The sequence below is a fragment of the Nycticebus coucang genome, chromosome 17 (genome assembly GCF_027406575.1).
Source record: "Nycticebus coucang isolate mNycCou1 chromosome 17, mNycCou1.pri, whole genome shotgun sequence".
NCBI classification, from domain to species: Eukaryota; Metazoa; Chordata; class Mammalia; order Primates; family Lorisidae; genus Nycticebus; species Nycticebus coucang.
This window is the reverse complement of record NC_069796.1, coordinates 75,723,923-76,012,280: the sequence shown is the minus strand read 5'-3', so window position 1 is coordinate 76,012,280 and position 288,358 is coordinate 75,723,923. Positions and strand designations below refer to the sequence as shown.

Here is a 288,358-nt window from a genome sequence, read left to right as displayed (position 1 = left end):
AAAAAAATTATACTTATTTTATTGAATATACTCAATACTCATTGAAACTGACTCCAGTATTGTCTTTAATGGTACAGATACAGATTCCCTAAAGCTTCTTTTGAATATCTTATGCTTCTCAAACCATCTTGGTAAAGGCCGACAGGGATGATCTTACATCCTACCAAAGTCTCTAGCTGTCTGGTTTGAGCCAAGAAGCAAAAAGAATACCAAAGATGAAATTCAGAATACCAAGGAGCATAAAAGACAGTAAGTACTTCTGCTGGTTTGCCCCTGAGCTTCTCTGCCACCATCTTGCATTACATTTTTTGTTAAAAGGAGAAGAGACGTGGTCCCGAGGTCAAGGCCGCTCATTCCTTTGTGCATTCCTGTTTAGCAGGAGGTCTCAAAATGAGGTGCAGGGACCACCAGCATCAGTAGCATCTGAGTACCTGTTACAAACGGGAATCTCAGACCCTACGCCAAACCTACTGAATCAGAAACTCTGAAGTGGGATCCAGTGATCTCTCTCTTTTTTTTTGTAGAGACAGAGTCTCACCTTATCGCTCTCGGTACAGTGCCGTGGCGTCACACAGCTCACAGCAACCTCCAACTCCTGGGCTTAGGTGATTCTCCTGCCTCAGCCTCCCAAGTAGCTGGGACTACAGGCGCCCGCCACAATGCCAGGCTATTTTTTTGTTGCAGTTTTGGCCGGGCCTGGGTTTGAACCTGCCACCCTCGGTATATGGGGCTGGTGCCCTGCTCACTGAGCCACAGGCGCCGCCCCAGTGATCTCTTTTAACAAGTACTCCAAGTGGGTCTGAGGCACTTTCAAGTTTGAGAATCACTGCTGTAGCGTTTTTAGCCACATCTAAAACTGGTAGCTGGAGGCTACCACCTGGATAATGTGATTATTCTCTAGGTATTTCCTGGAAAATCTTATTCACCCAATGAATTGGCATCCTTGCCCTCCTCTTTCATTGCCCTAATTCATACTCATCCTCTCCTACCAAGTAGGAGATCAGGCACTTTTGGTAACAAGTAATAGTAACTTTTGAGTAACAAGGTAATAGTAATCCTCAATTCAAACTAATCTGCTAACAGCTGAAGAAATTAATTGGCTGGCACATTCTACGTGAAAAGTCAAGAGGGCGGTGGGGTTTGAGCCAGATGTGCTCCCCATTTTCCTGTGAGTCCCTCTGACCTTCCCTCTGCCTCGGCTTTGTCGTCACGCTAGCTTCTCTCTTGGTTGCAAGGTGGCTGCCTACAACCATCAAAGTTGCATGCTTCCTAATTGGCTCTGGAATGAGACATCATGGTATCTGCACTATTAAGCCACAACTCACCAGCTAAGCTCTCATTAGACCAGCCCTAAATGGGACAAGAGGCGGAAAATTCCCCTGGTTGACTTAGCTCCCTCCTTTCTACTCTTCTCTGGCTGGGGATGGGTAAGTCCCACCCAGCTCTCACGGCTGTTTCACAAGGGTGAAGGAAGAAGTGCTGTGTGTGGAGGAGGCAGCCTTGATGCCCAGGGCTCCAGGGCTAATAACATGGCCTCTGCGCTATTTGTCCCAAATTCACTGATCCCCTTCTTTCCAGCCCTTAGAGACCTACATCAAGGGGACCTTTTTAGAGCAGAAACTGGTCCACGGCACCCTCGTTTAAATCCTTTGGTGTATCTCCCCAGACACACACATGCACACCAGCTCTCAGGATAAAGTTCACACTTTGAGATGTTCAAGTTCTAGTTCCCATTGACCTTTCTGGCTGCTCTCTTCCCATCCTTTGGAAAGAACCCCATGGAACACTGTACCACCCTCTCCCCACTCTTCTGTGCCACCTCACCTTTGCACTTGCTATATTCTGCCTGGAATATTCTTTCTCTTTTCACTTGGTAAGTTGACCCTTTAAAAACCCAAACTAGGCTCGGTGCCTGTAGCTCAAGCAGGTAGGGTGCCAGCCACATACACTGGAGCTAGCAGGTTCAAGCCCAGCCCAGGCCTGCCAAACAAAGACAACTACAACCAAAAAATAGCTGGATGTTGTGGCAGGTGCCTGTAGTCCCAGCTACTTGGGAGGCTGAGGCAAGAGAATTGCTTAAGCACAAGAGTTGGAGGTTGCTGTGAGCTGCGACACTATGGCACTCTACCCAGGGCGACAGCTTGAAACTCTTGTCTCAAAAAAACAAAGCAAAACAAAACAAAAACCTAGCCTGATGTCAGCCTCCTCTGGAAATCTCTCCTGGGTAGCTCCAGGCTAGGTTAATCACTGCATCCGAAGGCTTCTGGGTGACACAGCTGTCCTGTGCCTATACCACTTGTCTCTGTGTCTCCTGCTTGTGGTCTTAGGGCAGGAACCTCTCTCATTCACTCTGGCTCCCTGTGCCTCAGGCTTACCACAGATCAGAAGCTCAGATAGTGTTTATTGATTGGATACCAATTTTGTGGCCCCTGCTGTTGCCTAGCAGTGTGGGGTTCTTGGTACCTGTAGACCATCAGTTGATAGTTGTTGGTGCATTATACTGATCTCAAATCTCACTTATCCAGATCCTGGGAAAACTCTGGCCAGTTGCTGCCCTGACCGGTTCAAGGAATCAGTCCTTGGCACTAGAACTATGTGATATGGGGCTTGGTGAGGGCTTAGAGGCCCTTAGCTTTCAATTCTGAGGAGTCACCGTTTATCCAGGAGGTTATAGGGACTAGCACACTGGGGCCTTCATCGTGGGTAGGCATAGATACCCCATCTCCTTCAGAAGAATAGATGTAACTGTAGCCATGGGCTGTTTTAATCCGGTTCTTCCATTTATAGAAATCATGTTTATTTCTAATATAAAAATTTATAACGCATTTATTGAATGTAATGTGTAAAACACATGAAAGTATAGACCACCCTTGTGTGTTGACGTATATGCTTCCATTCTCTATTCTTTTCTTTCTTTCTTTCTTTTTTTTTTTTTTTGGTGCAGTTTTTGGCTGGGGCTGGGTTTGAACCCACCACCTGCAGCATATGGGGCTGGCGCCCTACTCCTTTGAGCCACAGGCACCACCCCCATTCTCTTTTCTAAGTGTGCATCTTTAATAACTTCCTAAAACTTGAGGTGACTGTTTCATTTGTAGTCATTACTATTGGCTTAGTCTGCTTTGTGCTTCAACAGAATACCTGAGACTAGGTAATTTATAAATGGTAGACATTTATATGGCTCACGCAGTACTGGAGGCTGCGTCCAAAGTCAAGGGGCTTTATCTGGTGAGGGCCTTCTTGCTGTGTTAACCCATGCAGAAAGCAGATGGGCGAGAGGGCATGCACGAGAGAGCAGGCCTCAAGCTCTCTCTCTTTTTTAAGTAGTAGCCTTTATTTTTCATACCGATTATGCCATGAATTCATAGGGAATAGGTTCCAGCAGCTCAGGCTCCTTTCCACTGATTCTCACAAAGTGAGCTTTAGCAGGCTGGAGCTTCAGTTGAACCCAGGTCCCTTTCTCTTTGGCTTCCTTCTTTTTCTGATCATTTTTCTTCACACATTTCAGGAAGCTGTCTCAGCTCTTAGAGTGCTTGATATGCTCAATACAAACGCTCATCCTCTTGGCAAGAATCTTGCCCTTAATTCGTTTGTTTACAACCATACCAACAGCATGTCGGTAACACTGTAGACTCTTCCAGTTTGCCAGGTGACGTTTGTGTGGCGTGCCATTTCGAACGGTACCCGTTCTCTCGATGTCTACAATATCACCTCTCTTGTAGATTCGCATATAAGTGGCCAAAGGAACAACTCCATGTATTCTAAAAGGTCTAGAGGACACGTGTTGGGTGTCTCTCCTCTTTCCCTTTGTTGTCACTTTGGTGAATTACTGGAAGATGGCAGCTCCAGCAGAAAGGAGCCTCAAGCTCTTTACTAACCAGCAGTAATCCATTCATTCATGAGGGTGGAGCCCGGTGACCTAAACACTCCGCCTTACTCTTGGCTTCACCTCCCAACCCCTTATTTTGGGGATTAAGTTTCCAACATATGCCTTTCGAGAGACACATTTGACCATTATTATTTTACTTACTGTGATTGGTTACTCTTTTATTAATTAACCCCATGGGTTTCTATAAAGGCCCTGACAAGTTTATAATATAAGCTCCCTGCAGTCCCCCTGCCACTAACAAGCTGTAGGTAAAAAAGTGTTAGGACCCATGTACTAAAGAAACAAGTAGGTCCTGGGAACCGAATGAAACCTAAGGAAGGTTACTTAGCTCAGAGCTTCCCAGCACACAAAGTAAAAATAAATAAATAAAAAGGGAAGCTCAAGGGGTCATGGAGCTCTTGAACTGCAGAAGAGGAAGCAAACCAGATTGTCAGAATGCAAGAGATTTCTTAGTGCTGACCTCTGGAGAGAAAAAGTCATGGGCACCTTGAGTAAGGGTGTTGTGTAAGGAGCAGCTTCACTGAAAAACGCAGGAAACGCCTAGGTTTGGCCACTTCTCATTCTGACCCTTCATAACAGCTGATGCTGTGTTGAGAAATATGTGTTCTGAGGAAGGCATATTTTTGTAGGAAACCTAAGTAACATGATCTAAGTGTGCAACTTTCTGGTGATTTCATTTGCTAGACATTCAGCAAACACGTATTAATTGTGTGGCTTTCGAGCTGTACTTTCAGGTTGGTAATCTTATTAATGATCTCAATGAAGTTGGAAGCAGAGATTATTATGCCATTTTACAGATGAGGAAATGGAGGTTCAGGGAGATTGACTTATTTAAAGTCACATAGTCAGTTAAGTGGAGCTACGTGGACTTAAACCTAAGTCTGTAACCTTTTCCTTTTTGGTGGTATCCTGCTAGAGAAGGTGGGAGTGACTGGCCCTGTTAGGTTCCACTGTGTGTCAGGCCTGGGTTTTTGCACACATCATCCCTTCTCCCCTCCAGTCCTTACAGTAAATCCTAAGGTATGTAATATTAGCCCATTTTACAGAAAGGTCTGGCAGTTGAGCTAAGCAAGGGTTCCTAACCTGGGTTTGCTGATGGGACTTTTGGATGTGCAAGGACTCAGTGGAAGAGCACACAAACATTGATTCCTACTTCCATTTTTCTGAGTGAGAAGGGAGATGATCACAGAGTCTCAAAAGATGAAACAGAAAAAAAAAAACAAGAAAAAAATGAACCCTTGAGTTCAGGGAAGGAATCATAGTGACAGCCCATGTTCACTGAGCCCCAGCCAGGGGCCAGGCACCTGCTAGGCCTGGGTAAGCTGTCATTCCTGGGACGCTTAAGGTGTTCTCCACCTTATAGGTCACTCAGCTAGTAAGGGACCTTCCTCGGGAACTGAGTTTTGCTTCTCTTCCATTTGTCAGACTTTTGCAGCTTTTTTCCAGCAACTAGTAGAATTTTTCTTCCTCTTTTGTGGAGCAGAGAATTATTAAAAAGCAGAATGATATGCTGTGCTTTGAGAGGTCAATGTCTGTTTCCAAGTTACCTCTGTTCCCCGACTTCTGGGAACAAGCCTAGTTGGACGGTAGTTGGTTAAAAGAGTGAATAGGGCGCCTGTACCTCATTGGTTAGAGTGCTGGCCCTATGCACTGTGGGTGACAAGTTCGAACCCGGCCCAGGCCTGTTAAACAAAAAAAGAGTGAACAAATGAATAACCAGATATGTGAATGAGTAAGAAGAAGTAAGAAGTATTTCTTCCTTGGTATTCTGGATCAGCAAGACATGAATATGTCTCTGACAACTTTTCTTTTTTTTTTTTTGAGACAGAGTCTCACTATGTGGCCCTTGGTAGAGTGCTGTGGTGTCACAGCTCATAGCAATCTCCAGCTCTTGGGCTTAAGTGATTCTCTTGCCTCAGCTTCCCCAGTGGCTGAGACTACAGGCGCCCGCCACAATGCCCGGCTATTTCTTTGTTGCAGTTGCCATTGTTGTTTAGCTGGCCTGGGCTGGGTTTGAACCCGCCAGCCTGGGCGTAGTGGCCGGCGCCCTACCCACTGAACTACGGGCACTGCCGTCTTTGATGACTTTTATTCGAGGGTGATAGGTTGTTGTATTATTAGAAGTTTAAGGAAGCTGAGATCAGGCCTAATGTTGATGACCTGGCGCAACCAGAGTGACCGAAGGAGCCTCAGAGGCTGTGTCCTTTCTCCCTGGCAGGCAATGGTGTGTGAGTGGGCGGGTGCCACCTTCCCCAGCTCTCTGCCGAGGCCTGCAGTGTTCCACTGAATGTGGTAAGGCTGGCAGGGCTGGGCTGCCTTGCTCCCCCTAGAACCCAGGGCCTCTTGTATTTCTGGCCCAGATTAAAGGCTCCATGCAACCTGCCTGGTTTCTTATATCCCAGCATGGCTTGTCCTCCAGTATAGCCCAGTGATGGGGTCCCTAAGAGCAGCAGCAGCAACCCCAGTTCACAGCTGAGAAAACAGGCTCAGATGGTCGAAGTGACTCAGTGACTCACCCGAGGCCACATCAGTGGGCACTGGACCTAGACCTTGGCCTCTCTGTGGCTAGCTCTGAAGCCATGCCTCCTCATATTTGCATTGCCAGGAATCTTCTGGAAGGTCAGCCACAAACTGGACGCCTCATTGAAACGTGGAGGCCACTCCTCTGGCTAGAGAACTGGCTTGGGTCTAGCAGGGCTGTGGCTGAGTGTCTCTCTCCTATGTGGAGGGAGAATGAGTCTCCCTGACTGCCCCGGGGCAGTACCTCTGCCTTTGCTGGGCTGAGTGGAAGTGACTTTGCAAGGCCCAGGAGCTGAGTGTCAAGAGGTGATCCTGGAAGTGTCTTGAAGCTTGTGGCACTGTCCCCCTTCCCCACCCACCTGTATCCTTATTTTAAGAAAAAAGAGAATGTATCTTTGTACATATGAGAAGAGCCCAGAGTGGGCCAGAAAGAGTGAGCTGGGGCCCTGAGTTGGAGCCCACAGCACTTGGCACTCTTTTTTTTTTGCGACAGTCTCACTTTGTCACACTCAGTAGAGTGCTATGGCGTCATAGCTCACAGCAGCCTCGAACTCTTGGGCTTAAGCAATTCTCTTGCCTCAGCCTCCCAAGTAGTGGGGACAGGTGCCCGCCACAATACCTGGCTTTTTTTTTTTTTTTGGTTGTAGTTGTCGTTGTTTGGCAGAACCCACCAGCTCCGGCGTATGTGGCTGGTGCCCTAGCCGCTGAGCTACAGGCGCTGAGCCAGCATGTGGCACTCTTAATTGTCCTTTCTGTCCCTCCACTGGCCTGGAAACCCCTTTGGGGCTGGGTCTGATTTTCTCCCTGGGCGTGCCACTGTTAGGCGTAGTCGCTGGAAGGTGAATAAATGAAATAAATGAGTGACTTGGGTGTAGGAAACCTGCTTTCGGTCCAGGAACAACCCATGTGGTCTTGCTCAGGTAATCCCCTTTCCGGGCCTTAATTTCTCCATCTGAGCTGACTTTAAGGCCCTGATGGTCTGAGCCAGAAGAGGTTGGGACTGTAGAGGATGGAGAAAGGCAAGAGACAGGTGCTGGGATTCTGTGAGGACTCAGCTGGCCTATGGGGGTGGGGGAGGCATCTTTAAAGGCTCTTGGCTGTGGCACCCAGGAGACCAGGCAGGTGACAGGCACCCATCGGGAGGCTGGAGGGGAGAGAGGGGGGTACAGACTTGGCCGAAAAGGCTGTTTTTGGAAGCTTCACATTTCCCTGGCAACTTGGTTTCTCTGTTTCTGAAAAATGAAGCACCCAACAACTCTGCGCATCAGAGTGTCCTAAGAGGGTTGGGGCTGACTCGGGGAGTAAGGACCAGGCAGCTGGACAGGCCCCTGAGGTAGGCAGAGGAAGGCTGGGGGCAGCGGTCATTGAGGCCTCAGGCACTGGTGGCCCCTGCCCAGGTGGGGCTGGGCTTGCTTGGTTCTGGGGGTCTCCCCGTCTCAAGGGCTGGCTGCCCCTACTTATTGTTACTTTGCTTTGTGTTTTCTGCAGATCATGATCGAGTTCTGCCCTGGGGGAGCTGTGGACGCCATCATGCTGGGTGAGTCTTCCTTGATCCAGGGAGTTGCCCGGGTGGGGAGGACTCTGCCTCTCAGCCTGCTTTGGGTTCTTGGAGAGAATGCAGGATGTGCGCTGGAAGACCAGCCCGCCCTGTTCCAGAAACCGTGTGTCCCTGAACTGGTCACTCGCCCTCGCAGGCTTTCTTGACTGTACGATTGGTGTGATGCCTGTTTTGCCTGACCCCTCAACACTCTGAGGAGATGAAACAGAGACACCTGAGGGACGTTCTCTGAAAAGTGGGGATACCCACCCGTTTTCCCATTTTATAAATGCGCAGTAGGGTCGTTGTCAAGTCTCAACATCCTGGGCAAGCTTGACCATTAACAGTGACAATAGAGTGACTGTTCCTTTGTGAATAGTTACTATATGCCAGAGGTTATGGTAGCTGTTTTCACATATATTACCCTCATTTAGTCCTCGAGTGTCAATGAGGAGTATCTGTTTCCCCTTTGATTAGACTGACACTTAGAGAGTGTGAACCCAGTTCTGGGTGACAGTACTCCTAATTGATGTCGGTCCCATATCATCCCCTGCTCCTGCCAGCCTGCAGGGCACGAGTGAAGAAAGGCTGAGGGTCTGGGGCCCTGGAAGTTTGAATGGTGAGTCGAGGATTCTGGGATGGTTCAAGAGAGGAGAGGCCTTTGGTGTAATGTTGCACTACTGAGCCACTTTTTTATTATGAAGAAGGTATTTTTCCTTGAGTATTTATCTCAGGAAGGAGCAGATCATAATCCTGAAGGACATAGTCCCAAACTCTATAACCCTCAATGTTGAAATCTTGGAAGATCAAAATCCCTTAGGTCTAAAATCCCAGGAAGAACAATTATTTTAAAAGATCAAAATCCCAGAAATATAATTCTGGAAAAATTATTAAAAATATTGATGACATATTTATTTACATCTTAAAAGGGGGTTTATTGGAGAAACATAAAAGCATGATGGACCGCTTCCTAAGCCGCTTTGCACAATACAATAGGCAATAATGATAATACACATTTCTGTGAGCATAGACACACAGGTGGACTGTTGATGGCCACACAGGTATAACAGCTGTGAGTAGCTAAGCCATATTCCTAAAGAAATGGGTCAAGGAGGGAAAGGTGTAAACATATGTTGCTGGGGGTGATAATTGTGTGCACCCACTTTTATGACTGTGGCTGTTGGAAATAACACAATGTATAACCTAGGTTTTTTGAAGAGATGGATCAAGCACGATGATGGGTTATCACCATGGATGTAGTCTGCCAAAGGGCTGAGATCTTAGGAAAAAAACTTTTTTTTTTTTTTTTTTTTTTAAGTGACAGGTCTCACTTTGTCACCCTTGGTAGAGTGCTGTGCTGTCATAGCTCACAGCAACCTCCAGCTCTTGGGCTTAGGCGATTCTCTTGCCTCAGCCTCCCGAGTCGCTGGGACTACAGGCACCTGCCATAACACCTGGCTATTTTTTTGTTGCAGTTTGGCTGGGGCCGGGTTCGAACATGCCACTCTCGGTATATGGGGCCAGTGCCCTACTCACTGAGCCCCAGGCACCACCTGATCTTGAGAAATTTTATCTTTTGAAAATGCAAAAAAGGGCGGCGCCTGTGGCTCAGTGAGTAGGGCGCCGGCCCCATATGCCGAGGGTGGCGGGTTCAAACCCAGCCCCGGCCAAACTGCAACAAAAAAATAGCCGGGCGTTGTGGCGGGCGCCTGTAGTCCCAGCTGCTTGGGAGGCTGAGGCAAGAGAATCGCGTAAGCCCAAGAGTTAGAGGTTGCTGTGAGCCGTGTGACGCCACAGCACTCTACCCGAGGGCGGTACAGTTAGACTCTGTCTCTACAAAAAAAAAAAGAAAATGCAAAAAAGACATCTCTTCACTTATTAAGGACATTTCAGTGCTTTTATGTAGACCCACAATGATCACGCATAAAGTCAACAATGTGATAATGCACTTTTATGGGGTCGTGTTTGCCCAAAATACATAAAAAAGCATAAAATGAATTAGGACTCTGTCAAAGTCTCCGTGTAATTTATGCCTCCAGTATTGGAAATGATGCCTAGAAGAAATATAGCACATATTGTAAAAGATAATGCTGACAATTTTAAATAAGTGGGGGGAAAAACCAAATAAGGGAAAACCCCAAAAAACTAAAGAGAAAATTTGACCTAAGAACAAGTGTGTTATAGGGATGGATTATGGGAGGTTGCATGAAGATGGTTCATAAGAGCTGGTCTGACAGGATGCAGCTGTCCTGTAATTAGGATTTTCAGGACTTTACAAAACATTAGAGGTTTTAGACTTCAGGGAATTGGATCTTTTGGGATTTCAGCATTCAGGATAATGCCATTTAAGACTGTGTCTTTTGGGATTATGATCCAAACCCATCTCAGTAATGTCTCAGATTTACAGCAGTCTGTCCCCATCTTGAGCTGTAGAAAAGCTGGTCCTCTAATCCTTCCTTGCAGAGTCCCTCACCACTCCTAGATGTCCCAGGCAGGTAAATGACAGTAGGGAGGAGGACACAGGGAAAGTATTCTATGCTTGTTGAGTGTGCGTTTTCTTCAGGAGACACTGACTTTGAAGGTTATCATTTGCGCAGGGGGGGAGAGGGGGGTTGTAGAATACAAACAGAATAAAAATGATAAGTCTTGTATAGAGACTCTAGGTTGTAAGGAGCCAAACTTATTCAAACTGGTTGTGGGGAGGAAGTTGGGGTACGGGAGGTGGAAGTTATTTGCTCAAATAACTGAAAAGTTAAAGGATGCTGGCTTCAGGCACAACTTGTTCTAGGAGGTTTTTTTTTTTTTTTTTTTTTTGTGGTTTTTGGCCGGGGCTGGGTTTGAACCCGCCACCTCCGGCATATGGGACTGGCGCCCTACTCCTTGAGCCACAGGTGCCGCCCCTGTTCTAGGAGTTTTAAAAAGTTGTCATAAGGACTTGGTTTCTTTCTCTAACTCTTAGCCCCACTTTCCTCTGTGTTAGCCCCATTCTCATGCTGGTTTTAGTGACAAGATGATTGTGAGAGCTCCAGCCATCACATCTGAATTCCAAGCAATAGCACACAACCACCCACTCCTGTCCCCACATTTACCCCACTGACTCTTAAAAGAGACTTCACAGAAGCTCCACATGTCACCTCCATTTATGTCCCCCTGGCTATGGCATACAGCACACAGCTGGAATGGAGCCCGAGAAAGGTGGTTTTCTAGCTGGGTGGCCATTTGTTCTAATACTAAAAAAGAAGGGGAGGAGGGAAGCCAGCTGGCAGCCTCTGTCTCCCCAGTATGAGCTTATCTTAGCTGAATGAGCTTAGCTGGGAGAGACTGTCAGACATGGGAAAGGCAATGAAGTGTACTAGGTCCTTGTCCTCATTCACAGCAGCAGCGTGGCCCCACACTGCCGCCTAGGCAAACTCCCCGTCTTAGTCCTCCCGATAGTGCTGACTGCTCCAGCCCCACGCTGGCTTTCTCCCTGTGGGTGGGAGCTGTTAAAGAAACATTCTGGAAATCAAGGTGTGAGAAGAGAAGCTGGAATGGGGACACCTGACAAGTTGAAAGCCACATCCTGGTTGCAAGTCTGTGATTAGGGTCAACTCTCTTGCAGATGCCTGCCCTGCTTGGAGGAGGTTTCTGCCCTTGGTTCTGGGAAAGGTTACAAGCCTGGGCTTAGGGTCTGCAGGTCCCGAGATCCATTCCAGTTTCCTCTGTTTGGTAGTTGTGAGGAACTGAGCTGGCCCTTTGGTGAGATGGGGCCCTTTCAGTTGAACCCTGGCCCCCATTCTGAGTGGAATGGACATCCCTGGCTGTGCCTGGCTGGCTGTTGGACATTGTAGCTCTCAGCTTTCTTACAGGGGAAAAGGTAGGGGGCTAGGATTGGATGTGACATTAAAGAGGACTTGTCTGCAGTGTTGTAGTTTTTTAATAAGGTTGTTGGAAATAACATAATGTACAATCTATTGTTGTACGTTGCTCGGGCTCAGAACTGGCAGGGGCTTTAGGAGCATGTAGCCTTCCGTGTAATTCAGAACTATTCTTAAAAATGTCTTGGCTCCAATTATATGACATTCTAGAAAAAGGCAGGGCTACAGGGAAAGAAATCAAATTAGTGATTACTTAGGGGCTGAAAGAGCACAGGGGAATTGGGGGTGATTTGGGAAATACTGTATTCTGTATCTAAACTGTGTTGGGATTTATGTGACTATTTATATTTGTCAAAAGTCATAGATAAAAGTGAATTTTACTCAATATAAATTATCAATAAACCTGACTTAAAAAAATATATCATACCTACTTGTGGATTATTGTAAAGATTAAATAATATACCAACACTTAGCCTCATGCCTGGCACGTTATCAAAGCTTAAAAAAGGTGGTGATTAGATTATAAGTATGCATCCTATTTCATTACTCCTGTTTCATTTATATCAATAAATTAGACGTGAACAAAACATTTTGCTATATTGTAAAAATTGTAAAAATATAAATAAAATAAAAATTGCTACAAATATTTCAGCTAGGGATTCATCTCAGAACCAGCATAGCAATAATCTCCTTCTATTGCTTGTTTTGCACGCTGAGACTTAACGTGCTTTGTCAATGGAGCCCTGCCTACGTCAATTATAGTCGTCCCATCTTCTGGACCAGGCCAGAGAACTTGAGCAGCTTGCCAGAAACTACACAGCTTGTGAGAGGCAGCACTGGGTGCAGGGTTAGCCTGTGTGCTCCTAAAGCCCCTGCCAGCTCTGAGCCTGGACCCCAGCTGGGGACACAGAGGTTAAGGATGAGGCTATAGAGAGGGGGAACAGCTTGTGGACTCCAGAGAGCCCTGCTCTGGGGTCTGGCTTCCCAGGGCAGTACAGCCGGCACCTGCAGCCCTGTCTGGTCTGTTTTTACCACTCCTGAAGGACCTGGGGGGAGAGTTGAGCCTTGTGGGTTCCCAGCAAGGCAACCTGGGGAGAGGCAGACACAGCAATGCGAGTCTCAGAGCAGAGCCCTGGGTGACCAGCTTATGGCCTGGGAACTGGGCAGGCAGCTCCCCTGCACCCAGGGGTCTTGGGTAGCAACCTAGCTCAAACAATCAGGATAGTCACATGGGACAAAGCACAAGGATTTTGCCCTGGAATCTTCTCGCTCCCTCCTGCCACCTCCACTCCACGTTCTGCAGCTCTATTCTACCTTAATCCACTGAATCAACCATCCTTCCTCCTCCCTGCCTTGGCCATCGCCCGGCCCACTAGACTGCTGCGAGGACCTCCAGCTGTGCCCCTGAAAAATTTAGATTGTGTCCTTGCCCTGCTCAGCCTCTCACAGCCAGCCCACTGTGTTTTAGATAAAATGCAGTGTGGCCCACAAGGTCCTGCGCACGGTCAGGGCCTGCTGACCTCTGACTTGGACTCACCTTTCCCTCATCTGTCCTCTCCTGCCACACTGGGGTCCTTGGCACATGCTGGTCTCTTTTCTGGAATGATCTTCCTATTCCCATCTTCAGGCTTCCTCATCCTTTGAACCTCAGAGAGAGGCCCTCCAGCCTCTTTAATCCTTCCCTTCCACGACCCTGGTACCACCAGCAGCTGGTGGACATGTTTTTAACCCCAGACATGTCAACCTCAGCTTCTGCTGGTTCCTTGACTTGGAGTGCCTGTGCCACACCTGTTCTCCTCAAATCCCTGCTCTTCCTTCAGGACACAGCACATATGTCCTTTCCTGTGGGCAGTCTCCCTATTTCCCCAGGAAGAGGGGTTTCTGTCTAGCCTAAGCCCCCACGAACCTGCACCCCACTCTGTTCCAACTAGCACTCATTTTCACGTCCCTCTTTTTGTCCTTGTGCCTCCTGATGTCTGTTGACACAAGGGATCACTACGTCTCAGTCGGGTTATGGTTATGAACCTGAGCTCTGAAGCCAGACTTTCTGGTTTGAATCTCACATCTGTGACTTCCCACCTGCATGACCTTGAGCAAGTGACTTAACCTCTCTCAGCCTCAGTTTCCTAATGTGTAAAATGGGGACAATAATTGCACCTGGTCCATGGGATTGCTAGGACAAAATGGTTGAGTACACGTAGAGTAGGGTGCTTAGGAGCGAACCCCGCACACAGTGAGTCCCTCGTAACGTTGGTGACTGTTGTGTTTCTCGTAAGGGCGTGGGCCCGATGTCTAGTCGCCTGCAGTGGTGCCTGCTGAACTGACAGCAATGCTCTGTTTCAGAGCTGGACAGAGGCCTCACAGAGCCGCAGATTCAGGTGGTTTGCCGCCAGATGCTGGAAGCCCTCAACTTCCTGCACAGCAAGAGGATTATCCACCGAGATCTGAAAGCCGGCAACGTACTCATGACCCTGGAGGGAGACATCAGACTGGGTAAGGGCCCCTGGTGGGAGAGGGGGAGCCACGGGTGTGGCCTGGGTGTCGGCCTTGGCCTGGCCTCTGCGCAGGAAGGAGCTGGGCCTGGTGGGGAGGTAGGGTCCTCACTCCCAGGACCTCTCAGGGTGTTGACGGTTCTGCGCCCTCGTTTCTCTCTAATGAAGAGAATTTGAGTGAGCTTGATGGGTGGAGGGATGACCCTGCATCTGTTCCCAGGTGGAAAACAATAGTACATCAGAGATACTTATCTTTTTTTTTTTTTTAAATGTCTTCTCTTTCTTTGTATTTTTAATACTTTTTTAACCAACATGACACCTACGTTTGTCACCTGCTTCCATCTTCCCGCAGGGACAACTACTTTGAACTCTTTTGTCTACTTCTGAATTGTTAAATAATACGCCTATAATGCTATTTTAAAAATAATGTTTTTTTAGCTGGGTGTGGTGGCACATGCCTGTAGTCCCAGCCACTTAAGAGGCTGAAGTAGGAGGATCATTGGAGCTTAGGAGTTTGAGGTTGCTGTGAGCTAGGCTGATGTCACTGCCGTTCAGGATGATAAAGTAGACCTTGTCTCAAGCCCCCCACCCCAAAGTTTGTATTGTTTGAAAAAATATATACTGTATTATACAAGGTCTGTAGTACATGAAAGTTTAAAGGAGTAACCTAGAAAGTGTCTCCACAGAAATGAGCATCAAATGTTGGCCCAGGTTGTCATCCAGACACCTGGGCGGGGGCAGTGAGGTCGGAGTGACGGTGACAATGGGGAGATGATACAGTGATGCTCTCTTTCTTGTTTCTTTGGCCATATTCAGCTGCACTTTCTATTAACATTCTTTCTCTGCCAATTAAATAATTCATTCATCCCCCCACCCCCAACCCTGTCCTTCTGACAGAGAAGAGTCACTGTTTGTAGTTCCTCTAGAGGCTACCTTGGTATCTTTAAGGAACATTTAAATTATGTTCCCAAGAAACTGCACCACTGCTGAGCCCCCATGCCTGAGAACTGCTGAGAAAGTGAGGAGGAAGGGAGCAGAAAATGGCGTAGTGCAGTCAGATGTTCTTTGCAGCAGGTGGGGGGCAGGGACCTGCCCCAGCCACAGAGGGAGGGGTAGGGGTGCAGGTGCTCAGGCAGGGATGCAGTGCTCTGGCAGGGGGGCAGTGCTCAGGTAGGAGTGCAGGTGCTCGGCAGGGATGCAGTGCTCAGGTAGGAGTGCAGGTGCTCGGGCAGGGGTGCAGATGCTCTGGCAGGGGTGCAGTGCTTGGGCAGGGATGCAGGTGCTCTGGCAGGGGTGCAGGTGCTCTGGCAGGGGGGCAGTGCTTGGGCAGGGATGCAGGTGCTCTGGCGGGGGGCAGTGCTCAGGTAGGAGTGCAGGTGCTCGGCAGGGATGCAATGCTCAGGCAGGGGTGCAGGTGCTCAGGCAGGGATGCAGTGCTCTGGCAGGGGGGGCAGTGCTCAGGTAGGAGTGCAGGTGCTCGGCAGGGATGCAGTGCTCAGGCAGGGGTGCAGGTGCTCAGGCAGGGATGCAGTGCTCTGGTAGGGCGGCAGTGCTCAGGTAGGAGTGCAGGTGCTCGGCAGGGATGCAGTGCTCGGGTAGGAGTGCAGGTGCTCGGGCAGGGGTGCAGATGCTCTGGCAGGGGTGCAGTGCTTGGGCAGGGATGCAGGTGCTCTGGCAGGGGTGCAGGTGCTCTGGCAGGGGGGCAGTGCTTGGGCAGGGATGCAGGTGCTCTGGCGGGGGGCAGTGCTCAGGTAGGAGTGCAGGTGCTCAGCAGGGATGCAATGCTCAGGCAGGGGTGCAGGTGCTCAGGCAGGGATGCAGTGCTCTGGCAGGGGGAGCAGTGCTCAGGTAGGAGTGCAGGTGCTCGGCAGGGATGCAGTGCTCAGGCAGGGGTGCAGGTGCTCAGGCAGGGATGCAGTGCTCTGGTAGGGCGGCAGTGCTCAGGTAGGAGTGCAGGTGCTCGGCAGGGATGCAGTGCTCGAGCAGGGGTGCAGGTGCTCAGGCAGGGATGCAGTGCTCTGGCATGGGGGCAGTGCTCGGGTAGGAGTCCAAGTGCTCGGCAGGGATGCAGTGCTCGGGCAGGGGGGCAGTGCTCTGGTAGGGGGGCAGTGCTCAGGTAGGAGTGCAGGTGCTCGGCAGGGATGCAGTGCTCAGGCAGGGGTGCAGGTGCTGGGGCAGGGAGTACACAGGCCCCAGAGGTCTGTTCCCCCACCTGGGGCTGGGGATGGGAAGTTAGAAGAGGCTGTGTGTGAGAGGAAAGTTTGAGCTGTGTACTAAAAGAACACCTGCTAAGGCCCAGGTGTTTGCTAGATAGACAAAGGCAGCCAGGGCAGTCTAGGAAGATGACTTCTGGGCAGAGACATGGAGGTAGGAAAGAGCAGGGGTTTAGGTGAGAAGAATAATAAAAAAAGTAAAAATAATGGCTTGTAGCTCATTGGTTAGACCACATACACTGGGGCTGGCAGGTTTGAACCTGGCTTGGGCGAGCTAAAAACCAACAACGACAACTACAACAACAGAAAAGTAGCTGGGCATTGTGGTGGGCGCGTGTAGTCTCAGCTACTTGAGAGACTGAGGCAAGATAATCACTTAAGCCCAAGAGTTTGAGGTTGCTATGAGCTGTGATGCCACGGAACTCTACTGAGAGCGACAAAATGAGACTCTGTCTCAAATAAATAAATAAAAATAAGAACATAAAAATAACACACATCTGGTGAGTTTATGGGGTATCCACTAGGTGCCAGCCGTCAGACAAGGCACTTTCTCCATATCATCTCCTCAGCACACTGTGGGTAGGGACTATACCCATTTTACAGGTGAGGATGTGGAGGCCCAAAGTGAGGGGAGATGCCCAAGATCCTCCCATAAGGGAGGAGGAGCAGCAGGGTCTGGATTCTGCGGTGGCCTGAAGACTGTCTCCTCCAGGAGCACAGAGAGTGGCTGGGAGGGCTGAGAGAGGGACAGAGAGAGTCACATGTGCTCTGGGAAATTCAAGGGAAACATTGATCTTGGCCTTTGAGAACGTGTCAAATGGAGGAGCAGAACACAGAAAAGGTGGGCCAGGACCAGACTGAGGGGCTGCTCAGAGCAGGGAAGTCTGGGGTGGTCAGGAATGGAGGGAGGGCCCCAGCATCTGTGGGCTGTGTGTCCAGTAGGTTCTCATTTCCCAAGCTGCGCAGCCCCCGCCCCAGACACCCTAGACCTGCAGGGCGCTGACATGCTCAGCCGACTCCAGAGTCCTACTCAGAACCAACATAGCAGGGATGGAGGCAGATGGGCGCATCAGGTTTCAAGATGACTTGGCATATCCAGTTGAGAAAACTAGGAAGCCAATTAAAGAGGAAGAAAGGTCGAGGGAGAGTTGCACAGGAGAGCTTTTACACAATTACTGCTGGGCCCCTAGAGCTGTGGTGTGAACACCTGCTGAGGCCTGTTCTGTTTTGAAAAGTTCTGCCTCTGGGGCTCTGAATCTGCAGCCTGACATAGCAGTAGAAGAAGGGCAGTCTGAGTGTCATCTGCCTGTTTCTTCTTACCTTCCTGGAACCATATTGGGCCCATGGAGGCCAGCCCCCCAATGTCCTTATGCTGTTTAGGGATGCATGAGAAAATGGCTTAGTACAGCTGTTCTCAACCCTTGGGGATCGAATGACCCTTTCACAGGGGTTGCCTAAGACCATGGAAAACATATTTTTGCACACATGAAGTAGTAACGAAAATAATTTTATGGTTGGAGGTCACCACAACATGAGGAACTGTATTACAGGGTTGTGGCCTTAGGAAGGTTGAGAACCGCTGGCTCAGCAGATCTTTCTCTCAGGCAAGGGCATCGCTGCATGAAAGACAGTGTCTGTGCTGCTCAGCAGAGGGGAAGAGTGGGCGGAGCAAAGTGTGGGCTCCACACCTGGTTCAAATCCCAGCTCTGCCACTTCTGCTGTGTGGCCTGGAGACCCACGGTAGCCATTTAAACTTCCATTCTTTCAACTGCCCGGGACCCCCTCACAACAGAGGTGAAATAAACAAATACAGTCACATGGAGGCAGGGGCTCAGGGTCATACCCCTCTCTGCTGCTGAGCATTTTGTTAAATGTGTTAAATATTTACTATTGTCTAGGATTTCTTTTTCTTTTAATTTTTTTTTTTTTTTTTGAAACAGAGTCTCATTATGTCACCCTCGGTAGAGGGCTGTGGCGTCACAGCTCACAGCAACCTCAAATCTTGGGCTTAAGCGATTCTCTTGCCTCAGCCTCCCCAGTAGCTGGGACTACAGGGGTCTGCCACAATGCCCGGCTATTTTTTTTTTTTTTGGTTATAGTTGTCATTTTTTGGCAGGCCCAGGCTGGGTTTGAACCTGCCAGCTCCGGGTTATGTGGCCAGCGCGCTAGCTGCTGAGCTACAGGCGCTGAGCCTCTGTCTGAGCAAGGATTTCAAACTTGCTCTGAGGTTCTTTTGATAGTTGCCCCGTAAAGTGCTAGTTCTGGCTCTGGGTGGTGCATATGGAACAGTTGTAGCCTGGCAAGTGGCAATCTGTTGGTGCAGAGAGAGAAAGTATCTGTTGCCCTGGGACAGTTGGGATATTGAAGTGAGGTGTGGACTTTGAAGTCTGAACTCCCATTTTCTTGTCCTGGATCTGTCATTTGGCATTGGGTAACCTTGGACAAGTCACCTAGACTTTTTGAGTCTCAGTTTCCTCAAACTCACAGTGGAGTAACAGTTCCTGCCTCATGGACTTGGTACAGTAATTTAATGAGACGACGCATGCAGAGCATCTAGTAGGCGCCCACATCCTACAGGCCCCGCAAATGTTAGATTTTTTTTTCCTGGGCCAAGGACTTTCTCAGAGGAGCTGTTGCAAGATGGCGTGTTCCTCATTCTCCAGAGAACCTGTATTCTTCTTCCAGGTGCTTCTCTGAAGATGGAAGGAGGGATTTCATAACTTTTGTGGTCTTTTGAGTTCCAGGCGGAGGTCTCCACTGGCCTAACAGGGCGCCCACCATAAGCTGGGAACATAGTGGGTGCTCAAAAAATAGTCACTTCCAGCAGGTGCCGTCCTCCTGTAATCTGTGGTGACCTCAGGATTTCTAACTCCAAAGTCCCCAATGTGTAGGCAGCCTGGTCAGTCAGAAGCCAATCACATGCTCATCACCCCACCTTCACCCCAATCCAGCATGCCTGTTTCCTGCTGCCAGCAGGCTCGGTTCCTTCACTATAGTTACCATGCACTGAGCCAGTTGTGATATGCTTGAACTCACTTAATCCTCCAAGGAGGTTTTGGGACCTAGAGAGACTAATTAACTTACCCAAGGCCACATACCTCCTAAAAGGAGCAACTGTGGTTCAAAGCAAGGCATCTGGCTCCATAGCCCACATGCTTAACCATACCCTCCTATGACTCTATCTGTGGCAAGTGCTGAAAATCCATCGCTTATGACTTAAGGTAGACAGGAGAATGTGTATCATGGAACCAAATTGGGGAAGAGATGTACCTGGGCCTTCTGGTCAGTTTAAATCCAGAACATAAATGCTGTTGAGATTATCTCTGGCCTCTCCCTAACATGGGTTAGGCTCTCATACCAACCTTCTCCATAAAACTTCTGGCAAGATCTGGTTTTACATTTCCAACTGCAGGTTGAACTGAAACTCACCATTGAGGTCTCAGTGTCAGTAATCCTAGTGAAGGGGCTGGCCCGGCGCCTCACACCTATAATCTGAGCCACTCTGGGAGGCTGAGGCAGGCGGATTGTTCGAGCTCATGAGTTAGAGACCAGCCTGAGCAAGAGCTAAACCCCATCTCCACTAAAAATAGAAAACTAGCCAGGTGTCCTGCTGGGCAGCTATAGTCCCAGTTACTTGGGAGGCTGAGGCAGGAGGATAATTTGAACCCAGGAGTTTGAGGTTACTGGAGCAACAGAGTGAGACTCTGTCTTTAAAAAAAAAAAAAAAATCAAAAAATCAGCTGGGCCATCCTGTAATCCCAGGATTTGGGAGGCTAAGGCAGGTGGATTGCCTGAGCTCACAGGTTCGAGACCAACCTGAGCCAGAGCAAGAACCCATCTCTAAAAATAGCCTGACGTTGTGATGGGTGCCTGTAGTCCTAGCTACTTGGGAGGCTGAGGTCTCTTGAGCCTACGAGCTTGAGGTTGCTGTACGACACACTACCAAGGGTGACAAAGTAAGCTTCTGTCTCAACAACAACAACAAAAAGACTCTAATGGACCTAGCCTAGCTCAGGTGGTGATCCCTGGACCGGTTGGTGAGGTCCAGGAAGAAGGGCTTCTCCCATAGGCCCAGCTCGTAGTCAGTCTGTCTGGTGGAGGGTGGGGTCAGGTGACAATATAGAATTTCTCCCTCCCCTCATGGGAGGGTGTGGTTGTGGTGGGGGAGAGGTGGTTTTCCAGTGGAAGAAAGGGAAAACACATTGTTGTTCACCTAGACTGGCACAGCCTTGAGAATCATAGTCCCAGCTGAGGGGAGACTAGTGGGACAAAAGCGTTGACCTGTTTGTGACTGAGGTTAGGAAAGAGTAGCAGAAGAGTGAGATGGGGGCAGAGGAGTCATGGAGGCAGCTGGGGTAGGAAGCCAGAGGTGGAGGCGGGTGATGAATGGAGAGACAAAGTTTCGGATTTGTCACATTGCCTAAAAACAAAAGAAACTAAAAACAGAAACCTTGCTATGGGATGGCGCCTGTGGTTCAAAGGAGTAGGGCACTGGCCCCATATGCCGGAGGTGGCGGGTTCAAATCCAGCCCCGGCCAAAAACTGCAAAAACAAAAAAAAGAAACCTTACTATGGTAGGGAAATTCCTCCAGTCTGACATTCAGCTAGCTAATATGATCCGCATTCAATAGGTGAGTAGACTGAGGCTCAGAGAAGGGAGGCAATTTGTCTGTGATCACACTGGAGTCTCCTCACCTCCCTGCCAGGCACTGTTTCCATGACACCCTGGGAAGAGCACATGTAATTAGGAGAAGCCTTCCTCTTAATGAGCTCTGGTGTGCTGCAGGCTTCTTCCTTTCCAGAGCTAGGAAACCCCTGGGATCCCAGGGCTGAGGGGGGAGCCTTTTCTTTCTCTTGTCCCTACTTGGTTTCCGCAGGTCCCAGCACCTCTGTAGGCTCTGCTTCCCTGCCTAGACCTGGCTAGTGTTTGTGCACACGGGGTATTGGCGTTTTGGATGGGACAGTTTTCAAGTGCAGGAGGTTCAGCATCCTGGGCTCTGCTCACTGTGTGGCAGGAGCACTCAGGTTCATTATAACAACCAGAGCGAACACCCACACCCCCCCTTCAGACACTCCCTGGGGGGTATGTGGCACCACCCCAGTTGAGAACCTTCTGGAAGGTCTTTTAGATCTAGGATTTGAGGGTAAGCCCTGCCCAGGCTGGACTGTGGACTGGGGAAGCGGAGGGGTGCAGAGCTGCAGTTCAGCAGGGGTTCAGCTTTACTGGCCTGATGTTGTCTGGAACAAGTCTCTTCATACCTTGAATTCTCTGGGTGGCCTACAGTTGAAGGGACACGTGAGAAATTCTTTTATAAATATTCATACATTCTGTGTTCCCTGCTTTCTTTTTTCTTTATTTATTTTTTCAACAGTCTTATCTCTGTCTCCCTGGGTAGAGTGCTATGGCATCACAGCTCACAGCAACCTCAAATTCTTGGGCTCAAAGCAATTCTCTTGCTTCAGCCTCCCAAGTAGCTGGAATTACAGGTATCCACTACAATGCCTGGCTAACTTTTTTTTAGCAAGTTATGGTGCTGTCATACAATGGCATCTTTTTCAGCTATTTCACCAATGTCACCACATCCTGAGTTCCCCCCTCTTGCTCAGGCTGGTCTTGAACTTCTGAGCTCAATCAAGCATTCCATCTGCTTTGGCCACACAGGGTACTGAGATCACAGGCCTGAGCTACCTCCCCTGGCAGTGTTCCCTACTTGTGTGTCTGTATGTGTAATATATAATGAATTTTACCTTATGTATATAATTCTTTATTGTAAAGTAATATATTTATACATGCATAGAAAGGTATATACAAAGATATTCATTGTAACATATTTTTGTTTTTTTGAGACAGTCTCATTTTGTCACCCTCAGTAGAGTGCCATGGTGTCATAGCTCACAGCAACCTCTAACTTTTTTTTTTTAAGAGACAGAGTCCCATTATGTCGCCCTCAGATGAGTGTGTTTGCTGTGGATCTCTTACTGTAATCAGCGTCACAGCTCACAGCAACCTTCAACTCTTAGGCTTAAGCCTCCTAAGTAGTTGGGACTACAGGCACCTGCCACAACACCCAGCTATTTTTTGTTGTAGTTGCTATTGTTATTTAGCAGGCCGGGGCCGGGTTTGAACCCGCCAGCCCTGGTGTATGTGGCTGGCGCCATAACCACGGAGCTATGGGCACTAAGCCAGCAACCTCCAACTCTTAGGCTCAAGTGATTCTCTTGCCTCAGCCTCCCAAGTAGCTGGGATTACAGGTGTCCACCAAAATGCCCGGCTATTTTTTAGCAACAGGGTCTCACTCATGCTCAGGCTGGTCTCAAACCTGTGAGCTTAGGGCAATTCACCTGCCTCAGCCTCCCAGAGTGCTAGGATTATAGGTGTGAGCCACCACGCCTGGCCCATTGTAACATATTTGTAAGAGCAAGAAATCAGAAATGATCCAAGTGTATGCACTCCAGTAGAGGATTAAATAAGTTATGGTGCTTTCATACAATGGCATCTTTTTCAGCTATTAAAAATTAAGTTGTAGAAAATGTGTAATCTCTTACAAAGCTGTCTGAAGGGGGAAAAACAACTTGCAAAATAGTATATTTAATCGAATTACATTTCTTAAAGTAATAAATACATAAAAATTATAAATGCATATATAATTTTTGTACATATTTAATAAATAACTTTTTATAAATAAGTAAATCTGGAGCTACCTACAGCAAACTCATAAGTGTTTATCTCTCTGTCAGGACTTTTTTTTTTTTTTTGTAGAGACAGAGTCTCACTTTATGGCCCTCGGTAAAGTGCTGTGGTGTCACAGCTCACAGCAACCTCCAACTCCTGGGCTTAAGCGATTCTCTTGCCTCAGCCTCCTGAGTAGCTGGGACTACAGGCACCCGCCACAATGCCCAGCTATTTTTTGGTTGCAGTTCAGCCGGGGCCGGGTTTGAACCCGCCACCCTTGGTATATGGGGCCGGTGCCTTACCGATTGAGCCACAGGTGCCGCCCCTCTGTCAGGACTTTTTAATCTATAAATGTTTGAGTCTTTAATAAGCAACATTGCTTTTGTAATTAAAAAAATATATAGCCACAGACACCCAAATGAGTAGATAAATAATCTTATAGACAATTTGGAATGATAAGATCTACAGAGAAAAGAAAAAGTCACTCCTAATCCTGCCAAAATGAACCATAGCTCATCGTCGGCTTCCTTCCAGTCTTTTTTCTATGCACAACAAAAAACCTTTTTTCTATGCACAACAACAACAAAAAAGAAAAGTCAGATCACGTATTGATAAGGAGCACTACTGGGTGACCTTCTGCAAGTTACTTGTCTCTCTAAATGTTAGCTACTGCTTCTGTAAAATGGGGACAAAAATTTTCCCTGCCCTCAAGGATCATAGATATAATGATAAACATAGAAATAAATGTGCAGATGATATATATACATGTCTCTTTGCACAGTGCATGCACCTGTAAGTTCTCAGTAAATGTTAGTTTTTATAAGATAAACATGTACTTTGTGAAAAACTGGAACGATCATATATATTTAGTTTTCTAGTCTGCTTTTTTTTTTTGTGGTTTTTGGCTGTGGCTGGGTTTGAACCCGCCACCTCCGGCATATGGGACCGGCGCCCTACTCCTTGAGCCACAGGTGCTGCCCTTCTAGTCTGCTTTTTAAAATTAAATAATATCAGCACGCTTCCTGGTATCCTTAAATATTCCTCAGAAACATGGTTATTTTAATATTTTTCTTGTATTCCATCACGGGTTCAAAGCATTATTTACCTATGACGGCCCTGGATTGGTCGTTCAGGTTTCTCGTGGGTTTTCTCGTGAGGTAGGTCATATTCTTCTCTACTAAAGAATGCAGAGATGAGTGTGCTTGCTTGGGGATCTTTGAGTCTCTTAGTGTAATTAGCCTTGAAGAGGAATTCTCAGAAGCCGAGTTTCTAGATGTGTGCAGTATGTCAGCTTTTTGTTCATCCCTGGGCTGGCGTGCCCTCCAGACAGGCCAGGCCAGTTGACACTCCCACCAGTGTCACCACATCCTGGCCCCCAATAGGTTTTACTTAACAGAGAAAAACCAAAAACCCACAAACCCCCAAAACTTTGCTGTGTATGCATTTCAGTTTTTTAGACCATAAAAACAACATACTCTATCAAAAATACTTCGAAGAGGTAAAGTATATGAAGTAAAAAGAGGTAATCCCCCTCTATGCACTGCCCCCCACCAGAATCTCATTTCCAGAGAGAGGAATACTAAGACATCCTCCGAAAATAAGACCTAACCCACAGGACCGATAAGACGTCCCCTGAAAATAAGACCTAGCGCATCTTTGGGAGCACACCTTACAATAAGACACTGTCTTATTTTCAGGGAAACAGGGTAGTAAGTTTCATGTGTAGCCTTCAAGACCTTTCTGTGTGTATGTATGTATCTTTTAAAACACAACTGCAATTATACTATACATTTTACTTTATTTTTTAATTTAAAAAATTTTTTGAGACAGGGCGGCGCCTGGGGGCAATAAAGTGAAACTCTGTCTCTACAAAAAAAAAAAAAAAAAAAGAAAAATTTTTTGAGACAGAGCCTTAAGCTGTCGCCCTGGGTAGAGTGCCATGGGGTCACAGGTCACAGCAACCTCCAACTCCTGGGCTGAAGCGATTCTCCTGCCTCCGCCTCCCAAGTAGCTGGGACTACAGGCACCCGACACAACGCCTGGCTATTTTTTGGTTGCAGCCCTCATTGTTGTTTGGCGGGACCAGGCTGGATTCGAACCCGCCAGCTCAGGTGTATGTGGCTGGTGCCTTAGCCGCTTGAGCCACAGGCACCAAGCCTGTACTATACATTTTATAACATGGTCAATCGGCAGCATGTTTGAGACACTGTGTTATAGACAAATTTCTAAGTTAGTGCATACAAATGCAACCTCATCTTTTTGATTAAAAAAAGTTTTTTTAATTACATTTAAAAATGTTGGGTGGCACCTGTGTCTCAGTAAGTAGGGCGCCGGCCCCATATACTGAAGATGGAGGGTTCAAACCCGGCCTTGGCCAAACTGCAACAAAAAAAATAGCCAGGCATTGTGACAGGCACCTGTAGTCCCAGCTACTTGGGAGGCTAAGGCAAGAGAATCTCCTAAGCCCAGGAGTTGGAGGTTGCTGTGAGCTATGATGCTACGGCACTCTACTGAGGGTGACATAGTGAGACTCTGTCTCAAAAACATAAAATAAAATAAAATAAAAATAAAAATGTCAATGGATACATAATAGTTGTAAATATTTATGGAGCACATGTGATATTTTGATATAAACTTACAATGTGTAATGATCAAATATGAGTCATTGGGATATCCATCATCTCAAATATTTATTATTTCTTTGTCTTGGGAAAATTTATAGTCTTCTTTTCCACTTATTTTGATATAGACAATAAATTATTGTTAACTATAGTTACCCAATGATGCCACTGAACACTAGATCTTATTTCTTCTATCAAATTGTATTTTTTCTTTTAAAAAAATTTTTAATTTTAATTCTTATGGGGACATAATTTGTATATATTTATGGGGTACATGTGATGTTTTGATATAGGGGTACAAGATGCAATACTCAAATCCAGATAATCAGGGTCCCCATCACCTTAAAAATTGATTCTTTCTTTGTGTTAAAAACATGTCAATTCCATTCTTTTATTTTAAATGTACAATAAGTTGCGATTGACTGTAGTTACCCTGTTGTGTTATGAAATACTAGATCTTATTGCAACATCATTCTAAGGGCTGAATGTTATTACATAGCTAAGATGAACCAGAGTTTATCAAACTGTTTGTCACCCAGGCTTCAGCAACCATTTAGATTGTCTCCAGGTTTTCATTCTCTTGGATATTGCTTTCATATGCACTCATATATGCAGATATAAAAGAACTATTTGGGGAGATCTGTTTCCAGAAATAGAATTACTGTCAAACTTATTTTTTAAAACCAAGTTTTATTGTTTAAAAAAAAACCTGTATGTGTAGAGGCCTTCTAGCAAAGCCTGTTCATGACTATGAGTGTGTTCATTCAAGATAAACCTGTTGTGTGCTTCGTGGGTCTAGATGTGGTGCCGGGGGTACAACTATGGACAAAGCAGAAATGATCTCTTTCCTGGTGGAAATTATAGTCCATAGAGGGAGATTTCCTATGCCTCTTCTGTCTTTGTCTCTGGTTCATTTTAAAGTGGGAGAGAGGCCTAGGCACAGTGGCTCACACCTGTAATCATAGCCCTTTGGGAGGCTGAGGAAGGAGGATCTCTTGAGCCCAGGAATTTGAGGTTACTGTGAGCTACGAGTGACAGAGTGAGACACTGTCTCAAAGGAAAAAAGAAATGGGGGGAATGTTTTATCATAAGAGTCTACATGGTGGAAATTTCTTTTAAACTGTCCAAGGGCAGCTATCAGCTATGAGGGGACACCCTTCAAAAACTCCAAGGAGCAGATGGACTCAGGCCAGCCGTGCCTCCTGCCCAGGGAGAGGCCAGTGTCTCTGTCCTGCCTTCCGCTGGGCCCCTTCCTTTGGGGCAGAAGGGGAAGTAGCAGCTCTCCACAGTGCTGGGTGGGGCTTGTCTCAGGGAGGACCCTGGGGACCCACCTTGTGTCATTGTGCAAGTCGGTGGTTTCTGTTCTCCTCTCCCTTCTCAGGAGAGGTTCAGCAGGCCCCCAGGGGAAGAGTGGCCAGCATCTGGGCCTGGGAGACAGCCCCTGTTCCTGGTACATTTCCTGGGATGGGACGATATACTGCCTCTATGGGTATCTGCAGGAGAGCCAGGCCCACACGGGGCCCATGCTGGCCCTATGGGAAAGTGGGCCCGGCCTCCCATTGTCACCCTGGAGGCCCACCAGTCACTCCCCCACCAGTCAGCAGCAGAGCTGTGCTCCACCTGCAGCAGCTATTGCCCCCCCCCCCCCGGGGGCGACTGGGCCCATGCCCTTTCTCACTGGCCAGAGTGTGCCCTGACAAAGCAGCTGCCCAGTCAGCAGTGCCCAGGCTCAGGAACCAGCTTTCCTGACTGCTCCCGGAACATGCCTACGGAATACTCACCAGCATCCCATTTCCTGAGCATTTACCATGAATGGGATTCAAGGCTGAGTGCTTTATGTTTGTCATTTGATCCTCAGGATGCCCGACCAGTCATTCTACAGTGTCATCCCCCCCATATCACAGATGGGGAAACTGAGGGTTAGAGAGTGCATAGCCGTTCTGGCCCCTGCCTGCCTCCTGCTTTATCTGCACCCCCCACCTCCTGGTTCGGTTGTCTCCTTTCCCCCCTCCCCCCTCCGGTCCCTCCAGCCAGCTTATTCCTGCCTCAGGGCCTCTGTCTTGACAATTTCCTCTGCCTGGAAGTATATTCCCCCAGGTCTCGCCCTCCTGTCTGACACAGCCACCCACCAGCCCAGCACCCTGTCCCTTTTGCCTGGTCAGCCCTGTGCAGGCCTCTGTCTGCCAGGCATTCTGTGGGTTTGTTGAGTACCTGTTTCCACCAGGAGGGTAACCACTGCATGAGGGTGAGGACAGTGTCAAGTTCATCTTTGCACCTGGTGCAGCATCAGGCACATTATAGATGTGAAGTTGATATTTGCTGAAGACAACTGTGCCTCCTGCAAGCCTGCAGCCCGCCCTCCCTGCCTTCATGACTGCTCTAGGTCACACCCCTGCTGCGACCCTTAGAGCCCCACGCTCCTGTCTAGCCTGAGCTTCACACAGCCTACAGCAGGCAGATGTGTGGGTTTGCTTGATTATTCTCTGTCTGACCCACTCACCCTGTGGCTGCCCGAGGACAAGGACTTAGTTTGCTTATGGTCCTCACTGCTACCTCTATGGTGCGTGGTGGGTGCCTACGTAAGCGGAGGAAGGAGCTGGTCACACAGAAGAGCAGAGGCTGGGGCCCGGGTCACCCCTGTTTAGGTCCAGACTCCTCCTAGCATGGTGCTCCATCCTGGTGTGAAGTTGTCGTTCTGACTGCAGCTCCTGGGACACGGCCACCCTGGCCCACCAAGTACAGAGCCTGCTTGGTTCAAGCCCGGGCACAGGTGCCCACCATGGCCAGTGGTCATCCTAACATGGCAGCTTCTGGGCAGGAGGCACTGTTCCCTTCAAGTTGAGCATCCCACTTCTCTCAACCATTGTTTCCTCCTGAATCTATTATGTTTTAATCAAGATACAACTTTGCTTGGGAAGATAAGAGCTCTTGCAGAAAATGTCTCCTTGCCCTGAGTTCTTCTCTTAGCAGTGGGTGTGAAAAGGCTGGTGGTGCTGGGGTGTATTTAAAGATACAGCCCACTTATTTATTTTTTGTTAGTCCTTAAAGTAATACATGTTCATCATAGCAAAGGTATAGAATTCAGAAAAGTGGAAGTCTCACCACTCACAGACAACTACTTCAGCAATTTGTGTATTTCCTGCAGGCCAATTCAGTGTATATTTTTGTTCTTTATTAGGCGAGCATAATTTTTTTTTTGTTTGTTTGTTTGAGACAGAGTCTCAAGCTGTCACCCTGGGTAGAGTGCCATGGCATCATAGCTTATAGCAACCTCAAGTGCTCCTCTTGCCTCAGTTTTTCTATTTTTAGTATAGATGGGGGTCTTGCTTTTTGCTCAGGCTGGTTTCGAACTTGTGAGCTCAAGTAATCCACCTGCCTCAGCCTCCCAGAGTGTTAGGATTACAGGCGTGAGCCACCGTGCCTGGCAGGTGACCGTAATTCTGACCATACAAAACAGTCAACTGTGTGTCCCCACTTAACCTTATATAATTATTAATAAGTGTGTGAATGAAATCTTCAACATTAAAAAATACTTCAAAACTAATTTTAACAACTGCAGAGTGTTTCGATCATATGAATCTGAATCTATACCAGAAGTTTTAAAATCACTCCCTGATAGCCAAGAGCTTATGCTTGTTTTTAATTTGTCACAATTATAATGGCATTTTAGAGAACATTGTTATGCATAATTTTGTAAGTGTAAGACTGTTTCATTAGGGTTGATTCCTAGATTTGGAATTACTGGATCAAAAGTGTACATGGTTCATTATGAAAGTTTTGAGACAGATTGTGCTATGGTCCATTATTTATTTCACTTTTAAGAAACGTAGTTGACATCACCCTTTCTGATTCACCTGTATAAATTTCAACTTGCTTGGCTTATCGGTATTGCTGGGAGGCTTCATTTGTTTCTGTAAGCTTGGATTTTACATTTCTTTTTATTTTTGGGAGAGAGAGTCTCCCTTTGTTGCCCCCCTTAGTAGAGTGCCACGGTGTCTTAGCTCACAGCAACCTCAAATTCTTGGGCTCCAGCAATTCTCTTGCCTCAGCCTGCCTCCCTTGTAGCTGGGATTATAGGCGCCTGCCACAACGCCTGGCTAATTTTAGAGACCGGGGTTTGCTCTTGCTCAGGCTGGTCTCGAATTCCCGAGTTCAGGCAATCTACCTGCCTTGGCCTCCTAGAGGATTTTATGTTTCTGTTTCTTGATGTTTGTGTATCTCAAAACTTTCTTTTTTTTTTTTTGGTTTTTGGCCGGGGCTAGGTTTGAACCTGCCACCTCTGGCATATGGGACCGGCACCCTACTCCTTGAGCCACAGGTGCCGCCCTCAAAACTTTCATAATGACCCATGTATGGCTGTTTTAAAGATTCTTGCTATTTATTGCCGAATTGCTTTCCTAAAGGCTACTGCCAGTTTATACTCTCATTAGCAGATCGGAAAGTTCCATCTCAGTATTTCCTTATAGCAGCAGGTATTATCAGATTTGTAATGCTCTCTAATTTGTTTAGATAGAAAATGACAACTGTGGGGGTGGCGCCTGTGGCTCAATGGAGTAGAGTGCTGGCCCCATATGCTGGAGGTGGCAGGTTCAAACCCAGCCTCAGCCAAAAACTGCAAAAAAAAAAAAAGAAAATGACAACTGTGGCGGCGCTTGTGGTTCAGTGGGTAGGGCACTGATCCCATATACTGAGGGTGGTGGATTCAAACCCAGCCCCGGCCAAACTGCAACAACAACAACAAAAAGCCGGGTGTTGTGGCGGGCACCTGTAGTCCCAGCTACTTGGGAGGCTGAGGCAAGAGAATCGCCCAAACCCAGGAGTTGGAGGTTGCTGTGAGCTGTGAGATGCCACAGCACTCTATTGAGGGCGAAAAAGTGAGACTCTGTCTCTACAGAAAAAAAAAAAGAAAATGACAACTGTTAGGTTAGAATGTGTGTCTGAGTTCACATCATGGGCTTTTACCCTAGGATGTGGGTGGAGGAATGTCCATCAGACACTGTATCTGAGATTTTGTCTTGCAGCTGACTTTGGTGTGTCTGCCAAGAATCTGAAAACTCTGCAGAAACGAGATTCTTTCATAGGAACGCCTTACTGGTGAGTTGTGTAGCTTCTGGAAATTGAGTGGTGGACTGAACATTAAAGCTCCCCAAGGTGACCCCTGGGTAGTTTGGAGGGAGAGGAGCCAGGTGCACGCTGACCTCGGCTTACAGTGATTCGACATGGACATTCAGTTTGCACCTCACTTTCCTCGTCTGTGATACACCTGACAGGGTTACTGTGGGGATGAACTGAAATGATGCAGGTAGAAGGTGCTCTACTAATAATAGCTAAACTGGAATTCCTAAAACGTGGCTCAGTTCCTAATTTATTCAACAAGTTATGTATTGAGTGCCGAGCGCTCAGCAGGGAGAGAGAGGGTCCTATGATGAACAGTACAAGCTCCATTCCCACCCTTGTGTGAAGTCTCTCTGGACTTCTCTAGTCTGTTGTGTTTCCTTCTTTTTCAGAACTATTACTTTAGAAATAAAGCTCTGTCGTTCAGTTTCACAGCTGTTAATAACTACTTTCTATTTTGTGTGTTTTCACTATTTTTTCATGTACATTACTTGCCATTGTAGAGTTCAGGCTCCTTTCTTGCTTGCTATTCACTCTTTGCTTTCTCTCTCTCTCCTGTTATTCCTCTTGTTCCCTTTCTCTCCCTTCCTTTCTGTCTGTGCTGCTGTGTTTTTTTCCACCCCACCCTCTCGCCCCGTTTGGGGGGTACCATCCCCTCTGCCCCACCCACCCCTTCCCCAGGACTCTGTGTTCTGGATTGCTGCTGCCATCTTGTGGTAGGCATCAGGAACTGCAGCAGGACGTGGCGGGCAGCCGCTGTGAAGGCATTTGTGGGAAGACCATCCTGAGAAGACAGTGGGATGTAAAGTAATGCAGATCATAATTCGGGAGTGCTGCTAGCCCCTAACATTGGCTCTTGTTGGCCCTTGATCTCAAATCTCCCAGAAACACCGGTGGAGGCCGGATTCTTAGCGCTCTGTTGCCCCTTGGTTGATTCAGGATGGCCCCCGAGGTGGTCATGTGTGAGACCATGAAGGACACGCCGTATGACTACAAAGCCGACATCTGGTCCCTGGGCATCACGCTGATAGAGATGGCCCAGATCGAGCCCCCACACCATGAGCTCAACCCCATGCGGGTCCTACTCAAGATCGCCAAGTCAGACCCTCCCACGCTGCTCACGCCTTCCAAGTGGTGAGGAACAAAGTGGCCAGCAGGGTCAGCGGCCTAGACACAGGGCAGGAGGGATTGGGGAGGGGTGGTGTTTGCAATGTCAGTGTTTTCCCGGTGCTGCCAGGCCCCAGAGTAAGGGAGAGGCCGGGTCTCCTTGGGCCCACCGTGCCTCTCTTCTCCCTCTGTGCTCTTGACCTGAGAACTCCATCAGAGCAGCCCAGATGACCCAAGTAAGCTGGATCCCTCTGGGAAATAAGGGCCCGAGCTAAGCCCCATTTTGTGTGTTGTGCCACCACATGGCACAGCCCTGGGTGGGAACTGGGGCTTGGGTTCAAATCCCAGCACTGCTGTAGCACACTATGTGGCTTGGGCATGTCCCTGCTCCTTCCTGGTTTCTAAATCCCCACCTAGACAGTGATGTCCCCTATGTAGAGGGCTTCACATGGTCCCTGTCATCACCGCCCTGGCTCATAAAAATGTCCTCTGCCCTTTGAGGGTGTGTTTGAGACAGTAGAGTGTGACATGGAGGACTTTTCTCAGCCCTCACCCCCTCCAGACTCACTGCTGACACTGTCTTCCCAGGTCTGTGGAGTTCCGAGACTTCTTGAAGGTATCTCTGGATAAGAACCCAGAAACCCGGCCCAGTGCTGCACAGCTGCTGGAGGTGAGTGGGAGCCCCTGCCCCGCCCCCGCCTCACCCACGGAGGTAGAAGGACCCTGATGCACAGCAGCCAGGCGAGCTCAGCAGTGCCCTAGAAGCTGGATGGCTTCCTCACCCCACTTAGGCAACGGCAGTGACAGCCAACTTTCCGCAGGGGCCTCCTGAATGCCACCTATGCTAGGAGTGCCTCCGGGAACGAAGCCATCCAGAGCCCTGTCCTCATGGAGCATGTGTTCCAGTGGGAGAGACAGGTGCAAAAGAACTGTCAAGGGTTAGCCAGTGTCATGGAGAAACATGCCACAGCACCAAGGGGCAGGGAGGACAAGTCAGGAGTCTCTGGTTGAGCAGACAGCGACGGGAGGTGAGGGAGCGAGGCAGATGGCGCTGAGGGAGAAGGCAGAGGCCTAGGAGGGGAGCAGTGCCAGGAGGAGCCAGGAGGCCAGGAGGGGGTAGGAGATGATATCAGAGTGGCACAGGCATGTCCATCTCCAGGTCTGATGATTCGCTAAGAGAACACATAGGATTCAGCAGGTTGTCATCCTCCCCACTGTGACTCCTTACAGCAGAAGGATACAGAGAGAACTCAGCACCAGGAAGAGGCACATGGGAGGTCTGATGGGGCTAGGCACGTGCTTCTGGAGCCCTCTCCCAGTGTGGTCACCAGGACACACTTAATGCCTGTGTTGTCCACTGGGGAAGCTCATTAAGGACTCAGTGCCCAGGGTTTTAACCTGAGTGGCAGTTGTGTAGGCACCCTCTGCCTGGCAGGGGCCAAAGTTCCAGATTCCAGAAGCAGAACTCATGTTCAGCCTAAGCCGAGCTGTTTGTACAAACAGTTTAGGCGAGTGGGCCATTCTTATCAGTTAATGGAGGGAACCCTCTTGAAATCCAAGTTTCCAGAGGCCAGTTAAGAATCCAGTGTTGTAAGCAGGCCTTTCAAAGGCCTCCTGTGCTAACTCTTTTCTGCACACAGGGCTGGGTCATGGAGCATCCTGCAGGGCCTTGCAAGCTCAAATCAGGAGTTGTGAGCAATAGGGGAGAGGCAGCAGATGACTTCCATTTACAAGGGTCCCTCTGGCTGCTGTGTGCGGAGTCTGGGAGACTCTGAGCACCTCATCAGCTGGCTGTATGACTTTACAGGGGGAAGTGTCTGGTGGTTTGGGAACTATTGGAGTTAGCTGTGAGCCACCCTTTGCCAGGGCCTGGGCCTTGGGTCAGGGTGTGGATGGCTGGCAGCTGCCAAGTGAGCGTCAGCGTGCTCATAGCAGTGTTCTGAGAGCTGCACACATCACATGCCCAGTGTTAGGGAACCTAGTGCGCATGGGTTTAGGGAAGACTTCTCCAAAGATTAGGATATAAAAGCATAAAATTTATTTTATCTTCTCAGAAGGAGAGAGGGAGTGAAAGAATGAAAGAGAGCAGGGAAAGAGAGGGAGAAAAGAGAGCAAGGAGACTGCCTGACATCCCGAAGAGGAAAAATGCAAGCCCTGAAGCCAAGTGGCTGACTTTAAGGGGGACAAAGAGAAGGAGTAACAGTGACTGCAGCCAAATTAGCAGTCTATGAGACTGCTGCCTCTGCTCCAGCTGCCTTGCTGTGGAGCCGGGCTTATCACAGGTGATTTTGATCCTCTTGGTGATTTTGCCCTTGAGATATGATTTAGGCAGGATCTGAGGCCTGGAGTTTGTCCCCCCTGCTGTCTGTCCAGGAACTTCTTGAGGCCGTAGAAACAGGTTCTAAAAGGCAGTCCGCTGGTAAATGTTTGAAAGATTTATATTTCCATTCTGTCTGCTCTTTTCAGATAACAAAAATGGAACTCTACAGGGTGCCTGCAGCAAGAGGGAGAGAGAGCAGAGAGAGGGCTCTTAGGATCGATTTTAACCCTCACAGAGAAACTGAGTTAATATTTTTTTATCATTTCACTACTAAAATCGACCATCCTTTCACCCAGTTGTCCCCAAATCACCCTGTCACTACCCCCATGCCACCACTGATAGAAAATATCAGTGGGCCAGGGTGAGAGAGAGAAGCTCCCCCTCCCCTGTCCTGTCTACTCTGGTCCTTCCCCAGCGTGACAGCCCGTGAGGCGTGGTGTGAAGGAAGGAGGAAGACTCCACACCAAGCACTTGAGTCCGTGCTCACCCCGCTTTTCCTGACTACCTGCTGTGTGCCAGGCACTGAGTCTGTGCTTGACATGTCAAGACCTAGTGTGTCCCTCCGGGGTGTGCAGCTTAGGGAGAGTGTGAGCTGGGAAAGTCTTGGGTTTGAATCCCACCTCTGCCACCTACTGGCTATGAGACCCTGGGCAAGTGGCTTCACCTCTCTGAGCCTTGGTCATCACTCTGAAGTGGGGATTGGTGACAATGCCCTCCTTACGAGGTTGTTGTGTGAAGTGCTTAGCTTAAATGTTAAGCACTATGCTTAAGGAATGTGTGATGCATTTAATTGATTGATTTATCTAAAAATGAAAAGGACCCAAAATGCAAAATGGGGTCTACCTGTTAGATGGTCAGTATTGTCCTTTTTAAATTTCTGTAACTTATTTGAAAGCAAATATCTGGAGGGCCCAAAGGCCTCATTTTCTGGGTATTGTGGCATTTGGTGGGAAATGGGCTGGTGGAGAGTGGGGTTGCTGTCATTGTCAGATGCAAAAGCTCCAAGTCAATTGGGGTCAATGGTTTCCTGTAAGCAGGCACCTCCTGCCCTGATACATCCGGCCTCTAGGACATTCCACCAGGAAGAGACCAGCTGTCCCCCATCCCCACATAGCAGCCTTGGAGCCTCAGCCTGAGCCAGGAATTTCCGTTGCATAATTGGAAAAAATGTCCTGCCAGAAGATTGTTGGTATAGGATAGAAGGGGTTGCAGAAGAAAGGAGAGAGCTAGTGAGATAAATAAAGACCTTTCAGAGTGTATGCATGGCTCGTCTGAGGTCACTTGGCTTTGAGTGGCAGAGGGGAGCCCAGATCTCCCGTCCCTGCTCCAGCATTGCTCATGTCCCTCTTCAGACCCTTGAGTGACACACGCCCTGTGGGCTTCTCAGTCTGTGATCTTTCATTTACTCTCACAGGATCACAGTGCTGAGCAGCTCCACCTCTGAAAGTAGCCTGCCCACCCTGGAATCTCAATAGTTCTCACTCTGTGCCTCGGTTTCCTCATCTGTAAGATGGGGACGGTGCTTGTTGCATAGAACTGTGTGAGCAAGTGAGGTTTTGAATTGAATGTTTTTAGCATCACAGCTGTCACACATGAGATGTGTAACACTTCTTGAATTTGTTCTTAACTCTATTGCTCTGTCACAACTGTTGTTGTCAAGGTTGCTGGCGATTTCTGTGCTACTGGTCAGCTCAGCCCTCCGTGCTGGTTTCGTGGCCATCAGCAGCCTCCGTGCCAGTTGACCCCTCCTTCCCTCTCACTGGTCGCTCCTCCTCTGTGTCCCTTACTTGCGCCTCTGCCCCAGTTGGCTAGTGTGAGAGTGTACCAGGCCCCCAGTTTGTAGCACTCCCAGCTGTGTCCCTGCAGCCCAGATCGCTCTCCTGGCCCAGACTCCAGGGCACTGCCGTCGGCTGCCTGACTCCCCCAGTGCCCAGTACGCATCTCAGGCTGAGCATTTGGGTCTTGCTCCACGTGTGCTCTGCCAGTGGCTTTCCTGTTTCAGGTGACAGTGTCTCTGCCCTCCTGGTGGCTCAGACCCCAAAGCCTACAGCCATCCACGATTCCTTTTTTTCTCTCATTCCATCACGACCTCAGAACATGCCCAGAATGTGTCCCCTTCCCAGGCCTCCCTCACAGCCACTGTCAGGGCTGCCATCGTCTCTCACTCGCTTGTCACCTCACTGGTCACCCCACCCTTTTTTAGTTACTTCTCAGCTCAGCAGTCAGAGGGCACAGCAGCCAGCTCTCATTCTCCCCCTGTCCAGAGCACCCTAACAGCCCCCATCTCACTTCAGAGTCTAGAGTCTCAGTGACCCCACAGATGATCTGTGTCCCCTCCTCATCCCTCTGACCTCCTCTCCCCTTCTTGCCCCCTCCCTCTGCTCCAGCCACCCTGGCCTCTTCACACACCAGCCACATTCCTGACGCAGGGCGTTTGCACTGGCTGTTGCTCTGCCCAGATCACCCTGCCCCTGGTGCCTCTGCAGGGGCCTCTTTCTCTTCTTCAAGTTGTTGCTCAGATGTCAGCTTCTCAGTGAGGCCTCCCCCAACCACGACGTAAAACCGCAAGCCTGCTACACCCGTGTTCCTAACTTCCCCTCCCTGCTCTCGTTTTCATTTTTCACGTAGCACTCAGCATATATCATCGCTTGTTTATTATGTGTTTTATAGGTTATATATTATGTATATGTATGTGGAATAATATATGTATCATGTATTATACGAGGTCTGACAATTAAAGTTCTTGAACTTGGGCGGCACCTGTGGCTCAAAGGAGTAGGGCGCCGGCCCTATATGCCGGAGGTGGCGGGTTCAAACCCAGCCCCAGCCATAAACTGCAAAAAAAAAAAAAAAAAGTTCTTGAATTCATCTTAGAAAAGGTGCTACTTACCTCATTGCTGAATATCACTATGGTCACCTTTGAAGTATTCCCCTTGGCCATCTGGGACTGTAGCGATATTCAGCAACGAAGAATGTAGCACATTTTCTAGGACGAGATCATGAACTTAGTTGTCTAACCTCATATATTATGTGAAATATATTATATATATTGAGCTCCCTGACAAACAACTTTTTTTTTTTTTTTGTAGACAGAGTCTCACCCTGGGTAGAGTGCCATGCCATGGGGTTATAGCTCACAGCAACCTCTAACTCTTGGGCTCAAGTGATTCTCTTGTCTCAGCCCCCCGAGTAGCTGGGACTACAGGCTCCCACCACAACGCCTGGCTATTTTTAGAGATCAGGTCTTGCTCTTGCTGAGACTGATCTTGAACCTCGTGAGCTCAGGCAATCCAACTGCCTCGGCCTCCTAGAGTTCTGGGATTATAGGTGTGAGCCATCTTGCCCCACCAACATCTTAACTTTCTGAGGAAAGTAGACTTTGTTTTGCTCACAGAAATTCCTGTTATGTCCCAGGAATAGTGCCTGGTTTGTAGAGAGCTCTCAATAACTATTCCTAAAATAAATTTACTTATTTTTACCTAACTGTTAAGTAACTCTTTCTTCATGCCAGGTACTACTCTAAATGCTCAGCATGTTCAGAATAGTACCAGGCATGAAGAGATCCTCATGAAACAGGTACCATTCAGATATCCATTGAACAGATGATAAAACGGAGGCACAGAGAGGTTTAGTAGCTTGCACAAGGTCACACAGCTTATAAGCAACAGAGCTGGGATTCTGGTCCTGGCCGTCTGGTTCCAAAGTCTGTGCTCTTGACCACTCTGGTAGGCTGCCTCTCCCCCTAGATGAAGGAGAGAAAGAAGGAATGGAAGACAAAGAGAGAGGAAGGGAAGAAGGTTAGAAAGGGGAGGAGGAGGACTGAAGGAGAGCTGCTGACACCTGAAGACTTGAGAGCATAATAAGTCATTTTATAAAGCCAGTCTTGGCGTGTAGGACCCCTTTGGCTGAGGGTTTCTAAGCACACAGATGAAGAAGAGGCTTAAGTTCTTGGAAAGGATGTCTGTTTAGAAAGCAGCAAAGGCCTTGGCCAGAGGGCGGTGCTGTGTCATGCCACCTTTCTTGGTACGTTGGGGCTGTCAGCAGACATGGCACAGACAGCCGTTCCTGAAGGACTTGGTGGTTGGTGAAGTTCTCCTCTGATCCAGCCATCCCCTGGGGAGATGTGTGCCCAGACCAGCCTGCCCGGTGCTGGCACACAGCATGTTTGGCCAGCATTTGGTCCTCTGGGAAGGTCCTACACCTTCCCTTACAACACAGGCAGGGTTTTATCTCTCTGGTGGGCCTTGGCAGTTTTGAAGTTGGAGGAAGAGGCTTCTCTGAACACATCTGTGGAGGAGCAGAGCTGATGCAGGGGCAGAGGAGGTCTGTGCTTTGTCTTAGAGCAGTTTACGAAACAGCGTTTTAGCCTAATCAGCAACAGGAGGGGCTCCGCCCTCTGCCGGCCTTGCTTGTCTTGGCGTCCAGGGGAGCTGCCCTGCTCACTCACCCCTCTGTCAAAGGCTTTCTTCCCCCGGAGCTTCCACCACCACTTCCTGAGGACCCTGGGATGCTCAGGGGAGGCAGTGGCGCAGATGGTTCTGCCTCAGGAAAGCCAGGCTCCTGGCTGTGCTGAAAGCCACTAATTTGGTCAATATGTGGGGTGCCCTGATGAAAACATAGTATTTCCAGAAGCCGCGCCTGCATTATTTAATTCTGCCACGTCTGCTTTAGTTGCTGCAATGAAGTCTCCCATGGCGTTTTGCTCAAGCTCACATGTGTTGGGTTGTGCAACGTGGGACTCGGGGACCTTTGGGATCTTGGTTCTTGTCCTTGGTTCCAAAAAACTGTGCACTATGGCTATGCAGGAAAGAATAGGAGTGGCTGGGAGTGTAAAAGAGGCTTTTCAGGTTGTGCTGCTACCCCTGCCACCAGTGTTGGTGACGGTGGTGATCATGGTGACAATGTGATAATGATGGTGGTGGTGGTGGTCGTAGCGATGATGGTGATGATGTGATGATGGTGGTGGTGGTGGTCGTAGCGATGATGGTGATGATGTGATGATGGTGGTGATGGTGATTATGTGGTGATGTGATGATGATAGTGGTGGTGGTCGTGGTGATGGAAATGATAGCTTCTGTATTATGAACACTCACCTGCCTAGAACACATGCTTAGAACATCCAAACTATTATTCCTAGCATACAGATGAGCAAACTGAGGCTCAGAGAGGTTAAGTGACTTCCCCAAGTTGGTGGTGGAGCTGAGTTTTATCCCAGGTGGCTAGGTTCTAGAGTCTATAGCTAACACTCTACCTTGCTTCCCATGATTAGAGATTCTTATTAAGTCCCTACTCAATCTCCTAGAACCACACAGCAGCCACACAACATCTTTACAGGGTAGTGGCTATTATCATGGCTGCGCTGCAGCCCTCCAGTGGCTTCTGAGGATAAAGTCTCAGCTGCTCACCTGCTTGCACTGGCCCATCCTTCCTCTCTCAGATGTTTTGGTTTCCTGCCGCCCGTTCCGCCCCCACGGCCCCTCTTGCTGCTCCCCTGCCTGGAATTCTCTGTGCCCAGATCTCTTCTTCGCCAGCCCGTCTACATCCTTCAGGTCTCAGCTTGAATGGGATCTCTTCAGAGAGGCCCCTCTGACCACAGATTTTACTCTTTGCCCCACTCAGCTGTCCTGTTCACAGCATCTGAAATGATTCTGTTTATCACTTGGCTACACACCTACTGTCTCCTACTCAGCTGTCAGCCCCCGGGCAGAGACCTGGTCGGATCTGTTCAGTCTTGTTTCAACACTGGGCACATCAGGATGTGGCTATGGGATGAATCAGTGAGTGAGCGGGGAAGTGAGAAAGAAAGAAAAAAATTAAATTCTGAAAAATCTTCATTGGTTTGGACTGATGAGAGAAAACCAGACTGGTTTAGGAAAATCTGAACGCTAGGGCTGTAAGAAGTGAGGTTTATTGCTCTTAGGTGGACGAAGTGGAGAGGGTGTTGCCTGGTTGACTTCCACAAGTGCTGTGTTTTAAATGAACAAACAGATAAGGATGATTTGTGGTGAACTTATCAGTTCTGAATGTGTTTTCAAGGTGCTAGAAAGGTGTTCTTTAATCCTCTTAAGTACTTCAGCAATCCCATTGACGTTGTTCCTCCACAGATAAAAATTCTGATAGTAAAAACAGTGAATTTCATCAGAGCTTTCCTGGAAATTTCAAATAAGAGCAAATTCCAACTTGATGATGCTCCCAACCCCCACCCGACATTCCTTTCTCCGGGGCCCTGGGTGAGTGTGGCGGACAGCACACCCTGGTGCTAGGGATGAGATGCCTGAGGACTGGCCTTGACCCAGCGTACCGCCTGCTGGTTTAACATTGATAAGATTTTTTGCTTTGGTGTTTTGCAAGGTCCATAAAATCTTCTTAAAGATGGCAACACTTCTGGAAAAGCCTAGAATAGAACCTATACCACTCTTGCCTCAAGATTTTGTATTTCCTGCTGGGCCTGGTGGCTCACGCCTGTAATCCCAGCACTTTGGGTGGCCGAGGTGGGTGAATTGCCCAAGCTCATGAGTTTAATTAAGACCAGCCTGAGTTGCCAAGCTCATGAGTTCAAGACCAGCCTGAAGCAATGTTGTGGCAGGCGCCTGTAGTCCCAGATACTCAGGAGGCTGAAGCAAGAGGATCGCTTGAGCCCAAGAGTTTGAGGATGCTGTGAGCTATGATGCCATGGCACTCTACCAAGAGTGACAAAGTGAGACTCTGTCTCAAATAAAACCAAACACATATGTCTACCTTGAAGACATATAGGAGAATGTCCGTAGCAGCCTTATTCATAGTTGCTAGAAATAGGAAGCAACCCAGATGTTCGGCAGCAGCAAAATGAGTAAACAAATGGTGACACATTCATACAGCGAAACACTGCACAGGAATAACAAAGGAGAAGTTTGCCAAAACACACGACAATATAGGGGAATCTCACAGATGTGATATTCAACAAAAGCCAACAGGAGAGACTGTGTACTGTATAATGCTGCTTACGCGAAGTAAGGAATAGGCAAAACTGGGCAGCCATGGGGAGTGGGGTTGCCTGCCGGGGGGGAAAGGGGAGCTTTCTAGGGTGATGGAAATGTTCTGTATCTTAAGCTGGGTGGTGGTTACACCGTGTGTGTGTGTCTGTGTTTGTATGTATATAAAAAGTCATTGTACTTAACAATTTGTGAACTTTACTGTATGAAATTTATTCCTCAGTAAAATATGTTTGTAGTATATTTTGTAAAACCATCTATTAAAACCTTTTAAAAAGAAAATCAATAATACCCCCCCACACACACACACAATGGTGCTCAAGTTCCTGCTTTGGGCTGAGCATTTTCCTGTACATCATCTCCTTTAATCCCCGACCTTTTCTACCAGGGGGTCAGATCTGCCAGCCTCTTCTACTCAGCCCCGACCCCTAAGTGCTTCTAATCCCAGTGCATCTTGCCTCCTCAGCATCCCTTCGTCAGCAGCGTCACCAGTAACAAGGCTCTGCGGGAGCTGGTGGCAGAGGCCAAGGCCGAGGTGATGGAGGAGATTGAAGATGGCCGGGACGAGGGGGAAGAGGAGGACACTGTGGATGCCACTGGGGTAAGGCCAAGAGGAGCCAGGCTGGGCGGGCTCAGGGGCCCAGCAGGCTGAGGCTGCCGTGGGAGGGGCCGGGATCTCAGGCTCTGGCAGGGTCCCCTGTTTCTCCCCTCTCAGCCCTTATAGGCACCCACACTATAGGTGGCGTAAGACTGCCTGTGGGCCAGCAAGAGGCAGGTTCTGTGAATTTTCAGGAAAGACCAGCAATCTAATCTAGATTTCCACATGAGATCTTCCATTTTTTTTTTTTTTTTGAGACAGAGCCTCAAGCTGTTGCCCTAGGTAGAGTGCTGTGGCATCACAGCTCACAGCAACCTCCAACTCCTGGGCTCAAGCAATTCTCCTACCTCCGCCTCCCAAGTAGCTGGGATTACAGGCGCCGGCCACAACGCCCACCTATTTTTTGGTTGCAGCCATCGTTGTTTGGCGGGCCCGGGATGGATTCAAACCCGCCAGCTCAGGTGTTTTATGGCTGGCGCCTTAGCCACTTGAGCCAGAGGCGCCGAGCCGAGCCGAGGTCTTCCAATTTTTAAAAGTCATTAACCATTCATTGCTTCCCAGCTTTCTTTCCTCTTGTGACTCACAAAGTGACAGTGTTTTCAGCTCACTTTTGGATAAGTAGGTGAGGCTGCTTATGGTCAGAGGCAACAGGCCTGGGGCAGCTCCAGCCATCCCTAGCCCCATCTGGCTGCCCTGAGTGCCAAGGAGACCCATGTCTTGGCAGATGTGAAATCTTTTGGCAGCTGAGGCAGGGAGTAGAACCTCAGTCGGTCCTGGCTCCAGGAAGGAGCAGAAAGTAGTCACGTCTGGCCTCATTCTCCACAGATAAGAGGCTGGTGCTCATCCTGAGGACAGTGGGATCCATGGAGGGTTTTAGGCGGGCACTAGAAGTGACAGAATCAGATCCAAATTTCTGAGCCATCACTCTGGATGTTGAATAGAAGGTAGACTGGAGTTGCTTCTACTAGCTACCATGTGTGCGCTCAAAAAGCAGTGGCTAGCAGGACCCCAAAGAATGCTTATAATGTGATTCCATTAATATAAAGTTTATAAACAGGCAGCATTTGCCTATGGCATTTAGAGATCGTAGGACAGTGACTATTTTAAGGGGAGGGAAGAGATTGTTGCTGGGAAGGATGAGGGCGGTGGGTCTCTGGGGCATGGCAGTATCCCTTCTTGACCTAGAAAGTAGCTACATGGGTGCTCACTTTATTCATCAAGCTGGACATTTAGGTTTTTGTTTGTTTGTTTGTTTGAGACAGAGTCTCACTGTGTTGCCCTCGGTAGAGTGTCGTGGTGTCACAGCTCACAGCAACCTCCACCTCCTGGGCTTAAGCAATTCTCTTCCCTCAGCCTCCCAAGTAACTGGGACCACAAGCACCTGCCACAACACCTGGCTATTTTTTTTATTGTAATTGTCATTGTTGTTTGGCAGGCCTGGGCTGGATTCAAACCCACCAGCTCCAGTGTGTATGGCTGGTGTCCTAGCCGCTGAGCTATAGGCACTGAGCCTGGACATTTAGGTTTTATCCTCAGAAATTGGTGTTCTACCAGCCTGAGCAAAAGTGAGACCCCATCTCTAAAAATAGTAGGTGTTGTGATGGGCACCTGTAGTTCCAGCTACTTGGCAGGCTGAGGCAAGAGGATCACTTGAGCCCCACCAAGAATTATAGGTTGCTGTGAGCTATGTTGCCATGGCACTCTACTGAGGGTGACAAAGTAAGACTCTGTCTCAAAAAAAAGAAAAAGAAAAGAATTTTTTGTTCTATTTCATCACAGCAATATTTTCAGTACTTTCCAGATAAACAAAAACAAAACTTAAAACTTAGTGCCTGCAAAACTGAATCTAGGCCCCCAGAAAGGCTTGGTTTGGTCTTTTTATGTTTTTTTTTTTGTTTGTTTTCTGGAGACAGAGTCTCAAGCTGTTGCCCTCGATAGAGTGCTGTGACATCACAGCTCACAGCAACCTCAAACTCTTGGGCTTAAGTGATTCTCTTGCCTCAGCCTCCCAAGTAGCTGGAACTACAGGCGCCTGCCACAATGCTTGACTATTTTTTGTTGTTGTTGTTGCAGTTGTCATTATTGTTTTAGCTGGCCTTGGCTGGGTTTGAACCCGTGAACCTGGGTTTATGTGGCTGGTGCCCTATAAACTGAGCTATGGGTGCCAACCCTTTTATGGTTTTTTAAAAAAATTTGAGTGAGTTCCTGTCTAAAGTTGAGAGATGTCCTGTAAAAATCCAGATTTCCAACTTGTCTTGAAAAATTAGAAGGTCTGGCCATGGTGGGCGGGGGCATTTTCCCACATCATCACAATTGTAGCCACTGGCCCCTACAGATGGGGCATAAGCTGTCCAGTGGGCCAAAATTGCCTCTACTCCTAGGAGGAATAATAGCTATTAAATCAAGCTAAGGTTATAAACAGTCAGGAGAGACCTCATCCTCAAAATAAGTTGTGGTTTATTATTCGTGATGCAATAGGGAGTGGTGAAGACTGTGGCTTATAGGGATGCCTGCTCTACTTTCCTGGTCCTGGACCTCTTTATCTGGTGTATGTCTGACTTTCCAACCCCACTGCATCTGACTCTTGCCTTGGACATATAAAAGCATGCTCTTGACTATCTTTTTTTCCCCTAGCCCCTAGGGAATCACACTCAGAACTCTGTGGATTCGGGCCTCAACACTGACAAGCCTCTCAAGACGTCATCTTCCACCTCACTGCCGCCCAGCCAGCCTCAGGACAGTGTGAATGGACCCGGCAGCCAGCCCTCTGGGAATGGATCCCTCCAAACTATCTGCCCCCCGGATGTGGCCCCTGGAAACGAGAATGGCCTCACAGTGCCTGTGCCCCTTCGCAGGTCCCGGCCCGTGTCCATGGATGCCAGAATTCAGATAGCTGAGGAGAAGCAAGTCGCTGACCAGGGTGGGGACCTCAGTCCAGCCACCAACAGGTCCCAAAAGGCAAGCCAGAGCCGGCCCAACAGCAGTGCCCTGGAGACCTTGGGTGGTGAGAAGCTGGCCAACGGCAGTCTGGAGCTCCCTGCCCAGGTGACTCCAGGCTCTTCCAAGAGGGACTCAGACTGCGGCATCCTCTCCACCTCTGAGAGCATGGACTATGGCACCTCGCTCTCTGCTGACCTGTCCCTGAACAGGGAGTCAGGCTCTCTGTCCATCAAGGTAACACCCCCTCTCCTGCCACAGGCTGGGAGCAGGAGAGTCACAGGCTGCTCCACGGCTCCGTTTGGGTTTGCAAAAGTGTTTCGTGGCTGCCGTCTGTTTTAAGCGGTTCATGAGGCTCACTCTTTCCTTAAGGAGCTTTTAGTTTGATTCATAATTTAATCTCTAAAATATCTGAGTTCAATGTGGGATTTAGGAATATCAAGCAATTGGTTTGGGCTTAAATTTCAAGGTTTAGTTAAAGGCCCTGGTAAGATTTAAATGAGAGAATTCTAGATGTAGAATTTTTGTCATTTGAGAATCAGCCCTGTGATGCAGGAAATGGGCTCAGAGCTTTCTTCTCTGGGCCCCTTCAGGAAGTAAATGACAGTAGCCACCCTGCTTGAGATCTCAGCACGAGGCAAGCGCTGTGCAAAGTGCTTCAAAAAGAACCGAGATTCCTTCATCCTCCCAGTTTACAGATGAGCAAATGGAGGCTCAGAGAAGTCAGCAGCCACCCTAGGCCCATGTGAGTAGGAGTGGGGAGGTGGTCAGATCCAGGCTCCAGGCTCTGAACTTTGCCAGTGGACTCAACAGTCTCCTTCTCAGGCAGCTGGAAGGGCTGACTCCTTTTTCTGCCTGCTGGTAACTTCAAGGTGCTGTGAGACACACCATTGATCTATTGACTCCCCAGCCAGGTTTGTTTTTAAAGAAGGTATTTTATCTTTATGTTTTTTCCTTCCATCATTTTATTTGGCAAAAAACATATTTAGCAAACACATTTGCTAAACAATTGAGAGAGAAAGAAGGAAAAGCAGCTGGCCTGCCAGAGATCAGCCTCGGGAACAGAAAGAAAATACAAATCCAGCAGCAGGTCACAGGACAGGTGTAGACAGCAGCCTTTACATTTGAGCATCACCCTCCTCAGGATGACTTTCCTGGCCCTTCTCTTCCTAAAAAGGCGTTAAGCACTTAAAGGAAAAAGAAGGGAGGGTTTTGTTTTTTTGTTGACCTGCCATAGGCAGAAGCCTGCAGGGGAGAGGAGCCCAGACACAGCGGCAAGAACCGCCTGCAGGTCCCCACTTAGCAGGAGTAGGGCTCAGCACAGACTCCAGGGACTCTGGCTCAGTCACTCCTCTCCCAGGGCCTGGAAGGCCTGGGGGTCTGAGTTGGAAAGGCAGGGCTGGTCTGTACCAGGAGAGGCCTTTGAAATCAGTTAAGAGGCCAGAGGCAGCAGGCAGAGGATACCAGGGCTCCCTTGGTATCCTGGCCATGAGGATACCAGGGCTGGCCCCCAAGCCCTCACCTGAATCAGAGCTGAGAACTCTGGTTCATATGTTCTAATACCACAACACCTCCGGGAGTGTAGGCAGCAGGATTATTCACAGTAAAAGATAAAGATTATGAATACTTTCACTGCGGCTCCCGACAGGTGTGGCTGCCAGTGGAGTTCAGCCTAGGTCAGGTTTGGCTGCCAACTGAGTCATAAAAACAACCTTTGGTTTTTAGGGCTCCTTTGGATTCTGGCATTGTGGCTGGAGAATTTTGTATAGTCTGCAATAATAACTGTCAGGATTCGATCCCAAGCATGGGCTGTGTGCTGTGAGTGGGGCTGGCCGTGCGTGCTCCCCACATGTCCTCTCACTGGCCCTTCACAGCCGCCCTGGGAGATGAGGGCTGCTGTTACCCTCTGACAGGTGAGGAAACCGAGGTTCAGAAAGGACAAGAGGCTTGTCCAGTGGCACAGGGCCAGTGAGTGGTAGAGTGAGGATCAGAGCCCACTCTTTCCAACACCACATCCTGTGTGTGCCTGAGTGCTGGCAGCAAGGTGGGCGAGGGCTAAGAGTGGCAGTGTCTGAAGGCTGAGGTCAGGGAATGGCCAGGGGAAGTGCTCAGACACCGGGGCTCTCCAGTTGAGAGGTTGAGGCAAGAGAGACAGTGGATGGACATGTCCTCCCTGGGTGGAGGTAGGGCTGTGGCGCCAGCAGTGCGATGGGCCTCACCCCTGTGTCAGCTATAGACCCTTAGCTGAAATGCTGAGCTTTGTCTAATGATTTTCCCTGGCCAGGACTCAAGGCTGCACAAGAGAACCCTGAAGCGGACTCGCAGATTTGTGGTGGATGGTGTTGAGGTGAGCATCACCACCTCCAAGATCATCAGCGAGGATGAGAAGAAGGATGAGGAGATGAGATTTCTCAGGCAAGCCCGGGGAGGGCTGCCAGTGGTGGTAACAGGATGGGAGTGCTATTGGAGGGATGGGCATGGGTTCTTTTGATGAGAGGGCTGTCTGTCTACAGCCTGAAGATTGGGAATCACAGAGACAAAAATAAATTGGTTTTGCCTGAGATCCTTTACTGCCCCATCCATCCATGTGGCCAGTCATCTATCCATCCACCTTTCCATCTAACCATCCTTCCATCCGCCTAACCATCTGTCTACTCAACCATTCACTGTGTCATCCACCCAATCATCCATCCATTCATCTACTCACTCACCCATCCACCCAGACATCTGCCCGTCCATCTACCCACTCACCTTCCACCCATTCATCTAGCCATCCATCCAATCACCCATTCATTCATCTGTCCACCCATCCATTTATTTATCATAATCATACTCATCCCTCCATCCACCTATCCATCTATCCTACCCAGTCTTCATCTATCTTCTCATCCATCTATCTAGCCACCCACCCCATCCATCCATTCATCCATCTATCCTTCCACCGTTCATCATCCATCTATCCATCCATCCATCCACCCATCCATTCATCTGCGTATCCGTTCATCTGTCATTCACTCCTCTGCTCAGCCATCCATTCACCCATGTATCCACCAACATACCAGTTTGGGGATAGGTGGTGACCCAGATAGATGAAGCTATCACTTAGGGAGGCCTTGGAGCCACAGCGGTCCCTTAGGGCTAAGCCTTTGCAGGGTAAATTCATTATTGGTTTGGAGAAAAATTCTAGAACATCAAGCACGTTTATATTTTTTAAAAGCATAAACATGCCAAAGCCAAGTAGAAGCAGTTTTGGATGTTTCTGGGGTACTTATTTCTGTACTGTAAGAAAATAAAAGGCAGACTTTTCATTAGTTAGTGGTGTTTCTGTGAACACACACACACACAGAAATATCAGTGTAATCTGTGTAGGTTAGGGGTGCTGAGGGAGTGGTTGCTCTTGGCAGATGACATTTAATGGTCATCTGGGAGGCACCCTGGACTCTTCAAACTCCAGCCTCCAGGGATGGGTTTCCATCACTTCTCCTCTGGGCAGTTCAGTTTCCTAGGATTGAAATTCCAGAGTCACCACACCCCATCGAGAAGCAGCACCCTCTCCCCCTGGCACTGGGCTCCCACGCTCCTCTGTGAGCCACCACGGTTCACAGGTGGGACTTGGAGGAGGTAAAGAGGTGCTTGTAAAGAACCAGCCTTTTCGGGCGGCACCTGTGGCTCAGTCGGTAGGGCACCGGCCCCATACACCGAGGGTGGCGGGTTCAAACCCGGCCCCGCCGAACTGCAACAAAAAAAAAAAAAAAAAATAGCCGGGTGTTGTGGCGGGCGCCTGTAGTCCCAGCTACTCGGGAGGCTGAGGCAAGAGAATCGCTTAAGCCCAGGAGTTGGAGGTTGCTGTGAGCTGTGTGACGCCACGGCACTCTACTGAGGGCCATAAAGTGAGACTCTGTCTCTACAAAAAAAAAAAAAAAAAACAAAAAAAAAGAACCAGCCTTTTCTAGCTGGCCTGATTTAATCTGGGGTCTGATTGTCCTGAAAGCCAGGCTAGGTGCCACACTGTGACAGTGTGGAAGCCTCTGCTTATTCCTGGCATTTCCAGAGAATTGAGTCACATTTAGACTTTTGAGCCACATGGCCGTGAGTTCATCACTCCCCACAGCTGAGTCTTCTTGGTGAGTTCATCACTCCCCACAGCTGAGTCTTCTTGGTGAGTTCATCACTCCCCACAGCTGAGTCTTCTTGGTGAGTTCATCACTCCCCACAGCTGAGTCTTCTTGGTCAGAGCTCCTCCTGTTCTTTCTTACAATTGTGCTGTTCCTTGCTTTTTTTTTTTTTTGTTTGAGACAGACTCAAGCTGTCACCCTGGATAGAGTGCAATGGTGTCATAGCTCACAGCAACCTCCAACTTAGGCACAAGTGATCTTCTTGCCTTAGTTTTTCTATTTTTTTTTTTTTTTTTTTTTTGGCCGGGGCTGGGTTTGAACCCGCCACCTCCGGCATATGGGACCGGCGCCCTACCCGCTGAGCCACAGGAGCCGCCCTTTTCTATTTTTTTTTATTGTTGGGGATTCATTGAGGTACAAGCAACCAGGTTACACTGATTGCATTTGTTAGGTAAAGCCTCTCTCAGTTTTTCTATTTTTAGTAGAGATGGTGGGGGTCTTGCTTTTTGCTCAGTCTGGTGTCGAACGAACACGTGAGCTCAAACAATCCATCAGCCTCCGCCTCCCAGAGTGCTAGGATTACAGGTGTGAGTCACCACACCTGGCCTGTTCCTTGCTTCTTTTTTTTTTTTTTTTTTTTTTTGTAGAGACAGAGTTTCACTTTATGGCCCTTGGTAGAGTGCCGTGGCCTCACACAGCTCACAGCAACCTCCAACTCCTGGGCTTAAGCGATTCACTTGCCTCAGCCTCCCGAGTAGCTGGGACTACAGGCGCCCGCCACAACACCCGGCTATGTTCCTTGCTTCTTAAGCCATCAACCCTGTCTCTTTGCCCTCCTTCCCTTGTGAGAACTCAGGTGGGTCAGCCGGGCGGGCTGCCTACCTGCTTTGCGTATTCCTTTGTTCTGTCAACTTTTCTGGAAACCTTAGTTTCTCTTGAGTCAGGATTTCTGTTTCTTTGTTAAAACTCACAAATTGCCTTCTACCTTCTCACTTTTCAGAAAAGCAGAGACTCAGACGGAAGCTTCTTTATGTGGCTATAGAAAGCATTTCTGGCTTTTTGCAGACACACAAGTTGTTGCTGCTTCTTCCTCATTGTGATTCAAGCAGCTGCCACTTATGTAGCACTTACCACGTGCCAGGTGGGCACTTGACTTGCGTCATCTCATTTATCCCTTGAAGAACTCAAGAGGGTTAAGATTATTCTGCAGAGGAAATGAGACTAAGGAAGGAAGGCCCCTGGGGGAATTGCCATGGCGCAGCCTGAAGGTGCCAGACAAGAGTAGGACATGGGCCTCCCAGACCCCAGGGAGCCTCCCTCCTCCCCCATTCTACAATCAGGAAGCCCAGGTTCTTTCTATAACATTTTAATTTCTTTTCTTTCTTTCTTTTTTTTTTTGGATTTTCCCAGAAAGAAATATCATTAACATTTTGGGGCTTATCTCCAATGTGTTTTTTTTTTGAGACAGAGTGTCATTTTGTCATCCTTGGTAGGGTGCTGTGGCATCTTAGCTCACAAAAACCTCAAACTCTTGGGTTCAAGTGATCCTCTTGCCTCAGCCTCTCAAGCAAGTGGGACTACAGGTACTTGCCACAATACCCAGCTATTGTTTTTTTCTTTTTCTTTCTTTTCCTTTTTTTTTTTTTTTTTGAGATAGAGTCTCACTATGTTGCTCTTGGTAGAGTGCCGTGACATCACAGCTCACAACAACCTCCAACTCTTGGTCTCAAGTGATTTTCTTGCCTCGGCCTCCCGAGTGGCTGGGACTACAGGTGCTCGCCACAATGACCGGCTATTCTTCTGTTGCAGTTGTCATTGTTGCTTAGCTGGCCCCTGGGTTCGAACCTGCCAGCTTCTGGTGTATGTAGCTGGCGCCCTAACCACTGTGCTATGGGCGCTGAGTAGATCTTGCTAAGCTATTTTTTAGAGACGGGGTCTTGCTCTTGCTCAGGCTGGTCTCAAACTCGTGAACTCAGGCAATCCACCCTCCTTGGTCTTCCAAGTGCTAGGATGTCTCCATTAATTTTTTTCTGTGAGTTCATACGTAGCACACTGACAATAGATATGTTACAAAATTAAGGGATACCATGTGGTTTTAGGTCAAATTTTTATTGTATTTATTTATTTATTTATTTTTTCAGTTTTGGCCGGGGCTAGGTTTGAACCTGCCACCTCCGGCATATGGGACCAGCGCCCTACTCCTTTGAGCCACAGGAGCTGCCTATTTATTTATTTATTTAGAGACAGAGTCTCATTTTGTTGCCCTTGGTTGAATGCTGTAGTGTCATAGCTCACAGCAACCTCAAACTGTTGGACTCAAGTGATTCTCTTGCCTCAGCTTCTTGAGTAGCTGGGACTACAGGTGCCCTCCACAATGCCTGGATATTTTTTAGAGATGGAATCTCACTCTTGCTCAGACTGGTCTCGGTACTTGTGAGCTCAGCTGATCCAATCTGCCTCAGCCTCCCAGAGTGCTAGGATTACAGGAATGAGTCACTACACCAAGGCTTTTCGTATTTCTTCTTCTTCTTTATTGTTGGGGATTCATTGAGGGTACAAGAAATTTTATTGTACTTTTTAAATAGGTAATATAAGTTGAGCATCCTAAATTTGAAAATCCACAACCTAAAATGCTTTATAATCTGTACATTTTTGCATGCTAATATGATGCTGAAAGGAAATGCTTATTGGAGCATTTTGGGCTTTGGATTTTCAGATTTGGGATGCTCAACTGGTAAGTACAATGCAAATATTCCAAAATCCAAAAAAATTCCAAAACATTTCTGGCCCCAAGCATTTTGGACAAGGGATTCCTGTGTAATGTCATGGTTCAAAATTTAAAAACATTTTTTTCAAGTAGATAAACAGTGAAAAATCTTTCTCCACTTACTTTTCTTTCAGAAATCTATTTGTCCTTCTTATATTAATATTTTATGGTATAATTGATCCTTCTAGAAATAGTAAAAGTAAACACACACACATACACAGACATACATTATTGTCTTTTTTTTGTTAACCCAGATGGTAGGTATAATGGACTCATTCTTCAAATTTTGCTTAGAGACAATTCTGTATCTGTTCATAAATAATTGTTGTTTTTTTTTTTTCTGCAGTTTTTTTTTTGGCTGGGGCTGGGTTTGAACTCGCCACTTCCAGCATCTGGGGCTGGCGCCCTACTCCTTGAGCCACAGGCGCCTCCCTCATAAATAATTGTTATTTTAAATAGATGCTTTCCCAAGTAATTAAATATTTTTTAAAACTTGATTTTTAATGGTAGTATAGAATTCTATCATATGGTAATATTTTAATTTATTTAAGTAGATCTCAGTGATGAATTTTATTTCTAATTTGTGCCATTATAAATAGCATTGTTATGAACATCCTTATTCAACGTTAGTATAAATCGATAAGTATTTCTTTAGAATCAATATCCAGCAATGGAACTAGTATGTCAAAAGGCATAAACTTACTGCCGAAATAATCTTCTAAAAATGTTGTACCAATTTATACATATCAGCAGTATATGAAAACATCAATTTCCTCTATATGCCAGCCTACTTAGTTAATGGAAATGTTATTTATTTTTAATTTGCATTTCATATCCATGTAGGTAATTTTAAAATTCCTTTCCCCCCCTTTTTTTTTTTTGAGACAGAGTCTCATTATGTCGTTCTTGGTAGAGTGCTGTGGTGTCACAGCTCACAGCAACCTCAAAGTCTTGGGCTTACGAGGTTCTCATGCCTCAGCCTCCCAAGTAGCTGGGACTACAGGCTTCCGCTACAACGCCTGGCTATTTTGTTGTTGTTTTTGTCATCATTGTTGTTTAGCAGGCCCAGTCCAGGTTTGAACCTACCAGCCCTGGTGCATGTGGCTGGTGCCCCAATCACTGAGCTACGGGTGTCGAGCCTTTGTCTTTTTCTTTTCATGTCTCTTCCTGTTCATGGCCACTCTTTTTGGTTAGGTTATTCCTCGTTTTTTTATTAGTTTGTAACCACTCTTTATATATTAAAAGTTTTGTTCAGGAGGCACCTGTGGCTCAAGGAGTAGGGTGCTGGTCCCATATGCCAGAGGTGGCGGGTTCAAACCCAGCCCCGGCCAAAACCACAAAAAAAAAAAGTTTTGTCTGTCAATAAATGTCAAATGAAGCCTGAGTTCTATTCATCCCTCTGCCCAAGACTTGTGTTTTTCCACCATGATCTAATCTGCTGTGTCCCAAACTGTGAGTATTGAGGTCACTCTGAGGCTACTTTCTCATTGTGAAATATCTGTATCCATTAACCCATCAGGCGCCAGGAACTCCGAGAGCTTCGGCTGCTCCAGAAAGAAGAGCATCGAAACCAGACCCAGCTGAGCAACAAGCATGAGCTGCAGCTGGAACAAATGCACAAACGTTTTGAACAGGAAATCAACGTGAGTACGGGAAAGATGGGACTCTAGAGGGTTTCTTGCCTCCATGTTTTCTTTACATGGAAGTTGCAGAGTAGGAGTGATTGGGCAGTGGAGAGTAATTCCCAATTGTCCAGTTCCTGTGGTTTCCTGATCTTACGAGGTAGCAACTTGTAAACAATTGCGTGAAGAATTGCGTGACAGTCACATCAATCCTCTGAGTCACACAGACTCTAGAAGGGAAATAGCCTTTGCTGAGCACCATATAACAACCCTGCAAGGTCAATGGTCTAATCTCCCCTCTGCAGATAAGGAAATAGAGACTCAGAGAAGTTAAATGACTTGCCCCAGGTCACACAACAAAGAGGTGGTAGAGCTTTCTGAGTACCTGTTCTGAACTCTGCTTATCCCCCTCTCAGATGTAAAGTGGTTTGCTGAGTGTCTTGGAATTTCTGCTCCTTCCAGGCCAAGAAGAAGTTCTTTGACACAGAGTTAGAGAACTTGGAGCGTCAGCAAAAGCAGCAGGTGGAAAAGATGGAGCAAGACCACGCCGTGCGCCGTAAGGAGGAGGCCAAGCGGATCCGCCTGGAGCAGGATCGGGACTACGCCAGGTTCCAAGAGCAGCTCAGACTGATGAAGAAGGAGGTGAATATGTGCTGGGCAGGGCAGGGCTGTCTGGGGCTATGAGGGCCTCTTGGTTGCAACTAATGTAAATCCTAGCAGAACTCACCTCAGCAACAGAGGGTGCACCTGAAAAGCTTAGGTGCAGGTGTGTTTGGACCTGTATGCTCAGGCTGGGCTGTTAGGAGCCATGTGTCCACTTGGGGGGTCTGTTTTCTCCCCTGTGTTGGCGTGGCTTGTGAAGGCCCTTACTACATGGCCTTGGACAGCTTCCCTTAAATCAGCAGTTCTCAACCTGTGGGTCGTGACACAGGAACTGTATTCAAGAGTTTCGGCATTAGGAAGATTGAGAACTACTGCCTTAAATCCTCCCAGCTTAGCAACCCCGGCTAAAAGCAGGAGCAGGGAAGAAGGAAGGGATGGTGGCCCAAGGGAGTCTGAGATGCTGTTAGCAGAAGAGGGGGCTGGGTAGGCAAAGGCAACATGTCCTCTCCACTCCACTCTCTCCCTCCCTTCCTCTCCGCAGTTAGAAGGGGTAGGGGAAGGTAGCAAAGATGCTCCTGAGACAAGGAGAGGGAGGCCTTGTCTCCCTGCAGGCCTGCTCTGGAGAAGGGCTTCTGCAAGAAAAGCCTGCACCTGCCTCCGTGGAGCAACACCTGGAGGCTAGGACAGTCTTTACTAGATGAGGCAGGAAGGAAACCAGCAGGTGGAAGCCCCCAGGGCAGGAACCCAGACTGCGTGCAGAGTACAGGGAGTGGGCAGCCTCCCGGGGTGCTGCACATGCTGGGGCCCTCAGAGCCCAGTTCACCTACTTTACCGTGGTGTGGGTGACATTGGGTATATCCTGGGGGCCTCCAGCTGAGCATGGCGGGGATGGGGTGGGCCAAATGAGGCATTCACCTCGGCCACAACCCTTAAAGGGCACCAGAAAACTCAGGAATCAAGACAAAAAATATTTTCATCTAATACTTAAAGTAAAAATGATACATAGGGTCGGTGCCTGTGGCTCAAGTGGCTAAGGCGCCCCAGCCACATACACCAGAGCTGGCGGGTTGGAATCCAGCCCAGGCCTGCCCAAACAACAATGATGGCTGCAACCAAAAAATAGCCAGGTGTTGTAGTGGGCGCCTGTAGTCCCAGCTACTTGGGAGGTGGAGGCAGGAGAATCGCTAGAGCCCAGGAGTTGGAGGTTGCTGTGAGCTGTGATGTCATGGCCCTCTACCCAGGGCAACAGCTTGAGGCTCTGTCTCAAAAAAAAAAGAAAAACGAGATACATAAACTTCATGATAAATAGGTACCAACTATTAAAATAAAGACAGGACCTGATAGGGCTGGAATTAGAATGAGGCAATAAGGCTGTGTCCTGCAAGTATGCAGGTACAGGGCTGGATCCTGTTTTTATTTAAAAGTTTAACATTTTATTTGTGATTTTTTTCTTCTTTTGCACAAATTTTGATTTTGTTAAAATGTTACTTATTTTGATTACTGAGTTTTGGGCGTCCCCTTAAAACTTGTGCCTAGTTGAGTGTCTCGCTTGCCTCATCATCCTGGTCCTGGCCCACCTCCGAGAGAGGGGTTGATGGGCTGGAGATATATCTCGGGTACAGGAGAAGCAACACTCAGTCTGTCCCTAGCTCCTATGCAGAGACCACAGGTGTGGGAGGCAGGGAAGGCCTGATTCCAAGGCTTGGCTCTGTAGTCCACTAGCTGTTTGGCTTTGGACAAGCCATTTCCCTGAGTCCCAGTTGCCTTCTGTCAAAGTGAGTTATTGCACAATGGTTTTTACTGAGTACCCATATGTGTGGTGGCACTGTGCAGGCTAACAGAAATATGGCGATGATCAAAATAGAGTTGTTCAAGGAACTGTTCATCTCCAGAGAAGCCAGAGTAACAAATAGCAAGTACAAAAAACCCAAGTTACTCCAGAGTAACAAAAAGCAAGTACATTATCAAATAAATAAAATAGTCGCAGCTGAGCATTGTGGCTCATGCCTGTAATCTTAGCACTGTAAGAGGCTGAGGTAGGTGAATCACTTGAGCTCAGGAATTTGAGACCAGCCCGAACATGGGCAACACCCTGTCTCTACTGAAAATAGAAAAACTAGCTGGATGTAGTGGCAGGTACCTGTAGTTCCAGTTACTTGGGAGGCTGAGGCAAGAGTATTGCTCAAGTCCCAAGAGTTTGAGGTTGCTGTGAGCTATGATGTCATGGCACTCTACCCAGGGTGACAGAGTGAGACTCTCCAAAAAAAAAAAAAAAAGAAAGAAAATAGTCACCACCATGCTATGAAAGCAAAGATGCTGGTTAACTGGAGATGTGGAGAGAGATGATTTAGAGTGGGAGGGCCTCTCAGCATGTGGCATTTAAGCTGAGACCAGACATTCCAGGACCATGTGCAAAGGCCCTGAGGTATGGGGAAACACTTGGAGTGGGGTGTTCAAAGAACTGAGAAATGAACAGTGTGGCAGGAGCTTAGGAAACAAAGGGAAGAGGAGCACAAGGTAGAATCAGGCAGGTATGCGGAGGCCAGATCATTGCAGCGTGGGGCCAGAGACAGGAGCTTGTGGTTTTAGTTTTAACACCCTGAAGAGACCATCTGCCTCCTTTATTCTGCAGTTATCGTACCTCCATTCCTCACATAAATGTCTGGAGCATTAAACAAGAAGTATGTCAAGTGCTACACCAAAGTATCTTTCCTAGAATGCCCAGGAGATGCCCAGTCCATCCTTGCATATGTGTCCATCACATATGCACACCCTGTGTGGAAGGAACTCTAAGAGTGGAAAAGAGAGTGGGCCACAGAGGAGGGGCCTAGGGTAGGAGAGGGGTGGGGGAAGCCACAGGGCTCCTGACGCTTTTCCAGAACTGGCCCTTAACAAAGTCAGACTTTCTCATTAGCAGGGTCCAGGAAGAGGTTTGAGCATGCCGCTGAACTCTGAGGCAGTGCGTCGGATCTGCTCACACTCAGTGTTTTAGTTTTTTTTTTTTTTTTAAATTTATGGGTGTTTTTCTTTAAAAAAGAAAAAGCTTGGTTTCACAGCTCTTTTGACTTTTCGAGAAGGATGTGGCTTATGCCGTTTTCTCCCAATACTGTTCTTCCCCGAGGAGAGCTCACCTGCCTTGATTCTGTGGCTCACTTCTATACCAGAGAGCTGCTGTTTTTAATGTTTCTCATGGTAGCGCTGGGCAATGTATAAGCTGGCATTCACAAATTCAGAGCTATTTGTGCGGTTTCATTACTTAATTAATTAAACCTATATATTTTCGAGCCCCTACTATTTGCCAGCCCCTGTATTAGGCAGTGATGAGCAAATCATACATAGTCCCCACCCGTCCTCAAGTTTCCCAGGGACGCAGGAAGCCATCAGTATGGAAAGTTGGATGACTGAGAAGTTTGAGAACATGCTGCATATTTATCAGCGGTTTATAAAGGAGGAGGATGGTCCGTTCGTGGTGTAAAAGAAGAGAAGCAAGTTGGGCTTTGCCTTTCTTTTAGGACGGCATCATGGTGCTATGGTTGTGTGGAGTTTGGAGTCAGAAAGACTTGGTTTGAATCCTGACCCCAGGCAAGCTCTTCCAGTCTCTGGGCGGGTCTCTGTAAAAGCTGCTCATGACAGGATGTGCTTCAGGAGGTTACAGAGCGCAGGCAAAGCAGCCAGGCTCTCGTGAGCACTTACTGCGTGACACGGCACTTCCAGTTGCTCTTACTCTTGGTGGTGGTGGTGTCAGTTTTCAGCTCGCAGGAGGCCGTGAGGGGCTTTGCTTCGTGGTACCCCAGATATCCCATCATCCCACTGTCCTGCCACCACCTACTCCTCACTCCCAAGACTTCCTTCTCTGATCCCAAAGGTCACCTTTATCCTCACAGAGGCTGCAAAATGCTGGGTGAGGCCCAGGCAGCTGCAGGGGTGAAGCACCAAGTTGGCTGCCCTCAGCTGGGCAGCCTCTGAACTACCCAGGGATCATTAGTCAGCTCAGAGCTGCAACATGGTAACTGTGCTTGGATGCTGGAGAGAAAGACCGCACACAGACCCACAGGGGCTTGTCCTTTCACCAGCTGAGAGGAAGGAGGAGTTCATCCTGTGCATGGCCCTGCCATCCACTCAGTGTGAGAGAGCGTGTCGCGATTGGAATTCGGGCATGGGAAAACACAAAATAATCAAAAGGATAAGGCTCGGCACCTGTAGCTCAGCAGCTAAGGCACCAGTCACATACATACACTGGAGCTGGCAGGTTTGAACCCTGCCTGGGCCTGCCAAACAACAATGACAACTATAACAACAACAACAACAAAACAGCCGGGTGTTGTGGCAGGTGCCTGTGGTCCCAGCTACTTGGGAGGCTGAGGCAAGAGAATTGACCAAGAGTTTGAGGTTGCTGTGAGCTGTGACACTATAGCACTCTACTGAGGGTGACATAGTAAGACTCTGTCTCAAAAAAAAAAAAAAATTAAGAGAATAAAACTTGAGAAGCGGGTGGCGCCTGTGGCTCAAGGAGTAGGGCACCAGTCCCATATGCCAGAGGTGGCGGGTTCAAACCTAGCCCTGGTCAAAAAAAAAAAAAAAAAAACAGCTGGGCGGCGCCTGTGGCTCAGTCGGTAAGGCGCCAGCCCCATATACCGAGGGTGGCGGGTTCAAACCCGGCCCCGGCCAAACTGCAACCAAAAAATAGCCGGGCGTTGTGGCGAGCGCCTGCAGTCCCAGCTACTCGGGAGGCTGAGGCAAGAGAATCGCTTAAGCCCAGGAGTTGGAGGTTGCTGTGAGCTGTGTGACGCCACGGCACTCTACCGAGGGCCATAAAGTGAGACTCTGTCTCTACAAAAAAAAAAAAAAAACTTGAGAAGCCTCATGGGACATTTTCAGGATTACAGCAATTGGTATGGAACATTTATCATGCTAATGAGTTGCTTTCACTAAGGAGGTGTACATAGAGGAAAAATGATTATTAGTAAGGTGGGTGAACATAGACATTTGTTCTTCACTTTAGTAATGAAATCTAATCATGAAGTGTATGTGTGTACATATGTGTACCCATGTGCTAAATTTAGATACATGCTCACAATTCTGTAAGAATGGGAAATACGGGCTCGACACCCGTGGCTCAAGCGGCTAAGGCACCAGCCACATACACCTGAGCTGGCCGGTTTGAATCCAGCCCGGGCCTGCCAAACAATGACAGCTGCAACCAAAAAATAGCCGGGCGTTGTGGCAGGCGCCTGCAGTCCCAGCAACTTGGGAGGCCAAGGCAAGAGAATCGCTTAAGCCCAGGAGCTGGAGGTTGCTGTGAGCTGTGACGTCACAGCACTCTACCCAGGGCAATAGCTTGAGGCTCTGTCTCAAAAAATAAAATTTAAAAAAAGAATGGGAAGTATGCCCTGCAGCTCAGTCCCTGTACACACAGTCACCTTTAGCATTCATGAAAAACTTGCTTGACAGTTGTAACTTCTTGGATCACCTAAACCTGAAAGCAAACCTAACCAGTCTTGAAGGAAGTCTTTCCAGATCTCTGTTTTCCTGCCTTCCTAGACAAACTCATTAAACAGAGTTTAGCTGTTTCTTCTTATTATTATTATTACTATTATTCTTCTTAAATTATAGCTGTGTACATTAATGCAATTATGGGGTATATTGTGCTGGTTTTATATACCATTTGAAATATTTTCATCAAACTGGTTAACATAGCCTTCACCTCATTTAGGTGTTGGAAAATAGTTTGCATCTCTGTAACAGCACAGAACTGTATCCCTGGAAGGAACCCTGAAGAAATTTTCATTAAAGGCCAGATCATTTTTTGTGATGAGAAAACGAGAAACTCCAGCAAGTTCAGAGACCTTTCTGAAGACATGTAGATGTACTGGAATGCAGCTTTTCTGATCTAGTAGCGTGCAGTTTCCTGGCCCTGCCTCTCTCCAGAGATCTTGGCCGGAGAGCAGAGCTGGGCAGGGCTGTTCCATCAGTGTCCTCAGGGGTGACTGACATGGGAGTCTTGTGCTCCTTTGCCGCATGGCCACAAATGACCCAACTTTTACTGTTCTTGTGCCTCCTCCTCCCTCCATTGTCAGTGGTGTAACATTTTGTAGAGTTTTCAGTGCCTTTAGCAGAGACCCTTTTCTGAACTGCTACTTCTTCTGTCCTGGAAAAACCAGATAATCAAGCTTGTAAAAGCACAGTTCTAAGCTCAAGAGGCCTAAAAATTATACAGTGCCTCACATGGTGCCGTCAAAGGCATTTTGGCTGACACCCCAGACAGGTGCTGAGTTAGGCAGCCCTTTGATATAGCAGATGTGGCACAAATGAGATCTTTGAGGTATTTTATTAGGACTTCTGTCTAAGATGGTGATTCTCCCCAATGGACTATTTTGTCTCCCATTTGGCATTATCTGCAAACATCTTTGGTTGTCCTATTGGAAGAGTGGGGGAGAGACGCTCCTGGCATCTTCAGAATAGAGGGCAGGGGTACTGCTAACACCCTACAATGCCCAGAACAGCCTCCATGACAGAGAGTTCTCTAGCTCCCCAAGTCAATAATGCTGAAGTTGAGAAACTGTAATCTGCGGCCACCGAAGCCAAGGAACATAGGAGCAGGATTCAGATTATAACTCTAAGATCATAAAAAACAAAAACAAAAAAACCCCAAAACTGAAAGAAGAGACAATAAAGAAGAGTCAGTATTCTATTTGGGGGTCAGATGGTAAGTGTGTGTTTAACTTTATGAAACACTGCTAAACTTTTTCCAAAAATGCTCTATCACTTTACACCATGACAACGTGAGAGAGTTTCAGTTGCTCCGTGTCCTCATCAACACTTGATATTGTCAATTATATTTTTTTATTTTAGCTATTCTGATAGGTGTAGAGTGATATCTCATTGAGGTTCTTAATTTGTTTTTCGCTTATGATGATATTGAATTATCTTTTCATGTTGCTTGTTTGCTACTCATAGGTCTTTTTTGGCGATGTATCTGTTCACCAAAAAGATATTTATTTAAATGGGCAATTTGTATTCTTATATTCTGAATACAAGTACTTTGTCAAGCATGTATTTTATAAATATTTACTCTCAGTCTGTGGCATGTCTTTTAATTTTCCTCACAGTGTCGTATACAGACCAGAAGTATTTCATTTTTGGTGAAGTCCATTTTATCATTTTTTATTTTAGGAATTGTGCTTTTAGTGGCATATCTAGGAAATCTTTGCCTAACCTACGGTCACATTTTCCTTTTAAAACTTTTACATGGGCGGCGCCTGTGGCTCAAAGGAGTAGGGCACCGGCCCCATATGCCGGAGGTGGCGGGTTCAAACCTGGCCCTGGCCAAAAACTGCAAAAAAAAAAAAAAAAAAAAAAAAGGGAAGAAAGAGCAAGACCCCCATCTCTACTAAAAATAGAGAAATTAGCTGGGTGTTATGGCAGGTGCCCAGCTACTTGGGAGGCTGAGGCAAGAGGATCTCTGGAACCCAGGAGTTTAAGGCTGCTGTGAGTTAAGACACCCCGGTACTATACCAAGGGTGAGAGAGTGAGACTGTCTCAAAGAAAAAAAAAAAAAAGTTTTTCCTGCTAATTTTAACATTTGAATTGATATTTGTTGATTTTTTTTTTTTGAACATTGGTCATGTTGCCAAATTCTTTGTATGTAGAATAATTTTTGATTGTATCCTTGACATTTTAACATTATGGTCTGTAGACTCTGGATCCGTGCTATAATTTGGGAGAATGTAACGTTCAGACTACAAGTTCTGTCTCATATTCTGTGGGTAGTAGTTCCAGTCCTGGGTTGCTTGGGTTTTTCTTGTGTTGGTTTGTTTGTTTGCATCTGCCTCATTCATGCTCAGCTCAGGGCTGAATCTGAGACTTGAGTGGGTTTGTACACAGAATTAATAATTTCCCTTTTGGGGCGGCGCCTGTGGCTCAGTCGGTAAGGCGCCGGCCCCATATACCGAGGGTGATGGGTTCAAACCCGGCCCTGGCCAAACTGCAACCAAAAAATAGCCGGGCGTTGTGGCGGGCGCCTGTAGTCTCAGCTACTCGGGAGGCTGAGGCAAGAGAATCGCTTAAGCCCTGGAGTTGGAGGTTGCTGTGAGCTGTGTGAGGCCACGGCACTCTACCGAGGGCCATAAAGTGAGACTCTGTCTCTACAAAAAAAAAAAAAAAAAAAAATAATTTCCCTTTTGGGTTGGGCAGGGTGGCTCACGCCTGTAATCCTAGCACTCTGAGAGGCCGAGGCAGGTGGATTGCCTGAGCTGACAGATTCGAGACCAGCCTGAGCAAGAATGAGACCCCATCTCTAAAAATAGCCAGGTGTTGTGGTGGGCGCCTGTAGCCCCAGCTACTTGGGAGGCTGAGGCAAGAGAATCGCTTCAGCCCAAGAGTTTGAGGTTGCTGTGAGCTATGATGCCATGGCCCTCTACCAAGAGTGACAAAGTAAGGCTCAGTGCATATGGCTCAAGTGGCTAAGGCGCCAGCCACATACACCTGAGCTGGTGGGTTCAAATCCAGCCCAGGCCCCCCAAACAACGACGGCTGCAACCAAAAATTAGCCAGGCGTTGTGGTGGGCACCTGTAGTTCCAGCTACTTGGGAGGTGGAGGCAGGAGAATTGCTTGAGCCTAGGAGTTGGAGGTTGCTGTGAGCTGTGATAGCACAGCACTCTACCCAGGGCGATAGCTTGAGGCTCTGTCTCAAAAAATAAATAAATAAATAAATAAAAAGAGTGACAAAGTGAGACTCGGTCTAAAGAAAAAAGAAATTTCCCTTTTTCTTGCTTTCTTCTCTTTGGAATTCATCTCATGCTCTCTGGCTTACACAGACCCCTTTTTCTGATTTTTTTTTTTTTTTTTTTTTTTTTGTCCAGAAACACCCAATTTCTTACTGTGTTTCAGCTATCTTTTGTATTGCATTAGAAGGTTTGGGACTCATACAAAGCCAGGAGAGGAAAAGGGAAAAAAATAGGAAACTTACCCCTGTACCAGTTGCTTCTGTTAAGTTTTGAACTCCCTTTCTGGTCACTTACCCTTTTTAGAGTTCTCAAGTAGTTCCTTTTTATATTTTATCCAGAATTGTCATTGTCATCAACATAGCTGAGCTTACCTGGATCACGCTTTTTTATCATGTACAGTATTTTTCCCCTCAACAGATGTTCTAAGAGCCTTTTGTTAGTCAGTGTGTGTTTTGGGTTGTTGGGCACCCGTGAAGGTGTGGGTTTCTCAGAAAGAGCTGTCTGAGGAATGCTAGTTTCCTTAGAGAGATGTGCTATGAATGTCTTCTCCCTCCCTGTTATAAAAGACAGAAACCCAATCCCAGCTGTTGTCAGGAAGAAAGAATACGTCTTGGCCTCTTACCAGGAGGGCAGAAGTGTTGCCAGGAATTCTTTCTCATCTCTGGCACTGTTCTCTTATATCAAGTTTGTCTCAGGCCAACCCCACAGGGCCTCATCCTCCCACCTCAGCAGCCCCAGAGGACAGAAGCAGCTTTTCTCCAGTAGTTCCTAATGTCCCAAACTTTTCACTGGCCCAGCAAGAGACACACGCTGGTCCCTGAAGTAATCCCTGAGGCCAGGGGCATGGAATATGCCCCGTGGCCAGCCTGGATCATATGCCCAGCCAAGAGCCAGGTGGAGGTCGAGGGTGTCAGCCCAGGTGAACCTCAGGGACTGGGGATTGAGGGGGGACCTGAAACATGCATTCTCAGCTGAGCTGATATGGGAACCAAAGCAGTTTAGATAATTACAGATTGACAGTGTATCCTTGGGATTAAGATTTCATAGTGGGGAGAGTGATTAGGAAAAAAAAATCTCTTAAAAAGGCTTCTGAGGGGACAATAATTGTTTTAAAAAAGGTTGAGGAACACTGCCCTAAAGGAAATTGAGGCGCTGTTCCTAGAAGAAGGGGGGTGGCTACGGAGCAACTGAAAACAGCCTGTGTCTCCTCTAGGGGAGCCCAGAAGCTGGAGCCCAGCGGAGGCAGGAGCAGGGCAGAGGGTGGCCCCTGGTCAGAGGGACATGGCGGGGGCTGGTGCCTGGAAAGCTGAGCCTCATCGCCAGGCTCCCTGGCCTAAGAGTTCTGGGTGGAGGTTGTATTTTAGAGAGCACGAGGAGGTGCCCTGACCCAGCCAACCTCTTCTCTCTCCGGTGCAGGTGAAGAACAAGGTGGAGAAGCTCCCCCGAGAGCAGCGGAAGGAGAGCATGAAGCAGAAGATGGAGGAGCACACACAGAAAAAGCAGCTACTTGTGAGTCTCCGGCTTCTCGGTCAGGAAGCAGAGGGGCTCAGGGGCCAGTATGGTGATCAAGCCCTGCCCCTCAAATGCCCATCTCTTGTTCTGGATACCTAAACCCAGCCCCATCTTTGTGGCTCGCTACTGTCTCCTCCTCCATGCAGCCCTCCCTGATTGCCTTCACTTCCCTTGGATGTGAGCTCTCCCGTCTCTGACACCAGGCCCTGTACATTGACCTTAGCACTCAAAACCCTCAGCATCTCCTGCCTTGTGTCAGGGTTATTTGTTTGAACGTCATATCTCCTGACCAGCCTATGGGCATTATATCCATCTGCCCATTTGGCATCTTTTGGAGTCTAAAAGACATCAAACCTACGGTCTCCCAGATGTTGTCTTGTCTGCATGTTCTGAGGGGGGCTCCATCACTTTCCTTTTGGCCTGTGAGGCAGCAACCTTGTCCTTCCTGACCCCTCCTTCCCCTCCAATCCTTCATCACCTCCTGAAGGTGTATGTATAGATTTCTTATCTCCTATCTTTGATTCATCAACTTGACCCCCCAGCAACTGCCTCCTGGCTAGTCTTCCAGTTTGTTCCTGCTTCCCTGCAGTTCCTTCTCTCAGGCCAGCAGGTATAACCAATTCAAATTTCACATCTGATCGGGGCCACCCTTCCCCCTCCCCTGTGACAGCCCTGTGCCTTAACAGCTTTCATTGGCTTCCCTTTTGTCTATTGAAAAAAACCTGCCTCCTCACTGTGCCCTGCCCCAGCTTCAGAGCCTTCTTTTCAGCCCTTGCCGGAGTGTTCCCATTTCTTCCCACTAGGGGGTCTTTGTGCATTCTTCTTCCCCACTCCAAATTTGGAGAAATCTTAGAGTCCACATTTACAGATGCTTTGTATAGTATCTGGTTCAACATTCATGGCTTACTGGGATTGGGGCTGTTAGTTTTCCCATTTGCAGAAGAGGAAACAGGCTTAGAGCAGTGACATTGTAGAGTTCACAATGGGGGGCCAAGGCCACAAGCTTGGTCTGTCTATAGGCTTTGTGTTCCTTTCTAGGACATGGCACAGCCTGGCCCTCAACACCACGATTAGAAAAAGAGCATAGGGGCCTGGGCACAGGGGCTCATGCCTGTATTCCCGGTCCTTAGAGAGGCTGAGGCAGGAGAGTCTCTCAAACTCAAGAATAATGAACTATGACCAGGCCACTACCCTCTAACCTTTGAGCAAGACCCTGTCTCAAAAACAAACAAACAAACAAAAAAACCCCTTTAGAAACACCCTCTTACACCGTCTGATTCGTTGGATAAATAAGTTAGAGTATAAAATATTTTCAGCCAGATAAACATATTTGATAGATTACATTATAACATAGAAAGATTTTTAAATGAGTTTTTAAAATTGTGGTAGAATAGTCATGAAATTTACCATCTTTACCATTATTAAATGCATAGTTTAGTGGCATTAAGCACTTTCATTTTTTTTTTTTTTTTTTTTTTTTTTTTGAGGTTTCACACAGTTTAATGCAGGGGTAGGGATAAGTGGCCCCGAACTTCCACAGGAACACCCCTCTCTGGCTACCCAGACAGAGCAGCAGCTGGCTACAAGTCAAGGAGACGCTCCTCACACGTCTCCGAGGGCCACTTGGAAGCCCCCCCGAACACGTCGACGTTGCTGTCCGCCCATGGGACGATGTTGCCCGCCATGTTTGTGGAGCAGTTGGCGAGGCTGACAATTTCCTGTGCACGAAGGATGCGATCCCATATGTTGAACTGGCTAAGCTCGCCCACAAACGCTTGGGTGGCATCGAATCTGCCCCCGACAGTGTCCTGCTCCTGCCCGAGGATCAGCACCCCCCCTGGCTTGATGGGGTGCCAGGGGGCCAGGTTCTCCCCAGTGCCAAGCTTCTCTCCATCCTGGAAAGCTTCCCACATGCCGTCCCGCGTCGTCCAGGTGACACAAATGTGGTGCCACTTGCCATCACTGACAAACAGAGGCAGCTGCGCAACCTTATCATTGATGAGTAGCTCGATGGGGTTGTTGCCCCACTCAATCAGCACTATCTCGTTGGTCTGCCCAGGCACTGCATATGAGAATGGGGTGCCGATACCAGGCGAGGCGCCGGACCGCAGCCATAGGCAGATGGTGAAGGCGTACAGCTCGGGCAGTGTCTTTTTGATTTTGCCATACAGGTAATTTGTGCGGAGCGGGAGGGACACTTTGAAGGCATCTGGCGACTTAAAGGCGCTGTTCCCACGCTCCAGCTCCGTCACCCTCTGCAGCAGCGCATTCAGGGTGCTCTCAGTCTTCTGCCGGTAAGCCGAGGTCTCGTTGTGGAGCAGGGACTTCTCATCCTCCAGCTCTGCCACCTTGTGCAGCAGCTGCCTCTCCAGCTCCCCAAGCCGCCGCTGAAGCACCTCCCGGAAGTCGCCCGGTAGCCCTGCATTTGACATGTTCCCGTGGAGCTGGCGCTCGAGGCTCTCCAGGCGGTCCTTAAGGGTCTGCAGCGAACGGCTAAGCTGGTCCACGACGTGGCCGGGGTGCCGCGGCAGGTCGCCCATAGTGTTCTTGCCCGTGGCCCCCGAGCTCCGCGCCTTGCCGCTAGCTAGCCCCTCGCAGTGAGCCAGCTTGCCCGTGAGTTCGCGGATGGCCTCGCGCTGCGAGCCTAGCGTCTCCTTCTGCTGCACGACGGTCTCTCGCAGCTGCAGCACCGCGGCCCGCAGCTCCTCCTCGGGGCTCAGCGCGCCGCCCTGCATGGACATAGCGGGCAGCGGGCAGCCGGTGCGAACTGCCTCCGGGGGCAGAGCGGTGCACACTAAGTGGCTGCTGGGCACCGGGCTGTCCTGGGCCCCGGCGACCACGGCGAGCGCCAAGCCGGCGGCCAGCAGCGCCAGCATCCCGGTGCTGCCTCGTTCACTTCAGCATCCGCGGCCAGGGCCGCCGTCGGGGCGAGCGCCGGAAGGCGCCTTGGTAACTGGCAGCGGCCGGTCTCGTGGAGCGCAGAGTCGGCGCCAACTGTCGTCGCGTAGCCGCACCCTCCGCCCCGCGAGGCGGAGCGCATTAAGCACTTTCATAGTGTTACCATCCACAATCATTCCTCTCTAAAACTTTTTTTTTCTTTCTTTGAGACAGTCTCAAGCTTTCATCCTGGGTAGAGTGCTGTGGCGTCATAGCTCATAGCAACCAACTCGGGCTCAAGTGATCCTCTTGCCTCAGTTTTTCCTTTTAGTAGAGACAGGGTCTCACATTTGCTCAGGCAGGCTGGTCTCAAACTTGTGAGCTCAAGCAATCCACCTGCCTTGGCCTCCCAGAGTGCTAGGATTATAGCCGTGAGCCACTGCGCCTGGCCTAACGTCAGACTCTTGAGCTCAGGTGATCTTCTTGCCTTAGCCTCCCGAGTAGCTGGGACTATAAGGAGGCTGGCTAGTTTTTCTATTTTTACTAGAGATGGAGTCCATTCTTGCTCAGGCTATACACCCGCCTCGGCCTCCCAGAGTGCTAGGATTCGCCGGATGGCTCTAAAAGTCTTCATACTGTGACGTGATACTCTGTACCCACCGGACAGTAACTCCCCTTTTCCCCTCCCTCAACCCCTGGTACTTCTCTTGCACTTCCTATCTTTTGACTATTCTATATCTCCAATAAGTGCAAACATTCAGCATTTATCCTTTTGTGTCTGGCTTATTTCACTTAGCATATTATTTCACTTAACATAACATCCCTAAGGTTCATTCATGTTGTATGTGTCAGAATTTCCTTCCCTTTTAAGCTGAATAATATCCATTATATGTATATCCCACATGTTTTTTAAGCATTCATCTGTCTATAAATATGCGGGTTGTTTCCATCCCTGGACTGCTGTGAATAATGCTGCTATAAACATGGGTATACATATCTCTCTTTGAGTTTTTTTAAACAATCTTTGTGAAACAACAATAAAACAGCTATAGCTATACTTCTTTAGATGTACTACAAATAGTTTCTAGCCATGACTGATATTGGGAATTCTTAGTTTCCTCTTATGTGGTTTCTAAGATTTTTTAATTGTATTTATTTTTTACTTTTTTGAGACAGAGTGCCCACAGAGAGATCCTGTACCCTGAGTAGAGTGTCATCATATCCTAGCTCATAAAAACCTCAAACTCTTGGGCTCAGGTGATCCCCTTGCCTCAGCCTTCTGAGTAGCTGGGACTACAGGCGCCCATCACCATGCCTGCTAGTTTTTTCTACTTTTAGCAGAGACAGGGTCGGTCTCGGTTTTGCTCTGGCTATTCTTGAACTCCTGAGCTCAGGCAATCTACCTGCCTCAGCTTCCCGGAGTGCTAGGATTATAGGCATTAGCCAGCGCACTTGGCCAAATTTTTTACTCTTTAATGTGGAATATTAAAAATATAGACAGGCGGCGGCCCCATATGCCGAGGGTGGCGGGTTCAAACCCGGCCCCGGCCAAACTGCAACAAAAAAAATGGCCGGGCGTTGTGGCGGGCGCCTGTAGTCCCAGCTACTTGGGAGGCTGAGGCAGGAGAATCGCCTAAGCCCAGGAGTTGGAGGTTGCGTGAGCTGTGTGATGCCATGGCACTCTACCGAGGGCAATAAAGTGAAACTCTGTCTCTACAAAAATAAAAATAAAAAAATAAAAATATAGACAGGAATAAATATAATGGAATAATGAGGCCCCACATACCCATCACCCAACCTCAGTAATTATCAACTCATGTCCACTCACTCATTCTCTGACCTCCTGGTATTATTATTATTATTGTTATTATTATTATTATTTTTGAGACAGAGTCTCATTTTGTTACCCCTGGTAGAGTGCCATAGAATCATGGCTCACGGGGTATTTGCGAAACTCGGTAAATGTAGAATATAAATGTTTTGGCACAGTAACTGAGATAACGCCGGAAAGGCTATGTTAACCACTGGGATAAAAATGTGTCAAATGGTTTATGAAGTGAGTGTATGATGCCCCATAATCATATCATTGTATACACTTATGATTTAATAAAAAAATTAAAAAAAAAAAAAAAAAAAAAAAAAGAATCATGGCTCACAGCCACTTCAGGCTCCTGGGCTTAAGTGATTCTCTTGCCTCATCCTCCCAAGTAGCTAGGACTAAAGGCACCTGCCACGATGCCCGGCTATTTTTAGAGATGGTGTCTCGCTCTGGCTCAGGCTGGTCTCGAACCTGTGAGCTCAGGCAATCCAACTGCCTTGGCATCCCAAGTGTTGAGATGACAGGTGTGAGCCACCGCACCCAGCCCACATATTTATTTTTCTTTTCTAAATTTTCTTAGGCTGGGCATGGTGATTACGCCTATAATCCTAGCACACTGGGAGGCTGAGGTGGGTAGATTGCTGGAGCTCAGGAGTTCAAGACCAGCCTGAACAACAGCAAGACCCCATCTCTATTAAATGTAGAAAAACTGAGGCAAGACGATTGCTCGAGCCCAAGAGTTTGTGGTTGCTGTGAGCTATGATGCCATGGCACTCTACTCCAGGTACCAGACTGAGACTCTGTCTCAAAAAAAAAAAACATGGGCTCGGCACCTGTAGCTCAGTGGCTAGGGCACCAGCCACATACATTGGGGCTGGCAGGTTTGAACACGGCTTCGGCCTGCCAAACAACAGTGACAACTACAACAAAAAAAAAATAGCTGGGCATTGTGGCGGGTGCCTGTAGTCCCAGCTACTTGAGAGGCTGAGGCAAGAGAATCGCTTAAACTCAAGAGTTTGAGGTTGCTGTGAGCTGTGACACCACGTGACTCTACCGAGGGAATATAATGAGACTCTGTCTCCAAAAAATAAATGAAATAAATAAGTATTCTTCTCTCATCATGCTGCCGTTTCTTCTGCCACAGTGATAAATGCTGAGATGGCCAATCCGGCTCTGGGTAAAGGTCTGTCCTCCTCTGTCCTCCATAGGACCGGGACTTCATAGCCAAGCAGAAGGAGGACCTGGACCTGGCCATGAAGAGGCTCACAGCTGAAAACAGGCGGGAGATCTGTGACAAGGAGCGCGAGTGCCTCAGTAGGAAGCAGGAGCTCCTTCGAGGTATGGCCCGAGAGTGGGTGGTACTTTCTTGGCCCAGAATCTCTGTGAATGGACATCCCTGCCCTGGGCAGTGGGGTGGGCAAGAAAAATCTACTGGGTCTTCTCCATCCAAAAAACTAAACATCATTCTTCATGGTGAAGTCAGACAAGGACACCAGGTATCACCAACACTATTTGACATTATTCCACAAGTTAAGGGGAAAAAACACAGCAAGAGGGGTGTTAGTGGGTGGAAATTAATGCATGCGCTGAGTTAACTATGTGAGGGTGGGGGTCAGGATGGAGAGCCCTATCCTAACAGCTGTCACGTGTTGAGCAATTGCTCTACCAGGCTTGCGTATGATGGTTTTCATACCTTCTCCCCGAATCCTCACCCTATCAAGCAGATCATGCCATTATCCCCATTTTTATAGACAAGGAAACTGAAGCTTGGAGAGTTGCCATTCTTTGGCCGAGTGCCTTAGTTCATCTAGGTTGTGGCAACAAAATGCCACCGACTGGGTAGCTTGTAAACAACACAGATTTATTTCTCACACTTCTGGAGGCTGGGAAATCCATGGTGAAGGTGCCATCAGATTTGGTGATACCACTTTATATAGAACGGGAATGCAGTGAAATAAACTGAGCATTTGCAGAAAGCCGAGCATGACCTCCTCGGTCTCAAAGGGTGTGAGACTCTCTTCTGATACCAGCTCCCTTGCTCTGTTGCTGTGCCCAGGTCGATTAATAGACTGCAAAGACGCCAGACACTGTTGTCTTCGTAACAGATGCATGGGACTTGCAGGAGACAAGGAGGAAATAACAAGAGGCCATTCCATGTTTTTCTGTTTGAGGCCTCCCCATTTGCCTGTTAGGAAAAGAGAAATGCAGTGTAGATTGGAAAATGTCTAAAGGATGTTTCACGCCTCCATGGTATAAGCACATAGTTGTGTCCCTTTGATACAATTTAGGAATGAAGAGGTGTTTCTTAATCCACAGGGAGGTTTTCTTTCTTTCTTTCTTTCTTTTTTTTTTTTTTTTTTGAGACAGAGTCTCACTCTGTTGCCCTGGGTAGAGTATCATAGCATCATAGCTCACAGCAACCGCAAACTCCTGGGTTCAAGTGATCCTCTTGCTTCAGTCTCCCAAATAGCTGGGACCAGGCACCTACCACGATGCCCAGCTATTTTTAGAGACAGGGGTCTCGCTCTTGTACAGGCTGGTCTCAAAATCATGAACTCAAGCAATCCACCCACCTCAACCTCCCAGAGTGCTAGGATTACAGGCATGAGCCACCTTGCGTGGGCCCCAGGAGGTTTTCTTAATCTATTCCAAATCCCAGTGATGGAACCTGGATTGGGGATAGATAAAAAGCAGGAATTGTTCAAAGTTAGAAGCCACATCATCTGCAGTTTCTCTGGCTCCTACCTTGGAACACTTTCAGCTGTACCATGCTGCTGGGAGCAATCATCTCTTAGGCTTTAAGGAATTTTCTAGGATTCACTCAGACCATTCAACATGGTCTAATGAGGTAGTGCACATTAATTCCTCTGAGCTCAGCAGGTTGCTTATCAGCTACATGAGGAGGCCTGGCAGAGGGTGGGGGGATGGGAGCTGTCAGGTCTCCAGCTGTCAGCTCACCAGGTGGATGGCGTGTCCTCTGCAGACCGAGAGGCGGCCCTGTGGGAGATGGAGGAGCGCCAGCTGCAGGAGAGGCACCAGCTGGTGAAGCAGCAGCTCAAAGACCAGTACTTCCTCCAGCGGCACGAGCTAGTGCGCAAGCACGAGAAGGTGAGGCTCCAGCGGGGCGGGGCCTGTGTCTAGAGGGCAGAGGGCTGTGCCTGATGGGGTACCCATGGGCACTGTTTTTGTCCCTGAGGGGAGCCGAGCATGGCTGCAGAGGGGCCACAGGATGTTCTTCAGGGATGGCTTGCTTTGGCTGGAGGGACCAGGAATGGGGGAAACAGTACAGGGAAGCAGATGGCCTGAGCCGCTCCCTTGCCAGCTCTGACACCTGCAATGCATGTCTCTTCTTCGTTCATTTTTTCTCTTTTTTGTCTTTCATTTTTACCATCCCTTTCTACCCATTGTCCTGTTGTTTCTTTCTTTCCCATGGACTCCCTCAGAAGGCTTTCAGGTCTCCACTTAAATACTACCTCTGGTAGGAAGCCTTCCCTAAACACCCAGAGCTGGCCAGGGTCCCTGCTCTGTGTGCCCAGAACACCTACTTCTGTGGTCATTGTCTTTCTCAGTTTAGTCCCCATAGTGGAGACGGTGACAGATAAACTGAGGTCTGGAAGCACAGCAGCTGTGGGTAATTCCAATTCCTTTTGTGAACGCAACGAGGGAAGGCAGCATAAGGCAGTGGGAGCTCAGAATAGGGTGCCTGGCCCAGCTAAGAGGTCAAGGGAGGCCTCTTGGAGGAGGTGATGCAGGCTGAGCTTTGAAATACAAATAGGTAGCAGGAGAAGGAAAAGATTCAAATGTATTAGGACTTTTTAAGATATGAATTGACGGGTGGCGCCTGTGGCTCAGCGGGTAGGGTGCCGGCCCCATAAGCAGAGGGTGGCGGGTTCAAACCCAGCCCCGGCCAAACTGCAACAAAAAAATAGCCGGGCATTGTGGCTGGTGCCTGTAGTCCCAGCTACTTGGGAGGCTGAGTCAAGAGAATCGCCTAAGCCCAAGGATTTGGAGGTTGCTGTGAGCTGTGTGACGCCACGGCACTCTACCGAGGGCGATCAGGTGAGACTCTGTCTCTACAAAAAAAAAAAAAAATATATATATATATTTTATATATATAAATAAATATATATATACATATAACACGTCATGTTACAGTACATATATATAAGGGTGGCGCCTGTGGCTCAAAGGAGCAGGGCGCCGGCCCCATATGCCAGAGGTGGTGGGTTCAAACCCAGCCCCGGCCAGAAACTGCAAAAAAAAAAGATATGAATTGACATTTGCCATCAATAATGATGAACTATCATATCCCCTTGAGTGTACATTTTACTTTGCGATACTAGCTAAGTAAATTTAGGAATGAAATGGCCTATCATCATTGGTTAGAAGAGAAGGCATTTAAAAGGTGAGAATCCAAAATATAAACAATAATTTAACTTTTTTTGAGACAGTGTCTCACTCTGTTGCCCTAGGTAGAGTGCCACGGCATCATAGCTCAAAACAACCTCAAACTCTTGGGCTCATGAGATCCTCCCGCATCAGCCTCCCAAGTAGCTGGGACTACAAGTGCCTGCCACAATGCTTGGCTAGTGTTTCTTTCTTTCTTTACTTTTATTTTTGTTTATTTATTTATTTTGTTTAGAGACAGAGTCTCACTTTATCACCCTCGGTAGAGTGCTGTGGCGTCACAGCTCACAGCAATCTCAAATTATTGGGCTCTTGCCTCAGCCTCCCTAGTAGCTGGGACTACAGGTGCCCGCCACAAGACCCGGGTATTTTCTGTTGCAGTTTGGCCCGGGCTGGTTTGAACCTACCACCCTCTGTATGCGAGGCCAGCGCCCTACTCACTGAGCCACAGGCGCCACCCTATTTATTTATTTATTTATTTTCTTGAGACAGAGTCTCACTCAGTCCCCCTGGGGTTGAGTGCCATGGCATCATAGCTCACAGTAACCTCAAACTCTTGGGTTCAAGCAATTTTTCTCTTGCCTCAGCCTCCTAAGTAGCTGGGACTATAGGTGCCTGCCACAATGCCCGACTGCTATTTTTAGAGACAAGGTCTCCATCTTGCTCAGGCTGGTCTCGAACTCTTGAGCTCAGGCAATCCACCTGACTCAGTATCCCTGGAGTTCTAGGATTACAGGCGTGAGCCTCCCCACCCAGCCTACTAATAATAATTTTTAAAGTGAGAATAGAAAAGGATGATTATTTAGCACTAGAAGTAAAGTGATATCAGTGTTGCTCTGCTGAACTCGATGGCCTACATTGGTCCTGGGCTCCTGAATGGAGTATGGTGACTTTTGGCCACTGACCACACCAAGGGCTACAGCGTAGCTGACCTCAGCTTCTGGGTTTCCCAACTCAGGAGCGGGAGCAGATGCAGCGCTACAACCAGCGCATGATAGAGCAGCTGAAGGTGCGGCAGCAGCAGGAGAAGGCGCGGCTGCCCAAGATCCAGAGGAGCGAGGGCAAGACTCGGCTGGCCATGTACAAGAAGAGCCTGCACATCAACGGCGGGGGCAGCGCAGCCGAGCAGCGGGAGAAGATCAAGCAGGTATGGGCAGCCGGGTGGGCAGGTCCTGCGGATGAGTTGGGGTGGGGGCAAGTCCAGGCATGGCCTTGTGCAATTGGGAGGAAAGTGGAAGACAAGATGCAGCGCAAGAAATTGGCAGGTTGGAAAGGGGTGTGAGTCACAGGCAGGTCCTGGAAGCTTCATCAGCCTCACAATAACCCGCCTCTGGGGGAAAGAGGAGGGAACTTGGTGCTGTGCTATGGACACCCATACCCAGTTCCCTTCCCTTCTGCCCTGCCGTGCTTTTATTCCAGCAGCTTCCTCTCTGCTGGCAGACACCTTCTCCTCCAGCAAGAGCCCGCTCACATGTTACCCTTGTGGCCCGGGCCCTATGATTCCTGCCTGGTACATACACAGTCCTGGGACATGTCATGTTACAGTGTTGTGGCCTGACCAGCCTGGGGCTCCTTGGGGCAGGGCCTAGGTCTCAGCTCAGAGTGAGGACTTTACACAGGGGCACATACTGCAGTGGGTGGGTGCTGGAGTTGTGCACAAACCAGCGCTGCAGGGGGACACCTTGGGGTTCAGCTGGGGCGATACCTCCACCCACTAGCCAGGCCCCTGGCCTGCTGACAGACCCCTCCCCCACCCTGTGCAGTTCTCCCAGCAGGAGGAGAAGAGGCAGAAGTCCGAGCGACTGCACCAGCAGCAGAAGCACGAGAACCAGATGCGGGACATGCTGGCGCAGTGCGAGAGCAACATGGGCGAGCTGCAACAGCTGCAGGTACCCCAGCTGCTTCGCTTTCCCTCAGGGGCCCTGGTTCCAGACATGCGTTGCTCTTAGGCTGTGTGACATTGGGCAAGTCATGTCACCCCCCAAGCTGTCGTTCTCACACCCCTAAAATGGGCATGGGGTGGGGCTGGTCATTCCTATTTTGCAGGACTGGGGTGAGGACTGTGAGATGATGGAGCTGGCTCTTCCTCGCCCTGGCTCTTCCTCGCCCTGGCTCTTGCTTTGCTGCTAGGGTTCTTCGTCACCACTGTGTTTTGGTAAACGGTGTCCTTGGGTGTTGCCATGCCCCTGGGTGATGGCTTTTGCTGTGGCGATCCCTGACTTAAAGTTTCCCAGCTACTGGGTCTGTTCCATGCCAGAGGGTCCCAGCTCCAGGTATGGTACTTGAAGCCCTCTTGTGGGGATGGGGCTTACTTGAACCTCCACAGACCTTGGGAAAACGCTGAGCCATCCAACCCATCTGGCAATTCTTGAAGAGGCAGGTTCACATTCCAGGTGCTGAAGCCAGCCAGGCAGGTGCTCTGCCCGCTGCTGTGTGGCTTTTGGCCAAGCCCCTCACCTTCTGGAGCTGTCTTCCTGCCTCTGCGTTGGGTTGTGAGGATCAGCTGGGAGAAGCCATATAAAGCGTGAATACAGCTCCTGCCAGGAACATGGTGCTGCTACGGGTTTATTGCTAACTAAACCAATTTCTTAACTCCCAGAATCCTTTTGCTTGAAACCCAAAGTGAAAATTCCCTGAGGGGTTCTACTTTCCCACCCCAAAGGGTCATAGGTATCTGGATAAAGGCATCATCCCCTGCTTTATAAGCCCCTTATAACAAGATTGATTCCCTGCAAGGAATCAACAGCGACTTGTCACTTCTGCCTATATGAGAGACTTAAATTTTGTAAAGCAATGAACTTACCTCAGAGAACAGTGAGGGTGGGAGGGTCTTAGCCATGTCTATGGGCCTCATCCCTGAGGCAATTAGACATGATGCAGTGAGTTTTATATACACATATAATTTATGTAAACACTGTGCATACAGATTATCTTAGCGTGGGCTGCCATAACAAAATACCATGATAACTGAAACAACAGAAATTTACTTCTCATAGCTCTGGAGGCCAGAAGCTCACAATTAGGGTGCCAGCACAACTAGGTTCTGGTGGGGGCTTGCAGAGGGCTGCATTCTTGTGGCACTAATCCCTTTAGGAGAACCCCACCCTCATGACCTCATCTTAATCTAATCATGTCCCAAAGACTCCATCTCCAAATACCATCTCATTTGGGGTTAGGGCTTCAACATGAATTTTGAGGAATACAAGAGCACAGATGTTTAACACAGTGTTATTTATAATAGTGAAAATAAAAAGCAACGTGAGGAGCCAAAAATAGTTATGTTTAGGTATATTTGATAAATATATACCGTGGGATATCTATAGGCATTCAAATAATTATGAAAAATAATACTTATCTGTAGAAATCACACTATAATTTTAAGTGAGGTGTGGGAGTCAGTTTCAGAATTGTGTATACAAGCTAAACAACATATAGGACAGAGCCTGACAAGAAATAGATCTGAATGTTCATAGGGGTTGATTTGATGTGGTAGGATTATGGCACACACTGTGCTTATTGTTAATAGTTTTATTATTTTGTTAAAATGATATATGTTCTAGCCGGGCGTTGTGGCGGGCGCCTGTAGTCCCAGCTGCTCGGGAGGCTGAGGCAAGAGAATCGCGTAAGCCCAAGAGTTAAGAGGTTGCTGTGAGCCGTGTGACGCCACAGCACTCTACCCGAGGGCGGTACAGTGAGACTCTGTCTCTACAAAAAAAAAAAAAAAAAAAAAAAAAAAAGATATATGTTCTTGCTTAAGCTCAGGAGTTCGAGACCAGCCTGAACAAGAGTGAGATCCCATCTCTACTAAAACAGAAAAAAATAGCCAGGTGTCATGGTGGGCTTCTGTAGTCCCAGCTACTTGGGAAGCTAAGACAAGAGGATTGCTGGAGCCTAAGAGTTTGAGGTTGCTGTGAGCTATGATGCCATGGCTCTCTACCCAGGGTAAAAGAGTGAGACTATCTAAAAAACAAAAATTATGGATGTGCAAATTCAAACTGTGCAAAAAACACAAGAAGAAAGTTGCTGGTGGCGCCTGTGGCTCAAGCGGCTAAGGCGCCAGCCACATACATTTGAGCTGGCTGGTTTGAACTTAGCCCGGGCCCGCCAAACAACAATGATGGCTGCAACCAAAAAAATAACTCAGCGTTGTGTGGGTGCCTGTAGTCCCAGCTACTTGGGAGGCTGAGGCAAGAGAATCGCTTGAGCCCAGGAATTGGAGGTTGCTGTGAGCTGTGATGTCACAGCACTCTACCCAGGGCGACAGCTTGAGGCTGTGTCTCAAAAAAAAAGAAAGTTGTAAAATTACTGCACATCCCAGCACACAGTTAATAAGAACTATTAACATCAATAGTCTGTGCTTTTCCTCTAGGCCCATTTTGGGACAGGTACATTGAGTTACATACGGAGTTTTGTATAAACAGGGTTTATAATCCAGGAGGAGTAATAAATGAATGATGTTGGTGTCCGCACAGCTACAGTATGAGGTGTGTATCAACCTTTAGAGCTTCTGTCTTCTGAAATTCTCACATATTCTCTCTGGAATTTGTTCCAGAATGAAAAGTGTCACCTCTTGATTGAGCATGAAACCCAGAAGTTGAAGGCCCTGGACGAGAGCCATAACCAGAACCTGAAGGAATGGAGGGACAAGCTTCGGCCACGTAAGAAGGTAAGCATGTCTGGGGGTCTGGGGTGGCAGGCTTTGCTCCACACCATGCCACAGGCGTCTGCTTGTGACATCTTAGGCTTTCTTATTTTGATGGACTCTTGCTTTGTGTCCAGGTAAATGGACGTGTACCTGAGAGGAACTTTCTAAATAACTCTTTATGGCTGAATGCTCTACAGCTCCCACCTCTAGAATGGCAGCCTCCCTGGTGCATTGGTCCACATGCCTTGTTTAGCTCCCTCCACAGACTGAAGGACTCCTAGCACAGGGTGTCTACAGAGGACACTGCAGTATGAGTCAGCCGTGCCACCAGGTCAAATGCTCAGCCTGTGAGCATTTTCTCTTAGAGGAAGTTGTGCTGAGAAGTTGGAACCCTGCACCAAATAGATTACTTTCCTATCAGTTTTCTATTGCTGTATAACAATTTGCCATACATTTAGCAGCTTAAACCAATACCCATTTATTATCTCCTAGGGATGAGATTCAGGGGTCTGGGTGGGCTGGACTGGGTTTTCTGCTCAGGGTCTCACCAGGCTGCAATCAGGGTATTAGCTGGGTGAGGCTCTTATCTGGAGTTTCTAGGAAAGAATCACTAGCTAAATCTCATTTAGCTTTTGACAGAATCCAGTTCCCTGTGGCTATAGGTCTGAGGTCCCAGTCTCTTTGCTGGCTGTCAGCCAGGGGCTGCCCTCTATTCTAGAGGCCACTTGAATTCCCGGTCATGTGCCCCCTCCGCCTACACATAGCAAGCATGCATTGTGTTCTTCTTGGGCTACCAACTGCAAAATACCCTTTAAAAAGGCTGATGGGATTAGAATAGGCTCATTCCTTGTAAGAAGTGACATCATCTTCATAGGTTCCACACACACTCAAATGAGGGGGGAAATTCTACAGAAGTGAGTCACCGGGGTCGTTCTTGAATTCTGCCTGCCCTACTTTCCCATTCAAAACACACAGCCTCCCTTAATGCTGCATCACTCTTTACTGCCCTCTCCCTCTTCTTCCCTGCTGGGCATCTTGAGTAGCTCATACCCCCTGCTCCAATTTCTTCACCTCATATTTATTTCTCAGCCCACTAGAACTGTTCCCGGAAGGGTCAGTAATAGCATGCTGGTGGCCAAGTCCCATGAACTGACTTACTGAACTTGACCTCCTGGTAGTAGCCAACACTGTCAGCCACTCCCTGCCTCCCTCTGCTGTCTTATCCTTTTGAGTCTGCTCTCTGCTGGGTTTCTTCTTTGGCGCTGGCTCCTCTACAGTGTCCTCCCTGGGCTGTCTGCTGATTCTGACCCCAGAGCTCTATCCTTATCCCTCTGTCTGATCTGAACCCTCTCTCTGCTGAGCTCATTCATTCTCATGGCTCCATCCCCAACCTCCAAGCCATACTCCTAAAATCTCAACCTCCTGTCCAGACCACCCTCCTATACAGCACATTCAAACTGTCCCCTAGATTCCTCCACCCATAGGTCCACCAGCCCCACAAGTGTCATGTCCCAAACACAGCCCATTGTCTTCCCATACAAAACCCATTCTCCTCCAGTCTTCCATGCCATGGGGAATGGCACCTCCACTTTCCTGGATGCCCAAGCAGAGTGCCATCCTCTTGTCTCCTTCCCCATTGACTGGCCATTGCGTGTTGGTCACTCAGCTCTGTGCTGCTCCTTTCCCCTGACAAGGCTCATTGCTTCCCACCTGCTTTACTGAAACTGCTTTCTAAGTGGGCCCCTGTTCTCCATGCCTACCCCACCAAATCCACCTCGTCCCATGGCTCTTTGGCACCCAACCCTGCTGACTCTCTAGCCTAGTAGTTCTCAAGCGTTTTGGCTTCAGAACCTTATTAAAAGTTATTAAAAACTCTGAAAAGTTTTTGTTTATATGGATTATATTTATCATTGTTTACCAGTTTAGAAATTTTATCTGAGAATTTGGAAAATACTTTATCACTTACCAACAACAATAAAAAACGTATGGCTGGGCACGGTGGCTCACGCCTGTAATCTTAGCACTCTGGGAGGCCCAGGTGGGTGGACTGCCTGATCTCAGAGGTTGAAGACCAGTCTGAGCCAGAGTGAGACCGCGTCTCTAAAAATAGCCAGGCGTTGTGGTAGGCACTTGAACCCCAGCTACTTGGGAGGCTGAGGCAAGATCATCACTTGAGCCTAAGAGTTTGAGGTTGCTGTGAGCTGTGGTGCCGTGGCACTCTACTAAGGGTGATAAGTGAGACTCTGTGTCAAAAAAAAAAAAAAAAATACCTATTACGTGTTTGCACAACTAATGGATTTTGATGGATTCTGTTTTCCAAAATAGTGAGAAGACTGACATTGTTATGTATCTGTTTAAAGTGTGGTTAAAAGAAGACAGCTGGATTCTTACATCTCTGTTGGCCTTCATTCTGTTGTGATACATTATTTTGGTTGATGTTTATGAAGAAAGTCTGGCTTCACACAGATGTATTTAGAAAAGGAAGTAATACTTTGATAGCCCTTTCAGATAATTATGAACATTCCTTTTTGATAGTACACTGAAGTTCAACAAGTGGTAGTTTCTTAAAGGCTAATTGTAATGTGGAACCTGCACCCATTTCAGAGTTTTCTTTCTCTGTTGTGTTAAAATCAACTGGTTTGTCTTGTGCTTTCAGTGGAACTTCCACTCAGCTATGATCTTGTAACATCACACACTGGGTATTTGGAAAATATTGGTTCACTGAGTTATACAGATATAAATGTTGACACATTAAACTAAATATAAAAAAGAAATCTGGCTGTTTTGGCGGCTCATACCTACAATCCTAGCACTTTGGGAGATTGAGGTGAAGGATTGCATTAGATCAGGAGTTTAAGACCAGCCTGAGCAAGAGCAAGGTCCAATCTCTATTAAAAAAATAGAAAAATTAGCTGGGTGTGGAGACAGGTGTCTGTTGTCCCAGCTACTTAGGAAGCTGAGACAGGAGGATCACTTTAGCCCAGGAGTCTGAGGTTGTAGCAGGCTATCATGAGACCACTGTACTCCAGCCTGGGCAATGGAATGAGACCCTGTCTCAAAAAAAAAAAAAAAAAAATTCAGCCTTGGTGCCTGTAGCTCAGCAGCTAGGGCGCCAGCCACATATAACAGAGCTGGTGGGTTTGAATTCAGTCCAGGTCTGCCAAACAACAATGACAACTATAACCAAAAACAGCTGGGCATTGTGGCAGGTGCCTTGTAGTCCCAGCTACTTGGGAGACTGAGGCAAGAGTTTGAAGGTTGTTGTGAGCTATGATGCCACGGCCTCTACTCAGGGCAACATAGTGAGACTCTGTCTCAAAAAAAAAAAAAAAAAAAAAAAATTCAGGCAGCACCTGTACTCAGTGGGTAGGGTGTGGTCACATACATCGAGGCTGGCAGGTTTGAACCCAGCCCATTTAAGCAACAATGACAACTGCAACAGAAAAATAGCTGCGTGTTGTGGCGGACACCTATAGTCCCAGCTACTTGGGAGACTGAGGCAAGGTAATTGCTTGAGCCCAAGAGTTTGAGGTTGCTGTGAGCTGTGACATGATGGCACTCTACTGAGGGCAACATAGTGAGACTCTGTCTCAAAAAAAAAAAAAAAATCATTAATATTACCACTGATTTTATCAGATTCTTTTTTTTTTTCAGAGCCAAGTCTCATTTTGTCGCCCTCGGTAGAGTGCCATGGCGTCACAGTTCACAGCAACCTCTAACTCTTGGGCTTAGGCAGTTCTCTTGCCTCAGCCTCCTGAGTAGCTGGTGTCTACAGGCACCCGCCACAATACCCAGCTATTTTTAGAGACCGGGTCTTGCTCTGGCTTAGGCTGGTCTCGAACTCAAGGAATCCACCCACCTCAGACTCCCAAGTGCTAGGATTACAAGCATGAGCCACTGCACCTGGTGGTTTTATTTTTTTAATTGAAAACCCTTTTCTTATACCATGAGTAGATTAAAGAATACCCATGCAGGCTGGGCCTGGTGGCTCACAACTTTAATCCTAGCAATCTGGGAGGCTGAGGTGGGAGGATCCCTTCAGTCCAGAAGTTCAAAACCAGCTTGAACAAGAGTGAGACCCCATCTCTACAAAAAATAAAACAATTAGCTGGGCATGGTGGTAGGCACCTGTAGTCTCAGCTACTTGGGAGGCTGAGGCAGAAGGATCACTTGAACCTAGGACCTGTGATGACACCACTGTACTATAGCCCCGGGTGACAGAGGAAAGAATGAATATCCATGCAGTTGGTGCCATTATCTAAATTCCTCCTCAAGATCCAGAAATTAGTTGTACTCATCATTGCTTTTGTACCATTAGTATAAATATCAAAACAGTGAAAAGGGCAGACTCTAACCTTAGTGTTAGGAAACTGGACTTTGTTGCCCCTCTCCCACCTTGAACAGGGTTTTGGACCCCTGAGGGGTTCACAGACGACACTTTGAGAACCATTGCTCTTGTCTTATCTCCTGTGAGTCTCACCGCCTCTTGTGCTCTGAACAGATTTCAGTACCCAAATAGATCTCCATACCATATGTGCTTCTCTCGTTCCCTGCTGGGCCTTTGCCCAGGCAGTTCCCTCTGCCAGGAATTCTGTACCCACCAGGCTTTGCTTGGCCAACTTCTGTTTATCTTCGGTGCTCAGCCACCTCCCTCACCATGGCTGCGTGAGTGTCTCTTCTGAGCTCCAACAACTCTCTGTCCTTGCTCTGTCATGGTAGTTATCACATGGTGTTGCCTTTGTCTGCCATCTTAGCTTGGTCATTCATTCATTTGTTCACTCATTAGTGTATTCATGCAACAAATATTTCTTTAGCACATGCTAAGTGCTCCAGACCCTGTTAGGCACTGGAGATGATTCAGTAAACAGAAGGGACAAGTCCCTGCCCTCAGGGAGTGACCTTCTAGTGAAGGACCCAGAAGCAGGGAAGGGAACAGCTTGAGGATGGCAGTGAGGGGAAGGAAGGAAGGACATGAGTGAGGGGGCCTTGCAGCTGTTGGGGTGGGGCGGGGGGAGCATTCCCAGCACGGAAGAGCAGCTGCAATGGCCCTGAAGTGAGAGTGTGCCTGCTACTCTGAGGAACACCACGGTGGCCCTCTGGCTGGAGCAGAGTGGTGGTGACTGTGGGAGTGATAGGAGGTGAAGTATGAGGGGCAGTGGGTGCCTGGGTAGAATGTGACCTTTGCTTCAGGTGAGATAGGACCCATTGGAAGGTTCTGAACAGAGTATGACATGATCTGACCTGTGTTTTCACAAGGATCCTTTTGCCTGCTGTAGGGGTTAAGGGTAGAAGCAGAGACCAGCAAGGAAACCATTGGGATAATCTTGGTGAGACAGGATGGTGTCTTGGACAAGGGCGGCCTCAGGGAGGTGGGGAGAATTCTTATCTCTCTCTAGATGGTATTCTACAAGTTCTTGGGTGGTGTCCAGCTTTGGGATCTCAGGCAAGCCAGCCATCTTACCTCCCTGAGCCTGTATTAGTCAATATTCTCCAGAGAAACAGAACCAATAGCGGGAAGGGGGAATGTTGATGTATTTGTTTTAAGGAGTTGGCTCACACAGTTTTGGAGGCTGTTAAGTCCAGAATCTGCAGTTCAGGCCACCAGACTGCAGACCTAGGGAAGAGTAGATCTTGCAGTCTAGAGGCAGAATTCCTTTTCTCATAAGGTCTTCACTTATATATAGATGAGGCCCACCTATATTATAGAGGATCATTTGCTTTACTCATAGATTACTGATTTAGGCCAGGTGTGGTGGCTCACACCTGTAATCCTAGCACTTTGGGAGGTTGAGGCAGGTGGATTGTTTTAGCTCAGAAGTTCAAGACCAGCCTGAGCAAGAGCAAGACCCTGTCACTACTAAGAACAGAAAAACTAGTTGGGCATCATGGTGGGTGCCTATAGTCCCAGCTACTCAGGAGGCTGTGGTAAAAGATCACGTGAGCCCAAGAGTTTGAGGTTGCTGTGAGCTATGCCACTATGGCATTCTACCTACCCAGGGTGACAGAGTAAGTCTCTGTCTTAAAAAAAAAAAAAAATTAACTGATTTAAATGTTAATCACATCTGAAAAATACCGTCAGAGTGACATCTACATTGGTGTTTGACCAAACTGAGTACCATGGCCTTGCCAAGTTGTTGTGTAAACTTAACCATCACAGGGTCTTCATTTTTTTGGGGGGGGGGAGGGGGGAGTATCAAATGATCCTTTATTGAAACATTTTCCTTTGTACTTTTGAACTAGCTGGGCATTCGACAACACTATTGATGTCATGAGAGTGGCGGCCATCAACATTGCAGCCCATGGACTGGGCCGTCCCTAGGATCTCTTTAATGGTTCCGGAGAGTTCTCTGGCTAAAGATTGGTGCCACTCTCTGTCTGGCAATGTTGACAATCTCATCGAAAGTGATATTTCCGTTGTGTTTAATGTTTTTCTGTTTCTTTCTGTCTCTCGGCGGTTCCTTGAGGGCTTTGATGATGAGGGCAGAGCAGAAGGTACCACTTCAATCTGGGCCTGTTCTGGATAGTCAATTTCACTGTAATCCTCAGATCCTTCCAGTCACCAGTTGCCTTGGTGATGTCATCACCAACCTTTTTTGGAGACAAACCCAGGGGGGCGATCTTGGGGGCCAGGGCAGACATGGCACCAACTTTGCCACTGGTGCACCTCAGGTACACGACTTTGACCTCGTTGGGGTTGAACTTAGGCGGCATGGTGGAGGTGGCTGGTGTCGGATGAACTGGTGGTGTTGGATTCGGGACCAAAGAAAGTTGCACCTTGGCCGCCTCTGACCCAAAAGCCAAAAGCCATCACATGGTCTTCTGTCACAGTCTGTCAGTAATGTGCAATGTTATCCCAGAAGTCACCAGCCCGTATGATAGGCCAAGCGTATGCTGGTTTCCTTCCATCCCCCTACACTCTCTGAGGAGAAAAATGCCCTGGTTATCCTTCATGTCCACGTGTCCTGAAGTCCTGAGGGTTTTTCTGACCTCAGACATCAGCCCTGTTGCTGTAACTGCCCACCTTACCTCAGTAATGGCCTTGGAAGTCCTTGAATTGAGGCTTCTTTCCTGTGCTAATAGAGCATTCTGGCTGGAAGGTGGCCAGGGTTCCAGACCTTCTTGTTAACAGGCTTGTGCTCATCATTTCTGTAACCATGGCCTGCTGAGACTTTTGATATTTGATGCTCCAATCAATAATGCTTCTGCTGACATAGGCTGATTCTGGAATCGGGAAGTAAACATTCACCTGGTTATCTTACTTAGGGAGGTTCTATGCCCTTGGCACATCCTGAGACAGTTTGAAAATGACCATCTTGCCTCTAGCAACTGCCTCATAGCTCAGATTGCTTCATAGGGGGCCTGAGCTTGGGGGAGGCACCATGAACATGTGGTTGGGAAGCTGGCATTGGTTTTGCCTATACAGGCTGCCTCTGCACAATTCTTTGTAGAATTCTTGTGTCATAAGCTACCTGGGTTGCTGCTAGAATGGTTACCAAGAGGTGATGATTTCATTCTGGAATAAATGGTTTTTATGCTCTTGCATTATAGTCAGCAGCCTTAAGCTCCCTCCCTATATGGTGGGCAGGAGTGATGATGGTACATTGTAGTTTTGAAAAATTCAGACTTATTTATTTCAAGTAAGTATAGAACATCTGATAGGTCAACAAAGTGTTGCCTGGGTTATTGTTAACACAGAATGTGACCTCAAACAAGTCCTGTCTTCCCTCTTGCGCCTTTTTTTAGGCTGTAGATAATATTTATTTACTTAAAGCAGGTGTTGGCAAACTACTGCCTATGAGCCACATTTGGCCCACCACTGTAAATAAAGGTTCACTGGAACACCACCAGGCTTGTTCATTTACATATTGTTTATGGATAATTTTGCAGTTGGCAGTTGAGTAGTTGATGCCCTGCAAAGCTGAAAATGTTTACTTTTGGTCACATAACAGAAAAAAAGATTGCTGATTCTAGTATTAGAAAGTTGTACAGAGGCGTGTATGTGGTGGGTGGAATAGAGTAGTGCTTGAGCACAGGCTTTGGAATTAGAGGTGGATAAAGTCCTAACTCTCTTGTTATTAGCTCTGAGATCTTGCGCAAGTTACTAAACCACTCTGTGCTCAAAAACTAGTAACTGTGATAGCCTAGGGACTAGAATTGGCTTACAGCCCTGGTATGTTTGGCCAACATAATGATTAAATTTTTTTTGAAAGGTGTCAACTTTTAAGTATAAAGAGATTATACATAAAAATCTTTTTTCTCTCAATATTTTTATTAAATCATAACTGTATATTACGGCATTTATGGGGTACAATGTGCTGATTTTATATACAATTTGGAATGCTTACATCAAATTGGTTAAAATAGACTTTACCTCACTTATTACTGTGTTAAGACATTTATACTCTACTCTGAATAGATTTGACATGTACCCTTGCAATATGCACCGTAGGTGAGGCCCCACTGATTACCCTCCCTCCATCCAACCTCCCCCATCGCCTCCCCTCCTCTCACCCTGGACTACAGTTGTGTTTTATCTTTCTGTACATAAAAATCTTCATTTCCAGTTTCTTTTGAAAACCCAGGAGCTCTGGCAGCACTGTCTGTCAAGTCCAAGTTCTCTCCATTACACTTTGCTTTGTTTCTTTTCTTTTCTTTTTTTTGAGACACAGTCTCACTCTGTCACCTGGGTAGAGTGCCTTGGTGTCATAGCTCACAGCAACCTCCAACTCTTGGGTTTGAGCAATCCTCTTGCTTCAGCGTCTTGAGTAGCTGGGACTACAGGTGTCAGCCACCACACCTGGCTAGTTTGTCTGTTTTTAGTGGAAAAAGGGTCTCACTCTTGTTCAGGCTGGCTTCGAACTCCTGAGCTTAAGCAGTCTATCCACCTCAGCCTCCAAGAATGCTAAGATTACAGGCATAAGCCACCACACCTGGCTTGCTTCCTTTTTTTTTTTTTTTTTAATTACATTATAGCTGTGTACATTAATGCATTTATGGGGTACAGTGTGTTGGTTTTATATACAATTTGAAATACTTTCATCAAATTGGTTAACATAGCCTTCACTGAACTTTCTTAATTATCGTGTTAAGACATTTATACTCTACACTTAGTAGATTTGACATGTACCCTTGTACAATGCACCGTAGGTGTGGTCTGACCAATTACCCTCCCTCTGCCTCTGCCCGTTCTTCCCCTCTCCCCCTCCTTTTTCCCCTTCATCTTGGGCTATAGTTGGGTTATAGCTTTCATATGGGAGTGTGGGTGTTTATATATTGATTTCATAGTACAGCTGAGTACATTGGATACTTTTTCTTCCATTCTTGAGATACTTTGCTAAGAATATGTTCCAGCTCCATCCATGTAAACATAAAAGAGGTAAAGTCTCTGTCTTTTTTTTTTGTAGAGACAGAGTCTCACTTTATGGCCCTCGGTAGAGTGCTGTGGCATCACAGTCACAGCAACCTCCAACTCCTGGGCTTAAGCGATTCTCTTGCCTCAGCCTCCCGAGTAGCTGGTACTACAGGGGCCCGCCACAACACCGGCTATTTTTTTTGTTGTTGTTGCAGTTCGGCTGGGGCCGGGTTTGAACCCGCCACCCTCGGCATATGGGGCCGGCGCCCTACCGACTGAGCCACAAGTGCCGCCCGAAGTCTCTGTCTTTTTAAAGGCTGCATAACATTCCATGGTGTACATATACCACAATTTATTAACCCATTCATGGGTTGATGGGCACTTGGGCTTCTTCCATGACTTAGCAATTATGAATTGAGCTGCAATAAACATTCTGATGCAAATACCTTTGTTATAAAGTGAGTTTTGGTCTTCTGGATATATACCTGTCCTTTCTTAATTAAATGTTTATTATTGGAGAGCCCTTAAGAAATTTTTCTGGGGGGGGGGGTGCCGGCCCCATATACCGAGGGTGGTGGGTTCAAGCCCAGCCCCGGCCAAACTGCAACAAAAAAATAGCCGGGTGTTGTGGCAGACGTCTGTAGTCCCAGCTATTCGGGAGGCTGAGGCAAGAGAATCACCTAAGCCCAGGAGTTGGAGGTTGCTGTGAGCTGTGTGACGCCACGGCACTGTACCGAGGGCAATAAAGTGAGACTCTGCCTCTACAAAAAAAAAAAAAAAAAAGAAAATTTTCTGGTAGGATCGAATTTATTTAGATGAACTTGCTTGTGTCCAAGGGGAGCTCCCACAGTGCTTGTCAACTAGAGCTGTCCTCTGAATCACCTGAAATGCTTGTGCAGTACAGAGACCCCAGTCTCACTGCACATCTCCAGGTTCAGAACCTCAGAAGTTGGGTGAAGACACCTGTATTTGGCGGGGTGGGGGGTTGGGGGAAGCTCCCTGGGTGATTTCTGCAGGATAGAGCCCTGGTTCAGAACCACAGCCTAACTCTGACATCTCTCTCCCTTCACTCTCCATCTTCTAGCTTGGGTTTCTCTCAAATCATTTGGCTGTTTTCCTGCCAGGAGATTTGTACCTGCTCCTTCCCTGCCCCATCTAAATTGGTATTTCCCCAAACTATACACTGGCCTGTAAAGAACTCCTGAAGGATACAGAAACTATGTCCTTGGCCTGCAAAGAACTCCTGGGCAGATACGGCAGGTGGAAGGAAGAGGTGGTACTTAGCTTTCATTGTGGGGATCAGCTCTAGGATAAGAAAGAGGGAAGACCTAGTTACCTAAGCACTGAGGCCTGGGAGGAAACTTTGCAGAGAAGGCCACATCAGTGGGGATCCTATGGTTGGGAGACCTGTGTGTGGCCCACAGATCTGACCAAGTGATACCTGCCCTTTCTCTCCCATAGGCTCTGGAAGAGGATCTGAACCAGAAGAAGCGGGAGCAGGAGATGTTCTTTAAACTGAGCGAGGAGGCAGAGTGCCCAAATCCTACCACCCCAAGCAAGGCCACCAAGTTCTTCCCCTACGGCTCTGCAGATGCTTCTTAACAACCATCCAGGGCTGTGGCAGCTTGGCAGGCCTCTGGGGCCCTCTCATTCTCTGTGAACAAATAACTCAGGACCCCCCTTCCTTCTTGCTTCTGTGCCAGCTCAAATCCAGACCCTTGCCCTGTATTGCTCCTGCTGTGGCAAGCTGTCTTTTGTGTCACTGGACTCTAAAATGTGTGTTCTCGTTAAGCTCCAGATCCCTTCAACCCGTGGGTGATTTGGGCTGTTGGTGAGGTTAGGGTTCAGGAGGAATGGGTATATCCTGTGGCCTTGAGGCCCCTCCTGTTTGCCAAAACAGTTTTGCTGTCTGTGGGCACAAAGTTCTGCTGATGAAGTCACAATGGGCTTGTCCATATGGTAACTTTCGTAGTTTTTCAGCCATTCCCTGCAGTGTCGGATCTAAGAATCAAGGCCCCTCACAGCCATTTCGATTCCCAGTGGAGCCTGGCCTGCAGCCAGCTGCTCCAGAAGGCCCTCATTCCTCCTGTTTCCCCAGTTTGCTTTTCACTTAAGACAGGGCATATCGACATGGGGAGAATGGACAGTGGAAAGAGGGAGGCCTGAACTACTCATTCTGCTGGCCTTGAGTGTTTCACATCATCTCATGATCCCTCCCTGTACACACAGGACTCAGCTCCGGCTCTACCCAGGCTTTCCTCTGCCCAGGTGGGCTGGAACGCACTTGCTGCCTGAGCCTCTGCCACCGAGCCTGTTAGGTGGAGCAGTTGGTGTGGAACATGCTGGGTGTTGGCACCACAGGCACCGAGCAGCACAGGCTGTACTGCCAGCCTGCAATTCATTCTGGCCCCCACACAGGAGCCTGTGCTCAGGGATTAACTCCTCAGCACACAGACTTTCACAACCCAGTCTGCTCCCATCTGACGCTTGCCCACCCAGTCTGCAGCTGAGATGGACAGGCTTTTTCCCTCTGCCCTCCCTGATCACGGTCCCACCTTACACTTCAGAGCAAGGCTGGCAGTCTCTTGAACTTCTCTTCGTGAAGAAAGAGCATCAGGGAGAACGGAATGCTTCCTGCCCCCAGAACCTGGCAGAAGTAAAGGGTCTGAACCTCAGATAGACTCCAGGGCCTTCAGAGTCCCAGTTGCCTCCTCCCAGATGCTAATGCCACAGGCTACAGAGTGTCTGTAACCCAATAAAAGCAAATGCTCCCACCAGTATGTGGGTTTATTTACAAAGAAGACCCCTTTCCATCTTGATTTCTACATTGAAACAGATAGAAAATGTATGGCTTCTTCAGGAAGATACCCACTTTTAAAAGAACACAAAATTGAACACTTTGAAGAATCATATGGAGTTAGAATTTGGGTTTACTGTTTTTCTGGTGAGAAAGAGGTTGAGATAACCCTGGGGGACTTTCTCCTTCACTCCTAAAGGTTAAGTTTGTACACTTTGTCTTTCTAAAGCAATTTTCTGAAAGTTTTCTTGGCATTGGTTATAACTGGATGCTTGGGAAGGGAGGGGCAGCCATTCAACAGGAAAAGGGGACATTGGGTTCCCAAATCTTAGAGCTGGAGGAAGGCAGTGGTTCTCAGGTAAGTGAGCATTCAGCCTGCCTGCTTCAGTATTTGACCCAGATGGGACATTTCTCAGGTCTCAAACAAATGAGACGGAGATTGGAACTAGCAGCAGTGTGGCCACAGAACACAGACCCAGCTCCTCCAGGGGGAAGCCAGGATCCGCCAACAGGCAGGCAGGGCTGCTTTGGGCTTTGTATACAGTATTTCCATTTGTATCCTGGGGCATGAAAATGAGTATCAGGTGAAACGCCAGTTTCATGGTTCAGGGGAAAGTCTTTGATCATTCCCCTTTTGGCTTGTCATTCATATTGTCCCTGTCCTTTGAGGAGTTGCTGTGTCCCTGCTCAGTGCGGCCTGGGCCCAGTAGCTCCCCTGTGCTTTTCCGAATGGGGTCTGGCAGGGTCTTCTAGCCTTACGATTGAGCCAATGCACAATGCTTATCTCTGAGAAGGCCCACATCATATTCCTGTGCTGTGTGCTAAGGTTTTCTGTATAAGGGACAGATAGGAAAGTTTCTCCTTCTCAATACGTTTTTAGCAGAGTAAATATAACTTATGTTTTCCCTTTATGAAGGATAAAAGTTATTTTTATGTAGTTTCCAAACTTTATACAAAATTTTTGTAAAATGTTCTCTGCAAAGTTAACTACAAGAAGGTAAATATGCTTCTAATAAAATAACCAGGTCATTTGCATTTCGGTTGTTCTTTTGAATTGGGGTGAGAAAGGGCACAGCCGTGTTTGCCCAGCAACTAAGTTTATCTTTTGAGTACACAGGTGACTTCCAGGTCATACAACAGGTCAGACATAGGGGATTCTGTTCCAAAGGAATTGACACGTGGCTGAGAGAGCGAGCGTGATATGGGTGTATGTTCTCGATATACATTTAATCTCATTTATCAGCAGACATGCATTGACTCCCCCCAAGTGTTTTCACACGTTAATGTATTGAATCCTTTCAACAACGTGAGAGGAAGACATCATCATTCTCACTTTATAAATGAAGAAATGGACACTAGGCAAAGGGAAAAATCAGGCCAGATCTCATAGCACTAGTAAGTGATGCCTGTGGGATTTAAACTTAGACCTGCCTAGCACATCTCCACCATACCTCCTCTCACCCAACTGCCCAGTGAACTACTCAAGAGTCGCACAGACACTTGAGTCATTAGCCACCTCTGCAGTATTTAAAGAATTTGTCTGCCATGCCTTTGAAACACCATTGAGACTTTCTTAACCTGGCGTCCATGGACCTTCCCCCAAAGGGATCCATGGGTAGAATTCAGGGCATCTTTGTGCTTGGATGATGAAAGACTTGGTCTTTAGTTTTAGTAACCTCTAACTGAAATTAAGCATTCCCTTTCATTATGGATATAGGCACCAAATTAATACCATTAGCAGTACCTGTGACTGTGTCACCAATAGAAACTGCAGGTATTTCATATCACATTATAGCTATTACAGATTTCTCAAAACATTACTACTGTGAAATTACAGTAGTTACTAATTCTATCTCTAGAACTTGTTTATTTTTATTTTATTTTATTTTTGAGACAGAGCCTCAAGCTGTCACCCTGGGTAGAGTGCTATGACATCACAGCTCACAGCAACCTGCAATTCCTGGGCTCAAGCAATTCTCCTGCCTCCGTCTCCCAAGTAGCTGGGACTACAGGCGCCTGCCACAATGCCCGGCTATTTTTTTGGTTGCAGCTGTCATTGTTGTTTGGTGGGCCAGGGCTGGATTCGAATCTGCCAGCTCAGGTGTATGTGGCTGGCGCCTTAGCCACTTGAGCCACAGGCGCTGAGCCATATTTTTATTTATTTTAGAGATAGGATTTTGCTCTATTATCCAGGCTGGAGTACAGTGGCATAGTCATAGCTCACCACAACCTTAAATGCCTAGACTCAAAAATCCTCCTGCTTTATCCTCCTGAGTAGCTGAGATTATAGATGTGCATTTTTTTTGACTTTTATTTTTTAGACAGGAGAGTCTCACTGTGTTGGTGGTCTTGAACTCCTGGGCTCAAGCAATCCTCCTGCCTTGGCCTCCCAAAGTGCTGTGATTATAGGCATGGGCCACTGTGCCCAGCCTAGAACTTATTATATGTGATATGTATATATACATCTATGTATCACATCACATATACAGTTGACCCTCGACTTGAACAACACAGGTTTGAACTACATGGATCCACTTAAGTGCAGATATTTTTCTTTTTTTTTTTAGAGACAGTCTCACTTTGTCACCCTTGATAGAGTACTGTGGTGTCATAGCTCACAGCAACCTCCAGCTCTTGGGCTTAGGCGATTCTCTTGCCTCAGCGTCCTGAGTAAATGGGACTACAGGCGCCGGCCACTATGCCCGGCTATTTTTTGGTTGCAGTTTGGCCGGGGCTGGGTTTGAACCCGCCACCCTCGGTATATGGGGCCGGTGCCTTACCGACTGAGCCACAGGCGCTGCCCCATATGCAGATATTTTTCAACCAGACTGAAAAAAAGTTCTTAGAAGGTGAAACCTGTGAATATGGAGGGCTGACTTCATATCTGAGGGTTCCCCAGAGGCAACTGTGGGACGTGCGTATGTGCTGACTTTGTATTGTTCCTTCGACCAAACCTTCACATATACCAAAGGGCAACTGTACGTTTGTATCACATGCATAAAAATACAGTTTTTCCAATATTTTGATACCTGTATTTCATTATGACTGGTCTCATTCGTAATCTATGTGATGTATGTTGTGCATTTGAAAATATTCTGAGAAGTTCATATTCTTTGTGGAATGCCAAAGGAGTCCATGGTGCCAAAAACAATTTAGAACCTCCTCCTGTCGCCAGGCCAGAGCTGTCTGTCCTAGAAACGTTCTGACCAGCAGGGGGCAGTCTGCAGTCACAATGTCATGCAGGCCTGTGAACTCTTGGTATCTGTGTAGATAAAGCACTCTGCTGTCTGGCAAATGAAAACAGGTAAGCAGCTAGCCATGAAGGGCTAGAAAAATGCCTGGGATCCCTGGAGAAAAGAATTCACAAGACTGACAAAACTATAATGCATTAGGGGATGTGTGAAACCTTGGAAATGTGATGATTCTACATTAATTGGCATCTCTAAAGCACCATATGCTAGGGATGTTGAAATGAATAAGAATGACATTGAGGCCAGGAGCAGTGTTTCATGCCTGTAATCCCAGACTTGGGAGGCTGAGGTCAGTGGATTGCCTGAGTTTACAAGTTTGATTCCAAATTGAGCAAGAGCTAGACCTCAGTCTCAAAAAAATAGCTGGGCATTGTGGCAGGCACCTGTAGTCCCAGTTACTCAGGAGGTTAAGGCAAGAGAATCACTTGAGCCCAAAAGTTTGAGATTGCTATGAGCTAAGATGCTGCAGCACTCTATCCAGGGTGACCAAGTGACACTCTGTCTCAAAAAAAAAAAAAAAAAAAAGGGACATTGAAGTTGTCTTCAAATGCTTGTCCTAATGTGGAAACTGGCCTCCAAAAGTGGAGTGTAAGTTCAGGCTGACGTTGCTTGGAAGAATTAGGGAAGACTCCTTAGAGAAGGTGATGCTAAGTGTTGGAGGACAATAGTATGTTCAGAATACATGCATTCAGAGACTGGGACATAGTTTAGGGCAAATATCTTATGGGTCGTGATGCTGTAGAGGTGGGCAGTGCCAGATCATAATGCCAAGCTGAGACACTTTTATCTCATGTGTAACAAGAATAGGAGTTTACTCAGGGGAAGGTCAGCACCAATTCAAGAGGCTAGCTGAGAAGGACTGAGGTGATACTGAAAGAATATACTGGCCCACAAAGTTTTGAGGCTTTAGGAAGGAAAGGGAAGGCTAGGCTCCATGTGGGCAAAGGATAAGACTTTTTAGCTGATCCCTGTCTGTGGTATATCCCCTCCACTGTTGAGAGGTGGAACCTTTATAATACAGGTGACTATGTCACGAGGACTCACCTTCAGGAATGGATTAATGTCATTATTGAAAGAGTGGGTTAGTTATTGTAGGAGTGGGTTCCTAATAAAAAGAATGACCTCACCCAATTCTCTTTCTGTCTCACAACATACTTGCTTCTGCCTTCAGTTTTGTGCCATGAGATAACCCTTATGCACAGTGCAGTGCCATGCTCCTGGACTCCCCAGCTCCAGAAGTGTGAGCCACATAAACTTTTGTTCTTTATAAATTACCTAGTGTGGTATTCTGTTGTAACAGCAGAAAATGGACTAAGATAGAAAATTAGTACTGAGAAGTGAGCTGTTGCTATAAAAAAATAACCCAAGTATGTGGAAATGGCTTTGGAGCTGGTTAATGGGTAAATACTGGAAGAATTTGAAGAAATAGGCTAGAAAAAAACCTACATTTGGCCACACATAATAGTTCATGCCTATAATCCTAGCACTTTGAGAGGTTGAGGCATAAAGATGGCTTGAGGCCTGGAGTTTAAGACTAGCTTGGGCAACATAGCCAGAACCCCAGCTCTACAAAACAAAGTTAGCTGGGCCTGTTGGCACACACCTGTAGTCCTAGCTACTAAGGAGGCTGAGGTGGAAGGATTGCTTGAGGCCAAGTGTTCAGAGTTGCAGTGAGCTACAATCACATCAGCCGTGAGACTGATCAGAGACAGAGCAATATCCTGTTTCTAAAAAAAAATGCCTAGATTCCAGAATGTTGATAGACATACGGATAGTAAAGGCCATTCTGATGAGATTTCAGACAGAAATGAGAAACAAGGCTAGACCTGGAAACTGGGGTAAAGGCCATTCTTGTTACACAGTTGCAAGAAACCTTCCAGAATTGTGTTCATGTCCCAGGACTTTATGGAGTGCAGAACTTCAGAGTGATGAACTAAGATATCTGGCACAAGAAATATCTAAGCAGCAAAGTGTTTAGGGTGCTTCATGGTAATCTTATACTGAATACAGTGAGATGCAAGAGCAAATCAATGGGCTTGGCGCCCATAGCTCAGTGGTTAGGGCGCCAGCCACAAACACTGGGGCTGGCAGGTTCAAACCTGGCCTGGGCCTACTGAACGATGACAACTACAGTGGAGAAAGGTGCCTATCTATAGCCCCAGCTACTTGGGAGGCAGAGGCAAGACAATCACTTAAGCCCAAGAGTTTGAGGTTGCTGTGAGCTATGATACCATAACACTCTACTGAGGGCCATATAGTGAGACTCTGTCTCAAAAAAAAAAAAAAACCAAATAAATGCCTTAAAGACAGAATTTGTAATTAAAAAAGAACAGAAACATTGGGGAAATTTGCAGCCTGACCAAAAAAAGAGTGAATAAGCGACTTTAGGAGAGAATACTAAGCATGTGACCCAAGGACCATTTGCTAAAGAGACTAATGTAGCTGGAAGGGGCCAGGTGCTGTTCAAAGTGGTTGAGAGATCTGTAAGACTGCTCCTCCCCTCAGCCCCAGAGCTCTAGGAGGGCAGAATGGCTTCAGTGGACGGCCCTTGTGGGGAGGGACTCCAGGTTTAGAATATCAGAGTGGTGTTTCAGAGGCAAGGAAGACATACTTTTAAACATGGCAGAGATGGGTAGTGGTTTTGCATGTGTGATCCTTGCTTATTACAGTGGGCAGTTGTGTGTGAGAGAGGAGGTATGGTGGAGACTGTCCTGGCAGAAGGTCCAAGTTTGGGTCCCACAGGCATCACTTACTAGTGTTGTAAACTGAATAAACTTGTGTTCTTTATAAATGACCTAGTCAGCTAGGCACCTGTAGCTCAGCAGCTAGGGTGCCAGCCATATACACTGGAGCTGGTGGGTTTGAATCCAGCCTGGACCTGCCAAACAACGACAACTGCAACCAAAAAATAGCCGGGCCTTGTGGCAGGCGCCTGTAGTCCCAGCTACTTGGGAGGCTGAGGCAAGAGAATTGCTTAAGTACAAGAGTTCAAGGTTGCTGTGAGCTATGACGCCACAGCACTGTACCCAGGGCAACAGCTTGAGACTCTGTCTCAAAAAAAAAAAAAAGAAATGACCTAGTCTGTGGCGTTCTGTTATAGCAACAGCAAATGGACTAAGACACCCCAAACACCCTGAGCCTAGCATGTTGGAATGCCAGACCCTAATGCCATAAAGGGTCTGTAAATGGAAGAGGACTGGGGGCTGTAGACTGCATGTACATTAGCCCACTGTGATACCAGAGGTGTTTACTATGTCTGATTAACAAACATGTTTCTAGGCTTGGCGCCTGTGGCTCAAGCGGCTAAGATGCCAGCCTCATACACCTGAGCTGGCCGGTTCGAATCCAGCCTGGGCCCACCAAACAACAATGATGGCTGCAACCAAAAAATAACCAGGCATTGTGGTGCAGGCGCCTGTAGTCCCAGCTACTTGGGAGGTGGAGGCAAGGGACTCGCTTGAGCCCAGGAGTTGGAGGTTGCTGTGAGCTGTGATGCGTCGGCACCTTACCCAGGACAACAGCTTGAGGTTCTGTTTCAAACAAACAAACAAAATAACCAAACCGCACCCCCCCCCCCCAATATGTCTCCAGTTAAAAACAAAACTGAGAGAACATTTACTTCTGGTGATGGCAGACTAGCCAATTCAGATCAGCCCTAATACTGAGTACAATTAGAAAAGCTGGAAAAAGGCTGGGCATGGTGGCTGACACCTGTAATCCTAGCACTCTGGGAGGCCGAGGCAGGTGGATTGCCTAAATTCGAGAGTTTGAGACCAGCCTGAGCTACAGTGAGATCTTGTCTCTAACGATAGCCAGGCGATAATAGCTGAGTGTTGTGGCGGGTGCCTGTAATCCCAGCTACTTGGGAGGCTGAGGGAAGAGAATTGCATAAGCCCAAGAGTTTGAGGTTGCTGTGAGCTGTGACGCCAAAGTGAGACTGTCTCAAAAAAAAAGAAAAGCTCGGGAAAAAAACATTAATTGCATTTACTTGAGGGCATGTGAGAACTACAAGATACTCATGAATTACCAGGCCAGGATTTAAGCAAGAATGAAGGCTCAGGGAGGTGTTCTTGAGATTTTACCCTGGGTGCACTTGCTGATCCCAAGAGGGTAAACAGAAATGCAGAGCTGAGCTTTTGACAGGCTCCCAGGGCTAAGAGTAGAAGGATTGGAATCCAAGGCCTGCCAAGGGCATGGTAGAAGGGACCCAGGTCAAACCATTCCCTTTGAGTTCAGACCCCAAAGGGCTACACCCATGAGCAAGAGTTGACAGGCCTCATATGGACTATAATTCTGCTTTGAATTATCAAAACCTCTGAAATTGGCCTGGACTGCCATGTTCATAAGCACCTGGAAGAAGCAAAGGTGAATCCTCTCTGGCAGGGAGAACATCATAATAGGTTTAGATTATTTCAGCCAACAATTTTATAAATAAAATGTCTAGCACACAATTAAAAAAAAAAAGGTGCACAAGGAAATAACATGAACTAACACCAGCAGAAATAACAGACATTAGAAACAGACCAACAGAGGATCAGATATGCAGTAATCTAACTCTGACTTAAAATCACTATGCTTGTTTGCTTGAGAAGATAAAGAATGTGATTCGAAAATTTCAGTAGTTGGCCTGGCACGGTGGCTCAAGCCTATAATCCTAACACTCTGGGTAGCCAAGGCAGATGATTGCTTGAGCTCGAGGGTTCAAGACCAACCTGAGCAAGAGAGATACCACATCTCTACTAAAAATAGAAAACTAAGGCAGGGCGGCACCTGTGGCTCAAAGGAGTAGGGTGACGACCCCATATGCCGGAGGTGGTGGGTTCAAACCCAGCCCCAGCCAAAAAAACTGGAAAAAAAAAAAAGAAAACTAAGGCAAGATGATCATTTGAGCCCAAGAGCTTGAGGTTGCTGTGAGTTATGATGCTCTGGCACTCTAAACTCAGGGTGTCGGAGTGAGACTCTGTCACAAAAAAAAGAGAAAATTTCAGCAGCAGAAGTTTTGTTTTTTTTTTTTGAGACCGAGCCTCAAGCTTTGCCCTGGGTAGAGTGCCGAAGCATCACAGCTCACAGCAACCTCCAACTCCTGGCTGTTTTTTGGTTGCAGCCATCGTTGTTTGGCAGGCCCAGGCTGGATTCGAACCCACCAGCTCAGGTGTATGTGGCTGGCGCCTTAGCCACTTGAGCCACAGGTGCCGAGCCAGCAGTAAAAGTTTTAAAAAGAACCAAGTGTACTAAAATTAGATAGTGGTTATGGTTGCATAACTCAGAATATTAAGGAAAAATGCTGAATTGTATACTTTAAAAATGTGAATTTATGGTATGTGAATCATATCTCAATAAAGCTATTATTAAAAAAAGAAACAAGTAATAAGTCTAGAAGTGAAATAAGTAATTGAAGTTAGGCATTCAGTGTACAGGTGCAATGGAGTGCATCCTCAGAGGCCCCACCAATCATCAAATGACATTTCCTACCTCTACTTGCCCAAGTCTTATTACTTTGGGATAAAGAGGCTTTAAAAAAGCTTGCAAAACATTGTCTTTATGAAAAAAGGGAACACCATGAAAAACTGATAAACAGAATCAATAATATGGGTTGGTTTCACTCTTCTTTCAGGACTTCAAGAAACAAAGCTGAATCAGAATCTCTCTCAATAATGTGGGCTAAGGTATAGTCAAAGACTAGGTCAGTTAGAAATAAGGTTGACAGGCTAAAATATCATGACAAGGTGAAGAATCAGAGAGGTCAGGAAAGGCCAGACAAGCTGAAGCAAGAAAGCAGCTGAAACTCAAAGCTGATGCCCAAACTTCTGGCTTTGCTGACTTGGCAAAAATGGTATTTCACTAGAGGTATCATTTTTTGAGTTAGAAAAGACTGGCACAGGCTAGGCATGGTGGTACACACCTGTAATTTCAGCTCTCAGGAGGCTGAGGCAGGAGGATCATTGAGCCCAGGAGTTTAAGGCTGCAGTGAGTCACAATGATAAAATCTAACCTAGGTGACAGAGCAAGACTCTGTTTCCAAAAATAAATAAATAAATAAGTAAATAAAGATTGGCATAAAACAAAATTTGGTGTGGTGAAGTGAGGGAATCAGAAATTCAATTTTAAAGTGAGTTCCAAAAATGAAGTTTAATTTGCATATATTAAATTTGAGATGCCTATGAGACAACCCTGTATGTGACATCCAAAGAGGGATGACACTTGAGCACGCACTTCTGGTGCTTAGCAGAAATATGTGGGCTGGGGGCTATAAATTTGAGAGTAGTGTATGAGGTAAGTAATTGAGAAAAATAAAGTTGGAGAGATAGGTTTGACCTGAGAAAGACATATGCAAACCATGAAAAGGAATTTGGATTTTATCCTGAAGACCATGTGTGATACCAGCTTTACTGTACAGAAGGTAACCAGTGGCAGTATGAAGAGCGTATTAGAGAGCACGGGCTGGAGGGAAGGTGATAGTGAGGGTCCTTGTGGTAATTCAGTAAGAGATGGGAATTCTCATATATGGTTTTATAGCCCAGCTTTTTTCACTCACATTACATTACAAACATTAAAAAAAGTCACTAATGGCTGGGTGCGGTGGCTCACAGCTATAATCCTAGCACTCTGGAAAGCTGAGGCAGGTAGATCCCTTGAGCTCCAGAGTTCGGGACCAGCCTAAGCAAGAATGAGACTCCAGGCTTGGTGCCTGTAGCTTGAGCGGCTAAGGCGTCAGCCACATTAACACTGGAGCTGGCGGGTTTGAATCCAGCCTGGGTCTGCCAAACAACAGTGACAACTACAACCGAAAAATAGCCAGGCGTTGTGGCGGGCACCTGTAGTCCCAGCTACTCAGGAGGCTGAGGCAAGAGAATTGCTTATGCTTAAGCCAGGAGTTGGAGGTTCTGTAAGCTGTGATGCCATGGTAGTCTACCCAGGGCTGCAGCTTGAGGCTCTGTCTCAAAAAAAAAAAAAAAAAGAATGAGACTCTGTCTTTACTGAAAATGAAAAACAGAGGCAAGAGGATCACTTGAACCTCACTCTACTGAGGGCAAAAAAGTGAGACTCTATCTCAAAAAACCAAACCAAAACAAAAACAACTGTCAGTAAAAGTTATGTGGAAGCACAGATTTATGTATTTTTTAAAAATTTTATTTTGAGAATCTGTTGCCCTGGGTACAGTACTATGGGATCATCATAGCTCACAGCAACCTCAAACTCTTGGGCTTATCCTCTTGTCTCAATCTCCCCAGTACCAGGGACTACAGGCCCCCACCACAACTACCTGCTATATAATATACATATATATTTTTTTTTTTTTTTTTTAAGGAGAGATGGGTTCTCATTCTTACTCAGGCTGGCCTTGAACTCCTAAGCTCAAGCCTGCCTCAGCCACCCAGAGTGCTAGGATTATAGGCATGAGCCACTGTGCCCAGCCTAGAAGTATAGATTTAAATGACAAAGTGGCCTACCAAGCTATGAATGTACATTACCTACTCAACCAGTGCTATACAGTTAGGTATTCTGGCTATTTTCAGGTTTTTTTGTTAGGAACTTACTCTTTCACATGACCTATTCTCTGTGCCAGCTACCAAATATTGGTAACTATTTACTATCTTATTGGTTTAAAATTTTTTCTCCCCTAGGTTAAGCTTGAACTATGCTTGGAAGCTTATAGTGAAAAAGATAGGCATGGTTAAGACAACTCTCACCAAATGTACCATTTTGATCCCCAACATTTCTGGTCCCCCTGCATGTAGGCAAGGCCTGGAGACTCATTTTGCCTAATGTTAGTGTTGCCACACCTATGCTGAAGCACGCAGAAAAGTATCTGATCCTCCAGTCTCTCCCTGTTAAGGCAAGTGAGGCAGCTGTGTATTTTAGATGGTGCAGAGCAAGACAGCAGATCCTCCAACTTCAGTCCCTAATGACCTTGTAGAACAGGACGCCTGCCAATTCACATAGGACATGAGGCATAAGCAAAATATAAACTTATCTGTATAAGCTGCTGAGATGTTGGGGCTGTCTGTCATTATAGTGGTAGTATAACCCATCCTGTTCCAACAGTTTGCACATTCACCATTCCTACCACTTTGCTTTTCTCCTCCAGGTTCGGGGTGAAAAGGCATGTGTGTGGGGCACCCAGTGGCTGTCAGGTGCGCCATATCCCTTCTGTGGTTTCTGCTTGCTGCTCCCCAGTTCCTGTGGCTTTTGCTTTTAACTGGTCACACCCGAGACTCTCTTGAAAGTCCTGCTCTTAGGCTACTGGAGACACTGCCCTCAGGTGCGGAGAGTCAGGCTGCCTGAGAATTTATACCCACCCTCCCCAGGGTGGGCCTTAGCCAGTGACTGAGTGAGTGGTATGGGAGTATGAACAAGTCAGGACAAACTCTGGAGCATAATTTATATTCTGAAATTCCTCTGTGGGATCAGGCTGACGTTCCCTTCCATGGGACTTTGCTTGAGATTATAACCCTTGCTTTGGTTTTTCCCTCCCCTATCCTGCTTCTCCTGTTCATTTTCCAGTTTTTCTTGGGAGCATTTCCTTAATAGATTACTTGCATACAAGTTCTCATCTCATAGCATGCTTCTGAAGAACCCTATTTAAGATATTTGGAACTGGTAATGGTCCTAGGAAATAGACTCTAAAGATGAGATCTTGGAATTTGATGACTTTCTGGCCAGATGGCAATAGGACCCTATTTATTTCTTATGGTAAGTGAAGTGATGCTAGCTCCTAGTATGCTGTATCCTTGCCATTAGCAAAATATGTGCTTGTGGTAAATTGGAATTGGATACAGCTGGAAGGGACTGCATTGATTTGTGCAATACAGAGGAAGAAGACATGCTTTCCAAGACTACAAAATTAGTTTATGGGCGCAGGATGCTGTTGATGCATGGAAGAGAGACAATGACAGGATCAGGTCAGACAGTTACCAACTTAAGGCAAGATGTGAAGTCAGAAAGCCACTCCTGCAGCTTTTAAAAAGGCTCACCCTCCGAGTCTCAAAGGAAAATGGTGCTGCAACCAGGCACAGGACCATATTATAAGAGTAGAAGAATTCAGCAATAGCTCACTTGCAGTCTCAGTATGTTTTTTCCATTAAAGTTAGGCCCTGATAGGAAAGGGATGGAACCCTGAGACCTGGATGGGGTTATTTGGGAAGATGCACTTGAGAACATTTAACTCTTATATATGAAAACCAGCCTATCCCATAGCAAGAGTGACACCATGTTGAAGTGAAACCACCATGGTGACTGATGGCTGACCCCCACATACACAGGTGTTCTGCAGTAAGTTCTTTAAACAATGCCTGTATTATAGATAATGCCTCATAAAGATACTTATATTATCTCCCCATTGGTCACAAGTCTTGGCAAGAAAGTGCGAAACAGCACATACTTTATCCTAAAACTTGTTACATAAAAAATACTTTCTGGGCCAGGTATGGTGGCTCATGCTTGTAATCTCAGAGCTTTGGGAGGCTGAGGTGGGATTATCACTTGAGGCTATGAATTTGAGACAAAGAAGGAGCGAGACACCTGTTTCTACAAAAAATAAAACAAATTAGCTGGGCACAGTGGTGTGCACTTGTAGTCTCAGATACTCAGGAGGCTGAGGTGGGAGGATATCTTGAGCCCAGGAGTTTGAGGTTATAGTGAGCTATGAACTTGCCACTGCATTCCAGCCTGGGAGACAGAACAAGACCCTGTTTTGTTTGTTTTTTTTAAACTTTCTGGAGGGCAGGTGCAAGGATCCACCTTCTCATGGCTGTCCAAGACATTGCTTTAATCCTTATTAAATATTTATTTCTGAGAAACAGAATTTGTCAGCCTCTTTCTTCAGCCACTCAGCTCCCTTGACTTTTAGGGGTAGGTTTGCATATGCCTGCTCACTGCAGAATACCTGATCCCCTTGAATATTCCAGGCACATGAATCATTCCATCTTGCTGGAGGATAAAAGCAGTCTCCTCCTTGCAGAAACTATGCAGGGGCCTGAAATGAGACAGATGCTCTGCAAAACGGTATCTGCCTTCCTCAAGGTCTTCCCCCCATAAACCTTTCTGAACACTAGGACAATAACTGGAGTTATATCTCAACATGATCCACCTGGGGAAGTGCTGGCTCTGGCAAGGGTAGAAAAGGATTATTCATCAAAGGAGTTGCAGGACCAGACTAATATGTACAAGCAAGAACCACCACTGCTTGCAGATACATGTACCTTGAGAATCTAAACCAAGGATTGGTGGAGTGATGGGTATGTGTCTGATTAAAGGAGTATTTATTGATATAGAGACACTTTTCCAGTACTCGATATTTAACGCCCTGACAAGAAACCTCAAAATTAGGCTCAGTGGCTAGGGCACCAGCCACATAAACTGGAGCTGGTGGGCTCGAACCCAGCCCAGGCCTGCCAAACAACGACAACTGCAGCCAAAAAAATAGCCAGGTGTTGTGGCGGGTACCTATAGTCCTAACTACTCAGGAGGACAACTATCCTGCTGCAAAGTGAGGAGGGCTACTCTAGAAAGGAAAGAATCAAAGAGAAAAAGCCCCAAATTGTATATATAAACTGCTTGCAGTTAGGCCTATAAAGCCCCAAATTGTGTATGAGAAGGTATATTGCAATCCCTAGGGCAAATGCTAAGAAAATAATGAAGAGTTATAGCTAAAAAGACAATAGAGGCTCGGCCCCCATAGCTTAGTGACTAGGGTGCCAGCCACATACATAGGGGGCCAATGATGATGGCTACAACCAAAAAATAGCTGGGCGTTGTGTTGGGTGCCTGTAGTCCCAGGTACTTGGGAAGTGGAGGCAGGAGAATCACTTGAGACTAGGAGTTGGAGGTTGCTGTGAGCTGTGATGCCATGGCACTCTACCCAGGGTGACAGCTTGAGGCTCTGTCTCAAAAAAAAAGAAAGAAAGAAAGAAAGAAGATAATAGTTCCTTAAAAAAATAAAAATAGGGTGGCACCAGTGGCTCAGTGAGTAGGGTATTGGCCCCATACGCCGAGGGTGGTGGGCTTGAACCTTGCCCTGGCCAAACTGTAACAATAACAACAAAAAATTAAAAATAAAATTATCGTATGATCTAGTAATTCTACTTCTAGGTACATAACCAAAAGAAATGAAAGCAGGTGGGTGGCGCCTGTGGCTCAAGGAGTAGGGTGCCGGTCCCATATGCCAGAGGTGGCGGGTTCAAACCCAGCCCCAGCCAAAAACCACAAAAAAAAAAAAAAAAAAAAAAAAAAAAAAGAAATGAAAGCAGGGACTTGAAGAGATAGTTATGTATCTTCCCCACCTTTTTTTGAGACAGTCTCACTCTGTCACCTGGGTAGAGTGTTGTGGCACTATAGCTCACAGTGACCTCAAACTCTTGGCCTTTAGCAATCCTCTTATCTCAGCTTCCCAAATAGATGGGACTATAAGTGCCTGCCACAACACCCAGCTAGTTTTTCTATTTTTAGCAGAGATGGGTTCTTGCTCTTGCTAAGGCTGGTCTTGAACTTGTGAACTCCAGCAATTCACCCGCCTCAGCCTCCCAGAGTGCTAAGATTATAGGCGTAAGCCACCACTCTCAGTTTGTATACCCATTTTCCTAGCAGCCTTACTCACAACAGCCAAAAGGTGGAAGGAACTCAAATGTCCAGCCTTCAAAAGAAAGGAAATTCTGGCTGGGTGCCTGTAGGTTAGTGGTTAGGGTGCTGGCCACGTGCACCAGGGCTGGTGGGTTCAAACCCAGCCCAGGCCTGCTAAACAAAACAAAACCCCAAAAAAACAAACAAAAAAAAAAAAAAAAAGGAGGAAATTCTGCCACATGCTATAATACAAATGGACTTTGAGGATATTATGCTAAGTGAAGTAAGTCAGTTACAAAAGGACAACTAGTATGATTCCACTTAATGAGGTACCTAGAGTAGTCGAATTCATGGAGACAGAAAGTAGAAAGATGGTTGCCAGAAGCTAAGGGGGAGGGAGGAATGGGGAATTACTGTGTGATGAGCACAAAGTTTCAGTTTGGGAAAATGAAAAAAATTCTGGAGATGGCTGGTGGTGATGGTTGTATAACAAAGTGAATATACTTAATGGCACTGAGCTGAACACTTGGAAATGGTCAAAAATGGTAAATTTTATGTTTTTTTTTTTTTTTGTATTTTATCACAATTAAAAAAAAGGAAAGAAAAAAAGATACAAGGAAGGAATCCCCCTTAGAAGCGTTGGAGGGAGCGTGGCCCTGACCCCATCTTGATTTCAGCCTTCTGGCCTCCAGAAGAATACATTTGTGTTGTTTTAAGCCACCAAGTTTGTGGTAATTTGTTGTGGCAGCCACAGGAAATTAATACAGACACTGAGACTGTGGAAGGAAAATGAGGCAGAAATGGAAAGAAGGATCTGCTAGAGGGGACCAGGCGGATGCTCACAGCATCACGAAGAGCTGAAGTGGCTCTGTGTGGGACTGAGGGCAGGGAATGTTCCCCTCGAGCAGCGGTTCTCAACCTGTGGGTTGTGACCCACAGGAACTGTATTAAACGGTCGCGGCCGCAGGAAGGTTGAGAACCACTGGCCTAGAGGTTCTAGCCTCCGGGAGCCCCTGCACCTATGGCAGTTGGAATTGTGAATGGCCAATGATGCAAACCCAGCTTGGTAAAGGCATGAGGATCCAGGGCCTCAGACCCCTCAGGGATAAAGTGTGGGACACCCTATAAGACAAGAGACCAAGAACAGCAGAGGCGTTGGCCAAGGGCGAGGGAATCTAGAACTCCTAGAGAGGAAGATGACGCACATTACTTAATACTGCTGTAGCAGTACCCGCAGGGTCTCATCTTTTTTGTGTGTGTGTGTGGTTTTTGGCCAGGGCTAGGTTTGAACCTGCCACCTCCGGCATATGGGACCGGCACCCTACTCCTTGAGCCACAGGCGCCGCCCTGGGGGGGCTCATCTTCTACCCGCTTCTTCCAAGTTTTCCCCTAGAACTTGTGACCAACCACAATCTTAAAGAAGCTGTTATCAGGATGAAGTGACGTCAATATGACATTTGAGCAGACCACAGTAATGCATGGCATGATCTATACCCTGCCCTGCTGGTACTCTACCCACATCCCCACTTATAAATTCTTTTTTTTTGACAGAGAATTTCACTATGTTGCCCTTGGTACAGTGCAGTGGCATCACAGCTCACAGCAACCTCAAACTCTTGGGCCTCAGCCTCTCAGGTAGCTGTGACTATAGGGGCCCACCACAACATCCGACTTTTTTTTTTTTGTAGTCATCGTTGTTTAAGCAGGCTCAGGCTGGGTTTGAACCCACCAACCCTGGTGTATGTGGCCAGCACCCTAACCACTGAGCTATGGGCAGCGAGCCCCCCTTACAAATTCTTTAACCTCTTCCCTGGCTCCTAGGTACATGCTTGAGTGCTTGCTTTTCTGTTTATTTATTTAGAGCCTGGGTCTTGCTCTGCTTCCCAGGCTAGAGTGCAGTGGCATCACTGCTCCATAGCTCACACAAACCTCAAACTCCTAGGTTCAAGCAATCCTTTTGCCTCAACCTCCTGAGTAGCTAGGACTATGGATGTTCACCATCATACCTAGCTAACTTTTCTTTCTTTTTTTTTTTTTGGTAGAGATGGTTCTCACTTTGTTTTCTAGGCTGGTGTCAAGACTCCTGGCCTCAAGGCTTCCTAAAATGTTGGGATTACAGGTTTGAGGGTACTTTCGTTTCTTTTTAAATTTTGAGATAGTCTCACTCTTTTACTCTGAGTAGAATGTGGTAGCATCCTAGCTCACAGCAACCTCAAAGTCTTGGGCTTGAGCAACCTTCTTGCCTCGGCCTCCTGAGTAGCTGTGACTATAGGTGTGTGCCACCATGCCCAAGTAGTTTTTCTATTTTTAGAAGAGACAGTGGTCTCAGTCTTGCTCAGGCTGGTCTCGAACTCCTGAGTTCAAACAAACCATCTGCCTTGGCGTCCCAGAATGCTAGGATTTACAGGTGTGAGCTCTGCACCCGGCCAGGACTTTCTTCCCTTTCTTATAGCACATACTAACTATAGTTGGCCCTCCATATCCAGTATCCACAAAAATAGAAAATAACAGTATAACAGTAACAAATACAAAAAACCCAATATATCTCCTTTCCTTAGCTATGGCCAAAAGTTCATTTCTTCTAAAAAAGCCAAGTCTATGCTGGGGTGAGGCCTTCATTTCATCTGGTGACCAGCACTGGGCTCAGCAGTGCCAGCCTACACGTGCCTACATCATAGCCTGTCTCTGAGCTCACCTGTGTCTCTGCACTCATTCTGCACGTTGAAGGTGAGGTGACCATCAGAGGATAAGATCAATGCCTTTGTGAAAGCAGCTGGTGCAATTTGTGAACGTTTTTTGCCTAGGCTTGTTTGCAAGGGCCCTGGCCAGTGTCAACATCAGAAGCCTCATCTGCAGTGTCAGGGCTGGTGGACCTGCTTTGCTAGCTGGTGCTGCACCAGCAGGAGATCCTGACCCCCCTTATCGCTGCCCCAGCTTAGCAGGAAGCAGAAGCAAAGAAAGATTAATCTGAGGAGTCTATGAGCTTTGGTCTTTTTTTTTTTTTTTTTTTTTTTGAGACAACTGTCTCAAGCTGTTGCCCTGGGTAGAGTGCTATGGCTTCATAGCTCACAGCAACCTCAAACTCCTGGGCCCAAGTGACTCTCTTGCCTCAGCCTCCCAAGTAGCTAGGACTACAGGTGCCCACCACAACACCCAGCTATTTTTTGGCCTGGGCTGGATTTGAATCTGCCAACTCCAGTGTATGTGCCTGGTGCCCTAGCCGCCTGAGCTATAGGCGCTGAACAAAGCTTTGGTCTTTTTGACTAAGCTTCTTTTGTAACATGTTCAATAAAAAGCTGAAACCTAAAAAAAAAAAATATCAAACCCGGCTGGGCGCAGTGGCTCATGCCTGTAATTCTAGCACTCTGGGAGGCCCAGGGGGAAGGATCGCCTGAGCTCACAGTTTGAGACCAGCCTGTGCCAGAGCAAGACCTCATCGCTAAAAATAGCCGGGCGTTGTGGCAGGCGCCTATAGTCCCAGCTACTTGGGAGGCTGAAGCAAGAGGATGGCTTGAGCCCAAGAATTTGATGTTGCTGTGAGGTATAACGCCATGGCACTCCTACCAGGGGCGACAAAGTAAGACTCTGTCTCAAAAAACAAACAAAAAAAACCTAATCTCAATATAGTATAAGAACTATTTACATAATATTTGGCATTATACTATAGGTAATCTAAAAATGGTATCTTCTCTCTTGGAGCATTTTGGGGTTCCTGTTGTTCCTGGATGGGAGAGACACCTCCTGTGGCTAGCTGCCTGAAATCCCCTCCCCTCTTCATCTCTGGCTTCCTGTGATGTCCCCCTCATAGAGTACAGCTATGTTTGGATCACTTTTAGATGATCCTGTTTGGATCACTTTTCCCCCTCACATGGCCCTGTTGGTCAGCCACTATTTCAAAATAATTGTTTTTTGTGGAATCTACAGCTGGCCCACACAAACATGCATCTTTGCCCCTCACAAGTGTAGAAGTACAGGACTTACCAAAATAGGTCTTTTTTCCTATGACCACAAGTTACTCCCACTCAGACATGGTTGAGGAATCCATCTTCAAGACCCCAAACTCTACAGGATGCATATCAATATCTCTAAATGATCCCCCAAAGCCTCCTTGCAGTGTACTTGAGCAGTATTGGGAGGGAACAATTCTCTGAATCCTCTTCCATCTTTATAGATCAGTCTCCAAGCATCCCATCTCAAAGTGGGGGATGAGCTAATTAGCTGGCAGAACTAGTTTTGGTTTTTGTTCTTTATTTTTACTTTTTTTTGAGTCAGTGTTTTGCTGTCTCCCAAGCTAGAGTATGGTGGTGTCACCATAGCTCATTACAACTCCAAACTCCTGAGCTCAGGAGATCTTCCTGGCTTAGCCTCCTGAGAAGCTGAGACTATGGGCTTTTTGTAGAGACAGGGGCCTCACTATATTGCCCAGGCTGGTCTCAAACTCTTGAGGTTGATATCCTCCTGCTTATGCTGGGATTAGAGGAGTGAGCCACTAAGCTGGGCTGTAGAACAGGTTTTCTGACAATCTCCTTTGGAAGACTTTTGGTCTGACAAAGTGATCTAAGGCTTTGCATCAAAATGGTGCCTACTGTTTTTAGTTTTGGGACCACAGGAGACACTAAGGACTGAAAGAGTCCTATTTTAACATTCTATAATAGATACGGTTCCTTCTGCTTGTACTTTGCTCCAAGTTTGGTAATTCTGAGCCTATACTGGTTACAAAGCTCCTTTAGCAGAGAGAAACAAGGCAGAAGGCAGGTAAACAACTCTCCCTATCAAGTGGAGGGAAGCAGAATAAGGGAACCAACGTGAAGCCTACCTGCATATTCAAACAAAACTCATGGGGTCAATATCTAAAACCTCAGTGATATAAACTCTGTTTTAGCAGTTAGAATCTAGTTCATTCCCTGTCCTGTTTTCCTGTAGACTGCTTCCTCAGAATGCGGGGTAGTCTTTTGTTTTTTTGAGACAGAGTCTCACTTTGTCACGCTGGGTAGAGTGCCGTTACGTCACAGCTCACAGCAACCTCAAACTCTTGGGCTTAAACAATTCTCTTGCCTCAGCCTCCCAGTACCTGGGACTATTGGCGGCCACCACAATGCCTGGCTATTTTTAGAGATGAGGTCTTGCTCTGGCTCAGGCTGGTCTCAAACCTAGGAGCTCAGGCAATCCATCTGCCTTGGCCTCCTAGAGTGCTAGGATTACAGGTGTGAGCCATCATGCTTGGCCAGAATCTGGGATATTCTGAGAAATTTATCATTAGGTGCTTTCATCTTTGTGTGATCCTAAGAAGGTACTTACACAAACCTAGATGGTATAGCCTATTCTTTCAGGCTACAAACCTGCACAGCATGTACTGAATACTATAGGGAACTGTAACACAGTGGTCAGTATTTGTGTGTCTAAACAAAGAAAAGGTACCATGAAATATAGTATAAAAGATAAAAAATGGTCCATCTGTTAGGGCACTTACCATGAATGGAGCTTATAGTACTGGAAATTGCTCTAAGTGAGTCAATGTGTAATGAGTGAGTTGAAGACCTAGGACATTACTGAACATTGCTGTAAACTTTAGTAAAAACTGTACATTTAGGCTACACTAAACTTACAAAACTATTTTTCTTTCTTCAACAATAAATTAACCTGGCTTGGTGCCTGAAGCTCAGCGGTTAGGGCACTGGCCACATGCACCAGGGCTGGTGGGTTTGAAACTGGCCTGGGCCTGTTAAACAACAATGACAGCAAGAACACCAACAACAAAATAGCAGGGCATCATGGTGGGTGCTGTAGTCCCAGTTACTTGGGAGGCTGAGGCAAGAGGATCCCTTGAGCCTAAGAGTCTAAGGTTGCTGGGAGCTATGATGCTATGGCACTATACCAAGGATGACAAAGTAAGGCTCAGCGCCTATGGCTCAAGTGGCTAAGGCGCCAGACACATATACCAGAGCTGGCGGGTTTAAATCCAGCCTGGCCCTGCCAAAGAATGACAACTGCAACCAAAAAATAGCCAGGCATTGTGCTGGGCACATGTGGTCCCAGCTACTTGGGAGGCTGAGGCAAGAGAATCGCTTAAGCCCAGGAGTTGGAGGTTGCTGTGAGCTGTGATGCCACAGCACTTTACCCAGGGCGACAGCTTGAGGCTCTGTCTAAAAAAAAAAGACATTTTGGTAAATAATGATTACACACAAACATGAAATTTTCTTAGAAACACATTTGTTTTTTTTGAAGACAGAGTCTCACTTTGTCACCCCAGGTAGAGTGCTGTGGTGTCATAGCTCACAGCAACCTCAAACTCTTGGGCTTAAGAGATCCTCTTGCCTTAGCCTCCGAGTAGCTGGGACTACAGTACAGGTGCTGGCCACAATGGTCTGGCTATTTTTTTTTTTTTTTTTTTGAGACAGAGCCTCAAGCTGTCACCCTGGGTAGAGAGCCATAGCATTACAGCTCACAGCAACCTCCAACTCCTGGGCTGAAGCGATTCTCCTGCCTCCACCTCCCAAGTAGCCGGGACTATAGGCGCCCGCTACAACGCCTGGCTATTTTTTGGTTGCAGCCGTCAATTGTTGTTTAGCGGCCCTGGCTGGATTCGAACCCGCCAGCTCAGGTGTATGTGGCTGGTGCCTTAGCCGCCACAAGGCACTGAGCTGACATGAGCTCAGGTGATCCTCCCTCTCAGCCTCCCAAAGTGCTAAGAGTTTTAAATTGATAAATAATTGAAAATAGTTTGTATATCTGTACATGAATTTTACTTATTGCTGGAATGGGACAATTCCACATCAAATTTATTTTTTATTTTTATTGATATTAGTACTGTGACTTGTTCATGTAAGAGTTAAAGTTGTGGTGGCGCCTATAGCTCAAGTGGTGCCAGCCACATAGACGGGAGTTGGCAGGTTCGAATACAGCCCGGTCCTGCCAAACAATGACAGCTACAACCAAAAAATAGCCGGATGTTTTGGTGGGCGCCTGTAGTCCCAGTTACTTGGGAGGCTGAGGCAAGAGAACCACTTAAGCCCAGGAGTTGGAGGTTGCTGTGAGTTGTGACACCACGGCGCTCTACCCAGGGTGATAGCTTGAGGTTCAGTCTCAAAAAAATAAAAAAGTAAAAAAATAGAGAATTAAAGTTGTTTTAAAGTAATGTTATTCTAGTTTTTCAGATTCTTTCCAAGTTATTATGCCAAATAATACATAGTGATCTCTCAGCAAAATTCTTTTTTATTATCATTAAAATTCAATCAATCCTCCAATTTTGTTAAAGCAAAGTATTGGAAACCATTGGTCTAGTAAAGGATTTTTCTTTTCTTTTCTTTCTTTTTTTTTTTTTGAGACAGAGTCTCACTTTGTTGCCCTTGGTAAAGTGCCTTGATGTCATAGCTCACAGCAACCTCAAACTCTTGGGCTTAGGTGATTCTCTTGGCTCAGTCTCCAAAGTAGCTGGGACTACAGATGCCCACGATAATGCCTGCCTATTTTTAGAGATGGGGTCTCGCTCCTGCTCAGGCAATGCACCCGCCTCAGAATTATTTCTTACATAGTCACTAGAGCAGTGATTCTCAACCTGTGGGTTGCAACCTCTTTGGGGGGTTGAATGACCCTTTCATAGGGGTGGCCTAAATACATCCTACATATCAGATGTTTACATTACGATTCCTAATAGTAGCAAAATTACCGCTATGAAGTAGCAATGGAAATCATTTTAGGGTTGGGGGTCACCACAACATGAGGAACCGTATTGAAGTGTCACGGCATTAGGAAGGTTGAGAACTACTGCACTACAGAAACTCATTTTTTCAACGTCTGGGAAGTGCAATAAGATGGCTTTACCAAGATCTATTACATGACTATTAAGCACATCTGTGTACTAGAAATAATTCTGCGTGTTTATCAAATTCTATTCTGTTTCCCCTTTTCTAGGTATACAGGAAGAATACATTGTGCTCACACATAACCAGTACATAGTTATTGCTAGCTGTTGGCAACTGGCCTCAGTTCCTTATGACACTGACCTTTCCATAGGGCTGCCTGAGTGTCCTCACTTCATGGCAGGTCACTTTCTCTTAGTAACCTGAGAAAAAGAGCAAGGAGGGAGAAGCCACATGCTTCACATGATCTAGTTCTAGAACTCACATACCATCCCTTCTGACACATTCTTTTTTAGGGAAATTTAATATGAAGAATTATTAGGCTGGACACAGGGGCTCATGCCTGCAAATCCTAGCATTTTGAGAGGCAGAGAAGAGAGGATTGCTTGGGAAGCACCTGTGGCTCAAGGAGTGGGGCACTGGCCCCATATGCCAGAGGTGGTGGGTTCAAACCCAGCCCCCGGCCAAAAACTGCAAAAAAAAAAAAAAAAAGAGAGGACTGCTTGAGACCAGAAGTCGGAGACCAACCTAAGCAGGAGTGAGACCCTACCCCTATAAAAAAGAGAAAAATTCGGCAGTCATGGTAGTACATGCCTATGGTCTCAGCTACCTGGGAGGCTGAGGCAGGAGGAACATTTGAACCTAGGAGTCTGAGGTTGCTGTAAGCTATGATGATGCCACTGCACTATCTAGCCCAAGTGACAGAGCAAGATCCTTTCTCAAAAAAAAAAAAAAAATTATTAACAATTAATAAGGGATTAAGTACTAAGGGGTAAAGACAACTCTGAAGAGTATAGAAATAGCAGTTACAGGGAATAGCTTGTAACTTTAGGGCTGAAGCAAAATATCCAAGGAAGAAACAAACTTGGAAGAGTCCCAATGCTCTCCTCACCCTAGGCTGAGATTCAGAGTTCACTGGAGAAAGTGTGGTTTAGCCTGTTGCACGGTAAAGTCTATTGAAGCCACATAGATCAGGGCTGTCAAGCAGGAAAGGGACCAGTCAGGTGCCACTACACTCAATGGGAAGTCACCCTTTGAATGTCCCAGACACCTGTGTATGTGGGGAGGCCATTTGCTTCCATGTGCACAAAGAAAGAAAAAGAAAGTGCACTAGACTGAGGATGGAAGCTCCTTCATTGTGCTATGATCCTCTAGTGCTCTCTACTGACAAAGTTAAACACTGTACTGTACCATCTGGCAAGAGAAATATGTGTATTTACAGGTTCTTGCTCCAGTATCTCAAAGCATGGCAAAGAAGGGTAGATTTGGAGTTGAGAGGCTATAGATTGCTAATAGGCACATACAAGTTCTGCTGCAGAAAAATTAATCTATTTCATTATGGACCTGTACCACTTTGTTATTATATCTTTTGAATCTCAGTGAAGAGCTATCTGTAACAAGAGGTGGGAGGAGATAAGCCTCAAGGTCTTCTGTCTTTGTCTATGATCAAATCTAATCACCAGCTGGCTTCAAAAGCAATAAGACTACCTGAGGACCTGAATATTTGTTTGGGAAGAGGTGAGAGCAAAGTGATAAGCCTTGGCTCAGCTTGCCTCATAAGCCCAGATAAGACTTCCATCATACACATGATGAGCTCCTGGAATTTGACCCAATAATATTAGTACTTTTTTCCTTTTAAGGTGGGATAAGATTTTAATAACAGCACAGAAACTTGTTCTTTTTTTTTTTTTGAGACAGAGTTTCAGAATGTCGCCCTCGGTAGAGTGCCGTGGCATCACAGTTCACAGGGCTTAAACGATTCTCTAGCCTCAGCCTCCCAAGTAGCTGGGACTACAGGAACCTGCCACAACACCCGGCTATTTTTTAGCTGCAGTTGTCATTGTTGTTTAGCAGGCCCCAGAAGGCTCGAACTCTCCAGCCTCCGTGTATGTGGCCAGCACCCTACTCACTGAGCTACGGGTGCCAAGCCAAAAGGACAGAAACTTAAGTTATCTCCACTACAGTTTCAATGCCAGGGGTTGCAAACCCCTATATAGGTAAGGCATACAACTTGAATGAGTGAAACATGCAGATACAACAACAGGGGGCTGGGAGAGGTGGCTCACATCTGTAATTTCAGTGCCTGCCGAAAATTTGAGATGAGCCTCAGCAATATAACAAGACCCGTCTATGTGGCTCAGTGAGTAGGGCGCCAGCCCCATTTGCCAAGGGAGGCGGGTTCAAACCCAGCCTCGGCCAAAGTGCAACAAAAAAATAGCCAGGTGTTGTGGCGGCCCCTGCAGTCCCAGCTGCTTGGGAGGCTGAGGCAAGAGAATCACATAAGCCCAAGAGTTAGAGGTTGCTGTGAGCCATGTGACGTGATAGCTCTCTACTCGAGGGTGGTACAGTGAGACTCTGTCTCTACAAAAAAATAAAATTAGCTAGGCATGGTGGCATGCCAGCTACTACAGGAGGCTGAGGTGGGAGGATTACTTGAGCCCAGGATTTCAAGGTTACAATGAGCCTGGGTGACAGAGTGATCCCCCATCTCTTTAAAAAAAAAAAAAAAAAAAAGATAACAGGCAATGATAGTAAACAACAGGCAATGATGGTGAGTGTGAAAAACTACAGAGTACATGCTTCATATAAAGATGATAGTTGCTACTTAACTCCTGCATATTGTTGCCATGTAGATCTAATAGTCAGATATTCTAATTTTTAAAGCTGGAAATTCAGATTCTAAAATGTGAAACTGTCAAATTTTAAAACAAGATGGTACAGAATAAATACACACAGGGGTCACATTCAGCTTGTGACTTTTATATGATGACACTCTGTACTCATACTTGTGTATAGTCTTTGTCTACACTGATTATGGGTTTGGCCATAGAACTTGGTTTTACTAATGGGGCATCACTAAGTCTGGTGCAACCAGAGGTTTGATAAGCATTTGTTCACCAGGGCTTGTCCTCTTTGCCGCCATCATGCAGCAGATTGAATGAAAAGAAAGTACAGCACATGGAGAAGAGTGGCCCTCCAGGAAGATAAGTAGTTTGAATGAGTTGCGGATAGCTTGCAGCCCCAAGAGTAACCTCAGCTTACATACACCATGTGGGCCCAGCTGAGCTGGGTCAACCCACACAATTGTAAAAGATAATAAACCATTGTTATTTTAAACTACTCAGTCTTGGGGTGGTTTGTTATGTTGCAATAGGTAACTGAAACAGAGGTCATTTATTTTAACCCCTTTGTTTTACTAAGGAAAAAAATCCTATGGCCCAGATAAGGAAAGAGGTCTAATGAAATTCTAACAGTACATTAGTGCAATAACTTTCCAATTCTGTTCTTTTTCTTTCTTCCTATTGCTTTTCTTTTAATTCCCTTGGTGGAAAGCACCAGATAAGGGCTATGAAACTTCAAACTCTACTTGCAGGGAACTTACACTGCGTCCTGAATGCATACAAATTACTGTAATGACTTGGTCCTTGAAAATAGAGAGATTTCTAGGTCATCTAGTCCCTTCACTTTATGGGTGCAGAGAACCCAAAAACACTTGAGAAAGAGAAAGCAGTTTCTGACATCTGGCCTAGTACAATCATCCAAGGCAAAATGTTACTAGGCCATAGTTGGATCCTTTTAGCTTAGTTCTCATGTTCTCCTCCAGAATATACACAATTTCCCAGAACATCAATGTCAGACAAGGCCATTCTGTAACCATGATAGATACAGACAAAAACAAAATCACCCTATAATCATGTCTAAACACAGATGAAACACATTGCCCAAACCATAAAAAATGACTAAACATTCCCCCAGATTAATATAGGGGGCTGCCTCTTCTTTACCTGTACAGCTTTAGTTTCAATCTAGTATTCCTTCCAGGTAAGATTTATTCAGATGCCTGATCGTAGAATTACTCTCACTCCCTATCAGCATCTAATCCAGAGTAAAGCCCTCTTTCTTCCTTAAACTCTCTCCCAAACCATCTTACAACTCTTATTGAGATGCCCCATGGTACCTCATGGTGCCCGTTCTTTCCCACTGGCACTAATAAACTCTGCTCATTCTGCTGTTGGTGTGTTCCTGGCATATTTTGGTTAGAAGGCATGGTCAGAGCTGACAAAGTTCACAAAGCGTTGGAGGCAAAGTTGACAAGGAATCTCCAGTTGTGTTCTTTCTTTTTTTTTTTTTGTAGAGACAGAGTCTCACTTTATGGCCCTCGGTAGAGTGCCGTGGCCTCACACAGCTCACAGCAACCTCCAACTCCTGGGCTTAAGCGATTCTCTTGCCCCAGCCTCCCGAGTAGCTGGGACTACAGGCGCCCGCCACAACGCCCGGCTATTTTTATTTTTTGTTGCAGTTTGGCCGGGGCTGGGTTTGAACCCGCCACCCTCGGCATATGGGGCCGGCGCCTTACCGACTGAGCCACAGGCGCCGCCCCAGTTGTGTTCTTTCTTAGCACCTATCACTCTTGGTTAGTCTGTCGTCCTCCCACTAGAATTAAGCTCCACAAGAACAGGGGCCTTGTTAGTCATATTCAGAGCTGATTCATCCAGCTAGAGCGGCACTTGGTAAAGTGTGCATGCTTAATAAAAGAGGGGGTCGACATATACGGGTTCCCTTTAATCTCTCTGCTCCTCCCAGATCGTGTGACATACATCACTACAACACATCTCCACAACCCCCCACCCCCCGCCCCATCCTTTTCCCAAGTAAATCTCTAAACCCTTCACTCCTGGGATGCCCCTCCTTCTCAGAGCCTCCTCCTTTGGCCAAGCTTCTCTCACTCGCTGCCCCTCGCAGACCTGCGCCCCAAGGTTACTACACCTTCGTCAACGCTCCTAGAACCCACCTGTCTCCACATCTGGCCCTACCACCAGACACTCGCGGACCCGCCGCGCAGCTATCCAGGCGTCGAATGGGCACTGCAGTCATCGACCGCGCATGTGCGGAAATCGGTTGCACACGGAGGATCTCTGACAAGTGAGGAGTCGCCTCGGAGTTTCCGTCCCGGTCTGGGCAGCCTTGGGCTGACGGGAAGTCAGGAGTGACTAGCTGGAAGGAGGACCACGGCGCAGGGCTTTCTGGGACATGTAGTCGTGGCGCTCTCGAGGCTCCACTCTGAGCGAGCCCTTAATTCTTCAGGTCCGCACGTCCCGCATACACGGTCCAATGCTACTTTCAGCTCAGAGTTTAGCTTCGGGAAGCCAGGAGAGATTGGCCCGGAGTCGGCCTCTCATTCCCACAACGCCCTGCGGAGGCCGGGGCGCCTGCTGGGAGTTGTAGTCCCTGCTCTGCGTACTGCGTTCGCCGAGGGGGAGGGCGGAGCTGCCGGCGGCCCGGGCGGGCTGGCAGCTAGAGTGGGTGCGATAGCCGCCTCCGCCTCTGCCGCCTCCGCCGTCGCCTCCTCCGCCCGGGCCGTTCGCTGCTGCGCGGGGAGAGCGAGGCGGGGCCGCCGGGGTCGCCATGGAGCCCGACTCAGTGATTGAGGACAAGACCATCGAGCTCATGGTGAGTGCGGCCCGCTGGACCGTCTGTTCTTCCGCCCGCCTGGCCCCGGGCGGGCCTGCCCACCTCAACGTCCGGCGAGAGGCCGGCTCTGGCCCTTCCCCGCCGCCTCGGCCCAAACCTGGGCTCCCCGCTTTCCCTGGCCTCGGGCCTGGTGCGGTTCCTCCGGATCCCTCGAGCTTTCAGGCTGGACCTGGCCCGGCCCCCCTCCATGCCCCTCAGTTCTCTTCCCTCTCCCCGTCCCGTTTCCGAGCCCATCTCTCAGACGACCCTCGCTCGTTTATACTGTAGACGTAGGTCACACTGGCTGTAGCATCTCATTCTTATCCTTTTAGAAGGCGATTTTTACTCTGTATTTCTCTGGCCCAGGCCCGCTCCGCGCTTGCAAGCCCTACTTAGCCCGAGTGAGGTGGCGGGAGGGGGTACGGAGGACATCGGTCAGGGCCGCCTCGGCCTCCGCGTCCTAGGACCGCTCTCAGCACTCTGTTCCCAACCTACGGCTGTGTGGATGCCGGTGGCCTTGCCGACCTGGGGGCGGAGGTGGTAGGGAGCTCGCGGGTTTGAGGCTGTGACGGATAGGGGGCCTCTTTCCCGGGCCCCTGTGTTGTTGGGCTTCTCGGACAAAGGGTTTCCTACCAGGCCGAGAGGGATGTTTGCATAGCAAGGCCCCAGGTACTCTGCAATCCATCCCCCAGGAAAGAGAGACCATAACTTCACGTTTTCCAGAGCTGCTTTGGGAAATTGGGGGAGGGAGAGGGAGGAGGTCATCCTCATCTTTGCCGCCAGTTCTTTCTTCTCAGAGGAAAAAAAAGAGGGGAATCCTTGGCCCCTGGGGAAGCGACCACTCTTTCAGAAACCACTGGCAGCGAGGCCAGACTCACTGGTCCACAGACAATCCCCACCCCCTTCCGCTTTAGGATTTGGAGCCAGAAGGGATTTTTAGAAACAGGACCATGAGAGTGGCTAGAAGAAGTGAAGAATTTGCTAATTGGTGGGAGAAATAAAGGTATTGCCTGCCAATTTGAACATTAGGGAAATCAAATTGGGCTCTGGAGAGTTGGGAGGAGGAAGTCTTTGCCTCAGCAAATGGATATGCCCAGTGTTTCTTCCTGTGGAAACCTTGACAGTTTCTTTGTATCTCTAACACCTTAACAACTTCTACCCCAGTATTGAGAGGAAAGGTGGAAGAATCTACTTAACCCAGCAAAATGTTTTCCCTAGCCAGATTTTCTTCAGTGTGAAAATGTTTATTGAGTCAGTGATTCCACTGGGTAGGGTTGGTGACATCAGAGCCACTTCCCCCATTTAATGCTATAAATAATAAATGGTGACACTGAAAGTCTGTTGGATAGCTGCATGGTTTCTGTCGATGGTGGTGTCTGGGGAGTTGAGAGGCTTGTTTTAAAAGTTGAAGTACAGTAGTATACATACAGAGGTCGAAGCTTCAGTGTTTGTTGTGTTATGCGTAATTCCCAGAACTGGACTTCTCCAGCATTCTTGAAAACTAGGAGAAAAAAATTGATAGCTTTTTATTTTTGTGGGTGTGCATGTGTGATTGTTTTCAAAGGGATAATGTCACTGAGTAGTTTTTCCTTTAGCACAATTTATCAATTTTTTAGGCGTTTGATATTCTGCAGCTTTTGTAGTGGGTTATTGGTAAATAATTGGAGTGACATATACTACATATTCTTAATGATATACAATATGTACTATGGGAGGAGTACTTGAGATTGGAAAGTTGTAACTTGGTACCTCTTTGAAATTGGCTGTTCTTAGCTCCTTCCATTTTAGTTTCTTTAAAAAATAACTAGAATATCTTTATTTTTGAAAGGATTAGAAGAAATACAGTGTAACCCAAATCAGAGTCTTTGAGTGTATGGTAAAACAAAGCAAAACTCCCTCAAAACCAATCAAACACAAAACTTTGGCTTAAATTTACTGGCTTCTTGTGCTCATAACTTAAAACGTTCTGTTTTTACATGATAGTACTTGTCTCTGAGCTGAAAAGAGATTTCAGCCTTTTCAGGACATTATAAACTGTGATTCTTAGAAAATTTAACAAAGTTCAGTAGTTATGATCAATTTTAAAATGGCTTTTTAAGGATTTTGATATTTTCTTGACAGAGTTATTAGTTAAGACGCTTACACAACTCTTTTCATAAACCATCAATGTATTTAGTATAGTAGATAGTACAGGTGCTTAACAACTGATTGAGTAAATCCAGGATCAAAGGTAGGAATGATAATACCTTAAAATCTAATTTGCACATGGCTTTCTATATTCATTGCATTTGAATTACAATTTCCAGAACTAGGTTAAACATATTTTTTACATTGGTTTTAAAATAACATAATTGAAGGGGTTAAACTGATGGCATTTTGAAAGCCTAAAGCATGAAATATTTTTAGGTTTTTATGAGTCAGCTTCCATACTCAAGTATTTGTGATTGTGCTGCTTGGTACTTAATGGTTAACAAGATAACTTTCATTTGATGTTCCAGAGAGTGCTGTATTAAAAAGAGGAAACAGACTTCTTGGCTATCATTTCTTAATTTTTATTCTTCTACTTTTCCTTGATTTTGATTCTTCTTTTTTCCCTTGCATTTTTGATGAGTTTAGTAGGAAATGAAGCCGGTGAAAGAATAATAAAGTCTTCAAAATTTAACCTTCATTTTGATTTCTACTCCTGCCAGAGGCATGAGTCCACAAAGGGTGCTTCTCCCACTGGCCCACTGCATTTAAAGTCTATATGCTTAATTCAGACAACTGAATTTACAATTGCTGATGGTAAATAATTTAACCACCAGATAACTTCCGTGGCTTTATATTGACCCAGTAGGGTACCTGATTTGTGGGCCTGTTTTTCAAACTTCTGACTTTGGTGAAATCAACCTTATTATGAATGAGGCAGAAAAGTAGTAATCTATTTTGGAAATACACAAAGTTCATCAGGCTACATTTAGTTTGGTGGACTTCACCGGAAAGAAACTGTAGATTATGTATCACGTGATATTTATTCACATTTGAGTTAGGAATATGAGTTGATATCAGGCGCCGATCACTAGAAAGCACTCACGAGAGCTGCTGACTGGAAGAGAAAGATGGTTAGTCTCTCTATTAGAAGATAGCAGAAATTGGAGAGGCACTGTGGCTCACACCTGTAATCCTAGCACTCTGGGAGGCCAAGGCTGGTGAATTGCTTGAGACCAGCCTAAGCAACTGTGAGACTCCATTCTCTACTAAAAATAGAAGAACTAGCCAGGCTTCCTGGTGGGCACCTGTAGTCCCAGCTACTTGGGAAGCTGAGGCAAGAAGATTGCTCAAGCCCAACAGACTGAGGTTACTGTGAGCTCTGATGAGGCCATGGCACTCTACCCAGGGCCACAGAGTGAGACTATCTCAAAAAAAAAAAGAAAATGCTATGAGTTTAGGAAAGATATTCCTGCCCCTTCTCCCCTCTTTACACAATTAATGGGCAGTTTATACGCTGTTGTTATAGATGTTATAAGTTTAGAAAAGCTATCCCTGCCCCTTTTCCCCTCTTTACACAATTAATGGGCAGTTTATTGTTAGTTGTCTAATGATTCCCCTCTTTGCTAAGGGACTTAAAGTGAGTCATTTCCCTTCTGTCTTATTTTTTAAGTGGCTATATTATTGGATGAAGTAATATAGGATAAAATACATTGATCCTTATTATGAAGGTGTGATACAAATGCAGTTTGTAGAGCTGGTGAACTATTGGTAGACCACAAGGAATTGAAAGAAATCAGAAATTTTTTCTTCTTACCTTTTGGATCTTACTTTTTCCCTTCTTGTCATTGACTAAGTGGGGTAAGTGGGATTGTTTAGTGACTCCATCAAGAAATTGGATCTTTGTCACCATCACTTATCCTCATGTACTTCTAATGAAGAGCTAACTTACCAAATACAGATAAAATAGGTGCATGCTTCAATAAGGTCCTGCCTAAAGAGGCTGTGACTCAAATATATCAAATTTTTACCCCTGATTTTCTTTCTTTTTTTTTTGTAGAGACAGAGTCTCACTGTACCGCCCTCGGGTAGAGTGCCGTGGCGTCACACAGCTCACAGCAACCTCTAACCTTGATTCTCTTGCCTCAGCCTCCCGAGCAGCTGGGACTACGGGCGCCCGCCACAATGCCCGGCTATTTTTTTGTTGCAGTTTGGCCAGGGCTGGTTTCGAACCCGCCACCCTCGGCATATGGGGCTGGCGCCCTACTCACTGAGCCACAGACGCCGCCCCTACCCCTGATTTTCAGTAGATTAGATTTCCTTTTAGATTTGACAAGCATAAACATGTTTCTGCACACAGGTTTTTGTACTCTTGGCTTCAAAGCACTGTAGGCTATATCCTAGCCTTTAGCTAAACACAGAAAACAGTATATATCCCTCTTGAGCCTATGAATTGTTTGCTTGAACCTATGAATTCTAGAAACAAAGTTTTCTGCTCTGTGAGATTTCCGGGACCCTGGTTCCACCTTGTGATTATTTGTACTTTCACAGAAAAGAAAGCAAGTCCAGTCTCCCTTTGAATTCCATTCTCTCTTTTGGCTTATCCTCCCATTTCCCTCACTTATTCTGTATTCTAGCCAAAGTATGGAAGACCATGGTCCTTCAAGTTCTGCTCATAGTTTGCTTTGTCAGCACTGATAAGAGCTGATAGTTGGTTCTCTGGTCAGGTTGGCTTAGGTCACATCTCAGCAATCTTCCCTTCTGCCTAGGATGATGAAGTCTATCCACCCTCAAAACACAATAAATGCCACCTCTCTTGGTGTCAGTTTATATTATGGTGGCAGATACCATCTTGTTTTTATGTCTGTAGCATTGCCTGCCTCCAGAATAATCATTGTTAAATAAAATAAGTGGATTCTTGTACGTTGTATTTATCTTGTAGTATTTAACATATTTTGGGCTTGTATGTAGTTACCTGTTTGTGTCCCCGATTAAAATAAACTCCTCATGGGAAGGGATGGGGCCTTATTTATCTTTGTATGACACACAGTTCCTTCATAACCACATTGTGAGTAGTAGTAGGTGTTCAGTTAAATGCTGAGTTGAATTTTCCTGGTGATCTTTTTAAGACGTTCGTCACCTTCTGCCTATATCTTAACCATCCTCTTTTCTGGAAAATTTCACCTACATTGCTGATTCTCAGAGTAACCAGTACTTAACTTTTTTTTGACTTATCATACTTTCTTGTATATTATCAAAACGTATGGTTGTGTCTAAACTCCTCTTCCAGAGGCTTCATCTGATTGCCCTTTTACTCCTTCACAGTGCTTAGCAGGTGGGTACTTAGTAGTTATTTGTTGATGTAAATTAATGTTAAGTTTCATTTTTCATCCTGTGAAACCTTAAGATTTCCTTTTGATTAGTTTAAAAGATTTCTTTTTGATAAGCCTTAGACAAAGGTAGAAATGAATAGGGGAAAAAGACAGGTGAGGGTGAGACTGGGTGGTGTGTGGTATACAGTTCATCTGTAGATGCCTGTTTTAACTATTATTTACACACTTCCTCACAGATTGATTTTTATGTATCTCAGAGAGTGGTTGTTAGCAAAGAATTGAGGAAACCAAATTCCTTTTATATTTGTTGGTGTGAATTTCCCAAACAGTTGATAAGCTCTAAGGGTTCTATGACCTTAGAAAAGCATAATTTAACAGAAAGGGTATGACTTTATTATTATTTTTTAAAATGCGATCATGGGGCACCATATACTGGTTTTATAGACTAGAGTGAAACACCTCAGTTTATATTCTAGTCCTGTCACTTGCTGGCTGTGTGACCTTAGCAAAGATAACCTTCTGTGATATGATTTTATTATCTGTAAAATAAGAAAATTTAGGTATGGCTTGGAGTTTTGGGGAGAATAATATGAGTGGTGTATGTGAAAGGACTTTGGGGAGGCTTGCTATTCTGCAAGTGCTGGCCACACTAACTTTCCCCATAACAACAGGGACCATATTTTGTAAAGCAAAATCAAGATAGATGGTATGGAAAAGGTTTTAATTTTTTCCCCTGAGTTGTGGATGTGTTTGTTTGTGAAACTTTACAGAAGCCTAACATTCAGTTGTTTTTGGCCTACATTTAATAAGCCATCATCTTTGGAGGAAACCATGAAATAATACATAATCAGTACTGTCTTGGAGAATCTGGGAGGTACTGTTATAATCACTAAAAAACTACCAATTTGATATACTTAGACCTATGCTTTATAGAGAAAACGCACCCAACCCTGTTTTAAATATCCTGGCAGAAAGAGAAGTGATTAGTTTATATTAACATTAAACATTGATTTATGTTTGTTTGATCAGTTTAGACTGGCAAATTGTGATTTTTGAATTCTCATTCTTATCATCAGGAAAGCTGATGATTTTGACCTTAATAGAATAAGCAGTAAGTATACATACAAGATTTCCTTCTGAGTTGTATTGTATTCATTGAATTAGTTGATGGTGGGGGTGGGGGGAAACCTGTTGGTCTAGAATGTGCTTGTTGCCTTCTGTTAAGTTTCTGCTGATAACAATTGCTTAACAGGAAGTTTGTCTTTGTAGGCAAATGAGAGAGGACCAGGAAGACTTGATAATCCGGTAGGGTATCTCTAACCTGGATCTTAACTCTTTTAACAAAACTCACAGATTGCTGAGGTCTGTGATGTCAGCAGGAAATATTTTTTAGGAAATTCCCTCTCGGGATTAGTCAACAATGAAGACCTTCACAGGAAGGAAATCTGTAAGGTAGAAATACTGGGTCATTAAAACGAAAAATGAAAAAAAGTTTCTGCTTGTGAGTAGGGGGGTGTGCAAATACAAGTATAATAAATGTCAGAGGCCATTCTAGAACCTCTCATCCACAGAAGAAAAAGAAAGATTAAGCGAGGGCTCTACTATTGAGAAAAAGAAACTTGAGTAGTTTTTAACTTTTATTTTTTAAGCATGAAGTTGAGAACATTTGACTACTTTTGAGAACCACTATTTTGAAAACCAAAATATAGTGGTCGGCTTGAGAGACTCAAAGAGAAAGGGGACAGAGGACAGGAAGAACTCAGTCCTGACATTCCCATTCTGGCATCTGCTGATCTTTGGTCTAGCATAAGGCCTGTCATGGATTAGGCATTCAAGAAATTTTTTTTGTAGGGTAGGGGGAAAAATGAACTCACTAGTACAAGGAGAAGGTGTGAGGATCAAGACGTCCGGAAATGAGTCTTGGTCAAATTGTTGTGGTTGTGTTTGGGTGTAACTTATTCTGCACTTTGGATATAACAGTAAGTTGTACTTTGAAAAGCATAGTATACTGATTGAGCAGTTAGCTACTGACTAGCTACTTTCATCAAAATTGGGTTTCCAGTTTATTCTTAGACTCAAAAGTAACATTACTTAATGGGAAAAACTTGACCACTCATTATTTGTGTGGAATTTCACTTATATGACTTCTTTTAAGTTTTAGGTATTAAGATATTTTCATCTGATTGTTATGGTTAATCATAACTGGTTAATGAAGTTAACTGAAGTTAATCATAGACTGGTATTTCAGTCACTTCACTGCTTTGCCTTCAGTGTGAAAAATCAGAACATTTTTAGTCTTTGCCTGTGGACTGTTAATAAATATTGGAATTTAAAAATTATTTGGGTTCAATGGGGATTTGAGATTCTTTGTTATAGATACATTCTTTGCAACCAAACACAAAGACTACTTGAGCACCATTGTAATATATTTTGTTTCAACTTTAATATTGTGGGCCTTAGAATTACTTGGCCCTTTGTTAATGAAATGCTTTTCTGAGTGGCTAGATCCTAGGGAGTTAGCTCTTTCAGGATGGCCCAACTGTTTCATTTGGGCTGAAATGTTTACTCTTCTGTATTTTTGTAGTTCTCCATTCTGAAATTAATTAAGATTCTTGCAAGTAAAGCTTGGTTTCTTCTCTTGTTCTAGAAGTCATGGCCTTTCTTACTCTTGGCCTTAGGAGGTAGCAGTACCCTATGAATAAGGGGTGTGGTCTCTATCAATCAAATAAGTAGATGTTGACTTTGGGCAAGTTACTTCTTTCTGGGCATCTTTTTTTGAGAATTAAATATGGGTAATTAATGTAAAGGGCCTGGCCTATTAGTAGTCCTTCAGTGAAGGTAGGTATTATTGTTAATTACCGTAGGAGTATTTTGGCAGTAGTGTAGCAATTGAGAAAATACAGCAAATTTATATGCAAGTCAGTTCATAGCCTTTAAAGTTTTTATCTATGTCATCCTGTTAAATGCCTTTTTCTCACTCCCTTTTAGTTTAGAACACAGTCTAGTTTGGTGTGGTAAAAAAAAGAATGTTGACATAGTATGCACTGGGCTTTTATTTAAAGGTATCAGCTATTAAAATTGTTACTAGTGGTCTTTATGATTGTTTCCAGTTTACCTGATGATGGGCCATTGTGGGGGATTGGCCTGTATTGGAATCAGAAGTTCACTCTTAAATTTTTTGTTTTAAAATTGCAGTTGAGGATGTGAGTAATGTATAGACATGATGTCTTATGTAGCAAACCAAAAGATTTCTTTGTTAGGTGCTTAAAAAAAGATCTTTATTGGGAGATATTTGAGACTTCCCATATCATTATTTTTAGCTGACAAACTATTTTTGTAATGTTGGAGGTGCAGTCTTAGAAAATAGATAAGGAAGTTCATTGTAGCTAAATGGTCTGGGATAACTTATGTGAATGATAGGGTGAATTTTTAGCTGCTCGTATTTGGAAATTACATGCTGTTTTTCATGAGGTAAATATTAATATTAGGGATGTTTTTGTTACTACCGTATTTGCCATGTAGAATTTTCTATCCTTTTTTTGGCACAGAGGTGAGGAACACTGCCACAGACCTTTTCTGCCAAACAGCTGACTGAGGGGTTGTCACTTTTTTTCTGTGCCTCAGATCCACCATTCCATTGACCCTTCCTTCCATTTCCTGGTGGCTGTCCTTTGCCACTGGTGCCATGGTGGGTGTATGGATTGCTTTCTGTCTTTCAACAGTTACCGAAGTGCATGTTTGGGATTTTGTTGAAGAAAGCTGGATACAGTAAACGGAAAGAATCTTGGAAGATGCTTGACTGCTGTCTTTTCTCAGACTAGTCTGAAAGGGAATACCCCATTCATTCTGGATTGGTGGATCTGAAGTACAAAATATTTTCCAGGTAAGCGAATTACCCTGTATTGTTTTGTTTTGTGGAATTCAATTTGTTGATAGAAATTTTAAAAAATCTTTTTATTTCTTTTGTCCATTCATAGGAAAAGGAAGAAATATTAGATATTTGTGCTAGAGTTAGGTTTGCGTGTAGTTCAGTAGAGGCACATGTGGCTGAATTGCTAGTAAAAACTTTGTTTCAGTGTAGTAAGGGCAGTTATTTTTATTATAGTTCCAAACAGTTTTTAGTCCTAGGGAATACAGTAAACAGGGAAATGTTTGGGGAGTAGTTTATAAAATGTGGAAAACAAATATTTTGAGGCACTATCTTACATGATTTATACTTAATAAATACCTGGTCAAAATACATTTTGCAGTTGCCATGTAAAGTGGTAGCCTTTTATTCTTAGAACTCTAGGAGGGTTCTTACTGGTTTTGTTTGTTTGGTTTTTTAATTTCAAAATATTAAAGGGCTACAAATGTCTTATGTAACATAGATCACTTTTGTAATGCTTGAGTCCCGGCTAAAGGTGTTCCTGTCACCCAAATAGTGTTCATAGTCCCCATAGGTAGTTTTTTGTGTGGCAGCTGTTTATTGAGAGCATCTGCTAGTGCCAGGCACCTTTGTATGCACTTTATGTGTGTTTCTTAACTGGCACAGGACTTCACCTGCATTTTACAGCTGGTGAAATGGAGCTCATAAGCTTTCACTGCAAGTTGCTCAGGATTATACAGCTAGTAAAATGCAGAGCCAAGATTTAAGTTTGGGGCTGTGTGTCCCCCAAACTCTGAGTCTTTCCATTTTACTATATTTGCTTAAGTTTATCCTTCAACTTCTGGATTTTCAAATTGCCTGTCTTCGAGAGCAAAGTCTGATTTTCTACAGTGGGTTTCCACTTGAAGAGCATATGCTGGATCATTGTTTGGCATGTATTTTAATAATTTAATGTGGTGCTCTGCTTGCTTACTGAAAAATCAGAAGATCAGTTTATCAGGTGAACTTAAGCATAATTTAGGGAGGCCGTGTATTTAAATGTCAAACGTGTTTGACAGGGAAGTATCATTTGGTCTAGTGAACACAAATGTGTCTTCTCAGTTCCTCCTTAGCATTTATTGGTTATTTGAATAGCTCAGTACTTCTTTTGACCTGTAGTTTGTTAGCCTTACAAGTAAGACATTGTCAAGCAACTCTCTTAAAAACGTAACTTTAAGGTATTTAATATTCACTCCAGATTACCCTATTCCTTTTAATCTTTTTTTTTTTTTTTTTGCAGTTTCTGGCCAGGGATGGGTTTGAACCCGTCAGCTCTGGCATATGGGGCCAGCGCCCTACTCCTTTGAGTCACAGGCGCCGCCCCCATTCCTTTTAATCTTAACATTTTTTTTTTAAATCGTATATTGACAATCTGATTTTATGATTCTTATTTTAGTTTAATTCATTTGCATTGAATAGTGTTTCTTCTCTGTGAATATTTTTCACATTTGTTATCTGAGGAGCTGTTAGGATGGGAGAGGTGGTGGTAGTGCTAGTAGAAATAATACTTTTTAACACATAGTGGGTACATACTCTGAGTTTAGCAGGAATGTAGATATTTTATATATATAAACTCATTTTGTCTTTATACAGATTGAGTATTGCTTATCCAAAATGCTTAGAACCAGAATGTTTTGAATTTTGGATTTTTTTTTAATTTTGGAATATTTGCACTATACCTAATCTGAAAATCTAAAGTCTGAAATCCTCCAATGAACATTTCCTTTGAGCATCGTGTCAGCACTCAGAAAGTTTCAGATTTTTGAGCATTTTAGATTTAGGATTTTTAGATTAGGAGTGCTCCATTTGTAGTAAACTGGATGAGGTGGGTACTGTTATTTCTACTTCATTGGTGGGGAAATCGAGGGATAGAGTAGTTAAAAACATGCTCAGGGCCACACATCTTGTAAGACAAAGATGAGATATGAACCTAGGGAGTCTAGTTTCAAAGGATGTGGTACATCTTTGTTTTTTTTTGAGACACAGTCTCACTCTGTCAACCTCGGTAGACTGCAGTGTGGCACCTTCATTTCCTGGACTCAAATAATCATCCTGCCCCAGCCTCCCAAGTAGCTGGGACTAAAGGCATCAGCTACAACACCTGACTAATTTGTTTTATTTTTTGTGGAGATGGGCATCTCTCTTGCTTAGGAAGGTTTTGAACTCCAGAGCTCAAGCAATCCTCCTGCCTCAGCTCCCACATAACAGGTGTGAGCCACTGTTCCTGACAGAATGTGCTTCTAACCTCTGCTGTACTAACCTACCTCTAGTTTAGAGTATCATCCAATAATAGAGGGGCAGAAATCCTGAAGGCTTAATCTACATATTTTGATTTCAAAAAATCATTGCAAAAAGAAAAGAAACAATTGTTGAATATCTGTTTTTCTTCCCTCCTTCCCTCCCTCCCTCCCTCCCTCCCTTCTTTCCTTTTTTTTTTTTTGTCTTTAGAAATAGGATCTCTTTCCATCACCCAGGCTGGAGTACAGTGGTGTAATTATAGCTCACTGCAACCTCAAATTCTTGGGCTCAAGTGATCTTCCTGCCTTAGTTATCCTCTCGAGAAGCTGCGACTATAGATGTGAGCCACCATGCCTAGCTTTTCTTTTTTTGGGGGGTAGACACGGAATCTCACCATGTTGCCTAGGCTGGTCTAAAACAACTGGCTTCAAGTGATCCTCCTGTCTTGGCCTCCCAAGGTGCTAGGATTACAGGCGCCAGCCACTGTGCTGGTCTGAATTTCTATTTCTTACCTTCTGAGAAAAAAATATAGCTCAGGTTGTTTCCCAAGGTAACTTGTACTGGTTATTTTGAGGTTATCTTTCAGAATAGTACTGTCTGATAGAATGTTTTGCAGTGATTGAAATGTTCAATAGCTGCACTATTCAATATGGTAGTCATTGTTCACATGTGGCTATTTTGATTGTGGCTGTGGACTAAGTAACTGAATTTTTAATCTTAATTTTAATTAAATTTACATCTAAATAGCCACATGTGCGTTTTGGAATTTAACATCATCCTGGTCTGGCGCTTGGTTTAGCTCCCTCAGAAATCTGATTGGATCAGCATACCTAAAATCTACTTATCCTAGAATTGGACTAACATTAACCAGCCTTGCAAGACTGATATGTAAAGCCAGAATTCTAATTTATAAATTTACAATGATACGTGCATATTGGTATGATTAATATTTTCTTTTCTGACAGATTTACTTACTAGGTCCTAATTGATATGTTAGTTAATTTTTTTCCAACTAAAAACAATAGTCAGCAGATCCTGAAGACTCAAGCCAAATTACTGGAGTATTATTTCCTTGTAGGTAGACTTTACCCACGGGTCAGATTAGACTCAACCAAGGAAGTGAGATGTCTGTTGAACTGGGACTGAAATAGCCTCAGTCAGCTTACTTTAAGGGCTAATGATTTTTTTTCTATGACAAAAGCTTTTTCCTTCATCTTCTCTGCTTGCTTTGGCTTCCAAATCCTGTTTCATTAAGGAATTCCTTTTCAGATAGTTAGCTTGAACACACTGTTAACTTAAAGGTCCAGGAGACTTTGTTTTCCTTAAGTTTACTTCATCATTGCTGTGATCCATTTTGGACTCTAAGAAGATAGTTGAATTTTTCTTGCTTCCCTATGGCGTCTTTCTACTATAACACTTGTTAGTTTATGTAACTTGGTCATGAATAGTATGTTGTAGAATAGGAACATATTCATAAGAATATATACCTAATAGTACATTCTCTTTGTTATTAAATGGATTTTGTTTTTAGCTTAACTATATCATAACTTTGGGACTTGTTCTCCTCCTGTTTTGGAAGTAGAGGGAGTAACATGGCCAAATTTGTATTTTAGGAAGTTAATTTTGGCAGGTGTGTGCAAGATGGAATGAAAAGACGGAAGGCAAGGGCCTTTTACTCTAAGTAAGCAATGAAAGGGCATTAATGTGGGGATGATGGAGGTGGAGTGGTTTTGAGAGAAATGTAGACAGGAGCTCCACAACTTAGGGATTGCTTATAGTAGTAGGAGAGAGAAAGAATATAGTATGAATTTTAGATTTTTTGCTTTGAGCACTTGGATGCATGTTTGTTTTCTTCAAGACAGGGAATAATGACTGGGAGTGGTGGCTCATGCCTGTATTTCTAGCACTCTGGGAGGCTGAGGCAGGTGGATAGCTTGAGCTCACGAGTTTGAGACCAGCCTGAGCAAAAGAGAGACCCCACCTCCACTAAAAATAGAAAAACTGAGGCAAGAGGATTGCTTGAGCCCAAGAGTTAGAGCTTGCTGTGAGCTATGACCCCATAGCACTCTACCCAGGGTGACAGCTTGAGACTCTGCCAAAAAAAAAAGACGGGGAATACTAGAGGAAAAGCAGTTTGGAGGAGGAGAAAGAATGAATTCAGTTTGGGTTATAGTGAATTGAGTTGGCAATGGGTGAATCGTCCAAGAGAAGAAGTATCTAGTAGGAATATTGGCTCTCATCAGAGACGGCAGGGTTAGAGTGAAATATTTGGGAGTTTTTAGTTGTGGTAGCTGACTTTTCTGAGTATAGTTATATGATTACTTGAGTATACATTGAAGAATCTGTATATTGATGTGTGGGAATGCCAACATAAAGGGATGTGCTACAGCTAATTTTAGATCATATGTGATATTTATCAAGAAGCGTTGTTACCACTCTCTCCTGACCTGGGAATTTTATTGTAGCAAGCTAGTACTTTTATTCCCAGTCAGCAAAATAGCCCACATGTTTGGGTTGTGAATTTTTTCTTTCACTGTAATATTTTGTTTAATTAATAGAGGGATGGGCGGCACCTGTGGCTCAGTCGGTAGGGTGCCGGCCCCATATACTGAGGGTGGCGGGTTCAAACGTGGCCCCGGCGAAACTGCAACAAAAAAATAGCCGGGTGTTGTGGCGGGCGCCTGTAGTCCCAGCTGCTCTGGAGGCTGAGGCAAGAGAATCGCTTAAGCCCAGGAGTTGGAGGTTGCTTTGAGCTGTGTGATGCCATGGCACTCTACCTAGGGCCATAAAGTGAAACTCGGTCTCTACAAAAAAAAAAGAAAAAAAATAGAGGGACAGTTTATTTGAAGTGTGTGTGTGTTTTTTTTTTCTTGAGACGGAGTCTCACTTTGTCACCCTTGGTAGAGTGCCATGGCATCACAGCAACCTCCAACCCTTGGGCTTACGTGATTCTCTTGCCTCAGCCTCCCAAGTAGCTGGGACTACAGGCACCTTCCACAATGCCTGGCTATTTTTTGTTGCAGTTGTCATTAGCTGGCCCGTGCTGGGTTCGAACCTGCCAGCCTCAGTGTATGTGGCCAGAGCTGTAACCACTGTACTATGGGTGTGGAGCCTTGAAGTGTGTTTCTAAGAACTCAGTGTTGTCACTGCACATCTTATGTACATTTATGCAAATTAAATTTTATGCCTCTGGTGACAAAAACAAGAGGAAAAAAATACCTAAACAGTGGAGGTTCTGGATCAAGTGTGAGATGGGAGGTGGAAATCTGCTCTTCTCTCAGCCTGTCTCAGTTCCTGAATGCCTCTTATCTAGCTGTGATGAATGTGATTATGGTATTTTAAAGACACACATTTTTAACATCACAACATGAGGCCTAAATACAAGCCAGCTATTTTATCCACTAGGCAGTTAAAAAACAGTAAACTATTTGAATGCTGGCTTGAAAACGAGCTGTGTTGGGATTTTTGAGGTGCTGTGTTGGTCTCCAGTGTGGTATATCCTTAAGGGATTTTTTTTTTTTTTGAGACACAGTCTCACTATGTCACCCTTGGTAGAGTGCTGTTGTATCACAGCTCACTGCAACTTGAAACTTTTGGGCTTAAGCGATTCTCTTGCCTCAGCCTCCCAAGTAGCTGGGACTACAGGCGCCCACCGCAATGCCCAGCTTTTTTTTTTTTTTTTTTTTGGCAGTTTTTGGCCGGGGCCGGGTTTGAACCCACCACCTCCGGCATATGGGGCCGGCGCCCTCCACCTTTGAGCTACAGGTGCCGCCCCTTGCCCAGCTATTTTTTTGTTGTAGTTGTCATTATTGTTTAGCAGGCCTGAGCCAGGTTCAAACCTGCCAGCCCCAGTGTATGTGGCCGGCATCCTAACCACTGAACTACTGCTGAGCCAAGAATAACTTTTTTTAAAATAATAACTTTATGAAGAATAATTTTGTGTATATGTCTTTTCACACATGAAGGAGTATATCTTTCATTCTTAGGAACAGGCATGCTGGATAGTTGCTTTTAAAAGCCTGGTAGACATTACCACATTGCCCTGTTGCCCTCCAGTCACATTGCAACAATTTATAGTCTTAGAGGCTTTGTTGGATAACAGTGCTCTTATTTCTTGATACTTTCCTGGTGTTATACACTAGAACCTCTGTAATAAGTTGACCACCCAAAGGGCTGTAACAGTGGTCTGTGGAAGTGGTCAACATAAGGTACTAGGCCTACTGTACTTATAGGTCTGTGATACATGTCCAGTCTGTGAAAATTAGGTCAACTTAAGGAGGTGATCAGTGTAAGGAGGTGGCCAACTATGGAGGTTCTACTGTATTTAAATTGCTCTTCTGGGCCAGGTGCACCGTGGCTCATGCCTATAATCCTAGCACTCTGGAAGGCTAAGGTGGGTAGATCGCCTGAGCTCAGGAGATGGAGACCAGCCTGAACAAGACTGAGACCCCATCTCTACTAAAACAGAGAAAAAACCAGCTGTGTATTGTGGCTGGTAGTCCCAGGTACTTGGGAGGCTGAGGTAAGAGATTGCTGGAACCCAGGAGTCTGAGGTTGCTGTGAGCTATGATGACAACAGGGCACTCTACCCAGGGCCAAAAGAGTGAGAGTCTGTCTCAAAAAAAATTGTTCTTCTTTTTTTTCCTCTCCTTTGTATTTTTATTTATTTTTTTTGTTTTGAGAGAGAGTCTTGCCCAGATTATACTTAGGTGTCACCATAGCTCACTGCAGTCTTGAACTTTTGAGGTTTGTCTTTCAGCAACGACCAGCTAATTTTTAACTTTTTTGTGGGGGGGGGGGGCTCAGGCAGGTTTCTAACGCTTGACCTCAAGAGACTTCTCTGCCTCTCAAAGTGCTAGGATTACAGATGTGAGTCATTGCACCTAGGCCTTCCCTTAACTTTTTATTAAGAAAAATATATGTGGGCGGCGCCTGTGGCTCAGTCGTTAGGGAGCCGGCCCCATATACCGAGGGTGGCGGGTTCAAACCTGGCTCCGGCCAAACTGCAACCAAAAAATAGCCCGGCGTTGTGGCGGGCGCCTGTAGTCCCAGCTACTCGGGAGGCTGAAGCAAGAGAATCGCTTAAGCCCAGGAGTTGGAGGTTGCTGTGAGCTGTGTGAGGCCACAGCACTCTACCGAGGGCCATAAAGTGAGACTCTGTCTCTACAAAAAAAAAAAAAGAAAAATATATGTACAGAGAGTTGGGAAAAAGCAGTACAGTAGACATCTTGTATACTTTCTTTGCCTCGATTCAACAATTGTTAACATTTTACCATTTTCTTTCTTTCTTTTTTTTGAGACAGAGTCTTAGTATGTCGCCTGTAGAGTGCAGCAGCGTCACAGCTCACAGCAACCTCAAACTCTTAGGCTTAAGCGATTTTCTTGCCTCAGCCTCCCAGTAGCTGGGACTACAGGTGCCCGCCACAACGTCCAGCTATTTTTTTGTTGCTTCGCTGGCCTGGGCTGGGTTTGAACCTGCCACCCTGGGTGTATATGGCTGGCGGCTATAGGCATTGTGCTATAGGCACCAAGCCCATTTTACCATTTTCTGAAAATTCTGACCCCACCCATTCTCCTGCCTCCCTCTCTTAGCGGTGGGATTACAGGCATGAGCCACTCTGCCCCTCAGGCCTGGACAATATTTTGCTATGTTTGGGTCATTTGTCAGCTACCTTCCTCTCCCTCCCCTTTCCTTCCTTTCTCTCTCTCTCCCCATCTTTCCCCCTCAAATACATACCCTTTTTTTGTTGTTAATAATTGAAAGTAATTTATGTAAACATCAAGATACTTAACCCCTGAATTTTTCAGCTGTGTGTCCTAAGAATAAGGATAGTCAGTTTCTCTTTTTCTCCCCCCTCCCACCTCTCCCTTTATCTGTTTCTCCTCTCTTCTCTCCCTCCCTCTGGCTCCTCCCTAATTTCTTCTCTTCCCCTTTTCTCCTCCTCCCCCGTCCTTCTGTCTATTTTTTTCCTCTTCCCTTCCCTCTCCCCCACGTATGCACACTCACAACCATATCTCTATGTATTTTGTATATATAACCATAATACTATTTTCACATCTAAGAAAACTAAAGTAATTCCATAATACATATAATCTTAAATATTCAGTTAATTAAAATTTTCTTTACTATTCCAAGAATGTCTTTTATAGTATCCTCCCTCCTTTAAAATAAATAAACCAACTCACCAGGATCCAAATAAAGTACATTGTTTGCATTTGGTTATGTCTCTTTACTCTCTTAATTTAGAACATTCTATCCTTTTTTCTCCTTTCCTGTCATTCACTTTTTTGAAAAGTCTAGCTCAGTTGTCTTACAGGATGTGTGCAACATGTTGCATTTGTTTAAGGATTTCCTTATGGTGTGATTTGATTTGTTTCTGTAGCTCCTATGCTTCCTGTAAACTGGAAGTTAATTGAGATGCATTCAGGTTAAATATTTTGACAAGAATGCTTGCTTCATCATAAGTGAAGTGTATTTCACATGGAGTCGTACTAGGAGGCACTTAATGACAGGTTATCCCATTATGAATTACTCTAAGTTTGATCCCTTGGCTAAGGTGGCAGCAGCCAAATCTCTCCATTATGAAGGTACAATTTTCTCCTCTTCTATTAGAGAAGAATCTATGGGACACTATTTTTTGGCAGCTTGTAAATATCCTGTATCTTTACAAGGTTTACTCAGTGGTTTCAGTATCCAGATTCTGAAATCAGTAAATATGATAGGAGTTGCAAGTTGTAGTTTTCTAATTCTATCATTCCTTCAACATTTATTAGCTAGTATTCACTGAGAAACCTACTCTGGTTTCTCCTTCGTTTTATCACCATACTCTCCTGGGTTTTAATTGTTTCAGTGTGTTAATCAATTACTATCTTTTTTTTTTTTTTAAAGTCAGAGTCTCAACGCTGTTACCCTGGGTAGAGTGCTGTGGTGGCATAGCTCATGGCAACCTGCAACTCGGGCTCAAGTGATCCTCTTGCCTCAGTTCTTCTATTTTTGGTAGAGATGGGGTCTCGCTTTTGCTCATGCTGGTCTTGAACTCTGTGAGCTCAGGCTATTTACTGCCTCGGCCTCCCATAGTGCTAGGATTACAGGCAGGAGCCACTGTGCCGGCTTCAGTTACCATCTTTACCAATGCTCATGTTGTCCTAGTTTTGGCTGCTGAAAACTCCTTCCAGGTAGCTCTTGCTTTTGATATAACCCTATTTTCTTTGTGTGTTTCTTGGCTTTTTTGGTGCAAGACGTCCCAGGGTGACATTGTGTTTTTCTTGTAGATCAGGAATCAGCCATTTCTCCAAAAAGCTCTAGTTCTTTTTAGTGGGGAATGATATTTAGAAACCAAAATCATTGCTGTGGGTTGTCATTATGTCTAGACCCTTTCAGTGACTAGAGCTAAGGAATAAGTTTGAAAAGCATCACAAGATTGCGTTATTTCTCTTTCAAATGTAATATTATAGAGTTTTTTTAAAAACCCATTAGGCTTTTGATTTTCCAAGTCTGAGGGACCTTTTCGTTAATGGCCATCAACTTGAGGCATATATTATTACATAACTAGGCAGATAAATAGTTTCATAATTCATTATTGAGCACGTACTCTTTTCCAGATACTGTTTGGTAATTTGGGAACTATAGAACAGAATCAGATGCATATATTACTTTGAGAAGCTTGCAGTCTTTTACATAAAGTATATAGCATAATGTAAGAACTGGCAAGCCTTAGGGCGTGCTTGTTGGTTAAAGGAGTGGGGCACTGGCCCCATGTGCCGGAGATGGCCCAAAACTGCAAATAAATAAATAAATAACTGGTAAAGCTTATGAGAGGTAGACGATGTTGTGGGAGTTAGAAAAGGAAGGGAATTGCATATGGGACGTTTTTCAGAGTCATCCTTTGAGTCCTGAGCAGAAATTAGACATGGACATGAATGTATTAGGGGAAGAGGGTTGCTTTCATGGCAGAGGTAAACAAGTGAACAATGGCTGGCAGTCAGGGGATACAAGTAAGTAGATCCATGGATTGTTGCAATTAAGATTGTGTGGAAGGGACTAAGGTAGATGAATTGGAAAGGTAGATAACCAAATCATGGACTTTGCCCTTTAGCTCATAAGTTACAGATTACTAACCTATGTATAGGTAGAATTTCACAGACATATTTTATTTGGTCTGCATAGATTAAGAAAATTGGAATATTTCATATCAAAACATTATTTTCTTGTTTTGCTTAAAAATTGGAGCTCAGTAGTAGCTTTCCTTTTGAGTCAGAGCTTGTACTTCCTCATTCACCATAGCCCCTATGAGGCCATTTTTTCTTTATCTAATTGGTTATGTAAACTTTGAGTTTATGATTGCTGCATAGATTGGAGGAGGTTTGAGAGAGGGGAGTTGATTTGGGCAAGATCTGTGCTTTACAGAAACCACACTCTGGCCATCAGTTTAGTGGATACATTAGAACAGGACAAATTGGAACAGGGAGACTAATTATTACAGATTGTTGGAATATTCCAGGGAAGAAATGACAAGATAGTAACAGATGGTATGAAGAAGAGGAAATGAGACATTTTAGATGTAGAATGGGAGATTGTAGTGATAAATGTGAGTAAATATATATTGACAAGAACATAAATCAGACTCTTATTACATACAACAGGGAGTAAAAGCTTGTTTCTAAAAAGCTTTGTGTATTTAAGGCTGGCAGGGGGTGGCTCATTCCTGTAATCCTAGCACTCTGGGAGGCCAAGAGGGGGTGGGCGTGGGGCTGTGTGTGAGGGAGGGATGGATTACTTGAGCTCAGAAGACCAGCTTAAGTAGGAACATGATTCCCTTGTCTATTAAAAAACAAACATACATACAAACAAACAAAACAGTCCCAGATACTCTGGAGGCTGAGGCAAGAGGATTGCTTGTGCCTAAGAGTGAGGTTGCTGTGAGCTATGACACTAGGGCATTCTAGCCACAGCATTCTACCCAGGGTGACAAGAGTACGACTCTTGTCTCAAAAAAAAAAAAAAAAAGCTTTGCTTTTTTGAACCAGTTTTTGGAAAGTTTTATCACTTGTTTTTGTAATCCTTTGCTTAATTTTGGAAGACAGTAGTAGAAATAGTTTCATGCATTGTTGTCACTGTAAAATTTAGTTTTATAATATGCAAATAACATGCTTGGCCAAAACTTAACTCCAACCTGCCTTTATTTCTGCCAATTTGCTTTATTCTGTAAAGCAAATATTCGTATTGTGATTCTTCAGTTTCTATCACTTTCCTTATAATTATGGACCTGAGTTTTCAAGCAAAAATATTAGAAATGCTATTTGTTAAGCAGCTTGCTGCTTGTATTTAATTTTCTCACAGTCTCTTTAAGAAGTAAATGAGAAACTGGGCAGTGCCTGTGGCTCAGTGGGTAGGGCGTCGGCCCCATGTACCAAGGGTGGCAGTTTCAAACCCAGCCCTGGCTGAACTACAACAGAAAAATAGCCTAGCGTTGTGGCAGGTGCCTTTAGTCCCAGCTGCTCGGGAGGCTGAGGCAGGAGAATCGCCTGATCCCACAAGTTGGAGGTTGCTGTGAGCTGTGTGATGCCACGGCTGTGTGACGCCACTCTACCAAGGGTGACTATCAGTAAGACTCTGTCTACCAAAAAAACAAAAGAAGTTAATGAAAAACTGCCCTGTATACTTAAATTGTAACATATCAAGACTGTCTTATACTGTTAACAAGTACTTTGTTGGAAATCTTCCTGTTTGATTGGGTTATGATTTTATCTGGTCCCACTGTGGTTACTCCCAGCTCAGATGCTCTGAGAGAGATAGACATGAAGGACATGAAAATGAATGGATTGCAAGTTAGATTGACAGAGCCATACCTGGCTACTGTGTAGTAAACTTGCAAAGATGAATAAATATGGGCTAAAAGGGCATTTGTGTGTGTGTGTGTGTGTATACATACATATGTATATATCTTGTTGTGTATAACTTACAGTAAAGAACACATATCTTAAATGTGTAGGTCAATGTAGTTTTACATGTGTGTACTGTGTACTGTTTAACCACCACACAGATAAAGTTTTTCTGTCGACTATGGGTGCCTGCCACAATGCCCAGATATTCTTTTTGTTGCAGTTCCGGGCCAAGTTAGAACCTGCCACCTTTGGTGTATGTGGCTGGTGCCCTACTGACTGAGCTATAGATGCCTCCTATAGTTTAATCTTTTAATACCTCTGAGTATTACTTTGGGATAAGTTCTGAGAGGATAAGTTTTGATCTGTTGGATCAAAGAATGTGTGCATTTTTAGGAGCAGGGGTATTTTATATAACTAAAGGTTTTACTTGCTTTCTATCATTTATTTATTTTAAAATTTATTTTATATTATTTACCTTAGTATTTTTTTAGTGATGGGGGAGTCCCTTTTACCCTGGCTGGAATGCAGCTAATAATAATTCACTGCAGTCTTGAACACCTGGGCTCAAGTGATGCTCCTGTCTTCGGCTTCTAAGTAGCTAATACTTAGGACTGTAGTTGAGAGTAGCTAGGACTACAGTTGCATACCACCAGGCCTGGCTAGTTTTTTTTTTTTTTTTTGGTAGAGACAGTGTCACTTTATGACCCTCAGTAGAGTGCCGTGGCCTCTCACAGCAACCTCCAACTCCTGGGCTTAAGCGATTCTCCTGCCTCAGCCTCCCGAGTAGCTGGGACTACAGGTGCCCACCACAACACCCGGCTATTTTTTGTTGTTGTTGTTGCAGTTCAGCCGGGGCTGGGTTTGAACCCGCCACCCGCGGTATATGGGGCCGGCGCCTTACCGACTGAGCCACAGGTGCTGCCCTGGCCTGGCTAGTTTTGTCTTATTTTTTTGGAGATCAAGTCTCACTTTGTTGCCCTGGTCAGAGTGCAGTGTTGTCATCATAGCTTATTGCAACCTCAAATTCCTGGGCTCAAGCAATCCTTCTGCCTCAGCCTCCTGAGTAGCTGGGACTACGGCATGTGCCACCATGCCTGGCTAATTCTGGGGGTATTTTTTGTATAGATGAGACAAGCTTAAGCTCTTGTTCAGGCTGGTCTCAAACTTCAGGCCTCAAGCAATCCTCCCACCTCAGCATCCCAAAGTACTGAGATTACAGGAGTGTACCACTATGCTTTGTGAACATTCTCTGTATGAAACATGTTTTCTACATATTTATGCCATTTTAGGGTTTTAAATACTTTTTTAAAAATCTCAATTTGATTAATGAATTACAAATTTGTTTTTAAATTACTAGTGACATTGGACATATTTTTCTTATGTTTGTGGCTATTTGTATTTTTTTTGTGAAAAAAGGGAAATATTTAGATTAGTTATAGTTGTGCTTTATTGAATTTAGATACAGGTTCACTGGGTAGTGTAGTGGGGGGAGTGTGGTGGAAGAAAGTCACCAGGGGAGGAACTTCTGTGTTTATCTTGGCCATGCATGGCATTGCTGCTTTTTTGTGATTGAAATGGCCATTTTTGTTAGAAGCCAGGGGCAGAAGTCTTTGCTTTACTCTATGGACTGTCCATAACAAGAGTAAATTGGATCTCTGCTCTGGGTAGACCCTGGCTTTGGATTTTCTTTATGAAGTAATTTAGGATCAGTTTCAATTGACCCCCCTGACAGCTTCAAGGACACTTTCCCAATCCTATCTCTAACAGCCTTTGCTGCTTTGAGGTAGAAGGTGGGGTTTTGCTAGGAATTCCCTCTACTTCTCAGGTGTTGTTTTCTTTCTTAATATGCAGTAAATCTTATTTCTAGTCCACTTTTTCTGTGTTATATTTTATAGAAATTCCTTGGAATGTCTATGTGGAGGCCACCCTAGCCAGGTTTCCAGTGCTAATGTAGATTGTCTTTTATTTTGCTGTTCCTTTGATGGTTTTATTTGTACCAGCAAGCATTCTCAACCTTGTCACTTTTGTTTTCCTCTAGAGTCTTGTCTATTTTTATTATTTTTCACCTTACCTTTACACATTGCAGTAACGGCGACTGTTTTTTCCCCTTCATTTTCTTTGTTCCTCTGTGTACCAGGCTCTGCTTGGAGGTTCTAATAAGCATTATCATTTGTTACCACTGTTAGGGAGGCTTCCCCCTTTCCTCCTTCCTTATCCAGTTAACTCTGCTGTCCTTTAGAGTTGTGCTCAGACATCACCTCGTCAGGGACTATGTCTGGGTCCCCTAGGTTCCCTTGTGATTAAGTTTCTCTGTCATGATCTGACTCAGTTCTTTTTTCACAGCTGTTAACATAATTGTAGTTTAAAAATGCAAGGCATAATCCTCTGTTGGATAATCATCTCTTTTACTAGAGAGTAATCTCCATAGGAACAAGGATCCTGTCTGTTCAGTGCATAGCATATTTATTCCCCGCACCTATCTTAATCGGTTTTGCGCTGCTACAACAGAATACCTGACACTGGGTAATTTATGAAGAACAGAGATTTATTTCTTATAGTTCTGCAGGCAACGAACTGCAAGGTTGAGGGCCTTGCATCTGGAGGGCCTTCTTCTTCTATCTCGTGTCAAAAGGCAGAAGGGCAAGAGAGCTCATGTACAGGTGACAGAGCAAGAGATTGATGGGCATCACCTGTGGCTCAGTGAATAGGGTGCCAGCCCCATATACCGAGGATGGTGGGTTCCAACCCAGCCCAGGCCAAACTGCAACAAAAAAATAGCCGGGCGTTGTGGCGGGTGCCTGTAGTCACAGCTACTTGGGAGGCTGAGGTAAGAGAAATGCCTAAGCCCAGGAGTCGGAGGTTGCTGTGAGCTGTGATGCCACGGTACTCTACCGAGGGCAACAAAGTGAGATTCTGTCTCTAAAAAAAAAAGAGAGAGATTGAATTCACAGCCTCAGATCCTTTTATTCAGCATTAAACCGTCCGTAAGAGTGGAGCCATCCTAATCTGAACACCTCCCACACCTCTTAGCACCATTGCTTTTGGAATTAAGTTTCCAACTCATGCTTTTTGGGGGACACATTCAAATCACAGTGCTTGCCAGTTGCCCAGTTGAATGAGGGAATAAATTTGGGAAGGCAAATGAGAATTATGATCTTGTATCAAATGTCTGTTTTAAAGTGCATACATTTGCTCTTTCAACTTTTGATTCTTTTTTTTAAGATAGAGTCTCACTTTGTTGCCCTCAGGAGAGTACTGTGGTGTCATAGCTCACAGCATCCTCAAACTCTTGGACTCAAGCGATTCTCTTGCCTCAGCCTCCCGAGTAGCTGGGACTACAGGCGTCTGCCACAACGCCCAGCTAGTTTTTTTTTTTTGAGACAGGGTCTCACTCTTGCTCTGCCTGGTCTCAAACCCCTTGAGCTCAGGCAATCCACCTGGCTCTCAGCCTCTCAATGTGCTGGGATTACAGGCGTGAGCTGCCGCGCCCAGCTCCTGTTTTCTGTTTTAATACAGTCTCTTAATCTTTATTGACTCGATGCTGAAAATGAAGCAGTTTGCATCAGAAATTTCTTTCAGAAGATCAAAAACATTCCCTTTCACGCTGCTTTCAGACCAGATTTTTTAAATTACCATTGATTTTTAAATTGTCCTGATAGTTTTATCTCACTGATACTTCAGTCATTTTGAAGGAGTTGTCCATGGCCGTAACTGCTGTCCCGCCTTGTCAGCCCAGCACTCCTTTCTTTCCCCCTCCCTCTCTCCCGGTTTTCCTCCCTTCCTCCCTTCCCTCTGTCCTTGTGTACGTATCAGTGGTTAACAGGATCACCATTCCTGTGAGTTCTTAGTAAATAGTGTATAAATCCCCTTCTCTTGGAAATTCACTTGATAACTGTCATTTTAATAATGTTTCCCAACATTTCCTAAACTTTCTCATCCCAGAATTCCTCTCCCCCTGTATTTTGGTTTAAAATCTATATGGACACACTTTTGGAAATGCTCTTCTTCATGATTTTTGTTCATCCCAAGTCCTTTTATTCAAGAGTTTTTTTTATCATGTTGCCGGAAGTAAGGAGCTCCCTTAGCTCGGAGCTCCCTCCGAGCTAGTATTGTTCAGTGCCTACTGTTTACCAAGTTTATATCCACTACTCCTTTTAACCTTTATTATAATCTTGAAAGGATACCTGCTATTAGAATTTGCCTGCTGTTTTCCTTGTAGTTGTTTCTTTAAAGTTTGCTTTTTGAACTCCAGATCCAGACTTAGTTCACACATTGTATGCAGTATACAGTTAATAGTCTCTTAAATTTCTTTGAATAAAATTGCCTCTCCCAACTTCTAGCTATTATTTATTGAAACTGAGTTGGTTTTTGTTCTGTATAACTTCCTGCATTCTGATGATTATGTAGGTTTTGCTGATTATGTTCTCATTAGGTCTACATATTCTGTTCTTCCTTGTATTTCTTGTAAATTGTAGCTAGATTGAGAAACTTTTGTAATCTAGAGTCAGGATCTTTCTACTTCAATTAAAAAACAGAACAAAGGGGCGGCGCCTGTGGCTCAGTCGGTAGGGCGCCGGCCCCATATACCTAGGGTGGCGGGTTCAAACCTGGCCCCGGCCAAACTGCAACCAAAAAAAAAAAAAAATAGCCGGGCGTTGTGGCGGGTGCCTTTAGTCCCAGCTACTCGGGAGGCTGAGGCAAGAGAATCGCTTAAGCCCAGGAGTTGGAGGTTGCTGTGAGCTGTGTGAGGCCACGGCACTCTACCGAGGGCCATAAAGTGAGACTCTGTCTCTACAAAAAAAAAAAAAACAGAACAAGACAAAAGCTTTGCTCTTTCAACTGTGTCATTGTGCTTTTCTTTTTTTTTTTTTGGTAATAATTCTATATTCTTTTCAAGTGAGTGGTCCTTGAAGAAGCAGGACTTTTATGCTTGTGTATTTTTCCTAGTTAAAATCTGCACTATTTATTCATTTATTTTTGTTTTTATTTATTTATTTATTTTTGAGACAGAGTCTCACTGTCATCCTTGTTAGAGTGCTGTGCCGTCACAGCTCACAGCAACTTCAAACTCTTGTGCTTTAGCAATTCTCTTGTTTCAGCCTCCCAAGTAGCTGGGATTGTGGGCGCCCGCCACAGTGCCCGGCTATTTTTTGGTTGTAGTTGGCCCGGGCTAGATCTAAACCTGCATCCGAACCTGTCAGCTCAGGTGTATGTGGCTGGTGCCCTAGCCCTGCACAATTTATTGATGGTAGATTGTGAAGCAGTAACATGGCTGCTGGAATGTCCACGTATGGTTGTTAACTTTTGTCAAAGTCGATGATGACACATTTTATGGCAGTGACAACCAGCATGAGAGTATTAATCCTAGAGTTTTTTGTTTGTTTGTTTTTAGTTCTAGAGTTTTTTTTTTTTTTTTGGCAGTCTCACTATGTCGCCCTTGGTAGAGTGCATGGTGTCACAGCTCACAGCAACCTCAGACTCTTGGGCTTAAGTGATACTCTTGCCTTGGCCTCCCAAGTAGCTGGGACTACAGGTGCCCACCACAATGCCTGGCTATTTTTGTTGTTGTTGTTGGCAATTATCATTGTTTAAGCTGGCCTGGGCCAGGTTCGAGCCTGCCAGTCTTGGTATATGTGACTGGTGCTGTAACTACGGTACTACGGGCGCCGAGGCAGTCCTAGAGTTTTTTATTTTCAACTTTTTTGTTTTTCTTTTTCTCAGTTAAGAAATGCAGTGATTTTGCTACTGTTAGTATGTAAACTTGGTTTCTTCCCCCAAATATGATTTGATTACAATGACATCATGTGGGAAGATGAAGAATAAGTGGGAAATGAAGATGAAAGGAAGAATACATTAGGACAATAAAATGAAGTCAGGGATAAAGTTATATACAGTACAAAGAAAAAGGAATACTTGTTAGAGGAGGGGTGCAGATTGGGCTTTGTAATAGTAGTACTATAATAGTTTCTATAGTAGTTTGCAGGACTTCTGCAATCTTAGATGATAAATATATTCCTTTCTCTCAGGTTATTTCTTTATTTGGCATTGGTACTTGTTTGAGGTTTCTCAGTACTGGGTTTTAGAGTTTGGAAAATCGGGACTGTTGCGCTTTCTTTCTGCAGTCTTAGAGTTTTGATTAGTTTATCCTCTTAATATTTTTTCTTTCTGTAGTATCCATGGTTCTAGCATGCATGAGATATTCTTGGAAAATTTATTTAACACTTTGGTTTATCAGTAGAATAAAATGATTTTAGTGGGAAGTTAATACAAAATTTAAGGATGTTTCACATGCGGAATATTGTATCTTTATGTTCTTGGCCACATCAAGTGCTTCTTTTGGGTTTCTCCTATTTTATTTGTACTGAACATAATGTTTAAGGTTTGTTATGATTTTCCATTTGAAAGTGGCAATAGAGAATTTGTGATTTAGAAAGGCGAGAGGACATGTAGATTCAGACTTCTTCAGACTCTGTCTCCCAAATGGAGTCCAGGCTGTCCCTTGGGATAGCATGATGGCATCAGCAGCTCTGGGACTCATCTGGATTTCATTTTTGTGGCTCCCAAAGAAGTCCTGGGATTTAACTTAAAGAGTATGCGACCCTTCGTAGAATCAATCACTGATTAGTGGATACGGCCAAAAAAGTGTCAAAAGTATCAGCCCCATAACATAACATTATATTCTTCTCTCACTTCCTACTCTTCATGTGAACTTTTATGGACTTTACATGTTAGTTATTTGATAATTCATGTATTTATTGAGCTTTTACTGTGTATAGGTCCTATTTGGACCAAAAATACTAAGTTGTAAATTTATAACTTCTCATATTAACAACTTATAAATTGCTTTATTTCTTATAAATTGTTTTGGGAATAAAACACCCAGTTAAGACAATTAAGTACAATTTTTATTAGAAACATTATTAAAATATTTTCCTGTGGTTTTAAACCAGTTTTTAGTTTCTAACTTTATCAGTTTCGAAGTAAGAGTAATGTCACCCTGTCAACCTTGCCTCCTCACCTCCCAAATTGGTAGCTGTTTCTGTTTTTTCTCTATAGTAGTGTTTTTCAACATTTTCTATCTTATGGCCCACTTGAACCTATAGTTAAACTTCCGGAGCACACTTAAGTAGATAAAAAAAAAAATACTGTGCTTCGAACTTCTTTTGAAAGTAATTTAATTGATGATCTTCAAAAAATTTTTTGTGGCACACCTAAGATCCTCTCAGTGTACACCAGTTGAAAATCACTGCTCTATAGACTTTTGAACTCATCAGTTAAAAGAAAGGTACACTATAGATTGTTTTTTCTCTCAAATGCAGTTGGAAATGTCCCTGTAAGATTTGTCTTCTGGTCTTAACTCTTAATTCTGTATTCTTTCAGAGTTAATGAAACATTTTCATTATGGTGATGTGCACATTATATGATTTGTGGATGACTGCTTATAGCCAAGACATTCATAAAGTTATTAAAATAATGGAGTTGAGACTTGGCGCCTGTAGCTCAAGTGGCTAAGGCGCCAGCCACATACACTGGAGCTGATGGGTTCGAATCCAGCCCGGACCCGCCAAACAACAATGACAACTATAACCAAAAGTAGCTGGGCGTTGTGATGGGTGCCTGTAGTCCCAGCTACTTGGGAGGCTGAGGCAAGAGGATTTCTTAATAAGTCCAAGAGTTTGAGGTTGCTGTGAGCAGTTATGTCCCAGCACTCTACCCAGGGTGACAGCTGAGACTCTTGTCTCAAAAAAGAAATAATAATGGAGTTGAATTGGGTTTTTGATAAAGCAAAAATTTATATTGGGCCTTTTCATCCTGACTTCATTACTTTCTTTGTTAGAAGTTCCAGAGTTATATTCTACCCATGCAAGACAGCATCTGTAAACCTGTAAGTTGACTTTTTATTGTAGAATCTGCTACTTCAAGCGGGTACCCACTAATAACACAATGTGAGGGATTTAGAGGAACATGGCTAGGAAAATATTTTAAGAACATGAGCAAAATGGTCTATAAAATCCAAAGTCCCTTTCAACTACAAAATTTAGTAAAATTCCTGATTCAAGTGGTGAGACCACTCCAGTTGCCTACAGGAAACAGACTTTGGGAAGGAAATCAAAGACATCCTTGCGGCAAGCAGCAGGAGTTCCTTACTAAGGCCATCTTAGCCCCTAGCTGAAAGACAGATTCATTTGTTTTTAGAGCCTAGTGGACTGTAAGGCACATATTTCATTCTAATTTGAAACTAGTCAGTTTAGGACAGGAGAACAGTGGGCTCTATGAGAAAGAAGAGTAAGTGTAAAGTTTTAACTGTAACATTAAGGGATAATTAAATATGTCTCCTTTTGTCTATTAGCTTTGACAACTCACTTTCCATGGCCTTTCTAGCTAAAGGAGCAAAATTCTGATTGCTATTGATTTCTAAATCTGTATGTATTTATGTGTATTTTAGAGATAATGGGAAACTCTCCCTTTTTTCCTTGAAAGTTCTCTGAAAGAGATTAGTAAGTGAAATGCTTATTTCCAAATACCTTGTGCATAGAGGGAACCACATGAATGATTACCCAATATCTCAATGATGGTCAGATCTCTGCTGGGAGAATGTGGTGTACCTCTCTGCTAGGGAGGATGAATAGATGGGAGAAATAGATTGACTTGTAAATCATCCTAAAAGACAGGTATTGTGTTTTAAATGATTTGGGAGGCCTGATCTGCTAGTTTTCTGGGGCAGGAAAGGAAATCTGTTGCTCCCCTTTAACCTTCTCATCTGGTAAGATAGAAGGAAAACCCCTTCCAATGCTTTCTAATCTCCAATGGCCTCTAGTTCAAAGTAGTCTTTATGGCAGTGGTTCTCAACCTTCCTAATGCTGCGACCTCATGTTGTGGTGACCCCTAACTGTAAAATTATTATCTATCTTTATCTGTTTTAACCTGTACATGTTCCTTCTGTTAGTACTCGAACAATGAAATGATCTTGAGGCTCCCTGTGGTGCAGGTGGCTGCCTAACCATAATAATTTTATGGTTGGGGGTCACCACAACATGAAGAACTGTATTAAAGGGTCACGGCATTAGGAAGGTTGAGAACTACTGCTTTATGTCAAGTAGTCAAATTTTGGGGTAAAATTTCCTTAGCTCCTTCATTGTATAAAGTTGAGACTCTACTAACTTGGAATATATGTTTATTTGGGACAGGGACAGGTTAGGTCTCTGAAAATATTGTATGTATTCAAGAAATGAGCAGTATTTAGAAAATAGTAGAGTGCTTGTTTAAAGCAGGGGTCCTCAAACTATGGCCCGCGGGCCACATGCGGGGGTGTGAAATGTATTTGTTCTCGTTTTGTTTTTTACTTCAAAATAAGATATGTGCAGTGTGCATAAGAATTTGTTCATAGTTGTTTTTTTTTTTAAACTATAGTCCGGCCCTCCAGCAGTCTGAGGGACAGTGAATTGGCCCCCTGTTTAAAAAGTTTGAGGACGCCTGACCCTAAGGTATTGAGTTAAAACGTATTTTATTAGGATTACCTTTGATTCTACAGGTACTTATTCAGAGCTGGCAGTGAAGACAAGGAGCATGTTAGATAGTGCAAGCTTTGAAAATCTTTGGAAGTGATAAATTAAAACATACTTAAAAAATAGCACTATTTAAATCTTAATACACTTAAAGGCAGTGAAACTACATTTATTGAATGTATTTTAAACTTTAGGAATGTAGTCTTCTTTCTCCCTTTAGTGAGCCAGGAAATAGCATAGCTTTATTTGCAGAAATAATTTTTTTCTTTCTTTTTTTTTTTTGGCCGGGGCTAGGTTTGAACCTGCCACCTCCGGCATATGGGACCGGCGCCCTACTCCTTGAGCCACAGGTGCCGCCCTGCAGAAATAATTTTTAATACCAGAATAGTTTTGAGAATTATTGTCTAACATATTGGCATGTTTAGTAAACTTTTTTGAATGAATAAGCAGGTTAAAATGAAAAAGTTAAAATAGAAAAATGATGTCTGACTCTAATTGAGTCATATCTTTATTTGAGAATAAATATAAAAGTATTACTAAAGTTATCTTACTGAAAGTGATACCTCTTCTGAGAAAAAAATGAGAATATTCATTATATCAGGAGAAAAAAGTTTTCACTTTTTATGTTCTAATGTTCTTTTTCTTTTCTGTCAGTAGCTAATCTTTTTAAAACATGGTAAAATTTTGTACTATCTTACATGAGAGTAGAGTAAACCTTTTTGGTTTGGTATACTGGTGGGCAATCAGGATCTTGTTGTGAACATACTTGTAGAAATTCTCTGATGAAGGGTTTTGGCTTGTGAAGGTATGTAGAAGGACTACACAACCAGCATGTGTATCTTAGATTAACTTGGTGGAGACGGGGGCACTGGTATATATCTGTATAACAAGAGCAGATGCCTCTCATTTCCTTGGTAATTTCCAAAAAGAAAAAAAATGAGGTTGGTGTTTAATTTTTTTTTTTTTTTTTTGTAGTTTTTGGCTGGGGCTAGGCTTGAACCTGCCACCTCTGGCACGTGGGGCCGGTGCCCTACTCCTTTAAGCCACAAGCGTCGCCGTAGGTTGGTGTTTAATTTAACATGTGAGAGTCCTATCATGCAATATGGAGTTTAGTCAAATAATGTACATGTTTTTCAAGTCTTTTTTTTTTTGAGACAGAGTCTCAAGCTGTGACCCTGGGTAGAGTGCGATGGTCTGGAAGCTCACAGCAACTTTCAACCCTTGGGCGCAAGCGATCCTCTTGCCTCAGTTTTTTCTATTTTCAGTAGAGATGGGGGTCTCGCTTTTGCTCAGGCTGGTCTTGAACTCGGTGAGCTTAAGCAATCCACCTGCCCCGGCCTCCCAGAGTGCTTGTTTTTCAAATCTTGACTGTGTATTGCAAAGTTGCACACTAGAGACTGTATCAATTACAGTCCCATCAACAGTATAAATGAGTGACAGGTAGATAAAACTTGAAAATAAATCAGGGGAACTTCCTGCTTAAGGGAGTTTAGTGTCAAGCAAAGGAAGTAACAGGCAGTATAGGTGAGGAAGGAAAGTAGGGATTGTAGAGTCAGAATGTAGATTTGCAGTTCTGCCATTTTTGACCTTTGTTTGGCAAGTCGTTTGATGTCTCTGTTTCTCAGTTTCCTTCTCTGTGAAGCTCAGCTGTCTGGCCAGAGATATGAGAATTGAGTATTGTACAGTGCTCAGTTTGCACCCCTTCCCAATTTACCCTTTTTCGTAAATTTTCATATCTTTTTTTATTGAAAAAAGTTAAGCTCATAGTTGAGAGGTCTCCCCTAGTCCTGAGTAACATTCCTAATTGGACCACAGATGCTGACAAAGACTCAACTGTATTTAAGTGTTACTAAATTCTCTTTAATCTAAGGATTTATGGATCTTAAAGAAACTCCATTGTGACGGGATTTGGATTGATTTGACCTGGAGCTTGCTGGGGAATCTGTTCCTCCTTGGCAGCTGAACTATAGCCTAGTCCTTGTACATCTGAGGACTCAAGTGGCTATGCCAGAAATAGATTATTTTTGTCACGTGCTGTTCTCTAGTCACACAGTTTAGAATAGAGATTCTGCTTTCCACCTCATACATCCTTCATACATCAAATCTTCCCCTCCTCCAACTTCTGTAAAAGCTCAGAAAAACCTGGTGACATTTTTGAATCATGGATGGTAGTTGTAAAGTGCACAGGGATGATTTTTTTCCCCTTCGGATTTCCTTAGGAATAAGCTGTTAAGATTTCAATGTTCACTGCTGTTTCTTAGGGCCACTAGGTAAAATATTTTTCTGCTACTTAGCATTTTAATACATTTTAAACTATAGGTATTTAAGATGGACTTAAAATTAATGCCTGGGCAAATAATTTGTTTTTATTTAAATTGTCAAGTTATTGTTTATAATTAAACAAATTAGAGCATCACTTAAAATTACACAAGGTGGTATTAAATTATTACATGAATATTAGATGGGCATTGGAAAACAATTAGAAAATACGGATGAATAAAAATTGTAAAAGACGGGCGGCGCCTGTGGCTCAGTCGGTAAGGTGCCGGCCCCATATACCGAGGGTGGCGGGTTCAAACCCAGCCCCGGCCAAACTGCAACCAAAAAATAGCTGGGCGTTGTGGCGGGTGCCTGTAGTCCCAGCAACTCGGGAGGCTGAGGCAAGAGAATTGCTTAAGCCCAGGAGTTGGAGGTTGCTGTGAGCTGTGTGAGGCCACGGCACTCTACCAAGGGCCATAAAGTGAAACTCTGTCTCTACAAAAAAAAAACAAAAAAAAATTGTAAAAGACAATTACCATTCATACCTCCACCAAAGATGACCAAGAAGTTCCATTTTAGTTTTGTTAGCTTCTAACAAATTTATAATTAAAAAAAAAAAAAATCAAAGTAGTGTTTAAGAAAAGTTTGGTTCTTGGTTTTGAGTCCTGATACCCTTACTATTTGGCAGTGTTTGAATCTCTAAAACTTGGCAGATGGTAAATTTCAGTTTTTCTTACTCTTCTCATTCTTTTTTTCCTCTCTGTTCTTCTCTTAACATATACACCAGCCTGAAAATAGAATGTAGTGTAATACTATGTTAAATAAGTATGTAATTCTAAAATACAATTGCTAAGAATTAACATGTAAATTTTCTTGGTTATATGTCATATGTTTATGGTCAGATTCTGTTATAAAATGCCATCCCAAGGGGCGGCGCCTGTGGCTCAGTGAGTAGGGCGCCGGCCCCATATGCCGAGGGTGGCGGGTTCAAACCCAGCCCCGGCCAAACTGCAACAACAACAACAAAAAAAAAAAATAGCCGGGCGTTGTGGCGGGCGCCTGTAGTCCCAGCTGCTCGAGAGGCTGAGGCAAGAGAATCGCGTAAGCCCAAGAGTTAGAGGTTGCTGTGAGCCGTGTGACACCATGGCACTCTACCGAGGGCGGTACAGTGAGACTCTGTCTCTACAAAAAAAAAAAAAAAAAAAATGCCATCCCAAGGAAAATAAAGTCTTTTTTACACATTAAGGTAATGGGGCCAATATTCAGTTCTTTAAAAGACTGTAGAAAATGCCTTTAAGTTGTCAGTTAACTTTTGGTCTGCATGCGGTATTATGATTCTTGGTTTTAGAAACAATGCAATTATTTTGGTGAGAGTTTGCTATTTCTTATACATTGCCATCAAATATTTTGACCCCAAAAGCTTAGGTTTTGAATTTTAGAAGACACTTCTACTAAAAGCTTTGTGGCCTTATTTTCATTGCAAGTATGGCTGCTTCTTGAAAAGCCCCAGTCTGAGAGATGAGACACAATAGGATAATTTCTAATTTTAATGCTTGCTGTATTTGCCTTGAGGTGAGGGTGATTTTCAACTGAAACTGACTAGGGACGGACTCTAGCTCTTTACCTCAGGTTTACAGAGCTGAAGGCATGTGCTCCCCTTAAGCGCAGCTGCGGTATGATTCTTCAGGACTCCATTCCCACTCCAGACCAGAGATTTCTAGAGGGAAGGGTGTTACTGCCAAATGGTTACCATAAAGTAGATCTTTCATGTCACTTTTTGTGTATCTGGCACCCTCTCATTTCCATGGCACTCTTTGTTTTATATTTCATTAGTGGGCGTGGTGAAAGTTTTATGGGAAAAAAAGACCCCCGCTGAGCATTAAAAATGTTGGTTAGTGCTGATTCTTATGTCCACTTTTTGTAGCCAAGTTGAAACAAATTTCCAAGGTTTGTATAAAAAAAAAAATCAGACACTAATAGGTTCTCTAAGATACTTACCTTCTCTTCAAACCATGCTTTGCGCTAGCTGCCAAGGGTCATTCCTCTGCTTAAAACAGTTTTATAGCTATCTTATTATTGTCTCTAGCAGTGGTTTGAATATTAAAGTTTTTGGTGTTTCACTTAGGGTAATTTAAAAGACTCTCAAACACTCTTATTAGTCATTAACGTAATCTACAGTATCTATAAAAACATCCATGGTTTTTCTTCTGTTTTCTTTCAACTTTTGTCATTGTGTTACTGTTGAACACACTTCTTGTTTGTGGCAAATATTTCCCATTTGTTCTAGAAAACATGGGATCCTTCTTTGGTGCTGAATTGGCGTGGCTTTGGCTTCACCTTTTACCACTCATCTCCACCCCCACCTGTGTGTTACGTGACCTGTTTTTATTTTTCTCTAATAGATATTGTGAATAGATAAATATTCAGTTATTTATCCTGAATTGCAGAAAAAAAAATCTTATATACACACATTGATGTAAAATTGGGCAGTATATCTGGGGGGGGACTGGCCAACTACCAGTGGTTTAAGAGCTGTTGTCTTACAGCGTGAAATCCCCAAATTGATAGAATGGTTCAAGAGAGACGTCTGTGATTTTGCCTCTCCCATCTCTCTAATTAAGTTTTCCTCATCTCATACTTAAAGATTTCCGTGCTAATGTAATTTTGAGTACTTGCATAGGACCTGTCATTTCTCAGCTCTTTGGCTTTGTTTTTGCTTTTTATTCTACCTGAAATGTTTTTCTCTTTTCCCTTTCGCTGCCTCCTACTTACCTTCATAACTTAGGTCAAGAATCTCCTCCTTTGGGTGGTGTAAGTCTGTGTGTATGTGTGTTTATGCTGCACATTCTAAAGATTCTCTCCTATGAATTTGGAGGTTAGAATGTTTTAATTACTTTTCTATGTACAGATACAAGTTCAGTTAAATTTTTTGTTGAATGGAACATTGTATTTAAGCTGCTGAACTTGATTTGATAGGAGTTTAGAGGAGGCTGGTAATGATTCTGCAAGAAGTGGTTTAAAGAAAAAAGATTTGGAGTGAGGCAATAGAAAACCCAAATAATAAGGCAGATTTCTGAATCTGAGGTTATAACATTAGAGAGCTGATTAACATAAAATACCTCTTTGGGGAACTTTTTGAAAGAATTGCCTCTTTGAGAAGGAATCAGGGCAGGAGATTCAAAGCAATCCCATCTAAAAGTAGAGCGAAGTTAGCTTTTGTGAGTTCTTCAAGGGAGCCAATCAGGAGACAAGGTGCCTGCAGCCACTTTTCCCTTTTGATTTGTGGTTCCTATGGCAATAGGAAGAGAGCCTAGGACATTTCTTTCCTACCTCTTTTAATACATTTTTTGCTTTTGAAATATGCCAAAAGCTATTTTTCTTGTCTTTACAGACTTAGAGTGTTTCTCAACATACTGGCCCTCATTTTTTTTTTTTTTTTTTTTTTTTGTAGAGACAGAGTCTCACCGTACCATCCTCGGGTACAGGATGACTTCACACGGCTCACAGCAACCTCTAACTCTTGAGCTTACGCGATTCTCTTGCCTCAGCCTCCCAAGCAGCTGGGACTACAGGCACCCGCCACAATGGCCGGCTATTTTTTTGTTGTAGTTTGGCCGGGGCTGGGTTTAAACCCGCCACCCTCGGCATATGGGGCCGATGCCCTACTCACTGAGCCACAGGCACCGTCCCTCATTTTGGTTTTTGATTATACAGTGGATATGGTAAAAATAATAAACAATATCAGCTTCCTTGGCTAATGTTATTTTCTTTGGCTATAAAACCTGCAAACATACAATCTAATTGAGTAATTACTGTTAATATCAGAACCCAGTATGAATCACTTCTTTTTTTTTTTTATAGAGACAGAGTCTTACCTTATCGCCCTCGGTAGAGTGCCATGGCGTCGCACAGCTCACAGCAACCTCCAAATCCTTGGGCTTAGGCGATTCTCTTGACTCAGCCTCCCAAGTAGCTGGGACTACAGGCGCCCGGCTATTTTTTGTTGCAGTTTGGCCAGGGCTGGGTTTGAACCCTCCACCCTCGGCATATGGGGCCGGCGCCCTACCCGCTGAGCCACAGGCGCTGCCCATGAATCACTTCTTATTCTTTATGAATAGTCACAAATTACAATACTGGTTATTATAGGTAGCTAAGTATGAAATTAGACATGTCTTGGAAGTTTTCTACCCTCCAAAGTCATCTCTTAAGTGTCTCCACTGTGATTCTCCTGGGTTTCTGTTGGCTCAAGGTTGAAGTCTCAAAAGGAAAAAAAGGCTTAGTTTGTATTGTTTTTAACAAGTAGGTCAATAAGTATTTATTAAAATTGGTAAATACCGATGGTATCAGGATAAGTTCATTAGATACATTTTAGCCATGAAATAATGTTCCAGAAACTAAGAGATAAATTACTGTTTCCTTAGAAAAAAAGAAAAAAGCAAAAGAGAGATAGTAGTCTATCCTGTAAATATAGCTAATATGAAGAAATCTTTTCATTATTCAGTTAAAGAATGATGGATAATACTTACTCCAAGAATGATTAACAAGAGTTTCTAACCAAGTCCCTAAATTTAAAGTTGGAAGCTTCAAGAATCAATTACTATTGTGATTGTAGCTGGATGTTAATGCTCCTAGGTTGATGAATATGGAACTTTTATTTTTATCCATTGTTTTCAAATCGGATCAATGTCCTTCTGATCCATTAGACATAAGAGGAACCTTGCTTAGGACAGCAGGTACAGATTTTTTTTTTGAAAGGTGGATGTATTAACTAGAGGGACATTTTCTGTTGAGTAAAGACTTTTTCTGCAGTGTGGTTTACCTGGCTGCAAGGTAATTGAGAATGAAAGAGGGCAGTTCTTGCACCTTTTAATCACCATTGTCCTTACTCTTATCAAATGCATAACACTAGTCTTGATACTTGAAAGTCCCAGTCCTGGAATAATCTGAGAGTTGAGACCTCTGATTAATAGATGTTGGCAGTTGCATCACACACCTGCTTGGATGATGCCTAGGATCAAGCTATCTCTATATTCTATTCTGAAGCAAATGTAATATTATGAGGTAGGGAACATAGGGAAAAGTGACTCTTGCCCCAGACTTGGGTTGAAATCTCAGCCAAACCTAGCACTATGTGACTTTTAGATAACTAAATCACTTCATTCCTTTGAGCCTGTGTTTCCTCTAATGAATTCTGGGGGAAAGTAATGCCTATTGTGTAGGTTTATTGTGAAAATAGATGCACTATCCTTCATCGTGAATTGGCACGAAATGGACCCTCAGTAAATACTGGCATCATTCTTTATACCCCACAGTATATATTATAGACATAAGAAAGATAAATTCTTGGAAATCAGACCCCCAGTAGGTCCTTTAAAAATCTATTCCTGAATATATAAGTTCAATATTAAGTTTTTAAAAAGTTTTAAAATATCAGACTTGTAATAAATGGTTAATATTTTGAAACTGAGTTTACAGGAAATTTTCTTTGCATCATTTCCCACATTTTTGTAAGTACTGATTAGATCATAGATGGTTTAAAAAAATATCCGTGGGAAGGTCATTACAGTAAACTCCCTATTACCTGGAATTTGAGCAACCAGCATGCAACCTGCTCCATCCCCCAAAATCAGAATTTAAATTTGTTGTGCCAGGCTATGAGTAAGCAGATGCTTTGTGCACGACTCCCATGGCTCTCATGTATTCTGTTTTAAGTATGTATGTTACATGATGTTAAAAAATACAGTAGTAAGTTGAAAAGTGTATTGACCCCCATTTAACTAAAATTGTACACTATATAAACAGCAAAAACTTTGTTAAAGTTTGTCTTTGTTTGTGTTAATTTGCTTTTATTCATTCATTCATTCATTTTTTATTTTATTTATTTATTTATTTTTTGAGACAGAGTCTCACTGTGTCACCCTGGGTAGAGCGCTGTGGCGTTACAGCTCACAGCAACCTCAAACTCTTGGTCTTAAGCTATTCTCTTGCCTCAGCCTCCCAAGTAGCTGGGACTACAGGCGCCCACCACAACACCTGGCTATTTATTTTTATTTTTTTTTTTTTACAGCTTTTGTCCAGGGCTGGGTTTGAACCCACCACCTCCAGCATATGGGGCCGGTGCCCGACTCTTTGGAGCCACAGGCGCCGCCCTATTCGTTCATTTATGAGACATAGTCTCACTCTGTCACCCTGGGTAGAATCCTGTGACATCATAGCTCACAGCAACCTCAAACTCTCTCGAGCTCAAGTAATCCTCCTGCCTCAGCCCTCCTGAGTGGCTGGGACTATAGGCACTAGCCACGATACTTGCCTAGTTTTTTTCTATTTTTGATACAGATGGGGTCTCGCTTTTGCTCAGGCTTGCCTCAAATTCCTGAGCTCAAGCAGTCCATTCGCCTCAGCCTGCTAGAGTGCGGAGATTACAGGTGTGAGCCACTACACTTGGTCAAGTTAGGCCTATTTTTAATAGTAACTCCCAAGCAACCAGAAACAACATTTATCTGGAATCTACCAATCCTGATGGGTGCCAAATAATGGGGAGATTACTGTATTTTTCTTCTTTAGGCTTAGTCTCTTTACTTCTAATACAAAATCAGGGTCTGCGGGCGGCGCCTGTGGCTCAGTCGGTGAGGCGCCGGCCCCATATACCGAGGGTGGCGGGTTCAAACCCGGCCCGGGCGAACTGCAACTAAAAAATAGCCGGGCGTTGTGGCGGGCGCCTGTAGTCCCAGCTACTCGGGAGGCTGAGGCAAGAGAATCGCTTAAGCCCAGGAGTTGGAGGTTGCTGTGAGCTGTGTGAGGCCACGGCACTCTACCGAGGGCCATAAAGTGAGACTCTGCCTCTACAAAAAAAAAAAAAAAATCAGGGTCTGGAAGTTAGACTAACAGTCTTTAAAGTTCCTTCCAATTCTCATGGTCAATGATGTTTTTATTTATTGAATGTGAAAAAATGCCTTCAAAAAAAGTTTTAGGTTTCAAGTTAACAATTTGATCAGTATCTTATGCTTTCATTGTTATTACTCTTTGAGGCAAATTAAACCTTGTACAGGAAAGTTGACTTTTATGGAATAAATGAAAACTCATGTATAGATGAGCTTTGGTATTAATTTTGTTTTAGTTGATGAATCCAGGTATAATCCTTAAAATCTGTTCTTTGTCTGTCCCCTTCTGATGTGTGCTTATGTAAGAATTCTTTTTATTAGGAATGTGCAAGAATATTTCTGCTTACAGAGAATTTGCTGTAGAGGAAAGAAAACCAGGTTGCTGAGGCTCAGACAGGATTAACTTCTAGTTCGAATTCTGCCATCAGTTACCCCTTATTCCCTTATGCCTTGGACCAGTTGCAGTTTTAACAAATCAAGCTTTCCTTTCCTGATCCTTGGTTTCCTCATTTGTAAAATGGAGTAATACCTGTCTTACAAGGGTTATTGTGAGAGTTTATTATGTCACTTGGTAAATGGCAGCTACTTTTATTATATTATGCAAACTTTTATTCAGCATCTTACCTGTAGTTGCCACTCTATGATAACAAAGGATGTGTGCCTGGAGTGTCATTGATACATCGCTGGTGTATTGGCTATGGTAAGCTTTAGAATAAAAGCACACTTTGGAAGTGTGGCATTTTCATTGTCACCAGAAGGCTGCTAAGTTTTTATTGTTTGATTCCTTTGATTTTGTATTTTTTAAATGCCTTTTCTAATTACTCTTAATATTCCTTATATTATAAGTGAAAAGTAACTAGTAAGGGGCAGATACTGGAGAGCTGGAGAGGTACCCAGGTCTATCTGATTTCAAGCAAAACTGTCTTTGTCTGTATGACAGTCGGAGTGATCATAGAATTTATCCAACAAACCTGAACACTTCTCTCTTTTAAGAGTGAAAGTTATGCTGGAACCCTAAGTGTAAACCAGGACTGTCTCTGGCAAATGAGGATATTTGGCCATTTTAGCTATAGCTACGATGAACAAGTTTATAAGCTGGGGTTTAAGTCTTCTGAATGTTTTGGGTGAACCCAAACATCTTCAGCCAGTCTTCCTCCCTCCCTTCTTTCTTTTTTTTTTGAGACAGAGCTTCATAGCTCACAGCAACCTCAAACCTTGGGCTTGAGCAATCCTTTTGCCTTAGCCTGCAAAATAGCTGTTATTACAGGTGCCCATCACAATGCCCACCTACATTTTTCTATTTTTAATAGAGATGGGATCTCAGTCTTGCCTTGCTCAGGCTGGTCTCAAACTCCTAAGCTCAAGCAATCCACCCGCCTTGATCTACTACAGTGCTAGGATAATAGGCGTGAGCCACAGCACCCAGCCCCACCTTCAGTTTTTTTGCATGATTATTGATTTTGTCATAGTAAGGTAATTGATATTGAATCTGTAATCTAAGGATTAAGTATTTGCCATAGTACATATGTGATTTTTCTGCCTCAGCCTCCTACCAGGGAGCCACCCCACCTCTGAGGAACCATCCTTTCCCATTTAAGCAGAAATATGGAGCTTTTTTTTCTTTTTAGACAGAGCCTTACTATGTTGCCCTCTGTAGAGTGCTATGGTGTCACAGCTCACAGCAACCTCCAACTCTTGGGCTTAAGCAATTCTCTTGCTTCAGCCTCCCAAATACCACAATGCCTGGCTGTTATTTTGTTGTAGTTGTCATTGTTGTTTGACAGGCCCATGCTGGGTTCGAACCCGCCAGTCCCAGTGTATGTGGCCAGCACCCTTGCTGCTGAGCTACAGGTGCCAAGCTAGAAATACGGAGCTTTTCAAGGGAGTTTTTAGTTTGGAGCTATTGGTGTGTAACTATATATGGTTGGTGGTTCTGTTCTACAGGTGAGGATGATCCCATGACCTTTGCTCAGGTAGTTCTGTTGAATGTCTCCTGTGTTTTAAGATAGGAGAAAACAAAGAACAAAAGATACTGCTCTGGCACCGAGATTACCGGCCTCAGGCAGGGATGCAGGTTTTAATTCCCAATAAAGAGTGGGGGAAGGTTTAAAGAGACACCTTGTAATACATTCTACCCTTTTTCTGTTCCCACTGTCAGTCTTACCCTTCCATATCTATGGGAGGAGGGGCAATGTAGTCATCAAGCTCCTTCCTACTAGTTGGGTGTTTTAGATGGAAGGTTTTTACATTTTTACCTTTGCTCTTTCTGGTTTGTAAAAAAATGCAGCAGATTGCCAGGTGAAAAGGGTCTTAAACAAAAACTACAACCATGAGGATTGACAATGCCTGGTTAATTTTTTCTATTATTAGTAGAGACAGGGTCTCACTGTTTCTCAGGCCGTTCTCCAACTCCTGAGCTTAAGCTCTCCTCTTCCCTTCCCCTTCTACAGTGCCAAGATTGCAGGTGTGAGCCATAGCACCCAGCCCCCAAACCAGCAGGCTTTTAAACAAGGATGCAAAAGGGTAAACGAATACACTTTTAAATTCTTACTGAAGTCAAACAAACTTTGTAAACTGTCTAACGAACTTTGTAAACTAAGTCCAAAGTGAAAATCATGACAGTCTATTGTTTTTTTCTGGCAGAGATGTGGATAGCATTGAAAATCAGATGTGTTTTTTTTTTTTTTTATTTTTTTATTTTTTTTATTGTTGGGGATTCATTGAGGGTACAATAAGCCAGTTACACTGATTGCAATTGTTAGGTAAAGTCCCTCTTATAATCATGATCAGATGTGTTTTTAATCAGCTCTTTGATTGCCTGTATCTCTCAGTCTATCACTCATCTTTCTTCTTCCTTTTGCCTTATTCTCTAGGTCTCCTGTGATTTTACTTTAGGGGAAGTACAAAAGTGTATTCACATGATAAAAGTTGGGGTGATCAAGTTTTTATAGTAGAGGCATCGTAGTCTTTTGGAAAGAATGTGGGTTTAGGTGGTAGACAAACCAAAGTTTGAAATTCAGGCTCTCCCCTCCTTTGCTGTGTGTCCTTATGCAAATCACTTAACCTCTGAGCCTCAGTTTCCTGACAGGGATGTGAGGCTTGGAGAACACAAAGTGCTGACCAGATAGTAGGTTCTTAAGCAATGATGGCAATTACAGTTATGTGACATAGACCAGAAACTTTAACATTGATGAAATTATGGTCACAATCTCACACTAATCTTTTTTTTGTACCTCAATGTTCACAGTTCCCATTAGTGGGTTTTCATTTAAACATTCTCTCTTTCCCTCTTGATTCTGTTCACTGTATCCTAAGGAACTAGTGGTTGGCAGGATAAAGCCCCTTTCCACAGGACAGAAAGTGGGCCCTCTCCCAAAAGCTGTCTAGGACCTTCCCTAACCTCCACACTGCCAAGGGTGTACCCCCTGCCCCAACTAACATTTAAGTTGCCTGTGTGAAGGAGTGATTTGTTGCGGCCTCTAACTGCTTCTTCTCTTCCTTCCTTTTTGTCATCCTGCAGTGTTCTGTGCCCAGGTCTTTGTGGCTAGGCTGCGCCAACCTGGTAGAGAGCATGTGCGCACTGAGTTGCCTGCAGAGCATGCCCAGTGTCAGATGTCTCCAGGTGCCTCTCTTCTTTCTTGTTGTAAATGTGTTTTTACGTATGCCATGAACATTTGTTGAAACTTGCAGTAGTGTGTTTAATCCAATGTTAAGTCTGCTAAATGTTCTGTGTAACCCTCTGCTTTCCTCCAGCCTGGGTGCCTCACATGGAGGAGTTAGTACCAACAGGGGCCCTTCTGAGCAAATGGGTCTTCGCCTGGGCCCTATCCTGCTCCCCTTTCCTGCTCCTGCTTTTTATTCTTTCCCCCTCACCTTGAGATTGTGATTCTCATGTATAATAGTTATGCATGTGCAAAAAACAAATAAACAAAAAGCCCTGACATTTTCCATTTTGCTATCTTTAATAGTTCTTTGTTGAGTTGGAAGGGTTTCATAATTAAAGTGGTGATTTTTCTATTTTGAAACTCATCCTTTTGGCTTGCTTTCTCTCCCCCCTTCAAATAAGGAGGGAGGAAGGAATCACTACTAGTATAAAGCCTCAAATTGAAGTTTTTAAAGCTCACAGCTTTATGCTGCCTTTAACTTGTCAGTTTGGGCCACCTCCCAAAGGCCAGATCTGACATCTGTCTTCAGGGTCCACCCAGTTTTCCAGGCCGAGGCCGGCAGAGAATTCCACAGATAAAAGTAAAATTTGGGGGTGGGTGGGGTGGGTGGGAAGGGATTGCTCAGGATTAAATTGTTATCAGGAGTACCGTTGGTGACCCTCTTTTGCTTGGGGTGCCTTCTAAGACAGCCCAGGCAGAAAACATTGTAGCTTTATTTGTGAAGCTCTGTTTAGACAAAACTAGTGTTTTATTAAGTATGATTTCAATAGCAGTATTCAGTTTTCATCGCTGCATTTTCCAGACAGTCTGATATGTCTTTAAAAAGCAATATTAAATTCCTGGCATCCTGTTGAGACTGCTCTGTGTTAGGAAAACAGTATAAAATTAGGAAATGAGTTAGAGCAGCGGTCCCCAACCTTTTTGGCACCAGGGACCAGTTTCATGGAAGACAATTTTTCCATGAACTGGGGGTGGGGGGTGGGGGATGGTTTCTGGATGATTCAGTGCATTTCATTTATCATGCACTTTCTTCCTATTATTATTACATTGCAATATATAATAAAATAATTATATAACTCACCATAATACAGAATCAGTGGGAGTCCTGGGCTTGTTTTCCTGCAACTTAGATGGTCTCACTGCTAGCATCACAGCCTTAGCTCAACCTCAGAGCCTTAGGCATTAAGATTCTCATAAGGAGTGCGCAACCTAGATCCTTCACATGCGCAGTTTACTGTAGGGCTTGTGCTCCTTTGAGAATCTAATTGCACCAGCTGATCTGACAGGAGGTGGAGCTCAGGCGGTGATGTGAGTGATGGGGAGTGCTTATAAATACAGATGAAGCTTCACTGGATCACCTCCTGCCGTGTGGTCCTCTTGTTAATAGGCCTTGTCTGCCATGTCCGTGGCCCGGGGTTTGGGGACCGCACAGTTAGAGGGATATTATTGATGGCATGAGTGACTTTACTGTTCTCAAGGTTATCTTTCTATTCTTGTTTATAGTCATTAAGTGGAGCAGGGGAGCCAGGAAGGAGGAAAATTATTTTCCATATCCAGTTTAGGCATTTTATGAACTTATTGGCAAACATTCTGAGTAGCTTTGGTGTGGTTATTGATTCAAACTGCTTTCTTTAGAATATTGTACTGGGACTTTACTACCACAGTTAACTGCAGAGTGAATTTGATATAAAGCCCAGTTGTCTTTATTTTTACATATATATAAACGTGGGTTGCAAGTCTTATAATTATGGTTGTTTCAATGAGTCGCCAATGTAATGAATGTATGTTCATGTTTGGAAAAGCAGCTTCCCTGCATGCAGTGTAAGTTTAACAAAAATGTTCTTGAAATGGCAGACATTGTTGCATGTGCCTTCCTTTGTGCTGCATAATGGATATTGGATTATGATACTAGTGTATCGCTTTGTCTCTTTCCTTAAAAGAAGAAAAGTTATAGTTCCTTTTTAGTGGGCTTACACAGTTTTTTCTAGAACTGGAAATTTAAGTAGGGAAGAATTATAATTAATGAGATCCTAAAGTTACAGATTCTTTTTAATGCATTTGGTTAAAAGTAATTGACCAACGGAAGCCATCATTCAATATATTTTAATAACGGTATTGTGAGTTCTCTGCAGGTGGGGCATGTAGGAAGTATGACTTCCTACTTTGTTGGGAATCCAAATTTGTTGATAGTTCTTTGACTCAGCTCTTAGTGAAAGTCACTTTGAGTAAAAAATGGAAACTTTGCCCTTGATTGGATCGTTTTTCAGTTAGTGGAGCAGTATTATCTTTAGAGGTGTGTAGGTTATTTTGTTTACTTAGGTTTTAAATTTTGCTAGTATATAACTGAGGGTATGCATTACAGTAAAGTGAAATAAAATGAAGTACTTAGCTGATAAGAATTAATAAATTGTTACTGTTTTGATCTACATGTTGAATGGAAAGTTAACATGTAATTAATGAACCTGGAAGACTTTCTCTTCACTTATTTTAATTATTATTTTAACACCAGTGTTCCTCCTCTCTACCTCTTAGCAGTGCTAAAATTTAGTCCCCTAATTTTGGTTTGGGCTTTCAAAGAATGTTTATTGCTTATATGCTGTACTGCAATCAGAGGTGTCCAACCCATTTTCTCTTTTGCTGCACATGGGAAGAATTGGAGTTGTCTTGGGCCAACAGTAAATACGCAAACAATAATGAAAGCTGATTAGCAAAAAAAAAAAAAAGTTCCATGCATACTTTTCATGGTATCTGACACCACAGTTAAGCAAAAAATGTCCTCACAAGTCTGCATGCAGCCTGCCCACAGGTTGGACACCCCTGTTTGGTTTATCACAAAGATGATTCTCCCTTGACATTGCACACCTCTCAGCAAACCCTGAGAAGAGAAGGAGCAGCCTACCTAAAGAAGACAGAGTCTAGTTAACTTTAACAAAAATATCTTGAAATGGTCTCTGGAGTTCCATAAAAGGGTCCTGCTTAAAACTGTCACACTAGACCCACTGATGGCTGCAACTTTAGTTAGTTCATCAGTCTATATAGCTGAATTAGTGTACCTTTTTGGAAAAACAGGGGTGAAGATAGAAGTTGCCCATAGGCATAATTTAGTCATTGCTGTTTCTGAAAAGGGAAATCAGAGAGACTTTAAAATCATTCACTATCAACTATACTTAATGTTTCACATACAACAGCTTTGTGACAGCCCTGTGAGGTAGGTGCTATTATCTCCAGTTTTCTGATGTGTAAACTGATTCTGAGGTGATGTGTAATATTTGACCCAAGCCAATATTTTGGTAACTGTGGAGTGGTGGAACTGATACATGAACCCTGCATCTGCCTGATTCCCAAACTGGTTTTCCTTCTTCACTGGAATGCTACTTTTCCATCTTATTTTTATTTGTGGAAACTTACTGCTATTTGGTGTTTGCTTTCTTTAGTTACTTATTTGAAAATAAAAAAGAAAAACCTTCAAATCCTGTAGGAAAAAAATTGGCATTCTGAGTGCTAAAATGAACCCTCCTGAATCTTAAAGCTAGTGAGGTTCCTGAATGGACTTCCTACAAAATTAATTCTGTGAATATTTACTGAGTAATTGGTATGTGCCTCTACTGGGCACATAAAGATAAACAATGCAGACTTGTTCCCTGCTCTCAAGGAGCCCATTGTGGTAAGCAGACCTGTGAATGAAAATCTGGACTGAACCACAAAGGCCAAGAAGAGCAGTGTGTGAGTGTGTATATTAAAACTCTGAAGTTAGACAAACCTATATGTGCTTTCAAAACAAGTGTGAGCCAGTTTTAAGTCAGGACTAACCCTCTTACATGTTTTAGAATAGTATCTGGATATTTCTGAACCAAGCAGAACTGAATCATTATTTCATTTGTCTCAGATATCCAGATTTGACCAGTTTATTGTTACATCAGATAATGAAGAGTTCAAACCATGTACCGTATTGATTTGCTGTATAATTGAAACAAATTTCCCTTAGCTAACATAACCAGGGCTCCTGTGGCACAAGAATAATACTGATGTTAATAATATTATGATTAATTTGTTTTCCATCTAATCTTTTGTTTGTTTGTTTGTTTGTTTTTTGAGGCAGAGTCTCAACCTGTTGCTTGGGTACAGTGCTGTAGCATCACAGCTCACAGCAACCTCAAACTCTTGGGCTTAAGTGATTCTCTTGCCTCAGCCTCCCAAGTAGCTGGAACTACAGGCACCCGCCACAACGCCCACCTATTTTTTTGTTGCAGTTGTCATTGTTGTTTTAGCTGGCTGGGCTGGGTTCAAAGCCGCCAGCCTTGTTGAATGTGGCTGGCACCCTACCCACTGAGCTCTGGGGGCTGCCTTCCCACCTCGTCTTTCTTGTGTTGTGCACTGTATGGTTGGTTGTCTCTTGTGAACTTTTATGGAGAAGTTTTCTATCTTGCTCTGTCTATGAAGTTAGAGAATTGAATTGACTTACTTAAGGTTACACGTTTATTAAGTGGCAGAACTAGGTTATGAACATAGATCTGGATAATTGCAAAGCCAGTGCTCTAGTCACAGACTTAGTCACAGCTGCCGTTTTGACATGGCATCTGCCATTTTTAGATTGAAACAAATTTCCCTTAGCTAACATAACCAGGGTGATGTAGTAGACTGACAAGTTTTCATAGAATGCCATTTGAAAATTCTCATCTGGAGGAGAGGGTTAGTGATCAGCTTTTTTCTGAAGTAGTACTGATTACTTGGAGAGACAGTGAGGACCATGTGAATCAAGTTTTAATGCCTCCTTCCAGTGTCCAGTGTGTATCCAATGAGCATAATTAATGGAACTCTTCACAGATGCCTCTTTCTGGTTTCGTTTCTTACTTTCAATGTATGTAGTGAACCACAGTGATCTGAGATTGCTGTAGACACAACTTACAGCTATTGACCTAAGAGGATATGTTTAGAGAAGATAGATAGCTTGGTAGAAAGAACTCTGGCCTTGGAACAGACAGAACTCAATACTAGTCCTACTGTCAAACGCTGGGCAAGTTATATTGCTTTACCAAACCTCAGTTTCCTCATGTTTAAAAATGAAAGTAGTTTTTAACTCACATGAAAGACTAAGGAAAAAAAAAAAGAAAATTAAAATTAAAAAAATTAACTCACATGAAAGACTTAAGGAAAAAAAGAAAATTGAAAATGAAAGTAGTTACATTCATCTTTTAGGGTTTTTGTGAAGTAGAGGAAGAAAATTGCTCTTAACTATTGGGAGTGACAAAAATCTGTTTGTTTTGCTTGCTCTTGGTTCAAGAAGAGGGAATTCTAGTCTTAAAGTGTTTAGAGTCCAAGGTAGGGTAAGGATAAGCTAAAAGACCATGCATAAGTTAAAGGCCCTACTATTTATTATTCTCCTTTTGTTCAGGGCTTGTCTCATTAGGTCAGACATGGCTGGTCCAATTTGTTGCCTTTGTCTCCTTCCTAATAAGCATTGGGAATTTGTCATTTCTTATTGATTATCTTACTGTACTCTTGAGTCCGCTAATGTGAAAGCTTGGCGTGTTACCTTTTGGGTTGATCAGTGGTAGAATCTGTACTATTTTGTGAATATTAAAAAGCACATTTTTTCTTTATAAGAAATTTATAAAATATAGTTACCAAAAAAATGGATTGGTACCCTCTTCAGATAGAATATTTGTTGCTATTTTAGGGTCTTATTTCCTTCTGCCTGTTGGGTAGGGAGAAATTCGTCACATTGTGCATATTCTCTGTACGATTGTGGTGGTGGTGATTATATAAAACAGTGGTGTTTTTAATGCTCTGTAGAACCCCAGTTTGACTTTGGAGTAATGAGTGCTACTAGTATATAAAAGAGGGCCCAGCCCCTCTCTTACTTCTACCTCACCTAGAGTAGCTCTCTATTTGTTTTACTTAGGAAGATTTTATTTTATTTTATTTTATTTATTTATTTATTTTTTTGGTAGAGACAGAGTCTCACTTTATGGCCCTCGGGTAGAGTGCCGTGGCATCACACAGCTCACAGCAACCTCCAACTCCAGGGCTTAAGCGATTCTCTTGCCTCAGCCTCCCGAGCAGCTGGGACTACAGGCGCCCGCCACAAGACCCGGCTATTTTTTTGTTGCAGTTTGGCCGGGGCTGGGTTTGAACCCGCCACCCTCGGCATATGGGGCCGGTGCCCTACTCACTGAGCCACAGGTGCCGCTCAGGAAGATTTTATTTTTAAAAAACTTTTCTGTTTATAGAAATTTTTCAAGGTTACACAAAAATGAAATTTTGAAAGCTCAACTTTTCTTCAACATTTTTTTTCCCTGGGGGCATTTTAAAGCAAATCTAAGATGGCTTAATAAAAACCTTAGAGATCACTGTCACTGTTTTATGTCAGCATTAAAAGAATTTTAAACAGGGCGGTGCCTGTGGCCCACTGGGTAGGGTGCCAGCCCCATATACTGAGGGTGGCGGGTTCAAACCCAGCCCCGTCCAAACTAGAACAACAACAACAAAAATAGCCGGGCTTTGGCTCAGCGCCTGTGGCTAAAGCAGCTAAGGCGTCAGCCACATACACCTGAGCCTGGAGGGTTCCAATCCAGCCTGGGCCCGCCAAACAACAATGACGGCTGCAACTAAAAAATAGCCGGGCATTGTGGCTGGTGCCTGTAGTCCCAGCTACTTGGGAGGCAGAGACAAGAGATTCACTTGAGCCCAGGAGTTGGAGGTTTCTGTGAGCTGTGATGCTATGGCACTCTACCCAGGGTGACAGCTTGAGGCTCTGTCTCAAAAAAAAAAAATAAATAGCTGAGTGTTGTGGCGGGCGCCTGTAGTCCCAGCTACTCGGGAGGCCGAGGCAAGAGAATCTCCTAAGCCCATGAGTTGGAGGTTGCTGTGAGCTGTGTGATGCCACGGCACTGTACCGAGGGTGAAAAAGTGAGACTTTGTCTCTACAAAAAAAAAAAAAAAAAATTAAAGTTCAGAACATTAATACATTTGGTACTGAATGTTAGAAAAAGATCTGTAAAGTTTCCTTTGACCCTAGCTCTCATTTCCAAAATATCACTTATCAGCTTCACATTATCCTTTTGAACTAAAGCTTAAAAAAATACGAATAGAATCATTCTATCTATATATATTTTCAGTTAATAATATATATATTGACCATCTTTTCATATTAGTATGTAAAACCAAGTAGAACTCTAGTCTTTTTATAGCTGCAACAATACTCCATCATATGGCTTTTTTTTTTGGTTTTTGGCCAGGGCTACATTTGAACCCGCCACCTCCAGCATATGGGACCTGCGTCCTACTCCTTGAGCCACAGGCGCCCCCTATCTTTTTTTTTTTTTTTTTTTCTTGAGACAGAGTCTCACTATGTCATCCTTGGTAGAGTGCTATGACATCATAGCTCACAGCAACCTCAAATTCTTGGGCTTAAGTGATTCTCTTGCATCAGCCTCCCAAGTAGCTGGTAGGACAGGTGCCCACCACGGTGTCCGGCTAGTATTTGGTCGTAGTTGTCAATTGTTGTTTGGCCGGGCTGGATTCGAACCCACCAGCTCTGGTGTATGTGGCTGGTGCCCTAGCCACTGAGGTACAGGTGCCGAGCCTTTATCATTTTTTTAATTTAAAAAAAGCCAGTTTCCCTTTGAACAGCCTTTATGCAATAAACATTTTTTGGTGTGTTTGTTTCTTTTTGTGTCATTAGCACTTCAGTAATTTCATTGCTCATATAGCTTTAGGCTTTTATGATTATGCCTGCAGAATAAATTCTAGAATTATAGTTGCTTGGTCAAAGAATATCAGTGTTTTATTATTAATGAAATTATCTATTTACAGCGAAGTTTAATAATCTTTCCCTTCTAATTTCTCCCTCTTCCCCAAGAAAGAAAGTCAACATTTTTTGCCTATCATTGTGTATTTGCTTTTTTTTTTTTTTATTTGTAGGAAGAATGTAGCCTTACAATGGTGAGGATTTCCCCATTTTTTTAAATAGAGAAAATGGGCTCACTCTGGAAAAACCAAAATGCACCTTCCTTTATTTGCTTTATTTACTTAACATTATATTATCGACACATCCCAGATTAATAAAGTCTAGCTCTTTAACCTATGCTATTTTTGTCATCCCTAGGTCCTAGGGGGTACAGTTCCTTTTTTATTTTTGAGGTATAACATAAACATAGCAAAGTGCAGAAATCTTAAGGGATTTGAGAATTTTCTTAAGCTCTGATTTATCTCAAAGTTGCTTTCATGGAGGATCAACCAGTTTATATTCCAGTCATCATCTAGATATCATTTAAAAATGTTTAGGGTTTACTTTTAAAATATTAAAAATATCATACTTGTTCAAGTTAAAACAATAAATAAAAAATGGCAAATAGTAGCAAGATGAATTAAGGTTCTTTATCATCATTGAAAATAATTGTATAATGTTCCATTTAATAGATATATTTACTTATTATAAGAAACCTTCTCTTCTCTATTAAGACTGTTAACAGTTTTTGAGAATTTTAGGCCTTGTTGAGTTGAACATCCTTGTAACTAAGTGTTTGAATACTGTCGTTATTTTCTTTCTTTTTTTTAAGAGACAGAGTCTCACTTTGTCGCCCCCCGTGGAGTGCCGTGGTGTCACACAACTCCAGCTCTTGCGCTTAGGCGATTGATTCTCTTGCCTCAGCCTCTCTAGCAGCTAGGACTCAGGCACCCACCACAATGCCCGGCTATTCTGTTTTTTTGTTGCAGTTTGGCCGGGGCTGGGTTTGAGCCCGCCACCCTCGGTATATGGGGCCAGCGCCCTACTCACTGAGCCACAGGCGCCACCCTCTACTGTCATTATTTTCTTAGGTAAAAGGTATGCACATTTAAAAAACTTAGGGTGCTAACTTTTACTTTTGAAAGCTGGTTCTCATATGCTCAAAGGCAGCATGTAAGGGATTTTCTATTCATATACAGATGACACTAGATGTCTTAATTTTGTATTTCCTTGTCATTTTGATGGATGAAAATGCAAAAAATAATGTACATTTATTTGACTGCTATTCAGATGGAATATACGTATCTATAACCATTTATTGGCCTCTACATTTTTTGTTTTTTCTACATTTTTCTATTGATGGCTCCATTAAAAAAAAATCTGATTTGTAGGGACTCTATGTATTAAATTATATTAACTCTGTCACTTATTGCAGATATTTTCCCCAGTTTGACATTTGCTTTTTAGGTTTTTGATGAAAATTTTGAAAGAAATGTTTACTTTTTGTAAACTTATTCCTTTCCTTCCGCTGTTGGTTTGTAATATTATGTTTTGCATTTAAGTCTTTCATTTTCTCTACAATTTAGTTATATGCTGTGAATTAGGGATCCACATTCTTTCTACATGGCCAGTCTACTTTTTGTTTAGATGCCCACTCACGGAAATCTCATTGAAGCTTTTGTTCCTCCTTACTTCATTATCCTCATTAGCCATCAGTCTGTAGGCTCATGGTCATAGCTGTATCATGCTGTTTTTTATATGTAGTGTTAGTTTGAAAGTGCCTTGTTAATAATACAGAATTTGTAAGTTCGGTGCCAAACAGAAAGATTTCTTTAAATTATGTATGTATGTATTTATTTATTTATTTTGCAGTTTTTGGCCGGGGCTGGGTTTGAACCTGCCACCTCCGGCATATGGGGCCGGCGCCCTACCCCTTTGAGCCACAGGCACTGCCCCCAGAAAGATTTCTTTTAACATTTTTCTAGAAGGGTGATTTTTCTCTGCTATTACTATCAATTGAAATTGTTTTCATCATTTTCATGTCCTATTATCTGAAAACAGTAAGGGTGCCTTGGTGATCTGAGAATTTGAAGGAGCAGAAGAACAGCAAGTAAATTCATAGTTTGAAGAAAGTTTTTTTTTTTTTTTTTTTTGAGGCAGTATTAGTTTGTCACCCTCAGTAGAGTGCTGTGGCATCACAGCAACCTCAAACTCCTAGGCTTAAGCGATTTTCTTGCCTCAGCCTCAGAAGTAGCTAGGACTACAGGCACCCACCACATCGCCTGGCTATTTTTAGAAATGAGGTCTCACTCTGGCTCAGGCTGATCTAGAACCTATGAGCTCAGGCAATCTGGGCCTCCCAGAGTGCTGGGATTACAGGCTTGAGGCACTGAGTACTGCCTAGTGTATAGTACTAGCACTCAAGAAATTACATACATTTCCAATGGAAGATAGCCCCTGCTTGGGAAAATGAAAACTGTATCTTGCTTTACTAATAGTTATAATTTATGGTTTCCAAACAATGTGCATGATGGATAAAGTTTCAGAGTATAATTTGTGGATAGGGGTTCAGATGACTTTAAAAAAGTCTTTCTGTTTTTTAAAGAAAAACAATACCGTATACCTCATACTACAGACATTTATTGGGTTGCTTGTAAAAATGCAGGTTTTATTTCTCTATTTATATTTATTATTCTGTTTATGAAAGTAGCAAACATTTTAGACAAAGTATAAAGAAGAAATTAAGCATTCAGTTATAATTTCACTTCATTTTGTGTCCTTTGTTTTTTTGCTCAACATTTTATTTCTTTCTATATATGCTTATATGTATATGTACTTTGTTTTTATAAAGGCTTGTATTCTCTCTGTATTGAATTATAACCCAATTTTTATATTGAACAATATGAACAATATGGTTCATATTAGTAAACTTAGGCTTATGTATTTAATGGCTACAGTTTCACTGTCTGGTTGTATAATTTAATCAGTCTCTTACTGATGGACATTAGGGTCATTGAATTTAGTGTTTATTTATGATTAATACCATAGGTTAGATTATTCATTGAAAAAAATCTGAGTCAAAGGACGTGGACTTTCTTAAGGCTTTTAAACTTCTACCAAAAACATTATTCTGATTTTCAAAATCATCAATGTAAGATTGTAATAGAAATAAATCCCCAATGTAGAAAACTGGGCAATAGAAGAAAGCACAATGAATAAATTAAAAATCACCCCTTGGTCACTCATTTCATTTTTCTTTATGCAACAAATATTTATGATATTCCTGCTTTATGTCTGTCATTGTAGGATGTGGAAAATACAGGAGTGCACAAAACAGGCAAAAAGCCGTACTGTCTTGGAACCTACGTTTTAGTGGTGGTTTGGAAAAAATGAGTAAACATGTAATATGTTAAATGGCAATAAGTTCTAAGGAGAAAAAGGGCGGTGGGATAGCCCAAGGTTTGGGAAGAGCTTCAGTTTTAAATAGAATGATGAAACGGACTAAGAAGATGACATTTAGAGCAAAGACCTGAAGGAAATGAGGGACCGTGCTGTGCAGTTCTCTAGAGCTGAGGTGTTCCAACATTTCTTTTTCTCTGACACACATTGAAAGAATAAGAAGTGTCTTAAGCTACACATTAAATATACAACACTAGTGAAAACTGATTATCCCTCACCACGGATAAGCAAAAAATGTCCTCACAAAATCAACATGTGGCACTTGGGCTGCAGGTTTAAACCCCTGTTTTAGAGGAAGAGAAGTCCAGGTAAAGGGAATAGCAGGTGTTACAGGCCCTGAGCTGGGAATGTTTGTGGTGATTAGAACAGCCACAGCTAGAGGGCTAACGTGTGGCTGGGGTATGAAGTGAGGAAGAGAGGAGGAGATGAATTCAGAGAGAGGAGAGAAGGTGGGGCGTGTTCCGGGACCTCTAGGCCTTGCTCAACTTCGACTTTTTGTTCTGCAGGAGGTGGGATGTCATTAGAGAATTTTTTTAATGAGAGGAGTCATCTGACATTTTAACAAGATTGCTGGCACTGCTGTGTGGACAATAGAATGAAGAGGTGGAAGCAGGGAGAACAACTCTTAAGATCGACCAGTCTGTCAGGGTTCTCTAGATAAACAGACTTCATAGTGAATATGTTTATTTTAGAGAACTGTTCATGTCGTTGTGAGGGCTGGAGAGGGCAGACTGTTAGACTGGAAACTGAGGCCGAATTTCCCTGTTGTGGTCTTGTGGCAAAATTTCTTTTTCTTTGGGAAACTCAGTTTTTATTGTTAAAGTCTTCAGTTGATTGGATGGGACTCACCTATGTTATGGAGGGCAAAATGCTTTGCTAAAAGTCTACTGATTGGAAATGTTAATCACACCTTAAAAAATACCTTCAGAGTGACATCTAGATTGGTGTTTGACCAAACAAATGGCCACCACAGCCTGGTCAAGTTGACACATAAAAATAACCATCACAAGCAGATTGGGAAGAGGCCAAAGAAATGGTTCAGAATGGAACCAAAGGCAGTGCACGATGAAATGAAAGAAAAGGTGAGTGTAATGTTAGTAAAATTGATACCAGTCTTGTCAATCCAGTGTCATAACACCAATATCAAGAATTTAGTCAGAGGTGATTTGGACTTTGGAGTCTAGTATGGTCAAAAGATAAAAATATGTTTCTATTATACTTGGAGTAATGAAATAGTATTTCATGGAGAATCATTAGTATGTAGTGCTCATTTTGTGGAAGAACATACTAAGTAGGTAGAAAACTTAGCAGTTAATGAACACTTACGTGCCTAGACATGTTACTAAGTTCTTTCTCATACATTGTCTTTCTTAATCCTCAGAACAACTTTATAAGCTAGTCATTATTATGTCTGTTTTATATATGAGGAAATCTACACTCTTGGGAGAGAACCTGTGACTTGCCTGAGGGTGTATACCTACGAGGAGGAGCCAGGATTCAAACCTAGTTTCTCTAGTTCTGATGTACCTTACTGCCTCTTAAAGTAGAAACTATTTTTATAGGGATGATATTTGTGTTTTAAGTTGTAAATAGACTTTTCTAAATCTTAGGACAGTTTTGCAACAGAAATACTATTTATGCTCTTGTATTAGTGGATTGGATGATCAAATATCTCCTTTTCAGAGAGACCTTCTCTGACCATCCAGTCTCAGAATAGCTTCCTGCTTTCCACTATTATTTCACCCTGCATTATTTTTTCTTCACAGCACTCAGCAGTATCTGGAATTATATTCCATGTTTGTTTCTTCCTTCTGTTTTCTTTTCCCTTACCAGAATCCAAGTTCCATGATAAAAAGGGCCATGCCTTGTTCACTGATTGGTATACACACTTGTTTTTAGCTTAGTTCCCAAAGGGTAGTAGGTACTTAGTAGTTATTTGTTGAATGAAGAATAAGCGTGATAACCTAGAATGTTAAGGAAAGGCTTTGTTAGGATTATGTGGTATAGTATTAGTTCCTGTCATAGTCAGGACTACTTTGGATTTTGTTTTTTTTTAATTCTGTCAATCTAAGTATTCCTGTGAGTTGAAAGTTATTTTGGGGCCTGGCAGTGGCTTATGCCTGTAATCCTAGCACTCTGGGAGGCTGAAGCAGGTGGTTTGCCTCAGCTCAGGAGTTCAAGACCAGCTTGAGCAAGAGGGAGAACCCATCTCTTAAAAACAGAAAAAATGAGCTGGGTGCTGTGGCAGGCACCTGTAGTCCTAGCTACCTGGTAGGCTGAAGCAAGAGGCACTCTACCGGGCAGAATGCTGTGGTATTTTAGCTCACAGCAACTTCAAACTCTTGGGCTTGAAGGGCAGCAGAGTAAGACTCTGTCTCAAAAAATAAAATAATCTTGAAAAAAGGTTGATTTTTCTTGTTGCATTTTGTTTTGCTTAAAAATTATTCTTTTTGGATTACAAACTTCATAAGTACTGTATATTATAGAATGTTGGGGTAAAAGTGTAAAGGACAATGAGAAAGAATCCACGGTGTAGAGAGTGCCATTGTTGGTATTTTGGCATAGTTTCTTTTAACTTTTAATCTGTGCATATGTTTTACATGGTTGGGTATATTTTGTATGTATATAATTTGTATACTTTATTTTGCTTTGTATACTTTTTTATTTTTTTTAATGTTGCCCTTGGTAGAGTGCTGTGGCGCCACAGCTCACAGCAACCTCAAACTCTTGGGCTTGAGCGATTCTCTAGCCTCAGCCTCCCAAGTAGCTGGGACTACAGGTGCCCACTACAGTGTCCGGCTATTTTTTGTTGTGGTTGTCGTTGTTTGGCAGGCCTGGGCCGGGTTCAAACCTGCCAGCCCCAGTGTATGTGGCTGGCGCCCTAGCCACTGAGCTACAGGCATTGACCTTATACATTGTATACTTAATAGAATGATTATGTTTAAGTATTTCTATAATTTCTCATAACATAATTTGAAATTATTATATAATATGGTTCATGAACATTCTATACTTTGTCATTTCTTTGGGTGCTTAAATTCTTTATTTTTAACTTTAAAAAAAAAAACTGATCACCATCTTTGTATACAAATCTTTGCTTTCATTTTGAATTACTTAGGATATATTCCCAGGTGATACATTGTGTGTATCCTGTTGGGTTGTTTTCCAGAGGGTTTACATCTTACTGTCCTTCACTGGGATTGAATACTATTGGTTTTGAGTATTAGTTAGCATTGGTTCACAAACCCCTTTACCAGCGGCAATTCTTCATCTCAGCAGTTTGAATATGTGTTGAGTCAGTTAAGGCAGGGCCAACTAAGACAAGATCTGCTATCGCTGGATATGCTTGGCCAAGAAAAAAAACTCCAGAGACATTTTCAAACACATAACAACTCTGCCAGCCCAGGCCTTCTTGTTGAATTGCCTGGCTGCTATGAGTGGAGTCCAAAATTAAGATCATTCAGTTAGAATGGGGTTACTCACACAATATTTAAGAAGACAGAATCACTCATACACCTTATACATACTTACCTACTATGGGTATAAGCACTTACTGTGTCCCATGCGCTATGTTATATGCAAAGAACAAGCTGTCTTATGGACATATCATGTATAAATACTCTTTAGTATAAGGAAGGTTCTTCTCTTTAGAAAACCAAGAGTCATTAGAGTCCTTGTAAAATCTTTTGTTACAGGTTGCTTCTTGCTTAATTTGGAGGAAAAAGCAAATGTTAAAGTCATTCATCTTTAAGACAATGGGAAATGAAAAACCGAGGGTGAAAATAACTGTAGCCATAATTGTAGATAGGAGGAACCTATCATGTTATTAATTTTAAAGTCTTTTTTTTTTTGACTATGCTAAAAGAGACAGAAAAGGGATGGATGGATGAACCCTTATTGTAAAGTAGTGGAGAATGGCTTGTAGAAGGCACATACATAAACCTGGATTGTTTGAGATATTTATTATCACTGGACAGTGGTGATTATAAAAAAAATGGGCACCAAAGATTTTAGCACATTTATCCGTAGGGATGTGAGCTCAATATTCAAAGTGTTAGGTATGTAAATAAGCCATTGAAAGACTGGTTTTTATTTATTTTGAGATATTCTCAAGCTTACAGAAAAGTTGCAAGTACAATACAAAGAACTTTTTGTTTCTCAAAGTTGAAAGTAAAGCTGACTGAAGGCTTCTGTCTGTAATATTCTGCTATAATATTTTAATGTGTATTTCCTACAAAGGAAGATGTTCTGCATAATCATAATACAAGAATCAAATAAGTACATTAACACTGATGTAGATTACTGCCATCTAACCTTTAGCCCTAGGTTAAGTTTCATCAAAGGTCCCCATTTTGTCCTTTATAGCAGAGCTGTCCAGCTCAGAATGATGCATTGCCTTTGATTGTCATACCTCCTTACAATAGTTTCTTTCAGTTTCTTAGTCTTTGCTAGATCATTGTGACCTTGACACTTCTGAAGATTATAAAATGGTTATTTTGAAGTATGTCTTTCAATTTAGGTTTGTCTTTTGTTTGCTTATGATTAGATTTAGGTGATATATCTTTGGTAGGAGTACCACAAAAGTGATAGCTATGTTCTTCCTTTTTTTTTTTTTTAAAGACAGAGTCTTAACTTTGTCACCCTTGGTAGAGTGCTACAGCGTCATAGCTCACAGCAACCTCAAACTTGTGCTCAAGTGATTCTTTTGCCTCAGCCTTCCAAGTAGCTGGGACTACAGGCGCCTGCCACAATGCCCAGCTATTTTTAGAGACCGAGTCTTGCTCTTGCTCAGGCTGATCTTGAACCTGTGAGCTCAGACAATCCATCCGTCTGGGACTCCCAGAGTGCTAGGATTATAGGTGTGAGCCACCATGCCTGGCCTAGATATGTTCTTCTCATTGCATCCTATTAGGGGGTATACAATTCTGATTTTCTGATTTGTCTCATTAAGAATGGTGATTACTCTGATCACACGAGTAAGATAATGTCTAACAAGGCTTCTTCATTGTGAGAGTGAAACTCTGTCTCAAAAAGAAAAATTTGTTTCTGGTTATATAGTTCATTTACTGATTTTTTTTATTAATATTAATTCATAGCTGTGTACATTTAATGCGATCATTTACTGAGTTTAAGAGTCACTTGGGTTAATTTTTTTCCTCCCACCATTAAATATGATTATGCTATTCATTTGAAATATATTAGGTTGATTTGTTTATGACGATATTTTATCTCTCCCAATTCTTATTCGGTTTATTTTTTATTTGAGTAGACAAAGGATTTAACATAGTTCTGAGTTAAAACAGCACAAAAAGATATACTCATAGAATTGTATACTCAAAGAATTGTAAGTAATTTCTCATCCTTTCTGTCTTGTTTCCATCCCTTCATCCTTTCTACTTCATCCCGTCACCCTGTTCCCACTGGTTGACCAAGCTCAGTTTCTGATTTATCTTTCTTGAGTTTCTTTATGCACTGATGAAAAGGTACATGTATGTATATTTTCTAACATTTTCTTATTTTTCTATTGTAAAAGTGGTATACAAGTATGCTGTTTTGCCCTTTGCTTTTTCACTTAAAAGCGTATCCTGAAAATTATTCTACATCAGTCTGTAGAGGCCTTCCTTATTCTTATGACTGCATAGTACTCCTTTACATTCACAGGTCCGTTTACTAAACTACGTAGTTGTATGTAGTTCTTTCTAATTATTTTTTTTGAAATTGCAAACAGTGTTCTTGTGAGTAAGCTTGTGCATATGCATTTTCATATTGTTATCGAATTAGTATATCTTCACAGAAAATTCCTAGAAGTGGGGTTGCTGGATTGAAAGGTCAATGCACAACTAGTTTTATTAAATATTGCCAAATTCTCCTCCAAAGGGTTGTACACATTTGGTTTCCCACCAGAAATTTGGTTTCCCACCAGAAATATATGAGGGGGCCTGTTTCTTTACTGCTTCATTGACAGAATATGTTGGTATACTTCTGCATATTTGCTGAATACATTAGCTGAGAAATGTGTAGCTTTAATTTGTATCTCTTTAATTATGAGTAAATCTGAATATCTTTTCCTTTTTAAGGTCATGTTTATAACATTATAAAAATCTATTCATATCTTTCCCCCATTTTGCAGTTGTGGTTTTAGTGTTTTTGTTTTTCTTTTTTGTTTTGTTTTGAGACAAAGCCTCAAGCTGTCTCCCTGGGTAGAGGGCCATAGTGTCCTAGGTAACAGCAACCTCCAACTCCTGGGCTCAGGCGATTCTCCTGCCTCCGCCTCACAAGTAGCTGGGACTAGAGGTACCCGCCACAACTCCCGGCTATTTTTTGGTTGCAGCCATCATTGTTGTTTGGCGGGCCCAGGTTGGATTCGAACCTGCCAGCTCAGGTATATGTGGCTGGCGCCTTAGCCGCTTGAGCCACAGGCGCGGAGCCTGTTTTAGTTTTTTTTTTTTTACTCCTTTCAATTTAAAAGAAATTTTAGGGAATATTAGTCCTTTTATCTGTGACATATCTATTATAATTTTTTTTCTAGTTGTCATTTTCCTTTTGACTTAGTTTATAGTATTTTTAAAAATAATGCTATTTTTGTAAGGTTTCAATTTTTGTCTAGTCAAATTTTTCTTTTTTTTGCTTTTAGGTTTTGAGTCATAGTTAAGCAACCTTTCCCTATACCTAGGTTTTAAGATAATTTACTCATGTTTTCTTATAGTACTTAAACAGTTTCACTTTTAAAATTTCTGATGTATTTGGAGTCTATTTACGTAAATTCTATGAACTATTGGTGTAATTTTATCTTTTCAAATTGCTAACCTGTTGTCCCAGCACTACTTATTAGTTCCTCAGTGATTTGAGATCCCACTTTTATCATATACTGAATTGTCATATATACTTGGGTTTATTTCTGGACTTTCTGTTCCATTAGATGAGAATTTGGTAAACTGTGGCCTGCAGACCAAATCTGGGCCTGTTTTTGTAAATAGTAATAGTGGAGTACAGCTATATTCATTTGGTTACAGATTGTCTGTGGCTGGTTTCATGGTAGAAAGGAGGAGTTGAGTAGTTGTGACAGAGACTACAAGGTCTGACCCTTTACAGAAAAGTTTGCTGACTCCCTAGACTGGAGTAATTGTATATTCACATGCCATAAATGTTCCTCACTTTTAATTAGAGAGGCTTATGGTTAACAGTGTATTTTAATGTTTGGTAAGACTAATCCTCCGTGCCCCAAAATAGCTGTTCTTTTTCTGTGTTTTTTACCGAGTACTCTTAAAAGTTTTTCCATATGAATTTGAGTGTCCACTTGTCTAGCTCCATAAAGAAGTTTTTTGTGTGATTATTAGAGGATATTTTAAACTTATAAATTAAGTAGGACTGTCGTTTTTATAATGTTGACTTACCTATCAACAAGTTATGAAGAAAAGAATAGAGAAATCTGTTAAAGAACTAATCCACAAAAATGCATCAAACTGGCTGGGTGTAGTGGGGCATACCTGTAATCCTAGCCCTCTGGGGGCGAGGTGGGAGGATTGCTTGAGGGAGGAGTTTGAGACAACCCCTGAGCTAGAGGTCTGACCCTGTCTCTACAAAAAAATAGAACAAGTTAGCCAGGTGTGGTGGCACATACTTGCAATCCCAGCTACTCAAGGGGTTGAGAGGAGAGGATTACTTGAGCCCAGGAAGTCTGAGGTTGCAGTGAGCTATAATGACACCACTGCACCCTAGTATGGGAATTAGGTAAATCTTGGTCTTAAAAAAAGAAAAGAAATAAAACCTCAGAGCGACATGGGTGGTTTCTCCCAAACCTTCTAAGAACCAGTGGACCAGATATTAGAAATTGTCCCATGCAGCTGATTGAAGGGAAATTTCTTCATTTTATGGGACTTATTTCTATTTTATTTTATTTTTTGTATTTGTTTATTTTTTTGAGACAGAGTCCCATTTTATCCCCCTCGGTAGAGTGCTGTGGCATTTTAGCTCATAGCAACCTCATTTTGGTGATGCTTCTAGTTCTGTTTTTTTTTTTTTTAATTGAGACAGTCACACTTTGTTGCCTTCTATAGAGTGCTGTGACATCATAGCTCACAGCAACCTCCAACTGTTGGGCTCAAGCAATGCCCCGCACAACACTTGCTATTTTTAGTGATGGGGGTCTTGCTCTGTCTCAGGCTGGTCTCCAACTGGTGAGCTCAGACAGTCTTATCAGCCTGGGCCTCCCAGAGTGCTAGGATTATAGGCATGAACCACAGCCCCTGGCCAAATTTATTTTGTTTTTTTAAAACAAGCCTGTGAATCTTCAAAGTTTTATTATCTTTCTGATTTTCTAATTTTTCTCCTTTATGGAACTTATTTCTTTGTGGTATAATATATGAATATTTTTCATACATTTTTTGTGTGTGCTTAAAAAGCAAATGTCTATTAGTAGGGTATAAGGTTTCATATCTCTGTAAATTCTGTCTACCTCATGTTTATTTCTCTAAATTTTTATTTTATGCTCTCGAGCTGTTTTGTACTCAGCATGTGCAATATGCTTTTATCTATGTCTCTTTGTATTTCTTTTAGTTTGTTTCCTTTCATGTTTTCTTTGCTCTTTTATTTTTTAAATTTCTTTTTAAAGTTATAAAGGTTTGTATTTTTGTTACTTTTTACTTGGATTTTTTGGGATGCTTCGAGCTCTGTTTTTTTTTCTTTTTAATTGAGACAGAATCTCACTTTGTTGCCCTCTATAGGGCGCCGTGGTGTCATAGCTCACAATAACCTATTTTTTCTTGGGCTCAAGCGATTCTCTTGCCTGAGACTCCCTGGTAGCTGGGACTACAGGTGCCTGCTACAATGCCCATCTATTTTTTTGTTTGTTTGTTTAGCAGGCCCAGTCGGGTTCGAACCCACCAGCCCTGGTGTACGTGGCTGGGGCCTTAACCACTGAGCTGAGCCTAGTTCTGTTTTTTTATCTAACATTTTATTAACAAGTTTACCAATTTTTAATAATATTCTTTAACTCCCCATTCAGTCGCCTGTGCAAAAATCAGAGCTTGTTCTTTCCTCTTCCTTATCTCTTCTTCCATTTTTAAAGTTGCTTCATTTCTGCTTTATCAGAGTGTGATCTTTTATTCCTCTACTATTTTCTTCATCTCTATTTTCTTCATCTCTATTTTAGTCTTAGGTTCATAGTTAATGGTTTTAAATGCTTGCCATTAATCATTAATCTTTCGGCTTAAAATTTTTGGAAAATGCTGCTCAGCTGATGACTTGCTTGGTGTTGTTTCAAGAAATTTGATACCAGTTTAATTAATGCTCTGTTAATTGAAGTATGGGGGAGGGGTACTAAAAATGTTTTATTTTTAAAGTCTAATAATTTCTTAGGATATCTCGGAATTTTTTGCTGAGGGCCAGTTTTCCCTAATACGAGCAGTTCAGGTTTCCTTTATTTTTTCTGCAGATATATTTTTTTAAAGAGACAGAGTCTCACTTTATTGCCCTCAGTAGAGCTGTGGCGTCACAGCTCACAGCAACCTCCAGCTCTTGGGCTTAGGTGATTCTCTTGCCTCAGCTTCCCAAGTAGCTGGGATTACAGGTGCCCACCACAACGCCCGGCTATTTTTTTGCAGTTTGGAAGGGCCGGCTCTCTACTTACTGAGCCACACGCACTGCTTCTGGAGATTTTTTTGAATTATAATTTCCACCCCCTTTAAAGTTATAGCCTTATTGAGATGTAATTTATATATCATATACTTTATCCATTTAAAATGTACAATTCGGTGATTTTTGGTATATTCAGAGGTGTGTAATGGTATAATTATTGCTACAGTCAGTTTAGAATGTTTTCCTTATAACCTTAAACTTACCCCTATTTTTTTCACCTGTCCAGCCTTAGGTTCCACTTGGATTATTGCTTTTAATAATTATTTCTGTTCCATTATTTTATTTTATTTTTTTGTTGTTCTTTTTTTTCTGTAGAAACTCTGATTACGTGTAAGTTGGATCTCCTTTGTCTTTCTTCCATTTCAGCTACTTTCTTTCTGTCCCATTTTGCTTCCTTCTTTATCTCATTTTCATTCTCTTGGCTTATCTTCTTGCTTTGCTTTCATGTTTCTCAGTCATTTTCAGATTTAAAAAGTTTTCACCCTTTTTTGGAGGGCATTGTATTTACTCTAATTTGTTATAATTTTGTTTTTCTTTTCTGAATTAGGTCAATTCTTACTTTCTTTCTGATTTTAGTATCTTTTTATTTTTTTTGCACTTTCTGGCCAGGGCTGGGTTTGAACCTGCCACCTCTGGCATATGGGGCTGCACCTTTGAGCCACAGGTGCCACCCCTGATTTTAGTATCTTTCTGTTTCTATATTACATATTTTTGATCGAAAGTGTTTTTAAAATAACACCAAATTCTTGTTTGAACATATTTAATTTCATTTTGGAGTATTCTTTTCAATCAGGTTCCATAAGAACAGTATCCTCTAAGACATGCACTGAGGCATACGTTGGAAATAATGAATTCTCATACGTAACTAGAATGGGACTATCTATGTACCATCCTTAGGAAAATGAAGAAAATAGTCACCTAAATTATTCTTATTACGACTTAATTATCTTATTGAACTTCATTTAAGGAAAGCTTGTTGAGGGTGTTATTTTAGTTTAGTTTTTCTTTTTTTAGTTTAGTTTTTGCTTTCTTTTCTTCCCTCCCTCTTTCTCTCTCTCTCTCTTTCCCTTTCTTTTTTGTTTTGCTGTTTTCTTTGCTTTCTCCCTCTTCTTTCTTGTGTAGGAGTTTCATTAGCTTTTCTTTTTCCTTTGTCTTTTTTTTAGAAAACTTTCTTTTTTTTTTTTTGGCCGGGGCTGGGTTTGAACCCGCCACCTTCGGCATATGGGACCGGCGCTCTACCCCTTTGAGCCACAGGCGCCGCCCAACCTTTGTCTTTTTTTTAAATAGATGAAGATTGCTTGGATCACTACATTTTGGTGGGACAGTGCTGACAGTTTAAAGTAGTTTAAGTTGAGAAGATTCCTAGCTTAAGAAGTATAGATTCTTGACTGGATGGCTTTTTTTTTTTTTTTTTTTTCTGGGTAAGCAGGAGATGATGGGAGGAAGGACTTTGCATCCTTTGAATGCTTTCCAAAATTCTTTTCTCTTGCAGGATCCTAATCCTTCTTCCTGCCATTTCTTTTTCTCTTGTATAGGTTTCAAAATATTCCTTGCCTTTTCTTTTTTTAAAAAAAATAAAGTTTATTTTGTAGAGCAATTTTAAGTTAAGTTCAATAAATTTAGCTGAAAGTAGTGCTTATATGCCTTCTGTCTCCATACGTGTCCGAGCCTCCTGTGCTATGGACATTCCACATCACCGGGGTGCATTTGATGGAATGGATGAACCTACCTTGACACATTACTGTCAGGACTTAGGATGTGGAGCGTCTGTTCATATGCTTATTTGCCATCTGTATATCTTTTTTGGTAAAGTGTCTGTTAAGGTCTTTGGCACATTTTTTTATATTGTGTTTTTATCTTCTGACTGTTGAGTTCTAAGAATTGTTTCTATATTTTGGATAATGGTTCTTTGTCCTATATGACTTTTAGTTCTAATAGTTCTTTTTCAAATATTTGCAAAGAATGATATTTGTACTATTACAAATATTTTCTCCTAGTCTCTGGCTTGTTTTTTCATTCTCTTGACAGTATCTCACACAGAGCAGAAATTTTTAATTTTGATGAAGTCCAGTTTATCAGGTCTTTCTTCCTTGGGTGTTGTATCTAAAAAGTCATCAACAAACCCAGTATCATCTAGGTTTTCTCCCATGTTATCTTCTAGTTGTTTTATGCATATGCTTTATGTATTTATGTAATTAAGTCTGTATTCCATTTTGAGTTAATTTTTGGGAAACACAATGTTTGTGTCTAGATTCTTTTTTGTTTTGCTTATACATGTTCATTTGAATTGCGCTTTCTCCGTTGTTAAAAATTAGTTGGTTGTATTTATTTGGGTTTCATTCGGGGCTTTCTGTTCTGTTCCGCTAATCTGTTTGTCTCTTCTTTTGCTAATACCATTGTCTTGATTACTATAGTTTTATAATAAGTCTTGAAATTAGGTAGTGCAGAGTGCTTCAGTTTTGTTAGCTACTCTGGTTCTATTTTTTTTTTTTTTGCCCTCGATAGAGTGCTGTGGCATCACACAGCTCACAGCAACCTCCAACTCCTGGGCTTAGGCGATTCTCTTGCCTCAGCCTCCCAAGTGGCTGGGACTACAGGCGCCCGCCACAACGCCCGGCTATTTTTTTGTTGCAGTTTTGCCGGGGCCAGGTTTGAACTCGCCACCCTCAGTATATATGGGGCTGGCACCCTACCCACTGAGCCACAGGTGCCGTCCTACTCTGGTTCTTTTGCCTCTCTCTATAATACATTGGAGAATCATTTTGTCATAATAACTTGCTGGATTTTGATTGGGCTTGCACTGAATTTATAGATCAAGTTGGGAACTGAGGTGTTGACAGTATTTTCCTATCTGTGAACAGGAATCTCTCTCCATTTATTTAGTTCTTGGATTTTTTTCATCAGAGCTTTGTAGTTTTCCTCACATAGATCTTGTGCATATTTGTTAGACTTAATTACTTAAGTATTTCTTTCTGACGTATTTAGGGGTTAATATAAATGGTAATATATTTTTAAGTTCATATTTCACTTGTTCATTATGGTTATATAGGAACTTTTTTTTTTTTTCTTTGAGACAGAGTCTCAAGCTGTCATCCTAGGTAGAGTGCTGTGGCATCATAGCTCACAGCAATCTCCAACTTTTGGGCTCAAGTGATCCTTTTACCTCAGTTTCTCTATTTTCAGTAGAGATAGGGTCTTGCCTTTTGCTCAGGCTGTCTCTAACTCATGAGATAGCTCGAGCAATTCACTGTCCTCGGCCTCCCGGAGTGCTAGGGTTAGGCATGAGCCACCAAGCTTTAACTTGTATCCTGCAAACCTGTTAATCATTTCTTACCTTCAGGAATTTTTTTTTTTTTGATTGATTTTTTCTTTTTACATGCCATTTGTGAACCAAAACAGTTTTTATTTCTTCCTTCCCAATCTGTACACTTATTTCTCTTGTCTTGCTGCATCAGCTAGAATTTCCAGTATGGTGTTGAAAAGCATTGGTAAGAGGGAACATCCTTACTTTATTCCTGATACTAAATCTTTGGCTTTTTCGCCAATAAGTATTATGTTACCTGTAGGTTTTTTGTAGACGTTCTTTTTCAAGTTGAGTAAATTCCCCTCTATTAAGTCCTTTATCTGTAATCTCTAAAACTACCAGAATTTTTCAGTATTTTCACACTTAATGTGATTTTATGTCAACCTTTGTTACGCTGCTTGTCTCTTTTTTTTCTTCTGTACAGTGTGTCCTGGACTGCCCTTGATATTCATGAAGACTTATATAATAGCATAAGGATGTGCCAGGATCTAATTAATTTTCTGCTTATGTTCTATTTATGCTGAAGGCTTGACTTTTATGTAGCTTCATTGTTTTGTTGTTGTCATTGTTTGTAAAGATGGGGTCTTGCTGTGTTGCCCAGGATAGTTTTGAACTCCTGGCCTTAAGTGATCCTCCTGCTTCAGCCTCCCAAAGTGCTGGGATTATAGGTGGGAGCCACTGTATCTGGCCATTTCGTTTGTCCTTTTTATTCTTTATATTCTTGGACTTTGCTAATATTAGCAAAGTTTCATGAGTTTGTTAGGCTTTTCTACATACGTAGTCCTGCTATCTGTATCTTCTCTGATATTTATGTTTTCATTTCTTTTTTTTTTTTGCCCTATTGAACTGTCTTATGACTGATGAAATTTGTATTAATTAGAAAAATGAACTGATGGGCTTTCTAGTTTTGTTCTTGAATTCAGGGGGAAAATATTCCATCTTTAAACTTCAAGTATGACATAAGGTTTAGGGATTTTTATTATATCCTCTTTGGGGAAGTTGCCTGAGTGTTTTTAATCAGTGGGTATTAAGTTTTTTAATGAGTGGGTATTAAATATTATCAGATACTCTAAATACATGTATTGAAATCATCCATTCTATCTTTCTGGTCTATATACATGTCTTTCTACCAGTTTCATAGTTTTGATTACTGTAGCTTTGTAATGAGTTTTGAAGTCCAGCTTTGTTCTTGTGTTTCAAGATTGTTTCAGCAATTCAGAATGCCTTGAGATTCCTAATGAATTTTAGGATGGATTTTTCTATTTCTGCCAAAAATACTGTTGGGACTTTGAAAGGGATTGCTTTGTATCTGTACACTGCTTTGGGTAGTACTGGCTTTTTTTTCTTTTTTTAAGAGAGAGAGTCTCATTTTATTGCCCTCTGTACAGTACTATAATGTCACAGCTCACAACCTCCAACTCTTGGGCTTAGGTGATTCTCTTGCCTCAGCCTCTTGAGTAGTTGGGACTACAGGCACCCGCCACCATGCCTGGCTATTTTTTGTTGCAGTTTGGCCAGGGCTGGGTTCAAACCCGCCACCCTCAGTATATGGGGCCGGCGCCACTCACTAAGCCACAAGGGTCGCCTGTAGTACTGACAGCTTAATGCTGAGTTTTGTATTCCATGAACATGGAATATCCTTTCTATTATTTATGTCTTTTGTTTCTTTCAGCAACATTTTGTATTTTTTAGTCAATTGTATTTTACACAAGTTCTTTATTTGAGAAAAATGAATGTATACTATCATTTTTACTATTTACTATTACATATTTACTATTTTTACTCTTCTCTTCATTTATTTTTCCCTTCCTTTATGAAGTTCAAGTTTTCTTCAATTTCATTTTCCCTCTGTCTGAATAACTTTAATATTTCTTGTAATGGAGGTCTGAGAACTAGATTACTATGGAGTAGGGGAAGTTGAGTGAATTAAGTATATCTATTAAGGAGGAAGTACTTATTGACAGTGTTGATTTAATAACTTATAAAGTCTATTCTGATGAAAATAAATGATTATTAGTAAGGAATTAGCAAATGAAATTGACTTCAGTCATCCATTTATTGAATACGTATTATTTTGGATCTCAGATTTCTAGGAATTTGGTCAAGAGATAATTGTCAAAGTGGGCATGAAGGTTCATTGCAGTATTGTGTTTAATAGTAAAAATATAATACCCATTGAATTGGGTAAGCAAATTATGGGATGAAGTAAACTGTAGTCACTAAAAATGAAAATGTAGAGCTATGGTGCCAAAGATGTGCATGACACACGGAAAAAAGCAGTTACTGAAGAGCATGTTTTAATTTTTTTTTTTTTTTTTTTGAGACAGAGTCTCAATTTGTTGCCTTCGGTAGAGTGCTATGGTGTCATAGTTCACAGCAACCTCAAACTCTTGGGTTTAAGTGATCCTCTTGCCTCAGCCTCCCAAGTATCTGGGAATACAGGTGCCCACAACAACGCACGGCTATTTTTAGAGATGGGGTCTCGTTCTTCCTCAGGTTGGTCTCGAACCCATGAGCTGGGGCAGTCCAACAGCCTTGGCCTCCCAGAATGCTGGGATTACAGGCATGAGCCACCATGCCCAGCCTTATAGTGATTCATAGTAGAAGCAAAAGTAAAAATATCTTTTTCTGATTTTATCATTAATTTTTTCTTTTCTGAACAGCGTTAAGTCATAGGTATTTTGCATGTTTATTTTTATTCCTGCACCATAGGCAGTGTTATCCCTATTTTATAAAAGAGGAGACTGAATCCAGGAGAGTGGTCTAGTAACTTAGCCAGAGTTACAGCTGGTAGGGCCTGGGTTTTGCTTTGGTGCCATGCCTGGCTCTAAAGGCCTGTTCTTTACACTTTAGCAGACTGATACCCGCGCCGCCCCCCCCCCATGCCATTCTTCATGACTAGGTATCTGTTGGCCATTTCTCTGTTACTACTTCTTTTTTTTTTTTGTAGAGACAGAGTGTCACTTTATGGCCCTGGGTAGAGTGCCGTGGCATCACTCAGCTCACAGCAACCTCCAACTCCTGGGCTTAAGCGATTCTCTTGCTTCAGCCTCCCGAGTACCTGGGACTACAGGCGCCCGCCACAACGCCCGGCTATTTTTTGGATGTAGTTTGGCCGGGGCCGGGTTTGAACCCGCCACCCTCAGTATATGGGGCCGGCACCTTACCAACTGAGCCACAGGTGCCGCCCTCTGTTACTACTTCTAAAGCACCTTCTTTTTTGTCTTCCTTTAGTGAAAACAAGTTTTGCTTCTAAAGTTATCTATCTTCCAAGTCTGAAACACTAGGAAGTATGTACTCGCTTGTGCCCATGTGTGGCTTTCTCAGGAGAGAATCTAGCAGACTTCTGTTTGTCCTTCTTTTGGATCTTTTTAAACATTCAAATAATTAATGAGGTTTTCTTTTATATAGGTAACTAAATACTTCGGAGGAGATAAGAGTAACTGCATATTTGAAAGTAGACTATTTCTTTTCCTTTTTTTTTTTAATTTTTAATTTCAACTTTCTTGTTCATTCTTCTTCGTTTGAAGTACTCTTTTTTGTTGTTCATTTTCTTCTTCCTCTGGCGATGTTCTTGATGTTAGTAGAGACGGGGTCTTACTCTGGCTCACAGTGCTGTTCATACTGGTCTCAAACCTCTGAGCTCAGGCTATCTACCCGCCTTGGCCTCCCACAGTGCTGGGACTACAGGCGTGAGCCACCATGCCCTGCCGAAAGTAGACTTTCTTACCGCTTCTTGTGTGAACCAGAAATGATGTTGCATGTTTTTTTTTTCCTCTACTGACTCCTTCCTCATGTAGACATTTTGGAAAATATGGGAAAGGAGTAGGAGAAACAATTACTATTTTTGTCACTATGATTAGAAGGAAGATCATTCATTACTAACAAATATTTATCATGTGTTTATACTTAAGGAGCATGCCAGAATTATTGTTAAGTGCTAAGGATACAGAATGAATAAAGCAGCCAAACATCTCTGCCCTGTGGAGGTTAAATATGACTACAGGAACCCTTCTTGAGTGCCAGAATTATCTTTTTAAATTTTCTCACTGTCTTTGCCAGAGAAGCCCTGTTTTCATCTCAGTTTTATGGATGGGGAACATGGATACAGAGAGGTCAAATGATTTGTCTCCTGCTGGACCCTTTAGTAACTAGTTTGTTTCCCTCTACCAGAGCATATATATCTGGAGTCTTTGTCTTGCTTCTTAAAGTTTAACTTGAAAAATCACTTTTCCTTGCTGTTAGATGTATCTCCTTAAAGGAAAATTTAGATAAGATATATAAACAAAAAGAAAATAAAAATTACAGAGATAGTATTGTAAGCATTTTACCATGAAGTTGCTTTTCCAAATAACTACTTAAATAAATTGTTACCTTAAAGAATAAGATCACACATATTTTGATCTGCTGTTTTCACCACTTAAAATATAGTTAGGCCTTTTCCCATGTCAACTATTCTTCTGAAATAGTTTCATTAACTTTAGTCAGTTGAGTATAACGTTCAGAATTTTTGGCATGTCTGCAGATCATTTGTTCTTTTGCCTACTTCACATGTTTTAAAAATCTGTGAGCACTGGGGCTGGGCACGGTGGCTTATGCCTGTAATCCTAGCAGCCTGGGAGCCCGAGGTGGGTGGATTGCCTGAATTCACAGGTTTGAGACCAGCCTAAACTAGAGTGAGAGGCCGTCTCTAAAAAAATAAAAATAGCCAAGCATTTGTGGCAGGTGCCTATAATCCCAGCTACTCAGGAGGCTAAGGCAAGAGAATCGCTTAAGCCCAGAGGTTGCTGTGAGCTGTGACGCCATGGCACTCTACCAAGGGTGACAAAGTGAGACTCTGTCTCAAAAAAAAAAAAAATAAAATCTGTTAGAACCGTGTATCACTGCATGATTCAAAAATCAATGGCGCTTTGCTAGCATAGGTTACTTTAAAAATAAAATGCCATAAAAACAAAACGCATATGAAATTCTAGCCAGATACTATATATATATTTTTTTTAACAGAAAACTGAACAAAAGATTAGCTCTTTTTGTTACAAAAAGGACAATTGCAATTGAAATCAGGATCTTGGAGAGTTATTAGGACTTTCATGTTTCAAGTCTATTTATATAAACTTCTATACTGGATCACATACTATAATTTTGCATTCCTGTGAAAAAGATATAATAATAGCTTTTGATGGAATTAGAGTTGAAAGAAAACAGAAAAGATAGTAACTTTTGCACTATGGAATTTATTACACATACGCCACTACCTTAACCAGGGTTTTTAAGGTGTTTTCATAGTAAGAAATAAAATTTATGTTTATACCTGGTGTACATGAACATGTATATATATGTGTGTTTATAATTTGTGTGTGTGTATGTGCATGAATTAAAATGTTATTTGTATGTATTCATTTGGAAAAAAAACACTGCCATTTTTAATTGTAAGATACCATTGATAGTTAAGAAACATCTATTTCAGAGATGTTAATATGTGAAAAAAATGCATCTAAGAACTAATGTCATGAGGTATGTAGTATGTTTTAGTCGTTCTGTTCTATTTATTTTAAATGCTGTTTCCCTTAAGTTGATATTGTAAACTGTAATGGATTGCGGCCTCCAATTTGAAAAACAATTTTAAAACATAAATCTCGACTCCTACTTTTGCAAAAAAAAAAAAAACAAAAAACAGTAAAGGTGAATTTTAAATATAAATGTATAAAACTAAATAAAACTTTTAGACTGTTACATGGGAGAATATATTTATGACCTTAGAAGAAACATTTCATGACCAAGACACAGAAAGCACAAATTAATGAAGGACAAGATTGATAAATCAAAATTCATTAAAATTTATAACTTCTGTTCATCAAAAGATAACCATTAAGAGAATGAAAGGTTAAGCCATAGATTGAGACACAATCTTTGTAATGTTAGTAAATATATTTGAAAAAGACTTCATTCTAAAGTGTGTAAAGATTTTCTAGAAATCAATAAGTCGAAGTCTATAGTCATTTAAAATTATCCAAAAGTTTTTATATCCAAATGGCTAATAAATTTGTGAAAAGGTCCTCAACATCATTAGTTATCAGGAAAATTCAGATAAAAGCCATAGAGAGATACTAATGTATACCCAGCAGAATGTTAGAATTAAACAAAAAACAAATGAGAACTCATACCTAGTGAAGAGTGGCTAAAACTCACATATGCTGGTAGGAATAATTACTGTTTAGAATTACTTTGGAAAAGTGGCAGTGTATACTGTATGACTTAGCATTACCCATAGATAGCCCTGGCAGGATTGCATACACATGTGCATTTGCAAAAGGCATAGCAGAATTATTTTTAAATGCCAAAAGTGGAAGCAGCCATGTGTTCATCAGCCATAGAATGATTATATAATTTCTGAAATGTTATACAGCAGGGAAAGAGAATGAACTGTTACACTTAAGAATTTCAAGGTCAAGGATACAATGTTAAGCAAAAGAAGCCAGACTCACAAATATACAGTGCGCAGTGGCCTATTGGGAAGTGGCCACTTGAGAAGGCTGTGGTGAGAGGATTGCTTGAGGCAGGAATTTGAGACCCTGTTGGTTAAGAAAAAAAAAAAGAAGCTATGCATGATGGTACACGTCTCTGGTCCCAGCTACTCAAGAGGCTGAGGCAGGAGTGTTGCTTGAGTGCAGGAGTTTGAGGTTACACTAAAAAGTATGCAGTCATCGCTTGGAATCTGTAGGATATTGATTTGGTGGATGCCAAAATCTAGAGATGCTGAAGTCCCTTATATAAAATGGTATTATTCGGCATATAACCTGTACATGTCTTCTGGTATACTAAGAGGAATTATCTCTAAATTACTTATAATCCTAATATAACGTAAATGCTTTATGAATAGCTGTTATACCATAGTTAAAAAATGTATATACATATATATTTTTTTTTTTTTTTTTTTTTTGGTGGAGAGAGGCTTTATCCTGGTTCCATTACACCTTATTCTCACAGACCCTTCAGACACAAACTAAGGAAAACAAGTTCATGGTCTGCCCATGCATGGCTCAAGCCACTGAGAAGAAATACTGGGTGTAACTCCAGGAGCTTCAGGGCACCGACATTCTCGCCTCCTTTCAGCTAGCAGAGTGCCTGCCGTGCGCTGCTTTGCACCAAGGGTTAGCAGATGGGTGTGAGTGCAGTGCTGAGAGCCCCTCCTAACAAGCCTCCTTTCAGGGTCTTCTTGGCCGCGGCGGCGAAGCAGCACCGCAGGGCCTCGAACCCCCGCGCGCAGAGGTCCTTGCTCAGGCGGCCGCCCGGGGCCGTAGAGGCCTGCACGCACCTGCCGTACGCCGCGGCCTGCGCCGCCCAGGCTGCCAAGTGCTCGGGGAAGGCTCGCAGGCGGCTTCGCACGCGCCCCCACACCGCTCTGTTTGCGGACATGAGCGGCTCCTCCTGGCTCCCAAGGGCGCCACCGCGATAGGCCCGTCCTCTTCCGGTGTCCAGCGGCTTGATCAAAAAATGTATATATTTTTAATTGTTTGGAAAAATATTTTCAGTTATGTCAGTTGAATCCTCTGATGTGGAACTTGTAGATAGAGGGGGCATGCTGTGTATGATTTGAGTCTATTTATATAAAGTTCAGAAACAGGCAAAATGACAGTGTCAGTCATCAGAGAAATGCAAATCAAAACTAGTTGAGGTTATTACCTCACATTTGTTAAGGTGGCTCTTTTTAAGAAGAAAAAGCAAAACCAAAAAACCCAAAAGACAGCAAGGATTGGCCAGGGTGTAGAGAAATTAGAAGTCTTATGTACAGCTGGTAGGAATGCAAAATTGTAAGCCAGTATGTGAAACAGTATAGAGGTTCCTCAAAAAATTAAAAATGGAACCTGATCTAGATCTTCTGGGTATTTATCCAGAAGAATTGAAATCAGGATCTTGGAGAGTTATTAGGACTTTCATATTCATAATATAGTACGATTAGGGCGGCGCCTGTGGCTCAAGGAGTAGGGCACCGGTCCCATATGCCGGAGGTGGCGGGTTCAAACCCAGCCCCGGCCAAAAAAAAAAAAGAAAAAATATATAGTACAATTAACAATAGCCCAGAGTGGAAATAAAGTAAATGTCTGTCAGCAGATGAATGGGTTTAAAATATGGCATATACATACAATGGAATAATTCATCCTTTACAAAGAAGGAAACTAACTCAGTATGGCTCCATGGGTGACCCTAGAGGACACTATATTAAGTAAAATGAACCATTCATAAAACAACAAATACTGCATGATTCTGCTTACATGAACAGGTAATCTAGTAAAATTCATAGAAGCAAAGGTTGGAATGGTGATAGAGAATGGTGGTTGGAGGAGAGGGGCAACAGAGAGTTGCTAATCAATAGGTTTAACTTTTCTGTTATTTAAGATGAGTAAGTTTAGAGATTTGCTGCTGTACATTGTACCTGCATACTTAAAATTATCTGTTAAGGGGGTAGATCTCATGTTAAGTGTTCTTACACACACACAAAAAAAACAACCTGGCAAATCAATCTGTGGTGATGTTAAAAATAATAGTGATTACCTTTGAAGGGTTAATGATGGGGAGGTAATATGAAGGAGACATTAGGAGCCAGCCCTCATAATGTTCTTTATGTTGATCTTAATACTAGTTAACATTTGAGAATTTGGCTCTTTATTGTATTAATAAAAATAGTTTAAAAATATTTTTTTTCCTATCAGTGCCGTATTTTAATTTTTTTTTTTTTTTTTTTGAGACAGAATCGCACTGTGGCACCCTCCATAGAGTGGCATGGCATCACAGCTCACAGCAACCTCAAATTCCTAGGCTCAAGCGATTCTCCTGCCTCAGTCTCCCGAGTAGATGGGACTACAGGCGCCCGCCACAACGCCCAGCCATTTTTTGGGTTGCAGTTGTCGTTGTTCAGCAGGCCCAGGCCAGACTTGAACCTGCCAGCTCCGGTGCATGTGGCTGGCGCCCTACTCACTGAGCTATGGGCGCTGAGCCAGTATTTTAATGTATTTACTTATTTTTATAGACTTTATTTTTTAGAACAATTTTGAATTCATAGCAGAATTTGGAGAAAAGTAGATATCCCATGTATTTCTTGACTTCACACAAGCATAGCTTCTCCCATTTCAGCATGCCCCACCAGAGTGGTACTTTTGTTAAATTTGAACTTCATTGACACATCATTATTACCCAAAGTCCGTAATTTACATCACTCTTGCCATTGTACAATTCTGTGGGTTTGGACGAATGTATAATGATGTGAATGTCTACTATAATATCATACGGAGTAGTTTCATTACCTTAAAAATCCTCTGCACTGTGTGTACCAGATTTTTAAATCTTATTGTTGGACATTTATAATGTTTTCTTTATTTTCACATTATAAATTGCTATAGTTTCAATTTTATATAGGCCTACAATTCCTTGAGATAAATTGCTGTAAATTAAATTATGTCCAGTGTTATATAGTACTCTTTGAAGTTATGCATTGATAAATATTCCCTCAGAGATAACAATTTCTAATCCTTCCAGAAAGTCTGATTCCTATATATTAAGTAAAAGCTTTGCTGATTGGTGAAAAACTTTGTCTTTTTTGTTATTGTGGGTGTTCATTTTGGTGCCGTTTCTTTTTTAAATATCTTTTCTTTTTGCTTATTTGCTTATTAAGGCACTAATTTTGTTCTCCTAACTAATTTATTTTATTTACTTATTTTTTATTAAATCATAGCTGTGTACATCAATATGATCATGGGGCACCATACACTTGGTTCATAGAATATTTGACACATTTTCATCTCATCCTAACTAATTTATAAGATATCTTTATAAGGTATAATAAGTTATTTATCGTATGTTGCAATATTTCCCTTAATGTACACACATATTTATCATTAAAACTTACTGATTTTGAATATTTAGGATGTTCCCCTTGGCTTAAACATGTAATGATCTCTTCATGATATCTAACTGTATTTGAGATTGGTTCTATGGTATAAGATGCTATATTGATTTTTTAAAAATGATCCATGGAAAATTGAAAGTAATATATGGCCTCTTAAAGAATAGAAAGTTTGAGATATATCTGGAAAATCAAACTACCTTTTTTTTTTTTTTTGTCTACTTCCTCTATCAAAGATGGAAAGACTTGGGGCAGCTCCTGTGGCTCAAAGGAGGAGGGTGCTGGCCCCATATACCAGAGGTGGCGGGTTCAAACCCAGCCCCAGCCAAAACTGCAAAAAAAAAAAAAAAAAACAAAAAACAAAATAGGCCAAAGGGGTCTGAATGCAGGGTTAACGAACGTCCCAGGCTGGAAACGAAAAGATGGAAAGACTTGAAAATTAAAAAAAAATTTTTGGTGGCTCCTGTGGCTCAGTGAGTAGGGTGCCGTCTCCATATACCGAGGGTGGCGGGTTCAAACCCAGCCCCGGCTGAACTGCAACCAAAAAATAGCTGGGTGTTGTGACAGGCGCCCGTAATCCCAGCTGCTCAGGAGGCTGAGGCAGGAGAATCGCAGAAGCCCAAGAGCTAGAGGTTGCTGTGAGTCCTGTGACATCATGGCACTCTACTGAAGGCAGTAAAGTGAGACTCTGTCTCTACAAAAAAAAAAAAAAAAAAAAAAATTTTTTTTTCAATGTTTTTTCTTGATGTACTTTGTGAAATTTTATTAAATATATAAAAGCAGATAGTATTCTCTAAAAACCTTGCTTTTTAGAGATTTAAAAAAATTGTCATTCAGTGATTTGATTGAATATGGCTCTCCTTGCAATAATGACCTTTTGCTTCCCTTTTAATTTGACATTTCTGCAATGTTTTTGCTTCTTTCTTTTAGCCTTTTTGTGTGAATTTGATATTATGGGTACCCTTGTGGGTAGGGGAATTCCTGAATTCAACTTTGTCTTATTAAAGCATGCTGCTTGCAGTGCATTAAATTGATTTCATGGCTACAACTAGCAGTTGGAAAACACCTGAGACATATTCTTATGTATGGAAAGTACATTGACTTCTGGGTAGGATAGACTTAGGTGTAAATCCTGCATCTCTCATTTACTGGCCATGTGACTCTTAACCAGTTACTTGCTGTAGAATTTGCGGCATTTTTAAAGTAGGAAATTGATTCCTCCTATATAACTCAAAGTAGGGATTTTTCCAAGGTAAATATATTCTGTGTTAGGTAGTGGCACCTGTGGCAAAGGTACATCACTGCTCAGAGCCAGCTGTGCCTATTCACAAACTGAAAGAAAATGGAGACTAGGTCATTGCAACTAGTTTACCACTTTAGTTGATTGATTGTCCTGACACTAAGAAGATGGAGTGTATAAAAGAGATTCTGTGATTATTGAAATGCTATAAAGAAAGAAGGAATTCTAAGTAGTAGCTGGGATTCCATAGCAGATGCAGTGTTGCTATACTAAATAACCTAGCTGGTGCAAAATTTTTCAACACAATATTGTGTGACTTCTTAAAAAATGATGGTGTAGTGGAGTGTACTTTCCCAAGTTTTGTTTGGTTTTAAATAGAATTCAGTTTAAGAAATGTAATTTATGGGCGGCGCCTGTGGCTCAGTGTGTGGGGCGCTGGCCCCATATACCAAGGGCGGCGGGTTCAAACCCAGCCCTGGCCAAACTGCAACGAAGGATAGTGTGGCAGGCGCCTGTAGTCCCAGCTGCTCGGGAGGCTGAGGCAAGAAAATCACTTAAGCCCAGGAGTTGGAGGTTATTGTGAGCTGTGACACCATGGCACTCTACAGAGGGCAATAAAATGTCTCTTAAAAAAAAAAAAAAAAAGAAAGAAAGAAATGTAATTTACGTCTGGGTTACCTAGAATGCTTGCTACCTAGAAAGCATTTGTTTAGTGAGATGAGGCATTTTTGCCTGGGGTAGCAGTGTTAATAAAAGTGTACAGATTAAAAGGAAATATTTCAGCTAAGCTGTTTACCATATTCAGAGACTACCCTACATGTATTCTCAGTTGTTTTTTAAACAGCAGTGTGGAATCCTCTTTCATTAGACACATTTGTGATCAGTGGTCTAAATTTTTCAAATCTAACTGTGAGGGTAATGTAGATCTGACTAATTGAAATAACAAACCATCAAACCAATTGTCCTTAGTATGGAATTCTCACGCTCAGAATTCTGTTTATGAAGACAGAGCAACTTCTTGTGCCTGTCTGTGTTTTCCTTTGCGAATACACTTGTGGAAAAGTGTATTTAAAACAAGATTGGGATTTTCATTGTGCTGCAAATAGCTGAAGTGGATATACAGTATAACTGGGGGAGGAGGAGCGTCATATAGATAGTATTGAGTCTAGGTTTACGTCCTGGCACTTATTTGATGCATAACACCAGGAATTTTGCATAACATTTCCAAGCCATAGTTCCCTTAATCTGTGAAATAAGATATATGTATTATCTCGCAGGGTCATTGTAAGGATTAGAGATAATTTATTTAAGTTTCTAACATAGCACCTGGCTATCATAGGCAGTCATTAAATAGTAATTATTATTATCACTATTCCTCTGTGGAGCTATTAGGTAAAGTATATAGATGATCATATTTCTAATATTCAGTTACAGATGGTATTCATAAATTTCACTTAAAAAAATACCCAGGAACAGACTATTAGAGTCCAGTGGTATTTGGTGGTTCTAAAATAACACGTACTAGGATGGAGTCTGTCAGTGCAGCTTCATTACTTAGGGTGGTGCTACCAGATTGACTAATTATTTTGCCATAATAGTGATTTTGGAGCATATAGATCACAATTACTTGGAGAATATTAAAAAAAAGAAATACACATGCCTAGGCTTCATCCATTCCATGGTCAGCTGTACATATGGATTCATGCTCTTTAGCTCATTCACACCCCAGGTCCATGGACCTCTAGTAAAGAATTCACGATATTATGGCTTTCTACCTATGAATTTAATGGTAAGCAGGACATACTCCTAAATGTAGATACTAACAACTCAGTTGGCCTTGGTAAGATCAAGCATATTGTCATGGGAGCCAAGAAAAGATGCCAAAGGAGAAAGAAGTACTAATTACATGGGTTTCATATGTTTTTCCAAGGAGGGAAGTTAATGGGATTATATTCCTAAAGCACTGGTTTTCATGTGGAGAGGGTGGGGTAGTCCCTCTCCCCTGGGAACATTTGACAATCTGGAAACATTTTTGGTTGTTAGGATTGGAGGGGAGATTTGAGAGGCGCTAACTGGCACAGGTAGAGGCCAGGGATGCTGCTAATATCCTGTAACACACATGGCACCTCTCACAACAAAGAATCATTCTTCCCAAAAACGTCAGTAGGACCAAAGTTGCCCTGCCCTCGGGTCCAGCTGCTTCTTCGCAGACAGTAAGCTTCATTAGTAGTATCAGAATAGGGTGGTTTGCATTTTAACCTATTTACATATTATTCTTTTGGGCAGATGTAGAAGGAAAGAAATGATGAGAAGGGTAGGAAGTGAAAAAGCCTGATTGGTATTTCAAAGAATTTTTCTTTCTCATAAGTGTTGGAGACTTAAAGAGGATTTCAGCTGTCAAATTGGCCATGCTTCCACATGACAGTATGAATACAGAGAACTACCTTTATTTTCTCTTGGGAGGCTCATTGTTTTTTCTTACCTCACCTTTTGAACCTGTGATCCTTTTGTCTGTTGCCTTTAAGGAATAAAATTCAAAGTGATTTATAAAAAAAAGTATGGCTGGGATGGCGCCTGTGGCTCAAGGAGTAGGGCACGGGTCCCATATGCCGGAGGTGGTGGGTTCAAACCCAGCCTTGGCCAAAAACCACAAAAAAAAAAAAAAAAAAAAGTATGGCTTATATAATAGAATTTTCTGTTCTTGCCTGCTATCAGTATTTATTCCCAGGATCGTATATATAGGTAGAGTATCCCTTATCTGAAATGCTTGGGACCAGAAGTCTATGGGTTTCATATTTTTTTCAGATTTTGAAATATCTGTATTATACTTAACCTCTGTTAAGCACCCAAATCCAAAACTCTGAAGTCTAGGGTGTTTGATGAGTATTTCCTTTGAGTGTAATGTTGGTGCTCAAAACGTTCTGAATTTTAGATTTGTCATGCTCAATATGTAGCAGGTGATGAGAATGATGGTAAGGAGTAGGAGGAAAGCAGGCATTTCTCTTTACTCAGAATTATTTGGTGAAGTGAGAAGAAGGAATTATGCTGTGCTATTGCTGTAGTTCAGTGTTTGCCAATTATGTGTTGAGCTATTATTGATAGAATTACATGAAAGGGGATGTTAGTGTCCAACAAACTTGGGAAAGCTGGATTGAGTTAATTTAGCTTGATTTTTAAATTACAGTACAAGGGTGGGGCCTTTAGTATCTTAATGGAGTACAGTGTTACCGCTAAGAGAGAATGAGAGACAGCTAGAACAGAGGGTGTAGGCAGCGTTTCTCAAACCTAGTTAGACCCTGGGACCCTTTTTTTTCTCTGAACATCTCTTGTGTCACCTGGAATCCTCTTTGAAAACGATCATCTGAGCACTGTAGCTTGAAAGTAGCATTTTATCTATGATGTCTTTTCCTGAAGTCTTTATAAGAGAAGTTGGAAAAATACATGGGATGGTGGAATTGTTCCAGCCCCCCAGGGTTTTATTAAATACAATTTTATTATAATGTATATCTTTTTTTTTTTTTTTAAATCAAGCCTTTAGAGAATAGATGCTGCTTTCTTCAGAGGGGCTGTTTTCTTCTCATCTGTATAAGTAAATATCATTTCTCTTTTTTGGAACAAGCGAAAGGAAGGATTAAATTTTTTCACTGTAATGACAGTTATAGTACACAGGGGCTTCCTCCTTGAGTGAAGAAAATATTAAGGTCACAGTAGCTCTGGAGGATTCAGGGTCCTATATTCCAAAAGTGTGTAGTTGAAACATATATACATTCCTCATACATTTCTTCTGGGGTGCCTGGAAACATGGGAATGAGGACTCACTTCCCACCTGTCTTCCTCTCAATTCCTCATCACTATGTGTTCAAACTTTCATGTTTCCAGCTGTTCTTCTTTCTCCTTGCCATTCTTAGGACCTTGTGACATTGCAAGATGGCTTTGTAAGTACCGCCCTCAGGGAATGTGTATTGAGTCACTGTTTCCACTTTGTTTATTTCCTTAAGGAAAACTGCTGGCTTTATTAATTCCTAGGTCCCTTCTAGATAGCAATAAAAAGAAAATGACTTGGCGAGACCTTCATAAATAACTACCTCTGTTTTCCTATTCTCCATCCCCTTCTTCCTATTCAGGATTATTCATTGATTCTACCACTCCAGCCCTGTTGGACCCTTGGACAAACTGCCTCTTTCTTTAGCTCATGGCTGCCTTTTACGAGCCCCACCCTTCTGTCCTCTTCCCCATCACAGACATTAGTGCTGTGGGACTTGCACGATTTTATTGGGGAAGCCAATGGATTTTCCCCATAGTTAGCCATCTGGAGCCATGCTTTTAAAATCTCCGAAATTAGAAAAGTGTGAGAAGATAACACTTGAAGAGGAAGGTAGCATCTTCAAAGCAGGGAGTAAAGTAATATGTTTTTAAATGCCTGTTTCTCACCGAGTGTTGTGGTGAATATTCTCAGTCCCCACAACCACTCTGGGTGGTTAATATTTGTTTCAGCACTAAAATAACTTGCTCAAGGTCACATACATACACACAGTAAGTGAGTGATCAAATCAGGAATCAAACTTCTTTGTCTTTAGTTTCAAATCCTTTGGCTTTACCACTGCATGGTACTGCATCCGTGATCAGAGCCAGCTGTGTGACTTGTAGAGAAACGTGTTCAATGACGATTCTTTTGCCATCACCTATACTGGGTATCTTCAAATGGATTGTTTAGAAATACAGTGTGGGTCCAAACATTTTAGAACTTGAAGAACACAAAAAAATAGGGAAAACTTGAAAGAGAGCCTAATCTGCCAAAGCAATAAATAGGATCTTGTAAACTGATTGCTTCAATTAGTATCATTCTTTTTTTTTTTTTTTTTTGAGACAGAGCTTCAAGCTGTCACCCTAGGTAGAGTGCTGTAGCATCACAGCTCACAGCAACCTCCAACTCCCGGGCTTAGGCGATTCTTTTGCCTCAGCCTCCCACGTAGCTGGGACTACAGGTGCCCGCCACAGTGTCCGGCTATTTTTTGGTTATAGTTGTCATTGTTGTTTGGCAGGCCCAAGCTGGATTCGAACCCGTCAGCTCTGGTGTATGTGGCTGGCACCTTAGCTACTTGAGCTACAGGTGCCGAGCCCAATTAGTATCATTCTGAATAACATTATGGGAAAGATATTATAGTTTAAATTTTGTACCTCAGTGTTAGGATTTAGATTTGGGAGGGAATCTTAGGTTGCTATCCATACATGAGTTGTTCCTCTTTTCAGAGCACAACTCTCCCACTTCCCCCTTCTCATTAAGTTTCCATTTAGCCATTAGGCAGGAGCTTCAAAAGGGAAAAATCCAATCATGTATAATCTCCAGTTAATAGGCATCTATTGAGCGACTAGGTCACCAGAAAGAGTAATTACACAGTGCTTCTTTGTGCAGTAAACACAAAAATCAAAAGCTAATACATCCCCAAGGCCAGATTGTTACTGGCTAACAGCATCCTCCTCTTCAGGGGAAAAGTTGGGGTACCCACGGTGGGCATGCTTGGTAGGGGAGATTGCAAAGCCATTCCAGAAAAACAAGGCTATCAAAGGAGAAAAGAGGAGGCAGGGGGGCTTCCAAGGCTTTGCCATTCCTAATTGCTGACTTTAGGGGTGGATTACTGATGGCAGACATTTTAGAAAATGTAATCATTGGAAACTTTCTGGGTTTCTGGGATTTCTTGCCTTAGTAAAAGTAACAGTGATGACTGAGGTCTAGTTTCAGCCCCCCTCCCACAATTTAGCCTGTTTTCTAAGCACACACAACCTAAATAAAGATTTTATGCTTACTATCTAGCCACTAACTTTATTGATTATGAAAGATGAGCGAGCACATTTCCATTGACCCAAAATAGCATTGTGTTAGTCACAAGCCAAACATTTCTTGGGTTTGTGTTGGTACACTCTAGTTTGGGTTTTCAAAATTATTTCTTATAGTTATTTAGGATTTTTAAAGTCGGCATAATTCAAATAACCTGTTTTTCCCCCCTTAGAACACTTCAGTAATGGAAGATCAAAATGAAGATGAGTCCCCAAAGAAAAATACTCTTTGGCAGGTAGGAATGACGGCGCACAGATAAGGTAGCAGTTGACTTAACTGTAGATAAGATGCTCCCTCATTGTCCTCAATGAAATCAAGAGCCAAGCACTTTTGTTTTCTTTTCTACAGTTTTGCTAGTTTCAAAATCTATCCTAATTTATATTCTTTTGCTTAGGGACTATCATTAGAAATAGTAAAAAATTTCACAAAGATTTTGAAGTGGCTGTAGCCTAAAATGTTCAGTGGCCACTGTTTAAGCCACAGACAGACAACGTTGGCATCCTTTGTTACCAGAACGGCCCCATGTCACACACCGATGTATATGTTGGTGGCTCTTTCTCCTTTTGCTCCTGACCTCACTCTTTTTCTGCTGTTTCCATTGGCTTACTCTTTCATTTTAAACTCAGTCTCTTCTCCTGGATGTGTTTTAAAGTTTGTTAGTTTTATTCCCAATCCCTCAGGGTTTGTTTTCATTTATTTGTTTTTTTGTTTGTTTGTTTTGGGAGTGAGGCGCAAGTAGCCTTTCGTGATTTGGTGTTTTCATTAACGGTTATGATACGCACGGTCATTCCCTTCATGGAGACACAATTAAAAGCAAAACAAATTTCAATCGGAAGAGAATAATGGATAAAAAGTTCTCTGGGTTCATTTGATTTGAAACTAAAGTGGATTAGTTAGCAAGAATAAACTGCGCCCAACAGATTTAAGATAAAATGAAACAAAGCAAAACAATTCTAGGAAGAGCTTGCTAGGCTGAGCGGGTGGTTGGAAATAGAATGTTGAAAATGTGCGATAGAATAGTGTCGTGTTCATGGCACTATTCCAGTATTTTTTTTGCACAGTGTATACAGACTGAATTGTGTATCCTCCTTTATGTTTATTATTTTGCAGTAGGATTCTCTTCAGTTAGTATTGATTTTGCAGTTGGCAGTGGTTCTTAACGAAACTTTTAGTTTTTCTTTCATCTATCTTCCAGTCAACTAGTAAATAGTTACGCAAATACTCCAGGGAGGTTGGATGGTTAGGAACTCTTGTGTAAATGAAATAACCCTTTTGCTTATAAAATGATAGTACATAAATACAAGTTAACCATCATATTTAATCTGTTGTGAAAATATTATTTTGGCAAGTTATGATGAAAAAATATAGAAATAACATAAGAAGGAAAACCTTTCTACAGAGCTTTCTTTCTCAAGATAAGGCACTTTTGGTATTTTGTTGTTGACTGTTGATGTGTTTCCTCCTCTCACAAATTATTGTGATCATAGTGCTGTGTAAAATTCTGGATCTTGCCTCTTGCTCTTTAATATTGTTTCATAGACATGTTCTCTTCCTATCACTGTCTTAGTGTATAAACCTAATTTCAATGATTACATTATAGCACTTTGTGTAGATGCATAGTTTGGTTGAAACAGTTTCCTAAAATTGGCCAGTTATTTCTAATTTTTCTCTGTTGTGTTGTATATATCTTTATGCTTAAAAGCAGCACAGATGCCCCTTATACTTGCCAATATTTATTACAACAAATGATGTTCACTTTGTGTTTTGAACTTTTATTTTTGGGGTGGGGGGGTCCTGTTGTGTCTTACTACAAACAAAATTTTAAAAGTGTTCAATGCTGCCCCCTGGTGGTACTAGCTTTCCTTCACCCAAATTACAAGGGAAAAAGCATTACTAACAATGGGGTGATTAAGATAAATTGGGTGGAAGATAGATGGCTTGTGACCGTATACCTCTAAATGTACACCTGAGAACTTACTTCACATATGAAATTTATAAGATTTTTATCAAGAAAGACTAAAAACTTTTTGAGTATTTACAAAGAAGGCCTTTTTTCAGGGATAGGTTCAGTCTACTTTAAGTTAGGGTATATATACTGATAATGAAAGCTCTGGGTTCTTTCTATGTAAGACTTCTGAGATAAGTTTCTAGTGGAATTAATGGGCATGTGTAATTCAATTCTGTTCTCACAATTCTCTTGTATATTGTTCCTTCTGGTGTCAAACATGAAGAGGCTATCAGAAGAGTGATGGACAGATGGCTTGGCAAATGTTCACCAGAAGTATTGAAGTTATTTTGTTTTTAAACAGGGAAGTTACTGACCCTCCTAGTGTCAGTAGACGTGGCTTGAGTCTAGTGATTCAGATTATTTTTGATGCTATTATACAGATAGAATACATATAATTTCATTTAAAAAATACTGATCTTATACAAACACATGCAGGTAGATTTGATGGAGAAATGCATTGTTAGCATATATGCTGAGTCTGTGGGTTATTCATAAATCACCTATATAAGATGTGGAACTTTTTAGACATACATAGTTTATCTTGGGTCACTTTCTGAGAAGGCAATCAAAAGAAGGGAAGGAAAATCTCTGAACTATTTTTGTCAGCACCTTAGTACCTGAGAAGACAGTGTGGAGGAAATTTAGACTGTTGAATAAAATGCAGCTTTTGTATTGAATTGCTTTCAGGTTTCCACACAACACTGTTTGTTGTCTCTGATATACAGAACAGTGGTTCTCATCGGGTGGTCCCTAAAGTGTAGTCCCTGGACCAGCTGCATCAGCATCACTTGGGACCTTGTTAGAAATACAGATCTGGGGCTCTACTCAAGACCAATAAAATCAGAACGTTTTGGGTGGGTCCACTAATTTGTGTGCTAACAAGCAAATCGTCTTGTTATTATGATGCTAGGCCCAACTGTGAGAACTGTTAGCATAGGCCAGGCGTGGTGGCTCATGCCTATAATCCTAACACTTGGGAGGGCAAGGTATATGGATTGTTTGAGCTCACAGGTTCGAGACCAGCCTAAGCCTGAGAGAGACCCCTCTCTAAAAATAGCTGGGCATTGTGGTGGGTGCCTGTAGTCCCAGCTACTTGGGAGGCTAAGGCAAGAGAATTGCTTGAGCCCAAGAGTTAGAGGTTGCTGTGAGCTATGACACCACAGCACTCCACAGAGGGCGACACAATGAGACTCTGTCTCAAAAAAAGAAAAGAAGGAACTGTTAATATAGATGTATAATAACCACTAGCATAGAGCATATAGTTAACTTTGAGAAAGTAAAACAGTCTTAATAATTAGTTGCCACTTTGCCAACTTGAGCAGTTCTTCTAAGGTGGTTATCTATAACATTAGTTTTCTAATAACAGTATGATTTTGGAATAAGCATTTTGAAAAATGATGATTTAAGATGCCATTTACCTTTAGGAATAGCTATAACCTTGGCATTTTTTTGTAGTCACTAATTTGAGGACATGGGATCTGATTACATTTTTAATTACTTCCTGAATGAATTAATAAAGGAATGCATTTGGCTTTAGGGTGAAACTGACATTTTAAGATTAAATACACAGGGTAAAAAATGTTTCTAATGAAATATTAATTAGATTTCTTTCCCATGTTAAACTAATTATTTTTTTGTTTTTCTAAAATAGATAAGTAATGGAACATCATCTGTGATCGTCTCCAGAAAGAGGCCATCAGAAGGAAACTATCAAAAAGAAAAAGACTTGTGTATTAAATATTTTGACCAGTGGTCTGAATCAGATCAAGTGGAATTTGTGGAACATCTTATTTCACGAATGTGTCATTATCAGCATGGACATATTAACTCTTACCTAAAGCCCATGTTGCAGCGGGACTTTATTACCGCTTTACCAGGTAACTGTACTTGTGTTTTAAAAAGCTAAGGAGTGAAAGAATGCTCAGCCTAAGGGCCTAGTGGGAACTGAGTAGACTGTTTCTGAAATGAATGAATAGTACTGTGTGAGACATTTCTTTGGGGCACATACTTTATTTTTAATATATGCACTTGAGGGAATTATAATCCAGCATCTATCTAGGAAATGTGTAGGCATTTTCTTTAATTAATAGTGTTGATCTTTGGCCAATGCTATTGCTTCATTTAGTTTGTTTAATGAGTTAATGCTCTGCTTTTTATTTGGATATATTCTACATATAGCTATACCTTGCCTTTATGTATAATTAAAAAAATAATATGGCATTCCTTTTCCTTCAGTTTGTGTGCCTGGAAAGTACCTTAAATTTTAGGATGTTTGTTTGAATGTGAAGTGACATTTTTGGAATAGCAAAAATGTATTGGGAAAACTGGTAACTTATCTTTGATACGTTTTTCAAAAATCGTTTCTACATACCTCACCATCCTTCCTGCCATCTCTCTCATACATACCACAAACACACACAAACACACACTCCCCTCTCACACAGACTTCTCTGGTTTTCTTCCATTTTTAATACTAAATTTATTTTTTAGGTTCAGAACAAAATTGAATAGAAAATACAAAAAATTCCCACATCCTCCCCAACTCCCTCCCACACACAGCCTGTCCCATTATCAATATCCTACAGCAGAGTAATACATTTGTTATGATTCATGAATCGATACTGATGCATCATTATTACCCCAAATCCACAGTTTATTTTAGTATTGACTTTTGGTATATAATATTAACATACACATTTTATAGGTTTGAAGAAATGTATAACAACATGTGTCCACAATAATAGTGTCATAGAATAGTTTCACTGTGTTCTGCCTACCAACCCCCTCTTCTTAAGACATTTTTTTTATTGGCTCTATTCTGTACCACTTTTTTGGGGGGAGGAGACAGAGTCTCACCGTGTCACCCTGGGTAGAGTGCCGTGGTGTTACAGCTCACAGCAACCTCAAACTCCTGGGCTTAAGCAGTTCTCCTGCCCCAGCCTCCCAAGAAGCTGGGACCACTGGCCCCCGCCACAATGCCTGGCTATTTTTTTGGTTGTAGTTGTCATTGTTGTTCAGCAGGCCCAGGCTGGATTCGAACCCACCAGGTCTGGTGTATGTGGCTGGTGCCCTAGCCACTGAGCTACAGGCTCCAAGCCTGTACCACTTTTTTTGAGACAGGGGGTCTCACTATGTTGCCTAGGGTGGCCTGGAACTCCTGGGCTCAAATGATCCTTCCACTTCAGTCTTCTGAGTAGTTGGACTGTAGGTGTGCACCACCACACCTGGTCAGTTTTTCTTGTTTTCTTTGTAAAGATCAGGTCTTGCTGTGTTGCTTAGGCTGGTCTTGAACTCCTGACCTCAAGTGATCCTATTGCCTCAGACTCCAGTGAGGTTCCAGCACTGCACAGAGAGAGGATTTGATTTTTGATCATGCATGAATTGTTTTCTGTTTCTAGACTTCTTTCTATATTCTTTAAAAATTTTTTCCACTTAAATTTGGCTGGGAAAGATACAGAGATTCCACTTTTGAAGAGAATGCTGGCCAGAACATTTTCCTGTGATGTCCTGTCAGTACAGTATGGTAGTCAACAACTGGCATAGCTGGGTAGGCCTAGAAGCAGCCAGGGATGAATCAGTGCCATTGCCAACACCCTACTCCTTGTCAGAAGTACTGATGGCCCCTCAAAGAGTAGCTCCTCCCTATGCTCTCTAGTTTGTGGGAGAACGTCAGGACTCCATGCTCAAGTATGTCCTCAGCAAATGGGTTCTGGTTCAGATCTCAAGCCTGCAAATTGATAGATCAGCTTCTAATTTCTAATCCCTCTCCTAAAACTTAGAAAATTTTTGACTCCTCTCTTCTTTTTATGCTGAAGCGTAGCACAACTTACCCATTTCTTCCATTAGAATATCTGGAAAAAAAAAATGAACCCTCTTTAGAATCATCACTTTTAATTGCTGAACAGGATCTTAGCCATTACCCAGTAGCTGAGGAACAGAAATTGGGTGAGATGCCCACAGTCATACATCTTGGTTATTGTGAGTGATAGTAAGATTTGATTCAAAAGCTCATGTGGAGACTGAGGAAAATTCCTTAAATTGGCACTAAATGTTGAATAACATGGATTATAACCCAATGCAGTAATACTCACTTTTAATTATGAGAAAGAGAAAGACATGTGCTTTTGATTGAGAGAGAGAGAGAATATTATGGGTGAATGGACGTAGGCTAAGTATACTGGTGACGAAGCTCCTCTATCTGTGCAGCGCTGGAACCCATAAGAATCTTAGAGATTCAGGTTGCATGTCACACCAGAAAAAGACAAGATAGTTTTTTGAGTTGAAAGTTGTACTTGTTCCTCATAAATGCTTTTTACTAAATGAGGTTATGCCTCCCTTTTGCTCAAGGAAATCTGTTTTTTTTTCTCTACAGTTTTGGTTTTCCTTTTTTCCCTGTAATTTGCTCCTCAAACCTTTTAAGAGTACCAGGGAACTCACCTTATATTTGTGGAATAGCCACAAGGTGGCAGTGTTGAAGTTCTCTTGATTTGCATGTTACACAGTTCAGAGGCAACCCCTCCCTCCTTTTGGGAGTGTACAGTCTTGGAGAGGGAGGCAGAACAGATGAACATGTGTTATGTATATAAATATGGTTAGTATAATTGCATACAATTCAGTTTTCATTATAGTGAATTTTAAGGCATTGTCCATATCTCTGTTAAAGTAGAATTTTTGTGGTATTGAATATTACATGAAATGAATGGACCATTGGCTGGGATGTGGAAATATTTCTGTTAAAATGCTATTTGTTTTAACAAGATTTGATCTGAACATATATACATATGTCAGTATATATCATACACATGAATCTAATAGCTGGGGACAAGTTGATTGTGTTAGTGTCTAGTAGACTTGGATTAAACCTGGCATTAGTACCTTAACACAGATCCTGAGTTAAGAGCATTATTGGAGAAATAGGTCCATCTCTGTGTTCATACTTAAGAATAATAATGTGTGGAACAATTTAGGAATCATCATACTAGTTTCACTTTTACTATATTAGTAATATCATACTAGTTATCCTTATAGTATAGATCATCTTGAGTTTGAATTTTTACTCTATTGAAATTAACAGTCAACTTAAGACTTGTTTGATTGTGAAAACAATTAGTTCCATAAAATTTGTCTATAGTTTTTGCTTTTTAATGCTTATGTGACTATTGTACCTGTCACTGTTCAGAAAATGGAGAATGTTTGTAGTCTCTGACTCTTTTGGCTGAGTGGAAAAAGTGATAATTATGATGTCCTTTTCAGAAAATCATGGTAAATGTTTAGTCTGCAATGTCAGTTTCTGCAGGCGAAATTTGTGGTTTATAAAAACTGCTGTTAACAGGAACATTCATAGCATTTAAAGTAGAGGCAGATTGTACTTCAAAAAAGGGTGATAAGCATTGGTGATCCATTTAGTGAGGTAAGCAACTAAGAATTTTGAAACACTTGATTTCCTGGCCATGGTTTATTCATTTGTCTTATCCCCTAGTGAGGGTGATAAATCCTTATGGACTATAAATATGACAGAGACTAGATCAAGGATCTTGGGAGATGGTGGAGGAACCAGGCCATAGCTAAGGCTTCAGGTTGTGTGCAGGGCCAAAGACCCAGTAGGACAGTGACAAGAGCATGGATGTTTCATTTAGACAGGCCCTCAGTTTGAATCCTAGCTTTTTATAGCCTCAGTTTCCTCACTTATCTGGGAATAATTATACTACATGGGATGTTACTAGGATTAAAGGTAATGTGTTAGAGTGTGCCTGGCACCTAGTGGGTACTGTGACGATGGCAGCTTATAAAAGAAAAATGCCCAGAGAGGCAGGAAATACCTGCTTCTCCAGAAGTAGTAAGATTTATAGCTAAGAATTTTTAATTATTCATCTACTAAATCTGAATTGATTGATCCTGACATAATATAGGTGTGTATGCCACTTTGTTCTTTTGTTTCCTGAATGTTTTATGGAGAAAGATGTTGGACTTTTTTGACCTGGGCTTCTGTTCACTTCATTTCTGTCTGTGCCTTAGGTTGTGTTTTCCAAGTGAAAGGTATCCATCAGAGAACTGTTGCTGTCAGGAATTGTATGTTTTCTTTACAAAATGTTTCCAACTTGAGATTTTACAACCATATCTGTGACTGAGACAGCGGTGATGGGTGGGGAAGGAAGTTTCTTTGCAACTACTCTTTGAAATGCATTTCCAAAATAATAAAAGTTTCTGTAATTGTATGATCTAAGCAGTTGTGTTAAAATTAGCTGTAGTCAAGGGCATTGAACTGACATTTGAATTTCATTTTGATACAGTGTTATTTACATATTGAGCTTTGAAATATGTGCATTTTAATTGTTTTAATTTATTATTGAAATTTTTCCAGACTTTCATCTGGTGCCTGTAATTAGCAGCAGCAGCACTTATTTTTATTTATTTATTTATTTATTTTTTGAGACAGTCTCACTGTGTCACCCTTGGTAGAGTGCTGTGAGGTCATAGCTCACGGCAATCTCAAACTCTTGGGCTTAAGTGATTCTTTTCCCTCAATCTCCCAAGTAGCTGGGACTACAGGCACCCGCCACAATGCCCAGCTGTTTGTTTTTTTTTGCAGTTGTCGTTGTTTTAGCAGGCCCTGGCTGGGTTCGAACCCGCCAGCCTCGGTGTATATGGCCAGCGCCCTACCCACTGAGCTACGGGTGCTGCCGCAGCAGCACTTCTTCAGTAATGTGTGTGCCGTATTATAGTCTCAGTTTTCTAAGACTGTAATGTGTCCACTTGTTGCCTTGGGGAGTAGGGCGGTGGGGGGGGGATAGAGGAGTCTCAGGGTGATAGAATGGTGAGAGCCCGACATAGGTACTTAAGAAAATATTTACTAGCACCTCAAAGCACTTTTTAGCCCAGGCACGTGGACCACCTTATTCAATAACTTGTTAGTCCTAAATAAACTTGAAACTGGAAAGTTACAAGGTCTGCATGGCTTCTGGGGATGACTACTCTAAGGTGCCTGAAAAGAGATTGCATGATTCCTATTCTTCCCCTGTACATAAACATGAGACTTATACCAAGAAAATAGAGTGGGCTTAGCTTTTTGCTAGAGAAGATGTGCAATATTTTCTCTGCAGAAAGTAACAAGAATACTGTATATCCTCCTTGACCATTGATACCAACTGAGGGTATTTAGGGGAGAGGGCGGGAGACCAAAGACTTCACATTTGTTGAGTACCTATTACGTATCTGGCTCCTTATGTATATTACCTTATTAACCTTTCCAACAAGGTTGAGAGATTCCTTCTATGTCAAATAAAGGTATTGAGAGGACCTATTTCAGAGGGTTATTTTGCAGATTATAAGAGTTAATCCATTCCGGGCATTTACTGTTATTTCTGTATTTTGGAAGACTAAGATCCAAAAGGAAAATTGATTTGCTTCAGGTCACACAACTCGTAGTTGACAGCACTGATTCAGCCCATATTATCTGACTTTATAACCAGGGCATTCTCTACAAGACTAAAACATGCTGCCTCCCAAGCACATTTAAAGTATTAATCAAAGAAAGCAGATTTAGGCTGGGCAAGGTGGCTCACACCTGTAATCCTAGCACTCTGGGAGGCTGAGGAGGGTGGATAGCTTGAGCTCACAAGTTTGAGACCAGCAAGCAAGACCTCGTCTCTACTAAAATTAGAAAAACTGAGGCAAGAGGGTCGCTTGAGCCCAAGAATTGGAGGTTGCTTTGAGCTATGACGCCCCAGCACACTGTCCAGGGTGACAGCTTGAGACTCTATCTTAAAAAAAAAAAAGCGTATCTAATTTCATAGATATGATTGAGATTTTCCTTAATTGGCCTAATGGCATTTGAGAGAGAAAGAAATATGTATGTGGGTCATTATAAAAGTTTTAAGACAGACCGTAAGTGTGGTCCCTTGTTTCGCTGTCAAGAAACACAGTTGACAGCATCCTTTCTAATCCAGCCATGCAAGTTTCCACTTCCTTAACTTATCGGTGTTGCTGGGAGGGCTTCATTTGTTTCTCCCCATGGGGATTTTATGATTCTCAATTTTTGTGTATCTCAAAATGTTCTGAATGACCCACATATTAGTAAGGGATTTACTTATATAAAGATTCATTGACAGCCTTGTTGTGAGCATTTGATGTGTTGAGGGGTGATCAAAGAGGACTAAGAGGGATGTAATTGCTATAAACCAGTAATTCCCAACATGTCAGTATTATATGATGGCACTTGTTTAAAAATGTAGATTCCTGGCCCTTACCATCTGGACAGTCTGATTCACTAGGTCAGGAGGCGGCCTGGGAAATCTGTTCTGAAAACCACTAAGTGATTCAGATACAACCACATAGGCTCTACTGCAGTGGTTTTCAACCTTTCTAATGCCGCAATGTATTTTCATTATTAAAAAGGGGTCGCGACCCACAGGTTGAGAACCGCTGCTCTACGGGCTCATAGACCACCCAGTGAGGTAGAAGATTTGAGTGCTGCTTCCTCAGTTCAGATACAGACGACAGGGTTGTTGCAGCTATTAAAGACTATAAAGGCAACTGTCTAGTGCACTTCTTGCTGTTTGTTCCATCTCTCAGAGAGCAGAGGCCTCAAGAGGAAAATTGGTTAGGCCGGGCATGGGGGCTCATGCCTGTAATCCTAGCACTCTGAAAGACTGAGGCAGGTAGATTGCCTGAGCCAGAGCGAGACTCTGTCTCTAAAAAATAGCGGGCTTTGTGGCGGGTGCCTATAGTCCCAGCCACTTGGGAGGCTGAGAGAATCGCTTAAGCCCAAGAGTTTGAGATTGCTGTGAGCTGTGACGCCATAGCACTCTACTGTGGGTGACAAATTGGGACTTTTGTCTCAAAAAGAAAAAAAGGAGGAAAATTGGTTTGGGGTGTATTTATAATGACTTAGGAAAATTATTTGGGGTGTGTTTATAATGACTTAGGAAGATCATGTTAGTGGCTATATTTAAATATTAAGTATAGAAACTAGAAAAGTAAGACAAGGACCCCAGAATTAGAAAAATTGAAAAAAAGCTAAATCTATTAGCCCATGGCAAGAGACTGTAAATGAGGAGAACTCTGATGGGTAATTTGTCAGTCCTAGGGACGGAGAGGTACAAGTAGAACCCCACGTGAGTATCCTTGGATTTGCCTGATTTTGTATAAACACAGAAGATGGAGGAAAGGGGCATATAATCATGGGGATACACAGGAAGGTGGCCTGAGAGAGTTGAAAATAAACAAAATAACCAACTATTTGAAGTCAGATTATACAAAATGAAGGGGTAGTGTGCTTACAATAGATGTATAGTGATAATAGAAAGAAACAGCATATTTTTATTCTCTTTTAACATGTTTTTCCTCCCAATAAGAATAATGACTTTAAAACAAGAAAGAATAGAAAAGTTGTAGTTAAGAAAGATGTGATGGATGATACTCAGTGATCACATAGTTCCTATAAACAAGTTGGCCTAAATAGGTACATATATTATATACCAGGACAGTGGTTATATAAAACCTGTGGTTGTAGTTTCAGAATTTTGGAACGTTGAAGTAATCAAAAACCTGTAGGGGAGAGTGCCTGGGTACAGTTGCGCCCTGTGCAACTTGAGAACTAGAGAAGGTCCATTTGGGGGCTGTAGCTGTTAAATTCAATATTGCACTCTAGCAGAATTCTTAGATGAATTTCAGAAGCTAATCAGCATCTCAAAAGATTGTGTGTGGTTGTGTAAGCCTAGAAGGAGGTATACAGAATGTTAAAAGCCATTATCTCTGGAATAAGGACTTTAAAGTTTTAAAAATTTTTGCTTATATACATTTTGTGATTTTTAAAAAAATAGTTGAATATTCATGAATATATTCATGAATTGAATATGTTAAAGAGGGACCCAAAGCAGCTAGTGCCAACATGTAAACAAAAAATTGCAATACCAGCTTTACATAGTAAATACCATTAAGAGAACAAACAGAGATTCACCTCATTTCCTTTTTGGATAAGGTTATCAGATTAGTAGTTCAGAAGTAATGACGTAAAGATGGTAGGGTCTTCCTGGGGCAATTTCTCCAAATGTCTCTGAGGACTAAGTAGAGAGACAGGTCTGGGCAGTAGTATACACGGGTAATTACAGACCCAGTGGTTTAGTTTTGTTAACGAATACATCAGTGGCAGCCTGGAGAGAAGTAACTGGTGTCATGGGTGCTGTCCTTGGTTCTGACCCACTTAACATCGTTTGCCAACAACTGAGGTTAAAGACTTAGTACATTAGTCCATCATGCAGATCTGGTGTGGAAACCTGCTTTTCTGGATGACAATAATCAGATTCTAGAGAGTGATGGGATGGGTCAGATAAATCTTTGAAGGTGAATCGTAGTCGGTATAAAAATAAATTCCTGCACAGATCTGTTCCCTACCTTTCCAACTAGGTGTATAAGTACAGAATTAGAAATTATTTTAGTAGATGTTCTTTAGAGAAAGGCCTAGGATTTTATTTTAACTTATGACTACCTTAAGAGTCTATTGTGATATGACTATTAGATGAAGGCAGTGCAGTAATACATTAACTGTAATATAAAGATCAGTGCAAAACAGGATAGTGGTCCCAGTGTAGTCTTCATTGTCAGATCATATTTGGGTATTAAATCTAGTCCAAAGTGGGAGAATTTTTTTATTTTTATTTTTTTGTAGAGACAGAGTCTCACTTTTTCGCTCTTGGTGGAGTGCCGTGGCATCACACAGTTCACAGCAACCTCCAACTCCTGGGCTTAGGCGATTCTCTTGCCTCAGCCTCCCGAGTAGCTGGGAGTACAGGCACCTGCCACAACGCCCGACTATTTTTTTGTTGCAGTTTGGCTGGGGCCAGGTTTGAACCCACCACCCTCGGTATATGGGGCCAGTGCCCTACCCGGTGAGCCACAGGCACTGCCCTAAAGTGGGAGAATTTGTATACAAAGATCCTGGAAACCATAATCAACAGGGTAACAATAGTCATTCTTTGAGTAGAAGAAAATGTAAGGCATTTTTAATGCATCATCTCATTTTTAAGATTTTCAAAACAAATTATTATCCCTATTTTATACAGATGGGGAAACAGGTTCTGAAAGTTTAATGATTTATCTATACTTGGTCTTTAAACACCAAGTTTAGTGCAACTATACTGCTTCTATTAGTTTTGAAAAAGAGCAAATATTAACTGTGTAGAATGTTTTGTGGTCTTTAAAATCTTTTCATGGGACTGTTTGATTCGATTCTTATAGATGGCATGAGAAAGGGCAGTTGTTAACTAGTGAGTATCATTTTGTATGATGGAAAATCAAGGGTGAGAGTTCACAGGTGGCAACAGTGCTGACCATAGTGATCTTCCCATTGTGAAGGTCAGGGAGAGGCTGAATTTTGAGTGGTTGTCTTTGAGAGGACCCTGGTGTTGTCCTGGTGGGTCAAACCCAGTAACCTCCCCTGCTTTTGAGGCTTTTTACTGTCTATTTAGAAATTGAAAGTGGATATCCAGAAGAGGGAGAAAGTACATCTCTAGCACAACTGACTTTAACTCTTGGACTTTTAGTAAGTTTTTTTTTTTTTTTTTTTTTGCGGGGGGTGGGGGGGGTTGAGACAGTTTTAACTTTGTTGCCCTTGGTAGAGTGCTGTGGCCTCATAGTTCACAGTAACCTTGGGCTCAAGCAATCCTCTTGCCTCAGCCTCCTGAGTAGCTGGGACTACAGGTGCCCGCCACAATGCCCAGCTATTTTTAGAGATGAGGTCTCACTCTGGCTCAGTCTGGTCTTGAACCTCTGAGCTCAGGCAATCTACCCGCCTCGGCCTCCCAGAGTGCTAGGATTACAGATTCGAGGAATTCACAGAGGGCATGGATTAATGGGATACAATTTGTTATGAGAGACCAGTGAATTAGAGGGGGATAAATAAAAACTTTGAAGCATGAAATTTGAGTTCTAGGCTTGGCTTTACCAGTGAGTAATGTAAAACCTTGAATGCTTTACTTATTTGTACCCCATCTATAAAATTTAGGACATCCTTACACCATAGAAGTTTTGTAAAAATTATATAAAAGACAATGAAAATAAATCTTTTATCATAATATCTGACAAATATGGAACTGTCCAAGGTCAGATTTTACACACAAAGAACAGTTGCTATCAATTTTTTAAATCATAAAAAGTCAGAACCAGAAATACAATGTATATATGTTATGTACGCGTGCATTTATTTATCTATAGTACTTTTGATATTACTTGAGTATTTTACCTAATTCAGGATTTCTTTATTCCTCTTATCTTTAAGGAAATGATGGCCTGTACATTTCTGTCTCCCTTCCCATTCCTTTGTTTCCTTTTCTGTTTTGTAGAGCAAGGCTTAGATCACATAGCAGAAAACATTCTTTCCTACCTGGATGCCAGGTCTCTGTGTGCAGCAGAGCTGGTATGTAAAGAATGGCAGCGAGTGATCTCAGAAGGAATGCTTTGGAAGAAGCTGATTGAACGAATGGTACGCACTGATCCTCTATGGAAGGGACTTTCAGAAAGAAGAGGGTGGTAAGTGCTTGGATTGCTTGTTCCCTTGAAAAAGATTTGACATAGGGTCAAAGAAGCATGAAATTTGAAGTCTAGGCTTGGCTTTACCACTTGATTACACTGAAAAGCAAATGTACTTGTAAATGTATTGGCCTGTTTTAAAAAAGGGGGGAAAAAAGTTAAACCTGTTAGAATTTTCCCTTCTGAAATATGAATTTGTTTATATTTATTAACATTTAGGAAGTATTGTGTAGTTTGAATGGGTGTTTTGACTTTTCAAAGCTATGTGTGTATGTTTTTTCTTAGGTCATGGTACTATTACCAAAATAATAGATAAGGTGAAAGAAAATATGAGAAAGTCAAGAGACCATTTTGCTGCTTGTTACTTCTTCTGGTTGAGAATATGGAAGGCACAGCAAGAGGATTTCTCAGAGGAAACCCCTTAACTTAAATGCAGCTTTATCCCTCCATGCTATATAGCCCAGTTAGCAGAGAGAGAGAGAGAGAGAGATACAGATGGAAGTCAGGGGGTGGTGTGATGAGTGAGGGTTCGGGGTGTATTTTCTATATGGAGAAAGTTGAATGTGTACTAAGATTTTTCATGAAGCTGCATTACCACTTTCCATTCAACTCTGTAGAATGAAAAGGTAAATTACTGTGTCTTGGTACTCACAAAACAAATTAAACTTGTCTCTGACATGTAAGTTTAATTATCAGAATTCCCACTTCTGAACTGTTCCAGTGCAATACAAGTTAAAAGACATAAAAGATATGTCTTTATAAGCACTATATTTGAAAAAAAGTCATCTTTTATGTGCAAAAATGTAACATGTTTGTTTTTATTTGCCAGGGATCAGTACCTGTTTAAAAACAGACCCACAGATGGCCCTCCCAATTCATTTTATAGGTCATTATACCCAAAGATAATCCAGGATATAGAGGTAACTTTATGATTTATCTGTTTTATGTACTCTTTGTGTCTTGTTCTCAACTTTTTATGTTGCCTTAGAGTCTTCTATTATTCTAAAATTATGGAACTAGTAATTTTTAAAAAATTTTTAACTTTTGGAGTAAACGTATAATCTGCGTCTATACTTCAGAGTAGATAATAATCTTTTGCAAAAAACATCTAACTTTTCTCCAACACGAAATGCTTTGGAAAGGCTGCCAGTTAATTAAAACCTTAATCCAAAATCAACTTTTTATTCTAATTTGAGAAATTTTCCAAATTCCAAGGCCCAGTTTTTTTTTTTGGTAAGCATAGTTTTATAGTTTTAGCCATCTCTAGAGGACTAGAGAAGCCACATTCTCAGTTTCCTCTGTAAATTGCCCATAGTTTTTTCATAAAAGTGACTCAGAAATCATTCTAAGCAATAGTTCAGTGGATTTTATAGAGCAATTTTGGATTTGAGTGTAACTTCACCAGACCAGTAAAACTCTGTAAACTTGATGAGAAACATTGGAGATGTTTGATATTGTTCATGTGTTCTAATTAGTTCAGTTTTATTATTTAGACTTTTTCCTTGAACCAGGAAAGACATGCACAGGCATTTCTCATTAACTCTTTCACATGTGTTCTTGGCAGGTCTTGGTTACTTCACTATTTCCTCCTTGGCAGAAAAGTTTAGCTTTTGCTAGGCAATGCTGTATCACCCATAAAGTTATACTCAGTTTCCCAAATGTGAAGTAATCCTCTCCCCCAGGTGATAGACATAAAAGTTATTGTGCCAAAATTCATTAATGGAGAAACATGTGCCTTTTTGGAGTTCCTCCCCTGCCCCCTTTAGGCAGATGTGAACTAGTGGAATCATTCCATTAATGGTAAATCTGAATGTGACTAGAATATCATTTAAAACACAACCCTGTCTTGAGTATTCTGCTCTTTAAAATGACCTATAACATAATCTTTTAGGGAGGTTAAATCATTTAAGACTTCTGCAGACAAATCACCTAAGTGAGAAATTAATTGATCCATCAGCAGTGCAAAACTTAAAATAAATTGCCTCTGCAGTATTCGTAGCTGTGATACCGAGTTAACTTTAATCTTAGGTGGCGTGTATGGGTTTTAGGGGATGGGGGCTGTCTCTTACTCTTAGATAGTTGTACCAAGACATTGCTTGTGTATATTACATGTCTTAGAAATGACATTACCGTCTGTTTTTTTCCCCTGGGGAGGTCAGCTATTTACAAAATATCTCCAGATATCTTTGACTAATTTCATCAAGTCATTTATTTAAAGCCAACTATGAATAAACAGGAACTCTGGATGAACTTTGATCAAGTTGAAGATTTGATGACTTAGGTTACTTTATCTAATCCTCATGGGTATTGTTACAATTGGCAGTATGAATTTGGTATTCTGTGGCATGGTGTATGTGACACCACCTACCATAAGCATTTCCTTAGGCTGAAATGTTACAATATTTTAAAGCTAGCAGAGGAGGCACATGTGAGGGGAAATAGCTATGGAGGAAAACTCTATTTGACATAAACCCTCTCCATCATGGTGGTCTACCCAGGGGTTTTTAAAACGTGGTTTGGGAAAACCCACTGGTTGGCCACTAGAGTCCCCTCTAGATTTTTGTGGGCTAGATCTCTTGGTGTAAGGATGATGTTTTTAATTTGGTGAATTCACTGCTAGTAATAATGATAAAAATACTGTGTCACTGATAGCATTTACTTGTGCCAGATACTTTTTTGAGCACTTCATAATACATTTTCTCATTTAACATTCTGGACAAAACCTGAAAAGTGGGCCAAGTTCTTATTTAAAGTTAAGAAAACTGAGACTTAAAAAGATTAAACTGCTTGTTCAGGATCACACAGCTGGTGAGTCATGAAGTTTGTGATTGACTTTATAATCTTCTGCCCTTACTGCATGTTTCTTTCTTTCTTTTTTTTTTTTTTAAATACAAATCACTGGTACTAAATCAAAATAGAATTCTTTACTTTTGTTCTGGGAGTTTTATTCTGTCCAGGGTAGACATACATGTAGACAATTCTTTTGATGATCCATTGACCAAATGAGAGATTCTCACAGGCTTGGCTTTGCTCTCATGGCTGCTGTAAAACCCACATAAGCAAAATATAGTAATTTTAAGCACCTTCTTTGAGCTCCTACTGTATACTATGAATTATATTGGGTGATTTACATAGATTATTATATTTACTTTCTACAATAAGATACATATTATTATTCCTGTCTGTAATAAGGGTACACTGAGCCCAAGAGGATTTTTAGAACTTGGTACCCATATAAGTAGAAGAGATGGGATGAGATTTTAACCAAGGTCTGTGTATCTGAGATTAGAGTTTGTTATTTTCTAAGTGGAAAATTCAAGAAGCGAAGGCAAAAGAAGCATATTATTATTTGCCTGCACAATTTCAAAGTGGTCTTGTCTCCAGTTGGGTGAATACTCCTTGACTGTTAGTTGAAGTAAAAAAAAAAGCATGTTGGGCATTGGGTGAATACTCCTTGACTGTTAGTTGAAGAAAAAAAAAAGCATGTAAATTAAGGTTAGTTGGCCTCTTTTTTTAAGTTTAATTACGGGAAAGGTAGTATTTTAAAGGGTTTTAAACACATTGTCAAAAGGTAAATTACACCCAGAATGTCAAGTGGATGTCTCCTGGTCCCTCTCCCCAGTTGTCCATACACAACTTAGAGTTTGTGTTTTTCCCTTAGACTTTGCAAGGTTGCTAGTTCATAACACCTTTTTCTTTTCCTTCTTCCTCTTCTTTGGCAGTTTGGCTGACGTGCTGGCTATTGTAATTCATTTATTCCAAGATTTGGCTCTGACAAGCAGAGAGGAAATCTTTGAACTTGCCCTACTACATTGGCCCACCAGAAGCTGGCTAAATTTTAAAGAAAAAGTAGAGAACCTGGTCTAGTGTGGCCATTTACTCTTATTCAGGAAATGAGGATGTGAGAAATGAAGTTTGGAAGAAGTATGCATTCCTAGCTTTCTGCAAAGGTTATCTCTCCTGGGTGTTCTTGCCACACATATTTACAGGATCTTTGAATTGAGAAGATATTTCTGGAAAACCCGAGGCTCACTTAAAAGAAGTAGTCATGTTCTTCTTTCCTATCTAAAATCTTGGTGGGCTTACTGATAGGTACTTTGCCACAGTAATTTAACTTAATCCTCATATTGTCAGACTGAAACTCTCACTCCAAAGCTTATGCCCTTTCCATTCTGTCATGCTCCCAAGTGTCCATCCACAGGGAGTTTTACAACAGATTTAGTCACTGTGTTCTGCTGTTGCAAACTTGGATTTTTCTTTTGCCATTTCAGAACAGTGACAACCCCCTTCATGTAATATACCTTTTTCTTCTCTTTATTCACTGTATTGAAGCCTTCGAAGCACTCTTCTTGAACAGACTGGGAATATAGTGGTGTGTTGTGTTGCACATTTTAATAAACCACATTTTATTCAGGGAAAGTGGGGAGCTTTTTTGTGGTTTGCAAACTTGATATTAACATTGTCCTGACCAGAAAATGTTGAAACTTGCCCACCACCCAGTTATGTTTAGGCTTCTAAAAATAATGTTATTCCTCCATGCTCAGACATCTGTTTTCACTCTGTTGCCAGTTTAAATGCCTCTGTATACTCTGTGTATCATGGCTACTTTCCCAGTGTTTTGAAAACTTGCATAGAGTAAGGTAAGGGGGTTTTATAAGTTCTCAAAAACATGAAATATTCTTCTACAGTAGCCACACCACATGATGGCTAAGTGAAATGGTAGGTAATCACATGTTTAAAGAGGTGCACCTGTCTATGACCTGCATTCCTGCTGCTGACTTTATGATACACAGGAGATCCTCTGTAAGTTGACCACCCAAGAGACTAACAAACTGGTCAACATACAGAGGTGGTTAACCTAAGGAACGAGGCGTACATGTGGTACATGGTCGGTCTATGAAAATTATGTCAACTTAAGGAGGAGGTGGTCAATGAAGGGAGATGGTCACCTATGGAAGTTGTACTGTAGTTGAATGCCGTTTGAAGGCTGAGCCTCTTCCTGGGAATGGTTAAGGAAGGCTTAGGCTTTTTAGCATTAAGTATCAGCCTAGACTTAGACAACATTTCCTGGCGGTTTGTTGAGAAGTTTTTGTTTGTTTTTGGGGGGGTTTGTCACTATTTTTGGTCAGTGTTCTGAATGACTAAGGAAGGACATAATGGCCATTTGATGGCACTATGATGAGAACTTCACATATGTCATCTATTTTACCTTATGTTAGTTTTTAGAGAGTAGGTATTATTATTGCCACTTTCTACAGAGGAGGAAACTGTTGCTTAGACAGTGAAAGTCATTTGCCAAAGCTGCTACGTGACCTTAGTATTTTCTACCACAATTGGCTATCTGCCACTTTCAAAAGCCTAGTTTTCTAGTTTCTCTAAAAAAAAGACTGGCTTATAAGCATTTAAGTAAGAGTCGAGGTTGTCAAACATAGTAGTTTTTTAGGCAGGCATAGTCAGCAGAAGTGCTGCTTTATGTGGGCGGCCTTGGGAATTGAGAACAGTTCAGTCTCAGGAATTACCCAGGGTTGGTGTACAGCAAAGCAGTTGACTCACTGATTTGTTTCTCATGGCTTTTCAGAACAGGCTATGCTTGTCTTGGGATTCAGGAAACTAATGATTTTAAAAACAACCTAAGTGGGGACTTTCTAAAATGACACATCAAGAATTGCTTAACACGCTTTTTATGTTAAAATTCAGAAATGTATTTGAGAGAATAAGGCTCTTTACGCTATTTGCTAACTTTGATTCAACTTGGAATGAAAGTGTGATATCCGTCAGGACTGATATCCTGTGCTCTGTTTCTTGTTTGAAGGTCAGCACTGGGTGGTGTTGTCTGTCCAAACACCTCACCCTGCAGCCTGACTCAGTTCCTGTCTGTGGTCTTCTCTGCTGTATCTTCAGGGCTTTAGGAATAGTAAAAGGTAGTGGCCGTGTCACTCAGTTCTAGACATTTTAGAGCAGTGGGAGAGCCTGTGGAAAATTCTTTTTAATATGGGCATTTCCTCCACCTTCTCTTTTTAGATTAAACAGAATTTTTCCCCCTCACAGTCCCATGTGATAGTAAATGTGCTTTTTCCACTCATTGAAATAACGTGGAATAACAAAGCTACTTACTGATTAGGTGGTATTTTAAAGCATTTGTATATTTTAAACCTAAGAATAGCTATATGAATTTTTCAAAATAACAGAGATGTGTATGTAAACCGTGTTGTATAGTCATCTGTAATACTTCGGGTTCATATGAAGTTACGCATTTGGCAGCAACTCTCTGGGTCCCCAGAGGATATAGCCTGCACATTGGTAAGCCCTGCCAAGAGTTACTGGCCACCAATTAGACTTGTTACCAGTACATCTGCCTTGTAAGTCAGCAGTTTCCTGGAATGCCTAGCCTGCTGAGGTGGCTCAGTCAATATCTAAAAATACATTGTTTCTCTAAATGATTGCAGGCATTGAGTTTAGTTTAGGCAGTGCCTTACATCCTTGATCCTGTTTTAAAAAGTTGCATGTACAGACATCTGTTCGCTTTGATAAAGGTAGCAGAGGTGGGGTGAATTCATTCTTTTGGTTTAGCCATGTGTCTCATATGTCTGACATTTTACCAAGTCACCAGCCGTGATGATCCAGAAGAGCAAGTACTGTCTTTGTAGCAGAAGGGCAGATGAGCATTTCCTCTCTTCTGGCATCTTCCCGGCACCTCCTTGTGTCGCTTTGGTGATGGAAATATGCCATCCTGCCCTGTCGTACAGGTGTGTCTACAAGCTCTTTTGAGGGCAGGGACCACAATTCCAGGATCCTTGCTAAGTGCTGGGACCACAAATGGTGGGAACATTTCCTTTTGAAATATATGTGTATAAACATCTCTAACCCTCCGTTTCTTTTTGTGTAAATTGTGGACATAATTCCTGCTTTAGTGTTACGATGATTAAATTATCTGCAAAATATATAAAATACAGAGCATAGTGTTAGGACATATTAGTGCCTGGCATATGGCATTTAGTAAATTTTAACATTTTGTAGTGTACAGAAGCATACTGCCTTCCTTCAAAGTAAGAGGATATATGATTGTTAGATGTAAACAGAGCTAGCAGTTAAGTGCTTATTAATAATAAAGATGAGATTTATCTCCTTTACCAAGACAAGTACCATATTTGCTTTCTAAAATGCATTCCTGTATCTAATGAGCACACACGGTTTGGGCCCAAACTTTTAGGAAAACACCCCTCGAGGCTCTCAACCAGGAGACACAAATCTGGGGAGGGCTAATGCATCCCTGGTAAACATGCAGACCAAACTGCCTTCCTACAGCAGCCCAGTCTGTGAAGGCTATCCCTTCCCTTTTTCCTGGACACCTGTTCCTCCCTGCCATGTCAGGAACTGTGGCCGAGATGGCCACATGCGTGGCTAGTGGGGTGAGAACTTCTGAAGCCACTTTGCCCATGGCTACCCATGTGGGTTTCTGGGGCCTGCATAGGGATTCCAGTTCCCTCTGTGTGACCGGACCTTGGGCCTCAGGCCTTGCCCTGTCCTGCCATGGCTCTAGTCTGTCTTGCCAGCCCTGTGGCTGCACCCTCATCTGATTGCAGTACTCAACAGAGGCTGCACTGGCCTGCTCCCACCGGATCTGGATTCTCTGGAACCCCACGTTGCCTGGTGCGTCCAGGTAGGATGAGACAGCCCCAGGAGGTCCACTGGACTCTCCAATTCCCAAGGTGTATCCACTCATGTATGATGCATATCCTTATTTTCCCTCAAAAATCTGGGTAAAAAGTGTGCTTTTATACAAGGCAAAATATGGTAATTAAACTTTTAGCTGCTCAGAAATAATCTTTCAAACTATCTCCTAAACCAAAGTATAGCTAGTTATTGTAGTCTCTATTGTCCCCCAATTTCAAGGATCAGGACTTCAGATTTCATAGTAGAGACATTGTTTCTTTTGATCCTGAAAAAATTCCTATATCTTCAACTGGAGATAAGTGCTGTGGACATGACCTACTTCCTTGTTAAAGTTGGCCCAATGGTCTCAGGCCATAGTGCTGTTTATCTCGAGTCCTACAGCACTTAATGAGTTTTGTTGTTGTTGTTATTGTTTTTTGGTCATTGGTACTTATATTTTATCTGGAATTATTTCTGATCTTACGTTCTGTGTGTACTGCCTCAAGAGCTACAACCATCCCTCTTTATAGGCATTGAATGTCCTAGTAGCAAAAGCATAGGGTCAGGAAGAACTGAGTGTGACTTCCAGCTGGTTCAAGTACTGGTTTTGTGGCTGTATGCAAATTAAACTGTTTCCTTGTTTGTAAAAGGAAAATAATAAGAACTTCCTTCAAGGTTATCACGTGGGTCATTCAACCATTTCCCGATACTGTGTGCCTAGAGACTGGAGAGGTGACTCCCTGAACATAGTATGCTTCCTGTTGATGTCTGTATCCCCAGTGCCTAGCACAGTACCTAGACTGTATTACATCTCTGTTAATGTTGCACGAATGATGGAAGAACAAGAATTGAGGGCTTAAATGTGCCATTCTTACTTTGAAGAAACTGAAGTCTGAGGGGAGATCAAAAATAACAAACAAAATTCTTTCTATGTAGTTTGGCATAGTAGTTTCTTGATATCTTTTCTTAATAATAAGACAGTTCTTAGTTTGGATATATAGCTTGTCAATATATGCTTACTGATGAGGGCAGTCTTTTGCCAATTATTTTAATTGGCATTTAGGAGCAACCCAATGAGTTATTATTTATTTGTGTTTTTTGGGTATAAATAGCATTCTTTGAACATATTGAATTCTGTCTAGGCCTTTTTTTTTTTCAAACCCAACCCAAAATTCATTGGAAATCCTGTGGTAGTTGCCAAACGGGCAGGAAAAGTTCGAGAAAAAACATTGTTAAGTTAGTGCCTGACTTGGAAAAGAGTATGATTCCTATCCACAGACATTTATGCAAACCAAGTTTGGGGTATCAGTGGTATGCTGTCTCTGCAAGTAATGCCAAAGTCTGAAGCCTAATTGATTCATAAAAACTCATCTCTTGCTTTCTTTTCCCCCCCGCAGACCATAGAATCTAACTGGCGGTGTGGACGACACAACTTACAGAGGATTCAGTGCCGCTCAGAAAATAGTAAAGGTGTCTACTGTTTACAGTACGATGATGAAAAAATTATCAGTGGCCTACGAGATAATTCTATTAAGGTGAATGACAGTTTTGCATGTATTATTTTTAGAATCATGGTTATGTGTTAGGCACTAGATGTGACAGTCTTTCCATTTACTTTAGATTGGTTTTTATCTCTTCCACTCAATCTTGGCAACATGGTTCTAAAGAACTAGAGCCAGGGCATTTCCCTGTAACAAATACAAGACCCTGGATTGTCTCACGTCTTATCTTCCTCTAGGCACATTCACATTCTATATTCTGTGTTAAGTGTAAGTAGAAAATATCCCAGCATCACAGGACTCTTGATTACTTTGTTAGCTGGTTGCTAGTCGGTCTGTAAATCTAAGTCATTACCTTTTATGGTTTCTGAGAAGGACTCAGGTAATAATATAAAAGAATGGTAGAGCAATTTATGTTTTCATTCACTTTTCAGTAGTAGATAGACTGGATGATTTCTCCATGTTTAATCAGCTGATCTGACATTTGTTTTATTGTTCATAGCTTATTTCCTTATATTTAAGAAAAAATTGAATTTTTAAAACTTTATATACAAGGAGATTGATGCTTTTTAGTGTAAAATTCTGTGAGTTTGACAAACACACAGTGCATAACCGTAACAATAATCAAGATAAAGAACAGCTCTGTAATTCCCTTGTTCTGTCCCTTTCCATTTTTTATGCTTATCTGCCTCTTTTCTGTGCTTATCAATTAAGCAATTCCCTTGCCTCAGCCTCCCAAGTAGCTGGGACTACAGGCTCCCGCCACAACGCCCAGCTATTTTTTGGTTGCCGTTTGGCCGGGGCCGGGTTTGAACCCGCCACCCTCGGTATATGGGGCCGGCGTCTTACCGACTGAGCCACAGGCGCCGCCCTAGTACAAGTATCTTTATAATAAAGGTTTTTTTTTTTCCTTCTGGATAGATGCCCAGTAATGGGATTGCGGGATCAAACGGGAGGTCTAGGTTGAGTTCTTTAAGGTTTCTCCATACTTCCTTCCAAAAAGGTTGTATTAGTTTGCAGTCCTACCAGGAGTGCAAAAGTGTTCCTTTCTCTCCACATTCGCACCAGCATCTGCAGTTTTGAAATTTTGTGATATAGGCCATTCTCGCTGGGGTTGGATGATATCTCAGGGTGGTTTTAATTTGTATTTCTCTCATAATTAGGGATGATGAGCATTTTTTCATGTGTTTGTTGGCCATTCGTCTGTCTTCTGTAGAGAAGATTCTATTCATCTCTCTTCCCCATTGATGTGTATGGGATTGTTGGTTTTTTTTCTTGTGGATTAATTGAAGTTCTGTATAGATCCTAGTTACAAAGCTTTTGTCTGATTCAAAATATGCAAATATCCTTTCCCGTTGAGTAGGTTGTCTATTTGCTTTGGTTGTTGTCTCCTTGGCTGTACAGAAGCTTTTCAATTTAATTAAATCCCATTTGTTTATTGTTGCTATTGCTGTTGTTGCTATTGCCATGGCAGTCTTCTTCATGAAGTCTTTCCCCAGGCCGATATCTTCCAGTGTTCTTCCTATTCTTTCTTTGAGGATTTTTATTGTTTCATGCCTTAAATTTAAGTCCTTTATCCATCTTGAATCAATTTTTGTGAGTGGAGAAAGGTGCAGGTCTGGTTTCAGTCTTTTACATGTGGATATCCAATTCTCCCAGCACCATTTATTGAATAGGGAGTCTTTCCCCCAAGGTATGTTCTTGTTAGGTTTATCGAAGATTAGGTGGGCTGTAAGTTTCTGGTTTCATTTCTTGGTTTTCTGTTTGATTCCAAATGCCTGTGTCTCTATTTTTGTGCTAGTACCATGCTGTCTTGACCACTATGGCCTTTTAGTACAGCCTAAAATCTGGAATGGTGATACCCCTGGCTTTGTTTTTATTACTAAGAACTGTCTTAGCTATACGGGGTTTTTTCTGGTTCCATACAAAACGCAGAATCATTTTTTCCAAGTCTTGAAAATAGGATGTTGGTATTTTAATAGGGATTGCGTTGAATCAGTAAATTGCTCTGGGAAGTATAGACATTTTAACAATGTTGATTCTTCCCAACCATGAGCATGGTATATTCTTCCATTTGTTAAAGTCCTCTGCTATTTTCTTTCTTAAGGTTTCATAATTTTCTTCACCTCTGTGGTGAAGGACCTCTATAAAGAAAATTATAGAGGTCCTTCAGCTATTAAAAAAACTGGAGATTTTGTAGCATTTGTACTAACCTGGATGGAGGTGGAACACATTATCCTGAGTGAAACATCACAGGAATGGAGAAGTATACATCCTATGTATTCAACTTTGATATGAGGACAATTAATGACATGGTGGGGCATGGGGGAAGGGGCGAGCAGACAGGAAGGAGGTGAGGGTAAGGAAGAGAAAAAAAAGGAAGAAAGACAATAGTGACTAATTCTCACATAAATTGGATTCGATTTTGACTAACATACATTACTTAAAAAAACATTAATGGGGCGGCGCCTGTGGCTCAGTCGGTAAGGCGCCAGCCCCATATACCGAGGGTGGCAGGTTCTAAACCCGGCCCCGGCCAAACTGCAACCAAAAAATAGCTGGGTGTTGTGGCGGGCGCCTGTAGTCCCAGCTACTCGGGAGGCTGAGGCAAGAGAATCACTTAAGCCCAGGAGTTGGAGGTTGCTGTGAGCTGTGTGAGGCCACGGCACTCTACCGAGGGCCATAGAGTGAGACTCTGTCTCTACAAAAACAAAACAAAAAAAAAAAAACATTAATTTTTTACTTCAACTTGTTAATATGCTGTTTAGGATACAGGATACTGCATCCTCATTTATAAGTGAATTATGTTTGTAATTTCCCCTTTATAATATGTTTTTTCTAATTTTAATATCAAGTGTATCCAGATTAAGTAGAATGATTTTGAAGTATTTCTTCTTTTTCTATTATCTATAAGATTTGGCATGATCTATTTTTTTAAATTATCTTTTATCTTCAGTTGTCTATTCTTTGATACTTTGGGGAAAAAATAATAAGTAGTAGTTAATTGATGACTCCATACTGAACGTCAGAGTCAAAGCATTCTATAATAGACATACTCTTATTTGACAATGTGAATGTTACTTCCTTTGCATTACTATTGTTATTATTACTTAATACTTCGTTGCAGCAGTCGTCTGATTTCTTTTCTGAATGTATTTGTCTTCATTCGTTCTTTGTGAGGTTTTTGTTTCTGGTCTCTATCTTAAACATTGTTATGGTTGTTAAATTTTAAGCCTTTTTAATTTTGTAAAGGGAAAAAGTGGAAGCCTAATGAACGCATATATATGTGAAAATAAAAAAATAAATTAAAAAAAATATTAGCCATTCTAATAGGTGTGTAGACAGACATACCTCAGTTTGCTTTAAATTCACATTTCCCCAGTGTCTGATGATAGGGAACATCTTTTCTTGTGTTTATTTGCCATCTGTATGTTCCTCAGTGAAATTTCTTTCTTTCTTTCTTTCTTTTTTTTTTTGTTGTTGTTGTTGCAGTTTTTGGCCGGGGCCGGGTTTGAACCTGCCACCTCCGGTATGTGAGGCCGGTGCCCTACTCCTTTGAGCCACAGGCGCCACCCTCCTTAGTGAAATTTCTTTCAGATCTCTGTTTTCTCATTACTGAATTTTTAGAGTTCTTGATATATAGTTCTTTGTTGGGTATGTTTTATAAATATCTTCTTCGTGACTGCCTTTTTATTTTCTTAATGTTCTCCTTCATAGAGTAGAAGATTTGATTTTTGATGAAGTCCTAGTTTACCAGTTTTTTCTCTTATGGACCATCCTCTTTATGCTATATCTAAGTTTTTCACTGACCTTCAATCTGTAAATTATGTTCATTGACTGCATTTCAGAAATCTTTGGCCATTATATTTCCAGATATTTTTTCTGTACTAATTTCCTTCTTTTTTGCTTCTAAGACTCTAATCACATAAATATTAGATCTCTTGCTATTGTCCCACATTTTTTCAATCTTTTTTCTTTTTCCTGGATAATTTATATTGGTCTGTCTTTAAATTGACTGAATTTTTCATCTCTCATCTCTATTCTTCTCTCCCCCTCCCCATTAAGTGAAATTCACAGGACATAGTAGTATAGTAATACAGTTAAAGACTCTTGAGAAGATTATAATAGAGACACCCCAAGTTCCAAAACTTTCTTGATTAGAGAACTCTATATAATGCTTATTGATAGCTCTAACCTATAGCCATCAATATACTCTAGAAAGAGTGGCATATGTTACTATTTAATTTTGGTAGTTGATATTTAAGGAATAGGTAAGAATTGTTTATAATAACTTTGTCAAAGCATATACTATCTGTGGACTTGTAATTCATTTACATTTAGTGTGTTTTCTAAAGAATTTTTTTAATAGAGACACACTCATGTTTAATTAAGCTTACATTTGATGTATAAGATATAGAATCGTAAAGCAGAAGTACATGTTAGAGAAATTATCTAGACCAGTGTTTTGTACTTGATTCTGCACCTTAATCACTAATTACCTTTAAAGTATCTCAGATTCTATTAGGTTAGAAATTAAAAGCAAACTCTGGTATTACCTGGTATTACAGAAGAATACATATTATTATTATTTTTATTTAAACAAAATTTTTTAAAGACAGGGTCTCACTCTGTTGCCCAGACTGGAGTACAGTGGCATGGTCATAGCTCATGATACAGCCTTGAACTAGGCTAGGATTACAGGTGTGTACCACTATGTCCAACTACTTTATTTTTTTGATTTATTGTAGAGATGTGAGTCTTACTACATTGCCCAGGTTTGTTTGAACTCCTGTGCTCAAGTCATCCTACTGCCTCAGGCTCCCAAAGTACTGGGATTAAAGGCATGAGCCACCAGGCCTGGCCTAGAAATTTAAATGTCCACAGCACTTATAAAATCTAGTTCACTGGTATTAAACTTGGGGACACGCAGATTATGATAGCATTATTTTACAGTCAAGAAACAGGTCCATAGAGTCTATCTTTGAAAAAATAAATTGTCATCTTTCATTAAATAGAAACAATATTGAACACATAGAAAACAATGGAAAGGTTAAAAGAGGAGAGAAGGTTTGGCATATAAGAAGTTTGGAAGTTGCCACTCTGTCCTGACAAGTAAAATTCTGGACAGACTACAAAATCAACATCTCTGCTTAGATCCATAGAGAAGTGAGGTCACAGGAGAAACCACTGCCCCCCACCCCCATTTGGAGAGATAGGTAAATAAAGAAAACTAAAACTTACCAGAGTAGAAACCTACCAGGAGAGAAACACCTGTGAAAACCAATGCCCGGGCAGGGTAACCGGAATTGTAATTGACAAATTGCTGGAGGCTCAGTGTGAACAAGTCTGAGAAATAAAAATTCCTGAGAACCCAGTTGTTGGAGTGCCCCACACTTTTGTGACTTCTACCTCCAACAGTTCTACCACTTCTTACAGTGATTATCAGGAAAAAAAAATCCTCTTGTTCTTCCAACAGGGAGAGAAAAGAAGACATTTTGAAATACATCAGGGTATTCTGTTCTTCTTAACCATATCTACCTTCTGGAGACATTCTTTAAGCAGAGGCTGTTAAGCTAAGGTTTCTTCAGAGCCTAACTGACCTGGGGAAAAGGACATACCCAACAGTAGCCCCCCTCTAGCTATTTGGTCCCACATAAAGGGGCTAGAGGGAACTGAGAAGCACTTGTAAAGACCACAGCCTGGAGACACGGGCTCACTAGAACACCAACACCCAGTCACATAGGACTTACAGTTTTATAGAACACATCCTTCCCACACCTTACTACCAAGTTACTGAAGGTCTATTTATAGCATTTCCTTTTACCCAGTACTTTATGTCTGGCTCTCAAGAAAAAGTCACGAGGCATACTGAAAGGTAAAAAACAGATTGTGAAAAGACTGTGTGTCAGAGCCAGACTCAGATATGACAGGGATATTGTTATTATAAAAGTAGGGGCTTAGAACAACTATGATCAATATGATAAGGGCTCTGATGGGTCAAATAGACGGTGTGCAAAAACATATGGACAGCAAAAGCAGAGAGATGGAAATTTCTAAGAAAGATCATAATCCAACTACATTTACAATCACTTTTTAAAAGTGTGAAACAAAGTTTATTGAGGAAGAAAAAGATAGGTTTACAGAGTTAAAATGTAGGTTTACAAAGGAAGATATATTTGCCATAGATAGCAAGTAGGCCTTAATTGTTGTGACAAAGAAAAGGCTTTGAATATGGCTGGGAGTCTGATATTGCCTGGATTGGGCCTACCTTGTAGTTTAGACAGATCACCTTGGAACAAGAGTCTTAACTTCAAATGTCACTGGTTTGAGTGTCCCAATCAAAAGACAGAGATTGTCAGAGCATATCAAAAAGCAAGAGCCAACTATATGCTGTCTACAAGAAAGTCATCTCTTTATAGGCATGCAGATTGTGTAAATGATGGAGAAAGATACGTGATGCCAACTCTTAATGGAGAGAGCAGGAGTAGATAGATTAACTTCAAAAAGAGTAGAGTTCAGAGCAAGTGAAGTTGTCAGGGCTAAAGAAATATTACATAATGATAAAGGGGTCAGTCTCCATCAAAGAAGACATAACAATTCTAACATGCAAGTGTCAGACGATGTTAGGTAAAAACCGATAGAACTAGAAGGAGAAATAAATTCACTATTGTATTGGAGACTTCAGCTCCCCTCTATCAGAAATGAACAGACTAAACAGCCAGAAAATTGGTAAGGATATAAATGAACTTAACACCACCATTAACTAACTGCATCTAATACAGTCTTTTTAGTGTGGACTATACACTGCTTCATTTAACAGTTGTGGAGAACACATTCTTCTCAGTCTCACCCAGAACATTTCACCACATTTTGTGCTGTAAAAATACACGTTATCAAATTTAAAAGAATAGAAATCATGTAATGTCTGCTCTCAGACCACAGTGGAATCAAACTACAAATCAGTAACAGAAAGATAGCTGGAAAAATTCCTAAATACTTGTAGATTAAATAATTCTAAATATATTACACAAATCAAAGAAGAAATCTCAAGAGAAATTTTTTTTTTTTTGTAGAGACAGAGTCTCACTTTATGGCCCTCGGTAGAGTGCCGTGGCCTCACACAGCTCACAGCAACCTCCAACTCCTGGGCTTAAGCGATTCTCTTGCCTCAGCCTCCCGAGTAGCTGGGACTACAGGCGCCCGCCACGACGCCCAGCTATTTTTTGGTTGCAGTTCAGCTGGGGCCGGGTTTGAACCCACCACCCTCGGCATATGGGGCCGGCGCCTTACTGACTGAGCCACAGGCGCCGCCTCAAGAGAAATTTTTAAAAATATTTTGAACTAAATGAAAATGAACACACAGCTTGTTCAAAATATGTGAGATGCAGTGAAAGCTAAGAGGGAATTTTATGGCATTGAATGCATATATTAAAAAAGAAGAAAAATCTAAAATCATAGACACTAGAAAAAGAAGAGCAAACAATCCAAACTAAGCAGAAGAAAAGAATTAATGAAAGTTAGAGCAGATGTGATTAAGTAAATGAGATGAAAGCTATGTTAATTAGTAGGATGTAAACACTCCAATTTGTACAAATAATCAATACATTGAATCCCACAAAGGCATAAATGTATTCATGATCTATGTATATATGACTTAATAAAAAAAAGAAAAAAAGAGCAGAGATCATTGAAAATAGGAATTCAACAGAGAAAATTAATGAAATCCAAAGGCGAATATATGAAAAGATTAGTAAAATTAACAAACCTCCAGCTGTCCTAATTTAGAAAAAAAAGGACTCAAATTCCTAATATCAAAAATGAAAGAGGAGAGATCCCTACAGATCCCATGGACATTAAGAAGATAATAAAGGAATACTGTGAATAATTTTGTGCACACAATTTTGATAATTTAGATGAGCGAATCAATTCTATGAAAGACATATCTGCCAAAATGAGATCTCAAGAATAGACAGTCTGATTAGGGCGTTATTAAAGACATTAAATCAATAATTAGTTATCTTCTAAAACAGAAAGCACCTAGACCAGATAGCTTCACTGGTGAATTCTACTAGACATTTAAGAAGGAAATTATACAAGTTCTTTACAACTTCTTGCAGAAGATGAAAGCAGAGGGAACACCTTTTAACTCATTCTACAAGGTTAGCATGACCTTAGCAGAACCAGATAAAAACATGACAAGAAAACTATAGACCAATACCACTTATGAACACAGACAAAGAAATCTTCAACAAAAATATTAGCAAACTGAATTCAACAATGTTTAAAAAGGAGTTACTCAATACAACCAAGTGGATTAATTAATGTAATTCATCATATCAACAGGCCAAAGAAAAAAAACCATGAATCATACCAATAGATGCAGAAAAGCATTTGACAAAATTCAACATCCATTCATGATAAGTAATTCTTAGTAAATGATGAGTAGAGGAGAACTCCCTCAACTTGAAGAATATCTATCAAAAGTCTATAGTAACGTTATGCTTAATGGTGAGAAACACAAAGCTTACCCACTAAGATCAAGAGCCTCCCCTCTCACCACTGCTTTTCAACATTGTAGTAGAAGTCCTAGCTAAGGAGAATCTGGACAGGAAATGAAAGGTATACAGTTTGGGAAGGAAGAAATCAAACTGTCTTTACTTTATAGATGACATGATTGTAGAAAAACTAAAAACGTCAACAAAACACCTCCTCAAAATAAGAAATGATGATGTCAGGGTTGCAAGATGTAAGGTTTATATACGTAAGTCAATTGCTTACCTATATGCTAACAATGGACAAATAAAATGTGAAATTAAAAACACATACCAGTTAATGTTAGTCCCCTAAAATGAAGTACTTAGGTACACATGTAACAAAATACATTCTATATGCACATGAGGAAAACCTGAAAAAAGAAATCAAAGAATTAAATAAATGGATAGATATGTCATGCTTGTGAGTAGGAAGGCTTTTCTGAGGCTGGCTGTTCTTCCCAAATTGGTCTATAGATGCAACATGATCCTGGTCAAAATCCCAGCAAGTTACTTTGTGGATATTGACGAACTAACTCTAACATTTACAAGGAGAGGCAAAAATCAACTCAATATTGAAGGAGAAGAACAAAGTCAGATGACTAACACTACACCCTATTTCAAAAATTACTGTCAAACTACAGTAATCAAGGCACTGTGGTACTGGCAAAAGATTAGAGCACTAAATCAGTGGAACAGAATGGAGAGCCCCAAAATAGATTCACACAAATATAGCCAGTGATCTTTGACAAAGGAGCAAAGACAACGCAGTAGAGAAAAGATTGTATCTTTAACAAGTGGTACTGAAACAACTGGACATCTGTAGCTCCCCATCACATACAGGAGAGTCTAGACACAGACCATGTACACTTCACACAAATTAACTCAAAATGGATTGTAGACCTAAATGTAAAACTATAAAACTAAGGAATACAATGTAGGAGAAAATCTAGTTGATCTTGAGTTTGTTGATGACTGTTAAGGTATAACACCAAAAGCATGATCTGTGAAAGAAAGAATCCATATTTTAGACTTGATTAAAATAATTTTAATAAAATAAATTTATTTGAATAAAAATTTTAATCCAAAGACACTGTCAGCAAATGAAAAACCAAGCCACAGACTGGGAGCAAATATTTTCAAAAATCATCTTTGATAGGCGGCGCCTGTGGCTCAGTGAGTAGGGCGCTGGCCCCATATGCCGAGGGTGGCGGGTTTGGACCCAGCCCCGGCCAAACTGCAACAGAAAAATAGCCGGGCGTTGTGGCACGCGCCTGTAGTCCCAGCTGCTCGGGAGGCTGAGGCAAGAGAATCGTGTAAGCCCAAGAGTTAAAGGTTGCTGTGAGCCGTGTGACGCCACGGCACTCTACCCGAGGGCTGTACAGTGAGACTCTGTCTCTACAAAAAAAAAAAATCATCTTTGATAAAGAACTGTTGTCCAAAACACAGAAACAATTTTTTTTTTTTTTTTTTTGCGACAATCTCACTTTGTCATGCTTGGTAGACTGCTGTGGTATCACAGCTCATAACAGCCTCAAACTCTTAGGCTCAAGTGATCCTCTTGCCTCAGCCTCCCGAGTAGCTAGGACTACAGGCGCCTGCCACAACACCTGGCTAGTTTTTAGAGATGGGATCTTGCTCTTGTTCAGGCTGGTCTCAAACTTGTGAGCTCAGGCAATCTACCCACCTTGGCCTTCCAGAATGCTGGGATTGCAAGCATGAGCCACTGTGCCCAGCCTTTATTAAAAAAAAAAAAAGAGTTTTAAAAAAATGTTTAACTCTCAGGGCCTGTGGCTCAGTGAGTAGGGCGCCAGCCCCATATGCCAAGGGTGGCGGGTTCAAACCCAGTCCCGGACAAACTGCAACAAAAAAATAGCCGGGCGTTGTGGCAGGCGCCTGTAGTCCCAGCTGCTCGGGAGGCTGAGGCAAGAGAATCGCGTAAGCCCAAGAGTTAGAGGTTGCTGTGAGCCATGTGACGCCATGGCACTCTACCTGAGGGCGGTACAGTGAGACTCTGTCTCTACAAAGAAAAAAAAATGTTTAACTCTCTAATAAAACATGATATTTTATTATTAAAAACTCTTTATAGTTTACTTTGAGATTTTTCTGAAATGTTGAATATTTTGCTTCCTGTTTTTTATTTTTATAAATAAACATAAGGGGTATGTATGAATTTTTAAAAGGTCTTAATAGATGTTATGGTGTTTTCCAGAAGATGAACTAACTCTTTGTACAGATTTTATTTTAAAAATTCCTCTTTTTTTTTTTTTTTAAATTCCTCTTTATAAGGCTATTAAGTATAATGAATACAATAGCCAAGAGGGGACAAATTAAAATACACATTTATCCTCTTAGTTATTCAGTGTTGCCCCTATTCTATTTGTCATTTCCTACCTATTTGAGTTAACTATTCTCATTTACTGCAACTCAGATGTGTTTTATTTTATGATTCAGATCACAAGGTAGGACAGTAACATTCATCAAAATGTGATATACTGAATCATCATTTGTGGTTGATCTTGCCTCAATAGATTTGGGATAAAACCAGCCTGGAATGTTTGAAAGTGTTAACAGGACACACAGGTTCTGTCCTCTGTCTCCAGTACGATGAACGTGTTATTGTAACTGGTTCTTCAGATTCTACAGTGAGGTGAGTGACCTGACTTCATTGGTTTGAACCTTCTAAGCCTTCCACAAGGAGGTTGAGATTCACACCTTCCTTTAGGATAGGTGCCCACAAACTTTGTATACATTTTTGCATGCTGTATTAAAGTTAATTTTGATATAGATGTGTTCGAGCACATTAGGCAGGAAAGCTAATGTTTGTTATGTGTGTCCCTTTCCCATTACCGTACATTACAGAGAAGACAGCATGATTTCCTGTCAGAGCCTAGTATTAGGCTAGCTTTGTCTTTCTGGGAAACTGTTGTCCAGAGTAGAAAAGAGGAAGGCTGCTGTTCTAGGAGTGTGGTGGGTACCAGCCTGTAAATACTGAAAGAATCAGAAGCAGTTTGCAGAATCTTTTTTTTTTTTTTTTGAGACAGAGTCTCAAGCTGTCACCCCGGGTAGAGTGCTATGGCATCACAGCTCACAGCAACCTCAAATTCCTGGGCTCAAGCGATTCTCTTGCCTCAGCCTCCCAAGGAGCTGGGACTACAGGTGCCCACCACAACGTCTGGCTATTTTATTTTTGGTTGTAGTTGTCATTGTTCTTTGGCAGGCCTGGGTTGGATTCAAACCCACCAGCTCCGGTGTATGTGGCTGGTGTCCTAGCCGCTTGAGCTACAGGCACTGAATCCAGTTTGCAGAATCTTTTGAGGGACATAGGGGAATGAAATTTGAGAGACAGGTAGTATTCTGGGTACTTTGTATGATGTTATCCTGTTGAGTTCTCACATCAACCTTTCTGAGTAGATAGATGCCTATCTTCAGTATTATAGTTTGTGGTAGGAAATTTAAGACCAGAGATGTTAAATAATTTCCTCAGAGTCACATAGTAATTGAACCTCTAATTATTATTTATTTTTTATTAATTTTTTTGGAGACAAAGTCTCACTTTCTTGGCCTTGGTAGAGTGCCGTGGCGTTACAACAACCTCAAACTCTTGGGCTCAAGGGATTTTCTTGCCTCAGCCTCCCAAGTAGCTGGGACTACAGGCACCTGCTACAAGGGCTGGCAAGTTTTAAAGATGGGAGCCTCGCCCTTGCTCAAGCTGGTCTTGAACTCTGGCAGTCCACCTGCCTCGGCCTTCCAGAGTGCTAGGAATACAGGTGTGAGCCACCGCACCCAGCTGAACCTCTAATTCATACTGGTCAGGACTGTCAGTAGCCTTCCTAGTAGTAGTTTTCAGTTGCTGTCCCAGGGGCAGAGTGATAAGGAAGCAATGACTGCTGGTTAGGAGCGGGGAGAGTAGGAAAGGAATGTGTTTGAGATCCATTCCTACACCTCTGGGACACGGACATTTTTCCACATTAGATGGCTTTGGAGTTGGGTGTAGTGATGAGGTCATGTGATAAAGCCTCAGCTGGACTGGCTTGGAGGAATTGTAGAAGAAAAGAACATGCATCTTCTGGGATGAGTCAAACACTTGAAGAGGATTGTTGTACTGGCCCACATATCTAAGAGACGGGAATGGTTATGGCTTTTGTCCTTGGGCTCCCACACTCTCCTCCTCTTCACTGCTCTCCTTAACTTAGTTTCGGTTATTAATCTCTTGCCACACCCTTATACTCTTTCCCTACCCTGTTTGAAGCATGGCCATTCTTTCCCAGACTCAGTGCTTCCAGGCCACTACTTCTGCCAAGGATTGTGTCTCAGCCTTAGAGCCTGAGCATTTTCTCCTCTGCTCTATGAACATGCCGTTAGGAGATTGGTTTATAGAAAAGGAAAAGCCATGATGTGGAAGGGTCCCCCTTAAAACTCTGTGTCTTGAATGTGAACCAATTTTTTTTTCCATAAAGCAGCTGGGTAAAGATGTGGGTGTGGTGATTGATGAAACATCATGACTTATAGTCTCAGTTTGTCATGGAGAAATAATAGACCCAGAGGCCTGTCAGGGGTTGCCAGGAACCTTAAGCTTCGAACCATCCTTAATTCCTCAGCCATTAAACCTCCTTCCTCCTGTCATCTCAGACTCACTGCAAAGTCTACTTTCATGAGGAATCACCTTTTGCCATAAGCACAAGCCTGCAAACTCCATCCCTGAATACCTGTTAAATACACCTAAACCTGAGCGAAGCCACAGTTAGCCACCTTCTCTGAAACTGTCTCAAACATTTCTTAGCAAAGAAAGAAATTGTTTCTGGGGCCTTGTTTTAAGTATGTCTTTAGGTTCTTTAAGAATGGACCTAGTGCTCAGATACTGGCACTCAGATACCAGAATCTTTTCCCGGATGTTTCAGTAATTAAGCCTCATCCTTTTCTCTTCTCACTTAGAGTCTGGGATGTGAACACAGGTGAAGTTCTTAACACGTTGATCCACCACAATGAAGCTGTATTGCACTTACGCTTCAGCAATGGACTGATGGTGACCTGTTCAAAGGACCGTTCCATTGCAGTGTGGGACATGGCTTCTGCTACTGATATCACTTTACGCCGAGTTCTGGTTGGCCATCGTGCTGCTGTCAATGTAGTAGACTTTGATGATAAGTACATCGTGTCTGCCTCTGGTGACAGGACCATCAAAGTAAGTGTGTCTGCAGTTATAACCCTATCTGCTCTTTTTCCTTTTAAAACAGAGAGAAAGCAAATGTGCCATATGCCAACCTGGTACCTGACAAGATCTTAATTCTCTTCTGTGTTCATGAGCCCTTGGGGCCATCCTACTCCACATGTTTCTAGAGTCCTAGGGCAAAGTTGGAGGAAAAGTCCCAGCTCCAGAAGAGAGAACAATCTGCTATTTTATGAAATGATCTTCTTGATCAGCTTTTTAAAGGGAAGAGAACTAACGTATTGCGCGTGTACTGTGTGCTAAGAGCTTTATGTTACCATCTCAGTTAACTGTCCCCACACTCTTTTTGAGGTAGGTGCTGCCCCCTTCTTAGAGATGTGGCTAAGGAAAATGAATTGTGTTGGTGATCATACAACTAATTGGTGGCAGATCTTAGATTTGACTTATTCATCTAATTTTTTTTTTTTTTTGAGACAGAGTCTCACTATGTCGTCCTCAGTAGAGTGCTATGGCATCACAGCTCACAGCAACCTCAAACTCTTGGGCTTAAACGATTCTCTTGCCTCAGCCTCCCAAGTAGCTGGGACTACAGGTGCCCACCACAACACCTGGCTATTTTTTTGTTGAAGTTGTTAGCTGGCCCAGGCTGGGTTCGAACCTGCCAGCCTCAGTGCATGTGGTGGGTACCGTACCCACTGTACTACAGGTGCCGAGCCTTATTCATCTAGTTTTGAGAGCTTGCCAGGCATGGACCTTGGCCTGGAGGCTGAAGATAGGATGATGAATAAGACACGTCCATGCCTTCAAGAAGCTTTGCATGCAGTGAGTGGGAGGCAGACATGTGACAAACAGCTGCAGTCTAACGTGATTCATAGGGTATGGCAAATGCAGTTCTGATTCCAATATCTACCTTAACTCTTTTGGATTTTAGTTTTCTTATATTTGAGAGATAATTTCTGTACCATAAAGAGTCAGCATTTTAAAGGACACTATTTAGGGGCATTTAGTACATTTACATTGTATAACATTACTACTGTCTAGTTCTGGAACATTTTAATCACCTTCTAGGAAAACATCATATTCCTTAGCATTCAGCCCCCACTCTGGCCTTCCATTCCCTAGTGATTGCTAATGTACCTTCTGTCTGTGTGGATTTGCCTGTTTTAAACATTTCATATAAGTGGAATCATACAATATGTGACCTTTTGTGCATGGCTTCTTTCACTAAGCATAATGTTGTCAGGGTTTATCCATGTACACGTAGCATATATCAGTATGTACTTTGTCCTTTTGTTTTTTTTGAGACAGAGTCTCACTTTGTCACCCTGGGTAGAGTGCTGTGGCATCATAGCTCATAGCAACCTCATACTCTTGGGCTCAAAAAATTCTCTTGCTTCAGCCTCCCAAGTAACTGGGACTACAGGTACCCACCACAACACCTGGCTTTTTTTTTTTTGCAGAGACAGAGTTTCACTTTATTGCCCTCGGTAGAGTGCCGTGGCGTCACACGGCTCACAGCAACCTCCAACTCCTGGGCTTAGGCGATTCTCCTGCCTCAGCCTCCCGAGTAGCTGGGACTACAGGCGCCCGCCACAACGCCCGGCTATTTTTTGGTTGCAGTTTAGCTGGGGCTGGGTTTGAACCTGCCACCCTCGGCATATGGGGCCGGTGCCCTACTCACTGCGCCACAGGCGCCGCCCGGCTTTTTTTTTTTTTTTTTTAAGAGATGGAGTCTTGCTCTTGCTCAGGCTGGTCTTGAACTCATGAGCTCAGGTAATCTACCGGCCTCAGCCTCCCAGGTGTAAGCCACTGCACCTGGCCTTATTCCTTCTAATGACTGAATAAAATTACATTTTGTAGATATACCAGACTTTGTTTATTCATTTATCAGTTAATGGACATTTTGGTTGTATCTGATTTTTGACTATTAAGAATAATGTTGCTGGGCGGCGCCTGTGGCTCAGTCGGTAGGGCGCCGGCCCCATATACCGAGGGTGGCGGGTTCAAACCCGGCCCCAGCTGAACTGCAACCAAAAAATAACTGGGCGTTGTGGCGGGCGCCTGTAGTCCCAGCTGCTCAGAAGGCTGGGGCAAGAGAATTGCTTAAGCCCAGGAGTTGGAGGTTGCTGTGAGCTGTGTGATGCCATGGCACTACCGAGGGCCATAAAGTGAGACTCTGTCTCTCCAAAAAAGAAAAAAAAAAAAGAATAATGTTGCTGAAAACATTTGTAAATAGTTTTTTTTTTTTTTTTAAAGTAACTTTAATTTTCTTAACTGAACTGTGATATATAAAAGTGATCACCTTCAGGGTAAAATTAAGAAAGCCAGAATAATTTTACGAAAACTTCTCTAGAAATAAAGTTTATAGAATATGCCTATAAGAAAAATTTAAGAATATTCGATTGAAGAAATATTAATCTAGTACTCACAATACCAGAATATATGTAGGGGGAGGAGGAGACAAGAGCCGGGGGTAGAGACAGAAGTTGCTTTTTGAGATCTTTCTCACAACTAAGTCTAAATATTTCATGCTGTAAATAGTTTTTTAGTGTATTTTCAAGTCTTTGGGGATGATAATTTTATTTATTTTATTTTTTATTAAATCATAGCTGTGTACATTAACGCAATCATGGGGTATAGTGTGCTGGTTTTATATACAATTTGAAATATTTTCATCAAACTGGTTAACATAGCCTTCACGACGTTTTCTTAGTTATTGTGTTAAGACATTTATATTCTACACTTAGTGAATTTCACATATACCCTTGTAAGATGTACTGTAGGTGTGGTCTCACTGATTACCTCCCTCCACCCTGCCTCCCATCTCCAGGGATAATTTTATGTTTAACATTTTGAGGAACTGCCAACCTGTTTTCCAGAGTGGCTATATAACCCCATCAGCAGTGTATGAACATTTGAACTTACACAAAGATCCTTCTTTTTATGACCAGCACTATAGCATTCTGGTATTTAGCTCTATAAAGTATGGACTACAGTATCAAACTTTAGATTGGGTAGTCTGGAAGCTGTTAGAATTTGTAAACTCTCACAGTCAAACACCATTTGGTGTAGTATTAGTGCCTGCACATCAAGAGGGTTTGGGCCTTATTACAAACAGGTGTTTCATAATATGAGTCTGGAGGATTTCTCCATATTCTTACCAAGACTTGTTGTTATTGTCTTTCTTACAGCTGTTCTAATTGTGTGCAGTGGTATCTCTGTGGTTTTGCTTTGTATTCCCTAATGACTGATGATATTGAACATTATTTTTCATTTGCTTACTGTTTATTTGTATGCCTTCTTTGGAAAATGTCTATTTAAATCTTTTGCCCACTTAATTGTTTGGTTATAAAAGTTCTTTGTATATTCTGATACAAGTCCCTTATCAGATACATGATTTACACATACTTTCTCCCATTCCATAGCTTATCTTTTCACTTTTTCAGTGGTATCTTTTGAAACACAAATGATTTTAATTTTAATGATGTCCAGTTTATTATTTGTTTTCTTTTGTTGCTTGCACTTTTGTGGTGTTACTAGGAAACCATTGCTTAATCCAAGGTCACAAAGATTTATTCCTATGTTTTCCAAGAATTGTATAGTTTTAGCCCTTACATTTATCCCTTTGATCCATTTTGAATTAAATTTTTTTTCAGAATTTTAGTTTATGACTTAAATTTTTTTTTATTAAGTAATTTTATTTCTAGTTAATACGAGGGTATAAGCAACCAGGCCAAAATATTTTATTTTGTTAGGTAGAGTTCATCTTGTGGTTCTGTTTCCCATACAAAAGGTGTGCCATCACCCCCCACCCTGTGCCCATTCAGTGAGAGACCCTAACCCCCTCCCCGTCTCTCATTACTGCTCCCCCAAAATTGAATTGAAATAAGTTTATCTCCTATTCGGGCATACATTGGACCATCTACTGGCTTCATATTAGTATTGAACACATTGGATATTTGCTTTTCCATTCTTATAATACTTTACTAAGAAGAATGTGTTTCAACTCCATGTGGGCTAGGGGTCCAGCTCTATTCTTTTACATGTGGATATCTATCTATCCCATTCATCTACAAAAGCAGCGGATAAAGTAATTCCGAGCATTGTGGTTGCTTTGTATCTCCTTTGTATCTCCACCTTAATAAGGTAAGATGTCTGTGAACATCTAAGCCTTGCAGATCATTTCACAAAAGAGAGGATTATTTATTCTACATATTAATATATAAATTAGGAGTAATAAGTCAAAACAAATGGAGCTTATCAAGAAACTATGCTAGGAAAGAGGAAGATAATGAAAGGTGAAGCTTTTTTATATCCATTATATTAGGTTTGACACGTCAGCTGGTATAAAAACAAAATCTGGCCCAAACTCTTTCTTCTAGGCAATTGAATGTCTCAGCCACCCAGGACATGCACTTTTTGTAAAGATCTCAAAATTGTGGCGACTTCACTGCTTATATTTGTATTTCCTTCCACTTTTGTCACTTAGCAGCTAAGAAAATTTTACACTGTCCAATTTGTCCCTAAGCCTCCCACTCTCACCTTTGAGTTAGAAGAGACTGTATTTTATAATCCTGTATTTGAGTCATTTTCAGAAGCTTACTCTTTTTTTTGAAAGGTACATTATGGGAGGAGTTTCCTGCATTCATTCTTAACACTGTCACTGATTTGTCATGCAGGTCTGGAGCACTAGCACCTGTGAATTTGTCCGCACTCTGAATGGGCACAAGCGAGGCATTGCCTGTCTCCAGTACCGAGACCGGCTGGTTGTCAGTGGATCGTCAGATAACACCATCAGGTGGGTACACGTTGGTCTGCAGACGGGACAGGCTTATTTTTGCCATAGTGTTGGCTCATTTCCCTGTCCTAATGTTCAAACAACTCAGAGTGAATGGGACACTTCAGATAAGAAAGCTTCAGGGTAACTTTTAGAAATTGTTTGGTGCTGCATACTCATTGGGAAAGCTGTGTATGCCCTGGGTGTTCTTCCAAGATTCCCCCAGTACACAAAGTTTTATAACCTCAACTCCACCCAGGATCACTTAATATCGAATCACCTCAGAACAGACTAGAATGTTCCAGCCGGACTCACTGTCATTTCTTTTACCTGTGAGCTCCCACCTCCCTCCCTAACAGAAGGGAGTATACTTTATTTCCTTTCCCAAGCCTGCTTTACAAAATCATCTATTCCTGCTAGGTTGTTTGTTTTACCACCCTTTTCTCAACTCTCAGTCTCATTGCTTTCGAGTAAATAGGACTAACAGATACTTTATGTCTTATTAAGAATATCCTTTAAATGTCTATTTAATTATCCCAAGTCATCTGCACTAGTATATACCCATGTATCCCAATATATGCTAGTGGCTTTATATAAAGTCACTATAATTTTGGTATTTATAACCAAGTTGCCTAATGTTTGGGCAAAATAAAGATTATTAAAAATGAAAGGAAGAAAGCAATACCAGAATAGCTGTAACTGCTGTTAACTTTTCTTTATCACTTTAGGTTTTAAGATACCATAAAAGTTTAGAGCTTAAATCTTAGCTCTGCTTTGTCCGTCATGCTTTCTGTATTGCTTAATGTTTCATCAGGGCACAGTTCTTAACTTCCTTATTGGAATCTTTAGGTTTTATAAAATAATAATGTGTCATACTCTGTAGTTTATAGAAGGGAACCACTTTGGAGTCATAGTGGCAGTGCTGAATGGCTCTGAGCACAGGTTAGAGAAACTGTCATCACTGACACTGAGATTTGCTGAGAGCAGCTGTGATAAAATGTTAATTGGATGTATGCTAGGACTTACTGGTGGAGAGCCTAAGAAAAAGTCTCAATAGAAAAAATAAAGAAGCAAAAAGAAGTCTCAATAAAATCTGTTTTTGTATATGCTAGTTAGCTATGACTTCTTTTTGCAAGTAATGGAGAAAAAATCAATCATAATAGAAAAAAGAAAAAAAAAAGTCTACTTCCAGAATCGTTATGTAAGTCATGGAGAAAAAGACTTGATGTGGTCAATGGGTTTATACTTCTAAAACACTGAATACACCTAATGAATCTCTCTCTTTCACTTTGTGAACCAGTTAACCCTAGTATACAGTATATATCAAAGAAGAGTTGTCCCTAAGTCTCTTAATAGAGGGAGGTCATCAAGCTGGTCTACCAGTTCCTAACCATAGTTGGCATCATGGACTCCGGGCTAGAGGTGCCAGGGGCAGAAGCTTAAATAACGCCTTGGCTGTATGAAGGGTCTCCCCATCTTTCCTAGTCCAGACATGTTCTTTCTCCTTTGCCACCGGCAATCCCTCTCTCCCCAGAAATTTTGCTATATGGTTTCATCAATTCAGATCTGAGGAGAATGCCTGGGAACTGAATATAATGAAAAGTAAGTCTTCCTCCTAAGTTAGTGCTTAAAAACACACTAATGGTATAAATGTACACACGTAGCTTTGTATGTGTAGTGTGGCCTGGAAAGATAGAAATAAAGAACTTAACGGATAGTGAAAAACCTCATATGTATGGGATGGATATGAACTTGAGGATAGTGTGAATCATGTGGGAAGCTGTTTCATAGAGGTCTGTTTTTCATTCAAGGCTCTGGGATATCGAATGTGGTGCCTGTTTAAGGGTCCTGGAGGGACATGAAGAATTGGTCCGATGCATCCGGTTTGATAACAAGAGGATTGTCAGTGGGGCCTATGATGGGTATGTGTTTCAGATTGTTAGATGCACTTTCTATAGCTATATCACGAAGTGTTGTATATTGGGCAGTTCTGTATGTGCCAGGTCCTGTGTAGGTACTGTCTGTGTAACTGTGGATGTTAGGTATTATTATACGAGTTGATCAGGTGAGAACCTTCAGGCCCAGAAAGGTGGGCCCCATGTCACATAGAAGCAGAGCCTCTGTGGTTCCTAAACTTACTGTTTTAACCATTTGAGAATATCTTAGGCAGTAAGGGGATTCAGTTCTTTGCCTTAGCCCTAAATGTACAGAGAGCGGTAGAGAGAGAGAGAATTCAAAAATAAATTTCTTTTCTTCTATTGGTAAATTGAACAAATCCTTTTTAAAATACCTCACAACTTTTGAAATGAGCAAATGTAAATTTTTCAAGATGGCCTTATATATACTTCATAAATAGATTAGTTGGTCTGTTTATACTTCTATTACTAACTTTCAGCATTGGCTTAATTTGGAGAAAAGTATCCTTGGAATTTCACACAGAGCTGTCAGCAGCACCTACTTGGCTCTAGAGAGGCCCCTGATTAATGAATTTGGTGACATAGATTATCAAGTTAGGATTTGAATTTAGACAACCTGAAATTGTTTTCTTATCACTTTTAAAATAATATTTTTTAAAAATTTCAGCAGTTCTGAGAATGTGTAGGTTCTTATTTCTTTTCAAAATCAAATAGAATTGGTTCAAATAACTTATAAAAACAAAAGTATGTTCCCCATTAGCATTTATAATAGGTGGTTCGTGTGCACTCCTTTTTGTCAGGGAAATGTTTGACAATATATAAAATGTTAACTTTTTACTAATCACAATTTTATTTTCCTTTCTAGGAAAATTAAAGTTTGGGACTTGCAAGCTGCTCTAGACCCTCGAGCCCCAGCAAGCACATTGTGTCTGCGCACATTGGTGGTATGTGATCTCTTAAATTGGGAATTAGTTCCCTGTGCTGGAGGATGACAGTCTGCAGATAGCCCTGTCTAGCTGTATCGCAAGACAGCTTGTATCTCGTGACATGCCTTCAGAGAAATTCACTGTTAACCCTTTCCGATCCTATGTCAGACCTCATCCAACATAATGTGTGTAGGTTTAATTCTGAAAAAGAAAAGAGCCTACACATTTTTTGTGTTTATACACAAAAATAAACAAAAAAACACTTTAATAACTTTATGTAACCAGAAATAGATAATAAAATCATCAGGTGAGTTGATATTTATGTTTTTCTCTTTTAAAACTGTAAAGTAATTACAAGTAACCCACCAACATTTTTCCCGCCCACAATAAATAAGAGCAGGGGAGTATGTGGGTGGCAGAAAAATTGAATTGGAAAGGGTTAATTTTGCGTAGCCAAAATCAGAATATTTGACATTTATATTACTGTGAGCTCTTTCCTAAGGGAGTGGCCCTGCACCTTAAGATAGGAATGCAGGCTTCCTCATTTGTAAGTGGACTGGTTTCCTCATACAGCGTGCAGTATTTTCCTCCTATAGGTTTGAAGTGGGATTTCTTACTATGGTTATCTGTGGTTGTGCTATATTTTTATAACATAAAAACATTTTTGTACTATTAAGGTAGAATTTCCCCTCAATCTATGTTCTATGGATTATTGCTATGGCATATAGGAATACTTTCTTTTTCTTTTTCTTTTTTGAGACAGAGTCTCGCTTTGTTGCCCTCAGTAGAGTACTATGGTGTCATAGCTCACAGCATCCTCAGACCTTGGGTTCAAGCCATCCCCTTGCCTCAGCCTCCCCAGTAGCTAGGACTACAGGCATCCGCCACAATGCCCAGCGTTTTGTTTTGTTATTTTTTAGAGATGGTGTCTTACTCTGCCTCCGGCTGCACCTGGCCTTATTTTTCTATGTTAATCTTGTTTTAGCAACTTTATCAAGCTCATTATTTCTGATAGTCTAGTTGGTTCTATTATATTCTTGAAGAGATAGTCATTTAAAAATGTTGATAGGCGTCGCTCCCCGGGAAAGGCGCGCAGTTCGTGGCCGCGGCCTTTTGGCTGGAATGATCCGCGCTCCCAGTAGAGGCGAGGCAGCTGAGCCAGAGCCATGGCCAGTACAGTGGTAGCAGTTGGACTAACCATTGCTGCTGCAGGATTTGCAGGTCGTTATGTTTTGCAAGCCATGAGGCATATGGAGCCTCAAGTAAAACAAGTTTTTCAGAGTCTGCCAAAATCTGCCTTTAGTGGTGGCTATTACAGAGGTGGGTTTGAACCCAAAATGACAAAACGGGAAGCAGCATTAATACTAGGTGTAAGCCCTACTGCCAATAAAGGGAAAATAAGAGATGCTCATCGCGAATTATGCTCTTAAATCACCCAGACAAAGGAGGATCTCCTTATATAGCAGCCAAAATCAATGAAGCTAAAGATTTACTAGAAGGTCAAGCTAAAAAATGAAGTAAACTTATAATGAATTTTAAGTTCATATTAGTTATGTATGTGAGTGCCAACTTTTTATAATAAAATGCCTCAGAGGTTCAGTTTTGAAAATGACTTGGCATAAACTAAAGCCTTGGTATAATTTTGTTTAAATTTGAGGATTTTAAGTCAGACTAAAGATTAGAATAATTGATGGACAAATGCAGACTGTTGAATAGAAATACTATTCATTACTCATTGCAAGTAAGTTGCTTTGTGTACTGTTCAAGACAAAGTGAAGTAGACAGTCCTTGCTCTCAGCCTCCAGTCTGGTGGGAGACTGGTAAACTGGTAGTTAAGCTGTTCAAGCTGGCCCAGCTACAGGGAACCTTATATTTAAAGTGAATTTAGCCATGATTTTGAATTAAGTAAGTAACCTGTGTATACATATATGTATAATGTCACTGATAGAATTTAGTTTCATACATTAAAAATTCTTTTAACATGGCTCTGTGCCTGTAGCTCAGTGTCTAGGGCGCCAGCCACATACACTGGAGCTAGTGGGTTCAAACCCAGCTCTGGCCTGCCAAACAATGACAACTACAACCAAAAAATAGCTGGGCGTTGTGGCGGGTGCCTGTAGTTCCAGCTACCTGGGAGGCTGAGGCAAGAGAATCACTGGAGTCTAAGAGTGTGAGGTTGCCGTGAGCTATGTGATGCCACAGCACTCTACCGAGGGCTACAAATGAATAAATTTAACAGTATGATAACGAAAAAAAAATGTTGGTAGATTTTTCTTATTTGCAGTAGTGTACTTTTTATTTCTACACATTTCCTTATTTCTTGCATTGACTAGAACATACAGGACTATAATTAGGGCTCTTGTTTTCGTCTTGATTGTCATGGGAATACTTCTAATGTTTCACCATGAATTTTGATGTCAGCTGTGGTTTAAGATAGGTATTCTTGGTTATGTTACAAAAAAACCTATCTTTCCAGTTCTAGGTTTTATGGTGTATTTTTATAGTATATCAAGACTAGGTATTAAATATTGTTTGTTTACCTTTTAAAGTCCTTTGTGAGTTGGTCTTCTTTGACATATAAATGGGCCAGGATCTAGGTTACAAAGTTTAATAAAAAAAAAAAAAGTGGACTAGAAGGAAAAGCTTTTTGTTCTTAGAGTGGAAGACAAAGCTCAATAAATTCTGGAAAATTATGTAGGAAGCCTGCATAAGCAGCTGTTTTTTAGCTTGTGCTAAATGCCTCATTGTGAGATATGAGTGATTATAAAGATCTCATTATTTTTTTTTTGATTTTTTTTTTCTTTTTAAAGATCTCATTTTATTCATTAAGCTGTTATATTAATATTTCATAGGAACATTCCGGACGTGTGTTTCGGCTACAGTTTGATGAGTTTCAGATTATCAGCAGTTCTCATGATGACACTATTTTGATTTGGGATTTCTTAAATGTACCTCCCAGTGCCCAGAATGAGACCCGTTCTCCCTCCAGAACATACACTTACATCTCTAGATAACAGTCTGCACTTTCACCCATTTCAGGTGAGTCCGCCTCTACTTATAATTTTGCTGATTGAATTTACTTTCCTTTGGAGGAAATTCTGTGATTCGAGTTCCTTAGTGATGTGAATCAAGGTCTCTAATTGGAATTCTGCATAGAATATGGGTTTTCATACGGCCAGATGATGAATATGGTTCCTGTTTTTAAAAACTATTTTCCTAAATAGTTTTCCGGGTCATATCAATTTAACATAATGAAGTTCCTCGAATTTTGTTTTGAGGTATAAGAATCTCATTGTTCTTTTTCTTTCTTGTCCTTCAGTTCTATATTTCATTTTCTTTTTTAAATCACCTTCAACAAAATCTCTGTACTGTTCATCACCACCACTGTTTCCTCAAGGATAAATCAAAGAGGGCTGTTTGGAGAGCCTCTAAAACCTATTCTTCATCCATGAAAGACAGTAGATACCCTGAGAAACAAAGCCCTTTGCTGTGGTTACAGGAAGACTTAGAGCCATTGTAACAATTAATGATGGAATGTTTTGGTAACCAAGTTCAGTCTGGAAGATGAACAACCTTACTTGGCTGTATCCTAGGAACTGATGAGTATATGGAATAGTATTGACAACTTTGAGCATTTTGCTGTAGACCAGTGAATTTTATGCACACTTAACTTTGTAGATTGAATAAATACACCTGTACCTATTCATATTGCTGTGAATATATGTATAGAAAGATTATTGTTATTAATAAATTCATATTTATTTAAGAGTATTAATTACTAATGACTTTATCATTATATATTTTCCTGTTTGTTGAAAATTAAAAGTGTAAAGGAAGTCCATGTACAGAACTGGGGATTTTTTGCTGGGATGATTGAGAACACCTGGTACTTGCTCACCAAATTGCCATCTTTTAGATACACCTTTATCAAGATGCTCAGATCCAGTAAGTTTATCCTACCCAGGGATCAACAAACTATAGCCAGGGTCCAAAGTTGACCCACTGCCTGATTTTTGTTTTTTCCTCTATCCACAGGCTAAGAATAGTTTTGACATTTTAAAATACTTTTAAAAATTAAAAGAATAGCTTTTTTCATGATATGTAAAAATAGTATGAAATTTAAATTCCAGTGTCTACAAATAAAGTTTTGTTGGAACACAGCCATGCTCATTCATTTACATATTGTCTATGGCTGTTTGTACTTTTATGTCAGAGTTGATAGTTGAGACAGAGACTCAAGCCTGTAACAGCTACAATATTTACCACATGGCCCTTTAAGAAAAAGTTCGCTGACCTCTGGTCTTAACTCTGCTCTATTAGTGGCAAACCAAGAGTCTTCATCAGGAATGGCAAAGAAGTGTCTTCTTCATGCCGACTCAGTTTGGTCAGTAGTGAGTTGTGGGATTGCTGCCTTTACAAGGACTCTGGGACTCTGTGTGGGCCCCAAGGGACTGTTTGGGGTTGGCAGTGTCTGCCATGGGTCAGGGAAGCAAGCAGGCGTGACCTGTAAGCCACTTACCTATTTGTTGTTGGTTGTCTCAAGTGTGTTCAGCTTGTCTCTTGTGATCATAACCTTGTCCCCTCCTGCTTTGTCTCTGGATAGATTCTTCCTAAGTCAGTTGAAGAATTCACATGGCAGAATTATTATATTTATTGAATGTACTCTTAAAATAGATATTATAGGACAGAAGTTGAAGTCAAGGATCTCTTGAGTGATTGCTACAAGCCACCTCCCCTCCCCAGCCCCCAATGCCTAAGGAAAATATAGGGAAGGAGGAATTAGACCATGTGAAAGCTGGGTCTCTACTTCCTACACCTTTCCCTCTCTAGTCTGCTCTTCAACCTCCTACCAACCAGAGCTATCTTAGCTCTGACTCCATCCTTCTGCTTCATTGGTTCCTATTGTCACGATCTACCTATTACCTTCTTTCCTTGCTAGTTGCCCCTCACTCCCCACCCCAACCTACCATTACTCCCTCTCAGAAATCCATTGCTTCAACCAGAGTGAATTGTATCTTATTTTTTTATTTTTTTTGTAGTTTTTGGCCAGGGCCGGGTTTGAACCCGCCACCTCCGGTATATGGGGTCAGCGCCCTACTCCTTAGAACCACAGGTGCCGCCCTGTATTTGATTTCTTTAATCACACTTCAATAATGCAAACCTCCACCACTCCCCTTCCCTGGCTTTTGCTATTAGAACTATGTGGACTCCCTAGACCTACCCCTTTACTCTTCTGGCTTAGTTTGTTATTTGTATTAAAATGGTTTGTGGGCCTGTCTCCCTTAGAAGGTTGAGGAGCTTCTTTATCATGGAGCTCCAGTGTCTGGTACAGTGCCCAGAATATTGTAAATACTTCTTTTATGCTGGCTAAGTGCACCCAGGGCCAACGTAATGTATTTGTGTTCTTTGTCCCGGACTACACAAGAATTTGCTCATAAGGCAATAAATGTGTGTGAAACTACAGTGTACTCATGCAGTTGCCTCCAGCAAACATAGATACAACACAATACTAAGTGATGTTAACTGACATAGACAGGTATGAGGCTGGCTATTTAGATAATCCATATTTATCTCCCTCTGCCCTGCTCCCTTCACCTTTGTTAATCAAGATAAGAACATTTCTATCACTACAAAAGTTCTCTGTGTCCCTTTGAATCAGAGCCTGCTCTCACCCCAGCTTTGGCAAACACCAGCCTGTTTTCTATCTAAATTAGTTTGTATTTTCTAGAGCTACACTGTGCACTGTCTGTCCACTGTAGTAGTCGCCAGGCACATGTGGCTGCTTAGCTCTTGAAACATGGCCAGTGCCATTTTGGAACTGAATTTTTAATTGTATTTTATTTAAGCTCAAATTTAAATAGCCACATGTGGCTCATAACTGTTCTACTTGACTAGTTGTAGTTTTAGAAGTTTTGTATTTTTAGCTTTTACATTTAGGTCTTTGATTCGAGTTAATTTTTATGTATGGTGTAAGGTAATAATGCCATTGTTCTTTTTTATATAGCCATTTACTTTTTCCAGCACTATTTGATTAAAAGACTTTTTCCCACCGACTTGTTTTAGTGCTTTAGTCAAGAAATTAATCGATCACTTACAGCTCTGTTTTATTTCATGATTTATGCGGCTTTTTTTTTTTTTTTTTACAGATACCACACTGTTATTATTTTGACGAGCCTGAGCAATTGTTTTGACAAGTCTGAGCAAGAGTGAGACCCCCATCCCTACTAAAAATAGAGAAACTAGCTGGGTGTTGTGGCGGGTGCCTATAGTCCCAGGTACTCAGGAAGCTGAGGCAAGAAAGATTGCTTGCGCCCAAGAGTTTGAGGCTGTTGTGAGCTATGATGCCACAGCACTCTACCCAGGGCAACCCTGTGAAACTCTGTCTCCAAAAAAAATAAAAAAAAATTGTTTTGACGATTCTAGGTTCTTTAGGTTTTCATACTCATTTTTTAATTAGATTGTCAAGTGCTAGGAAGATAGTTTTTGGGATTATGATTAGGACTGCATTGAATCTAAAGATCATTTTGGAGAGAATTTTATCTTAACAAAGTATGAGTCTTCCAATCTGTAAACATAGTATATTTCTCTCATTTTGGTCTTCTTTAGCTTCTATTAAGCAATGTTTTGCAAATTTTCATATAGAAATCTAATACATCTTTTGTTAAATTTATTCCATTCTTAACCTCTCTTTTCTTAATGGGAACTTTTAAAGCCATACACTTTCCTCTGTGCATTGCTTTAGCTGCATCCTGCCCCTGCTTTTATTTTTCACATACGAGAAGCGCATAAAATAGAACACAAACAACTGTAACTGTAATTGGGTTTTTGAAGTGAATGAACTTGGGGAATAGATGTATCAAGGAACAATTAAGGCATGCCTCTCTCGTCCGTGTCTGTCCTTGCACTCTGTATAGAAAAGCACATAGTAAAATTCTAGACATCCATATTATGTTTTCAGTGGCATTTTTAGTAGATGAATCAAGAGCTGAATCACTAACTTCTGTATACCCCGTATTACCTAAAAGAGCCCTGAGACAAGATTCCGTTGTTGAGAGAAGCAGCGGTTGTTGCCACGGCCATTTCTCAGGGGCAGTGGTAGAAAGGAAACTCGTGGTCCTTATTCTAGCCATCTTCCCACCCCCTTTTTGGGAATCCAAGAAGAACTGCCTTGTTATAAATCTGCAGTTATAAGTCAGTGGAAAAATCTTACCTGTTTTTTAAGGTAGGGGTTCCCTGTATTCCAGCATAAGCAGTGAAACCCCAAATGTGTTTGTCTTTTCAAAATGAATTACTTTTGACAACTTTGGCAGTGAACTTTATAGATGTAATTGCTCTTTTCCAAATCCTTTTCATTTATTGTAAAAGGAAAAAAATTATTACCATGTCATACTGTGAGATTTATGCATAATAAGAAACACTATCCTAATGATGATTTAACCTTGCAGTAAAATAGTTACCCCTAAAACATAGGTAAGAGTGTCTCTGTGTCAAGAAATGTGGCAATAGATTTATTTGCCAAGTCATTTTTTTAAAGTTACTAACTCCAAAGAGCTATATGTATATGTAGTAGCTGAAAATGTATTCTCTTTTCTTACTTCAAAACAATGTAAAATCATTATGAAGAAATTAGAAAAAATGAGTAAGCCAAACGAAGAAAATAAACTCCTACTCGTGGTTCACCGATGTTAACTTCTTGTATATATCCCTTCAGGCTTTCTGAAATAATGGTTTATAACCATACATATTTTTAAATGCCTTTCCCCCCTCTTTGTTGTGGACTTGTTTGCATGTCAGGATTGTCAGCATTTGTCTAAATTATCATCCTAATCACCATTCAGTTGTTTGGATGTGTCCTGTTGGTCGATATTTATGTCCCTCCCTCCAACCCCCAACTTTTAGTCATTATAAAAAACAGTGCTATGACCATTGTTTTAGCTTAATGTTTGCCCAACCCTTTATTACCTTTGGATAGGATTTTGGAAATATCTGGAGTGTCTGGGTAAAAAGGTATTACATTTAAAGACTTTGATACATAGAGCCCCAGAAGAGTTAAATCAGTTTATACTCCTACCAGGGGCATTTGAGAGCGCCCACTTCTCATCTCTGGGTGTTAATATTTTCAAACAATTCAGGCACTCCTAAATATTCCCAATGGGAAAACACTAGTAAATGAAATTTAATCTTTATTGAATTCATTGAGAAGACTTATTAGAATTCTTTATCTTTATGAAAATTGGCCACCTTTTGGGAAAATTTTCTTTTAAAAAGTATACAAGTATACAATATTGTATATAAAATTTACTTGTATATACTTGTATATACAAGTATACAATATTGTATACAAAAGTATAAAGGTCTTTTTTTTCTTCTTAGCCATAGAATTTTAGACCTAAGGTGACATTAGACTTTCTTGGCCAATGATTTAGTACAGTGTTTGGGAAAGATTATGACCCATCAGTAATTGTAACATAATTACTGAGTGGGTTTCAAGTGGGTTGTTTTTTTTTTGAGGCAGAGTCTCACTGTGTGCCCTTGGTAGAGTGCTGTGGCATCACAGTTCACAGCAACCTCAAATCCTTGGGCTAAAGTGATTCTCTTGCCTTAGCCTCCCAAGTAACTGAGACTACAGGCACCTGCCACAACACCCGGCTTTTTTTTTGGTTGCAGTTGTCTTTGTTGTTTAGCTGGCCCCAGGCCGGGCTCGAACCCACCGCCTCGGTGTATATAGCCGGCATCCTACTCACTGAGCTACAGGCGCAGAGCCTCAAGTGGGTTTTGACTTTGTTTTGATTTAGAATAGAAAATTTCAGCCTGTCTTATACATAATAATGGTAAGTAGTGTCTCATGAATATTCTGTTTTAGGTATGGGGTCTGTGTCCATGTTTACAGACACAGATGAATATAGAAATTGTGATTGAAATGTGTTTCTGACTCAAGGCCATGTTAAAAATAATACAGAATATTCAGTGGTCTTTCCCCCTACATTGTGTGGTCCTTTTACAAATTATTTATTTAAAAAGAAGTAATTTCTGACTACTAGCATTCTATTTGGAAGGGATAGTTTTTGCATAATTTTTTCACAGTAATAGATGAAGGCTCTTCTCATAAGGGTATGAGACTAGCCCTTTATAGGTTCCAAATGACACAAAAGATTGTGCTAAATATAAAATCTCATGTTAAGCATGTTTTGTTATGTGTATACTTTAAGTAGCAGTGCTGAAAGATGATAACTTATAAAGTCAGGCATCTCCGTCACTTAATGCCTAAGTCTTTGAACTAAACACTTAACCTTAATGAGCCTTAGTTCTCTTATTTGTGAAGTGGCTGTCATAATAGATTCTACTTCATAGGGTTGTGAGTTTTAACTAAATAGGAGGCCTGGTGTATAGTACACTCAAAACAACTGGCAGCTTCTATTTTATCCGTCAGCAGTACACATGCATATGTGTGAAAGGGGATGGATAGGGTGTGGCATGTGTGTCTTTGTCTAACCAGAATATCTATATATACCTCTTTGGGGGTTTTTTGTTTGTTTTTTCAGGGTTTTCTTGTCTTGAACTACTGGCTACATGGCTACCAAATGCCTAAGGGAGTTCATTCACAGCTGAGTTATGAAGCTGGAATTGGTTCTAGACGCTGGGTAGATGCAAAGCAGCCTAACTCTTCAAGTACCGACATTTCTCACCTCCGTTTCCAAGTCTAATTTGAGAAGGATACCTTAGCTTCACCGACTTCAAGTAGAACAGAAGCCCGTTTTTCTCCCCTCATCAGTGAAAAAAAAATCTAACGCTTCAAATGTAAATCGTTAATATAAAAGGAATATACAGTCTGTTTTACGGAAGTAAATCAACTGGCAAGAGAAGACTTGGCCTCTAATTTATATTGCTTTGCACTTTGGTCTGATATTAAGAAACAGCATTCTTCAGTGAAATTTTGGATGCCAAACACCTACCCAGAATGTCCAGGGCTTTCCTTTTCAGAAGTTAGCATTCTCCTTTTGACCGTCCAAGTCATTATTAATTTTGACTTGTATTAGGAATATGTTGGACAATGGAAAAATTTCTCTGGATTATTTTAGTAATATTTTTTGGATTATATGTTCTTTCTCTACCGATTTCTTTTAATTTAAAGAACTACAAGCCAGTTATATTATCTCCCACCAGATAATATAGCTTTTTTCATTTATTAACTGTTCTCTGTCCCCCAGCCATCTCCTGATATTTGGTAGAGTAACACCTTTATATGTGTGCTTGCCTCCTAATTTAAAATACTGTATCCGCATGTAGATATAATGTACATAACAGTTTAACCTCAAGGTTGCTGGAGTCAGGGTCCCCTGTGCCTGAGACGCTAATGCAGAGTGTGTTCACACTTAGCCATGGGCTGGGCTCAAGAACCTGATACCAGGGTTGATGTGGATGACCTATAGAACCCTTCCTGCAGTATTCATACGGTGTTTTTATTTTGTCATTGTCATTGTGTGTGTGTGGTGTTTGTTTTTAATGGGAATCTTGTATTAAAATGTAATTTCTAAAGTTTTAACACAAATGTTTTATTTGTTGTGCAGTGTGTACAATAGAGAGAAGTACCTTAAACATTTTTGTTGTTCTTTTCTTCATAAGTACTCCTGAGGCTAGTGGTCACCTCCCATAGTATTCATTTGGCTTCACTGTCAAAAATCATTATTCTGTGCATTTGTAGCCCTGAGAAGTGAAGAACAAGAAGGCGCTATTGACTGGGTTTCCTGGCTTTAGAATATATGCATCTTGGCCACGCCAGGGTGTTAGCAGGGTGGCTTATGTGTCAGAGCCTGCAGAGCAGGTCAGGCTGCATCAGAGGCCCGTGTTGAGGGGAAGACACTCCTAAGCAGTGCAAAGCCTCAAGCCCGGGACACCAGTCACCCCTGGTGTCATCCACTGCTGTGGTCCTGGCAAGTCCTCAAACTCCCTAGTTCCCCACAGCCCCAGTGTGTGGATGGCACTGGTGCACTGACTGCCTGTGCGTAGAGAGGGTGTTGGCATCTGGTTGGCACTCCTTTTCCCTTGTTCACTATTAGGTTTTGATTTGCCCCTTGCCATTGTTTCCAAAGATCAAAGAATGTCAAATCATTTTAAAGGACCAATAAACAACCTCTTGTAAATTAAACCTCTTCCCGTGGAAGCACACTCTACTACTAAAGGGAAAGTCCCCGGGCTCTGATTTGTCTTTGCGTTGAGAATGGTGTGGGGATCAATGTGTGTGTATGTGATTTGTTTGTTGAGTTGGCTTTGCTTTTCAGTTTTTCTTTAAAAAAAAAAAATGCATCCTTTCCTCCCATGTTACTAAATTAATTTCTGTTTTTGAAAAATTGAATCTCAAAGTTAAAAAATAACCCCTCCTTCATAAAGTGGATGTTGTAAGCTTGACAGTGGTTGTGAAAGTGATTTAACTCTGACCACTCTTCATCTTACAGTGTCCGTATCAGACTGGTTAGGGAGGCCCGGGGGGTGGGGAGGAGGTAATTCTTCTGAATGAATGGATTTTTTTTGTTGTTTTTGCATGTTTAGTATAGAAGTTCCTCTCGTTCCTTGGGAGATCATGGCCTTTGAATATGCACACAACCTTTGAATTGTGCCTACTAAATTATAGCAGGGGACTTTGGCACCCAAGGAATTCTGACTTTCTGGGATTATAATAGTAATTCCCAGCTGTACTCTGGACTTTATTTTGCTAACCATAATTAAGCAATTGTAAATTACTGCTATATTAATGTTTTAAAGCACTGGGATAGTCAAATTCTAACTTTAATTATGTTTGCCAATTATCTGTTTGAAATAAATTTGTGTCTGAACAGCTATTGAAACTGTTAAATTGTACAGATATTATTCATGACAGCTTTGTACTGTGGAATGTGCTTAATAAAAAACAAAAAGTTTAACCTTTGTCCAATAAATTGCTAAGTAATGTCAATAAATCAAGTATGAGTATTATGCAGTACACCTAATCTGGCTTCATGCAGTTGTTACTTCAGCTACTAATTCAAAGCCAATACTCTTAATAAAGTGTTGCAATACTCTGATGTTCTGTTAAGAAATTTTTCAAAAAAACTGTTACGTGCTGTTAGGAATTCAGTGACATGCAATTAAAGTTTATAGATTTTTTTAAATCTTCAGTAAAACATTGAAGGCAAACTGTTTTTGGCCTGTGAGAACTTTGTAAAATGATGCTATAAATCCCTGTCTTAGAGCTTTTGCTGAGAGCTAACTTTAACCTCAGAGGTGGGGGTGAATTGAGAACTCTTCTCCAGCAAATCAGCTTCCCACACATGCTTCATTGCTTCACAAGTTACTGTAAAAATATGAAAAGGGCCTCTTACAGAGTCCCACGTGGCTTCCTGGCGTGAGTGGATCCCACCCCTCTTCTAAGAAGGGCGGGTGGATGTCTGACAAGGTGCCGTTTTGCAGCCCTCTTCAACATAGCATCGGAGCACCTGGAATGGAATCATTTCATTCTCGGTATTTGCACATACACATATCACAGGTTGAGTACTAATGCAGGGAACAGTATCTTCACAATGGGTAGTAGCTGAGCTTTTTCTGGATACCTAGATATTCCCCATTAATCAACCAAATTTGTCTTGCGGACTTTACTTTTTGGATGAAATGAGAATCTTTCTATAATATTGTCTCTACCTATTTTTGTAAAAAAATTTTTTAAAAATACGTGCGTATAGTTAAAACCAATTTATAAGCCACAAAAGCAAGAGGCCTCACCCTTGACCTCCCAGCCCCCCCAAAAGTGTTAAGCAGTTTTTTACAGATACCCATCCTTTCTTGAATATTAATGGTGTACTGTTACATTCTTCACTGCAACTTGCTTTGCAATCTATATTGAGGAGATCATTCCACGTCAGTTTTGGTGATTCTGCCTTGTTCTTATTAATGGCTGCATAGTATTTGCTTACAAGGTCATACCGTGATTTATTTAGCTACTTCCTTCAAGGTGGAGTTTTAGTTTGTTACTTGCCTTCTCCTATTAATGACTATCCTTTTTCACAGGTCTTTCCACCCTTGCCTTTGCTAAACATAATAAACTATTCTTGGTGATTTGGTTGGTCTAATCATGTGAACGGCAGGGATTAAACCCATGCGTTGCTGCAGAGTGGGGAGAACAGGAGCTCTGGAGTCGGACAGGCTCTAAACTTAGCCCTCTCTCCTCCCCTCGTGTAGCTGGTGTTCAGTAAATACTGGTCACTTTCTTCCTTGCTAGGCAAGATATTACTTCAAGAAATTCAAAGCTATGAAGGCATCCCATATTAATTAAGGAGATTTCAAGAGAGATCTTGCAGAACTCCTTGGATAGATAACCAGACTGGAGTGGTGCTTTACCATTCCAGCTTATTTGTTTCCCAGTTAACAAGGAGAAAGAAAGTTGGGCCATCTGGCTGATAATCCTGTTACTAATTAGCTGCATCTTAATACCCCTTTTTGGATCTTTGCTTCCCTGTTATAAAAGTGGAGGTTTTACCAGCTCAAGTCCTAGAGGGCTAATGCCTCAGCTCTGGACAATCTACTGCCTTGCAGGAATACAGACCCATTGATGCCAAAGCTATGTTTTCAAGAAAGGCTGGAAATCTAGATTATGGTATGATTAATGCCAATTTATAAATGCTGGCAACTAATTTTTTAAAAAGTAAATCTCTGGAGCACCAATTTGCCATCTCTGAACTAATGGGATTTTAAGCATTTTTATTAGTGATCTGTTGAAGCACAATGTCCCAGTCTAAAGAACTGGAGAGGTTCCAGAGGAAAGACCCAAATTAAATGAAATACCTTGTGGCAAAGTTAACCAGCACATAGTAGTCGTTTAATTCAGTACATGATGAAAGTGTTTGAAAAGACCAAAGGAAGAAGGAGCAAGAGGTAGCAACGTCTGACCTTATGTCGTAAGTGGCCACACCAGTTGCCTGCTTTTGAGCTGGGATTGAGTTCTGAGATCAGCGTGGTCTTCCAAGATGCTGGAACTTGTCTCTAAAGTGCTCCAAGATCTCTAGGTCCTTGTAGGCAACACCTGTGGGATGACTGAGTCTACGCCCATCTAAAGGTGTTTACCTGCCCAAAGATGGGATGATGGCCACCACACACCAAGTGCACTGAAATTCTGATTTGGTGTTTTAAAAGTTTTATTGGTTAGATGTAGCCATGTGAAAGGATTACGATGCAGACCGTGAATAACTTCTTAGGGCATGCCTGGCAACCTGGGGAGCAGAATCCTGTACATGGAGTTGTTCCATTGCTTTTAGCTTTGTGGTCATCTACTCATCCTGTCTTGAGTAATTGTTTGATTTTATTGCTCAAAGTATGTAAGTTACTGCTGGGCCGGCCTGGGAGAACCTGGAAGTGACACGGCTAAGGGCTTACTTGTAGTGGGGACACGTCTTAGGACCAGCTTAAACCTGGTGTTCTAGTGAGATTTCAGTGCATACAGCTAAGCTCCCTCCACCCTTCACTATCTTTGGATCCAACCAACTTTTCTATTTCTTGCAAGTTGTTACCTGTACTACCAAATTCTACCAGCTCTGAGGATAAGGAGGGGTGCTCTAGAACACCAGTGACACCGTGCCACAGGGTCACTCGTCTAGCGGATGGCAGAGAGGAAAAAGCAAGACCTTCGGGGCCTGTAGACCTGGCTCAGGATTGGAGCTCTGTCACCCAACTTGCAGCAGACCCATGGGCAAGGGCTTTCATTGCCCTGGACCCAAGCTTTCCTAACTGGAAGGTAGAGACAGTATTTTATGATTATGTGGAGGATTATATGATACACTCTAAAGTGCTGGGCACAGTGTCTGGTAGCTGCAACCATGGCATTTAAACAGCTGGAACAATGCTCAGGTCAGAGAAAGGTCCAGGGGTTAGTGGAGTTTGGGATGCTGAGACCAAGTTACATGTGCTCAGGTGATCTAAAGCCAGCCTGGCCTTTTTGGAGGTGATAGCCACTCCAAGGACTGATCCCACTAAGAACTTGTGCTTGTAACCAGGACCTGGGCTGTTCAGTGGGTGGAGGAGAAGAGGTAGACCAGTAAATAGCTGTTATACCAAGTTATTTTTGTTAATTTTATTATTATGACTTACTCAGCTTTAAAGGCAGTCAATCTGTAACATCCCCAGTGAGTGTTTCTGGGAAGAGAATGAGATCTAAAAGATCTAAACTATCCTCAGTGAATTGTACTGTCTCCAAAGTAGACAGGGGAGGATTTTTTTTTTTATGTGAAAATTAAGAGGATTTTATTGACTTTTATATGCTCTTGGAGAAAACCATTCACATGTAAAAGCCTGACAGTTGATAGGAGATTTATTCACACTTTATTTTACACATAAATTTGTAGGGCAGACATAATTTTTCATTTCAACAAGACTTTCACATGATTACAGTCACAAAATTGGCACACTATATTAAAAAACTAAGTCAAACAGAGCTAGACAAAGTATGCAGCTTTATGCCAATTTAAATCTCAACATGCACCACCCTTCATACATGACCCTGAAAGAATCTGCTGTGAGCTTACTAAAATATTCACCAGTGTCTGAGGTCACAAATGATTGTTTATAAAATAAAACCTCTTTTCCTAGTGCTACTTGTTTTGTTATAGAAAAATATTACAAATAAAAATTAGTGCTATTCAAGGTGTTCATTTCAAAATCAAATACGATAACATAGGTTCAAGCCATTTTTCCTCTCTCACATAGAGACGTAACTACACTATGTGAAGACTGATTAAATGTAGTTTGCCCACCACTATCAGCTTGGTAATGACACACCGTTTACTAGGCTGGGACTGATTAAAAATGAGAGTGAATTAAAACATTTTCAGGTATTAGGTACACTCATAATTTGTTCTTAGTTTGAAACTCAGAAAACTGCTGGAGAAACATAACAAAATTTGTATTTCTTCCTGATACAAGAAATTTGTCTAAAAACCTGTAATTATAAAACAGATTTTTGCCTTTTTATAAAGAAATAGCTAATTTTTCTTCATGGTTGGAATCTTATCTAGAAGTGATTCAGATTTTAATCTGGATCCTCTTCTGGAGGAGAGGGAAGAGTAGCTGCGTATTGTAAGGTACATTCAACAAACAGATGTTTCAAAGAGGACTACAGAGCACTGTTACAAACGGTCAAACTGTAATCGTTCCTTTCTTATGATCACGTAAATTTTAAAGAAAAGAGGTCTCTCATAAGCTATGTATAGCAGTTTACACCTCGGTCTTTCTTTTTCACTTGATACACAATTAAAATTAATTTATGACAAATACTTGTCACATAAATGTATGTAGGCACATAGAGATTCTATAGCTTTACTGGAGGGGTGAGGTCTTCAGTGGGATCATGATCCTGGATTCCATTTCCTGAATAAGTGGGACTGTGTAAAATATACCAATTCCTCCCAGCCATGTTTATGCTGTGCTGCGTTCGGTATATCTTCCCTGGTCTGAAGATCCTTGAAAGCCCAAAGATGATGCACCATGTAGAGCTGCCCAATCTAAGAGAAGAATCCTCCACTGCTTCATTACTGTCCTGTCTGAAGCGAATTGCACCAGCCCAGTAATCGCCCCATTCAATCATGGTTCCTGGTCGGAGTTGATAAGACCTGAGTTCATAAATATGAGGCCCTGACTGTGGGACAGGCTCATTCCAGAAACTGAACTCCAACAGCAGCTGATTCTTCCTAGAGAGAAGCATGTTGCTTCTTGCCTTATGGAATTCCACAGATTCCTGGTTTCCTGTGAGTTTATTCATGACTTCTGTGAGGGCGGGATAGCCTCCTTCATGCCTCCAGAGGTGGACAGCTTGGTCCTGCTCGCCACACCACGTGTTCCAAGTCCCCACCAAGGTACAAGGGTAATGTTTATCTTCTTGAATCTTTGGCAACACCTCTTGACAAATTTTGTTGTATGCTTCTAGGCATTCCAGTTTAACACTGTGAAACTGCAATTTTATAGACTGCTTGTTTCCTTTTTGGCTAGGAGATTAGAATGAGCATCTTTTCTTGGATCAACTTTCCGGACAAATAAGGACTTTAATCAGCTGTCTTCTCGAGGTCTATTATGGGAAGATGTCACTCTCCGGAGCCCGGGCCGGAGGCTGCAGGCGGTGGTCTGCCGCAGGAGGCCTCTGGCCCAGCCCGCTCCGTGGGCCCCCAGTGCTCGCACCGACATCTTCCTCCGGCGCCTCTGCTGACAGGGGAGGATTTTATGTCTCTGCGTTTGTAAGTGGTGGGTGCTTCACACCAAGTACAGCAGGGATAAAGGCATCTAGTATTTAGTTTAGCGAGTGCCAGGCTGCTGGTAAGGGCTCTGTAGCTACTCATCATTACAATAAAGCTGCATGGTTTGTATTCTTAACATTCCGTGGTTGAAGAAACTGAGGCTCAGATCTGTCTTGTGAGCGAGCAGCTGAGTTTAGCTTCGATTCCAGTCATCTGGGCAGCCAAAACTGGCCTCTTAGGACCCTGCCCAGGCACCTCCCTCTCCATGCTCCGCTCTGTGGGCGCCATGGGGAGGATGATGCCAGCAAGGTATCCCAGCAGAGTCCCTGTGAGGAGACTGCAGTGCCTCTGAGCTAAGAGACCCTGTGCCCATCTCTTCTCCCTTCTGTTGGTGTATTCCTGGCATGTGTTCTTTGGTCATTAATAAATGTGCATGGTGTGTCTTTGACAAGTGCACAGGTATGACAGGGCAAGGAGCTGGACAGGATGTGCAGGAGCCCAGCTGTGGCAAGCCCAGTGGGCTATGCTGGGCAGTCGGAGATCCCTCAGTGGAGATACTGAGGTCTGGAATGAGGCACAGCATTCAGAAGGCGAGAAAGGGTGGTTTCGAGGAGCCCTAAGGGGTGGAGACTATGGGATTTGGCTATGGAAGGAGCTGGAGAGGCTGACGATAGCATCTGTCTCCTATGTCACACCATGTTGAGCATGTCACTAAGCGGGGCCATAGTGGACAAGAGACATGCCAGGTTCCTACTCTCAGGAAGCTTATGTTCCAGAAGAAATAGACCAGACAGACTACCATGGTGCCCAAAGCACAGGAATTAATAAGATACATGCAGATGTGACAAGTGTGTGAGGAGATTACAGTGGGCAGTGGGTTGGAGTGGTCCAAGGGACATTTGATTCAAGACCTCAACCATAAGAAGGAGCCAGCCGGTGGGAATGCAAACTAATACGTTCCTTTTGGAAAGATATTTGGAGAATACTTAGAGATCTAAAAATAGACCTGCCATTTGATCCTATAATTCCTCTAAAAGGTATATATCCAGAAGACCAAAAATCACATTATAGCAAAGATATTTGTACCAGAATGTTTATTGCAGCCCAATTCACAATTGCTAAATCATGGAAGAAGCCCAAGTGCCCATCGACCCATGAATGGATTAATAAATTGTGGTATATGTATACCATGGAATATTATGCAGCCTTAAAGAAACATGGAGCCTTTACCTCTTTCATGTTTACATGGATGGAGCTGGAACATATTCTTCTTAGTAAAGTATCTCAAGAATGGAAGAAAAAGTATCCAGTGTACTCAGCCCTACTATGAAACGCATTTCATATGAAAGCTATAACCCAATTATAACCTAAGAATATGGGAAAAGAGAGGGGAAGGTGGGGGAAGGGAGGGGAGGATGGGTGGAGGAAGGGAAATTGGTGGGACCACATCTACCGTGCATCTTACAAGGGTACATGTGAAACTTACTAAATGTAGAATATAAATGTCTTAACACAATAACTAAGAAAATGCCAGGAAGGCTATGTTAACCAGTGTGATGAAAATATGTCAAATTGTATATAAAACCAATGTATGGTGCCCCATGATCGCATTAATGTACACAGCTATGATTTAATAAAAAAAAAAGAAGGAGCCAGCCACCCCCTGGGCGAGGGGCTCTTCTACAAATGGAACTTTGCCTGGAAGTGAGAACAATGTAACCTAAATACTATACCCTCAAATTAATTTGAATATAGTTAAAAAAACAAAAACAAAAGGAGCCAGCCACCAATGAAGAAGCCAGGACAAGATGTTCCCAGTTGAGGGGTCAGGGATGCAAAGGCCTTGAGGTGGGCATCCCCTGGAGGGGTCAGCTTGCTGCAGGCGTGTCCTGTGTCCTGTCTTCCAGATCGGGGAAGGGGATCTGTTTGGGAGGTGGAAGGGTGAAGTGCTTGGGTTGAACATGGAGGTACCCCAGAGAGGTTCAAGTGCAGCTGACCCAGGCTGCCCGGAAGAGAGAGGCAAGTAGTGGCTCTCCAAGGAAGAGTCCAGGGGAACGTCTGCTTTTAGGAACAGGGACAGGAGGACAAGCCTGTGACAGAGGTGAGAAGGAGAGTGTCTGGAAAGGTAGGAGCGTGATAACCAGCCATCTTTACAGTCTGTGGACGCTCCCAGAACTTGGAAAACTTCTTCTGTGAACACTTGGTTCCAAGCTGCCCGGAGCCCACGGGGAACAATGCCCGTCCACTCATCACCCCGTGGGACACCTGCTCCCCTTCACACTCCTTCCAGTGGCCAGGGCTCTGGCAGCAATAACAAACGGGTGCCTGGGAATAGCTTCTCCGCTCCGGCCCTTGCCTGGCTTGTCCTTGGGAACGTTCCCTGAAGCCCATCTGCGCAAACAGACGGGGGCCAGGTCTGCGCCTCAGGAATGAAGAGATAAAAGGGACCATCGGGGCTTTTTCCACCAAAGGCGAGAGCATTTTATAGAACGGGCTGCGAATTTTTGTTTCAGGAAATTTCATCATGTCTCCAAGAAAGGGAGGGGAAGTGGGGAAGAGAGAGAGAGAGAGAGAGAGAAGGAGAAAGGGGAGAGAGGGAGAGAGAGAAAGTTAATTGGCCTCAGATTTTCTCACTCCCTTTTCATGTTGGTAACGCGAGGCGGCCCAGGTCAGACTCAGGTCAGCGACGTTTGGGCTCTTTAGTGCCCCTCTGTGAATACCTCATTTCTGTAATAGTTTTTCCTTTAAAAACAGCTCTGCCTTCTTTGGCAGATGGTGACATTCCATTAGCATATGGAATATTTTTCAAAACACATCCGAAAGCATGTCTCTTACGGAGGAGACTGGCAAAGCAAACGAATGTCTGAAAAGTATGTTGGGAGCAACTCAACATTTAGCAGAAGGCCCCACTCCCACCCTCACCCCCGTGCCTCTCCATGTCTCTCCTGGATTGTTACCGTAACCAGAAAGAGATGAGAGGATTTTCCCCGGGGCTTAGTCTGCTGGCTTTGCTGGGACCGTCGCGGCACACAGAGGTTAGCCAGAGAGAGCCCGGACCCAGGCGATAGAGAGTACAACGCTTGGCCTGGACCGGATGGTGTCAATGCTGTGCAGACGTGGCATTGTGGTGGTGGCGATGCTTTGTGCATTGAGCACCTACTGTGTGCTAGATGATGTGTGCAACACACACCGTTGTCTTTCCTGCTGAAACCCATCTGCCACACAGTGGGCAGGGCGATCACTTGAACACATAAGTCAGGTCATGTCACTGCCCTGCCCAGCACCTGCTATTGTGCTTAGAATTAAGTTCAAGCTCCTTGTTACGGTCTGCAGCGACTTCACCTATGCCTAGCATTTTGCGTCACGCTTCCCTCTGCCGCTACCTGAGCTTTCCTTCCATTCTTCGTTTCTGCCTCAGGGCCTTTGCATGAGCTCTTCCCACTGCCTCCTATGCTTTTCCCTCAGCTATTTGCCTGGCTGCATCCTCAGCATTCAGTTCTCAGCTCACATACTGGCTTCCCAGAGGAAATGTCTCTGATTTCCATTTACTTAATCTAAACTAATTATCCATGTTGCTCTTTATTGTGTCCTGTGTTCTGTTTGCTCTGTAGTACTTGCCACTATAACTGTTTACTTGTATTTAGTCAAAGTAGATTTAACGAAGGCCTACCATGTGCTGGGTATGAGCTAGAAAGTGACAAAACAGACGAATGTCCCTGCCTCCAGGAAGCCTCCATTAAGACACAGAAAGGCAGGTGATAAACAAATGACATATCTTCTGACTTCCTGTATCAGAAATATAACCTCCCTAAGTGCCAGGACCTTGTTTTTCTTGTTCAGAGGCCATTTGGGGGTGTGGTAATCACAGAGCTCAAGGAATTGTAGTTAAATGAAAACCTGAACCCACATCTTATAAACAATGGCTCCAAGGCATAGATGAGCAGTGGCTTTCAGTGTCTGTGTATCCAGTATCCAGTAACAGTGGCTTTCAGTATCACTCCACTAGTAAAAGAGCAAGAATCTGAACACTGTTTTGTCTGGCCCTGAAGGTGGCGATCCATGATGTCTGTCCAGCCCCAGCACCTTGCTGGGTGCCTTACCCACTGCTTCCCTCTCTGCAGCCCAGTATCAGGGTCTTCCCCCTCTCCCCACATCCAAGCCAACTGGTCCCTGGGCTGTTCTCCCAGCATCCTGTTCTCAGCAGGGATACTAGTTCTTGGCAACACTTTGGACAATATCCTTCAGCTCTCTGAAGCCCCGTTTCCTCATCAAAATGAGAACTGAGCCACAGTAGATCTGCTAAAGCTCTTAAAATTATGTTATCCTACCTTCTGATCAATCAATCTGTAAATTGTGTTCACTAAGAGGCTGACAAATAATTTGGATTTCTGCATCCCCAGCTGAATAGTAATGTCTAGTGTAATGTCTGCTGCTAACTCCTCTCAGACTCATATTTCAGCCTGCTTACCCTATTGATTCAGGGTTAGAAGCCCAGTTCAAGCTGACTTTTGCAAAGGTGGGCATTTATTGTTTTACATCGCACATATGAGCCAGGAAAGGGCAGGTTTCAGGCACAGCTGGATCTGGGAGCTTAAACAATGTCATCAGGTCTTGGGGCTCAGTCTCTCTGCCTTAAAGCCTTGTTCTCCGCTTTCTGGTCTCAGTGTCAGGTAGACTCTCTTCCCATATGGTAGCCTGGTGTTTGCTAGCAGCCCAAAGAACACATCCTATCCTCTGAGTAGCTCTGGTAGAGCAAAATCTCTCTTCCCAGCAGGCCTAAAGAGTCTTGAAATTATTAATAAATCTCCTTAGTGCAGATTGGATCACATGCCCATCCTTAAAACTCATCACTGTGGCCAGGGGTTTGGAATTCATCCCACGCCAACCACATGGACTGAGAATGGAAGGAAGGCAGATCCCCAAAAGGGTACTGAGGTCCAAAACAAAGGAGGAATGTGGGCTGAGCAGATAAAACCCAGTGACCCCTGCTGCTGTCACCAGGCTTGCTTTTTCCACATGGGCAATGATTACTTTTGCACCTTTTTAAAGGGTTAGTTCAAATGTCACCTCCTCCCTGATCAGGAGCTAAATCCCCTAGCCCTGAACTACTCTTGAACCCTTATCATTTTCTCTTAATATTTTAGTTTTTCATGTGCATCTTAGAAGATCTATGGAAAGAGTAAAAAGAGTCTGCCTTTGGGCATCACAGGGGTTTGGCTTCAAATCTCATCTAAGCTCCTCATTGGCCAGGTGACTGAGGATAGGGTACTTCTTCCTAATCTGTCCTTCCTCCTGGACCTGCTTTGAGCATTAAATGAGATGAGGTAGCCTAGCCTGGGTTCCTGGAGGACTTTTGATTTCTTCTACACCAGGATCCATGTTTTGGTTCTCTCTCTGTCCACTCCCCCACCCCCACCCCATGACCACAGGTACTAATAGCAACAGATGTGTTGAATAAACAAACTCTTGGACCCCAGAACTGCCAGGGTACAGTGAAGTCTCCCTTTTCATGCCTTGAAGATTCTAAAGTGAGTGCATCAGGTGAAAAACCATAGACAGGGTCCACAAATCTTGAAAAACCCTTAAAATGTGGAGTGTGTACTGATGACCCAGTCCAGTCATTCTTACGCCCATATGGAGTTTGAGAACCACCAAGCTGGCCAAGGGCAAAACCAGAAACGTCTAGATGCAAGACAATTGGTCATTCAACTGCTCTTCAAAAATAATTATAGGGACACAAAGGAAGGTGACAGAGGAAAAGGAAACAAGAAAATGGTAAGTTCTAAATTTTAAATTACCAGCAAGATTCACTCCATCCTGGCTTAATATGCAGCCTTATTCCCAGCTTTAATATGTGGCAAGAGGCTTGTTACGGGAAGAATAAGTGTTATCACAGATGTAAATAAACGGAGGAAAGGGGAGGTGGGGGCTCAGTGAACATGGCGGAATTTGAACCCACATCCTGCTCCATGGTCTGACACACACACACACACACACTCTCCTGGTGCGGAAGGGGTCTGGGTCTTTAAGCAGTTTAAAATTCCTGGGCGGAGTTTTCCATTCCAGCCTCCTCATAGGTCACCAACTAGCCAATGGGTGGGCTGCTCTTGAGTCAGGCTCTTTTGCCCAATCAGTGGTGACCTCTCTTTTGAGCAGAGCCCCAAATCATTTTCCTCTCTCCAGGGCCTCCTGATGCGGTGATTGCCCTTAGGAAGGCCCTTAGGTGTGGCTGATGCCACCTCTCACAAATCCGGGTACCTACTCCCCCAGGAGGGGTCTGCTCCCCCAGCCGCACTCCTGCTTGTTGATAAGCTTTGACAAAGTCACTAAAACTGATAGGTAAGATTGTATGCTCTCGACGTTACTTGGTGGCCTTTAAGATTCAAGGGCCAAATGCCATTGGTTCTCCATTGCGCCTGACAGAGTAAGTTCACAAGAGGGCTTCATTCCCAGAGCTGCGTGGTACAGTCTGCCGCAGTGTCTCGGTGTCCCGCTCCTCGCTCACCACGGTCTCTACTGGAGTCTGACTTATATCTGAATCCCAGTATTTAGCACAATGCCAGCTGCTCTGCTCTCCGGATACATTTTTGTAGTAGGGAATGCTCAAATGAAATTAGGACAAGAAGTGCTGAGAAGTTTAAGGCAGAGTTCTCTGGCCATAGTGCCTTGGTCTATTTCCACCATAATTTGTTCTCCCTGGAACAGCTTTACCTCTCGTTAGTACCTTACACTTCTTTTCTCTCTAGTGCCCTTCTATGTTTCTCAATGTGTGTCCTGTGAGACAATAGTTCCAGGGAATAGTAAGTAAATGTTAAAAGTGAAAAAGGATTCTGTGACCAAGAGAGTTTGGAAAACACAGAGTTAAACAGGTTTATTTACTGCGGAACTTATCAGAGTCTTTAATGTGCAGATGCACGTTGTTATCATCCACAGAGGTGATGGAGGCTTTCGTGTTTCCCACACTATTGGACTTTGGAATCTTTTTTTCCCCTCCCCTGTGAGTATCTCACAGGACTAGTGTTCTAAGAAGCAACACAAGGAGAAATGCTACCCTAGACAGAAGGGAAGTACTGTCTTTCCCCTTTATTGGGTATGTGGGATTTATCTACTTTGCTTATTTATCTGATTCATTATTTCGGGATGTGGGAGGACACGCACGTGTTACTGGATGCCTTTCCAGCTTCAGAGAGGTTGCTTGCTCTTCCTGTTGGTCCACTAGTTACAGCCTGTGGTTGTTATGGTGATAGGAGGGAGGCTACGGACCCAGGAGGATCATGCATATCCATGTATAAGTTGGGGCAATTTCTTTCTTTGAACTGAGCTTGAGTCACAGCCTTGTGCACCCAAAGAAAACATCACGAACTATATATAAAGTTCCTCAGCTTCCACAAAGCAGCCTGGTTTTTGTCTTGTGTATGGAGGGGCTGATAGAAGTAAGCTATTGGATGATGTATTACTTCTCCGGGGTTTCTCAACCTCAGTGCTATTGACATTTGGGTGAGATCATTGTTGCAGGGCCTGCCCTGTACCTGGCAGGATGTTTGGCAGCATCCCTGGCCTCACCAAAAAGTCTGTGGCCGTTGCCAAATGTCCTATAGGATGAAAATCTCCCCTGGCCTGCCCTGCGAACCACTGCTTTAAGGGAAGTTTATCCAAAATCTGTAAAGGGTGGGCGGCACCTGTGGCTCAGTCGGTAAGGCGCAGGCCCCATATACCGAGACTGGCGGGTTCAAACCCGGCCCCGGCCAAACTGCAACAAAAAAAATACCGGGTGTTGTGGCGGGCGCCTGTAGTCCCAGCTGCTCGGGAGGCTGAGGCAAGAGAATCGCGTAAGCCCAGGAGTTGGAGGTTGCTGTGAGCTGTGTGATGCCATGGCACTCTACCAAGAGCGATAAAGTGAGACTCTGTCTCTACAAAAAAAAAAAAAAAAAAAAAAAAAAATTGCTTTTTGTCTTCACAGTATTTGTTTCCATATTTGTCTTCCTCCACTAGTATCCCAGCCCTTACATCACTTGTCCTGGTGCAACCCAGGCTTTAGGACCTGCAGTAACTCTTGTGTCCCTCCTGGATGCCCACCTCAGAGTTTAGTGAAATTATAACTGTTTGTTTAAGTAAGAGAATGTTGGGCAGCTCTTGAGGCTCAAAGGGGTAGGGTGCTGACCCCATATGCTGAAGGTGGTGGGTTCAAACCAGCCCCGGACAAAATCTGCCAAAAAAAACCAAAGTCTGTAAAAGGCTTTCAGAGTATTTTATCATACTCTTGGAAGAAGGGAAATAGTGCTATCCCTTAAAGCATGGGTTGAGAGCCAATGAGAAGTGCCAGCTAATTAATCTCTCCCTTTGAGCATTTTCTTAACTCATCTTAGGCTCATGTATCTGTTGAGTTTCTTGGTTGCAAGTTACAGAAAACCCAATCCAAAATGCTCTAAAAAAAATGATTTTTTGCTCATGTAACTGAATAGTACATATTTGTAGCTTCAGGCACAGCTGGATCCAGGTGCTTAAGCAATGTTACTAAGAATCGAGATTTTTTTCCCAAATCTTTCCTCAGATTTTCTTTATATTGACTCCATTCTTGGACAGGCTCTTCCCATGTGCTGAGGAAGCTGCCAGCACCTCCGGCCTGCTCCTTGCTACAACAGATCTGGTGGAAAAGGGAGAGCTTCTCTTCCCTCACAGTTTGAATGGAAATCCTGGATCTTATTCCCATTGGCCCAGGAGACTATGCTACTCTCATTAGCTGTGCCTGATTCACACGCCTGTCCCTGGAGCCTGGGGTAGAACTCGCTGGGAGTGGGGGTGGAATGGTCCTTTAGAAGAGAACTGGGGCAGCTACCTGAAAGGAAGTCAATGGATGCTGGTCAGGCAAACACCTCTATTGCCCCATTACTAAAAATAACTATAATAGCAATAACCAATAATGGCAGCTCCATTTGTGAAACTTGAGCTCTATACCAGATCCCAGGCTGCATTTTTCCTTTTCATCACCAGTATCCTGGGAGGCAGCTATCATCCACCCATTTTACAGCTGGGTAAGTGAAGTCTCAGAGGTAGATGAAATGACTTGGCTAAGATGGGGCATGGCAACTCATGCCTGTAATCCCAGTACTCTGGGAGGCCGAGGCAGGCAGGTCACCTGAGCTCACCAGTTTGAGACCAGCCTGAGCTAAAGCAAGACCCTGCCTCTAAAAAAATCATCCGGGTGTTGTGGTGGGCACCTGTAGTCCTAGCTACTCGGGAGGTTGAGGCAAGAGAATCATTTGAGCCCAAGAGTCTGAGGTTGCTGTGAGTTGTGACACCAGGGGCGACAAAGTGAGATTCCTGTCTCAAAAACAAATTAAAAAAAAAACTTGGCTAAAGTCACATAGTTGGGCAGTGGCTAAGCCCACAGACCAGGGACTGTCTGGCTTTACCTCCCATAGGACACGCTCTCTGACCACCTTTCTTTCTGCAACAATCCAGAAGGTTTCACAAGCTCTCTGGTGATATTTTGGAAACAGGTGGATAGAGGCGGGCTACCCTTCAGGCTGCTGCCCAACCTTTTCAAAACTCTCTTATCAATTTGTTTCCAGTTTGTGACAACAATCTTTCTTTTAAGGGCTATTTTCACACAGCAAGACAGGGAAAGCTTGATTAGTATTTTGGGGCTTGGCTCTATTTTCCTTGCTTGGTCTATTTTCTTCACTTTTTTTTTTTGCCCACTGTCACTATTCTGTCTTCCACTCCCCAGGACAACTCTAGAGGGATGCATTGTTAACAAAAGCACATTTCTAGTGGGCTTGCCATGTGATAATGTGATAGACATTGTGTCAACGAATTTTCATGACATAATTTAATTACACTTTCTCAAATATCATATCAAGTAGATACTACTATTATCCCCATTTTGCAGATGGAGCAACTGAGGGATGGAGAAGCTAAATGACTTATCCAAGCTCACCAGCTAGCAGATGGGAGAACTGGTGTTTGAATCCAAGCAGATCCCATTGCCTTTACCACAAAAACTTTAGAAATTACCAACCTATGACCTGTGAGTCAAATTTGGCACACAGATATATTTTGTTCAGCCCACACAGTATTTCAAAAAACATTTGGACTAGTTGCCAATGTTTAAAAATTGACAACCTGCACATTAAAAAACAAAATCAATTCTTTCTTGCTTCTCTTGAAAAAAACAAACAAACCCAGAACCCCAGAAAATTGACACCACTGGGGCCTACATTTCTGTCTGGCAGAGATAGGCTAGAGCTGACATCTTAGTCCCAGGTGTCAGCGTAGGGTGTATCCATCCAGCTTGCCGCAGTCCCCACCACTCCCTATTGCCTTCCCAACACTGAGGCCAAATGTCATTTGCTATATGCTGGCTGTGTGTGTTCTTTTGTCTTCCTATGCTCATTGTGCTTTGCCTGCCTGGCTGTGGAGGGCATTTAAGCTGCTGCCCTTCCTCCATGCCAAAGTGCCCCTGCCAGCTTCTCACCATAGTAATTTGGGGTTGCTGTAATGTCTCCTCACAAATTCAGCAGAAGGTCTCTTACTAGTGAAGGTTTGATTAAGGCACTAGAAGAGTTGGAAAGAGCTTGAATTTTCCTTTCCTCGGTGCTCCTCCATCCCCCCACTAACTTTGCTTTATTGGCCATCAAAGGCCACTTTCTTGGCAGTGTTTGTCTTGGGTACATGACCATTTTTTCTTGCTCCCCTCAGAGCCTCCTAGCATTTTCTTCCTAATCCTCCTCAGGAGAACCATCACTTGGATTATCATGAAACCTGAGTGCGCGAGCATGAGGTGCGACCCTTTACAACCCACAGACCATTTTGTTTCTGACCAGTTCTGTTTGTTTAAACTCTTTGCTGGCAGGACCTGGGCTCAGGGGCAGAGTTCCATGGTGTTCGCAGGCAGATGTTCTGGCCTGTTGCAGGGACCCACGTAACAAGCCAGGCCAGGAGAGCTGGTGGCTGGAATCCAGGCCGTGGGGGTGGAGGGCATTTGGCGGTGTGCTCAGGGAAGAGTGGGATGGGGGATGGAAACAACAGCTTGCCGTACTTTGGCAAATGGGATTTGTAGGCCCCATTTCATGCATAAGAACATGGAGGCTTAGAAAGGTGGGGTCCCTTGTCCAAGATCACAGAGCTATGTAGACAGGGAAGAGAAATGTTTTACAAATTCATTTACATTGTACTGTGTAAGAATAGGCCTGTGGATGGTGAGGATGTTGATGATAGGAACTGAAAGGCAGGTAAGTTCTTAAAGATCTTCTGGAGCATGGACATGGTGACCTATCCAGGCATCACACCACGACTTCCTCACCTAGAATTGTGCAGTGGTTAGGAGTGGGGATGCTGACATTTCACAGGCCTAGGATTGAGTCCCAGCCCTGCTGCTGAGCAGATGAGTGACCTCAGTTGAGTTAACGTCAACTTCTGTGAGCCTCGATGTCCTCATCTGCAAAATTGGGGGCAGGGAATAGTTTACAGGAATTTTGTGAGGGATAAAGGAACTAATGCACAGAGACTGTGGAGCCTGGCAGTGGCGCACATTATTTGTTCAATAAGCTGAACTTTTCCTGTTCTGCCCCGAGCCTTGCACACAGTGGGGACTCAGTGAGTGCCACTAAACCTAGTTCTTACTGAGAGGCAGTGGCCAGAAGCTAGGCTCAAAGTCTAGTACCTCGACTTCCTACCCATCCGACATGCGGGGACATCACAATTCCTTGAAGGGTCCTTGTGTCCTCATTTTTAAAGTTGGGTGGGCTGGGGCAGAAGGCTTCCCTTTCAGGCCTGTTGGGAGATTAGTGATGCTGCCTGTAAAGTGCTTGGCCCAGAGGAGGTACACAACCAAATCGTTGTTAGAGTTGAGACCTGCTCTCATGGCCAGAGCCGGCCCACCTGGAGGGGTCAGGGTTACACACACATGTTCTCTTTTTTCCAGGAAATCAAGATGAACTGGATGAATGACTCAGCACATTCTCACATGCAGCCGGGAGCTAATTTCATGCAGAAAAAAAGGAAACAGCAAGGCAAGCAACCTCTCTTGAGGGCCTACTATGTCCAGAGCCTAAATCAAGAGTATTAATTTCTCAGTCGGAGACTCAGACATGCAAAAATGCAACCTTGTGTCTAGAATGCAGGCTAATTCCGATTCCTTCGCTCCCCTGAGTGCCTCACAGCAGATTGCTTAATCCAGGCATTTTCCAGCTTGAAGTCAGGGATTTAGATTCCATTGATTTGGGTTTACAGTTCAGCTTCACTAAGGCTTGAGGAGGTGGGATGGGATTGGGGTTGGAGGATCTACCTCTCTCCTAGCTCCTGCCCATTCTCTCCTGCCCTGTTTCCTGATTTGACCTTCACCTGGTGCTGGCCCTGGATGTGGTGGGAGGTCTGCTTGAACCTGCTCTGGAAATGTGAGGCTTTGGGGCTCTCCACCTATCATTTTACTCGGGTGCTTACACCCAGACTGCCGTCTGCAGAGTCTGCCCTCTGCCCCCAAGGTGGGGCCATGTGCACCTTCCCATATTCTAGGAATGCTGTCACCTATGCACCTGCAAGAGGGTCTCATCATATACTGGCCACAACCTTTAGGGTTGGAAACAGCCATGAGGCATTTTTGCAGCCATAAAGCTCAGGGAGATGACTATACCCTTGCGTCATTCAGCCAGGAATTCAACAAGCAATCTCTTGTCTTTCTGGTGCCAGAGTTTGCCCTCCCTCTGCTAGGTAGCAATCCTTGAACCATTTTAGCAAGAAACCCAGCTTCCTTTTTTTTTGAGACAGAGTCTCACTATGTTGCCCTCGGTAGAGTGCCATAGCGTCACAGTTCACAGCAACCTCAAACTCATGGGCTTAAGTAATTCTCTTGACACAGCCTCCCAAGTAGCTGGGACTACAGGTGCCCGCCACAACACCCGGCTATTTTTTGTTGCAGTTGTCATTGTTGTTTAGCTGGCCTGGGCTGGGTTCGAACCTGCCACCCTCGGTGTATGTGGCTCGTGCCGTAACCACTATGCTATGGGTGTCAAGCTGAAACCCAGCTTCTTATAATGGGAGAAGGTTGTCTGCATAACAGTCCACAGAAAGGTTGTCAGACTCTATTTCCGTGGAGGAAACAGAGCTCCAGGGAGGGACAGTGATTTACCCAAGGCCACACAGCTAAGAGGCAAAAGTAAGATTTAAACTCAACTTTCCAGTGTTTGGTCCATTGCTCCTTCTGGCCCAGCTCTAGAAGGTCCTGAGTCTGGGGAGGACATGTATGTCCACAGGATGTCATTATTTCTCTGCCAAAAATAGGATTTACCCCCTTCCTTAAGCAAGGAAGTTACATATGGGATGCTCAGGTGTTGGCTCCCTCTTCTTTTGGCTCAAAGACAGGTGGTAAATCACGAATTTTGTTCCTCCAGGGTGGGTAAGGTCTTTGCACAAGCTGACTTCCCTCCCTCCTGGGGTTCTGAAACCGTGGCTGCTCTCTACAGCTCCACAGCCCTTCCCTATGGCCTCTGTCCAAGCCTCCTTTCCTAGACTCGAAGTTGCATTGCTTCAGTTAACTGTTCCTTCCCCAATCTCTAAGAAAAAATTATTCTCCCCGTCTGTCTGCATGGGAAATAGGCTGCCATCTTTCTCTAGGAGGACCAGGGCCCTTTTGGACACTGGGCCACCACCAGGTGCTAAGGACATGAGGGCAAACTGGTAATGCTCCCATATGGAGCGGGAGGTGGTCATGAGCCTGGACACTTTGAACTTGTTGAGGTTGGGGTAGTGCACTGAGATTACAGAGAAAAGAAGTGCAGACATTTCTGGGGGAAATCACAAAGATGTGAAGGCTTACTCGGAGGAGCAGGGTACAGCACGTGAGACCACAGGGCATAGCCTGTCAAAGCCCAGGTTTAAACGATGTGTTGTGCATAGCTGGGGCAAAAGACAGGCATGGGTAGGAGATGGGAGGGTGGGCAGGGTGCATCACAGAGACAAACCTTCTCAAAGAGAGGGCCTGGGGCCCCTGCCATCATCCATACCACCTTAAGCATCATCTCTCCCTCTACCCCCGACTCCCATGCAGTGGGGAGAGGCCAGGGCCCATGAGGCTGACCTGGCCTCTCGACCTTTGATTCTATCACTAGCAAATGACCTGGGAAAGTCAGTTGACCTCTCTAAGCTTTCATTTTCTCATGTGCAAAATGAGACTGCCACCCAGGAGGCTGTGGGATTATAGATAGAGAATGTACTTTGGAAGAAGCAAAAAAAGGGCTATTCTGGTGTTTGTCAAATGAATGTTTTGATAACATTTATCAAGATAATCTTCATTAAACATTCCAAAAGCAAAACTCAAATGGCCAGTGGACATGCAGGGAATGGGGAAAGGATCCAAATTAACCAATGGGGAATATCTGGCAATAACCACAGAGCCCTTATTTTGTAGGAGGGAAGGAAAGGGATTTGTTCTTTTGTTCAATGAAACTTTATCTAGTGCCTGCAGATGCGGGAGAAAGTACAGTGAACAAGATAGGTGGTCGGACAGAGAGTATGTTCAGCATTTCACATCTAGTCTCTCCTTTATCTTTACACTAATCCAATGAGAAAACATGGGGTTGGAGAGGTAAAAATGTATTTTCAAAAACACAGCAAATAGATAGTAGTGCCCCCAATGAAAACCAGAAATATTTTACTCCAGAGCATGCATTTTTCTCCCTTGGGGTTCCTTGTGCATTTCCTTACGTAGTGTGTATGCCAGTGTATTAATAAGGACACATTTGGCTGCAAATAATGGATAACCAATTAACAGTAGCATTAGCAATCAAGACATATTATACTAGGTATGTATAGATATGGGCAGGCAGTAGGTTCTTGGTTGGTTCAATGATTCACAGTTAACATCAAGGACTCTTTCTCTCTTATTATTCTGCCATCTTCAATGTATTCCTTTTAAGAGTCCAGACTTATCACTTCCTAGTCTTAAAATGGCTGCCACAGCTCAGAGCATCACATCTTCACACGCTATGTTCAAGGCAGAAAGTAGTGGCTTTCCATTGACTAAGGAGGTCCCAGGGACCTTAGCAGATATCTTTTTGACCAGAACTGGGTCACATGCCCAGCTTTAGCTCCAAGGCATGGAGAGGGAGTAGCCAAAAAAGGGAAATGGGAATGCTCTGGTTTTCTTAGATCAATTGTGCATCGTTCAGGGCTGGGCACAGCTTGCCAAGGCTGGGGCTCTGTTAGGTAAAAGGTAGTGGGAAGCTGGCTGTTGGGGGCGGGAAGGGACGTAAGCAACTCTTGCCCCTCATCTCTTCTCCAGATGGTTACATTCCAGAGGGATTCCAATCTAGCACTTAGGGTAACAGTGCTGCCATGGTAGTTACTGATGGACAGAGGAGTAGGAATTGTTAAGAGCTGAAGGAGCAGGGAAAAAACCGGAAACCCTGGGAGAAATCACCCAATTACTAATCAGATCCATCCATTCCACCAGTATCATGCATTCTCTGTGGCCCCAGGCCCAGCATGCAGGTTCAACAGGTGTTTGTTCCGTGAATGAACAAACCAATGAGGGACAGATGAAACTGCACTTGCAGGGCTTATCTGCCCTGTCACCTAGCATTCTTTATCCCCAAAGCGCCCCAATGCATTCCTTCTGGAGCCTGGTTCCAGTAAAAATGTTGTCTCTGCCGAGGTTTGAACATGCTTTCTGTTGTTGGAAAATGAAAACTATGCAACCCAACGTGTTTCTCTTTCTGCCTTTGCTGCCAGAAGACAAAGCCAAATGTGTCGCCCAAATTCAGGGGGCTGTACTCCTTGGTTTCTGAAGCACTTCTTCAGCTTCCTTCAGGGGGTGCTGTTCAGATTCATTGCCCTGTGTCAGAACCTCTGGGTACCTCCAGGCCCAGTTCATGGGAAGGGGGAAAATTTGGAAGAAATCTAAGTGCTTGATAAACTCACATGGGGGAGCATTAAGTCATCAAACCTGGTAAGGGTGTCTTATCAGGCTCCACCCTCTCTGATCCTAAAAAAGACAAAATTAGAGGAACAGCTTCCATCAAAGCTGAAACCAAACGTTTTGGCTATCTGAATGGCCACTGAATCACCCAATCCACCGTATTTTTCCACTTTCAAGTTGTTTCTGGGCTGCTAGGGAGACACACCCTTCCTGGGTTTAATGGTCTTCCCTGTCAGGCCATGGGAGGAGGCGTGTTTACTTTTTGCAGGGAAAATAGTGGTTAATGGTGGGACAGATGGACCTGATTAGTAATCAGGGTGATTTATCCCATGAACGGTCCTTGGGTTTTCCTGGTGGTTTACACTTGAACTTTGGCTAAATGAAGTAGGAGGAAAATGGTTTCGAGGAGAAAGAGTGGGGTCGACTCAGTGTTGAGGGCTGTCTCAGGGACAGTGGAGGTCTATGTAGCTCCAGGGAGAATGTTGTTCCATCTGTTGTTAAGACTCTTCTTCTATCCTTATTCACTCACTCATTTGCTTACTTATTCCTGCATTCATGGTTTCAAAATTCCGAGCACCTCCTCTGTACAGGGGATATGGCACCAGAGAGCCTATGTGATGAGTAGGCATTTTTTCTGTTTTGGACTGAATGTTTGTGTCCCTGCCAACATGCTCATCCCCTTCCCTGAGTTTATATGTTGAAATATAACCTCCAAAGTGATGGTATTAGGAGGTGGGGCCTTTGGGAGGTGATTAGGTCATCAGGGAGGAGCCCTCATGAATGGGATTAGTGCCCTATGAAAGAGACCCCAGAGAGTTCTCTAGCTCTCTTTCTGCCATGGGAGGATATAACCAACCTTAACCAAGAAGAGGCCTTTACCAGGCCTGTAAACCTGACCATGCCGGCATCCTGTTCTCAGACTTACAGCCTCTGGGACTGTGAGAAATGCATTTCTGTTATTTACGAGCCACCTAGTCTATGGTATTTTGTTATAGCAGGCCAAGCTGCTCTCCCTTTTTCAGAGGAGAGCTCAGACTTGATAAAGGAAACAGATGGGCAAATAGATACTTCTCAGTAGAGGTGTGTTGAAACAACATGAGGTAATAACAGCTAACACTTACAAGGCATTTTCCACATACCAGACGCTATTCTAATTGCTTTTCATGCATTAACTCATTCGTTTCTGTCAAAAGCTTAGGAGCCAGGCTTTAAGAAATGAGGCACAGGGATGTAAGTAACTTACCCAAGGTCATGTAATAAACAGATTTTCACCTAGGCCCTATGTTTGTCTTCTTACCATCATGCTATCCAGCTCCACTTTGGAAATAAAGTGGGTTTGCCTTGAGTGGGCAGGGTTCCCAGCGAGAGTGATGCTGATGTGGGTCTTGAGGAGGGGTAGAGGAGTTTTTCAGATACAGGAAATAGCAAGAGGAGGCTCCAACTGTTGAGAGTCCCTGTCACATGCCAAGAGCTGCAGAAGGTAGGTGTGTCCAGAGAGGGGAAGTAGAGGAGGAGCAGGCAGGGCAAGATCATGAAATTTTATTGAAAGAGGTGGCAGGGTGGCCTAATTTTAAATGAAGAAAGATAGCTCAGTCAGAAGATGGACTGTGAGGTGGAGGAAACTTAGAGACAGGAGAGGGTGGACCTCTGCACTTCCGGCCTCTGGCACCTGCTCTTCCCTTTGCCCTGTTCTTCTCCAGAGATCAATCCCTTGCTTGGCCCTGTGGTTTGACTGGGTGGCTGACTTCACCCTAGACTTGTGGGGTGATACATGACTCAGTTCTGGCCAATCAGCCTCTTCTATCCCCCTGACCACAGGGGTTGGCTCAGGAATGTACACGAGACCCAAGGCAGACCAATGAGACTCAGTTCTTGAGATTTTTTGTTAGATGTGTTGGGGAAAAGAGACCCTTTCTACTGAGGATAATAATTACAATGGGTGGGGTGGAGCAAAATGGTGGATCAGAAGGATCATTCAGCTGAGCTCTTCTAGAATGACTGGGGCCAAAGAGAGACCCCAGCCATAGCTGGTATGAGGACCTTACCCAGAGTCATAGCTTATGGAGCACAGCAAGGAGGTGGTGAGCTGCATACAGCGTATGATTTGGAGTGGTGGAAATCTGATGAATTAGGCAAGTGATTGTCACCAGCTGGGATTGGCTGGCTGCCCACAGAGGCCCAGGATGGGGGGAGGCCTTTCCAGAGTTTTCAGTTGTTAGGGGAAGCTGAGCTTTGAGTGGAAAGTTTAGAAGAGTGGGCAGACTCGAACAGTACACAGCAACCAGATTTGAATGTCAGTTGGAGTGGACTTGCCATAGGTTTGGTGACTGGTGAGGCAGCCATACTGAGAAGGTCTCGGTGGCCAGGGGGCTGCAATTGTGGGATGGTCTGGAGAAGGTCTTAGCAGGGGCCTAAAGCACAGCTGTCTTAGTTCCACCTGCCAGGATCAGAACTCCACTCTTGGGACAGGCTGAGGGACTTCCACACCCCACAGGAACTGCAGTCAGCAGGCACTGTGAGACCTGACTCTGAAAGATTCTAGTAAGCTTTAAAATCCCAAACTGGCAGGGTCTGAATGCTGAGGAAATAATCAGCAATCACCTAAGGCAACTAAGTTTGGAATAAGGACCATAGAGGTCGCTGGCTATGCCTGTCTCCTTTAAAAAGGGCCACAGTGCCATCTGGTGTCCCAGCAACACATTGCAACATACTGTCATCAAGAGCAAAGACTTCTGTGTGAAACAAAGGAGGCAGTGAGAAGTTAAAAGGACAAGGCGGTGAAGAAGAAGAAAGAACACATGAGGAGGAACCAACAGAAAAATTCAGGCAACATGAAAAACCAAAACAGAGGAACTCCCCCAAGGGATCATGAGAAAGCTACTGCAGAAGACTCTACCTCTAAAAAATTAATGGACTTGACAGGGAATTTAAAATATGGATGATAAAGATAATCAAAGGAATGGACGAGAAAATGGAAAGACAGAACCAAAATTCAGACAAGAGAAATGTAGAATATAGAAAGGATGTGGTGGAGCTTAAGGAAATGAAGGAGACAATCAGGAATGTAAAGCAGCAGTAGAAAGTATCAAAAATAGGTTAGACCATGGAGAAGAAAGAACTAGAGAATAAAGTTTTCGAGTTAACACGGGGAGTTAAAGAGGCAGAAAAGAAGAGGTAGAACACAGAACAGGTGCTTAGAGAACTATGAGATTCCATGAAGCATTCAAATATACAAATAATAGGGATTCCTGAAGGGGAAGAAGATTGTCCCAAAGGAACAATGGAAGACCATTATACTGGAGACCATCATAAAGAAAAGCTTCCCAAGTTTTACTAAAGACCCCAACACACTCCTGTCAGATGGATATCAAACCCCGGGTCATAGCAACTCAAAAGGAGCCACTCCAAGACACATTGTAATGAACTTGTTCAAAGTCAAGATGAAAGAAAAGTTCTGCAAGAAGCCAGGAGTAAACACCAGCTGACCTACAGAGGCAGAGCCATTAGGATGACATTTCAACTGAAACCTTCCAAGCCAGAAGAGCATGGTCATCCACCTTTAACATTCTTAAACAAAACAATTTTTAGCTCAGAATTCTGTATCTTGCTAAACTAAGCTTCAAAATTGATAGAGAAATCAAATATTTTGAGGATATACAAGCACTGAGGAAATTCACCACAAGACCAGCTCTACAGGAAATACACCTATTCTTAACACTGACCACCACAACGGACCACCAGCAAAGTAAACACCCAGAAGCTAAAGGTCAAAACATAGTTTCCACAATGGCCCAAAGGATAAAACTATACAATGGATTTACACAAAATAAGATGAATAGAACTCCAGCACACTTATTAATTCTTTCAATAAATGTCAATGGACTGAATGCACCCCTGAAAAGGCACAGGCTGGCTGATCGGATAAAAAAACATAAGCCTTCCGTATGCTGTCTCTAGGAGACATAACTAGCCTTGAAGGACAAATCAAGACTCAGGGTTAAGGGATGGAAAATAGTATTTCAAACAAATGAAAATCAGAAGAAAAGAGGAGTTGAGGGGAGGGGAGACAAGATGGCGCACTGAAGCCAGCTTTCAACAGAGGCTCCCGTCCAGAAGGAGAGTTAAGGGACAGGAATTTAGTAAGTATCCTGGTGGACTTGAGCCTCACCAAGAGAGAAGGTTGAAGAACGCACATCAACACCGCTGAGGCAAGCTGTGATCACAGGGACGCAAACAAAAGGTACAAAATCCACCATCAAGCGGACGGGAGTCCCCCTCCCCCATGAGACCGGCTCAAGAGCCCCACAATTGAACAAGCGGGCAGAAATTAAAGGCCCTCCCACTACACTCCAGGGAGAGACCTTCTAAAAACTGGACTTACCTCCCCTATTGGGGTGCCATGGCGTTCTCCTGCCGGGCATAAAACTGAATAAAACTTTGGGAATCCTTTGCCGGCAACCCTGAATCCCTGGCGCTCCCCTCCCGCCCGCTGAGGTCTGGAGGCCTGTCCCCCAGGAATTCGGATCCTTGGGTGATTTCTCAAGGGGAGTGGACAGTCCCCGAGTTGCAACTGGTCAGCATTGACTCTGAGGCGCGCAAGTGAGGAGAGGGCACCGGGCTGAAGGGGAGTCACGCCTTGGCGGCACTTCCCTGCAGTGCAGTGCAGCAACCCTCCCCGGGCAACATTACGGGGCAGGCACAAGACTGAGCCCCTACTCTCACTCGGGGTCTGAGGGCCTATCCCCCAGGAGTTCGGATCCTTGGGTGATTTCTCGAGGGGAGTGCACAGTGCCTGAGCTGCGTCAGGTCAGCGCTGACTCTGGGACATGTGAGCGAAGAGAGGGCACTCTGCTGAGGGGAAATCAAGCCTTGGCGGCACTTCCCTGTGGTGCAGTGCAGGAGCCCTCCACGGGCCGTAGTGTTGCGTAAAACTGAATGAAACTCTAGCTTCCCCCCCCCACTCCCAATCGGGGTCTGGGGGCCCATCCCCCAAGAGTTCTGATTCTTGGGGGATCTCTTGAGGGGTGTGGACCCAGCACAAACTGCGGCCGCTCAGTGCTGACTCTGGAGCGCGGGACAGAGGAGAAAAGGGTCGCCTGAGTGCCCACACCAGAGCAGCAGTTCCCTGGAGGTAGATCAACAGCCGTTTTTTCTTTAACGGCAGAACGCCCACTTCTGGATATTCTGAGGCCACACCCCCTGTCTCCCTGGGCAACCAGAGGAGGCCACCGGTGAGCGGGGGATTTCCTGACATGGCTCACAAACCCGGGAAGCTTCCAGGGCGGGCCGACCCAGAGAGGTGTTCGAACGCAAATCTCCTCCAGCAGCAAAGACGTTTGAACTCAAAACAGCCCGTCTTCTGTAGGCGATTTCGACAGGAACAGAGACAGAACCCCGCAAAGTTGTCTGTTCTGTTCTGTTCTGTTAGCAGCATCCATCAGAGACGGGGCTAAGCCTGAGTGAACACCTCCTTCCCATCACCTGCATCAAACACTCAAAGATGTCAGGCCCCATCTCCTCCTGCTAGATAGCGGCAATCTGCGGGGGCCTGGCAGACTTCCTTGTGATTCAGGCAGGTGCAAACCCCTGGAGTGTCTGTTCACTGCAGGCAACTGGGTTAGCCATCTGCAGAGATACCAGTGACTGGGTCCGACGGAGGGGCAAAGTGGGGAAGGAGACGTCAACCTTCCTAGACTGCCCTGTTTGCTGGGTGGCTCCTCCTGACTCCACGCTGCACTGGGGTGAGCCGTGTCAGAGGAGTCACCAGGCCCCTGTGATCCAGTTCCCAGAGACATCTTGAACTCTCCCACCCGAGACAAGTGCCAATTGAGACAGCTGATTTGGACCTTTTGAACTGGGCTAATAGACTGAGGACTTTTCAGGCGGTGCCCTGGGTGTGCGATTGTAGGAAGGTTTGATTCTCCTTTTCCAACTGGGGCCAGAGGTGGGCAGGCAGGGTGACTTAATTGCTGATTTTTCCACACAACTGAGACTTCAAGCCAGAGTAGAAGTTGCAATAGGATCGAACAGAAACCAGCTGAAAGCAAGACAGAACCACTTTGCTCCACCACACCAGACAGGGCCCCAGTTTCTCAGGCCACAACACTGTACGGGCCCTCAATAAAACCCCAGGGGAAAAACCAAAGGGAGTAAAATAACCATGGGGCGGAATCAGCAGAAAAACTCTGGTAACATGAATAACCAGAATAGATCAACCCCCCCAAGAAAAGATACGGCAGATGTGATTGAAGATCCCATTCATAAACAACTGGCTGAGATGTCAGAAATCGAATTCAGAATTTGGATTGCAGACAAGATTAATAAAATGGAATTAGGAATTCAAGGAGAAATTCAAAAATTGTCTCAAGAATTTAACGAATTTAAAGACAAAACCACCAAAGACTTAGACACACTGAAGCAAGAACTTACAGCCCTCAAAGATATGAAAAATATGGTAGAATCCCTCAGTAACACAATGGAGCAAGCAGAAGAAAGGATTTCTGACACTGAAGATAAAGTCTTCGAACGCTCCCAATCTCTCAAAGAGGAAGAGAAATGGAGAGCAAAAATGGATCACTCACTCAGAGAACTCTCAGATAATTCGGAAAAAAGCAACATAAGGATTATAGGAATTTCTGAGAACGATGAAGCTGCCTCCGAGGGCACAGAGGCCCTTCTGCATGAAATTATGAAAGAAAATTTTCCAGACATGCCTAGAGAATCTGAAATTCAGATAGCAGACAGCTTCAGAACCCCAGCACGATTCAACCCCAATAAGTCATCCCCCAGACATATCACAATTAGCTTCACTAAAGTTAACGTGAAAGAGAAGATTCTCAAAGCAGCCCGGCGAAAGAAAACTATAACGTACAAAGGTAAGAATATTAGAATAACTGCAGATCTCTCTGCTGAAACTTTTCAAGCCAGAAGAGGCTGGTCATCAACTTTTAATCTCCTAAAGCAAAAAAACTTTCAACCCAGGATTTTGTATCCAGCTAAACTGAGTTTCATCTATGATGGAGAAATTAAATACTTCAATGACATTCATATGTTGAAAAAATTTGCCATAAGTAAACCAGCTCTTCAGGATGTTCTCAGACCTATCCTCCACAATGACCAACCCAATCCTATACCACAAAAGTAACTCACTCAGAAACTTCGGATCAAACTCCAACTTCCACACTGGCGAAAGGATTAAAAATGTCCACTGGACCTTTGAAAAACTCAATACCCAA

At 42.9% G+C, this 288,358-nt stretch overlaps 4 protein-coding genes and 2 pseudogenes across 12 annotated transcripts in view; 3 read left to right on the top strand and 3 right to left on the bottom strand.

Moving 5' to 3' along the window:
* Nucleotides 1–91,125, top strand: part of STK10 (serine/threonine kinase 10) — a 140,831-nt gene extending 49,706 nt beyond the window's left edge. Inside the window, exons 1-18 of one of the 3 annotated variants that reach the window (XM_053567352.1) lie at nucleotides 6,155–6,178; nucleotides 7,895–7,943; nucleotides 14,144–14,293; nucleotides 30,821–30,893; nucleotides 31,854–32,048; nucleotides 32,610–32,691; nucleotides 41,779–41,913; nucleotides 44,545–45,084; nucleotides 47,132–47,262; nucleotides 53,249–53,372; nucleotides 53,814–53,993; nucleotides 64,098–64,190; nucleotides 70,098–70,227; nucleotides 71,873–71,997; nucleotides 74,255–74,443; nucleotides 75,060–75,185; nucleotides 77,849–77,962; nucleotides 88,755–91,125. In XM_053567352.1, coding sequence (XP_053423327.1) covers nucleotides 7,898–7,943; nucleotides 14,144–14,293; nucleotides 30,821–30,893; nucleotides 31,854–32,048; nucleotides 32,610–32,691; nucleotides 41,779–41,913; nucleotides 44,545–45,084; nucleotides 47,132–47,262; nucleotides 53,249–53,372; nucleotides 53,814–53,993; nucleotides 64,098–64,190; nucleotides 70,098–70,227; nucleotides 71,873–71,997; nucleotides 74,255–74,443; nucleotides 75,060–75,185; nucleotides 77,849–77,962; nucleotides 88,755–88,895 — 2,574 coding nt within the window. In that variant the 5' untranslated portion in view covers nucleotides 6,155–6,178; nucleotides 7,895–7,897 and the 3' untranslated portion in view covers nucleotides 88,896–91,125. Of the gene's footprint in view, nucleotides 1–6,154; nucleotides 6,179–7,894; nucleotides 7,944–14,143; nucleotides 14,294–30,820; nucleotides 30,894–31,853; nucleotides 32,049–32,609; nucleotides 32,692–41,778; nucleotides 41,914–44,544; nucleotides 45,085–47,131; nucleotides 47,263–53,248; nucleotides 53,373–53,813; nucleotides 53,994–64,097; nucleotides 64,191–70,097; nucleotides 70,228–71,872; nucleotides 71,998–74,254; nucleotides 74,444–74,736; nucleotides 74,807–75,059; nucleotides 75,186–77,848; nucleotides 77,963–88,754 lie in introns of those variants that run through there. The other 2 variants (XM_053567350.1, XM_053567351.1) reach the window with 2 other exon arrangements.
* Nucleotides 65,697–67,224, bottom strand: LOC128569231 (neuronal pentraxin-2). Its single transcript, XM_053567359.1, has one exon. It carries the CDS (start codon nucleotides 67,067–67,069, stop codon nucleotides 65,774–65,776), a length of 1,296 nt encoding a protein of 431 aa, XP_053423334.1. The 5' UTR covers nucleotides 67,070–67,224; the 3' UTR covers nucleotides 65,697–65,773.
* Nucleotides 91,126–117,797: 26,672 nt separating the features above from the next.
* FBXW11 (F-box and WD repeat domain containing 11) lies at nucleotides 117,798–260,020 on the top strand. Of its 6 annotated transcripts, none has more exons than XM_053567353.1 (14): nucleotides 118,003–118,210; nucleotides 161,707–161,808; nucleotides 203,129–203,191; nucleotides 206,616–206,841; nucleotides 217,303–217,489; nucleotides 218,319–218,409; nucleotides 226,540–226,677; nucleotides 237,704–237,822; nucleotides 240,108–240,357; nucleotides 245,022–245,140; nucleotides 246,931–247,041; nucleotides 247,901–247,979; nucleotides 250,814–251,000; nucleotides 257,504–260,020. In XM_053567353.1, the coding sequence occupies exons 1-13, from the start codon at nucleotides 118,166–118,168 to the stop codon at nucleotides 250,973–250,975; spliced, it is 1,692 nt and encodes a 563-aa protein (XP_053423328.1). In that variant the 5' UTR covers nucleotides 118,003–118,165; the 3' UTR covers nucleotides 250,976–251,000; nucleotides 257,504–260,020. The 6 variants fall into 6 exon arrangements, with proteins under 6 accessions (XP_053423331.1, XP_053423328.1, XP_053423329.1 ...); XM_053567354.1 differs by lacking the exon at nucleotides 257,504–260,020 and adding an exon at nucleotides 251,281–251,716; XM_053567357.1 differs by lacking the exon at nucleotides 161,707–161,808 and adding an exon at nucleotides 127,233–127,393 and having other exon boundaries at nucleotides 118,005–118,210.
* Nucleotides 192,934–193,434, bottom strand: LOC128569235 (NADH dehydrogenase [ubiquinone] 1 alpha subcomplex assembly factor 8-like). Its single transcript, XM_053567363.1, has one exon. It carries the CDS (start codon nucleotides 193,393–193,395, stop codon nucleotides 193,132–193,134), a length of 264 nt encoding a protein of 87 aa, XP_053423338.1. The 5' UTR covers nucleotides 193,396–193,434; the 3' UTR covers nucleotides 192,934–193,131.
* Nucleotides 249,128–250,358, top strand: LOC128569234 (mitochondrial import inner membrane translocase subunit TIM14-like; annotated as a pseudogene).
* A 3,174-nt stretch (nucleotides 260,021–263,194) lies between the features above and the next one.
* LOC128568776 (protein NipSnap homolog 2-like) lies at nucleotides 263,195–265,240 on the bottom strand (annotated as a pseudogene). Its single transcript, XR_008375226.1, has one exon. The product of XR_008375226.1 is annotated as a protein NipSnap homolog 2-like (transcript).
* Between the last annotated feature and the right edge of the window lie 23,118 nt (nucleotides 265,241–288,358).

What these genes read in the sequence shown, in the direction of transcription:
- LOC128569231 (XM_053567359.1), bottom strand. Translation starts at nt 67,069, where the DNA reads ATGCTGGCGCTGCTGGCCGCCGGCTTGGCGCTCGCCGTGGTCGCCGGG.
- FBXW11 (XM_053567353.1), top strand. Translation starts at nt 118,166, where the DNA reads ATGGAGCCCGACTCAGTGATTGAGGACAAGACCATCGAGCTCATG. An exon ending in ACAAGACCATCGAGCTCATG is followed by an intron (nt 118,211 to 161,706) that starts GTGAGTGCGGCC and finishes GTCATCCTGCAG; the next exon opens with TGTTCTGTGCCCAGGTCTTT. An exon ending in TCTTCAGATTCTACAGTGAG is followed by an intron (nt 237,823 to 240,107) that starts GTGAGTGACCTG and finishes CTTCTCACTTAG; the next exon opens with AGTCTGGGATGTGAACACAG.
- LOC128569235 (XM_053567363.1), bottom strand. Translation starts at nt 193,395, where the DNA reads ATGTCCGCAAACAGAGCGGTGTGGGGGCGCGTGCGAAGCCGCCTGCGA.